Source organism: Amphiura filiformis, chromosome 9, assembly GCF_039555335.1.
Source record: "Amphiura filiformis chromosome 9, Afil_fr2py, whole genome shotgun sequence".
Classification (NCBI taxonomy): Eukaryota; Metazoa; Echinodermata; class Ophiuroidea; order Amphilepidida; family Amphiuridae; genus Amphiura; species Amphiura filiformis.
This window is the reverse complement of record NC_092636.1, coordinates 41,535,593-41,739,964: the sequence shown is the minus strand read 5'-3', so window position 1 is coordinate 41,739,964 and position 204,372 is coordinate 41,535,593. Positions and strand designations below refer to the sequence as shown.

At 35.7% G+C, this 204,372-nt stretch overlaps 3 protein-coding genes and 1 long non-coding RNA gene across 9 annotated transcripts in view; 3 read left to right on the top strand and 1 right to left on the bottom strand.

Moving 5' to 3' along the window:
• The window catches only part of LOC140161005 (transmembrane protein 33-like), a 23,405-nt gene extending 394 nt beyond the window's left edge, over nt 1-23,011 (top strand). The window contains exons 1-8 of one of the 3 annotated variants that reach the window (XM_072184378.1): nt 11,299-11,384; nt 16,035-16,188; nt 17,440-17,534; nt 18,030-18,217; nt 19,119-19,186; nt 19,798-19,931; nt 21,158-21,241; nt 21,754-23,011. In XM_072184378.1, coding sequence (XP_072040479.1) covers nt 16,066-16,188; nt 17,440-17,534; nt 18,030-18,217; nt 19,119-19,186; nt 19,798-19,931; nt 21,158-21,241; nt 21,754-21,910 — 849 coding nt within the window. In that variant the 5' untranslated portion in view covers nt 11,299-11,384; nt 16,035-16,065 and the 3' untranslated portion in view covers nt 21,911-23,011. Of the gene's footprint in view, nt 1-11,298; nt 11,385-11,483; nt 11,505-16,034; nt 16,189-17,439; nt 17,535-18,029; nt 18,218-19,118; nt 19,187-19,797; nt 19,932-21,157; nt 21,242-21,753 lie in introns of those variants that run through there. The other 2 variants (XM_072184379.1, XM_072184377.1) reach the window with 2 other exon arrangements.
• On the top strand, nt 301-2,835 carry LOC140160331 (uncharacterized). Its single transcript, XR_011859958.1, has 4 exons — nt 301-543; nt 1,211-1,276; nt 1,998-2,067; nt 2,723-2,835. It is a non-coding gene; the product is annotated as an uncharacterized lncRNA (long non-coding RNA).
• Nucleotides 23,012-50,672: 27,661 nt separating the features above from the next.
• On the bottom strand, nt 50,673-195,344 carry LOC140161004 (dachshund homolog 1-like). 4 transcript variants are annotated; one of them, XM_072184373.1, is made up of 12 exons: nt 194,700-195,344; nt 98,114-98,200; nt 97,278-97,393; nt 80,896-81,330; nt 79,932-79,973; nt 79,328-79,465; nt 74,822-75,085; nt 73,997-74,080; nt 66,996-67,142; nt 65,809-66,180; nt 58,303-58,419; nt 50,673-54,670 (listed from the first exon to the last, which is right to left on the bottom strand). In XM_072184373.1, the coding sequence occupies exons 1-11, from the start codon at nt 195,095-195,097 to the stop codon at nt 58,343-58,345; spliced, it is 2,160 nt and encodes a 719-aa protein (XP_072040474.1). In that variant the 5' UTR covers nt 195,098-195,344; the 3' UTR covers nt 50,673-54,670; nt 58,303-58,342. The 4 variants fall into 4 exon arrangements, with proteins under 4 accessions (XP_072040474.1, XP_072040475.1, XP_072040476.1 ...); XM_072184374.1 differs by having other exon boundaries at nt 74,822-75,052; XM_072184375.1 differs by lacking the exon at nt 79,932-79,973.
• LOC140161003 (uncharacterized) lies at nt 121,177-133,262 on the top strand. Its single transcript, XM_072184372.1, has 6 exons — nt 121,177-121,212; nt 124,249-125,749; nt 126,809-126,938; nt 127,407-127,547; nt 128,081-128,274; nt 129,401-133,262. Exons 2-6 carry the CDS (start codon nt 124,796-124,798, stop codon nt 131,192-131,194), a joined length of 3,213 nt encoding a protein of 1,070 aa, XP_072040473.1. The 5' UTR covers nt 121,177-121,212; nt 124,249-124,795; the 3' UTR covers nt 131,195-133,262.
• Nucleotides 195,345-204,372: the final 9,028 nt, after the last annotated feature.

The following is a 204,372-nucleotide window of genomic DNA, read 5'->3' as shown; positions in this document are numbered from 1 at the left end:
ATAATATAGTCATAGATATGGTGAGATAGATATGCTTGTTGGCAACCTAAAATGTATTATATAGTCATATAAAATATGGCGAGATAAATATGCGAGATAAATGTATAAGCTTGTATAAAATAGATATGGTGAGATAGATAGCGTGATTGTATTAACATTTCTCTAGTATGCTTTGTATTTCAGAACGACATGCTTTCGTTGCATTCTATTTACTTTTATTGACACTTTTTTGTGGTTTTGTAAGTGATTTTATTCTTTCAGATTGTGATGCTGTTGCTAACCACTGAACAGCCTCCTTACCAACTTCATACGTAACATCCATGGCATTAAACAAGTACCCAACAGTGATGAGCTGTACAGACGGACACAGCCACCCAAAGCCATTGTAAAAGAGTTCGGCAACGCCTGCTGTATCGGAAGAAGGTCAGGGATAGAACACACTGGAGATAAATTGTGTCCAGCGCTGTGCTTCACAGCCAATCGATAGATAGATGCACACAGGCCAGAAAAGGATGGGATGGACAGTTATTCATTATCCTGCAGGTTGGTACCTATTACATGTCATTGAATGCTAACTCTTCCTGGATTAGCTAAAATTTACGAGTATTACTTTGCCTTATATTTTGGTGAGAGAAACCAAAATTATATCAAAGGCAACAAAAAAAAAACCCCAAATTTTCTTGAAACTATTAAAATGTCACCACAACCCTACAAATTTGCTAATATTTTCAAAATCAATATGTTTTCCCCAAACCCCCAAAACTGCTGATTTTACATTTCACCCAAAAAATCTCCCAAAACGTTTTTTTTTTTAAGTTGTCTAATGCTATCAAAATGGATTGAAGACAAAAGTAACATTGTAATGTATCATTACTTTGCATCATATTATACCTATTGCCAGTGGCATAGCGTGGGTCATCACATGGGGGGGGGGGGGCACCGACCATGATTTGGGGGGGCACCAGGTCTGATGGGGGGCACAAGCCATTTTTTGGCAATTTTTTTTGGATTTTTAAAAATTTCAGAACGATTGGGGGGCACGTGCCCTATGATGCTACGCCACGTACAATGTTCTGTTCTGTGTGCTGTGTCTCTTTGTTCTTCTTTAGGGTTTTGTGTTGTCTGTATTTTGTGTGCTTGGTGACTGGTGGGTAAGTGAGATGCTATTATTTAGAATGTAAGCTCTTTCATTTTTTGTTGTGTTTTGCAGATGCCTTGATTGATGTTGAGATGGTTTAGTTTAGACATTCAAGATTTCCAACTTCGACTGATCTATGTAAGTACAGTTAATAGCAAATGTGATGTTTGTTTGTCAATGATGCAATATTGTATTGTCCAGTTTTGAATGCATGTAGCCATTATTTCTGGGGGGAAGGGGGTGTAGCAGGACTTATGAACCTTTAAAAAAAATTTGCTTGCATCTAAAATGTACCAACTCAAAAATGGGATTCTGCGTGCAATGTACATACCTCACCAATATGACTCACAAAATTTGAGCAGTTTCAGGCCTTTAATATAGAAAATGGTAAATTGCTCAAAATCAACCAAATTGCTGAATAGTCGCATTATAGTGATAAATAGCTTTAAATTGCTTAAAGTTATGTTAATTGTGACTTATCATGCACTAAAAGAGCTGTAGAGAATGTGTATATTGCAATAAAGTATATAGTTACATGGTATAATAGAATGCCTCCATACTATTACCAAGATGGACCTGTTTACTTTTAGAACACTGTAACTTGGCACCTGGGGCAATAATATAGAGTGGCACCCTCAATTCTTAAGACAAGACAAATACTACTAATTTGGTTTATAGTCTAGTTGAATTTCGGTCCTAAAATGATATGTTCACTTTCACCACTTGAAGGGTAAAGAATCCAGGGGCACTGATTTGGCGCTCCCAATGGTGGCACCCAGGGCACGTACCCCACCGCCCATAATCATTAATCAATTAATAAAGCTTAAATACCCCCCATACCCACTTTTCCTTCCTGTAGGTCATGTAGGCAAATGGTGAAGCAAGCATAGAGGATATGGTGTTCACCGATATCAATGAATGAATACAAGGTAAGCGTAATGCAAGGTAATAAACAATACTAATGCATAATCTTGATCGGAATATCTGTAGATCTCTCATCTTCACAGATTTTGAACAGTATACCTGATCGAAGGAAAATACTCGTCAATCATAATAATTCCAACCACTCATTTGATTTGTTGTCAATCAACTAATTGATAATTAAATCATTACATCAATCATTAAAAGAATTGATCAATCATTATAATCAATATTAATCAATTATCAGTAATTATCGACCAACCAGTAAATTAGTTAAGCATCCAACAATTCGATTAACAATCAACAATCAACAATCAATTATTTGTTTAATTAATCGATGAAGATATTCCAAATTCCAAGATAGTGTATTATCATGTAGAGGTGAGCCATGTATACTAACCACTCAGAAAAACAAATTGCATCTTGACTTGACACAAATCTGGACAAAATGAGGTGGGGTATTTGAAGCTGCCTAAAATGTGTCAATAATATTTTGTTTGCTTTATGTCCTCTATTAAACACTATTAATAAAAGAACAATAATTTAGAACATTCTTCAAAAATGGATTTTGTTTCAGAAGTCTTATATATTTTTGATTATTATGCAACCTTTGGGTTAATAACTCATGCTTAACTTGTTTAATTTCTATCCTTTATGTTTCAGTAATTTGGTATTGTGATGCTTCTTGGACATCTGATTCTATGATCTATCATAAAAAAACCTAAGGATATAATTCATCCAACAGATGGCTTTACCCTTTATCATAACAACACAAGTTTCCCCCAAACAACAGTATCGTATTGGATCAATTCTGAAAAACAATTCAACACGCAATTGAAGCAGTTAGAAGAGCAGTTAAGTACCGACGCCTCTGAAAGGATTGAAAGCAACTCAACTGAATCAAATCAAATCTTTGTGCTGCTAGATTCGTTTGCAGCATTGCAGAGTAAGAGAAGAAGAAAGATCCTGTTATTTTAACTTTTACTATTTTAGAGTAAGATCATAACATTGGTAATTCTTATAGAAATCCTTGTGATGTTACCAGGGTTGGGTGCATTGCCCCCACCCAGTGTTGTCACTACCTAAGCAAAGACGTAACGCATGATCATTCCCAAAGTCAAAAATACCCCCTATTTTGCACGGTTTCAAGAACATTTTCAGCATTTGCTTCCCCTATTTTACACAAATAGCCTTGAAAATTACCCTTATTTTTTGCATTTCAAGTACACTTTTACAAAAGCACCCCTTTTTTAACATTTCAAGAACACACACCAAAGAACACGGCAGCCAAACTGGAAATCCCTAGTGATGTAATCGGTGTAAACAAACCAAAAAAACAAACTGAATGAGTTGCTGAATATTAGGAAGGCACAAAAGTTTCATAAAATCCAGGAGTAAATTGAGCAAGAAATGTTAAGATTTCTTGGGATTTCAACATTTTCAGATTCACAAAAATATACCATATTTTTTAATTTCGAGTACACCGTCGTCAAAATCAACACTATTTTTAAAATATCGCGAACATAAAAATGTTCGCGAACATAATTTTAAAATAACCCTTTTTCTCGAAATTGTGATGCTACCGGGGTTGGTGGTATAGCTAACTTGGGGTGCATTTGCCCCCACAGGTGTCATTCACTCCATTCAGTAAAGCATAAAATTGGCAATTCATTTAGAAATCCTTGTGATGCCACAGGACTTGGGGTAAATTTTTCCCCACATTTGCCATTCACTCTATTCAGTAAAGCAAAATTGGCAATAGAATGGAATGGTCACAAAAAACTCTTTTATTTTTGTCTTGTCTGGTAGTTATGGATATCAGAAAGTTTTGTAACATACTCTTTAAATGAATTAGGTAGCTCATGTATGAATTCTTGTACATTGGGTATGACTACTATAAGGCCCTTCACAATTGATTCCGAGTTTACTGTTCAAGATTTTAAAAAATAGGACGAGGTGAATTTTAATTATTAATTATCTATTATTTTCTTTATTTAGTATTGGTTATCACAACCAATTATCAACCCGTTTGACTGGAGCCGGCATTATAATTATTTTATTACTATGCTTACTTTTACACATAGTAAAAGGTGCAGTTATATGCTGTTTGTTTATTCATCATTATTATTGATATGATTCATGTTAGAAAGTAGCAAGTAAAAGTCATTAAAAGCAATATTAAAGGACAAAATGCAAAATATAAATAATTAAATATTTTGCAATTTTCAATTTTGAATGCGGGCAGTTTAACAGTAAACTAAAATTGATTGTGAAGAGCCTAATGACTATTAGAAATTGTTCTTATTGCCCATTTTTGGAGTTTGGTCAGTTTATCTAAGTAAATTTTACATGTATTCCCCCAGATTAGAATTCCATATGCGGTACAGCAAAGTACAATAAAGAGTATGCAATATATGTAACAGCTGAGAAGTTTATGTGAAAATCCATTTTATGCTTCAGAGAGACAAACAAAGTACTTATTATGTCACCAATTATATTTTTCATTAGATACCCACGAAAAAACCTATTCCCAAAATTTCAGTTGATTCCGATTTTGCGTTCGCGAGTTATGCATAATTATGTGTATTACACTGCTCCATAGACAATGCGTTGTAATTTCGTTCTGGTGCACCAGAACGAAATGAAAATTCACGATATCTTTGCTAAACGAATTTAATATCTGCAAGAAATATTTTGTACATAAACATTATGTAGCCAGAGGTTTCCAGTGATATAAAAATCTCAACTTTTTTTTTGAGAAAAGTGGGGGATGAGGCTGTGGATCACGAAATGCCCTTTAAAACAGAAACACTGCATGCATTTGAATTTTGTCGTTTGTTGTAAATAAAAATGCTTGGAGCTGTAAAGTAATTTGACCTCCATGAAGCTAAGATGAGATTACTTAGTAATAATTGATTAATGTTCAATTGTTTTGATCATTTTGGCCAGTGGTGGCACCATGGGGGACCAAATGCCCCCCCTATAAGAATTCTTCCCCACAGCCTCCAGTAAAGATGCAAAATTACAAGACTGAGCAAAGTTAGATTTTGCCCCTTCCCCACCCCCAGGCCCCGCACTCCGTTCATCCGCGGGTATTCATGCTAGTTGAAAATTTTGCGAAATAAGGGGTGTTTTCAGATGAAGAAACACGATTTGCAGAAACACACAAAAAGGGGTGTTTTGTCAAACCACGTGTTCGCGAAATTGACAAAAATGCTTTTTTGCCTACGCGTTTCTGCCAATAAAGGGTAGGGCCTATATTATTAGAAATATTGTTAGCGTTTTAGGGAAAATAGGGGTATTGTCGAAGGGCAAATAATTCGTGAAATCGCTAAAAAAAGGGGTGTTTTTCCCCTAAAAACTTCGCGAAATGAGATGCAAAAGGGGGTGTTTTTAAAGTTCACCGACAAGCATGAATACCTGCGGATGCCTCAGAGTGCAGGGGCCAGCACCTCCCAAAAAAAAAAACTCCTGGTGTTTGCCACTGGCTTTTAATGGTTATAATTTAAACTCTGATGTGGTTTTGTAGGTATGTTATCATGATTTTTCAGCTGACTGTTTCTCCTTGGGCATACATGTTTGTTTCCTGTAGCAGATCAAAAAAGTCAAATGCGAAATGTGTTTAATCCATGTCTTCAAATGACAAAAATACCTTTTTTTGCTGCAAATTGGAATGGGAATTTACAGTGGGTCTCTCTGACACGCACGAAAAGAATCATATTCAAGAATATTTATGATCCCCTTTCAACCTGCAGATTGAAAAAAGTAGGCCTATTTAAAAAGATGTGTGATGTTTTCCCCAGTAGTTTTTCACTATGCTCGTTTATTGTTTAATGTGTAAATGTTTACTCCAGTTTTGTTTTATATTATTTTTGTGATTTTTCTGGGGTTTTTTCTTTGAAAAGTGAAAACAAATTCTAATTCACAAAATAAGCCATCAAAAACGTAATACGCACGCTCAGGAAACAAACTTTTTTTTTTGGCCTAAGATGTTTTTTATATTTGGGATATTTAAAACATTTTGGCACATTTCATAGTCGAGTAAATGCATTCTGATATCGCGTTCTGTTCTGTGCTTTCCTTTTTGCTTCCCTTTTTGGCTGAGATGCATTCTCATAGGTTTGTCTTGTTCTGGTTTAGGATTCTCTTTCCTCTCCTCTTTGGCTGAGGTGCATTCTCATAGGTTGGTTTTGTTCTGGTTAGGATTCTCTTTTATAAATGTGATATCAGAGTGTAAAAAGGATGTTATTTTTGGAATTTATCAAAGGGATGGGATTTTGGGGATTCAAAAAACATTGTGTTACAGGCAACCTTGTGCTGTGCTTGTCACATATACATGCATATATAACAACATCAAATTCAAACAGGGGCGGATCCAGGAATTTCAGAGGGGGCGCCGAGCCACCGCCACTGCCGTTGCAGCTCGGCGCCCATACAAAGTCAGGCGCTGCTCTGCAAATGATACACAAAGTCAGGCGCCGCTCGAAAAATTAGAGAGGGGGCGCCACCCTCTAAATCCGCCCCTGTCAAAATTATGTGTCCAAGTATTGTGAGAAAAGCAGTTTTGCTAAAAACTCATCCGAATCAAGATCACATACATTCTGTGTGTGATACTAATCTGGTTCATTAGGCCAAAGGAGACTTTTCATGAAGTTTGTAATACAACGCTAGCTACCATGATGTTAGAGTGTATGCGTTGGACACACGTCAATTTACATGGATAAAAAGTCGGTTTTGCTAAATACTCATCTGAATTAAGATACAAATGATACTATCTGATCCAATCGGACCAAAGGAGGCGATTGTTTAAACTTTTATCACTATAAGGCCTAAAAATTGTTTGATTGGCGTAATATAAAAAAAAATTTAGGGTAGGTAGGTCGGGATTTATTTTTACTTTTAAAGCTGTAAATTGCATTTGGTAAAGGCCTTGGGAACTTTTTTCTTCCTTTTTTAATAAAAAAGTTTAATTAATGTTTTTTGCAATAAGAAACTCTAGGGTCAGGCCTAATTTTAGGCTTGGTCGGGTTACGCCAATCAAACAATTTTTTGTTTGAGGCCTAATTGACCTATCCAGTAATATTAGGTTATTTTATGTATCCATCATGTTTTTGCTCCCTGTTCATTTGCCTGTATATCCATTTCAAAATTTCCGCCGCTGTCCAGATTGGTCAGATCGTGTCACATGTCATGTGTGGCAATTTACACTAAACTGAACTATAATGTTCTTTTCTAATTATCCGAGTGCTGCTCGGATATTATACATATATATTATATGGGGCTGTCCAATAATTATGAGCTTTCCCCAAGTAAAATTTCCAAATGGTGTGCCTAAAGTTGCTTGCCCCCAGCCTGCCAAAATTGGTTACCCAAAATGCCTGCCAAACAATCTTTCACCCCTTTGCACATGCCCAAATTTTTTGAATCCCAATTTACACTACACTTGTATTACATTAAAACCATTTAAAATTGTTTTAATGTAATACAAGTGTAGCAAGCAGGAAATTGTGCATATTTAAATGTACAGTGCCCCTTTATACATGTGTACCAAAATTGCTTCCCCCTGGCTTGCCAAAATATTTTCCCTTTCACAATTTTACCTCCCAGGGCTCATTAATTATTTTGCAGCACATTATTAGTATTATTATTATAGACTATTATTATTATTATTAGGCCAAGTAAAAAAAACATGTATATCGCGTATCGTCCGCACTTGTTCAAAAATCGGTGAGGGAGGTCCTTATTTATTTTTTTACCATTCATTGCAATTGCAAAATTGCAATTGCAAAGTGCAAGTGTTTTTCAACACATCATAAAATCGGGGAGGCCCCTAATATTTTTATTTCCCCAAAGCCCTACCCCTAGCTTGAAGAAATTAAGTGTTTGCAATGTGTTCTGATAACCAAGAACTTCTGAACATGTATTTTCATCACAACAATTTTAGAAACAAAGTAAGGATGCAAATAGGAAAAATAACGAAAATCTCCAAAAATCGGTGAGGGCGTGGACGAGATACATGTTTTTTTTAATTTTATTTGGCCTTATTATCATTATTATGATTATCATCATTATGATTATCATTATTATTATTATCATAATACATGTCATAATAACAATGATAATAATGATTATTTTTATCATTATCTTCATTATTATTATTATTATTATTATTATCAGTGCACTACTATTATCTTTTTTGATTTCTTTATAAATTTGTTTTAATTTGTGCTTTTATAATCCTGTTTTCTTTGAACATGTTTTTGATGTAGTAATATATTATTTGAAACTGTACATAAATATATATATATATTTGATATATTAATTAATGTGTAAATTTTGATATATGAAAATTTTGTCGACATTCAGTTTTTTTTACTGCAATGACATTTTAATCAAATATACCTGAAATATATTAAAGATTCTGAGATAAATCATGCTGTATATCGCTTCTTTTGTCCCATGTCTCATTGTCAAATACAGGGTGATCTGCACCCAAAAATCTTAGTTGCATATGAATTTTTTAAGAAAGTTTTATGAATACACCACATTTAATTTTAAAAACAAGAACATTTGAAAGACACCCAAAAAAGTTGCATACTGATATTACTGTCTTTGCGAATTGTCTCAATGTAAAAGGAAAACTCACTCAGTAAGCTTTTATGATACATGAAAGTTTAAAAAAGCTTAATTTAGCACAATATATTATAGAAATGTATTCATGTGAAGCATTGCAACTGAAGTGGTTAACTGGGGTGTATAATACAGTTCCATAAAATTCAAAACTAATTTTGTTGGATTAAAAATATACTGTTTTGCTAAATAAAATGGCGAAATCTTAATACTTTATGTTTTGGGACATGTGGTCAATTGTTTAAATTTTGATGGACGTTTCATGTTTTTCAAATGTTCTACATGTAGCTTCAATCCTCCTGTAAGGTTTCATTAACAAGACAAAGCAAAGACATTGCACACTGTGTTTTTTAAATAATAAAATAATAAAATGGGATATTTTTGGCAACAAATTTATTATATTCACCAAAAGACTCATTTTAAGTTTCATTAAAAAAATACCAATTATACCATTTTCATATCTTCCAACACAATTTCTGATGAATTTGCCAATGCATTATATTCACAACTAGAATTTCGCGGTTCTCGACGCAAAACGACGGCCGCAATGCCTCCACCTTGATGCCCGTCATTTTAACCGGTGCAATTTCACTCCAAAATGACCTTCACATTATTTGCCTCACTAAGGTAGCCGTTCCCACCAAATTTTATGAACCTACAGCAGTCTATGGCGATTTGACCCCGAATTACCCCAAAATGACCTTGACATTTTTGCCTTGTTTCAGTGGTCGTCCCCACAAAATTTTATGAACCTGCAACAATCTATGGCGATTTGACCTTGGATGACCCCAAGATGACCTCAACATTTTTTTCTTCCTACAGTAGGTGTTCCCACCAAATTTCATGAACCTGCAACAATATATGGCGATTTGACCCGGGATGACCCCAAATGACCTTGCGATTACGCAAATTTTGCGCTGAAAAGCAAATCAGGTCAGAACCTCTGGCTGTGCTACTCCCCGCCAAGTTTCATCACTAACTCATACAGTCTCCAGATAATCTGTGCACAAGGTTATTTTGCTTGATATGCATAAATTATGCAAATTAGGTACTTAATTACCATATTTTGCAACGAAAACTTGCTAAAATTTGGAGTCTGCCAATTGCCACCCCTCCACCAAATTGCATTACTATACGCCTTACCAGTTCCGAGAAATTGCACTGGCAAGCTCGGACAGACAGATGGACAACCAGGAAACATAATATAATACCTCCGGTGGAGGTATAAAAAGCTACAAAAGACCCTATGTATTACATTTTGCGAAGTTTCATTTTAAAAAGACCACTAGGGACCGTTCACAAACACTTGTTGGGGGCCTGATGCAAAAAGGGGGCGCTGAAAATTTTGACCCTCCTAAGGGGGCCCTAAAGAAAATGACCACAAATTTTCTTGGAAAAATTGAATTTATATGCTTTTCTATGCATATGAGGTTGACCCATACATAATTTTCATGTCAAAAAGGGGGGCCCTGAAATTTTTGAGGTCTGTAAAGGGGGGGGGGGGCCGAAAAAAATTGCCGATGAATTTTTTTTTGCATCAGCCCCAGCTAACAAGTGTTTGTGAACAGTCCCTAAATCCATTTTCGTTTTGATCGTGGGCAAAAATAGTGTCAAATTCAATAGTGCGCACATCGTCCAAAAGCCTTGTTTGGAAGCTTGAAAACATTAACAGTCTCTCTAAAAAACAAATCCAGTATATGTATTGCATGATGCAACTATTTTTTCCAGCTGTGCCCCTGAAATTTTATTTTACCCCACCCCGACCAAGAAAGCTGGCTAAGCCCCTGCCTTTTTGGTCTAAAGCACAACAACTTTGGCTGATACTATATATGTGCAAGTTAGGACATGTGGGATTCAGTGGAAACATTATAAATATGCCAAAAAATCAGGTTAGAAAAAATGATTTATTCCATCTTTAAGGGTAGAATTGTTGGTCGACTTGCAGCCAAAATATTGACTTTCATAATCTCAATCAATATATTATTGTAAAATAACACTTTGATGTTCTGGAAAAGTTCATTCTACTTTTCTACAAATCATATACTTTGAAAACTTGCTTGATTTATGAGTTATGTAAGTTTTACAAAAGTGTTGTTGTTTCAGCCCTCTTTACAACATAACTCAAGAACCACAGGACCTACAAAAGTATATCTGTGATATTTTAATTCTTCTACACACTCGCTATGAAATGATCAATGCAATTTTTGCCAAAGCTCACTACAAGATGCTGTGAACCCCGGAGGGTTCTCCCTGGTATACGAGGGATGTGCCACGGTTTTGGGGTATCTTTTCAGCGATTTTGGTATATCGATGGGTGGGTTTTCAGCGGAGACCAATCCCGGGAGACCAATGCGCCCAATTGGGTGCATTTTGGAAAAATTGCACTTAAAACGCCCAATTATGGTAAATTTGGGTGCTTTTTGGGTGCTTTTTCTTGAAAATTGGTATACTGATGGGTAGCAAAAACAGCAAAAAGTAGGTATAGAGAAAGTCAGCATACGAAAGTCTGCGTGGCACACCCCATACAAATTTTTCGAAGACCCCCAGGCTGCCGGCTGTGAACTACCAAATCTCAAAAAAAATCACCGAGCACTATTAATATATGCATATATGACGTCATGAAATGAATTATGCATATTTTGTACCGGTGTCGTGAATAGAAGAAACAAGTGATTTTGTTGGACTCAATTTTACGGTAATGTATCATAAATTATATCCATATTTCTCAAATATCGCTTGTTTTTTTCACACATAATTTCCACGAGCGATTCATTTGATACGATTCAACCATATTCTCGTGGCTTTTGTGTTTTAGGTTTGTTGAAAATCGGGCAATTTGATGAAACATGTAAGCTTATCATGACTGTAATTCATGAATTTGTGTAAAATCATGATTGGGTGCAAAATTCACCAGTCATGACGTAGTCCATGATTGGAATGAAAAGGCAGACAAAGGCTATTTTGTTGTGAATTCAGATCTTTAAAGAGATTATTAATTTCTGCTAGGTACAAAAGGAATGAAAGCAAACCTTTGCCTATTATGCTTTAGTTTTGGTTAACACATTTATCCTACATTCGACATGTTCGATAGAAAATTAATTAAAAGAAAAAGATAGGTCAAGGTCAACGGTGATCCTGACTTTTAGACCACCCTTGCTATATAAAATTAAAATTGCTAATTTATCGAATTAAACTTTCTCATCAAGGTTAAACTTGTTAACAACTGTACAAACAAGCATTGTCGTTGTATACATATCCCGGCCGAAGGGTCACTCCCATTGACATTGTGGTCTGTACACCATCCCATGATCCGTGATAATGAAAACGCGTAAAAAGGGTAGTTTTTCGTGGGTAGGCACGATACGCGCGTATCGTGTTTGTGTCAAAAACATGAAATATTGGAAAAAAGGGTAGCTAAATTGCAATTGCTAATATGCGGAAATGAAATTTAGGGTATGACATTTGATGCAAGGAATAAAATCCCTGTTTTAGGGTGTCGTTTTAGCCAAGGGTTAAATCCTTGTTTAGGGTGCTTTTCAAAAGTTGATTATCGCGGATGGTGTACAGGCCACAATGGGAGTGACACCCCCGGGATAAATAACATCCCGAGCCTTTATTGCCAATGTATGGACCAAAGATTTTGTGCAGATAATTTTAGGCCTATATCAAAATGTATATTTTGGACCATTGTACAGCTATCCTTTCTACCCTATGACGTATGAAAGTATCTTGATTATCAAATTGTCAGCAAAAAACTGGTCATCGCTAGCATTTTTGATGAAGAAAAATGAGAATATTCACGCCGGGACAAGCCGAAAATCTTACCTCAATTGTAAAATCCACCCGATGCATGTCATAAACAAGCCATTAGATTCATTGTTGTAGTGTCAGTCAGTGATTGTCTCCGTGTATTGTCCTTGCACCTGCAAGATGAGTTGTCAAGCTGAATTTTATGTATACTCCATCGCTGAAACACCACATGGAAATCACCTGCACGTGGCTGTTAAGAACTGAGCACGCTGACTGGTCCAAGTAGTTTTTTTTAACCAATCAGGTTAGACGTAAAGTTTCGCTTTTCGTGGTCGGATCTACATTACCCATGAAGGCTGTCGCGTTCATTGATTGGCTTCACGACCGCAATAAATGGTTAATATACAACAATGAACCAATCACAAAACGGGTTAAGGCGCCTGTTAGAAATTTTGCACACGGCACGTCCTGGTGCACTGCGGTGCCATGCTGCTTCGCTTTTCTGTAAAAACGAGCGAGTGGTATAAAGTCGGCGTAACAGCTGTGATTTATGAAGCATGTCTGACGTTTTTCTATGGAATTGTCGATTCTCAGCAACGGGATTCCATGAAATTGACAATACCGTATTTCGTCAAATAAACGCCCCCGGGGGCGTTACATTTTCCCAAGAGGGGCGTTTATTAGAGGTCATTTTTAGCACGACAATTCCCGTTAAAATCATTAGGTAAGCTTAAAAGTCACGCTAAAATGACGAACTATGAACATCATACTGCAGTTACTGTCCGTTTTCCTATACACAATACACAGTGCTCTCACCATTGACGCCAGCGTGACCTCTACAAATGATGTATGTTGGAAGAATGTGCACTTGCCTAGTTAACGTCACTGTGTGAAAAATAACCAGCCAATATTTAACTTATTCTCCAAACTTCTAGCAAATATATTTCTCTAACATGACCTAAAATTACAGCCAGGTTAGATGTTCAGAAATAGTCGCACTTTTGTGAAATATGAGTGAGGGCAAGGCATAGCTAGCCAACTCCCGTGTTAATTGAATGGAGATTTGACCGAAAATATTGGTATCGGACCGCTCACTTCTGAAGGATGCCACAAAAAAACGGTACAAGCTACATTTAAACTATTCTCTGGCAATCATCATGATGAGTTTCTTATATATACTATGCCGAAATTGGGTACTGTAGGTGATTGACAAAGGGTCGCACTTTTCTGATAAATAAGTGACAGTGAACATGAAATATCAGCGCCCATAAACCCAAGTTAGTAGCTAGTTAGTGGAGGCCGTCACGGGACTGATTATTGATTATTGAAGTGCCTTATTAATAGATATCGCATACGATTTAGGGCAAGAAAAAAAGCAGGACACTTTTGGAGACATCATCATTATCATCATCATCATCATCATCGACATCATCATCATCATCACTTTCTACATTTTTTCTAAACAACATAGGGCCTACCGTTTTAATAAGATTTTTTTCTTGAAATGCATGTAGGCCTAACTATAATTATCACAAAACAAATATAATGCATAAGAAATCGTTTGTTTTAGAGCGTGATGATGAAATAAAACATCACGGTTTTCATCACGAAACACTAGAAGTAATACATAAGAAATCAATTTTTCGTGAGTGATGAAATAAAACATTTTCATCACAAAACAAAGTAATAGGCCTACAAAAGAAATACATTTTTCGAGAGTGATTAAATAAAACATCACGATTTTCATCACGAAACAAAGTAATACATAGGAAATCAATTTTTCGTGAGTGATGAAATAAAATATCAAAATTGTCATCACGAAACAAAGTAATACATGAGAAATCGTTTGTTTTAAGGGGGTACTACACCCCTGCCCAATTTTGTGCCTATTTTTGCCTTTTTCTCAAAAATTATAGCGCATTGGTGACAAGTAAGATATGTATATATCAAGGGGCAAGGACTACAACTACTGCACTAGAAATTTTATTTCAGCACAGACAACAGTTGTGGAGTTACAGTCAAAAATGAGGGAAAACCAATATTTGATCAATAAATCAATAACTACTTGCCTTGGGTTGCTGAATTTTCAGTGCAGTAGTTGTAGTCCTTGCCCCTATAATATACATATCTTACTTTTCACCAATGCGCTATAATTTTTGAGAAAAATGCAAAAATAGGCACAAAATTGGCCAGGGGTGTAGTACCCCCTTAAAGCGTGATAAAATAAAACATCACAATTTTCATCACAAAACAAAGTAATAGGCCTACAAAAGAAATACATTTTTCGAGAGTGATTAAATAAAACATCACGATTTTCATCACGGAACAAAGTAAATACATAAGACATCGTTTGTTTGATTGCAATCAACCGCGACAGTTCGTCTCACACACACAACAATGCACTGCGATCAAATAGGTTGATGACAATATTTGATTGAATGGACTGCACTGCGCCATGATTACGTGCACGGTTCAAATCCTTTGTTTGGAGCCAATCAATAATTTCACGTACAGCCTCTATGCAAATTAGAGTTTACACACGCTGCAGCTGGGGTAATCGACCGAAGCTGGTTGCCGTTAGTGATCGAATGCATGAGCTTATTTGCTTTACTGAATCGATTTACTGGATTAATTTCCTGTTAACTGGGTTTAATGCCACAAAGGTCAAATCGGGCTTGCCATGGACCATGAGTGCATCATGTTTGACACCGACTTTTGGTTCACTTCCGTGTTTCAGATCTCAGTGCAGATTTTCGCCATTTATTGCTGCTATTATCAACCATGTGAGCAACTTGGTAGGCTTACTACACAAGATAGCATGGAAATATCGAAATTTTTGAAACATCTTGGTTGAAAAAAAGTGGTGGGGGCGTTTATTTGAGGGGGGCGACTATTTGACGAAATACGGTATGTAAGTTATTCTGCAGGATCGGCAATAATTAATATATGGGTTTTTTTATGTTATGAATAGTGCAAGTTGAAGTTAGTGAGTTTGTGGTTTCGTAAGTTAAGTACAAAGGTGTTCTCAGGAAGCTAAAAATGTAACGGGCCATCCTCAAAGTACTTCAACTGCATATCTGAGTTTGGCGAATAGCAGGACACATCACACATGAAGTGTGATGTGTCCAGAAAAGAATATACTGTCGTTGTGCATTTATTCTCGACCAAATGAGAGCTGCACAGTATTGGAAGGAAGGAAGGTTACGGTACCTTTTATTCTTTCGGACAAGCTTTATTTTGTTCCAAAATTCATGCTCGTAATAGAGCTTTATGCAAAACCGGTAATACCAGCTCCGAAGCTTTTGCGTAGACGCGATAGAGCGTTGTGTGCTTTCGCGATTACGCGACAGACCATGAAAATACTCGGTAATTGCGTAGCAGTCTCGCCTGTCGCATTTCATAGAACATTGGCCCTCATTATCGGGTGATGCGGAGACTTTGACTGGTGGTACGCTCTCTGTAGTACTCTGTGATTATTGTCAATAAGCTGACATTGTATGATAGTTTAGAATTTTGTATTTTTGCTGTCATGTTTTAGTTATTCTCTGAAACTCTGTCGTTTACAGATTTGACATTTCTTTGTCATCCATTGCAGATCATCAAATTGTGTAGTGTGAATTATTACGATGCCAGTCATAGAGGAGGTAGATGAGAATGAACTGGTAGATGGTGATGAACAGCAAGATAGAGGCAGTAGGACAACACCACCAGCGGGTGGTGGTGGTGGCTATAATTGGGGTGCTATGATGGTAAGTCCTGTACTGGTCATGTAATTATCAGTTCCCTGGGCCACAGTTATACTTGATTCATTTTACCTTGACAGTCGCTGGGGGTCCTTTCCAACGTTCCAATGAGTCAAATAGGGCCCATACTTACGCTAGAATGAACACGATAATGCGATTGATTTTCTTACACGTAAAAATAGGCCAATTCAGAGAGAAAATCTTGTTTCTCGTATAGGGCCTACTATAGACAATTTCTTTTTGTTGGCCGGCCGCTGAGCTACATCTTTTCACTAATTATAGATACTTCATAACGTGTTCCCATGTTGAAAGTTGACAAGCTATTTCTGCTTGCTTTAAAGAGAGCACAATTGAATGAAGACAATATTTGTGCTAGGATTTTATTTCATTCAATATAACTATTTTTTATTTTAATAATACCCCATACCTAACCAAGAACATAAGAAAATATTGTAAAGGCTATAAATATACGCACTCATGCATAGGGAGACAAACATGATAAAGTTAATCTGTTCTTTTCATTCTCGATCATCAACCTTTGGAACATTTCACATGCATGCTGTTTGCCTCAATGCCTTCTCGGCAATCTCGGGCCATAGGCCTATATAGTAATTTAAATCATGAAACCGTAGAACGATTTGTTGGTCAGCATAGATGTTGAATAAAAATTCAAAGCTACACCCTTTTTTGAAATACTGGTTACCAGCGACTTAAAATGAATTGACAATAGCGCTACATGATTAACAAGTGCACTGGGCAAAAAAAAAAAATTGGGGTCAACAAATTAACAATTTCAGTCGGCAAGAAATATTTTTTTACCAGTTTGGGGTACCATTCTGTATCCTTTCCCTAAGCGCCACAACCCCTAGCTACATCACTGCTTAGACAAGTCATTTCAAGAGACGTCAACACAAATTATTATTGCCAACATGAATACTTTCTATGCAAAGCAGTTAACATTATACCTTCCGCTAGGAATGCAACGAACATCATTCGAACCTAATACCTATAGATTTATATCTTCCGCTTTTCTCCAACATGCCTCTTTAGCTCAGTTGGTTAGAGCGTTGTGCTGGTAATAAAAAGGTTGCTGGTTCGAATCCGGCCAGATGCACTGGGGTTTTTTTCAATGTTTATGTGCACTGGCCTACTCTGGGGAAAGATTAAAATTTGTTCATCCTATTACCCCAGAGAACTAAGTATAATAATTTTCATATTTGATATTTTACATACTAATTTGTTTTTATTGACTGATAGGAACACATCGGCAACAACAAGATAGACGCTGGATTGTGGGTTGCAAGGGTCTTTATAATAGTGTGTAGTTTCTTGTACATCATTCCAATATACGGGTAAGTAGAGCATTTTCATGTTTCTTTTTATCCCCCAGGCTTTTGCCAATATTGCAATATGGTTTTCCTTCTGTGTGTATAATTTATGCATGAATCAAGGTCTCTGCTACTTGTGTTCTTTATATTTCTAATATGATAAAATAGCTTGGTTCGAGAGAAAGTCATTCAAAATTTGCTCAAAAATAAGGAGCAAAAGTACAAAACGTATGAAAATGAACACATAAAAAGTTCATAACTTTGCAAGTATGCAGTGGCGGCACCAGGGGGTATTGGGGGGAAAAGTGAATTTCAGAGGGGCAAAATCGACAAATTTTGCGCAAAATTGGTGCAAAAAGTGACATTTTTCATAATTTTGGGTTTTTACTGAGGGCAAGAGTTTTCACTGGAGGCCATTTGCCTCCCCCAGTCCCCGACGTCGCTCCTGCATAGGTACTGGGTCTTAGTGTTTTTGTATTTAAGGTAAATGCTATCATTTCATATCTCTTTCCTGTACAGACCTCAAGCCGCCATGGGTTCATACCAGCGAGCATTGATCTGCAATGGTTTAGTGAGTGCCCTACGCCTGCACCAGAGATTGCCACAGTTTCAATTCAACAGAGAATACCTGGGGCTGTTACTATTGGAGGACAGCTGTCATAATCTACTCTACTCGCTCATCTTTGCTAATAGTTACCCCATTACGTGTATCCTTTGTATTTTGTATAAGGAGTTTGTTTCATAACAGCTATTCTATGTAAAATCCACATTCCCCCTGTGGAAGAATTTGGAAATATCTACCACAGAGGGAGTATGAATATCAAATGGAATTAACACATTAGGCAGCTCTATTTAAGTTTCATACACCCTCTGAGGTAGACTCAACATGAATCTTCCATAGAGGGAGGATGAGTTTCAAATGGAGCTGCCTAATGTGATCATTCCATTTGAAATTCATATTCCATCTGCTGAAGATATTTCCAAAATCTTCCACAGAGGGAGTGTGGATTTTAAATGACTTAATAAAAATTTCAAACAGTTGGTAATAGAGTTACGCATCCTGAGCCATAGCAAAGCACTTTGGGGATCAATTGAATGTTGTAAGAGACAAGTGAATAGAACCGTAGTAACAAAGAAAAGTTTAACCTATTTGTTATAATTTAATGTTGAGGAAAATAAAATTAGCAAGTGCTGGCACAAACCCTAGACTTTTACAATCTGAGAACATGCTGACACCAAAGAGGTAGAACCAAAGAGTACCGACTTGGACTCAGATCATTATCCTGATTGTGGTAATGCAATTTTATGGCAACAAACGATAATAACATTGTCATATGTAAGCCTACATGATGTTACATCTGTATACTTATCCACCAATGTGACGCCAGAGATTTTATGATGCAAATTGATCGGCCCGGTGAGGATCCTACTTCCTAAATTTCAACTTTTCCAGTTGAAATCCATACACCCCTATGGAAGACATGACCTTAATCTCCCACACAGGGGTGTAGATTTCAAATGGGAGTGACTTGTATGGATATAAACTGGAATAGCCCATTTTCCATCTCAGAGTTTTCCTCATTGTTTTCCTTGACCTTTTTTCAACAGTGGCACTCACACCAGTATTCTTATTTGCAATTCTTCATTCAGTATCATTTACCAGAAAATTAATTAATGTAAGTAGCTTTGTAAGATCTTCTAATAAGTTTGTAACAAAAGATGTATGATGATATAGCACTAAAGTTTGCAATGTTATTCTATAGTTTGTTTGGTTTATAATTGGCAAAAAATGAGACTAGTAACACCGTGTACATAAAAAAATTCTTGCAGATAAATTTGTTTGCCAAAAATATCACCAAATTTGAATTACGTTTTCATATACCAGAACATAATCCAACACAGTGGCATATGGAGCAGTGTAATTCACCAGCGAAGAGGTTACGTAACTCCCTGGTTACTGGATTACGCACCTTTTGGAATTAACTCCCTGGTAACTGGATCACACACCTTTTGGAATTGATAGTACATGCCATAGACTTTGTGTTGCGATGATTTCGATCGTGGTGTAGAACTCAAAAGCGTGATCCAGTTGACATGGTGATAATCGGATTACACGTAACACTTTGCTGGCGAATACACATAATAACATGCAAACGTAAAACCAGAATCTACTGAAATTTTGGGAATAAGCTTTTTTGTAGATATCTATTGAAAAATGTCATAAAAAGAGGATTCTAGGATCACAAAATACTCCATTAATGAAATTCTCCTTTTTTTCCCTTTACAGTTGTTGGGTCCTACTGCTCTGATGCCTGTGAGAAAGCTAACAGACAAGTTGATAAGTAGCCAAGTACAAATCCTGAGATTTATTGCCCTGGATGAAATCTTCATTATGCCTTGTATTATCTTCATGATGTTTACGTAAGTAACCACCACCAGGGCTACAGTTTTATCCAACTAAGTCATGATTGTGTGTCAGAGTTAAGTTTGATAAAGCTTTGCCTATTAGAATAGGGGCTGAGTATTTTATTTTGAAGCGAAACATTTTAAAGAACCAAAAGAAATTGCTATTTTTCACATTTTATCAGGCGGCTAGAGGCATGATCGAGCCGGCAACTTGTGAAACCGCCCGGCCGTATGGCATTTTCCATATACTTTCGGTTAGTTTTGTGGGGTTCATTATCGAACCCCAGCGGTTTTAACTTGTATTTATATTATTTATTAACATAGGCCTATTTGTTTGTGATATTTCAAGCATTTTGAAATTTCAAAATAATCCCATTCAATTACACGGTTGACAATGAAAATTTACTGAATTTAGAGAATGCACGGTGACCACCACCTGCATTTTATGGAGCTATATTGCATAGCGTGATTGGTTTAATTTGTTCGAGTTGTGCATAGTTTATGATGTTGTACATATGTAAGATGCAGTCATGCTGTCTAATGTACATGTTGAGAATTAAATATAGGAACATTAGTGACTAATTAATACTATAGTTTGATCAGCTCGTAATTGGTGGCACATCATGGATTAATATTTATATTTTGTATTTCAACAATTGTCTTGTAACATCTCACCAGAAGCACCACAAATCATTCATGTAAGTCCTATACGTTGTTTATTTTCTTGAACACACACAATATAGACCAGACAGGTCAACTATATCACTCTTAACGTAAGTCTACTTTGTGGCTTAGTGGTAAAAGCCTAACAATTCCGGCCGACTATGAGCTGATCAAACTATAAATAAAGCTCCCCACTAGTTTTTCACACATGGCTAAATCTGTGCTTTGCCAACATAAGGGAAAACACTTTTAATCAAACTCTAAGGTTCATATGCACCAAACAAGTTAGACTAGGTCTAACGTTAGACCTGATATAGCCATGGAAGTTCAAATTAGGAAGGGATTCTTATACTCTTTTCTTTTCCTTGTTTACTTCTAGCTGCAGCCATCTAATATTAAGCTACATGTATTTGCCCTTAACAGGATCTACAATAATGTAGAATAAGGTCTAATCTAGAGTTAGACCTGGTCTAACTTGTTTTGTGCATACGGACCTATGGACCAACTCAGTCTATCTCTAGAGATGATATCAAGTGGAGATTTGTTTTATGTGCATTTTGTTTTGTTTTGTACTACAGGGGCAGAGTAAGCTTGTTGGTGCCATTTATGTATTTTAGATTCCTTACTTTTCGGTATGCATCAAGGAGAAATCCCTATTGCAAGTAAGTCATACAAATATGTCATCACAATTTATCAAACAGTGTAGATACTTGTGCATCTGAGAAATGTAAAAATTGATAGAAATGGTTTATTCTGGATCAGTCGCGTAGTGTTGTAGGAGGCAGAGGCATGTGTCCTCCAGCGGTAGTTACAATTTAATAACAGTCCATTGAAAAATTGATGAGATGGTGTCCCTTGAAATCCAGAAAGTATTTTGATTGTTTTTTTTTACATTTCCGCCATTTCTGGCAGTCTGGAAGTTTAGCAGTTACCTACTTGCATCTATGTGTCTAAACAAAACATACTTCAGGTTGAAATGTCATACATTGGGATTATGAGAAAAATATGAGCTTTTATCTGATGGGGGATGAGGCTGTTAATTGGGTCACCTACCTTTAATGGTAAAGATAAGGATTTGAAAATGAGTAGTATTTTTGTTAGAGTAAGAAATCAAAGAAAATGGCTTGATATTAAAAGCTAACATCACATTTATTGTATTGTTTTATTTTTGCAGGCAAATATTTCACGAAATGCGAATTGTAACTGAGAATTACTGCCAGAAGGAAACAACGCCGGCATTCATCAAAAATTTCCTCACCAAATGCATCACAATGTTGTCAAGATTCGCCCCACAAATCGCACAACAACCACCGCAGCAACCCGCTCAATGATGAGGGAGCTTTAGCTTTACACAGCCAGTTTCTTCTAGCAAAGGTGTTGCTTGTAACAGTATAGCTGAGGTGTTCTACCAGACACTGCATAGTACACTTGAAGTCATACTCCATGTGGTACCTTATTTATATGTGTTTGTGGTACCAGGGTATGGTAAGCAGTGATTTAGATTTCAAGAATCAATTGTTTAGTTCAATGCAAGATGTATGCAAGTGCATAAAGTGTGTTCAGCTTAAAATAGGGGAAAATTATTCAGTTTTTGTTACTGTGCACGTCAATAAAGTCCCAACTTACGCTTGCCTAAATTTGCCTAAAGTGTGCACCAGTAACGCAGTGCGCAACTAGAAATGTTGCACCCAACCATGTTCATGCCATTCTATATCAATACACGATGTTATGAATTTTAATTTTTTTGCCTATTATAAACCGAACAAACCTTAGTAATGACAAAGCATTTGCATTCTTCATGCCCAAGAGAGAGATTATACAGATTATGGTTATTGGGTTATTTCAAGTTAAAATCCATGCACCCCCTATGGAAGACATGACCTTACTCTCCCACACAAAGAGTGTGAATTTCAAATGGGACTACTTGAATGGATGCCTCCATTTGAAATCTAGACCCCCTGTGTGGGAGATTAAGATCATGTCTTCCATAGCTTGAGTGTAATGGATTTTAACTGGATATAGCCCATTGATTCGTCACCCTCAAGGGCAGTCATTTTATGCGCACTGAAGCATCAATCCGATGGTATGCTGTGAAGAATCTGGCTTTGTTCTTGATAGAAGAAATAGTAGTTATAATATCAGTAGATAGATAGATAGCTTTAGTATTGTGAAAGTATCATATCACCAACCACAAGCTTGTGCAAGTACAGTTTCACTGAAGGTCAAAAGAATACAAGCACTAGTTTCAAATACTGTAAAAGTGGTCATTTTTGTGTGTGTAATTTTTCACGCTTTACCGATTTTGGACTTATTTGCTTGTTTGTAAATTCCCAATTTTTGAGTTTTCTTACATAGACCTAAAAGCTGTTTGTAAACGAAGATATCTGTGTGTTTTTTATTTCTCACGCTAGCTGTGTTGGCGTGAAAAGCGAGAAAAAATAAATGTTAAGTGAAAATTTCCACTATTTACAGTATTCATTACAAGCCAAAATGTCTCGTACCCAGTGGCACAGTTCATTGACCTACATTCAACAATCATAGCTCAAAATTTGACCTCAAGTTGTGGAGTGTGGGTTTGTGTACCCTACACATTCAAAGGTCACTCTGTAAATGTAAATACTTATTGAGGTTAAAGAATTGTGTCATGATAGATGAGCATATCGACTGCTCAGTGTCAGATGTTGGCAAGTGCAATAGCTGCCATGTGTAGATGAGGACAATATACTGTGTGTGTAAATTGCCAAATGTTCACAGGGCAGCTATTAAACTTACCCACTTTTGGCATTGAGCAGTCGATATTTAACCTTGCTATTTCAACTAGACTAGAAATGAGCAAAGAAGATGGTTGTGTGTGAAATGGTACAGGAGGCACCCATGTTTTGTACTCAGATCTTTGATCTTATAGCCGACATTTTTGTTACCAATTCTAATCTCTCAGACTAAGGGCATGGTTTGTTGACCTTTGACATGGTTCTGTGACCTTTGACATGATTCTTTGATCTCTTTAGAAAGCAGGTTTGTTTAAACAAGATACCACTTTGCACTATAGAATGTTGTTTATAAATATAAATAATTTTAAAAAAAGAATTGTCCAAATTTGTGATTAATGTCTAAACATGAAATTAAGTTAAGTATTTTATTCATACAAAATTTATTTATACAACAATTTATTCATTTACATGTATTTAAAAATACATGTAAATGAATAAATTGTTGTATTGGGTCCCAAAATGGCATTGTTCATTTGAGATATGGGAAAATTTGGAGCGACTTGGTTTCAATGCACACATACTAATATAGGACACAAACAATACACCATTCAAGATGGTATAATAGTACTATAGTTTATTTGTGACCCATCTCATCAAAACCAACCACTTTATGCAGAAATGAAAATAGAGATTTAAACACTAGAATAAACTGCTGTTTTTAGCTTTAAAATGACACCTTACTTGTTGGAATCAGATACAGCAAACATGTTTTATGAGGCAAAACAAGCTCAATTTTCTTTTTATTTTCTTTATATTTTCTCATCTTCTATCATTGTTATCTGCCAATGAAGCCAGTTGCGCAGTGGTGGGTTTTGATTTGATGGGTCACATTTATTCTCGGTGATGTCAAAACGTCGAGGTAGCTGTTTCGCATGTACATCCATGCGGCATCTTTAAATGCAAGCATGTGTATGCCAGCGTTTTGAGCGAATGATCACAATTTGAAGCTGTATCCAATGAAATGCGCAATGACTCTTTGAGAGTAAATATACTATCGTCCATCACACTAAAAGTCTACTGCTTGTCTTAATAGACAGAATTCTAAAACTTAAGAATGCATCTGTCAGGATCATTATTTTAGGTACCCTAGAGAAAATACTACCTTATCACTACCTTATGGATTTATATGATTTGTATGAGACATGTTCCTTCAAGATGAGAGTAATGTTTGAGTCATGTCCAGATTCATCTTCTCTGGATCATACGCTTTAAAATGCTATATAAGTTGTCAGGGTTACTCACTCAATTGTTCTTTAAAATTCTTTTGTTTTCTATTGTTTTCTGACATGTACAATGAACTGTATGTCCTTTTGTTCACTGGCGACTTTCCACTCATTTTGTGAGAACAGGTATCATATATCGGACATACAGCCGCAGACTAAATACAGACTATTTTTCAACACTCACATTCCCGGTGCATTGTATGCTGTGGATTCTTGCATATTCATGAGGGCCGATCATAAGATTGTGCATGCCTAACAATCACGCTAGCATGAACATATGCGGTATGTGTGTAGCACTTCATAGAACGATCAGCCCTCATTTATTTGGTGGTGCTGAGACTTTTGACTGTTTGGAGTTTGTCTGTGTCTCTTTAGTCCATGCTTACAGCATGTTAGACTGACATATGGACAACAAAAAAAAAAGTTAACCCCAAATGGTTACCCATAGCTTACAACTCAATAACATGTGGAAGAAAATTTAGGAACCCTCTCTTTCTAAATTTAAACCTTTGTACAAATGATTTGACATTTTTTTAATGTTTTTGTCAGACACTTTGTATTTTATTTCTTGTTACACAGTTTATAGAAACACTTTCTTGATAAATATTGTTACACAGTTTATAGAAACACCTTTAAATCTTGATAAATATTTGATTGTCTTGTGGATGTGGTTTTGTTTTCAAATTTGTTCTTTTCTATATGAATCTTGTTTTAATGGGTTACACCAGTTGAAAATCATACACCCCCTATAATGGAACCTTCCACACAGGGCGGGGGAATATCAAATGGGATTACCTGAATGAGTGACTCCCATTTGAAATTCACACTCTCTGTGTAGAAGATTAAGGTCATTTCTTCCATTGGTTGTGTATGGATATCAACTGAAATGGCCCAATTGTATGAGTTATGTTAGTACCCCTTTGGTTGAGATTAGCTACTGAAGAAGGCCCTATCTGTAAAAGCTGGCAGATGTCATATTTGCAAATGTATACAATATAGAAATTGTCAAATGCCTATAAGGCAGCTATTGTAGGGAGGGTATTCTTGCTCTTAACACCTCAATATGAAGGGTTATGTGCAACATTGTCTCATCTGTAATACCTGCCAGGTGTCAGATATGTACAATATTAGAATGTAGAAATTGTCAAAATTCTATAAGGCAGCTATAGCAGACAGGACCATCTTGCACTAAACCCTCCTTACACTGATAGTGATGGTACGTCACAGTAAGTTTGGTTTCTATAGAGCTCTGGGGATGGTCATGCATAATGTAAAATACTAACTATATTATATTTATAACTTTTTGAAATTGACATAACTGTTAGTCTGTAAGTATGTTGAATTTCACACTGTAAAGTTTTAATATATATTTCCACCAGGAGGAACATAGTGTATAGGCCTACTTATGAAAATCACACACAATTAATATGAGGCCTACAGGCACAGTATTAGCTGATATGTTGTGAACCAAATGAGTGCTAAAATGCTAAGGTGCTAAGAAAAACTGAAAAGGTTATCAACTTTCAGTTGATCATGGACTTGTTACCCATTCCTGGGAGGGGGTACTTGGTGTTTGTAGGGGGTATAAGTGTACCCCCCATGTTATTATCTGTTCCAACCCCAGTGACACCTCATGCATATTTTCCTGGGTAGGATTAGGCAATGTTCACTGGAGGGACATGAAAAGTAGCACTGCAGCCCTGTTATATTGATTTTTCAAAGTAAAATGCTAGCACCTATTCCATTGCATCCAAGGTCCAGGGAAATTATGAAATGCCACTATAAATTATGAACCATTTATATAGCTAACTCCAAAAATATGAGCCTTTTTTTTTATAGTTGTCTTACTAAAATCAATCCATTGTTGTAGTGGAACTAGAGAAAACCAAAAATTTTTATAGTAGAAATTGACAAAAGGTTAAAAAAGGAAAAAAAGATCCATCCACATTATAACATCATAAAAACAACCTATTTAAGAGGTGGCACATAATGCAGGGATGTAAATCTTCAGGAAATTTCCTGATTTCATTTTCAGGAAATTTTGCTTGGATCTTCCCTATACAAAGTATAGAGAAAATGGGAATTACACATTTTCAGGAAATGTTAAAAGCAACAGGAAATTATGTCAGTGCTTGTTTTCATCCCTGATAATGTACGTGCCCTTTCCTCCGTATAGAGTACCCTCCCCACCAGATTTCCACATTGTAACTATGGTCTGGCTCGTCTCAAGATGAGAGCAACGGCATGTTGGATTTCACAGTAGCGGATTCGAATCGTGCATGCCAGCTTAATCCTGTAAGGCATATACACAAGCGTAGTTCAAGTGCGATTTGTCCACGGTGGCGATGCAGCTGTGAAAATGCACTGATTAGAATTTGCCGATGTAAAATCCAAGGTGGCGTTACTCTCAACTTGAGACAAGACGGACTATTCACCAGCGAAGTGGTTACATAACCCCCTGGTAGCTGGATCATGTACCTTTAGGAATTGATAGTACATGCAATAGACCTTTGTGTTGTGATCATTTTGATCATGGTTCAGAACTCAAAAGCGTGATTCAGTTGACATAGTGATAATCGGATTACATGTAACACTTCGCTGGCGAATAGCAGGTGTAGCGATGCAGATACTGGTAGTCATTATGCGAATGTAACCAGGGATCTATTTGGTATAAGTGAACAAGGGGTAGCGCTAGAACAAAACACTCCAGAGTCCACAGGGACCCCTGAACTTGCAGAAAATAAAAAAGTATGGGTCCGTAGTAGAGTTAAGTGAGTCAGAGTTCCAGCAGATGTAGTATGTGTGCTGTATCGCTAGATTGAAGAACTGAGGGTTACCCTGAATTTTAGTGACCATGATTGGTGTCATTCCAAAGGTGTTTGGAACTAGTCACCTTAGGAATATATTGAGTTCAACTAGTAGCAGCAATTTGATGCTGGGCACTTTAGCGACTTTTTATCATACTTGCTAATTTCTTGATGACCCTAATGCAAAGTCTAGTATACTTTGTTCCAGCCAAAACTCATCACAGCACAGATTGTATAAAAATGTAGTATTGTCAGCACTATATATACCTATTAAGTAACATAATTTTATACTCTTTGAAAGGCCTTAAACTTTATGTTAAGTGAATGTATAACATAATACAATGCAAGCCAAGAAGTTAACTATAGCTAGCTTACCTTATATATATTACATGTGCAATGTGTAATACATATATCAATGTGTTATCAATCTTCTCTTCAGTATTCTATTTAAAATTCACACTCCCCCTGTGGAAGATTTTGGAAATATCTTCAGTAGAGGGAATATGAATTTCAAATGGAATGAACACATTAGGCAGCTCCATTTCATTTTGAAACTCACCCTCCCTCTGTGGAAGATTCATGTTGAATCTTTCTCATAGGGTGTATGAAATTCAAATAGAGCGGCCTAGTATGTTAATTCCATGTGATATTCATACTCCCCCTGCAGAAGATATTTCCAAAATCTTCTACAGGGAGAGTGTGGATTTTAAATGGAATAGCCCATTATGGACAATAATAAACATACATTCAGGGTAAAAAGCTCATAACATGATCAAGGGGAATGAGTCACATGTTGGCAATTTTCAATTTGAAGTTTTTTACACCATTTTCTGGCAGTTTACAAATGCTACATTTTGATGCAAACCCCATCAAAATCGGACATCTGGTTACCGAGTTATGAGCAATTATCAATGGCTGAAAACAATATGAAACAAAAGAATATGAACACTGTTTTTGCCAATATCTCAGAAACAATATTAGCGAAATCCGACTCATTCCCCTTGATCATGTCACATTTTGGCTTTTTTGAAGTCAGACAGACAATTCCACTGAAGCTTGTCAGGGCACCAAGGCAATCCAGTGCTAAAGATTATATTCAAAGTTACACATTTGGTGAGGGGAACCAACAGAGGCATGGAGCACCCAAGGCCATTGCCAGGCCTGAAAAAAAATGATCAATTTCGCAATCTCCTTGCCAGGAAATTTGGTCATTTGGAGGGACATTTTGCTTTTCTGGATAAAAAAATACATAAGAAATGGTGGGATATCCTGCTAAGTTAGAAGGAAATTTATCTCTCTTGCCAGGAAATAAACATTTTCCAGGCCTGGCCATTGCCTTCAGTTTTTAGTTTGGTCAGCCTCAGGTGAGACAATTAAATCTTTAGATTCATTAGATAAGAAAGGTTTGTGATGATTATAAATTGAAATCCGCTGTTTAGCAATCTACTTCTTGGTCAAAGCACATCTTACAAATCTTCACAGTGTCAATTTTGCATGTAGTTGAATAATATATGGAATGGTTTAAGAAATGTCATGCATAGAATGATGTTAAACTTTCTATAAGGCCGTATGAAATTAATTTTTTTTGTTCTTGTCCGGAGGATTGTTATGAATTGCAGAGGTCAGGAGTTTTCTTTTCAATGTAAAATTGCTATACTGTGTCTCATCTGAAATTGAGAGTGTGTTTAGGCACTGTATACACCCTGCATACACAGCGGAATAAATGTAAAGCGCTGTGATACACACGAAAGGCGCTGTATAAATGTCAACATTTTTATTTATCATCATCATGAATTGTTGGACCTTTAATATCAAAAGTTATATTTGAAAATTGATAACTAAGAAATATTAACCAACTCCAGAAAACGATGCAATAAGAGAATAAAAATATTAGCCAATTCCAGAAAACGATGCAGACGGGAGGAGAACCGAAAAAAAAAAAATTTGATATGGCCGAATCGGTCTCAAATATTGTGTAGATTTTAGTCCTTGTTATCAATCCATGTTAACTTATTCTTCACATTTGTGATTTGGTATCAATTATCACTAGGATCCACAACACGCTCATCTATCAGGGCACAGTTCTTTAACCCCAATACATTTGTACATTCATTGAATGACCTTTGAAAATTTGGGTACAAAAACTCATACTCATCAACTTGAGGTCAAATTTTGTAGTATAGTTGTTTAATTGGGGTTATTGAACTATGCAATTGGGATGAGGCCATTGTGGTCCATAGTGTATATACCAATTTTGAATTGTATGCATAAGAGTGAAATATTAAAAGAAGGATGTTTTTTGTTGATATCTTTGTTCAAAATATTGTTGTATGTTCGTTGTAGGATTTTGGTATACAGAGTACAGAGGTAATAGTGGAAATACTGCAATAATTAGCTAACTCCTGTTGTTACCCAAGGGACTTAGCACAAATGATCATACAGGTATTCTTTCCTGGAAAAAGCCCCCTGTTTTTTGGACTGCGCAACTCTGACAGACCCCTGAATTATACAAAAAGAGACCCTCAAATTGTCTACATCTGTTTTTTAAGGCAATTTTCAACCAGAAAGTCTAGAGAGACCCTTGATTTTGACGTTTTGCAGCTTTGAAATACCTCATTTTAGCAATACGCCACAGGCTCTGGAAGACCCACAACTTCTAGTTGTGTGCCATTGGGAGCCGACTTCCCAAACATTATGATGTGCCTCCCTTGTGTTTTAACAGCATAGGTGCCTTTTACCTGTTAATATGCTATTGCTCTGGTCAAATCATTTGTTTTGCATAACAATAATTCTTGTAACAGCTTTAGTAACCCCTTCGCTGTAGAAGTGATGATGTAACTACCATTAGCAATAGGTTAAAACAATTTTTTAATATATCACCCTGCACTCATCACCTGTGTATGTCTGCAATCATGGATTGGATACAATACTGTTCTTTTCAAAGACACTAATCTTACAGGTGCGAGTGATCAGCATGATATGGATATTCTATAGAATTATGATCCTGGTCTTCATCCCTGTTCTTTGACATCAATGTAGAGGTACCAGGTAAATGTACTAGTGCAGTGTGATATATACAAAAATTGTTTGAACCTATTGGTATTGAAGTTAATCCTGTTACATCTCATCACTTCTACGGTGAATCGTTAGGGTCTAGACTAGAAAGACACATCTCAATTGCAAGGAAAGAAAAGTTGATCTAGTCAACCCTTTAGTTGGTGTATAGAAGATAGAAGTTATGTTGTCCATATAATATTTTCATGTCGACACGTCAGAAAAATTATATCCTGATATAGACATACGTCAACATCATAAGTCATTGGCTGGGAGTCCCTCAAATTGAATCTGTAGTAATTTTCTTTAATATCTTGCTTATACACTTTGCATGCATTATCTAGGCCATGCATGCAAACATATCCCAGTCATTCAAGGCATAATTAGCAGTATCATTTGTATAAATTACTGTTTCATTTCTACATGTCCGAATATTTATGAACTTTGACAACTGCAGCTCTATACTTAGACTTCTCCGTAGTCCACTTGCCAATTGTGCACTACTCTGGCTATTACATTTAAGCTTAAAACTCTGATTTAATTAATGAGTGCACAATTGATAGATTTTCACAACTGATCTTTTCAGTCACCGTACGCCCTCTGTTTCTTAGCTTCCCAAGTGGACTACTGACTTTGCCTTTAGAGTTAGGCCAATTTATGACCTAACTAAACTTGTTGATGATGTAAAAAAAAAAAAAAAATGAATCTGGCTTGTGATTGGTCGCCCAGACCTCGTTATTGTTTAAATCCTCCCGACGCGCTGGTACCATTATAACTATACATGGTACACAACTATCTAGGGAATGCGGCGCTTTTGTGCTGGTGGATGAGCGTATGCATCTAGCGCGTATTGTACCACCATGCTTAGTCTTGTGGTTAGATTTTATTGATAAACAAGTATGATTGACAGTGTGTGAGTCATGGGTAAAGTTCTGCTTAAAAGTGAAAGTCCATAGTCGATAATAAACTGGCAGATTCTAAAATTAGAATTGTTCAGTATTGAAGTGTCATTATAATCACAGTTATAATTATGCCATTATGATATGTTGCATTCAATAATATAAGCCTAATGAGGGCCTATACTTTACTTTTACTGTCACAAATATAATTATATAGCCTAAACTTTTTCATAACCATTTTATACTAGTATTTTGATGTAGGCCTACTAAATATCAGTATAATTTCGAGTTCAACTGAATGCGTTCATCATGATTAATAACATTTTTATTTATCAAAAATCGACTATGGCATAGTCTACTCTATACTGTGTCTCCTCTCAAGTTGGGTGTAACGCCATGTTAGATTTTGCATATTCAAATTGGTGCGTTTACGCAGATGCATCGCCAGCGTACAGACAAATTGCCCTTCTACGCCTGCTCAGCATTAGGATAGCATGCACAATTTGAATCTGCCAGTGTGAAATTAAACATGGCGTTACTCTCAACTTGAAACATGGCAGACTACATGTAGTGTATAGAGATGTAAAAAGACATATCAGAACTCTAGAGGGGGTACTTCATTGCACTACTATCTTGACCAGGACTATGTATATAACTTAAGATAGATATGCAGATATTTGTTGCTGCATTTCAGCAGTGTTTCTCCCCAAAGGGTTTCTTCCTGGTTGAAGGTATATGTGCCACGGTTTTGGGGTACATTTTCAGCGATTTTTGTATATCTATGGGTGGGTTTTTAGTGGAGACCAATATGTGCCTGATTGGGCTTAATCTGCATTTGGCCAAAAGTGTCCCTAAAGTGGCCAATTATGGCAAATTTGGGTGCTTTAGGTGTTTTTCGTGAAAAATTGGTAAACTGATTTGAGGCAAAAACAGTAAAAATTAGGTATAGCGAAAGTCTGCATCTAGAGTCTGTGTGGCACATCCCCATACAAAAATTTTCAATGACCCGCCCTGGGTTTCTCCACTCACCAGTGTGCACAACGTGGGTAAAGTCTGTGAATTTGCTGGATTTTTGCCCACTTGAAAAACTACCTTTCATTTGTGTATAGCATAGATCAAAAAGGCTGTACACAAAAATATATGTGAAGTTAGAAATGCTTAGAACCTTTTGACTTTCTGTCACCTTGGGGAAATAAAAGTTTGGTGATCATGATGGTCATAATTACAAACCATGCCTTAAAGCCACAATAAGTGATATGCTCCACAGCAATGCCCTCAATTTATATTTGCCTGAAGTGCTTTAATTACAGTAAAATTTAAATCCAGAGATATTCAGTTTTATTCCGAGTTCACGGATTGAGTGATGGCTAAATACATCTTGTGCATGGGTATCATTGAATCGGTGACGTATAACACTGCATATCGGTATTCGTCTTGCGTCTTGACGAGTAAACTATGTGCATATCGGTATTCGTCTTGCTTCATGTTTGTACATCTCAGCTGCGTAAAGCTCTGCCGATAATCATGAAAATTATATGATCGGCAAACTAATACATAACATAATAGAAAACTTTTGGTGCGCTGTTCCTTATGACAAGCTCGTAACGCTTACAAAGTAAAAATAAAAACATCTTAAGGTACACAAAGCAAAAGCCTTAAATAAATAATATTATAGAGTACAAACCTTAAATTTACATAATACAAGTCATAAATATACAGATCAACAAAGTAAAACACATCATGGAAAAAGATAGGTCTTAATTGACTTTTTAAAACTCGCGATAGAAGAAGATTGTCTTATTGTGATGGGAAGTTTATTCCATTCCCGTGAAGCACATAAAGTATGCATTGTAAGTGATTGAATGCAATAGCAATTTTGTTCGTTTTACCTCATTTGTTTGGCTCAAAATTAAAAAGGGACAATGTGATTAATAGCTATCAGTGAAAACTAACATTTAAATAGGAATCTATTCTTTAAATGCAAATCGTTTATTATTGCTTTAAGTTTTAAATGTGATTGCAGAGAATGGTGGTATGTAATGGTGGTATGGAATAGCTTCTCACTGCTAGGAAAAATATGAGCTTTCATGATATTAAAAAACCCTATAAATGATGCTTAGATTATCAACAAACAAAGAGGCAAAATAATTTGACAAGAAACCTCTGCATGTCCCTTAAGGCATTTGTTTCTTTTGGGTGGGTCTCAAAATTTGCCAAAAATATTGCCTAAAGGGGTGAAATTTTCAATGATTTCTGTTTTGACTGTGTAGGCAGAGCCCAAATTTGGGAGCAATGTCCCCTTCCTGGGGTCCCCTTGCCCACACCCCTTGATGCTGCTTAGTGGCATGGGGTGCATCCCCCTAAAAACAACTTGGATTTTGCCCCTTCCCAGCCCTCTCCCCAGTCGGAACAAAAATTGTCAGGTAATTCGACTATTTTTGACAAAAAGAGCCACTTATCAGTTCTTTTCAGTTACTTTTTGACACCTTGGGCTAAATGTGCCCCACCCAACTTTTCAAGACGGACTAACATTGTTAAACCTGGGTCACTGAGTGACCAGTGTTCGCATCACATCATTAGGCAATTTCAAGTTTTAAATTTGAGTTTTCCCAAAATCTTGCATGTGTAAAGGTGGCAAAAGGGGAAAAATATTGGGCGGGTGGGCATGGCCAAAAAGGAGGGGGGACCAGGCTGAATATTTTGAGAATTCACCACCCACAGACTGAAAAGAAGAGGAAACAGTCCTAATTCTATTCATCCCCGTAGGGTAGGTAATACAATGCATGAAATAGATATATATCAGCTTAGCTTAAAAACTTGTGGCACTTGACTCAAAATATGTGGCATAATTATTGTAGTGTCAAACCTAATTATTGCATTACATAGTCAGCTGGGTTAGTGCAGAACATGATCAGTGAAGGGTCAAATGCTGTGGTAGCACACACACACAGGGGCACGGACATAATGACTTGACCATATATAGAGATTTTGTCCCCAAGTCAGGAATTAATAGATTCAACTGCTTAATGTTCTGTGTACAAACTCTTATCAGATTCAACTATATGCTGCTGCTTCGTGTTCTGTGTACACTACACTTGGTTGGACAAATTCAAACTTTTAATTGATTTCTTAACCCTTTTGGAACATGGCCAAATTCTTTAAAGTTGGATCACTCACAAGTCCACAACCCTTGAGGGGGACCCCTAACACAAATGATTATACCGGTATGCTTCCCTACTGGTATGCTCCACCTTTTTGGCAAAATGACGAGCAATTTTTTGTTCTTTTCAGCCACGCTTAAACTATTTAGGCTGATTGTGCCACATTTAAAGCCAGATTGGCGTAACTGCTGGAAAGACCCTTGTTTTCGGACCTTCAACAGTTTCGTAAGACCCAACCCAAATTTGACATAAATCGAGCTGTGAAAGACTCCTGATTTTGAACATTTCAGCTCTATATAAGACCCATAAGTTGCACATTCCTCACATTTTTCTTTTTCCAGGTGATTTTCAAACAGAAATCCAAGAAAGACCCTTCATTTTGACAGTTTGCAGCTCCAAAAGACCCGTCCGCTCCCAAAGACCCACCATCTCAGAATTCCGGGCACCGAAAAAACAAATGGGGCAGGGTGTAAAGTGAGAAAGATATGACAAAAAAATCCTCAAATTTAATGGTAGCCAGCAGCCCGGGGGGGGAGATGGAGGAGGTGTCCCACAGGAGGGTAGCTGCCCCCTTTTCCATGGCTATATCACAGGGAGTCCAAAACTCCACTTTATCTACAAGTTTGTGCATGGCAACCACATCGTACGTTTAGCTAAACCTTGTTATTATTCACAAGGAAATGTGTGATATCTAGAGCTGAGAAACTTTTTTTTCAGTTAACCCATGTTCAATTCTAGGTTAGCGATAATGAATCCCGGATACTTGAGTGTATCAGTTTGTATGTCCCTCCGCTCTCAATACTATCTCCAATTGCACAAGTTCATGGGTTCATGGTTTACAAAACTCCCTAAGGCCTCTAAGTTTGTTTCACTGATCACCATCAACATATGCCTAACTGGTTCATTTTACATTTGCGTCTCGCTAAAAATAACATGTTTTTGAAATCGTTTGTCTGGATTTATATGGTAGGCATCTTAAATGAAAAGAGTATCGTTTACTTATCAGAGCTATCACCTGAAGTATATAAGCATTACATTTTGAATTTGATATTTTAGCCGCATATTGTGTACTTTACACAGGTAAGGTGAAGTAGAGAATAGTTACGAGACCCACCCTAGGCTGAGTATTAAGCACATCTTGAGTACCTGTGGTGAATTTGGCCACGGGAAATGAAAACCTTGTTTTGAATGCTTTATGATCATCTCAGAACTATGCCAGGTTCATATTGTCATAGAGGGCAGTCTATAACATCACCATGGAATGCGAGAGTGATCGAGGCATATTACTTGGAAACCAGCAGGGGGCAGCACACTGCCAGTCCATTCACTTGACTAAGTGATAATAATGTCTATTTTTATTATAACTTTCCTGGCGTGTGTCGTTGTCAACTTGTGAATGGGATATTTATAAAAAGTACATGTAGTAATAAGTAGTGGTGTACTGTAGTAACCTCACGTAGGGTCATCTGAAGGTCTCGGGCTTTCGCAGTCAGCAGTCACCGTCTTTAGTGAAACAGGAAATTTTCGTTTGCGGTTATATTTCTGATTTTCCCCCCAGAGAACTGTATCAAGTCAAGATTGGAGATGTTGATAAGGGTGCTTCTTTTGCATGAAATTAAATTACTAACAGAGAATAGTTTAAATTTAAGACTTGAAAATTAATGCCACAAGTTTAAAACCTGGTACGTGGTGAGCATTTGTTATTTGAACTTAACCAGACGCTGTGTTTTGGCAAGTTAAAGACAACTCAAAACTTTATGACTTTGAAATTTTATCCGATATCAATTTCTTGATTTTGTTGTTTTAGATTGTTACAATAGATGTGTGTAATCCTGGGGGAATCATTACTTGGGGAGGGGGACACACAGTAAACTAACCTAGTGATCTACTTGGGAGATAAGATAGTTCAGCTTTGTGCCATTTATTTCCCCTAGTTCTAGATTGTGTAGCATTCTTTTAGTTTTACCAAGAAGTACTAAGTGCTAGTACTAAGAAGATAAAGTGAAAGAAATGTATAAAGTTTCTGTACATTAAAAATGAGCATTTATAGGGCAATGATTAAAGAATTTGGGAAGGGTACTTTACCAAGAAGTACTAAGTGCTAGTACTAAGAAGATTTAAGCGAAAGAAATGTATTAAGTTTCTGTACATTAAAAATGAGCATTTATACACTGCAAATAAAAATGTTTAGGTTTCTGTAACACTTTTAAACACATGAGCGTGTTTATTAACAACTGAAAATAGTTCACATCCACATTATCTAAAAATTACTGGTATTTTCAGAAACCTCTACTCCTGCATTTTACACATACAAAATAAAACCTAACACTCTCATTCTCTTGTCAAATAATCGCACTCTGAAGTTTATACTTAAACACACCAAAGTATTATAAATGTTTATAAACACTAACAATATAAATGCTTCCTTAAACACAATATTTAAGTTCTAAACATTGTTAGTGTTTAGAGTTAATCTAAAAGTGTTTACCTTAAACAATAAAAATGTTTAAAATTTAAACATGGTGTTTAAGGTAGCGCTTATATCGTTAATGTTTATAACTGTTTAGAACACTTTGGTGTGTTTAAGTAGAAACTTTAGAGTGCAATTATTTGAAAAGGGAATGAAAGTGTTAGGTTTTATTTTGTGTTTGTAATAATGTATGAGTAGAGGTTTCTGAAAATACCAGTAATTTCTAGATAATGTGGATATTAAATATCTTCAGTTGCTAATAAACATGTTCATGTGTTTAAAAAGTGTTGTAGGGGCAATGATTAAAGAATATGGGAAGGGGTACTCCCTCTCCCACTGGGTTGAACAAGACTAAAGAAGAGTGTAATGGGAACTAGACTTCTCCGTAGTCCACTTGCCCATTGTGCATATTCTGGCTATTGCATTAAGCTTAAAACTCTGATTTAATTAATTTGTGCACAATTCAAATAGATTTTCACATCTGATCTTTAGTTCAGTCACCGTACTCCCTCTGTTTGTTAGCTTCCCAAGTGGACTACTGACTTTGACTTATGGTTAACATTTTTAACACGGGACTCTATGGAGAGTTAGGCCAATTTCTGGCCTAACTAAAATTGGTCATGATGTAATGCATCTTTAAATGAATCTGGCTTGTGATTGGTCGCCCAGATCTCGTTATTGGGTCAGTCCATGTCGAAACAGATTGAGTGTACACCCACCCTCTTGGATTTTGCTCTCCTTTGGCTCAGGGTACCTTTCATGGATCCCTAGGTGAGGTCACAAGAAAAAATTCAAATTCCATTTAGTTTGCGAATGGCGGGCAATCAAAGTTTGGCGACCTCGACCAAAATTGTGAATTTAAGGGGTCCAAATGACAAAGTGCTCTCTTTGAGGGCACTTTCTTCTTAATTGAATCAGTTGTGATCCTCTTTTTGAATGTGGTCACTCACTGGCTGTGTCTGAAATACCTAATGCCAAAAAGATAGATTTGAATTTCGTTGGGATTTCAGAGGGGTCAAAATCAGCACTTCGTGCTGTTCAATCAAATTATCTTGATTTTGAAGGACCCATGATAATGTCACAGTGCACTTATAGGTCCTAATTATGTTCAGAATGGATTAACCATATGCCAATGTCTATGAGCAATTAAAAAAAAAAGAGAAATTTCTAGACCCTTACAGAATTTTAGGCCACCCCTAAAGTGGTTCAGCCACAAATGGCACTTAAAGTCGGCAAATTTTGACCCCTAATAACTTTAGGTGTACACCAGATATGAATTTCTAGTCTTTTGCATCTGAAAGAATGTAGTTTAATGTTACTAGGAACATAAGATTTGTTTTGTATTTTTTGTGTTTTAGTATTAAGTTGTCGCTTTCAAAAATAGTCATTTTTGCCTAACATACCATGCATACAGGATACGGTACAAAATGCCAATTTTAGTATGATATTTTTTATATTTTTGATCACTTTATAGCCATTTGTATTATTTATCCTGATATTTCAAGTTGCTCTTGAGTCAAGTAATAAGAAAAACTACTTTCTAATCCTCTGTATGGATTTTTAAGGGGGTCAAAATGCACTTCCTGGCAACGATGCACACGCATAAAGTACAGGTTATGGGGTCAAATTTTCAGAATGCTCCCAATTATGTCAAGTAATATATCAAATTACTCAGTATGGTCATGAGGATTCCAAAATGTATAGTTTGTTATGTGTCAGACCTTTCAGGAGGGCGCTATGACGAAAAATGTTCATAGGTCAACGACCTTTTTGAAAGTATCAAAACACAAAAAATACAAAACAAATCTTATGTTCCTAGTAACATAAGAATACATTCTTTCAGATGCAAAAGACTAGAAATTCATATCTGGTGTACACCTAAAGTTATTAGGTGTCAAAATTTGCCGATTTTAAGCGCCATTTGTGGCTGAACCACTTTAGGGGGCCTAAAATTCTGTAGGGGGTCTAGAAATTTCTCTTTTTTTGAAATGCTCATAGAATTTGGCACATGGTTAATCCATTCTGAACATAATTAGGACCTATAAGTGCACTGTGGCATTATCATGGGTCCTTCAAAATCAAAGATAATTTGATTGAACAGTATGAAGTGCTGATTTTGACCCCCTCTGAAACCCCAAAGAAATTCCGAAATCAATCTTTTTTGGCATTAGGCATTTCAGACACAACCAGTGAGTGACCACATTCAAAAATAGGGTCACAACTGATTTAATTAAGAAGAAAATGCCTCTCAAAGAGAGCGCTTTGTCATTTGGACACCTTAAATTCCCAATTTTGGTCAAGGTTGCCAAACTTAGATGGCCCGCCATTCGAAACGAAATTGAATTTGAATTTTTTCTTGTGACCTCACCTAGGGGTCCATGAAAGGTACCCCTGAGCCAAAGGAGAGCATAATCCAAGAGGGTGGGTGTACACTCAGTCTGTTTTGACATGGACTGACCCTATTGTTTAAATCCTCCGGGCACATGCCATTACCATTAACTATACATGGTACACAACTATCTATGGAATGCGGCGCTTTTGTGCTGGCGCGAAAGTTGGTGGATGAATGTACGCATCTAGCGCGTATTGTACCACCATCCTTAGTGCTTGTGGTTAGATTTGATTGATAAACAAGTATGATTGACAGTGTGTTTTAGAGAACGAAGTCCCGAGGCAAAGTTCTGCTTAAAAGTCAAAGTACATAGTCGAATTTTTAATCGGGCCTTCACGAATAAACTGGTAGATTCCAAAATCAGAATTGTTCAGTATTAAAGTGAGCCATTATTCAAGATATGTTGCATTCAATAACATAAGTATACTTACTTTTACTGTCACTAATTATATAAACTTTTATGACCATTTTACTATTAATTATAATACACATCAGTAAAATTTTGAGCTCCAACAGGATGCGTTCATGATTATTAATAATAACATATTTTTATTTAAATCAAAATTCGATTATGGCATAGTTTAAATGGGATCGAACCTAATGTTCCTTGATATGGCTGTAATGAGTTTTATTCACTTTATATTTTCCTGGCAGACAAAGGTCCCAGGACAAACAGATTCCTGGAATGTAGACAGAAATTTGTTCAAAAATATTTTCTAGACCTTATTTAGTTTGAGACTAATTTTATTTGTCTGTACTGAGTGTGCTGTAATTGTGATTTGCACAAACATAACCTGGCTGTGAAATTATGACCTAGAAAGGTCCGGCATAATGGGGGCTCAGATGGCAAGTTGTAACACAATTGATACTTGCGCAGTTTGTCTGGCTGATACTTGCCCAGTGTGTCCAGCTGATATTTGCCCAGTGTGTCCAGCTGATATATGCAGTGTCTGGCTGATACTTGCAAGCCCAGTGTGTTCAGCTGATACTTGTCCAGTGTGTACAGCTGATACTTGCCCAATTTGTCCAGCTGATATGTGCAGTGTCTAGCTGATACTTGCAAGTCCATTTTGTCAAGCTGATACTTGCCCAGTGTGTCTGGCTGATATATGCAGTGTCTGATACTTGACCAGTGTGTCCAGTTGGTACTTGCCCAGTGTGTCCAGTTGATACTTGCCCAGTGTGTCCAGTTGATACTTGCCCAGTGTGTCCAGTTGGTACTTGCCCAGTGTGTCCAGTTGATACTTGCCCAGTGTGTCCAGTTGATACTTGCCCAGTGTGTCCAGTTGAAACTTGCCCAGTGTGTCCAATTGATACTTGCCCAGTGTGTCCAATTGATACTTGCCCATTGTGGGTGACTAATACTTGCCCAGTGCAACCAACTAATACTTTCCCAATTTATCCAACTGATACCTACCCATTGTGTCAGCTGATACTTGCCCCGTGTGTCCAGTTGATACTTTCCCAGCGTGGCTGACTAATACTTTCCCAGTTTATTCAGCTAATACCTACCCATTGTGTCCAGCTAATACTTGCCCAGTGTGTCCAGCTGTTACTTGCCCAGTGTGTCTAGCTGTTACTTGCCCAGTGTGTCCAGCTGTTATTTACCCAATGTATCCTGATTATACTTACCCAGAGTGTCTGCTGGTAAATTTGAGAGTACACTTAGCAAAAATATTCTAAAATATCTGAGCAAGTTGAATTGATGGTAGGCAAGTTATAAAGCATAGCAATTGGTTCACTCTATATGGGCAAGTTGATCAATATAGATTATTCATAGACATGTAAAGTATCTGGTTATATTATAATTTGGTGAGTTTCTTGTTGACACAGTTTTGAGGTACTGTTCAAAATACTAGGACTACATACAAGAAATGTGATAAGGATATAAGCCTAATTTATAGACCTATAAATTACATGTATTTAAGAACTTATGTCTGTATCAAAAGTCATGTGCATACTAAAATTTAGTAAAAACAGGTTTTCTGTATTTTTCACACAAAGACAAATGATGTAAAAAATAATGCAATCCCCAAGCAAACAGTCATCTCCAAACACCCCCACACATGTTTTCACTGCCTGCCGTGGACCCTTATTGTGTGTGTGGTTGTTAACAGTGAAACCGTGGACCCACACACACAGGCATATCATAATCCAAGCGTGGACTTCTTTCAACACTAACCATGGACCTGGTATTATACCTAGAACCATGGACATCCACGTTTCGCAGTGTGGTTTTTCACTACATAAGTGTAGACTTAAATTCCACGTTTGTAGGTGAAAACAAACGCACCCTTGCATATTCCCAAGAACTTAATAATGATGAATATTTCGCCATGTTTTCCCAAAGTTCTTTGCTTGTCAGAGTGGTGTCATGCCAATGCATCACAAAATTGATAAATCCGAACGAATCCTCGCAAATTCAACACTCAGGATATTAGCTCTATAGGGGTAGTGGGGTATAGGACCATGTTTCTGATGTTTTTAGAGGACTTTCATTTTGGGGACCCACGCTTAAGACCTTGTCCTCATTGTGTCAGAGTACCATCACTGTCATTGCAGTGACATTGCTAGGGGTTGTGTGTCCCCCTTCCTAAAATACTTGTGTGTGAAGCGAAAATGTGCATGAATACCACTTGGTTATAATTGAGTTGAATTTAAAATGGTCTTTAGGCAATTTATGTTGAAATGTGCCGGGTACTCAAGTTTGGTTTTGGTAGGGGTGTGCCGCTGAGAATTTGAAAGCCATAAATATACCAACTTTTCGAGAAATTTGGTCCTATCAATATACAAAATTTTGGCTAGATTGAGGCAAATTGGGATATTTTCTGAAAAAAATTGAAAAAAGGACCCATCCATATACCAAAATTGGCTTAGAAAAAGGGGTCATTGATATACCAAAAGGCCGAAAATGCTCCCCGTGTTTATCATTATGCACACAACCCACACAAAAGAAACTCAGACAAAAATTAACATTTTTAATGCCCAAATGCATGTCAAAAGTCACTGAATTAGTTGCATTGCACCAGATAAGACAAAAAATCCGATCCAGGCTAGCGTGAAATCACAGACAGTGTTCCATGTGTTCAGCTGCAGGTAAATTGAGAAACAGATTTCAATAACGGTAACATATGTTTTATTAAAAGGTGCCTTTTCTTATTTCTCACCTGGTTTGTTTCTTGCTTAATTTACCCACTCAGTTTCATCTGTTTAATTTCATAAAAATATAGGCCTACTTTTCATGCTTTTCTTTTTAATTCTAAAAATATTATGACTGTTAATCTACATAAAAATGCATGCATTTGATTCAATCATGAAATCGAATAGGAAATACTTTGTTCTGTACCCACCCCCCACCCCCAATTAGGTCAATGTTTTATCAATTTTACAAGAAATTTGACCACTCTTTTTTAATGTTATGGGGGTACAGGAGAGCAATCCTTCTTATACAGAATGATATAAAGCTATTCATAGGGATCAAACTTTGCAGCTTGAAGTTGGTGAGGCAAATTGAAACCTGGGGCATATTTTGTCCAGAATAATGGGATTTTTTGTCCATTTTTGTTTGGCCTTTTCCACATTTTATATAGATTTTCTGATTTTGCATGTCAAGATTGAAAGCTTATCTTTTCTTCTCACTCTTGCCACTGAAAATTACAAGATAACACTTATCCCTGTCATAAAACGACTGCATCAAGTGAACTCGTATAATACCATCACTAACAAACACGCTTTTCACTCAATCTGGGAGTCGACTAAAACAACAAGAAACTTTTTTCAAATAGCAAAAGTTTTAAAATAGCCAGCTTTGATGTAAAGAAAAACAATTCAATGTGAAAGACAGTTCCAGTTTTCAACTGTGAACGTTATGATAGAAAGCCAGAAATTATTAATCCCTGGGCGTATACGTGATCAACAAATTTACAACATCAACAACTTCAAGAAGTTCAAGACGCAAATAATTTGTGTGTGGAAATTGCTTCGTTGGTCTGGGCTGTAGAGATATAGACTATACAGGGTATAGTATTTCTATTCTGCGACTTAGGATTATGCTTTTTTCGTATAAAAGTGTGAATTGACTCCAGATATAAGTAGTTGTAAAAAGATGTAGCAAAGGTGTGCCGTAAGACAGCAGATTTAAGCAATTCTAATCGGTTTCACAAACTCTTATTTGCACCACATAGGAGAAAGTCCAATATCATCATATAAAAGTGAACTAAGAACACTAGAGTGTGTAATAAAAATGGCTCAATCGATAGAGTGTAAAGGTTCGGTACATGTATAAAGGTGTTGCATAGTTGACTTGAGCATGATAGGTTGAGAGTGTCACAAGTTTTGTTGAGGACAGGAAAGCACTGAGTGAGACAACACTACAGTCGACAGACAGCGTTTTCCTGGGGAAATTGCACTCATATTTTTGTTCTTACGCTTCTGCTACGACAACAGACTATGGTCGTTGCACCCCAAATTGAAAAAATTGCCTGTCCATTTCCTTCTTTCTGGTCAGTTACATGCACAGGTGTGTAAATTTAGAAGGGGCAGTTAATTTCCATGCATGAAAGCCATGATCAGCATCATGATGTGTCTAATTTCAGGTGTGTTAGAGAAAGAAACTATTGAACTTGTGATATACTGAGTGCTTGTATGATTGATTGAAGTTGATTGATTGATTGATTGATATGTTGATTGATTGTTGATTGAGATTAAATGTGATTGAATTGACCCATTGATTTGATTGAGATTACCCGATGAGCAAATGATTGTCTGTTTGAGATTAAACATGTTAAATGATTGAATGAATGATTGATTGTATGATTTGATTGATTGATTGGTTGATTGATTTGAGATTGAATGTCAAAAGGATTGATTTATTGTTGACATTGTCTGATGAATAGTTTGGATTGATACATTATTGATTGATTGATTGATTGATTGAATTTTAAATGATTGATTTATTGATTAAATTGTCTGGTGAATAGTTTGTCTATTTGATTAAGGGGATTAACTGGTTGATTAATGAATTGATTGATTGAATGATTGATTGAATGATTGATTGATTGATTGATATTGAATGAATGTTAAAACAATTGATTGATTTATTAATGAAATTTTCTGATGAATTAATGTCTATTTGATCGAAGGGAATGAACTGATTGATTAATGAATGGATTGATAAATTATTGATTGATTGATCAAATGAGCAAGTCAGTTAACGAGATAGTGGATGTGCGGGTTGGTAAATGAGCAAGCGAGTGAGTGAGTGACAACTGTGTTTGATACAATGTGCAATTCATAACTTGCTTGATTTTCAAGATTTGATTCATTAAGGTGATTAACTGCTTTCTATATTCAATAGATCAATGAATTGATTATATTTCGTTTGCAACCTTGCTCGTTCCCGTTTCGAAAATATGAACAATGCATTCAAAAAAGTGCAAATATGTATAGGTGTTTAAAAACTTATTATTTTGTACTTTAGAATGTATGGCATCATGCCAAGCATTTAACAGTTTTTGATGCAACTCACCTGGTTAATAGGCTGTTCCTGTTGAAATCCTTACACCCCCTGTGGAAGATATGAGCTTAATCATCCACACAGGGAGTGTGAATTTCAAATGGGGTTACCTAAATGGGTGACTTAACTAGAAACCTGCACCCCTTGTGTAGGCAATTAAGGGCATGACTTCCACAGGGGGTGTATGGATTTCAACTGGAATAGCACAATGCATGGTTCAACATTATGCAAGATATGCAACGGCCGGATTGAGAGAAATTAGCCAATCAGTATGCGGCTCTGAGCAGATCAACTAACATGGCTTGTAATGTATTTTTAGGTGTTCCTTTTTCTAGTCTTAACCAGTTCAATGTCAAATTAAGTTCATGAGAAGTGACAGGTTATTTCTATTGTTTTATTTTGGGAGGCTGCTGAGCTGTAGCTGTTACAAGCGATGGATTTAATAAATTATAATTATGTTTGTCATCTCCACCAATTTCTTTCTTTTTTATGATTTAAAAAAAATTGTGTAGCTTTGTTTGTGACTTAGTTTTAGCTTCCATGATTTATGTCTCTAAAATGGGTATAAAAAAATACAATAATATATAATGTCTAATTGAAAAGATGACTTGAATGCCTCAGTCCTACAAAAAGAAAGTGGGATATTGACATATTTGACATATTTGTTAATTGGTCTGATTGACTTGCGCGCCCTGTTGATGAGCGACATATACGCCATTGGCTTAGGAAGATTTTCAACATGGGGGGTGGGGGACTGACAATTTTGGTGGACCACCCTGGGGGTGGCCATGGGGTTTTCCCCTCTCTGAGTCAGAAAATTTTGCAAAATATAGGTCACCAAACACCCATTTTAACACAATTTTTTAACTTCACCTAGGATTATTGGGGGGGCTGAAGGTATTCCAGCCCCCGCACCAAAATTATTGAGGGGGCTGAGCCCCCAAGGCCCCGGTTCCTAAGCCTATGTACGACAGACTTTGAAGAGCGCTGCTCTGCACCGATCACTTCTTTGACCAATCTGTTGTTATGATTGTCAAATGATTGAATTAGCCAATTATAACTCCACTTCTGTGTTTACGCTGTGAATGCTCTCAAAATGTAAACAAGTGTTGTTATACAAAAGGGCTATTCCATTTGAAATCCACACTCACTACCCCTATTTAGCTCAAGTGTTCCACAGGGGGAGTATGAGTTTCAAATAGAATAGACAGTTGGGTAACTTCCATTTAAAATACTCACTCCAGTTGTGAAAGACACAGGTAAAGCCATAGGAATGTTCTCTGTATTTCTAAACCATGTGACTTGGGGATGCTTTGAAGTGATATCCACTTGAAATGAGTCTGGTATTTATTCCTAGCTATTATGTGAAATGAGACACATGTAGCAGCCGACAAGTGCATCAGCATTTGATATGGACATATTGTCTTTAGTTTGTACACTTATTGTTTTCTTGATTTCCAGAAAGATCCTCGTATACCACTTAACCTTAAAGTTTCTTATGCAATTCTCAGAGTGTGGGTTGCAATGGCAAAAAATTATTTGGCACTGAAAAATATTGGTTATGTCGCCCTCTACAGTCAGTATAATACAAAGGGGTGGTTTAAAGTTATCTGAGGTTTGTCAGTATGAGGAGCACACACACTAGGATCCACAACATGCTCATCTATCAGGCACAGTTCTTTTAACCCCAATACATTTGCACATTCATTGAATGACCTTTGAAACTCATACTCTTCAGCTCGAAGTCAAATTTTGCACTTATTGAACTATGCCATTGGGATGAGGCTATTGTGGTCCATAGTGACAAGGCTGTTTTTACCTTTCAGGGGCGGATTTAGGGCGCGCGTCCCCTCTATTTTTTGCCTAGCAAAGGGCGCCGGCCCAACTTAAAATACAAAAAATAAAATAAATTTTAAAAATGAACAAATTCTGAGCAGCAAACAATGGGCCAAAACCAGTTGAGTTTTCGATTTGTAACCCCTTAACACCATTTTTTTTGTCCAAAAGGCACCCCCTATCAAAAATCCTGGATCGGCCCCTGCCTTTTGCTGGTGAAAATATTTGCCATATTAAAACTAAAATATGGTCACATAATGGTTGAAATTGGAATAAATTTGAAATGCTAAAATATCAGTGGGATTAATTTTTTCAAAATCACACACACGGATGTCAATTTTAGCCCACTTCTAGATCTGGACCCGGGCCCACTCCCTGTGATAAATTTGGCCCTGGTGCACATTGTAAGGGCCATTACCCATCTTGCATAAAAACATGGGGAAAGTCTTTATTTAGGAAAAGTCCTTTTTGGTTTTTGATAAAAAAGTCATTTGAAATAATTTAAAAATAAAGGTCACAATTTCTTACTTACCTCAGTTTCAGAAAGAGTTGTAAATGTTACACATATACATGAGTACCTGTATGAAGCTCTGGAAAGTCCAGTTTCTAGTTGACAGGGGCAGGTCCATTACCAGGATTTATTTGGGGTGGGGCTGAAAAAGTGGATGGGAAGAGGGGATTTTGAAGAAGTGGACTTTTTTGCACAAAAACTTAACCTTTCTCAAAAATGTTGACCTTTTTTGATTAAAAAGGCATAAAAACCTATTTTTCGAATGCTACACTCACAAAGGGGACTGTTTTGGCCTTTGGCGATTTGGGGGGATGCCCCCTCGCCCCTCCCCTAGTTACGGGCCTGGACAGGGGCACACATTCAAACAAAAGAGTTTGGAGAACATTGCTGGGTTTATTTCTTGTTGAGTTTGGAGGGGTAGCATTGGTACGGAGTTGTGTTGAAGGTGACGGCACTTTGGTCCACTTTTGGTGACACATAATTCATGAAGGAATTTATTTACAAAAGAAGTTCTTGGCTACGTGGCAAAATCTGTTATATGTGACACGATCTGGTCCATAGGGGCCAAAGGAGGCATTTTTGAAAATTGAGTTACTATAATTATTATATTACACATACAATAGGCTATCATTTACTGAAGTTATGAAGTTTTTTTGATGTCTATTTTCTCATGTATTTTATTGTTTTTTACTCCACATTTTTACCTTTATCTCAGTTTCAAATTTGCCGCCTTTGGCCCCATGGACCAGATTGTGTCGCGGCAAACCCCTCGGAAAGGATGGTGAGTCGTCTTGTAACATTTTTCATTATTAATCTATTAATTTCTAATGAAATGTTTGATAACGTATCTATTAATTTCTAATGAATGTTTGATGACGTAAAATCTATAATTATATTTCCACCTGACATTCGACATAACATATAATTGATTTTCCATCAACAAACATTTGTTAGAAGATAAAAAATGAATTGAAATAGATTGAATAGGCCTTCTTGTTAATTGAACTATGTGGAATATTCAGAGTCAGTGGCATAGCCAACACTTTTACAGAAGGGGGGCAAGCCAACATTTAAGGGGGGGGGCAAACTTTGATGAAAATGGTCAAAAAAGGGCTAAAAATCTTACATATCAGGGCAGCCAGCATCCCACAGGGGGGGGGATCTGCCCCCTGGTTATGCCACTGTTGAGTCTGTATAATCATGTAAACCAAAATATATGGGAAATGGCATGCATGTTGAATGACACACAGAATTTAACTAAACACAACAATCAAGACACACATAGATAAACTTGACCAAGTTTTGTACAAACTTTTGTATCCTTTTATTGCAATATCACTTTCTCATATAAATTAAAAGAGTTGATTGATCAAATAGAAAGTGCATGCCATGACTGTAATATGCACTGTCATAATAACAGGCACAAATCTCAAACTAATCTAGTTAACAAACGAGCTAATTAATAGACTCTCCGCATGCGCTGTCATCATTGATACCACAATTAATTTATCATCCACAAAGTAGCATCAAAGATAACAGATTGCGTGAGAGTCTATACTAACACTGCATCTTAAAGAGAGATAATACTGTTCGTCTAGATATTAACAACATAATAAGTTTTCTATTAAAGTTAAAATTTTTAACAACTATACAATATTTTTTGAACCAATCAAATTGAGACATTAGCCATATTCTACTGAATATTTAACAGCGTTAGCCATTTTCTACTGAATATTTAACAGGAAGTAATTGATAGCTTGCAGAAATGACAAAGAGGAGCAAGATTTCTTTTATTCACAGCAGTTATGTGTCAATAAATTAGGCATTAATAATAAAATATACACTGCAAATAAATACCCTGTAGTCAATTTGGTTTCAATATTTTGTTGATTCGTTTGATTGGTAGTGTAGAAGCACACAGAATTCTATTTGACAATTATGCATAAATATGCATAAGTTTTCAAATTTACAAAACTACCAATCAGATTAGTTCACTTGTTGTGATTGGTTGATGTTGTATGTGCCATGACTGTAGCCTTATCCGGTAGCGTGAATATACTTATAAAAGACATTCAATATATTTGAATTTGAATTTAAGATGTGTATTTTAGACATACTTTCCAGAAGCAGACACAGATGACAGGGTTTTATCTGAAACTGTGAACCTGGTGTGGGCTAGGAGCCCATCTGGGGCTGCTTTTCTAGAATGTGACCAAATATAGTCGAAACTAGCAGCTTTTAAAAGATAAATTTGCCCAAACTGGGGTCCCGTTGGTCCCCCTGTAAAACTGTACTACTTTCTGGCACTCATAAATGAAACGGTTAAAATTGCCATGGCATATAGGGCAAGCATGCAAAATTACCAAATTTGTGCTGTGATTTTATTATGAAATTGAATAATTTATTCAATTCCATGATTGTTTTTGATTCACTCTGAAGTGAACATAATATTATAGTAGGCCTATCCATATTACAGTATTCCATATTATGTAATCACGCTACAGTATTTGAGACATTTTTCTCATACATACAACCAAACACAGCTATCAACAACTTCATGTTAAATAAATATCCATCATGAACAATTTTTCTTTCCAAAATCTTAAAATAAATTTGCAATAAACGTTTATCATAATCATCATCATCTTTGCACTAGATACATGCATTGTTCTAGCTACAAGAAAGACTAGAAGAGAAAACAATACTGATGACGTAATAATAGAGAGATAAGATGCTTGCTTAGGCGAGGTTCCCTTTGAGATATGAATGCAATTGGACCGGATGGAAGGCTTAGACCCAGTATATGCCAGAGAAGATTTTTAAGTGTGGCCCAAGACTACCTTTCTGCACTAATATCACTGTCCGCAATGCCAAGGAATGACAATATTTGTGTGATCGTGATTATCCCATCGGAAGTATTGATGGATTGATTTGATCTGTCCAGTCAAACTAATTTCTTGTGGTGTATGACCGCTATCACAATCAACCAAAATATCAATGATAACAATGCCTGCAAGGAGTTCTTCTGGGGTGAATTGTCTGGTTATCAAATTCAGTGACAAGTTATCTCTGAAGTCTGTGCTAGTTGATGCAATAACATTTCAATTAGCACCTGTCAAATTCAGAGGTAACCTTGTCACCGATTAATCTGATAACCAGGCAGGTTTGGATCACCCCAGAAGAACTGCTCTGGTAGGGCTTCCTCTTTAAAAAGTACCTCTTGTCAACTAAATCCCCTTCATTCTGACAATATAGTCTACATGTACCAATTATTGGGTCAATTCTGGTCAAGAGTGATTAATTTTGCTCCTCATACCAAATTTCTCATTTGAGTATTCAGGATAGTACTATGACATTTTCGGACCACTCAAAGTAAAGGATTAAAATCACTGCATCCGATTCAAAGTCTTCCATATCTAACTGGGAACCACACCTTGCTTGCTTGCACTGTGTCAATGCCCATTGACAATGCCCATTGGCCTAGTCGATCAATGAAGATAATGCAACAAGCTATTCATTATAGAGGAAAAAAATAAATTTTAAGCGAGTGCAATTTTGCAAGATACTTTGCATATTATATTACATGGAGACATGGGTTCAGTCTACTACAGAGTTCTCTTTATGTACAATTATACAATGCAGCTTCATTTAGCGAAAGTTTCTGTTACATTTTTACGACTATGAGTAAGAAATGAAGATTTTTAGCACAACACAATGCATGATGGGTAATCTGTGAGATGACAAGGTACATACATCAATTTGACTACATTTATACATGTAGTTCCAATATTTTACGTCAAAACAACAAAATCTATACATTAAGTTTCAAAATTGGCTAAAAATTGGCATTATGGAGTTGTTTTTTGGTAACATCATTAATGGCAGTATAAATCCAGCAATCCTAACACTAATCTTATGTTAAATTTTATTCTTTGTTTATAATGACCTTTAACTCTAATAGTCTGTACTGCATAAGATGTTCCTTAAATGGTCTCTTTCTATATCCTATAGCTGAGAGGTGAACTTTGTATTCTAAAGGATGAGATTGTCAATTAAAAAACAAACTACCGTACCATTTATCCAAATACTTTCAAGAACTGTATTTTTGCAACAGTATACACCACCATTTTTTAGCCAAAAGAGCACGACTTTTTAATATAAAAAGAGTCACTCTCCTGCCAGACCTGGATTGCAGCTGGTGGGTAGACCTAAGTGAACTGCATTATGGAACTTTTATAAACACTTCCGTGAAACCTACCCTGTGTTTTAAGATCAGCATAATTTATTTTTTAGAATGCCCAAAATTTTTTGATTGGTGTAACCATAGTAACGATATGTTATGTACATTGGTGGGTTCATATTCGTCTGTACATTACTAACAGTTGACCATGTAAGGCAGAAAGGTGAATCTTGTATCTGATCCCCAAATTATTTCATACGGTTGATATTATGAACCAAGAAGCACAACATTGCTTATTGGGGAAGGTAGACAAGATCCACTCTTCTGCCATATAAGAGTCACACTAAACTAGTTTTTTCATTTTTTAAGCTTACTAAACACTTATTCACATATCATCTGACATAGAGTCTCATTTTATATTACAATATCTTCCATTCCAATTCAATCTTTTTGTTTTTAAACAGTTCCGTCTTTCTGGTTTACCAACCAATCATTTATCAATTCTGGTTACCAACCACCTAGGTGGTGGCGCTACATTTCAATCATTTACAATAACTACTTACATTACGATTAAATTTTAAATCTTGTCAAACATTATCAAAAAAATATTAAAACTACAACTTTTTAACAGCAAAACTTTGTTGTATGTGTGTTTAAGTGCAGTATTTAAATAAAGTTTAACTGTGGACCTTATTCTGACAAATTATTGTTCCTCGTTTTATCATTCACTTTTTTTTACAACATTCTTATTCACATGGCAAGAATATGTTAAATACCACACTGTCTAATAGCCTCATCTTCCAGTCATAATTCAGTTCAACTATACCCAATTCTTACAAATATCAACATAACCTAATGAAATTGAGGAATGATGTTAACACTCATACCCAAATCTCCAGTTCATTTCCTACTGGTAACATGAATATAATATTCCCAACTTATGACTGGAAGATGAGACTGGTTACTCATTATAAGTTTAACCAACAACTAAGTAGGGGTGGTTTGCATACATGTATAGACTAATAAATTAAATCTATACATTTCAAATGTTGTATTAGCCCTGAGAAGTCCAACTTTTGGAGCAGGCGCAATTCTATAATTTCAAACTAGCTGGCGCTGGCAGCTTGCTTAAGTACATAACTAAACACTACAATATTCTTATTTCACTTAAAAACATAAAAAATGCTGGGAAGGTGCAGGAAAACAAGCATTGCATAATATTTAAGGTGCAGACATGGAGACAAGCAGAACAATGGAAATAATTTAGGGAATGTTCATTAAATTAATAAGAGGTGGTGTGGATTTTCCTGTCAGTGTTTCTAGAACAAACCTAACTTTAACTTCTTAACTTCAAAAAGTGTCAAGTTGATGTCTCTCGAACATACCGCAAAATATACAAAAAATCATAGAAATATCTTTCGACTTATTTTGCACTTTTTCATAAGTGTTGTATCTTTGGTATCTGAAAACCCTTTGAAATTGGATCAAAAAGCCAAAACCTGATTTATTTGCAAAATAACAGCAACGCAAAATGTCCATTTTCTTGAATGTCTAATAAATTTACGTTTGACATCACCAAAAAGAAAAACCACACAACGCCTTATTTTACTATCTCTGGATTTATCAATCATGAAAGATCATTCTAATCATAATATTATCATATTAATCATTGCCTAGAAAAATCACACATATTTAAAAATATCTTACATGTTCAATTCAAGAACTTTTTTGATTGACTGATTGTCAATCAAATCTTTTGCACACATCGTTTTGAAGGAATAAAACGGTTAAATAAACAACAACAAAAAATGATATCGCTACAAACGAGTACTACTGTCTAACAATACTGACATTTTATACTATACAAATATTTAAATACACTGCATTTCTGTCAGGGTATACATGTGTTTTTAATTTATTATCCTGCAGTGTTTCTAGACTAGTCTAAAATCATAAAAAATTATGGTAATGATTGTAAGAACCACTGTCACATGCTCACCTAAAATGGGAGTTGTACAAAGAAACAAGTGTCTGTATACATAAATAACAATAACCGAATATTTTTAGACAAAAAAATTTAGAACAAATATCATTACCATAATTTTTGATGAATTTAAAACTAGACTTGTAGTACCAAGGTCTGTTGTAAACTCTCATAAAGTTAAACATTCTCATATCTAGAAGTCTGTTTATACATGTAGTACACTTGTTCATATTGTACATAGACAATGAACTAAGTATCTGGGTATGGTGTCAGTAATAACACATTTCTCAAAGGCTTAGTTCAGAGCAACATACTATGAAGATACGAGAATGATGAACTTTGCGAAAGAAATTTTCCTCCCAGCCTGCAGCAGGAAAAAATACATTTCAGTTTGTTTTTTAAAAAAAATTTGAACCTGCTGATAGGTCCTATCAAATTTTGAACAATGTTCAACAACTTTTTTCAATGTAAATTTGTAACCGAGATCATAGATTGACAAATATCCCATTCAGATCTCAAGCTGTTTACTGTATTACAGAAAACAACCCCTATTTACCAGCCAAAGCAACTTTGCCCACTTGTCTTCCATTTTATTTACTTTATACACTTCACAAAAAATGATCAAAGCAACAGATCAAAATTCATAAAAAAAACATCCATCTCAACTACAAAGGGTTAAGAGAATTTTCAAATATCTTTACAGGTGAACACATTCTACAAACGGATAATCTTTACCAAAATATGGTACACATATATGTTCAAGATCCAAAATATCGGAGGAAATATCTGCCACAAAACTCTACCATATTTACAGTAAATTTCGGTAGTATAACCATGACGATCTGGTACAATATTGACAAGAATGGGTCAATTGTTTCACTTCTAAAAGGTGAAGCATCTATTATGTGTTGCTGGTCTGTTAGTTACTTGTAGGTTGTTGCCAAGTTGACAAAGTATTCCTTGATTTAAAAGGATACCCTTTCAGACCCAGTTGAACAATGAATGAAAAGGAATCTGTAAGTCACCAGTTTATAAGATTTCATAAGTTATAATCATAAATGTACACCAACTTTTTTTTCACACAGTACAACTTTTTCTAATGTATCATAATATTTTCATCTGCACAAAAATTCGAATTGAGCTGTAAAAACTATAAATGACACTAAATAAGTAGAAACACTGCCTGGTGTCAAAAGTCACCACAACGATGAATATGCATGAGTTGAAAGAAAGGTGTCGTCGATCAATCCCGGAATGTCTGTCTATGGTTTTCAATTGATGTCAACTTCTGAAACAGGAAAGAAAAAAAAAAAGAACAATGCATAAGTTTTTGAAAAAGGACAACAAATTAATTTAGATATTTGGTGCAACAAGTACATTTCAGTAAGCTAACCCTATGAGTGCTACCTGCTGATTGGCTACAAGAAGGCTACTATGATTTATTCAGCCAATCAGCACCATGGTAAGAATGGTGGTTAGGCTGAAGAGGATAAAGCTTAAAATATTAAGAAGCTGTATTTTCATTGGTGACACAGATGATCACATAACGTAAATTAACCAATCAGAAACGCTGTTAATTAAGAAAAGTAGTAGTTCTCGATAGTGGGTTAAGAATTACAACAGTCATGCTAAATATCATTCCAAATAATACACAAATATTGATTCAGAATAGTAATCAACGGAAACCTGCCAAGTCCAGAGTAAATTATAGGATGTGCAACCACGCCCTAGCAAGTAAATTGCAAGATAAATAGACCAATGATTATTACGTCCTCTAATGACTCACAGACGTACACAAAAATACCATCGAGAAGTCATTAAAACCATTTTCTTTTAAACCAAGTATGATTTCCTTTAGGGGCTGTGCAATAATAATCTGTCACAAGGAAAGCAAAGAGAGGGGGAAAACATTTTTAGCAAGGCATAAGAGGGGGAAACAATAATTTTTTGGCAGGTTGAAAAGGGAGGCAAGAGATCTTTGGCAAATCAAAAGGGGACAAGATTTCATGGGTACCTTTTAAAGAAAACACACTAGCTAAAAAGGCTTAGGAAATGACGGAAATGTTCTCATACAAAATATATTATAATCACACATCATTGAGGTATGTGCCCGTGGGGGCACATTGTCGGTCATTTGGTACAAATGAATAACAAGGCTTTTCAATACCAGCTATAGGGATGGGTCATTTTGTTCAAAATTTCTCTTTTTTTTAGACAAATAGCCTAATTTGCTTCATTATGGTCAAAATTGTCTGAATGTGCCACTTTTTTTTAAATTCTCAGTCGGAGGCACTTACCTGCCCAACCACACTTGAAGCATCCTACCCGCAGCCTGTAAGTTCAGTTTAATTTAATAATATAGCTTTTTACATTTTTGCAAGTTTAAATATTAACAAATGAACAAAACTGTTGACATGATCATCTGATCAAACCCTACAATAGCCTATCCCATTCCCAAGCCAATTGCGCTATTTCAGTTGAAACCCATACACCCCCTATGGAAGACATGTCCTTAATATCCAACACATGGATTATGAATTTCACATGGGTTTTACCTGAATGGGTGACTCCATTTTAAAATCTACACTCCCTGTGTGGGAGATTAAGGCCATGTCTTCCATAGGGGGAGGGTGGGTTTCAACTAGAATAGCCACTTTTGCCCCCTACCTGTCCTTTGTGTTCCTGGCTGCATGTTAGTTTTCACCTTGACATACACCCTTTGCATGACTCATTCAATTATAATCATTCCATGTCATATCAACTCTATTTTTTCTCAAGAATAACACAAATTTTATGACATGAAATAGGTAACAAAAGTTGATTTTGACGGGAGTAGGTCCATAATCAGCTGCGTTCTAAAAGTGGCAACTGAAACATTCCTTCAGGCTAATTTCTTTTTTTACCTGGCCGACCAGCCGACCGACTGTTTCTTTCCTACAAAGTACCAGGTATAACAAGCCTATCTCGTTCAAGTTATGCAATTAGGTGGGTTCTGAAGGGTGGACTATTTCCTGCGCAGGTCCAATTTATTGTATTTGCCCCCTTCTCGGTTATTAAACTTAACGCTTTTCCGATTTCTTCAAACCCTTCACTTGCTTCTTGACGTTGCTCTTTCGCATCAAATAAACCAAATCACACATCTCATGGATATTTGTTTACGAGTTACAAATAACCTTCAAGTTTATAAACCATCAAGCCAATTCCATCTCCTGCTTTTATGTCACAAATAGGCCATCCTTCATTAGCTATCGTGTTTTAATAAAACCTCAGAATAATGACACGCAAGAAATACTTCATCCCATTAAGGTAGCTCTAATGTCAAGACCGAGTCAGCCCATGACGATGCAAATGTGTTTATTTTCAGCTCGGCATTGCGGTTTGACCTGAAGTGCCCCCACCCTGAGGTCAATGACCCCCCTCCTTAGTCTGAAGGTCACCCGTGGTGTCTCCCTTCCCATTAGCCCCAGCTTCCTCCAGTGGGTATAAATTGCGTAAATCATTGGTCGTTCTTGTGACTAGTCTAATATGATACTGTCATGGTTAATCAAGCGACTTGGCATTTTTACTTATGGGATGGGAAATCAGTTGAAATTACTGGACTGTTGTTCACCTGATTGGGTATAAAGTTGATTGCATATCACCTGCATGTCAATACCACATACATATTCTGTTATCGGTTCCACTGACCATTCAATGACTAGTTAAATTGGAAATATAAATATATTCCTAAATTGTTAAATTAAATTAAACTTGTTTAGTCAGAGTTAAGGTCTTGTTCATTATTACTATTATACATAAGATCATCTAAGGTCATGTTCCTGCATGTAACTCTCTTTCAAACAAACAAGTACACAAGAAAGTGGGTTTTATAAACTAATCTTGCATAAAGTATTTCTGCACTATCTTCCAACATTATTTTTGTTAAACTATTAATGCAAAGATTGAATCGCTTCAACCTAGGTTACGGTATAGATCAAAGTTACAATATACGGTAGTGCATGAAATAATGGCATGAATGAAAATTTGACGAATTTCACAAGTGCAGTTGATACGCAAATTATCATGCACGCTAAAAGTTTTTCCTATAGGCCTTAATACAAATGTACAAATTCATGTTGTAGACATATTGAGTCTCTCCGAAACTCAACAATTTTAATGCCACAAAAATATCATGCTTTAAACTACTTTCACTCTAGTTTCTTTCAATGAAATGCAAATAATAGTTTAAAAACTTGGTTAAGATAACAAAAATGACAGAAATTGACATGAAAAGTTTCAACTTGTTTAAAGAGGTAAGCAAAATACGTAAGAGTGGTTTATGGTCTTTGAAATAAACCAGAAAAGAATGATGAATATCTGTGTTTGCTCCATAATAATGAAAACAAATAGTAAAGGTAAATGCCATATTCTTGGAATGGGAAACCGACAGTCGTAATCTTGGTCTTATAGAGGGTTTTCTGGTTTCAATAAGATAACAAACTTGCAAGTCATCTTCACTGGATCTAAAGAAACTGAAATGCATATTCTTAAAGGGCATTTTGTGATCCACAGCCTCATCCCCCACTTTTCTTCTTTTTTTTTTAAACCTCTGGCTGCATCATAATGTTTATGCGTACACAAAATTTCTTGCAGATTAATTTGTTTAGTAAAGATTTTGTCAAATTTGAATTATGTCCTGGTATACCAGAATTTAACACAGTGGCCTATGGGGCAGTGTAATACACATAACCATAATCATGCATAGGCCTAACTCGCAAACGCAAAATCAGAATCAACTGAAATTTTGGGAATAAGCTTTTTTCATGGATATCTACTGAAAAAAAGTCAAAAAAGAGGATGTTCGGATCACGTAGCTGATTTTTTTTTTTTTTAAAGAACCTGATTAAGCACTTTTTTTTTCAAATTTGACTTGATTCTTACCTACTTATCCATGTTTCAGGGGCTGCTTTGCTATCCATGTTCATGGGCTAGCACTAGCAGTGTCTCTTTTCATGATGGGCATCTCTTCTCTTCTCATGTGTAAATCTTCCCAATGTTCTGAAAAAAATAAAACAATAAACATTTTATTAATTATGTTATATTTCTGTAAGATACTTCAATCAGATAACATTTATGACCCAAATGATCAAATTCACCAACAACAAAAAATAAAAGTAAAAAAATAAATAAAGCAGTTGTACAATAGATCTGGGGGACTTAAGACCACCACTTCACCTCAATATCTGAGACCATCAATGTTGTTGCTTCCTTTGGAACAACAAAAGATGATTTAGATCAGCTGATCTCTTAACCCCATGAGAACTACCTGCCGATTGGCCAAAAAGAAGTTTTCATTATCAATTGGACCAATTAGCAACATTGTTAGAATAATTTCACCACGCAAAAAAAATTGGGGTGAATTATTTGCAAAGCTCCATTCTGATTGGTGATTAAAGTGAAGATATCATGTAATTGACCAATCGGAGGCAATGTTAGATTGGCAGGTAATGCTGAGGGGTTAACCCATAGGCCGTAAGTTTTTGGAAATCTCTACTTCAAACTTTGTATCTCAAGGCATTATTCACTGCCTTTGAAATAAAATATGTTACACTCCTCAAAACATAATTTATAAACTTAGTACAAATCTGTTACACCATACGATTTCTGTCGCTCCAATCCCCTTCTGAATTAACTCCCTATATGGTTGTTCAATTTAAGGATTTAGAGTTGTATACAAGTATTTAAGCGCTATTCAAGCCCCATTGTTAATCCATTGTTGTATAACGAGTCACTTCTATCCAGAGGGAAGACCAGTGAGTGAAAATGGGAACAGTGCACCCAAAATCCTCTCATTTGTGTCATTTGAGGTCTAATTTTACGTACTAATCACAGGCCTAAGGGGACAACTCACTATAGCTGCCCCCTACCCTGGATTACGAGGAATTAATACTCCAGGTTGGAATGAAGCTGAGTATTGCTTGCTTGGGTGTATTGTTAACACACACTGTGAAATCAAACTGGAGTTCAAGTCCAAATATTGTGAGAAATATCCAAGTTTGTCTTTATCATAACCAAATTTGGGATCAGAATTGGAAATTGTATCGAATGAGTACAAACATACCTTGTAATAGTGTATGGCTATGGTTAATTTGGGGTTAACCCTGGTTAATTTGGGGTTAACCCTGGTTTATTTTCCTTTGTTATTTTTCATGCCGAAAGGCTCGTACTTGCATACAAAGTGTTAACTAACAATGTACGTGAAATAGCATGGCTGCCACCAACTGGCCATAAATGCAATGCATGTAATCAACAACACTGAGATGGCTAATTGTTCAAGACATTTTTATCGATATGATCAAAAAAAGACCTCAATTTCTTTTGTAATTTACTGCAGCAAGATTTCATATTTTGTACACAAGATATTCTTAAAGTCTGCCTTTTATTCTCCTTTATTTTTCAAAAATAATCCAAGTGTTTGCTTTAATTCAGTTAAATCAAAAATGACCATCTTTCAATAGTTATTAATGTTAACTTATAATAATTTTCTTTTATTGGAAATTAAATATATTTCCTTCCTATCCAATTAAAGCATATGCTTCCAATTTAACACAGAAGATTAAAAACAAGTAAACAATTTATAGTTAAGATTAAAACTATATGACAAGGATGCAAAGAATTCATGTCAAAACGACCAATGACCCTTTCTTGCTTCGATATAGACAGTAAGTTCAACGTCTGGATTAACTCTTTAGACACTATCTCGGACTTTGGCACCACGGTAAATTAAAACGTCACAACTTAAACTTGACTATGCTCTACTAGTATTGTTAAAGCCACTTCCTCGACTGAAATAGACGACCCGTGCGTTTTGTTTCAAACAATTAGTAGTGACATTGCAAATTGCGATGCTAACATTTGTAATCCGTTAAACAATTAGGACCATATTTTCTTAATTTCTCTCTTCTTGCAACGTGCATTAATACGAGGAAATCAATAACCAGCTTTCAAATTGAAATACAAAGTTGGTGAAATAAGAGTAAATGGACTGTCCATTGAATTGGGCCATTCCATTTAAAATCCACACTACCCCTGTAGAAGATTTTGGAAATATCTTTCACAGGGGGAGTATGCATTTCAAATGGAATCAATACATTAGGCAGCTCCATTTGATTTTCATACACCCTCTGAGAAAGATTCAATCTGAATCGTCCACAGAGGGAGAGTGACTTTCAAATGGAGCTGGCTGTGTTAATTCCATTTGAAATGCATGCTCCCCCTCTGAAAGATGTTTCCAAAATCTTCCACAGGGGTAGTGTGGATTTTAAATGGAATAGCCCAAAGAGACACTGTGATTGGACGTCCATCGATTTCCCAGGTGTATCACTCAAACAAACAAGTTTTTGCAACAGTTTCAACTGTCATATCAACAGTTGTCTTTCAGTCAGTGTCCACGCTACCTGACATTTCCTTCGGCTATTTGCGCCATTATTTTCCTTTTAATCGAGATAACGCTATATACCCTCATAAAAAACCAACACTACACGATGTCAGTTCTTGTCTGTATACGCGGGCGCTAACGTCAAACATCAAAAACATGCTTTCCCGTCTTTTGATGATATTATTATTACAGTGATGATGATCTTCGCATTGGCAACTGTCAATATTTCCGCTGCTTTTCTCTTTTGATACATTTCATGTTAAAGCTCGTTGACAGGTACCGAATACAGAGCCCCTAGGACCGGGCAGGTGGATAAATGCAGAACAATATGAGTGGCTCGCAGCAAAATGCCGCAACCATAACATTTAGATTATATAGTGCACAAACAATTCCCATCCATCAACTGTCTGGACTATAGCTTTGTCAATGTTGCTTGTTTTGTCACATTCAGCACGTCACCAACTCTGTCTTTTTGACGGGCTTCGGGCATCAAGTCCGAGCTTTTCTTTTTTTAATTTTATTTAAAAAAATTTGCTAGACCTCTAGACGGACAAGTTTGTCGCAATGGCCGTGTCACCCCGGGGATAACTTTTTTTTAATTCATTTCTAAAGAGTAGACATAAAGTCTGACTTATATGTTCCTTTGAAAACATAAAAATGGCTTGTCACTAAGAGAAATCACTTCACACAACATATCTAGTTTTATACCCAAAACTGTCAACATTTCACAACTTTCTGTAATCTTGATAACCTAAAAATTTTTTACAACGATATTATATGATGCTAATTTGAACTTAAAGTTCATCATTTCATCTGCAATTCTGGGTGAAGAGGGGGATATAGAAAGCTATAGCTGGATCGTTCATCAGTATATAAAGTTATCTGATTGGCTGTTATCATAACAGCTGTATATGCAATGGTTATCATGGCTACAAAGCCCATACAGGGCTATGTACTTTATTTCCCCACTGGCTAAAATATGACACTAGAGGGCTCCAAACAATAGGGTGTAAATTACTCGCTTGCTTCAAGGAAAGCCGAGACGAGAGCCGAGTTTGTGCAGATGACCAAATGTTTGCAAACTGGTGGCACTTTCTAAGTTAGTGAAGTTTTGAAAAGAAAATAACTTGTAGGGCTTGTGTGTTTTAGTTTTGAAACTGATTCAGAAAATGCTAATAAACAATCACTACTTCTTTGTCAGTTGGCCACTTGTTTGTCTACATCTTGCATGTTTGTCTGTCTGCTCTTTTGATATATATGGAAGAAAGAAACTGTGCTGAATTTGCCCCCATTACCTCATTATTTTGTTTATTTCTTCTTAATTGTTTGTTTCCTTTGATTTGGTTTGTTTTCTTTATTTGTTTGTTTATCAGCTCTTTAAACTTTGGTATGGAAGAAAGACACCACACAGAATCTTCCCCATTTATCACTTCTATTCTAGTTGAAATCCATACACCCCCTATGGAAAACATGACCTTAATCTCCCACACAGGGGGTGAAGATTTCAAATGGAGTCACCCATTCAGGTAACCCCATTTGAAATTCATACTCCCTGTGTTGGAGATTAAGGTCATGTCTTCCATATGGGGTGTACAGGTTTCAACCAGAATAGCCCGTTTTAGTTTTGATTGAATTTGTTTCTTTATTTAATTGATCTATATCTCTTTCTTTCAATCTGTTCTTCATTTTAAACAAATTTGAGAATGATTTTGAAGAATATGAAGAATAAAGTAATAAACAGTTGTTTTCAATGTACAAATGCTTTCCTAAATCAACTTCTCATTTTCAATCACTCTTTGAAATCAGACAGACCCCAGGCAGAAATCCTGTAAAAACCACTGCACAGCCTGTGAAATTTTGTCCCCAAATTCAGTAAGACTTTCACATCAATTTATAACAATATTGCTTATTGTTGATTTCCAAGTCTGAAGTCTTAAAAATGTTACAAGTGTGGACCAGTATCATCAAAATTTTACAACTTCAGTCCAAGCCTGTGAAAATTGATGAGATCCCATAAAAAACCCTGAAAGGCAGTGGATGGCCCTTGACAATTTTAGCTTATTTCAAAACACTGTTTGAGTCATTATTTTGAATGACAGTTTCTTTATTTCCAAGATAAAAATACAACATGGAATTCACAGTCCTACTACACTTTAAAAAAACATGCCCATCATAAAATATTGTCAACTCTTTTAAATATAAATAAAGAATGATACACATCCATGTCCCAAACATTGTAATACACAAAAAGGTGGAGTACTAGCTAATAATTGTATTTCCTGTACAGGTATTAAGGTGTTTTTGCAACGGTTGAAATTGATTAAATAAGCGTGTCTTCGATGCGTTCGAAACCACGAGCAATGATGAAACGGCAACAATTTGTGTGCGCCAACCACTTATCTTGCAAGTGTTGCATTCAGATAACATGATGCTTGCCACACTTTCCTGTGACGACTCGGTGCACGGCTTTTATTTCCCTTTTTTTGCAAAATGTGCTCTACTTCTCCTGCTAATAAAACTATATAGATCTGTGACTTGATTTCAAGAGAAATCCACTTAATACCTCTACTTGTCAAATTAGCGAAACAAAAAACTAGTTTCTTTTCACTCTTCATGGCATTTTATTTGACAAAAATATGTATACAATATGTATTTTATTGTAGTTGTCCACTTGACGATCTAATTTCCAAACATCCAAAATAAAAAGAAAGTAAAAATTTCAAGATATTGCAGAATTCATTATGCCAATGTGGTACGGTACTTAAGTTTAAATAAAATTAAATAAATTAAATGAAATTAATAAATTCAGAGCATTAAAACTTGACATCATGGCATCTATTGACACAAATATGACATTAATCGGTTTAAAAAAAATTAAGAATCATGATTACTTACGACTGAGTTATTAGTTCCAAACTTACATTAACTTTATGAAAACAAGCACTACTAAAAGTATGAAAACTGATATTGAAGAGCTCAGACGCTTTCTATATATATCTCTATATATACTTAGACATAATATGATTTGACTTGCAAAGAGTTGTTTTTATTGTTGTGGTTTTTTAAAAAGTTAAACAGCTATGACTGAAAGGTTCATTTGCATATATGTATTATAAATATTTTTTTTAATTTTCTAGAAAACATTTAAGCACATAATATATTTGCCATCTAATGGGATGAGAGAGGTACTTTTATGTACTAGTTCTGTCACACACAAAAATAACTGATTAAAATACTTGGCACTTTTCACTATGTCTAGATGTCCATTCTGCTAAGCTGATTCTAATTTACAAGATGCAACTTTCCAAAATAAAAGAAACATATTTTCCAAAAAAATAGATGTAGTTTCTACCATAAAATTACACATTGGATTAAATAAAAAAATTATTCATTAAATTCTCTTATCATTATATTAAGGAGAGGATAATAATATAAGTTTGGTGTTTTTTATTTACCAAGCAAATGGAAATATATAAAAAAAGTTTCTTTGTTACCAGGCATATTAAGTATTTAGCAACCATGCAGCATGCACTGTATATACAGTCAATCAGTGGCAGCACCAGGGGGGGGGCATCATGGGGGAATGCCCTCCAGTCAGAACTCTTGCACCCCCCAGTTTCCCCCAGTAAAAACCCAAAATTAAAGAAAAAATTTCCACTTTTTGCAGCAATTTTGAGCAAAATTTGTAGATTTTGCCCATTATACAGTTCCATGATGATGAAACCACATTAAAAGATCTTATTTCATGACCTGTTTCATAAGCAATTTCATAATCAACAAGTAACAAGTATTTTTTATCGGTTTCATAAGCAATATCAAGATGATATCAATTTATTTTTTTGTGCAAATCACATTTGTAATAGGCACATATCAATTATCCACCACCCACTCAAGTCATTAAGCATTTGGGTCCTGATTTTTTTTTCAACTGGAAAAAACACCCTTTTTGCTTTTAAATGTAGCCTTTAGATTGAATGTTTTACGATAACGAAGTTTTGTTTGCGTTTTAATTCACCTATATAACACCAATTTGCCAGAATTAAAGTGAGATTCAGCAATTTTGAGTTCAGTGAACAATTTCCCCACAAAATTTTGTCGAAATACACATGTTGCTGCAACTTCCTTTCATTTGGTATATCATATTAAATTAGGAACATACCTCATCACCAAGTCAAAATATGAATGTTCTAAAAAAATCAGTTGACCACCGCTACAAAATCTATGAATGTGCCTTTAATATGGCCTCACATTTTCTGTGACAGACAGTTCCATAACCACCACCTAATTAATCATCTGTATCATGAATAGAACACATGAAATGCTAAGACTCTTTTATCTAGCTACATATTCTATTTGACGTCAATAATTTAATTCAGATTATAATGAAGATTAGCAAAAATATCAAGAACAGACCTTGCTAAGAAAGTAATTAGTTAGAAAGCAATGAAATCTTGAAATGAAAGTCGTTAGTGTTATTATTGGGTTGGTTTTTTTTGCTTATGAAACGTAGAATTGGACCACTTACACAATCAATGAACTTTTAGCTTCAGAAACGATATGCCCTTCAAATTGATGGAGTTCTCTCAAACCATTTTTATTTAAATTTCCGACAGCGATATTTCTTTAGACCAGAAATATATATTTCATGGTAGGGGGTGGGGTTGTGGTTGTGTGAATATGTGTACGTCTGTTTGTATGACCATGTTTGAACGTATATATGATCCTGTGACTGTGAGTGTGAGTGTGTGCAGGTGACCATTGGTGGTAGGTGTGTGGGGTGTGTGTGCAACTGAAACCCATAAACCCCTATGGAAGACATTGACCTTAATCTTTCACACAGGGAGTGTGAATTTCAAATGGGACTACCTGAATGGGTGATTCCATTTAAAATCTACACCCCCTGTTAAGATCATATCTTCCACAGGGGGTGTATGGATTTCAACTGGAATAGGTAATGCATGCCATGGCTTGACTATGTTACATTATAATAAATCATAGAATAAGCTTACCAGGTATTTTTCTCTCCTGTTCATTCCTCAGCGGTTGAATTCTCTCCGTATCGCTGCCTACCGATCTCGCTACCTCATGTCTTGGGTGATCCCTCTCCATACTTCCGTTCCTCGCTACCCGACTATTTTCCAATTCCATACTCCTACCATGTCTGTCTAATTCAGGACTATGTACCATCTCTCTTCCGTGTCTTTCATACTCTGACGGTCTCTCGTATTCGTGAGATCTTCCGTTACGGTCTATTTCAGCGTTGATGACGGTGCGTTCGTGTTCACTACGACCGTTTCTATCAATTTCAGCATTGCGGGCGTTTCTTTCCATTTCAGCGTTGCGAGCATTTCTTTCCATTTCTAACTCCTGCGATAAAGATTCTGAAATTTGAAAACAATTGCAAAAGAAAGTTTAACAAAAAGTACAATTATTGTAAAGAAAAAATATTACGGAAATAAACAAATCTTGAATCTTAAAAGATTCTGCAAATTTGAAGAATTAGAAAAACACTCGGGAAAAAACATGTGCTCAAAGATGATAGATCTTATATACAATTGTGCAGAGATAGCAGTTCAGTATATTTCTTATCATTGGGCCATTCCATTTAAAATCCATACTACCCCCGTGGAAGATTTAGCTCAAGTTTTCAACAGAGGGAGTATGAGTTTTGAATAGAATAGCCAATTGGGTAACTTCCATTTGAAATACTCGCTCCAGTTGTAGAAGATCTATAGGTAAAGCCATAACACAGGGGGAGTATGGGTTTCAAAATGGTTAACCCTGTCCAATTACATTTGAAAAACATACTCCTTCTGTGGTAGAGCCTTATAGCATATACACAAGATTGGAGCACAAATTGATGTTACATTCTGCCATGATTCAGTATCAACTTCCATAAAATCAGCACAGTTTTAGTTTCAATTCCAGACTACACGATGTAAATTGGACCCTTCACAGCCTCTGCATAATCATATGCAAATGTCTTCAGATATTTAAGCTCAATCTCACTTGGATCCACAACATGTTCATCTATCATGGCATAGTTCTTTAACCCCAATACATTTGTACAGTCATTGAATGACCTATGCAAATTTGAGTACCAAAATTTTGCACTATGAGTGTTTAATTGAGGTTATTGAACTATGTCATTGGGATGAGGCCATTGAGGTCCATAGTGTCTAGCTTTCAAACTTACCATTGAGCGCTCTGAGATGATCAGCTGGTGACTGTTTAGCCATTGATTCTGGCTCCGGTGACCCATTCTGTACAGGTCTGCCTTCAACCTGGTCTTGAAGACGCCTTTTAGCTTTCTTCTCTTTCTTCAGTCTCTTTTGAATGATAGCTATAAGGAATAAAACAGACACAACAGGCTTGTTAACAAATCAATTAAAATTATCTTTTAGTTTGAGTAATTTTAGATGCATTTTTACACAGAACAGCCTAATTAAAACCATTTAAATTTTCCACTTCATTTCAGCTACAATTTTTTCATTGGTTTTATCCTGCAATCAAAATAGGTATACGCGACCACAGCTCCATTTGTGTATGTTTTCCCCTTCAATTTTATTAGTTTTTTCTTTAAAATATCTCTTTAAAATATCTCTTTCTCTCTTAAAGGTGTGTGGTCCAACTGTTAACACATGGTGTTTTCTACCTTACATTGAGGCACATCACCCAAACATTCTTATTCCAAATTTTGAGTGAATTTGCTCACAGTTATTTGAATTCTAGAAGCAAATGTGCATAATAAACACAGTGACCCACTGAAGCCTACACCAGCTCCTGGATAGTAGCCACCAAACTACCTTGTTTTTGTTCATAATGCCTAAACTAAACATATTTTGAGGCCTAAAATTTCACTGCGGTTAGGACAACCGCTTCCACCTGGTAACAAACCCCAGACCAAACCAAAATCTGCATTTTGACATGGTCAAGTGGGGGGATGAGGCTGTCACTTAGGTCATACACTTTTAAGAAGCATTCCTCGTTAGCTCGTAATTGATATATAATGATCATTATAGCATGAATCCTTTAATCAGTACATACTGCATCATTAAATCCATTCAAAATTATGTACTTGCACTTTGATAATAATGAGACATTACTAGCAGAATAAACACATAACAATTAATCTTTATTAATCATAATTGTTTCGCTGATAAATACTATTACAAAATAAGCAATCAGCTAACATTTAATGGGCAAGTACTTTATTATTTTATATTTTGATGTGCTATTTTGGCATTAATGATGTCTAACAATTTCAATATTTTTAGGAATATTCTCAACAGAGAACAGATTGTCTAAAGCTTTTATAACAAACAGTGTGTTGCAGATAATCAATTATTTTTATTCCGACACTGACATTTTTCATTTAATCTATTTTATCTTTAAAAAATAATAAAATATGCCTTGTCACTGATATTAATTTATAGCATTCAAGCAAAAAATAATAAGTTATCAGTTATAAAGTTATAAAAATGCCATAAATCATCAAAAATTATAGAACATAACAGCTGGCAAAACATAGAGTGTGGTGTAGAAGGAATCCCAGGTTTAAGATAAGCCACTTGGCAAAGGAGGAAACAGAGAGACAGATTGCTGTGCAGGGTAATCTATTGGAGAACTGCAACATCATTATGCTCTTCCAGTCAAACCCATCCGCCCTCCATGGAAGACATGACCTTAATATCCCACACAGGGGGTGTAGATTTCAAATGGAGTACTCCATTCAGGTAACCAAATTTGAAATTCATACTCCCTGTGTGGGAGATTAAGGTTGTGTCTTCCACAGGGGGCGTATGGATATCAACAGGAATAGCCCATTCCTTCGCCAAGTCAACTCTTTTACTTCTTCAATTGGCCCATCAGTGGGTCGACAGGAAAATTAGATTTTCTTTTAACAAGCGTACTGAACAGAGACATTAACCAGACGTGTGGTGTTATATAAGGTATCACATGAGTTGTACATGCTTTTATATACCCTGCATGGCTTTGACGTTGTTACAAGTTTAACTCTGTTAAAGTCTATCAGGGACTTGGTGGCTTCAAATGTGATGCGATCAAGCAAAATGAGTCGGAAGTCGGGAATATTGATTTTGAGATATAATCAATAAAAGTATTCAACTTCCTTTGTATTTCATTGTTCTGAGCAACACTAAAATGGCCATACCTCTGGAAATCATAAGTCTAATTATGATGGGGTTTTCAGCAAAATAAAGCTCAGAGAATGGCTCATATAATGAAAACTCAATTTTGATCGACATGAGACTCGATCATTTTACTTGATCGCATCATATATGTTTAGCAGGGTCAGGGAATGTTTGATACATAGGTTATCGTGACCATAGGCCTTCTAAGGCCTATGTCGTGACAGATAGAATATAGAATAGGATGAACAGAGTATTTGAACTTCAGTTTAGTCCAGTTGCATTGCCATATGAGGTGATAAACTACAGAGGCCTTGTGAATTTCTTACATTGAAGAACTGATATGTGGGGAAGAGGGGGCATTTGCCAAAAATATTTTTCTTGTCCCCAAGTTCCCCTCCCCCCTCCGTAAAAACCAAAATCACAAAAAATTTAACTTTTTGCGGCAATTGGTTGATTCCCCTCCCCCCAAAAATTCACTTTTCCCCCCATGCCCCCTGAAAAACTCCCTGGCGCCGCCACTGCATGGGGTGGCGTACCGTAGCCATGAATTTTTAATATTTTTAATAATTTAAATATCAGGCTGTCAGTATATGGGAGGGGGGACTTCTCACTGGGAGGGCAACTGCCCCCCTTGGCTACACCACTGGCATACCATATTCTTTTCAGGTCTTTTATAGTCATATGTTTCATATTATTAAGGCGCTTCACTTTTAATGCATTTTCACAGCTTCCACATCCTAGTAAAAAGAATATGAAATTCCTAGTTGCTTTCCATGAAGATTCACAAATAAGATAAATAAAGTTTTAAAATATCTTTTAGAATCTTATAAATTTGCACAAAATAATATTTTTAATGCATCCTGGGAAGCATTACCTCAAAGTCAAATGATTGTGCACAAATTTGACTTGTAATGTCGATCATTTTTGAAATGTTGCCCGATTTAGTCTTAAAAATCCTGGCAGGAAAAATGTGGGTTTTCAAAAACGTCATTGTCAACTTGTATGACCAACATAGCATATTAGGTGAACTTGTAACCTCTGATCAGCATTGCCGAAACCTGCGATTTAGTCGCCCAATTGGGTAACTTTTGAAGATTTTCACCACAACTATTGACAATTTCCTGGCCCATAGACACAAAGATATGAAAGAATTGGTGACTTTTCGACATCAGCTCCGGCGACTTTCAGGAGTTTCAAATCCTATAGAAACCAATGGTCGAGAGAAAAAATTGGGTGACTTTTGACCAAAAATTGGGCAACTATTGACCAGCGATTCAGGATGAACATTTTTGGCAACCCTGTCGCTGATTATTTTGAATTGTGTGATTTGTTGATAGACATACAGTATGATGATTTTGAGTCAAGTGACGTAGGCCTTTTTCTTAAAGGATTTGGCAAAGGAAACACAACCATCAGGATTTGTCAAAAACTTCCTTGATGTAATCATAAATACCGGTGTGTGTTACTGGGATGAATGAATTGGGCTATTCCATTTAAAATTCATATGCCCTCTGTGGAAGATGTTTGAAATATCTTCCACAGGGGGAGTATGAATTTCAGATTGAATGAACATATTACATATTATGCAGCTCCAATTGAATTTCATACACCTGTGCAAGATTCAAACTGAATCTTCTCCCAAAAAATGTAACACAGGGGGCATGAATTTCAGACAGAATGAACACATTATGCAACTCCAATTGAATTTCTTACACCCTCTGAGCAGGATTCAACCTGAATCTTCCACAGAGGGAGGATGAATTTCATATAGGCATAGAGTTAGTAAATGTGCTTCCATTTGAAATTCGCACTCCCTAAGTGGAAGATTTTTTTCCTAACATATTTTCCAAGGGGAGTGTGAATATTAAATGGAAAAGTGCAAAAGTTTGCCTGCTATCTCTAAATCCAAATATATAAAATATCTAAGTTGTGAAAACAAGTAATGTTTCAATATATATATATGTGCTGAATAATGGTGCATTTAGACTAATTCCCCAGGGGTGCACATCATGTTCTGTATCAACTCACATCACAGAGTTTGATGTTTTTCCAACATTGGGTGGGGTCTTTGAAATCTGCTGTAGTTGCTAGGCAAGTTTATTTCACTAAAGACTTTAACAACGCTTTTGTTGCATACACTGCTCACAATATTGGTATATCCAGTGGCATAGCTAGTGGGGCGCCGGGTAACACAACAGACTTAATTTTGGCACATTTAAGCATTAATATTGCAAATTTTTGCTCGCTTCATGCATTAGTCAAAATATACCCCAAATATTTTCTTTGGCTGGTATATCACTTGAAAAACATCAACTGAATTAACGCCAAATTTAAATTGGCCAATATCCCTGACCTAATCACAATTAACAAGAACTCAATTGTTGGTAATAAGGAAATTGTGGGTTTTTTCGGTCGGTAATTTGTTCATTAACAAGTTTGTTTCCAAACACCCCCCTTCCGAAAACCTAGGTATAACAATTAAAGGACAATGTGTAAATCATTATAAAGGAGTCAAACAAACAGCTAGGTCTGTTTTAACCTTAACATATAGCATGAATCTCATCTGTTTTTTTTGCTATCTTTAAAATCATTTTCAATATGTCAAGAAATGAAGTACTTCCTGTCAATCATTGCTGACAATAAAAATGAACAATCATCGTATATGTTACTTGAAATGTGACATTAATTTGCTTGTCTGTTGGATGATTATATGGGTGTAGCCAATCAAGTCATCGGGTCACGGGACGGGGCACCACAAGTTTGCGAAGAAATTTATCATCTTAATTGAATATGATTGGTGCTTTGACTTTGTTCTTACTTGTTTTGGATTTGGGAGGAAATATATTTGTCCAATATATGTTTGTAATAATTATGTGATAGTACAACATTTGAGGGTCAAGTTTACAATACAAGTTCACTTTTTACTTGCTTCTGAGTCTGTGTGACTAAACTTGATTGTCACTAGCATGTCTTATTATATTTTTACTCTCAAGACAATTCAGAGAGGACAACTACTAATGTTTCAACCAGTCCCCCTGCATGATTAGGCTCTTTTTAAATAATAATGCTCAAAATAATAATAATTCAATCATAATTTAAGTGTTTTTCTTTCATCTTCCTTTTGATTCATTTATTTAGAGAGATTTGTTTGGATTTCCTCAAGTCTGGGGTCATAAAGTACACTTCTATTGGGTAAATTACTGAGGTGGATTAAGGGTATAAATTTGAGTTGGAATCATAAGATAGAGTTGAATCTACGGGCAAACAAGCAGGAATCGCCCATGGATTAGTCAAGAAAAGTATTTCCACTGCTGCTATAGACTAATAAAACAGGTGGAATAACCCTGACAAAAATTTCAACGAAAAAAGATGATTTGATCGAAATTGAAAAGGAACTTTTATCTCAATTTACGTTGACATCTTAAGGAGTAATTTGACAGTAATGGTGAGGTATCAACTTTTACCCATAAATCACAGGCATAGGAATAGTATATACACATATCAAAGGTGTAAAACTATTGATGTTTCCTTGTTGTCAGAATATGAAAATGTCTTGAAAGTATCAAAGAGTTCTTCACCTCTGCATTTCATATTATTTGACTTTGCATGCACAAGAATGATCCATACATACCCTTTTTGGTTACAGATAGTCCAAATGGTCATTAATTTTGAAACCCAATAACTTTGTTATAAACCCTAATCCATAACCCTAACCCTAGCCTATATCCTAACCTCTAATCCTAACCCTAACCCAAACAAACAACCCTAACACTCTAACCCCCTAACCTAATCTGTAATCCTAACCTAACTGTAACTCTAACCCTAATCCTAACCTAAAATGCCCTAAACCCTAACCCTTTTCAGACTAATGACCCTTGGGACTAACAGACTGTTTCTCCTTTTTCAAACAAAACTTGTCACACAGTGGAAAACACCATCTTTCAAGATCAGTACAAACATGTGGCATTTTCATTGACTGATGATTTCTTAAGCCGGATATTAAGAAGGTTTTTGATAAGTAAAACAAGGAGTTGCACTTATGTCTTGAAAATTATGTCGAAAGTTGTCATTTACATCAACTACACACAATGCTATTGATGTGTATTTCCACATGATATCAATTTCCCAGAAATACTATGATCTCTTTGCAATGCGTCAACTTTTGACCTAAAGCCCACTGTCACCAACGATTGGCTCAAAGTTCTGAACGCCTCCAAAACAACTGCATTCATAAGGAAAGGACGTTGGTGTAGTATCAGGCCCTAAATGGCAATTCCATTTCAAATCCACACTCCCCCTGTGTAAGATTTTGGAAATATCTTCCACAGGGGGAGTATGGATATCAAATGGAATTAACACATTAGGCAGCTCTATTTGCACTTCATACACCCTCTGAGAAAGATTCAACATGAAGCTGTCCAGGCGGCGGATGACATGATCGAGCCGGCAACTCGTGAAACCGCCCCGCCGTATGGCATTTTCCATATACTCGGTTAGTTTTGTGGGGTTCATTATCGAACCCCAACGGTTTTAATTTATATTATTTATCAACATAGGCCTATTTGTTTGTGATATTTCAAGCGTTTTAAAATTTCAAAATAATCCCATTCATTACAACCTGAAAATTTACTGAATTTAGGGAATGCATGTCATCCACCACCTGAAGCTGTCTAATGTGTTCATTCCATTTGAAATTTATATTCCCTCTGCTGAAGATATTTTCCAAATCTTCCACAGGGGAGTGTGGATTTTAAATGGAATAGAGTATCCTCACCTAAATGTGCCAAAATGTGTCCAAAGAGAGGCTACTTTGTAAATGAATTGAGTGAAATTATTTTCTAAGACCACTTCTGAACTATGAAATACCCCCCCCCCCCCTTACATACAAACCAATTTTGGTAAAAAAAAATACACATTTTGTAAGTCCCATACCCTGCAAATCCCACACCCAAAAAAAATAATATCTGGATATAGGCTTGTGATAGAAGGAGTCTGAGATTGACTTGTCATTTCTCAATAAAGCACACAGAAGATAATAACTTACATAACCGTTTCTGTTCAGCGATGAGTTGTTTCTCTAATGCTTCCCGTAACTCGCGTTCTCTGAGGAGTTCCAGCTTCAATTCAGCTGTAACAAAAAGACAAACATTGGACGTGTTAGCATGAGAGTTTTTTTTCATCATTTCTATGATACAGGTTTTCTTTCTGTCTTTGTGATGTGGAAATTGCTTGTTCTCCAGACTCAATGTGACACATCTTTCATGGTGTTTCTAGAAGGTTCCCAGAAGATTTCTTGATTCATTTTAGAGTGGAATTTTGAAAAGCATTGATTTTTCACAAAAATTATGATTTTATGATCAGACTGTCATCTTGAAATCATTTTGTAAATCATAAAATAAGCCCAAGTCTGATTTTCTCTGACAAAAAACACTGATCATACCATACCAGTATGTACTGGACCAGCATTTTGTGATCATGTTTTCCAATCGCTCTATCGTGAAAACCACTAGTAGATGTAACAATCAAACATCGCTAGCATATAACCAGTGTCAAATCGCTCTATACCAACTATTCAAAAGGCAAGTCCATTCCAACTTTGACCACTTAACTGTACTGCTAGGAGTTTTTGCCCAATTGTGACAAATGTGTAAACACCAGTGATTTGTCACTTGATCGACTGCTAGAGTGGTTGCTAGTATGATAAGGGCCAATGTGTGACACTCCAATATAGGCCAACTAATGTGTCATTCTATTTTATGTTTTTCTTTCCTGAAATATTTTCATGATTCAATAACAGCTTAATTTTATGTTCTTTTTAACATTTCAACCATTTCATCAACAAATCTTGCAATATATTTCTTGAATTTACCTCTTTCTAAGTTTGTCTGCTTATCCACTTGTCTGGCATTGTCAGTAGCAACCTTAAGTAAACCCTGGATGTTTGTCAGCAGTGTTTCTATTGATGAAGCACCCTGCGATACCAAAAGCTCTGCTGCCGATGGCCCTCTGTCCAATGTCAAAGTCGGTGTCTGGTGGTGGTGGTGATTGGCTGCGCTGGCTGCAAGACGCTCGAGGGCGCTGTTGGAATGCGTTGTACCTCCTGAGTTGGAAACATCAACAGCTATTTTCCCATCTGTTTAAATTGCATAATATACACAGAATACCGCACCATGTGATATAGGCCTATTTCTCTATGGACACACACACTCAGAAAGCTTAGAGCTCTTCAATTTCAATAATGTTGTTTAAATATTTCATTTGAATGAACACAGCTGCCAACAGCTGTACGCAATCCAACCATGATCGTATTTTAAAATGCACTCCGACGCACAACCTGGCATACTTAATAAAAATTCGAACCAATCAAGAGAGCGTTGGATTCACTTCCTCGTTACGCACACGCGGGTGTTCACCACACGGTGTATGCGGACAATCGTTACACTGTTGGCAACCTCGTCATTCCAATGAAATTTGCACTGTATTGTTTCTGATGTGCCTGATTTTTTGAACACCAAATTATTTCAAATATCACTATTTCTATGCCTGATCTATAAAAGGCAAGATTATTTCTCAAATATGAAAACAATAGCTACTACCAAATAATTAATTTGGCTATAAACTGAATTTGTATTCAAATGGATAAAATATATAGGTTGAATTGAATAAAAAATTTAAACTGATTGACGATTTGACACATTTTCACAAAATGGGTTCCAATAATAAATTCATATATATATATATATATATATATATGACATCTAAAAAGTGCATCCTCATCTAGTATTAAATACATATAAATTGATTACAAATAAATCTCATCAATAGTTAATGCATCTGATACAAGTACACAAATATGACAAGTACTTATCAACATGTAATTCATCAGCTCTATTTACTTATCTATTCATAAATGATATCTCATCATCACTTGTTGAATGTGATGATAACATTGCGCTATTCCAGTTGAAATCCTTACACCCCCTATGGATGACATGCCCTTTAATTGACCACACAAGGGGTATAGATTTCAAATGGAGTTTTCCATTCGGGTAACCCCATTTTGAAATTGGCACACTCCCTGTGTTGGAGATTAAGGTAATGTCATCCAGGGGGGTGTATGTATTTTAACCGGAACAGCCCAGCTTAATTCTATAACACAAACCCCTCACCGTCACACACACAAACACACATTTCCCACTTCTATCTCTTCATCTCCATCTCCCCCACTCTCTCAGTCGCTTTCTCCTGTCTTTCCCCCCGTGGGCAGCCGTCGACGATGTTTGCATAGTGAATAGAGTATTTTGTCGTACATTTTGTTACATTTGTCTGGTTTTCAGCTGCAAAAGGAAGGTATGATCGACAGCGCCTATCTCCGACTGTGACATATTGCCAAGCACAAGGAAACCGAGGTTGATATGCTCTTCTTATTGTCACAGCAAGTCATCGCTATCCATTGCTTTTGCTTTGCTCACTCCGGTGTTATCCCCCGAGGGCGGTTTGTACTTAAACCAACTCGTTTTCTAACAGTTGAAGTGCAAAAAAATAATCTCTCGCAGCAATGGTTCCCGATAGCATTCTGACTCTCTCTCTCTCTTCACAATGTTGGTTTGACAGACTTATCAATATCAATTCTCTGACGATTTCCATTGCTCTTTTGTTCGGTTTCTTAAGCTTCGATAAATAGTGTTTTTAGTGATATGAGATGACATTATTGGCTTTCTTGTTTGTGTCAAATTTTGATGGGGATTGTAATTGCCTTGTCTGCGGGACATTTTATTGTGATGCGGATTCTAAGTCAAGTTTGTTTGTTTCAATGCTTGTTATTAAATAATCTTTAGAATTTGCTTTGATATAGTTTAGAATCCCAATCTTCAATAATTTTTGTTTGATTTCCAGTGCAATGTTTCTAAGCTTAAATTTAGCACTATGAAAACTAAACTTTCATTCATTCATTCATTCATTTATTCATTTATTCATTCATTCATTCATTCATGAAAGAATGAACGAACAAGGAATGAGCAAACAAATATACACACACATTAATTCCCTCCCTGTAGACCTTGTACCTCACATTGAGGCATTGTACCAAAATAATCCAATTGCCAAATTTTGAGGTAAATTGCACAAGCCGTTTTAATATTAGAAGTAAAACTGTGTTTCACAACGGCCCATAGAATGGTATGTGTGGCATATCACATTTGGGGATGAGGCTATCACTTTTTCATTCATAACATCTAAACAGAATATTTTTGTTAGCCCTAAAATTTCACTGGGATTATGAGAAATATATAAGCTTTCTTCTGATGCCAAACTCTCCATTTTGATAGGAAAAAGTGTGGGGGATGAGGCTGTTGATCAGGTCACCCATCTTTAAAAGCTCCTCATAAAAATGAAATCTCATTTGTGTTCATTTTCCTAAAACACTCAAGGAATCCTTCGAACTATCTATTCCTAATAAATAAAATCTAAAATAAAATTTAGTTCTGAAACAAGGAAGATTGAGGGCAGAAATCGGCCCAATCCGGAATTGCCTTAAGGTAGCGTGGATCACTCATCACACCACTATCTCCTTAATGCCTATTCAGGGTGACACAGTATAATAAATTGTCATTTCCTTATATTGGGTACTCCTTTCCTATACTAGTGTCATTCCATAAGGGGAATGAACTCGCACACTCACTCCCTTCCTTGCTGCTGCAATAGGCCACGGTACCTCAAATCCACGCACTTGCTTACTCGCTCGCGTCAATAAGCAGAAAATTACTGCGAAATCATTCCGCACTGCAAGCCGACAAATTGCACACGCATATGAAACAATGCCAATTTCTAGCTCCTACAATTCTGACATCTCGCCCGTAAAGACGCAATAAACCCGACGTGTGTACTTCAATTACATTACAAATCATTTTGCCAATCCAATATCTTTTGTAAGATGACGTAAAAAAAAGTACCAAAGTTGGGAATATATTCAGTCTGCTCTCTGTAGCATTTTGACACCCTCCAGTGCTATAAGTACCCATGGGGGTGCGCGGCCCAAGGAGCCAATTTTGATTGCCGCACACTCTAGAGAGGATATTGGCTATATTGGCTCATACAATTGGCTCACATCCGATAACAGTTAGTGTAGTAATAGGCAGGTGACTTAGTCCAAACAAAATAGTTGATTTTGATCTAAATGCGCTGGTAATCTTGCAGAAAAAGAGGTGCAAATCAGAGCCACTTGGCCAGGCTTCTTGATAACCGTGCAGAAAATTGAATTTGAACATGACAAGGCCATGATTTGATGAAATCTGACCCCGCAACGTAGAAAAAAACGAGGGAAGGGGATAATAAGAACCACAGGGATTTTGACCACAGGCAGGTTTCGTAATCTTTTATTTGTAGAGCTGTTAAATGTTTCAAATTCAGGAAATTGTTGATGATTGGGAATGAAAGCAGAGTGTGGGTACAGTTTAAGCATGATTGCTGTAACTTCACGGAGCAGGAGGATTTGTCCAATTGCATGCCAGGATTTAAATCAAATTGTCATTTTGTTAAAGCTAGACTTTTGGAGAAGACATAAAGTGCAATTTCCGAGTATATGCCCTTGGACTGGTCAAGTTGTTTGAAGTGGAACTGACTTGATCAGGACATTCACCAAGAACCTTTTACTTTCCAAAATGAAAGATATAATTTTACATAACTTAAATATCTCCATGTGGGTGTCAACAGCAGACGACAAGTTTCAAATGTTTTTTTTAATTAAAAAAATTCCAGAATTGTAAATTGTCATGACCATATTTGGAATCAGCATGAAAAATGCATTGAAATGAGTACAAACAAGCCTAGTATTGGTTCAGTAGGTCTTAAGATAGCTCTTGATATTTTGAAAAAATATCTCAAAACTTGGACTTTTTATGTTGAAGCCTATGGCTAGCACACAGAGCTAAACTTTGCCATTTGGCTTATTTTTCATGATTTTGATAATTTCGTGTTGAATCTATGCAAAATTTTGTTGGTCAAGATTTTCTCACATCCATTATCATTCACTCATTACACAAAACAATTAGCACACCTTGGTCATGTAATATACCTCATATGAAAAAATAATGCAATAAATACCATAGTAAACACCATAGCTTGGGAATATTGTGTTTTAATCAATCTGACCCAGTATTAGGGGGGGCAAAGTGAATTTCAGAGTGTTAGAAAATCATTATTCTGAAAAAAGTGTACATTTGGACTAGTAACCTGTAGTTGTAACAACTGCCTTTTTCATTTGGACTTTTCAAACCAGCCAGCTCCCAAACCCAAGGTAAAAAGAAGTACCTGCTGGTATTTGACACAATAGATACTGTCTACATTATAATGTGCAGCAATATTAATGCACACTTACTGAGATGTGAAGTTTTGGAATGATGATTGGTGTTGTTATGTGAATCGTCTCTGGTGCGAGCTTCCTCTCTAGCACGAGCCTCATCCCTAGCGGCTGCCTCCTCCCTGGCACGGGCTTCCTCAAGACTTCTGGCATGAGCTATTGGATTGCATGCAAATAAACAGAAAAAGAAAATACAATACATATATAATCTAACGCTAGTCTATAAAATGGAGGAATGACATAGATGAGGTGACATGTGACTTTGGGCTATTCCAATTGAAATCCATCACCCCCTACAAAAAACATGATCTTAATCAACCACACAGGGATTTCAAATGGGATTATCCAAGGGCAACTCCATTTGTAATCTACACCCCCTGTATTGGGAGATTAAGATCATGTCTTCCACAGCGGGTGCAGGGATTTCAACTAAAATAGACCAAACCAGTTGGTATGGACAGTTGTCATTGTTTGTTGCCTGTCAGAATTTGCGCCCATCCCGTTTTGTTGAGGATCTGCGCTTTTCAAAATTGCACTGTATCAGATAAAGGGCAATATAGGCTATCAAACAACAATGACATGCATGGTCATATGTTGTTCCTCAACCATATCAATCCCTTACCTGAGTTTACTAACATAGCAGTCACCTCATCTAGAGTTTTAGCTACAAGACAAAAAAGAAACCGATTATGATATTCAAGTTTAAATGAAAAAATACGGTTAAGCCATTCATTATTTCATGCTTGAAAATATTAAAGGAGTATTTCATGATCCTAGCATTCTCTTTTTACTACATATTTCAGTAGATATCTATTAAAAAAAGCTTATTCCAAAAATTTCAGTTGATTCTGATTTTGCGTTTACAAGTTATGCATGATTATGTGTATACACACTGCTCCATAGACAATGTGTTGTAATTTCGTTCTGGTATACCAGAACGTAATTCAAATTTCATGATATTTTTGCTAAACGACTTAATCTGCAAGAAATATTTTATACATAAACATTATGTAGCCAGAGGATTCCAGTGGTATAAAAATCTCAACTTTTTTTGAAAGAAGTGGGAGGATGATGCTGTGGATCACAAAATGCCCTTTAAAGAGCATATTTCAAGCAATTCAACATGCTAGGCCTTTTTATAAAGTTTACTCAAACATAGCTGAAAACCTGGGATTTACAGTTGCAAAACTATCATAATTAAACTTTATCAAAATCTTGCTACCTCACCAATTAATAGATGAAATTGGGTTACAAAGCAAAATGCTTTATATGCCAAAATATCACCAAAATATATCTGTGATAAATGAAGCAGTGTGTATAATATATAGATCAGGGCCGTAGCAATGTTGAAAAATGTGGGGCGGCCACCACAGATATGGGGCGGCCAAATTACAAATATATGCCCAAATTGATATAAAGATATAAAGAAAAACATAACAAATTTCTCAAAAAGTGGGGCGGCCATGGTATCCCCGGCCGCCCCCCCCCCCACTTGCTACGGCCCTGCTATAGATTGTAATAGATTTTAACATGTGTAAAAATGTGATAGGCTTCCCAGGTCTACCAGCTAGGCCTATGATGTTTACCTAATTGGAATGGTTTGCACAGTTTACCTAAACTGTGTTCCATGGCAGCCATGGCTTCGCGGTGTCTCTTCTCGCTATCTCGTCGCTCCACAATGTCTTCGTGGGTTAACTCGCGAGGCGGCGAATCACGCGCTGATCCGGAGCCATCCGATCCGTCTGATCTTGGCGAGGCGCTGATGTCCGACCCGGGCGTGTCTCCGCTGAGTGACGAAGCTTTGCCATTAGGGCTGCCCAGGTTACTGCTGGAATGGTAATTCTCTGATGCGGCTGCTGCGGCTGCTGCCATTGTGATTGCGTTGGCTTGACTTGTTGCCATGGCTTGGGATGTTGCCAGGAGGGCAGGGTGGGTTGTGAGGAGGTATGGGGAGGTTCCCAATCGGCCATCAAATCCATTGAAATGGGGCAGACCCATACTCTTGAGGCTTGCCAATGTTCCTGTGATGAAAACAAAACATATAAAAACAATAAGTTAGCAGTCATTGAATTACTGTCAAGACACAACTGCACATCTGATCCCCTGATCACTGATCAGTGGAGGCGCCAGGAATTGTTTTCAGTAGGGGGCATGGGGGGGGGGTAAAGTGAATTTCAGGGGGGGGGGCAAAATCAACAAATTTTGTGCAAAATTATTGCAAAAGTGGAAATTTCATAATTTTAGGTTTTTACTGGAGGGGACAAGAGTTCTGACAAAAACATATCCCTCCTCCAGTAATTTGCTATATAGCAACAATATATACTGCCCTCTAAATCACATCTCATCTAAAAAAAAAGATGAGAATGTTGGGCCTATATAACACTTTACATACAAATAAAGATTCAAAATGAACTTTGATCACACACTTACAATTCAAAGATGTCCAACCAATTTATACATCAAAATATTCATTTGTCATACAATAATTGTAATGCTTGACCATATACCTTGATATCTTATATTTTAGCGACAAATGACTTGCCGTGCTCGATTGCGTCACATATGTATACGACAAGACTTGTTAACATTGGACTCTGTACGTACATTACATGTAGTATAGAGTCAAGTGTGTCTACTTCATCATTCTTTACGGGTTAATATATAACTCAAATAATATCAAATGGATACATACTAAATGGATTTCTTGCTCTGTGGTATTTGCACACGAGCGAAAAATAACGAGTGGACACTCCATCATGTGATATACATTTAGACTTTTCAACTCAAAATTAACATTAAGAAATGAAAAAATCTCATCCCAATTTTCTAAGACATTATGGTGTATTAAATTACCAAAAGATCCAACATTGTGAAGCTTAGGTCAAAAAGCTTGATATTTCTTAAAGTTTTGCTTAACTTATTCCAATGTAGTCATCATCAACCGATTTTTTTTGTGCTCTTGGATGAAGTAACTCATCTACCAAGGCAAGGTTCTTCAAACCTATTAAGTTAGCATGTTCATAGAATGACCTTTGCATGTTTGGTACACAACCACATACTCCACAACTTGAGGTGAAAGTTTGAGCTATGATCATTGAATGCAAGTTTGAACTATGCCATTAGAAATGAGAGTATTTTGGCTTGGTGTATAAGTCGTCTGCTTCAAAATGACAGTTAGCCTGCTGAACTAATGGGTATGACCAATCAAATTGAGTCATGCCACTTGTCTGCTAAAACCAAAGTCAAGATCTTTCTTAATCATTTCTTCCAAGCTTTAATAGACTGGTATATTTTAGAAGCTTTCAAATACCATCTTAATTTTTAAAATAAAAATTCAATTTTATGCAAAAAAATATGTATCAATTTCATTTGATTCTATAAATAATTGCAATTTTCCAAATTAGTTCTACCGATATGTGCCCGGTTTTTTCCACTCACTCTGGACAACAATGGACTCATCCCAGTGGCATAGTTCCATAACCTCAATTAAACAATCATAGTGCAAAATTTGACCTCAAGTTGCAGAGTACGAGTTTTTGTACCCAAATTTTCAAAGGTCATTCAAAGAATGTACAGATGTATTAGAGTTGAAGAACTGTGTCCTGATAGATGAGTATGTCCTAGTGACTTCTCACAAATCTTCTTGTCCATTTGCAATTAAATTAGCTTTAATGATTAACCCAAGACACTATGTAACTCACTCTTATGATGACATGATTGCAATATCTATCACCTCTCTTATTGTCTACTGGATGATGATGATGCGCCTCACTGACGGACTGACATAGATGTTTCTTATTATGTCTTGAGTAAACAACATTTATGATAAATAACTTGTCTCCAGGATGAACCTTCTTCATGTGTTGTATGTGCAGGGTGTGTGAGGGGGTACAACACCTTGGACGTGTGCATGTGGAGTATATGTGGAGTGGCTCCGGAACCGGTGACTATGGACAAGTATCAAAGCCCCCCCCCCCCACCCCAATAATTTGGGCCAGGCCCCCCTATATTTAAAATCTTCCTGTGCCTCTGAAATGTGTATTTGAGTATCTGTACTGTTCACTAAACTATGCTTAGTTTTAATATACACATTTAACATTAGACCTGAAATAAATATTTGTATCATCTTGAAGAAATATTCAAAACGCTTTAGATCAGGCCTTCTCAACTAGTTTATTTGAAGCGCCAACTGGAAAATATCTGTGATCATGAAGTGCCAAAATGTTTAAGGGCGCCTGAGGACTTTTTGAGTTATAGCGGGGGGTGCATAGCGGTACCCTGGGTAGCGATGAAGTTTTATCGGGGTCCAGGGGCAGCGCCCGACTCATGGATTTTAAGATTTTTAAAGTCCCAGATCGAGTATTTTCACCTCTTTTTGTTCAAGATTTATGTGAAAAAAAATTAAAATTACCGTGCGCCACTTTGTGCGCCACTTCGACTGACTCCAAGCGCCACAAGTGGCATGCGGGCCGCCAGTTGAGAAGGCCTGCTTTAGATCATCATAGCACCACAAATTTGAAATAGAAATGTATGCATATTCCACTTAAGTCCACCACATTTATGTCATTTGTCTCCTCCATTTTTGTCCCAATCGCCTGCTCAAATTTCTTTCCTCCAGCACTTGAGCAGAAACACAATTGGCTATCAAAGCATTCGATTCTAAGCAATATTAATAATCTTTTTTTTTGCAACAAATTCTACTCCTTGATCATGCTGATATCACTAGGATCTGCAACATGCTCATCTACCAGGGCAAAGTTCTTTAACCCAATACATTTGCACATTCATTGAATGACCTTTGAAAATTTGGGTACAAAATCTCATACTCTGCAACTTGAGGTCAAATTTTGTACTAGGAATGTTTAACTGAGGTTATTCAACTATGCCATTAGGATGAGGTTATTGTGGCCCATAGTGTATTGAGGTTTGTGGGGCGTCCGAGTGATGGACATAATGATAACATCGAGGGCCTATGGGGTATGGCTACTACTGTCCACAACATGTCATCGTTTATGTGGATACACATGTCACTTGTCTGCAATATGATGGCTTCAACTGGGTCACAAACAGTCGGATTTGTCATCGAATCAGCTGGGACTTGTAATCCACAAGTCGCTACAAGATTTTTGTTTGTCTGTCTGTCTGTTTACCTGTTTATCTTTCCACCCCCCCCCCCCCCTTCATCTTTACTCTCCCCCTTCATCTTCCGCTCTCGATTTTGTTGCTAAAATACATTTCGGGATATAGTTCAAAAGGATAAACTCCATTTTTATTTTGTTGTTATCAATCATGAAAACATACTGATCTCAGCAACCAATACCAAAGTAGTTCAATTCAATGGAGTTTACAGCGTAGTTTATCAAATGGAACGTAATATGCAGCCAAATGGAAACCTGAATTGAGCCAAATGTATCTACATGTACATTATACCACCAGCCTGATCACATCAAAATTAATTGAAGTCACTATACACTAGCTGCCTTCCCTTCCTCGCTTGATCTCTCACTCACTCGATCATTCACTCGATCATTCAACCGACCTACAAACCATCCAATTAATCAATAAATCAATCAATCATGTTTAACGCATTAATAAAAAAGTTCATGAATAATATATTCAGCATTGATGCTTGACTGAAAAATGTTTTTTTATTATATTTTGTGAAACTGCCCACCCAGCATTAAAATATACGATTCTGCAACCTTTATCACCTCTTCATCTTTTGTTCGGAAATAATTGAGATGATAACAATTACTATTATTCTTAGTATTTATGGATTTGAAGCTCGTTATTAGGTACTTAGAGTTAAATCAAATGATTAATGATAATATATGTCCATTGAGATAAGTCATAATTGTTACTCCTAAATTGAAACTATAATGAGTTTGTACTTTATACCATGTATAATACCAGGATTAGAAAACGAGATCCCACAGATAGAGCACAAAAACACTTAACAAATCCAACAAATTTTAAGGAGTAATTGATTTGCTGGAAATATATAAATCATCCTAGATGATAATGATGTGCTTTACTACAAAAGCTCATCAATTCAAAATTAATACTCTATTTCATCTCCCAGGCCTGGTATTTTCTTAATTAATTTAGAAACATTTCAATGAAACTATCGGAGACCTACTAATAAATAGGCTTATATGCCAATTCCATTGTTCAAAGACAATTAAAATGTTGGTTCCTTTGTTTTTTAAAACAATGCGAGCAGACAATAGTATTACATTAATGAATGATTATCATGTTTGCTATGTTAATTTACATCTGTCACCATAACTTTCAACATAATTATTGATTTTTGAAACAATGCGAGTAGACAATACAATTACATTTTTAATTGAATGATTATCATGTTTGAATGCATCATAACTTTCAAAACTAACAATAATAATAATATATAAAATATATACAAGTACACTATGATGTGGAATGTACCCAAAGGGCTGTACTGTTGAGTTCAGGAAACTCTTATGACAATATCTTCGATGAGAACAATTACAAAATAGAAAACTGACAAAGTTTTGACAAGTGCTTTAGCTTTCAATTGACAATATACATAATACAGATGCACACAATTACTCAATCAAAATATGATGAAAAACTTGAGGCATCTTTGCTCCAATTCTTGTGTGGGAACATCTGCACAGCGTACCTGCAAACTATAATAAAAGGCCTCAAAACATGAATAATTTAACTTTGATTTTCAACTAGACACCTCGAAATGCAACGAAACCAACGCCACTATTGGTGATCGAGCTCATTGAGATCACCGTGCAATGTGATTGGTCGGTCTACACTATTTCGTCATCTGTCTCAGAACTGCATGGAGTCTACCAACCAAATGAGAATAACTAGAAATGTTCCTAGAATCATTTAATTGATGTTTGATACAACCAGTTTTGTTCAAAAGTTATAATTTACCTCCATAAAAGTATATATTATTTTACTTCAAAGTGTTGATATACTCCAAATGGTGTTTGAGAAAACTTGAGAAAATATGTGTAAATTATAGAAATAAAAACTTCTGAATACAGCAGGCAAAGACAAAAAACGGTGTTTCTAGAATTCATTTTCGATACCAACTTCCAAATTCAACCGCTGTAATAAACACATCTTTCAGCACCATCAAAGATTACAGCAGGTAATTCTAAAAAATTGCATGAATTATAAAAACAAATTAATAACAATAATAACAGACTTGAGAAGAAAATTACTGTTCTAATCATTTGAAATTGAAGACAGAAAAAAGGTGACTTGTTGGTTTTTGGTTGGATGTAAGAATATGAATTTGTGAGTGGCTGTCATTAGGGATGGTTTGTTTGTTTATGATGTGTGTCCCCAGGCCTGAGCAGCCCCTAGAGGTCTCACGATTGTTCGCACCTCGACTCATCCGTAAGTGTCAATCCTATTTCAAAACGTCTTGCATTTTCCATGACATAAGCATCAAATTTTGATGGAGTTTTTCTGCGGGGCTCTGATCACGTACTATCACGTAGGTGATCGTAATTAAGTCCTCCGTTCCCAAGACGTGCCACGCCGCTACTGGCAGGCAAGAAAGGAAAAAAACCGAGTGGCATTGGGGGCAGACGGGGAATCAAATGGGGGGAAATATAAGGGGGTAAAATAGTTTGATTGAGTTCTGTCACAAAGCACTGTGCTAGCATATAAATGAAGGAATTATATTGACAACTTATATCTCATTAAAGTCTGCCTCGTCTTCTCTTATCACTCAGCTGATCTCTCTTGCTCTCTCTCTCTCTCTCTCTCTCTCTCTCACTTGCTCTTTCCCTCCCCGTCTCCTCTCTTTTTTTTCTTCAAAAATGTCTACATCATACTTAGCACTACTTTCGGGTTCTGATGCTTTAGTATACTATCCAGAGAGGTTGCGTCCGATTCGCCTCGGCTGGTCGCGCTACACTAAGTCTGTGAGAACCACAGACTGCGTCTACATCACTTTGTTTCTCTCCTCTATAGATAATTAACATATCAAATATTTCTTAACTATACCATGATTACTGATCATCAAAGAAGTATGATCCTTCAAATTTAAATATTCAATATAATTAACATTTTAACTGACTCTGGCTGCTTAAGGTGGCATATACCAGATGAATATGTTCCAAAAAGTTTTCCTTTTTTTTCCCTCAAGCTATATGTGACTCCTCGCCACAACTGAGCCGGATGTTTCATCATCATTTTTGAGATATTCAACCAAAATATTCTGCTTGAAATTAGCTTTAAAATGATGTATATCATGTCTATAGTACTTGACATTTAAGTAGTGAAAAATCAATAAAACAGTCAATAAATCCTTTCTTTCCTATTGTTTATTGTTAAGTTCGATGGAGCATATCTCAATAGTGGCACTGGCGACATCCGGGCTCAGTTGTGGCGAGGAGTCACATATACTAGAGTTTCATCTTTTCATAAATGTCATCCTTTTCAAAGTACATAATATTTTTTCACTTTTTGACAATCCCAGAACATACTGTAAAAATTTGATTATAAGCATGTGCCTATTAACGAGTTGCTTGGACAAGAACAAACTTTTAAGGTAGTTAGTTAAACTTTTTTATTTTTTATATTAATTTATAAATATCTCTGTTATAGATATTTGTATATTAAAAGGAAAAAAAATGAAAAGTTTAACAAACTATCCTAAAAATGAATTCTTGTCCACACAACTCATTAATAAGCACATATGCTTATAATCAAATTTTTACGTTAATCTGTCAATCAGACCATCTGCTATCCAATACATACTAATAATGTTATAAAAGAAAAATGCGCAGGAAAATATCAAAACTATAAGAAATATTTTACACTTTGCAATATTGAATGTGGCAGGCTATTTTTCAAGCCACAAATATCACCAAACAAGAAAAAGGAAGAGGAGGAAAAAACGCCACGATAACCATCACTCACAATCTCTAGTTATGATTGAAGACCCATCATCAGAAACATGAAAACAATAGTAAATATTACTTATTGATTAATTACAGAAACACCAGGTGTTTTTGATTGATATAAAATATTTACTGAGCATTGCCAGGAAGTGATGTCTTAGAGGGAACAAGTTAAATATTAAAAGAGGATTAATTTACAAGAAATACAACACACTTATACAGATGATCGGCTGGCCCCGATGACGGAGCGCCCAAAAGAGCCGGCTTTCTTGCAGTCACAGATGGTGGTATATAAATTCTACGCTACTTTGTTCTCATACATACCACATTACAAATGTCATTGGTATAAAACACCGATATGATGTCCTTTGCACTCTAATTATTTCTTTCTTTTCCCATTCAAAATCTCTCAAGTGAAATTAATTCCACCATTAACACAATACAATCATTGCACTTTGTAACCTATTCATTTTATTTATATTTTTTTTTTCAAAGGCACTAGCAAATTCCAATAAATTATTCTTAATTTTAAAACTGAGCACCACTTAATCAGGTCAAATTATTAGTTTTCTCCCAAATTGGGCTCTTACATCAGGAATCCATACACCCCCTATGGAAGACATGACCTTAATCTCCCACACAGGGGGGGTAGATTTCAAAAGGAGTCACCCATTCAGGTAACCCTACTTGAAATTCACACTCTCTGTGTGGAAGATTAAGGTTATTTCTTCCATAGGGGGTGTATGTATTTCACCTAGAACAGCCAAGTGGTACAGTTAATCATCAAACCGGCAACCTCCTGACATGAAACAAAATCATAATGCATAAATATGGGAATAATTGATTTAATACAAGTGCTGACCCCTAATTATTAGCAAAAGAATGCCCACGGGCTGTATTTACCGAAAAGCGACGAGGATTTCCAGAATTGGGATTTAGCGACTTAGGGAACAGTGGCGAGGATAAACAATATAACTTGTGACTGGTTATATTTTCAGTTAATCCGTGAATACTTAGATCGCAGGCAATGATTACCCCGTTGGGTTGACCTATATTGTCTTATTATTTTTATTGCATTCTTCATTATGATTTTATGACTTAATTCATCATGAAAAAAAAATTTGCTGCCTCTCTGACTCTTCCCTTTCAAAAATGATAACGTGCTATGTTGTTAACCACTACGCCAAAAGTAGGCATATTTGTGCATTGAAGTATAGCATATCATGTCAATTCCAACCATTACCAAAATTTGTGTTTCTGATTATTTTTAAATAAAAAAATTATGGCATTCCATATCGGCTGAGATGTAAAGCAAGCAATGTTTCAATACAAGCTCAAATAATTTTGCTATGCTCCGTTACTTGAAATTGAAAAATGCCATTTAATCGTTTTATTAATAGAATCTACTAATGATCTATTGAAAAATGGCATCCTTTTTATTTCAAATTGAATTCAATATTTTGATTTATAAAACTGTATCTGTGTGACTTGGCATAATGGAATATGATTCAACGATCTCATGTGCGGATGTAAAACAGGACACCGTTTACACTATTAAAAGTAATAAATAAAGGCATAATGGTGCTAAATGGTGGCAAACTCGAGGAAATGTTTTGGTCAAAATGGAGCGAATGAGGAAATCGATGAAATAATGGGCAGACGACAATTCCTGTTTTTTGCTGATTTATCACAAGTTGTAAACCCACCTTTGGAGCGGCCAACTAGTTTTTGGTTTCCGATTTATATGGGGAATACATGAGGCGAAAAATCAGGACATTTAGGTGCTGGCGGAAGCATGAGGTGTTGACCATAATTGATTGTGATTTTTAAGATGTGATATCAATTTGTTTCTTGTTAGACTTTGGCTGGCTAGTAAAAGCTACTTTATAATGACTCAGTGAAAAGTGATATTTTGTAGAAACGTAACTTGATTCTCATAGAAATCATTTTAAAATTTGATTTGTTTTCATCTTTTTGTTTCAAGCATTCTTGTTTTATAAAAGTAAGCTTGTGAGATTTTAGAAAGCAAAGTTACGACTTCTAATTCCCTCTTTCTGATGATGTTTTACCTTGTGCCTGACACAAACAAAATAATCAAGACATTTCATAAAATTATCACAATTCTCCAATATTAAATCTTACTTCTAACTACATGCTACAAGCATGCCAAAGCATTGGTGCAGTAGCTCTTGGAACAGGTCTTTTATATCTGCTTTTGGATTCATCCAAAATTTCTTATTTGGTAACTTTTTGCAGGTATCAATAATGATAAAGTAAAATATTAAATCTAAAACTGGTTGTATGAAGAAGTTGACTCTCAATGACAAAGGAACATAAAATACGTTTGTTTATTTTGCTTTCAGTATTTCATTTCATTGCCCTTCACATGTCCATCATTCCGACCAATGCCACATACTAGTAGTTGTTTGTTTCTGCATCTCCCAGGACAAATTTTCATTTCAAGTACAATCACCCAACCATATTCTACAAATCTTCGTAAAACTTTGACATTATATGGAGCTGTGGGGCAAACTGCCTTAAAAAGCCAGTCCAAAACAAAATGCCACTTAGAAAGCTAAAGCTTCATTTTTTCCAATCAGCTAACATTTATCAACCACATGATGCTCTATAAATTAGACAAAAAGATAAATATTGTTAAATTAAACCAATGCTTGATTCTTTTAATTATGACCAAACCCAAATAGAAAATAAAAATATACATGATCAGGAAAAGAAGCCAAACAAACCTTACAAATAACTGTCAGATTCTGAACAAGTTTAAGCAAAAAATCTTATATTAGTAATTGCATTTTTTTTCAATTACTCAAATGCTTCAAACAGTTACGACAAAGATTTTTATTTCAATTTATTCCGAAGGTTTGAATATAAATTTGTCAGTTGAGTTGGATGCATTATTTAAATATATTTAATTACTAAACACTTACAACCATTATATTCACATTCATGTCAGATTATAATGATCATTTCATATATGATTATTATATTGTGTTGTGAACAAGACAACATGGTGTAGAAATGTCATTTTCATGTGAGAAATATTCTGATTGCAAATATACATATCCAATAATTAGCAGGAAGAAAGTTGTTAAGTACCAAAGAAAACAAAAGGCATAAAGGTGTTAAAATTCCTATCTGTGGTAAATCCGGAACGTGGTGACATTTGTCAATGAGCGAGAATAATCTAGTCTGTTAATTAAGAGTGCTAATTAGTTCTAATGCTTTATTTGTATTGATTAATTAAGCAATATGTGCAATGAAATGTAATAACTTAAACTTGAAGTTAGCACAAATTTACACTTTGTCGAGAATTCAGAATTAAACAGTTTAGTACTTCCATGGTATGATTGACAAATGTGTCTTTTTGTGGGTGTCATTTCAGAGGTCAATATGGTCAAGTTGTGCTAAATTGACACAAAAAATTAAGAAAAACTGTAACAGATGGCTGAGAGTGAAGTAATATTAGTAGCGAGAAATTAGATCAAGTTCAAATTCAAGTTGAGATTAATTAGCAAGTAAACAAACAGCTGTCCATTGAGAAATCAAGTTTATTAGAAATGCTAGTGGTTTTTGTATATTCTCAGTTTTAATTTCAAAGTTTGTTATTATTGGGCATTGTTTAAAGCAGTGGAAATAATCCTGATCAGGCAGGGTTGCCAAGTCTATGATTTGGTAGCCCAATTGGGTGACTTTTGAAGATTTTTCTTGCAAATTTTGACCACTTGGGTGACTTTTGAAGATTTTTCTTGCAAATTTTGACCACTTCTTGTCCTATTAAAACCAATGATTAAGAAAAAAATTGGGTGACTTTTCAACATTGGCTGTCGTATTTAGGCACTTTCCTATCCCATAGAAACAATGGGTAACTTTTCAACTATTTGACTCACGATTCGGGCTGAAAAATGTTGGCAGCCCTGCGATTAAGAATTATTAATATGCATGCTGGATCAATACCACCACCAATGTTTGCTTAGGCGGTGAAATAAATTAAGCCACTGAAACAATTTGGTCGGTAGAACAATAGACGAGATACAACAGACATTTTGACCATTGACGTATAAGTTTGCTTAACCAATATTCCCAGAAACAAGATACGTTTGATATTTTGAAAAGAAAGAAATATCACCATGGTGTTGGGAACGTGTGATGTGTGGTAAATCAAGAGATTTGCATAAATTTGAATTGTAATCAGTTAGATTTTGATATTACAATATGGCTGAAACAAAGTGCCATTGTGTATTCCAGAAACAATGTCGATCCCTTTTATACTAAAATAAAATAATTTTGTTGTGATTGTGAAGAAAAATTGACTAAATCATATACCATTTGACAGTTTTATAAAAAATTGATGAATCCTCACAATCACTTGAATAATATAAGTTAATAAGTATTTTTCCTAATACATTTTGTTCAATAATCCTATATAATAATCATGATAATTCCTTCAGATTATAGTATTAATATCCATATTCTTTAAAATAGACATCAAAAAGTCATGAATTAATGAAACTGAAAGACAGATAAAGATACATATGAATCCAATATTTGATAACATTTCAAGAGTCAGTACTTTGTTATTGATTATAAAATAAATCAGATTATATAATATAAAACTGTTTTAGCTGGGTCTTTGTTCAATTGTAGTAAATGTTTAATCATAGAATATTATAAGCTGTTCTAGCGCTCCAATTATGGATCCCATCCATATGTCGGTTGGATTATTTGTTATGTAAAGCCAATTATCAAGTTCAATTCCTCTCATTTCAAAGTAATTTCCTTTTGTTCTAATGACAGAGCAAAGAATGGATTGTGAGTACAAAGATATTTACAGAATTGAAAAGGAGTGTATAAAATGAAATTGTAGTTTCAGACTCAAGAAGATATATTTTTGTAACATAAAATTGAAACACTGAAACTGGTGATTCCAGTTGAAATCCATACATGGTAGACATGATCTTAATCTTCCACAGATGGAGTATGAATTTCAAATGGGGTTACCTGAATGGGTGATTCCATTTGAAATCTACACCCCCTGTGTGGGATGTTTAAGTCATATCTTCCACAGAGGGTATACGGATATCAGTTGGAACAGCCCAATACTAAAAGCATGCCCATATTACCTGAATGGGTAACTCTATTTGAAATCTACACCCCCTGTGTGGGATATTTAAGTCATGTCTTCCACAGAGGGTATATGGATATCAACTGGAACAGCCAATACTAAAAGCATGCCCATTATTATACCCAGGCATGGCAGGTATACCTGTATACTGCCATACTGGTAAAATTATTTGAGTTTCCTGAACAGACTGCTCATATTCCAGCTGGTCCTTGTTCCAGGCAACATCAGGTGCAACATGCAATATTGGATAATTTCATTATTCTACAATTAACTTGATTAATATTATTTTTCCAATATCTTGTATAAAAGCACTTTCCAGACACAACCAACAAATGAGATTCACAAAAACACCAACAATGGTTGATTACATGGGCAGTTTTGTAATTGAATTCTGGAAACCATGGAGGTCAACTGTCAATGTAAATCCAAACTGAAGACTTCCATTTCTTATTTACTCAAATTTCTTCCTGCAGTTTCAATAAACAATATCCAAGGTCCGACAATTAAATTTTGTCTGTCCGAAAAACAAAAAGAAATTAAAAGAATGAAATAATAGCCAGGGGAAATTGAGCTGTTTGACCTCATGGCAAATTTAAAGAGGGAAATCAGATTGATTGGTGGGTATTATTTTGTTTAGATGTTTTGATGCTGTTTAGGTTACTAGTGTTAATTGTAGGATTATGTGTGTGTTTTGGACAGATAAAAAGACCACCAACAAATGAGATTCTTTGTCTTTTTGCAATCTATTGATATTAAAAATGTTGCCGAAAAGACCTCATATCGAGATTGAGAAAAGAAAAGACACATGTTTCAATGTGAGGTTTAAATTGGAGGTATGCAACCACAATATTCATACAAGTTGTCTGTAAGCTTTCAAGAAGTCCCAACATTTGCAGAGCTTAGATCATTTATTTTACATCTATTTTTATTTTGGACCCATTTAAGATATTTGAGTCATTTTCACTAATATATTGTAGATTCACTGAATTCTATCAATTTTTGACCCATTTTGACCCATTTCAACCAATTTCACAATTTGCAATTACTATGCAGGACTGATAGTCTCAATGTACAAGCCAATTGTTCCAAAATAAAATGTAGGCCCTACATGTATGCTATAGCATCGCTTCATTTTGAATTCTGCATGTGTTGCAACCCTTCCAATAAATACACCAATTTTGTTTTTCTGTCTCCCCATCTTTCTCAATTTGTACTTGAACACAAGCTTTCCTTTTTAAAGGGAATTGTTATCTCTCCATCATCACCACATCTCGTCATTCGTAAGGTTAGTTGTTGAAATAGTCATACAAATCAATCCTACAAGAAGTCGAATCAATCCGACGGCTTCACCACCTGTACCTATCATCGAAAAGCTTATTGCCTGACACACGCATATGACCCGTAAGCTTAATGGAAGCTCAATTGGATCGCAATTAACACCATCCCCTGACTACCTTACCAATCCAGCAGGCTGCTTCTGCTGTCTAGGTACGTATGGACTATGTACGCTTGCCTGCCATCTAACCCCATCATCCCTTTAGAAAACACACCCTACAAACAATTATACAACTTTAATGCTTTTCATCAAATTATCAACCTTGCAAATACAACCTACTGTGGTCATTATTTTCCAACATGCAAAATTAATTTCTCATGACAGCTTCATGAAAAATGTACGAGTAATCATCTAGCGAGCCCCATCAGCCAGAAAATAGCATTAAAAATTCAACAGAGACAAAATGAGTATTTGCTAACGAGTTAGTGTTTTTCTTTAGGACTACTGTCGCGAAAGACCCTGCTATTTGGTGGCCCAGCACCCTCAGGGGGTCACTGTTACAGATATTGACTAGAAACACTCATTGCATTTTATCTTATTCGGTATTGGTGTGAAGTTTTGATGAGTTTACCAATGGTTGCATGGAGAGAGCTCAGGCATGAATGATTCAAGAAATTGCCTTGTGTGGAAAATTTCCTCTTGCGTTAAAATGCATGATGTAATTTTATTAGTTTTAGAAATTGAATGGGATGATTTTTAAACCTGAGTGGGATGATTTTTAATTTTGTATCAATATCGCACAAATGACACGATCATAAAATACGATGCAAACACATACCATATCTTTGAACTCTTACTTCTTTTTAGATTGCAAAACATGTTCAAGTAGATTTTCTTTTCATGATGGTGGTCAGGGGTGCAAGCCATGCTCCAGTCCTGCTCAAGTCTTGAACTTTGAGGTTATACTCCTCAGGGGATTATTTGCACACCAGGACAGGTTGGGGCAGTGAGGGGTTAACATCCTACTCTTCTTGAAACTGACTGTAAGCTTCATGTACAGCATGGCTCTTCTGTATGGGAGGGGGGATTGGGGAAACAGGTTAACTTCCCCTCCAAAGGACAAAATTCTCTCATGGTTCGTATATCCACCATGGGGAATGGAAGTCTAAATTCAATCTACATATGTTGCCAATTTAATACTTCTTTATCAATACACCAGCAAGTTTTCCACCAAAAGGGATTGAACCTGTGACCTCATGCATCAGAAGCGAGAATGCTACTACTACACCATACTCTTTCTACAGGCATGTGGGTGATCTAAGAGAAAAATTGGGTACTACTAGTTAGACTAAAATCATATGAGTTGGCCATCATGACAGAGCCAGTGCAGCGCCAGTCTTCTTTTGTTAATTTGGTCAAATGTCTTTGATAGCATTGACTATTGACTCAATATATACACATCGATGTCAATGTCAATTGGAGTCGGTCATATATACATTGATATATTGATTCAAATTCCCCACCTCTATCTCAATTGTTGATAAAACAAATTTCATCATAAAAAAATATCATCATAAAAGTATTGATTACTTCATCTGTATGTCATCCAGGTTAAAGTATGGTCTAATTATTATCAGGTCATCAGCATACACTTTGCAAAATATTAATTGTGTTGTTCATTTGATTGCAAACTGCAGATCATTAAATAAATACAAGAATACCTTGAACTTGAACAATTGATTATGATTAGTGACCTTGAACTTGAAGAATTAATTATGATTAGTGACTGAGATAATGATAATCATGGAATCCCCTACAATGTAGTATACCAAATATCTGCAGTTTTATTAAAAATTATCCATCCCAAATAACTACAAGAGGCCTATTTTACTTGTTAATGTGTCAAAAAATGCATTTGGAGTCAAAGTACGCGAATTGCGCCGCAAATAATGCAATTGCGTATTCTTAGCAGCCCTAGCACATACGTTTGTTGCACATCTTTTGAGAGTAGCACAAGTGATTGCCCTTCTACTGAGCTACTTTATAAGTTGCACTATGCTGTTCCAGTTGAAGTCCACACCCTCTATGGAAGACATGACCTAAATCTCCCACACAGGGAGATGTAGATTTGAAATGGTACCACACATTCAGGTAACCCCATTTGAAATTCATACTCCCTGTGTGGGAGATTAAGGCCATTTCTTCAACAGGGGGTGTAAGAATTTCAACTGTAAAAGCCCAATGCAAGAGTGATTTGTAGGTCTTCTTTATAAACATGATCAAATGGCACACTACAACTGCTCAGTGCTAGAAGTGGGTATAAATGCAATAGCTGCCCTGTGATCATTCGACAATTTACCCAATATATTGTATTCATATATATACACATGGCAGCTATTGCACTTACCCACTCGTGGCACTGAACAGTGGAGTATCTCTTTACATTTGTAACGGCCGTTAGTGCAAACAGCTCTTCTTGACGAGACCAAAAGAGCTTTCTACAGCAGCTCATTTCAACATACAATCCCTGTTTACATGCATCCTTCTGTATGGAAACATGTTTGGATCCTTATAGGACCAGTCTCTGCCACCTTGGTCAGTTCAAAAATCTACAAATATACATGAGGTACTTACCATTTTCTAGCTTTGGTTTCTTGAGGTGATCTAGATGTGCTAATTGGGGCAGCATATGCATCGGTGGTGTAAGAGATAATGGAAGGCTGCGTTTAGGCGGTCTCCCTGGCCGACTGCTGCGCAAAAGATAATAAAACAATGGTATGGATTAGGGCATATAGTTTGCAAAAGGTGAAGATACTGTACAATGGATGGAAACAAAGTGAAAGATACAGATTTATAGGAAATGGTCAGACGATGGTGGATGACATTATTCATGTGGCAACAGCCAAAAGCGTAAACAAAACAGACAATATGCCTGCACGTTGGACGCAATTAGTTTTTCCCGAGCCAAGGTGCGTTTTTAGCTCTATTGGCCCCATTACAGAAAAAAAATGCACAAAATATATTTCCCAGTGCAACATATACATTTTCACATGAAAATAAATAATTTTAGATTCAAAGAAAAAAGAAGAAGAAATTTTTTTAATTATCGCCGGGGATGGGAATCGATCTCGGGACCCTCTGCGTGGGAGGCGAGATTCTTACCACTAAACCACGTAATCGCATTGATACACGTGGGGGGAATTTTCAGTATATATCGTAACATATCGTGCGTTATTCATACAAATTTTTTTTTCAACAGCACTTACAATGAGGTTCATTGTCGAACCTCAACGGATTTAGACTGATAAAATAGTGCTTGATAACATGCATACACTTTTGGAATTATTTGAGACATTTTTGTGTTTATGTGTAAAACCAATGACGACGTCAAAATTTAGTCAATCTTGGCCGGCCCCCCCCCCTGGAAATTGTTTGCAAAACACATGTAGAATTAATAGAAATTTAAGTACCATAAATGTGCCGATTTGGGCAGCATATACATCGGTGGTGTGGGAGATAAAGGAAGGCTGCGTTTAAGCGGTCTCCCTGGCCCTTTACTGCGCAAAAGATAATAAAACAATGGTATGGATTAGGACATATTGCAAAAAAGTGAAACAAAGTGAAACAAAGTAAAAGATTCAGATTTATCTATATAATAATAGGCATCGTCTATCTGTCTATCTGTCTGTGTATCTGTGTGTCTGTGTGTCTGTCCGCCTATTTTCTCGGAGACTAGGGGTCGCACGTTCCTCAAACTTGGTGGGTGGGTGCATATGGACCCCAGACAGAACAAGTTTGTATTGGTTATTGGGTCAAGGTCACCGGAGGTCATCCAGGGGTCAAATTAGTAAAAACTGTTTTTCTCCGAGACTGGGGGTCGCACGGGCCTCAAACTTGACGGGTGGGTGCGTCTTGACCCGGGACAGAACAAGTTTGTATTGGATAGTGGGTCAAGGTGACTAGAGGTCATCTAGGGGTCAAATTAGTAAAAACTGTCATATGGGCATGCAACTTGGTGGGTAGGTGCATCTTGACCTAAGAAATTTGTATTGGTTAGTGGGTCAAGGTCACCCAGGGGTCATCTGAGGTCAAATTAGTAAAAACTGTTTTCCGCCTATTTTCTCGGAGACTAGGGGTGCATATTCCTCAAACTTGGTGGGTGGGTGCATCTGGACCTCAGACAGAACAAGTTTGTTTCGGTAAGTGGGCCAAGATCATCCGAGGTCATCCAGAGGTCATCTGATGTCAAATTAGTAAAAACTGTCGTATGGGCATGACACTTGGCGGGTACAGTCAACTTTTAGAGTCAACTTTTTGGACAGTCTTTTTGGGGTCATCCGGGGTCATCCAGGGGTCATCTGAGGTCAAAATAGTAAAAAATGTCGTATGGGCATGAAACTTGGTGGGTACAGTCAACTTTTAGAGTCAAATTTTTTGATTGTCATTTTGGGGTCATCCAAGGTCAAATTACTAAATACTGTCATATGGGTATGAAACGTGGTGGGTACAGTCACCATCAGCCAGGTAATCGCGACAGCCGAGAACCGCCAAATACGGGTAACCGCCTAGTAGAAGATGGTTTGCAAAATACATGATGAATTAATAGAAATTATATTAAGGTACGATAAATATAGGCCTATGTTGATTGCATAATTTTAAAACAAGTCAATATGACAATAGCTAGTAGACCTTGCAGGACTTCAATCACTATGAGCCAGTGGCATAGCTTGGGTCATCATATGGGGGGGCACCAACCATGACTTGGGGACACTGGGTCTGATTGGAGGAGGGCAGAAGCCTTTTTCGGCAATTTTCCTATGGAATTTTCTAGTTTTTGCAATCGATTGGCCCCATGCCCCTATGACACTAAGCCATTACTATGAGCTTTGAGAAACAATGATCATTATGATATCTCTAGGCCAATAAGTATGGGGGTTGAAACTCAATGGGATGGGGGATTGTATAAAATGGGACAAGCTCAGAACTTTATGAACTTTAAGTTTATGGGGTTGGATTTTCTGAATATTGACTGAGTATTCCCAGAGGAAGTGAAGCATCCAAGCATCCATTTCAGCAATTTCAATTGGATTTTCACTTTGATTAGGGCTAGTGTAGTGTCATAGGTGTATCCACATGACACTACACTGCCCTCGCCCCCTTTCTATAAATCCACTTCCAACATACTTCACATATGAATCTCAAACTGACAACCAACATGAAACACAACACACTATTATCTCTCCTAACATTTCCATTAATTCCACTGGATTTCCATATTAATTATTCCTCCTTGTTTATCAGCACCGTATTTGTAATAATGATATTCAATAGTAACACCCTCGTGCACAAGAGGAATTCACCACAGAGAGAATCAAAATAACCTCATTTGCTAATGCTATCAAATGTACATACAAGGTGTAACGTAAACCCAGTAATAATTACAAAAGGACAACTTTCTAAATATGCTTGCAATTAATTGGAATAAGTTAGCAGACTTCCATTTCGGAATGCCAGACAAAGAACCGGTGATGATTTTGATATGCATATAATTCAATCCTGGTGGCTGAGAAACCAAGGCTTGATATGTAGAATTGTTGGTTGAAATGCGCAATGGTTGATCGCATAAAGAGGGAGTAGTTTCAGGTCTGTCTGATAAGTCGTAACCAAGTTTATGTACCTGGATCACATTTTAAAAGAGTTCTAACTTTTACACAACTATATTAATTACATTTAACAAAACATACAAAAGTTTCTCTAAATTGTGAAAACAATATCATTTACTTGATTTAATGATTTAGTTGCTAATTTCTTAGTACGATTTACAGGAAAGTCTCAATTAATAATTATGTTAATTTCTAATTTACATTTTCATTACTTGATTATCATCTTAATTGAGTGGATGTGTGCCTTGTTGCTATTATTATTATTATCATTCTAACAATAATTGAAAGCTCTTGCTATAGATATATATATATATCAATATATTATGTAATCAACACACTTGGCTTGTTACATCATTTTCACAGATCAATTATGATTATTTTCTTAAAATTATTCAGGTCTATGTATTATACTGGTATAGACGAATCCAACGAGCCAAGTGATGGTCAGAATTCAGTCGGCCATTACTGGGTCCTGTCTGCACCAAACTGGTGATGTTACTGCCAAATTGGGTGGATTAAATCTGTTTAAAAATCGATGCTGAATATGTTGAGATTGTGGTTCCTAGTTTTGTTCCCTTTTTTAATTTTGTGTTTCAGGATAATTTCTGTTCCATCAACATTGTAGTTTGTAGATTTGGGCCAGTTTGTTCTTTCTATACTATGGGTGATGGAAAACTTCTTGTTTGATTGTCTTATTTTTTGTTTCAGGTTAAAAAGCTACAGTTAACAAACAGACGAACATTTGAACTTTGACTCTTGCAAACTTTTAGAAAAATAAAACTCAGAGAAAAAAATCTTACTCTGAATAATTGAAATTAATTTTATAGCCATTGAAACTTCAACCAGAATACAAAGCACCAATCACAGCCTTGCATTTCATAACAAAAATGTTTATAGCAATTATTTTGATCACCACAATCAATGCATACTTTGATTTCATTACATATTTGCAAATCAAATTTGAAAAATTTCCCGTAATAGCTCGTAACAATTGGTTGAATAGGTGTGCATTTCAGGTAAATATTAAACGACGTTCATTTGTACGCCGTAATTGACCACGTTGAATTCTAATCAAATCAGAAATTCCACCAAATAGTCGGTAAATGTATAAACATGTTTGTTACAAATTTTTTCCCCATCACAATTGCTTCAAATAACATTCCCGTCGTAAAGTAATGAATAAAATTCATTTCTATTATCACTCTCTCTATCAAATTCACAAATATAGAAATGCTCTAAATTGTTGTTCAGAATGGGTCAATTTTGTCGCGTTATTAAATCGTCGGTGAGTTTCAATTACTCCCTCTTTGTTCAAAATTGTATTTTTAGCTTGTTATGACAAACATGGGAGAAAATTAACAGCTGTATTCAGCAATGCGCACAATACCTAAAGAGAAATAATTCTATTGCTGCCTTTTCAACGTGAAGAATTGATAATTGCTGCTCCCTCAATTTTCTATAACCGCGCATTTTTTCTCTCAACTCCATTTGGGCAAACCATTTTCATTAAAATGTATCGAATATGGGTCTTGTATTTGACAGAAATGATTACTTGTTTTCTGTGAGTGAGTGCGTCAAAATTTGGGTCAATTTCGGTGCATTCCGAACAATACTAACTTGATTAGCGAGCACTTGGGGATTATTATGAGAAGTAATTATGGGACCAACATTCATATCATATGTTTGTGCGTTTTCACTACCTATTCTTCTTCTCCAATAATATCATGTTACCCGTCAACAATGAAGGCTGTTAGCAAAAACGTCTCTTCTTTTAGGTTTGTGAAAAAACTGCAAAAAGATCTATTAATGGTTCTTTTTTTCACATCGAAACGAGAGAGAAAAATTGTTACAAGCCACTTTCAAGAATATTGGGCTATTCCACTTGAAATCCATACACCCCCTATGGAAGACAAGACATTAATCTCCCACACAGTGAGTGTAGATTTCAAATGGAGTCATCCATTTTAGGTAACCCCATTTGAAATTCATACTCCCTGTGTGGGAGATTAAGGTTGTATCTTCCATAGGGGGTGTAAGGATTTCAACTGGAATAGCCCATTTATTTGCAGAAGAGTTATACACTATGGAGAGAATTGGGCAAACTTATCAAAATGAATTTCTAGTTGAAGAATTTTTGTATATCTTTTCTTTTAAATCATCCCAAGGTGATGTGTGTGGTGGTAGGGACTTTTGCAAAAGAAATACTGCTGATTCAATCTGGAATTGAAAGATCTGGAAGATTCAAATGAATTCAAGTAAGTTGTGGCATCTACACACTAACATGCCCAGTACTGGCTTTGTGATTGACATATTTTGCAAGTAAAATTTGGTATAAAATAAGGCTACTCGTTGGTACCTTTCTCTACCATTGAAAGCCCAAGGCTCAATGCACCACCAGGAGGGTATGATAGCCCTGTAACAAAGCATGCATGGTGTGCACCCACTGATACCATCACTGATAGATTTCAAAATCACTCAACCAAATATGATCCTTTTGTACTGCCAAATTGGGTTAAAATAGTGTTTTTGTGTGATTTTACAACAATTTACATGCCCCATTACTTCTGCATTCATAAGGGCATAATAATCTGTGCTACTATATTGTCAACCAGTCAAGTAGATCATAGCGCAGTATAGTAGTAACTATTTGGTCTTGGTGGAGTAGACAAAGTTTGCTGCAGATTAGTCTAAATGATAGAGAATTGTCACAATTTTCTGATTCTATGGTCAGAATTGATAGTATTGAGAAATAATAGTTGGATTTTTCTTGCTTGTAAAATGTCAGAATTGAAGAGACAACCTGACAGGAGGGTATTGATTCTGAAGATTTCTTGGTATTTGTATGAAGTAGGCCCCCTATATATAGCTTCTTTTTTTTGGCTAAGGAATTTTTTTATGATTTCTATGGTTTTCAATATTTTAGGAACTTTGATTTAACACATTTCTTTGATCCAAAGCACTGCTGTAGGCCTATGTGTCAAATATTACCGTTTGTTGGAGTTTTTTATTCTTCAACCTTTTTGCTAACATGAAATAAATAAATAATAAATAAATAAATAAATAAATAAAAGAATGAATGAATGAATGAATGAATGAATGATTGAATGAACAAATCAATCAATCAATACAATAAATACATAAAAATAAATGAACAAACAAACAAACAAATAAATAAACATATAAATGTACATAAATAAACAAATAAATGAATAAATTTTCCCTAAACCATATATCCAATTCCATTTCCATTCACTGTAGCATTCTCATTTCCCAATATGATTATTTTAAACCGAACTTAATCATATTAGCTGAAAGATACTCAAATATTCATATCTTGCTTATATTCTGCGAACCAGTCAAGCATATTAAAACAATATGAAAACAACGATGACAAATGTCAAATTATTAAATATTTGACAATTTGATATATATTTGGGTCCCACAATAACCAAATAAAATAACAGATATGCAACACACAAAGATGCTGATGTCTAAAATAGTCATAAAATCATAAAACTTACAGATATTCTAATTTTGCTTAGACCAATTTGCTTAAAAATGTGGGTCACAAAAACATTTTTTTCCTTGCAATTTTACAATTCAATTTTAGATGCCCACAGTACTATGAATGTATAGCAAGTTCAACAAGAACCCATTGTCATAATGCATTGTTTAATGAACCAGAAATGTTTAGAGTACCTGTAGTAATCTATTCAAATAAAATAAATAATGATAAGCTTCATGCTAATTAATTGCAATGCATTTTTTATTAAATTCTTTCTACTCAAATGGTTATTTCATTATTATCTTCCACCACACCAAATTTGAAGAAAAATTCAAAATTTGGGTAGATTATCTATACATGCATGAGGGTAAGGCCATGTGCCCTAGTTTCATTAATGTGGGTAGGGTTCAATTTTCATAGAGGGTTGAGGGGCCAACTTCAGGGTGGAAAGCCAGACAAAATTTGACAAAAATGGCAAAAACTCAAAATAGGCCTGAAATCTTAAAATCAAGCATCCCGCAGGGGGGTAAGATTTCCACAGGGGGAAGCTTCTGCTTTTACCCCCTGGCTACACCACTGAAGACAACTGGGGGAAACCAAAGTTGAGCCTCCACCCCAACACTGCCATACTGTAAAGGCCTATTCCTGCTTTGGTCCCCAAGTCCTAGTGCATCCCTTACGTTCCATAAATAGTTTCAATGGCTTAATGAACTTTGACTGCTACTATGATGCTGTCAGTAGTCATAAAACTTTACTATTGAAACTCATCTGATCAATATGCAAGTTTTGACAAACTTAATCAACTTCAATGTTTAATTAATGAATGCATATCTCCCGTCCATGGTCTGTTTGATACAGTGAAAATGGTAATCGTCATGACAGCGTGTTTATTACTACCAGAGAATCATCTTCAATGGCCTATATCTGCAAATTTGTATAATTTACATAGCTCAGGTGCTGTTCTTTTATATTGCAACGAATTAACACTTACAACGACCGCATATATCGCCGGTTTCACATGGCTTATTCCGTACACCTCGCCTTACAACTACACATGTGTAAATTATACGTAGATTGATCAAAAATTTAAAGCTAGACGGTTTTTTTTATTATTTGATTCGTGAAATGAACTTTCGAGCTTAATATGCATTGGAGTGAATCCAATAATTTATCCACAACTTGTATGGTAATTTGTCATATGAAAATTATATGTGTGTGTATATCTTGGGTGAGTAAAGTAATAATTCTAAGTGTTCTTGTTTGTTGGAGTGAAAATGTGTGAAGCGTGATTAATAAATAAAACAAAACTTTTTTTTCTAAAATAGATTTAAGGTGTTGACTGTTTGTATAGATACAAGATTTAAACATTAAATTTGCGACAAACATTTGTATTTTGAATCAATTAAAAAAAATATGATCTCTTACAGTGGCATAGCGTCATAGGGGCACGGGGCACATGCCCCAAATCCATTGCAAAATTTAAAAAATCCCATTGGAAAATTGCCGAAAAATGGCTTGTGCCCCCAAATCAGACCCTGTTCCCCCCATCATGGTCGGTGCCCCCCAATATGATGACCCACGCTATGCCACTGATCTCTTAAGCTTTATTGGAACTCACCCTAGCACAACCCTATGACCTGTTTTTAACTTAAGGCATTGGTACAGCAACATCACATTTTGCGCTTTTTGGACTGCAAAATAGTGATTTTTGGGGACAAATTCTTACCAATACACATTTTGAACGGAATATAATTTCTGAAAACTTGTTATTTTACACTTTGGCAATCCCCTAAAATATTTTTAAAACAACATATTATTCCAAAACTAGCAAATAGGGTTAATGCAAATTTGAATGTCATGCACTTTTCCGACGCCAGGTATCTATTATTGATAACATTGTTCCCCCTCCTGTTACCCCTATCACTTTACCATGCCCTCATTTTTTCCTATTCAAATACGACGACATATACGACAATCGGGATAAAGAACAAAAACAAAACATGCGTACTGTTTAACCATTGGGATCGGGGTTGCTGAATTGTGTCGACACAAAAGGTGTAAAAACAGTATTGTACCAACCACAGACAGTGCACTATATCAACTTACTTCAAGCCAAACAAACACCAGGGAAAACGACACTCCCAAATCTAATGCAAAATATCGCTTTTCTTATACAGGGTTTTTTGATTTTTTGAATTTCTTGTTTTGTTTTGTTAACACAGTGATGGCAGCTGGATTTATAACATTTGAATTCATTTCTGCATCGGTGGTGTGTTTATGTATATGTCATATATGGTTGATAGCGAAAGCAAATTGATTAATTTCTGTTTGTGTCTTGCGATGCGCATTTGAAGAAAAAGAAAATTAAATTAAAATATCTAATCCATAATAGTGGGTGGAGATTGTCTTGGAATTGTGTTAATGGATTATTCTAAATCAACTATGGAGAATAAGCTTAAAATAGCGAATCATAAAAAAATACAAACAAATAAAAGAATTAAATATTTATAGGTCGATGCAAGCAATCATATCTATTTAATTATAAAACACCCTCATGCCCGCCAAAAGCTGTGAAAGAGCCCAGCCCACTGGAGTGTGAACGGACATCTCTTGCTCAGTCAGTCAGACGTACAAGCAATGAGCAATTTCATTTGAAACAAATATGACTGTTTCAACTGGCGCTCTGTATACCTATCCTCATCTATCACTCTCAACTAATGTTTGTTGCATACACGCATTGACACACGCAATTGAGAATGATGCTTGATACATACGTGCCATGGCTTGATGCATGCGAGCAAGCGTGAGAGAGTGTATGCGTGAGCTCACTCGAGAACAACGATTGACGACTTTCATCCAATAAATGTATATACACAGTAAACTCGAAAAGGAATATCGGCTGAATGCCAGAGTTGAATATTGATAATTAAACTTGAAGATCTGCGAGTATTTCTAAAGCCAAGTTTATTTAATTTTCCTCAAATTGATATACTTTAAAAATATCATACAAAGTTAATCATTAAGAAGACCTGTTTAAATTTGTACATTTTCCTTCAACTTAAGTTTGCTCACAATAATATATGCCTAGTCTGTTGTATAGAAATGCTAAGTTCATAACACTTTTCTCATAAATTCGCTTAGTAACCAGCAACCTTAACCCCATGCGAACTACCTGCCGATTGGCCAAAAAGAAGTTTTCATTATCAATTGGACCAATCAGCAACATTGTTAGAATAATTTCACTACGCAAAAAAATTGGGTTGAATTCTGATTGGTGATTAAAGTGAAGGTATGATGTAATTGACCAATCAGAGGCAATGTTAGATCGGAAGGTATAGTGCTCAGGGGGTTAAGATTCATCTATTAGAATACTTATTTCTTATCCAAAGAAATTCACAAAAGATACAGTTTTGACCCAAAAATCTGTATTTCATCAAACAGCGACGTCGTTAAATAAACTTCACAAAACAATAAATTGAGTCGAGTCTCTTTTCATTCATTTGCACTTGAAAAGTCTAAATTGGTGTACAGATGCCATATTGGACGTGATCTGTGAAACCCAATCCATGTGATAGCCACACCGAGCTCATTTCAGTGATAGATTTGACACGCATAATGCAAATGTTCTGCTGGATATGACTGGGCATTCACGACTGGTCTGAGTCCATGCGGATAGTTTACGAACGGACAGATGAACAGACAGAGAGAAAAAAATGGTGTTTCTGTCAAGTTCTCAACGGAATGAGTCATAACTCTACATTTGACAGTTTATGTTGGAAATTTTGCTCAAATTAGAAACAAAGGAATCAAAATTTTGGTCATTTTAAAGTAAAAACTCACACTACGAAACATTTTATTTTAAAAGCGTCCAATGGATTATGTTACACCAGTAAGCTGATTGAATGGACAGGAGACACTATGAGCCAATATGATCTCATTCCAAAGTGCAAAGTTCATTAAACCCATTCATACTGATATCTCAAAACTTGATCTCAAATTGTTGGGTATGAGTTTTGGTACCCAACACACTCAAAGGTCATTCTATGCATGTATAAGCCTATTGAGGTACAAGAACTTTGTACTGACAGTGAGCATGTTTGAGGCTCAATTGAAGTGGATACATTTTTGACAGGAGTTTGGGTTTTAATTCCAATTTAGCTTTAGGTAATAACTGAAATAGTAGGTAAAGGTGAAAGATTCAAGGTTATTGTCAGAAATTATAGCTTCAGGGTAAATTGGGTGCATGTCTTTGACCAATAATAACAGAATTGGACTGGACACCTAAATATTTGGACATCACAAGTTCTTGATCAAGTTTGACCCCTTGCTTATTAAAGATTGCTTTTCAAGAGATATTTGCCCATTTTTTGAAGTGTCATGTTTAAGTCACATTTTTATGGAGGTGTTTATTAAACTGATGTGGTTGGTGATGGATTGGGTCAGTCAAATTCCCGATATGGTGATGATAAAGGAACCAAATTTGGAAGTCTTAATTTAACACGTCCACATTTTTTCATTTAGTGTTTGATACCATATATGTCAAAATCCCCATATATCCCCCCCTGAAAAAAAATTTTGTTCTTCTTTTTAAATAGATAGTACCAATGTAATTTCATTTTACCAATTTGATACTTTATAAATAGACTCGGTGATATCAGGATCTGTGATGGTATTGATCAAGATATGTTGATTCTTTTCAAAATAATAAACAAAATAATAAAAGATAAGTGAAAACAAGAAATGTCTTTAAAAAGACAACGCCATGGATGAAGATCATGTTTCATAATTTTGCATTGCAAGTACTTGGAATGCTAGTAAATTTGAATGTTTGGCACAACTAACCGGGTGCGAAATATTGGCATTTATTGTTGAATACCACCATGACATACTAGGAAATACTCAAAATTTTCATGTTGAAAGCTGAATTGAAAAATATGTGCTAAATAGGTCTACATTTAAAATGGCATAGCTATTGAATATCTAGGGCTGCCTATGATTATATGGTTATGTTTATAACAACGTTTAGGCGTAGGGTTATAGAGTCAGAGGTTAGGGCTAGGTTAAGGGGGTAAGGGTAAGTGATAGTTATCCGAATTTTTTTTAAAATTGTACTTTCCAATTTGCCATCTAAACATATTTTAATAATATTAATAATAATAATAATAATAATAGTAACATTTCTATGCAAAAACAGAAAAAAATTGTTATTTTCTTTCCACCATGCAGAGTTCACCTTTCACCAAAATGTCACTGGGCTCACCAATAATGTTTATTCCACAACTGATTCAAATCATTGTAATTATCCTAATAGCCGTTCAATCATAAGTCGCATCCAATCGTAATAATATGTTGCAATGTTTTTGCAGACTGACTGTCTGATTACTCATATTGTATTTTCATGCTTGGTTTAGGACTATACAAATCCTGTTACAAACAGCTAATCGTACTACCACTGTTCTTTCAATTAGGGCTTGACTGTGACACGCGAAGAAATGGTTTAGTGCCATGCCAAGCCCAAACTTACGTGCGTAACCAATAATAAATGCATACATTGAAAAGTGGTTTAATGTTTGCCTTCATTTTGATATTTATACCAGTGACTGCTTACATAGCAAATAGTCCTACACTAATAGAGGGGGACGCTTTATCAATATTAGCATTTATTGCTTTGTATACCAGTACGTTAATTTTATACCAGAGATGCGAGTAAAAGTGATGATTCCTCACGAGTAGTTACATTTTGACCACTGAAGCAATACTAGGAATGTTTGTACTCATTTGAATGTATTTTACATATGGATTCCAAACATGGAAACGAAAACCTAAAATTCTGAAAATTTTAAATATTTTAAATTTTTTTTTTATAAAGACGTGCTGGACGTGCACACCAAGCTAATAATACTAGAATCAACAAGCTTCAACAACACCAATTATCATTTTTCTGATATTGATTACTCCATAATTCCAATAATATTTACCATTATTTGACTTTGGCCATGTATCCTAATCGATAGGTTGAAGAGTTGATATGGGCAGCCTAATTATTCATGCGCATAATTCTATGAAAAAAACTCAATTATTGCAATATTACAATTTCATTAAGAAGCCAACACACTGGTTTATTATTATGACTTCAAATGCAAACGAAGGAATGATTATTGACTGGTACGTATAATTATTATTGTATTATTTCATCGCAACCAATATCGTTGAAATATTTGACACAATAATTATTGCACAATTGAAACATACAGCAGACACAACTAGAAAGTGCACATATTTGTGAAATCAGTCACTTGACAAATTGGTTATTGAAGCAGCATCTAAGTATTACAAAGTTCCAAATGGTCAGCGAAACCAGTACCCCCCCCCCACCCTCCACCTTTGTTTATCTCTCAATCAGCTGTCATATATAATTCCTGGCTTAATTTTTTTAATCCAAAGAATTTTGGCGCCCAGAAAATGAATGTCATTCCCCATAGGAAAATTGCTGAAAAATGGCTTGTGTCCCCCCTCCCCATCAGACCCGGTGCCCCAATCATGGTCAGTGCCCTCCCCCCTATGATGACCCAGTGGCGTAAAGGGTTGGTCCGGGACAAGAAACAAATTACGCCTTCACCCCCACCCAAGAATATCTTAGATAACAAAAGGTGGGAATTGCAGAAAATATTTTTTTAAGTCAGACCCAGTGCGTCCCCCTCAGCAGTGCCCGACACTGTGATGACCCACACTACACCACTGGACTTGTTGTATAAAACAGGCACATAGAAGCCAGGCAGAGAAGTAAAACATCATGATATTAAGCAGCACAAAAATGGATGCAAAACATCATGGTAAAGACACAAAGATGAATTGTATGCGAGTATCGTTGCCAATTAAATAGATCCATTTCATTTCATTTCCTTCAATCTATCTACATGACTGTTTCCATATGTTTTCCGGTCTTAAACGGTTATTACGATGTCATTTCAACTTGTGCAATTTTTCCAGGTAATTTGTACATGAATTAGTCCTACCTTTCAGGACGTTTTGTTTTAGGAGTTGTTGCAATTTAATCTAAGGTAATGCCAGCATTTTCAAATTTTATTTCAAGAAAATTGCTGTATTTAATGATAGATCAAATCCAATATTTCAAACCTTCCAAACCCTTTTTTTGCTTCTTAAATCTTTTTATAACAAGCTTCTCATTGCATATTCTAGGCCTAGCGGTCATACCCTCATGCACATAAGACATAACCCACTATTTGGGTCATTTAGTACAAAAAGACATTATTTTTGATACACAAGCTTCCTAAGAGTTACATGGAATTCCAAATGTGGCATTTTGGGAACCTGTAACTAGAATTTGTCTTTAATTACATGGAATTCAAAATGTGGCATTTTTGGGGAACCCCTCAAAAAATGTAAACTTTAAGTCTTTGTCATTTAGCTAGACCTACCATCCATCCAAAATTCTTTTAAATAGTTGATCAATAATGCGACGGTCTCCGATCGGATTTGTGGTCCATCTCCAACGGACTACACAGATATGGGAAAAAAGTAATCAGTCAATGCAGGAAATGTTTACATTAAGGTTCTTTTTTGGCTATTGAGCTAGTTGTAATAGTGAGTAATGAAACGAGCAGATGGAACGAATAGAGAATGGACAGTTGGCTAGCTGTAGCCATTATGTTTATGCCATATATATATATATACCTATCCATCAATCACATATATCATTACGCTACTCACTCTTCCATGCGCTCTTGTCAAAGATCATTTTATACATGTACAAATTTCTTCCATTTTTTTCTTTCTCTCCATCTCATCTCGTTTATATTACAATGATATCACGATTTCCTGATGATACTGTTTCTGATTTTGCTTATGATATCTGTATTGACCATCTGTTACAGGCCACACTCAAAATGCTCTCATCCCAAGTACATGGTTCAACAACCCTCAATTAACAAACATGTAGCTCACAATTTGACCTCCATATGGAGTATGAGTTTTTGTACTCAACACATTCAAACTCATTCTAGAGTGTACAAATGTATTGGTATTAAAGAACTGCACCCTTGATGATGAGCATGTTAGTTTGAAATTGCAGTGAGAGCGCTCGGTATAACTTTTGACCACTACTGTAAAAGTGGTAAATTTCGCGCATGGAATCTTTCGCACTTTGCCGATTTAGAACTACATTGCTTGTTTTTAATTTCATAATTTTGAGTTTTCTTACATAGACCTATACATTAAAAGAACATATTTGCGTATTTTTTTATTTTTGTGGAAGCTATGTTGCATGTGAAAAGTGTGAAAATTAATGTACCACAAAAATTTCCACTTCTACAGCATGTTGTGTTTGCTGAGATGACTATATACCAAGTACTAGTATCTTCATGAACTACAGAAGCCTGATAGTGATGGATTATGATGGTACAGATGATGTATATTCTAGAAATCTTGACAAAATCACTCAAAGGAATCTGGAGAACCACTGAACCAATACTAGGCCTGTTTGTACTTTTTGAATGCTTTTTTTTATCATTTCAAATATGGTCAAGAAAATGCAACATTTTGATCCATCAACTGAACATGAAAAAACATTGTACAACACAATTATTATATAAAATTATTAGCAATCACTATCATATTGATACCTATGATGCTAAATTTTTAAGGTTTTACAAATCTTGTTTAGGTTCTTTCAGTAATTTAGTGACTTATGGGGAACAGGCAAAATTCAGGAAAAAATATCAGAATTGATAAAAAAAATCAGGTTTTCCACTCTTTTATTGTAAACCCAATCAAACAGGTGGTTGAACAACAAACAAAAAGTCATTTTATTCAAAGAAAAGAGAGCATGATCAAAATAGATATTGTAAATCTATACATAAGTAAAACAAAGAGTGCAAACTATAGCTAATTACAAAACCAAACCCCATGTCCGCAGAATCCGACAGAAATAGGAATGAGCAAGACACACCAACAGTCGTAATTTACAAATGTTGCTAATATGACAGCACAAACAATTACTTTTCCACCCTTATTGTTACATCCATCCTAAAGTTCAACTTACGGTGAAACCACAAGCAAAGCAAAAATCTTTGAACTCTATAGTAATCAGTTCATTGACAAAAAAATAGCCTCCCTAAACTTGTTCTGTGGTTTGCCCCCCTAAAATATAACTTGAGTCTATAAAGGTAATGTGGTCAGTGGGGACATTGTACTACGCGCAGCGGAACTGTCAGTCAAAAGGAATTACCAGGGTTGATCGCATCGTACGACATTGAATTCCATTTTGGCAACATGAGCATTAACATTAGTATTAGGATTTATATTATGATACGAGGGCGGAATCAAGTGTCCAATCATAGCCTCAATACCCCTCCTGCAAATCCATTGGTGTTGCAGAACCAACGTTAAGGAAGAGAAATTAGAAAGGTGGTATAGTATTTTCATCCATCTTTTTTCTGGCTTTTTACTTTCAGCATACTGTGGATTGTTATGGCCATGATGGTTAATACGTGCAAAAGGGTTGATGAGGGTTCTGTCACAGTTCTGACCCCTCTCCTGTTTATGCACGTCAAACATACAAATTAAGTGATGTCCACTCCACTGGTCACTTCATCAACTCAGTATTGGTCATTTTAATAAGTCCATATTTTGTGTATTTTTACAAGTCATGTTCACAATGACATAGCTATGACCTCTCTTCCTTTTACCCTCCAGGTTTATAACCTCATGTTTCCCCCACTGTCACGGTTGGTTATTTCACTGAAATATCAGACCATATATGATTTACACTGACACATTGTTGTTTAATTTTTTAACCGCTTCTAAAAAAATAATGCCATGTTCATGGTTTCCCACTTTCAAAGTTAAGCCCAGTTCCTACTCAGTAAATTGCTTGTGGATAGTGCAGACGCTCCTTACTTGAGCTACCTACATGTAATGGCATGACCCTAAAAACCCCTTACTTGAAATATCTCAGAGCCATGACTTAGCAAATAGTCCTGTCTACATTGTGCATTATGTTCTTAACTGGTCGACTTTAAAATGAAACATGTTCTTGATTGGTTTGGACTCGATGAATTAAAAATGTATCAATCCGATGACAGATGTCCGTATGATGATATACCCTTCCTATTTCTCATCATTATTTTGTTTCTATGCACTTTTGATTACAACTGTGGATTTAGCATAAATAAGGTCCTTAATACATTAACGCTGTCATTGTATTCTGCAAGTAACACTAGGATCCACAACATGCTCATCTATCAGGGGCACAGTTCTTAAACCCCAATACATTTGTACATTCATTGAATGACCTTTGAAAATTTAGGTACAAAAACTCATACTCTGCAACTTGAGGTCAAATTTTGCACTATGAGGTTATTGGACTATGCCATTGGGATGAGGCTATTGTGGTCCATAGTGAAAGACACAAAATACAATAGCGAATGTTAACTTCTATGACATCATAATGTGATCAAATGCCGCGACTTGTCAAGCGCAGTCACATAGAAATGCAAAGAGAAAAGATCTCGCATGTGTAACTATTTGTTCAGCTTCCATTCCAATAACTTGCGATTGGACTCCACAGCTGAACAGGAAACCCTGAATTCTAGATGGATTTATCGTAATGACGATTCACTCCCTTGTCGATGTTGGATCATCATCAAACCTCCCAAAATACATAGGCTTGGCATTAGATAAAATTATAAGAATGAGGTGGTCTAGTGTATCCTCCTTACGCCTGCCCAGTCACTCCCACTGTCACACTTACTGGCGCCTTGGCCGCCTAAGATATTAACTATTTTTTGTCTTTGCCTGGCCTAGCTTAACTGACTGGTCGATCAACCAAATGGCTAGTCGTGCGCTCAGGCCAATGTGAGTCACAAATATTAATCTAACTAAAATATAAACATTCATAATGTTATACAACTGTGTCATTTAACTGCAAGGTATGAGGTTTTTGGTTCTACTGATGTGCTTTGAAAAAGAAAATCAAAGCTTTTGCGGATCTGCCATGCAACACTGATCTACATCGCATTCCATACTTAGGAATTCAATTTTAACCTAACTTTTCCTTTATTTACCTCTAAATTGGTTAAACATCTTATTATTACTGAGATTATATTTTCACAAAATCAAATATATCACCTTTCCGATCTACACAGTGATTGTTTGTCCTGAACAAGAAGTACCGTTGGTACATATCTGAGTAAACTATTGTTTAACCCCTGAGTACAACTTGCCAATCTAACATTGCCTCTGATTGGTCAATTACATGATATCTTCATTTTAATCACCAATCAGAATGGAGCTTTGCAAATAATTCACTGCAATATTTTTGCGTGGTGAAATTATTCTAATAATGTTGCTGATTGGTCCAATTGATAATGAAAACCTCTTTTTGACCAATAGGCATGTAGTTCTCATGGGGTTAAACAAGACAAGATAAGCATAAAACATACAATATCACAATAAATTGAAACAAACTGTATATGAAGTATAAGCGGATCATTTTCAAATGGCATTAGCGTGGTCTTAACATTGCATCGGCCTAGGGTTACAATCCTGAGTCCGGTAAGCAGTCGATCTAACTTGGTTATTATTGGAATTATCCTCATTTAAAACCTGTTGCCATGTCCCTTCCAATGGACAAACACACTAATGCAATATGACATCTGTAATCCACCCAACCCAGGTGTTCAGATGACTACATGATATGACCAGTAATTAGAAGAACTAAGAGAAAGAAAGACGCATCAAGACATCCCTTCCCATCTTAGAGATCTTCTTAGAAGTCTGTGTTAATGATGTCCGTGTCCAGAGTTGATGATATGTTGAGATATTTTGATAAGTGATTGATGGTTCTATTAATACGGATGGACATGTTGAGTTAATGTTATTATGGAGTCATTGAATTCCTGTGTTACGCCCTTAAATACTGTTGAAGTCAAAATTATCATGCAATAATTATGTTTGCTGTCCCTGATTTTGAACTGTTTAAATTTGTGATTTTCACTTCACTTCTATGCACAAAAGGAACATATTCTCATGTTGTTAATTTCATGGTGCCATACTTGATAGCTGCTTAGAGCGAAAATGCAAAAATAAAAGAATCTTAACTTATAAAACTTTTTTACAGATCATTACAAGATATTAAGATAAGATGACACCCCATAACATGTATTCTGTTTCGAAACACTAGAGTTTTCTGAAAAAGACCCATCTCTTTTCAAACACTAGATTTTTCTGAAAAGACCCATCTCTTTTCTGTAATCTAGCTTCATTTTCAGTGTAAAAATATTAAGTTCCTCTCTTTTTGAATTAAAACTAAAATTGACCCCAAAAACAATGTGAATCTGGCCAAATCGTTGAAATATCAAAAATTTGAATATTTGAAATTTTTTCACTGTTTCAGCAAACCTGAAGAAACTAAATCAATACACAGGTTGGTTACCTCAATAGTACGTTTTCATTGATCATTTTCTAGTATGCTACGCAATCATTTACAACCAGAATAGCTCATGACCAATAGCCCTCACATACTCTCAACAAAATTTAACCAAATGAAACATATCACAATAAAAATTTCATAATGATTAAGCAGATTTTAAATTTGGATTTATATAGAAAGGAAAAAAAAGAAACTAATAATAGAAACACTGCACAAATTGATTAAATTAAGGTTTTATATAATTTAAAAACTGCCACACCTGCTCAATCAAAAACAATTTCATTTACTTATAAGAGAAATAATTACCAAGCTATCTGTGGTCTTTGCTTATTTGTATTCTTTAAAAGCACTCCAGCTTTCGGAACACCTCATCAAATAATGATTTATAATCCCTGCTATATAACCTAATTTCAACTAAATTTGTCATTTCAATTGCAAGCAATTTCTCCTCATATGACTTCCTTTGCAATATCCTTTACACACATACCAAGAAGTCACTCACACTTGACAAAAGACAGATTCCTTCTTTTTTTACCAAATAGATCATTTCCTCCTCAAATGAAAAGATTATACGCTTATTGCCTTAAGGAGGTATGATAGGTGATAATTTGACTTTTTTTATATAAAGAAACTGGATGAAAACGGATAATTTGTTTTGATGCTGAGTCACTGTTTCTTAAACCTTCGGTTGGGTCAGTTTGGATTGCGCTCGTGATGTGGAATATGGATGACTAAATTTGACCACAAATAGCAAGACTTGTTTTACCTACTAGTATTGCTAAGTGTTTCTTTTTTAGACTAATAGATTTGTGAATGCCAATGGTGCACTCAATATAAGTGACCATTTCAAAAAAGCTAATGTACGTACTGGACAAGGCAATAATTTCATTACAACTCTATTTAAATCAAATGTCTTTGTACAATCTGGGGTGCTTTTTTTACTAGGTACTCCAAAGGTTTCTCGCATCTTTCTGCCTTTTCTCCTGATGACTTTCATCTCTTTAGCTGCATTCTCTGTCCCGTGTTTCATCTGTTCCCTTTCTTTTCCTCTACTCCTTGTCTTCCCTTTTTACAGTCTCGCTCTCTTTCTCTTGTCTTCTCTCTTTCTCTGCCTGTCTTTGCAATAGTCCTGTCTATGTATGTGCCTCTTTCATATGCTCTGTCTGTCTCCCTCACTGCTATCTTCCTGTTTCTTGGTCTCTGCCTGTCTTCTGTTGCCTTCCTCTTTCTCTGTCTTCATCCTTCTTCTCTCCATGGCGTAACCACAGGAGAGGCAGGGGGAAACAAATTGCCCCCAGACATTTTTCAGAGATAAAAATGGAGATGGCAACGGAGTCAATTGTTGTTAAAATGACTGAAAATGGGACACAAAAAAATTGAAAAATGGGGACAAATATTTGGCTGTAGCTCCCCCAGGACAAACAATTGACATATGGGGACCTCCACTAGTCCACTTAAAGGATGGCTATGTCCCTGCTTCTCTTACACTGTCTCATCTATCTCTATGTCCTCTTTTTTCAGGTTTGGGTTATTTGATCATGTTCTGCATCCTAGTTTGGGGCCTATAGATATAACTACAGAGGCATTATATTAGCCTTTCTCATTGAACTACTTCCTCATAGCCATTTAGCACTGAAGACCCACAGCAAATTGCTTCAATTTGCTGACCAAATTACTTAAATGGTCCACTTTCTCTTTGTCATAAAATTACCCCCTTTACTATGTATACCCTAGATTTGGACTCAGCCAAGCTGGGAGAATGACTTCCTTTTACTGTACTCCATTTCCATTTCCATATAACCTGTCAAACTTACTGAGCACTCTTATAAGTCACCATAATTCCAATACAAATTTCATTTCAAATTGCACCATTTAAAGATCCGCATATGGGTGCTATCTCTCTTCGCTACAGTTCAATCAACTGTATACAGGTCCCGGCTAGCTCTCTAATAAAACCAGGCCGTTCTCCGTCAAAGTCCCGGTTCTGCACGGACGCACTGGTTAATTACAATGTACTGCACGCGTAAGAGTCTATGGGTACAAATGAATAAATGGAGAGTGACATTAATTGTATCCATATCTATATGATAGTACAAAAGCTCATTAATGGAGTGAGTCTAAACTCGTCTGTGTGTCAACGACCGGTATCGTACTTTGCAGAGAGTACATTGTGGTCAATTTCAAGCCAACTGGAAGAGATATATAATTTAACCAACGTATGTAAAACAGACCAGTGGACACCAATCACTCTAAAGCCAAAATAGTATCATTCCAATGCCAGAGTTCAATAAGCCTCATTGAACAACCCTATCTCTAAATTTGACCTCAAGTTACAAAGGATGAGTTTTAGTACCCAAATATTCAAAGGTCATTTGATGAATGTACAAGCATATTGGAGTTGCAGAACTGTGCCTTGATGCATGAGCATGTTTGATAGCCTTTACATGGCCTCACTTCCAATGGCAAAGTCCAAATAACCCTCATTTACCAACCCTAGCTCCAAATTTGACCTCAAGTTGCAAAGGATTAGTTTTAGTACCCAAATATACAAAGGTCATTCCCTGAATGTACAAGCTTACATTGGGGTTGTGGAACTGTGTCTTGCTGTATGAGCATATTTAATATCCTAGTCAATGTATGCAAAACCGACCACTGGACATTAATACTGTCTTACAAATTAACTAACTTGCTAGCAACAAAATGACCATGCATACTAGTAGCTGGTCTTTTACTGGTCTTATATAATATATGACCATATCAGTTTCATATTAAGAACAGCGTCCACTATTGTAAAATGTCATCCAACTCCGGCGCAATAATAACATGCACGAATTATTAATCATGCAACAACTTGGAGTGACCATCCTGCATTTTTGAATAATTGATGCCTTTTACACAAATTGTACGTCCAAGTGGTAGACTAGGTTATATTGGAACGTGATTCAGTAATTATGAAATTATTCAAAATGATATTTCAATTCAATCTATAGTATACTAGTAGTTTTCCAAGCCTCTTCCTCTGTATTGAATTTAGACCTGATTCTGATTTCAAATCGGAGAGATTATGCGATTCTCTTTTATGAGACCATGCAACAAACACTAGGATCCACAACATGCTCATCTATTAGAGCACAGTTCTTTAATCCCATTTCCAATACATTTGTACATTTATTTAAATGACCATTGAAAATTTGGGTACAAAAACTCATACTCTGCAACTTGAGGTCAAATATTGCACTATGATTGTTTAATTGAGGTTATTGAACTATGCCATTGGGATGAGGCCATTTTGGTCCATAGTGAAACACTCACATATAGATTCACATCATATGTGACTCCTCGCCACAACTGAGCCCGGATGTCCGTCGCCAGTGCCACTATTGAGATATGCTCCATCAACTTAACAATAAACAATAGGAAAGAAAGGATTTATTGACTGTTTTATGATTTTTCACTACTTAAATGTCAAGTACTATAGACATGATATACATCATTTTAAAGCTAATTTCAAGCAGAATATTTTGGTTGAATATCTCAAAAATGATGATTGGCGACATCCGGGCTCAGTTGTGGCGAGGAGTCACATATTAATGATGAAATTACAAAAATCTATGAACCTTTCGAAGGACAAATTCAAACAATAATTATAAAAGTGGTAAAAAAAAAATCGCTATTTGTCATCTTTTTTTTACAAAGCCGAAGCTTTCAATTAATTGTCTGTAAACGTTTGCATGATCATCCCGGTAGCTTTGAAGTAATGTACAAAATGTAATGTACAGTGTCATCTAATAATCATGATTAAATATTTCATAGATATGCCTAAATGTTTATCAGAACCATGGCAACAACATGGCAGACACAATAATATGTCATGAATCAACATAAAATGTTATTTGATCAACAGGTACATCATTAATACATGTCAGAAAGGAGAAATAATTTAACTGGGTAAAACCACAGACAAATAGTAATACATCAATAATAAATGTATCAAATATGAATAATTATGCACGAGTTTTTGATTGTTTGTTTGTTTAACTGTGTTGAAATTGGTGTAGTTGATCTGCCTGACTAATTGAGCTCTTATTTGGTTTGAAAATAGGAAATTATTGCATATTTCCATAAAAAATCATGTGAACTATGGGGTATCAACAGCCCATCAGTCACTAACAAGCCTACCACACCCATGTTGATCAAAAACCTATAAAAAAACACAAAATCTACAACTACTAAAACTAGAATATTCTTATAAAAAGTTTTTATCACTGGTTTTATATCAAACAGAACTTTTTTCAGCTGACATTTGACAATGCACTTCAATCAATATTCCGGCACTTAAGCAAAACTTCGAAGGCAGGGTTTGTGACTCCTTCATTATATCTCCCATATGTTGCTTCATTCACCAAGTTCACCTAATTATTTTGAATAAATGAATAATATTTTCAGTCAAATTCAGCCTTCTTTACCAATACCCCTTAACTGGAACAATTAACACTAGTTCAGTCGCTTTACAAGCATACGGGGGTTGCGAGACAGTCGCTCTAGTTTTTTTTTTTTTTTTTAGAGACTCAATTGGAAAAACACTAGGTATGACCACATCTCACATACATTTCGTGTTTATTATTTTTAACGATTTATACGACCCGCCCTCAATAGGCCAATTCATTCATGGGCGTTGTCAAAATACGCTTTGCTGATTGGCTGCTCGTACCCAAGCCACGCTGAATGCCCCGGATCTACACGTAACGCTATGGAAAGGTTTGATTCCAGTATATGAAATTTGATTGGATAACGTTTGGGCGGTTTTCCAAAATATTCTAATATTGGCCAATCAAATAACTTGTACCATTTCGATAGCGATAACTTCAAGCTACAACGTAACATAATTTGTGAACCCATGCGATATTCCTGAGTCGAGCAATGGCGTCCGGAAAGTTGGATTTCGAAAAAGTAAGCAAAATTTCAAGTTTCTTCTTTAATATTTCGATTAATATTCAATATTGTAATATTTAAATTATGTCATCAGTTTCCTTATTTTGTCAGCTTGATAGTGATACCTACTTTATGGGGTTTAATGGTTCAGTTTAAGAGAAAAATACGATAAAGCGCGGACCTATGATTCGAGTTTTTGCCTACAACTGCATATCGCTCTCGCACTTGCGTGTGATCGTGTACTGTTGATTTGTCATGTAAACTTGCATGAAGAAATGACCTTTCGTAAAGCTTAAAATATACGTATTGTTAATTAATTACGAGTTTTGAAGTAAATTAAAGCCAGATTTCCTAAATTATTATAAATATTTGGCCACCGAGTTCAGTTTTTTCAAGTTATGCTCGATATTGTCATAGCTATTTTGGGTGCACATTCCGGCGTGTGCAGTGTGAGTCCGGTGCATGTCATGGATGGCATTGCTCGGGCTGTATTCCCGGGGAGATTCTGCATAGCCACGGCGTGCACAAAGCGGGTCAGTGGTACGTCCCTGCAGCTGCCTTGAGTTTGTTGTTGTTGTTGTTGTTGTTGTTTATAGTGCCTTAGTGGTGCCACTGGTGGTAGTGGAGGATGTCATGGATGTGGGAGAGGTGTGGTACAAAAAAGCAAATGTTGTTTGTCTATCTCTCTGGGGTGGGGGGTGGTAGGGTTAAAATTGAATTTGTCTCTTTTTTTTGGGGGGGGGGTTAAATATTTAGTTAATCTCTCGGTGAAGGGGAGCAATACAAACGGACATGATACCGTACTGTGTCTGTGTTAAGAATTTTGTTTAGTTTGGGGGGGTGGTACTGTATCATGGTGGTAAAAATTAAGTTTGTTTTCTCTCCTGGGTACAGTGTTACAAATTTAGTTTGTCTGTCGGGAGTACGGTGTTTAAACTTAGTTTGTCTCTCGGGGGTTACGGGTAGTGTTAAACTTAGAGGGGGATGTATGGTTTTAAATTATTAGTTTCGAGGGGGGGGGGTACAAAACGGTGCTGGTGTTGTGGCATTCATCGAATTTGAATGCATTTTGATACCAAGTATCAATTTTCATATTAAAAATACAAAACATCTTGAAATGTTTTTTTTTTAAATTTTTTTTTAGGTCAACCATGAATGATCCTAGCATTTAGGTGTAGGTCCTGGACACTCCAACGCAGAAAAAATAAATAACTTTAAAAAAAAAAAAAAATTTTTTTTAATTTCTGAAATTTTTCGAAAATTTGGGGGTGGGACTTTACTCGAAGGTGGGACTATACTCGCGTCAGTACGGTATTCGTGACTCGCTTGTTTATACATGTGTATGTAATATGGTATTTCAATTCCATGAATATTGCACAGCTTTTTAAGAATATGACCTTGGTCATGTACCCGAAAAGGCCATCTACAAAATTTGCGATCCTTTCTTTAATAGGCAACTCAAATGTAGGACAATTTTAAAACGAGGTTTACAGGGTAATTTTTTCAGGTACCAGGTACAAGAAGGCCAGACACGTTTTTTCCTTTCTATCTGGAAATTAATTTACAAATTTAACACTTTTTTCGACCGCTTGAAAGAAGCAATTTAAGTCTTAAAAGGTTTTTTTTATTATTCAGCACGGCAAATTTCTCAAGAAAAGTGGTCTATTTGCTATTTTGATTTTTGTGAGGAAAAATCCTCATTTATTTGACTTTTCATGCATGGTGTTTGACTGTAAGTGATGCTGAGCAAATGATTATGAAGTTTCATGTTTTTCGGTTTATCTAACTTTATTAAAGTTGGTTTTCGGCACTAAAAATCATAAATGAATTATAGGCCTACAAAAATCATGCCTAAAAGTTATAGGCCTACATAGAGCTGTTTTCAAGCCCCGCGCACAGATGGTCAAAAGAAAGGATCACCAATTACAAGAAAAACTTACCGTCTGTTTCAAATCGGCTTTCGGTGTGACATGATCGGCACAAAATGTGTGTGTTCCAATCTTCATTCTTCAAAGCTATCTGGGGGCATGTTTTTCCAACTTGTCCAATTTAATAAGAGCATTTTAGTGCCAAAATGGATGTCAAAATTCTGACGCTTCCACAATTGTCACAATTAATCATCCCCAAATTTTTAATTAATTTTATGTCACAAAACTTTGCGAGGTTATCAAATAAAATTACAATGGAAATTACCATAAAAAATACTAATTTTGGACCAAAAACCAAATGAATGTTGTGAAAATGGATGGGTACATTTTTGACCAGCTTTGTTATATTTGTTGTTGATATTTTTGCTTTTTTATTATTTGAACTAGCCTATTGCTCAAGGGTGCAGAATTTGGCATGTGCAGTTTTCAGGTCAAATATTCCAGCAAATTTCATTATTTGGGTGTCGCATTGTTTTCTAATCTGTCTTCGACCATTTACATTGTAGGCCTAATGATAACACTTAGTGGTATCTTAGTCTAGTGTGTGGTGTGGTAAAATGTACAAAGTGAATGCCATGCATACATAATTCGGCAGCCATGCAGAATTTGGTAGACATGTCAAGCTCAATGTAGCCAGCCATGTTGCTGCTCTACCTCTTGGATTTGGAATTTTTCTTCTGCACCCGTTCTCAGTTACCACTTAGGTAGGGACTGAGTCCCGGAATTGAGTCCCTTGGGTAGCCTAGTACCGGGCAGGAAATTCCATGCCAGTACCCAAATTTTTTTTTTTAAATTGTTTTTTAAGTTATTTATTTTTTTGACTTACATCTGTCCCTGGACCTAGACCTAAATGCTAGGATCATTCATGTTTTTGTTTTTTTTGCAATTTCGGGTACCCGCCCGAAAAATAAACGGGTACCCGGGCACGAAATTACTTGAACTTGTGAGCAATATCCAAGATGTACGGTACCGTATGGCAACATGCCTGGCTTATTGGGCTGAAATGAAATAAAATTGTTCTTATTACAACATGTTCAAACTACCAATGTGTTCACAATTAATAATGTCCAAAAGGTGGTGCAAATAATTTGCATTTAATTTGTTTATTTTCTTCTCTTTTATCCAGTTTAGTTCTGACTTGCCATTACATTGACTTCAGAATGACATCATTTGCCAGATGGCCAGCAACTTCAGAAAACAGTATCCTGATCCAGTTCAGTTCATTCAAAATGTAATTTTAAATGGCTTGTCCAATTAGATTTAGACAGTTGTTAGAATAGTGAGAAATGTGCACTTGTATTTGATTCTGATACTTGCGGCATGTTAAGCGCACCAGGTGTGGATCAGCCCTAATTGACTGCCTCTTACTGCAAGTCGCATTTTTTTAGGCCCATGCCCCAACCTAGCTTTGTATGAAGTGAAAAGGAGGCTCGAACGTGGTAGGTAAGTCCTCCCTGGTTGGAAAGCCTCTGTCATGCCATACATTTCTCAAATTTTTCTTTTATGATTGCTCAAAATTTTAGTTCTTTATAATTCATAATAACATTTGTCAATAATTACAGTTTTTTATTCTTTTATTGGTTGTTAAATTTACCTGCACAAATTCTGCAGCTTTGTATATATATATTTCACAAAATTATGAACAAGTGTTAGCACTTATATAGCTAGTGAATATGGGGAGGAATCAAGACAATTTTGGGGAGAGAGGTCGTAAAAAGAGAAAGTTGACACACAAATTTACATTTGATGATTATGTTATTTTCAAATCAACGGGGAAAATTTTAGGTGGGTGGGTTAAACCAGGGGATGGTGACATTGTTGGACCGTACTCAACTTCTAACAGTGCAAGCAATGATTGTTCAGAAGAAATACATTTGACAAGTGAAGAAAAGCCAGTCAAAATAGAAACGTGTAATGATGTGTCAGAAATTGAGAAGGGTTGCAGAGTTTTGGTAGAGCAAGATCAAATTAGGAATCAATTCAGGGAGTTCAAAGTTGGCGTAGTTTTGGATTTTATTGATAACGAACATGTGTGGCTTAGGGTAGAAGACCAAATTCAATTACAAACTACAAATTGTGTATGTCTCATCCCAAATAAGTACAAAGATCTAATTAGGAGACCAGAGGCTTTAGACAGTGAGGAAGTCTTGAGAAGTATTTTAAGACAAATGTGCTCACAGTTGGACATGTTACAAGGAAATCGGACATTACACACTGATCTTGAAAGGGCAAGGGGAGATGTGGCAAGCATACAAGTGGATTACGATAACATACTACAGGCACTGACTACATTACAGACAGAACATAATAACACCCTGCAGACACTCAATACATCACATGAAATGAACAAAACTCAACAAAACACAATAGAAACACTAACTCATCAGACTAGCATACTCACAGCACAAATTTCAGAATTAGAGGACAAGGTGAAAGTGGAAGAGGCTAAGGCCCCTCTGCTATTAGAGAAAAGAACTGGGTCAGTGGCAGGTGTTCTCTTGACAAGACCGAAGGGATCAACAGGGAAGTTCACTGCATCCATTCAGGTGACACTCCCAGATCATGACAACCCAAGTGCCGAAGCATTCCAAACCACTTTAGAGAAGAGAGCAACTGAACTGATGAAGGTATGTACATGTATTTGAGAAAACAATTTGTAGGAAAAATAATATTTTGATATCAACCAGTACCAGGGGTAGCGATAACCTCCGATCGGGGGTGAATGACCCCCTAAATTTAAAAAATATTAATTTTTCACCCTCCATATATTGGAAATGTGCAAGCTCGGGGTGAAGTCTGACCCTCTACTTTTGGACCTTACTCCTACCCCTGACTACACTGCAAAATATTTTTCACCCCCGAGATTTAATTTTCACCCCATGTATTTGGATTTTCTGCAAGCTCGGGAGTGAAAAACACAGGAAAACAACCCCGACTTTCGGGCCTTAATGCTACCCCTGACCAGTACTAGTAGTAAGCGTGTTGGATTCTTGGGTGAAATATTTGCTGAAAAATTAGAACCTTCTATTGTATATGCAATGACTGCATTGTGATATAAAAAGTGACTTGAGATATTGGAAATGAACAAATCAACAAGTTGATATATATATATATATATATCAGTAACTGTGAGTAACATGTATGTTCTTATAATGAAAGACAAAGATAAAAAAGACTAGTTTGCGTCTGACGTCATCTTTCAATTAAACTCCGAGCACGGTTTGTTTACAAGTGTCGTGATGATATTGCGCCTTATAAGAATTTAATGTATGTATGTATATATGATATGAGTTGCTGAACACGGCGGTAAAACCGGGCGCCTTATTGTTAATTTTGCACCATCAAACATACAAACCATCTCAAAAGTTAGGTTTTATATAGTAGGAAACTTTCTTAACCGAAAGCACCATGTCCACAATGCCTAGAAAAGTTGCTTTTTGCCTTGTAAGAGTACGTAATTTTAGCCATTCAATGCTATTCCTTTTTTCCGATCGGCACCAGGCAGATCGAATCGACCTTTCTTATATGCGCTATTAGCCAATCAAGGATCGTAGAGAATTTGATTGACAGTGACGTCAGACGCAAACTACTCTTTTTATCTTTGTCTTTAATTATAAGATTTGTTTGACTGTTTTTGTTTGTTTTTTTGTTTTTAATTTTGTTTCTTCCTCTTTATTAATTAATAGGTGTTGCGAATCATTTCCAGCAGAGATCCTACTCACAACGATGTTGTAGTAACACTGGCAGCATTCATCAGAAAGAACAACAATCTGATCCGTGAATCTGCAGATCTGGCAGGTTTTAATTGGCACAAAGGTACGACCCTCTCACTCATTACAATCAAGTTGATTCGGATCTACAATTTCAGAAAATAATTGTTTGGACACTTTAAATGCTTAATAAGAAATTTCTCTGAACATTGATTGGTGAGGAAAAGTGAAATGTGAAGAGGAACATTGAGACAACCCTAGGCTATTAGTTATAAATTGAATGTTAAAGTGTTTTTTTTTAGATTGTTCATGTAGGTCCCTGTATTCTGTGACTCATTTTGTTTGTATTCTAGACCCCACCAGGGCCACAAGGTGACCTGTGAACCCCACCTGTAAGTGCTCGCTCACTTGCTTCGCAAGTCTGTCATTTAAGCAAAATCTCCCTGTTTTGAAAAGCCCTATGTTGGCATCTCTGCACCATGTACCACTCAAGACTGTCATACATCTGATATTTCAGGAATGTTGCATAGTGTAGCTCGTTAACTTTAACTCTTTTGATGAATTCTTGTTTCAGAATTGACACCAGCAGAATGTAATGATCTGAAACTATTACTAAGGATGCCTTGGATTAAGTTCAGCAAGCTGCGTACATTCCTAACAAATAAGAGGCTGCCTATTTTGGCCAGTGAGGGAAAGATGCGTGAGCAACTGAAGAGTAAGTTGTTTTGCTGCCTCTACATTGACTTTTTCTCATGCCATCATTTTTAACCAAATATATTTGTAGCTTTCATATGATCAAGCAAAAGTCTACCCTCATTGTTGTTTTAAATTGTGACCATGCAAGTTAATAGCCCGGAGTCGACTTTGAACTTTGCATGTCAACATGGTCGTTGGATTTTTAGCTGGACTTCTAATGACGATATGGATAGAGTTCATTGTGGTTTAACCAGTAGTATCATAAAATTAAGCAAGAGTGTAAAAAAAGTTGAATTTGTGTGTTTGTTTTTAAGTCGACACATGTTCCCTGCTGGGTGTAAACTAACAGCCTGTTTAAAAGTAATTTATTCAGTATTATTCTTGACAAGCAGTTTACATTTGATGTCGTAATTCCTGTTGACTTCCCTGTGTGTATTCAGGCTCTATATTTGTCTAATTTCAGCTCAACCCTGCTAAAAAGTCCCAAGTTGGGAAGTTGAAAAATACAAAGGACTTCTACTTATCTTCTTATATTGTTATATTCTTTTCTAGCTCGTCGAACAGACTCTATAGAAGTGGGGACAGCCCAATTAAAGAAATCATCAACAGCAAAACCAACGAATGTGGCCTTCGTCCGCACCACAGACCTTGAAGAACACATCAAGTCATTATTGAAACTGCACATCCAGCGAGGTAACATGTGGGACAATATGAAATTCGAAGGAGAGATTTGGATTAAGATTGGGGTAGGTAGTCAAAAATTGGATCAAATCATTTTTAACCATCTTGAAATTTTCCTTACTTTACATTGAGTCATTCCATGACAACTGACCCAGGCAGTGGTTGTCAGGTGACCCCTTCAGAATTTGATGTTACTCCATCAAAGTGTACCATATTGGTCACAATGAATGCACTGAAAACTGCAATGTTATATCAATGTCCATGCTGTTTTTGCGCTACGGTCTCTGGAAATTTTGTCGGGACCCCCCTCTTTTGTTCTCGCCATCACAACTCTGTAAAAAGTTGTGTGTTTATTTCACAATAATTTTGTAACCAAAGGGGGTATGTAGTTACAAATTTAATTAATTTGACCAAAAAATGTATGACCAAATTTTGACAACTTGTTATTTAAGTCACAAAACATGTAATAAAGTTGCTTTGTACTTGACGTTTTTTTGTGTGAGGTTTCCGAATTTTGCACCCAAGGCCAAAAATTATCAAAGTCCAAAAAAATGCAGAATTCGGAAACCTTGCACAAAAAAATTGTCACTACAGATAAACTTAATTACATGTTTTTTGACTTAAATAACAAGTTGTCAAAATTTGGTGATACATTTTTTACACATGAGACTCATCCATGTGCTCAGTTTCTCATACATTGGTCATTTTCACCATGTCTTCAGCCCAAAGTTGCCGAATTCAGCAACCTTTCACTCAAAATTTGCAAAATATGAAGTATTTTGACTAAAAAAATTTTCACACTTACACACTATCATGGATGGAATTGGCATAATATAATCTAAAATGCATTCACATACATTTTTATGAGGCAAGTCAGGTGACCCCCATTGGAGTGAAAGGCTGCTGAATTCTGCTACTTTTGGCTTAAAATTGGTGAAAAATAGACAATGTTGGAGGGGTTCCGTTACTATGAAGGAGTTTCAATAGGGAGTTGCCATCTGGCACACAGTAAGGGTGGATGAACAAGATTCTATCCTGAAAGTTGTGTGACCTTGGCCAACTGTCTACAAGGTCAATCGTCCATTGGAAGAGGGTGCTGTTTTTAGATTTTTGCAGGAATATGTAGTCCTACTTTAACTTTTTTTTGTTTCAAGACCTCAAGCTAATATGAATGTTTGTCTTATATTTCAGGGTGACAAAGGAGGTACAAGCACCAAATTGGCTGTCCAAATTTGCAACGTCAAGTCTCCAAACTCAGCTGACAACACCGACCTTATTGCATTCTTTGAAGCTTTGGACAGCGATGAAAATATGCGCTTCATATTCTCTATATACCGCGATCCCATGATCAAGATGCAGGGCGTATATTACGATCTGGGTCCTGAGTTTAAGAATATGCGGTGTCGTATTTTCCTCTTTGGGGATTATGAGTTTTTATGTAAAGCTCTTGGCCACTTGGGTGCGTGCTCCACTTTTCCATGTTTGTGGTGCCACATGAAGTTGGAGGATCTTCGTCACCCAGATGGCCAGCCCCACTGTCCAAAGCAGAAAGATGCAGAAGGTAATTGGGTTGACCGTGAGATATGGCCAAGTGACAGGTCTGTCGAAACCATGGCGAACGACTTGCAGAAGAACACAGAAGCTTCTGCGAGGAATGGGAAGTCACTGAAAACAAATTCAGCTCAATTTCATTCTGTGTATGGGTCACACATATTACCAATGACAGTCAGTTTAGACTATGTTGTACCACCCATCCTGCATATTATGCTTGGGTTGGTACAGCGCTTTTTCATTATGTTGGAGCGCATATGTAAAGATAGTGATAACGTGACAGTAAGCCCACAAGGTAGGGAATCAGGTCAGAAATGGAAGGATGCTACAAAAAGGGTGCAAGAATTGGAGAGCAATTTGGAGGAAAACCAAGAAAACCTGAAGATGGAGGACACACTTTTAGAGGGATTTAGAAAGTCGGGAAGTGGGGAAGAAAGGGGTGGGGCAAGCGCACCATGCGATATGCCAGCATGTGCGCTTGCTTGTGTCAATCCATGGAAGGGAAAAAACGCTCGAGACCAGGTCAAGTATTTTCAGTGCTCTCAATGTGGGGATGGACCAGGGGGGGAGGAAGGTTGGTTTCATTTGTCATGTGTGGGCTTAGGCATTTCACAATACAATGATGATTCTTTCCAATTCTTGTGCCCTGTTTGTGAAGGAGATGTTAGTAATGCTGGAGATGTGATACGTGGTCAGGTAAAGAAGGTTGAACAGTTAAAGAAGGTAGTTAAGAAGGCGAAAGAGAATTATGACAAGGCAAAGGTTGATTTAGACAAGATCTACAGAGATGTATGCAAGGAGAGAGGTCCTAAAGAAACGGAATTGAATAGGGTTTTAGAGGATGTTCTTCATGTGAAACGACAAGCATATCACTCACAATGTTTTGTGGGAAATCATTGCCGCGATATACTTAAGGGGCACAACAAGCTCATTGAAGTATTAGATGACGAGGACCAGGAAAAGTATGGCCTATTATTTTCAAAGCTACATGGCATATTGTTTCCATACACCGAAGCAAGGTTTCTTACCCAGGATGAGGTTAATGAGCTTGTTGACAAGTGCTATGATTTTGGCACATGGTTTCCCACAAACTTTGTGGAGGAGACAATTCCTCCGAAGCTACATATGCTTGTCTGTGCAGTACCAAAGTGTGCTCAGATGCACCACACATTAGGGCTGCTGTCTGAACATGGTCTGGAAGGAGTTCATGCACAAGTGAATGCTGATGACAGGACTTATTGTAGAGTTAGGGACAATGAGTCGCGTCTTAAGCTTGTATTCAGGCAGCATGGGCAGTATGCTATTGCGGACAAAACTGCCCTCCGAACTGAGAAGAGAAGGTGCCGTAGAAACAATTGCAAGGGTCGGTTTGTCACGGTTGATAAGGTCAAACAATGCAACATTTGTTACAGCTTTCTGGAAGACACTGCCTGAATACAGCTCATTGTCTCATCGCATGATCAAGACCTTCCAGACATGTTGAATAAGAGAGAATAAAGCCCATAATGTCTCAGGGAAAGAAATCAATATGTTTTGTTCCATCCAAATGATGGTGCTTTATACACTGTAAATATTGTCAAGGTCTTTCCAAAACTTCTCAGGTAGAGATATTAAAAGAAATGATTGTTTTGTTCTATCTAAATATGAACTGTAAATATAACAATTTAATATCAAGGTCTTTCCAGACATGTTTGTTGTCCATCTCTCATGTTAGAGAAGTGAACTTTAGTAATTTTTGTTTGAACCAAGGAGATTATACCAAAAGAGTACAGACTGAAAATGTCCCTGTTTCTAAAGCTATGGTAAGTCCGCCTTATTTGTTTCTTGCTCATATGGAGGGGAAATAGTGTACCTCCAGCATTTTTCGGCTGGTTAAAAGCCTGAAATGGAACTATAATAATTATTTAGCATATATGCTTGAGTGTTATAAAGACGTAGCATGCATTTTTGGCACATGTTACTCTCAGAATACAAACAATGGCACGTTTTGCCTCCATGAGCGACTCGCAAACATGGTAGAGTCGATACTCTTTTGGTTCAACCTCATTGGTTCTAACTGAAAGTTGGTATAGGTGCTCTTTTTGCTTGGAATCATAAAAAGGTTAATGAACAAGTAACAAGTTGTACATGAACTGCATTCAGCCTAATTAGTGCACCAGGTGCTCAACCTTTAAGACGTTTGAATGAAGCGCTTCATTTTTTCCAAAATTTGGAAGTAAAACTAGATGCTTTTCATACAAAACAATGTCGAAGCTATTCAAGAAAGTAACAGTGGAACCTTGTTAACACAAGGATTTTGTGTTATCGGGAATTTTATTTTAGCAAGTTTCCACTGTAACAATAATTAGGTCTACACATTGAACATAAAATGTCGCAGCTATTTACTGAATGGGAATTTGCTCGGATATAGTTCAGTTTTGTTACTATTTCCTATGCTAAAAAGTGCATTGAAAAGGCTCTGATTAATCAGGAACTAACAATCAAAGGATTAGCAAATTTGATCCAACAAAATTGAAAACCATATCCTTGCTTTTCATGATATGAAATTTGTTTTGATGAACTATGACTTGTGATCACTGACCTTTTTATGTTCAAACTACTTTTTATTTTGTAGCTGTTTTGATATCAGTAATATTTACTCTAAAAATTGTTGATAAAATGTGTCTCTTGCCAATGATGGCAGGAATAATTTGTGAAAAAGTGATGTGAAGAAGTAATGATTTGATTTAAAGAAGTGCTAAGATTCTACTCAAATCTCAGACTACTAGTATTCTAACTGGGTCCGCAGTTTGGAGCTTGAATTCGGATGTGCAAGATCCGCAGTTAGATTTATAAGAGTTGTGGATCCTTGTTTGCAAGCCCAGTAGAAACAGTGGCGGGTAATTGGTTGCCATGTCATATCCGAGGTCACTGATGTGTGATGAATTCTGCAAAAGCTGAAGATCGAAATTCTACTTAAAGTAGACTTACATATCTAGGGCCTTTCTGGTATTTAGATTTATTTTTGTACTGTTGGTTATATGGCAATTAATTATCAAAATAGCCAGTTACTAGATCCAATGGTAAAATAATACAATCTTGGTGGATCACGTATTAACGATCCGAAAACATTCATCGTGCCAGAATCTGTCGTATTTTGTCGTTTAAGCCTGGTTTTGTTCTCGGTCTCGGACTGCCTGGTCTCGGATAGGCTGGTCTCGGATAGGCTGGTCTCGGATAGGCTGGTCTCGACTAAAACACTGATACACAGAATTTGACATGCTAGCACATTTTGTGCTACTAACATGGATGCAACAACCTGAATTTGTATGATTTTTTACGATTTTTCGAATGATCAAACAACTGAATAGGCCTTTCGTATTAACTTGATTCATTATTATTTTGTATAAGATAAGTACTTAAGGGACCGTTTACAAACACTTGTTAGGGGGCCCTGATTCAAAAAATGACCACAAATGATCCGGGGAAAATTGAGTTTATCAGCTTTTCCACGGGTTGACTCATAATTTTCTTTTCATGTCAAAAAGAGGGTGGGCCTTGACATTCTTGAGGTCTGAAAGCGGGGGAACTTTTGTGATGAATTTTTATTGCATCAGGCCTTCCTAACAAGTGTTTGTGAATGGTCCCTAATAAGAATGAAAGTTTTAAACTTTCGAAAATTATTACTAGTATGTTGGGAGTGAGAATGGGGGGGGGGGGGGGGGGGAAGGATGAAAAAAACCACTTTACCCATGGATTTTAAAATCTTTGTAGATACTTTGTTTTTGGGATATATCATATTAATTAGGTTACATCAGAAACTATTTACTATGAGGTGTGCTGATATTGTGAGAATTCCAGTTTTGAAAATTTAATATTTCATGGTGACATTTTTTCAGAACGACAGATTTATTTTATTATTTTTATTAAATAAAATTTTGCGTCATGAAAGATCCTGTTAGGCGACGGAAAAAAACCTGTTATGAATATGAGGGTGGATAGTTTATTTTATTTCTGCTAAAATTACCGGTTAATTGCACCAAAATTTGTCAAGTCTGAAAAAAACCGGAAGATTTCTTGCAAACATTTTCTTAACATGATTTTAGCAAAATTTAAAAATCTCTCAAACAAAGGCAATTTCTAGGTCAATTTAGGCCCGTAGAACCGGTTTATTTTTCCATCGTCTTGGAACTTGTTATAAATGGATCTTTTAATTCACTTTACTCATGGGTGGGGAAAAAACCCCAATTTTAAAATGTCCAATGATATGATAAACATCAGTTATAGTACTGTATTGGTTAGTGTTTTAATTTTTATTTGTTAAATATTTTATATTTTGTAAATATTTTATATTTTGTAAATATTTTATGTCAAGCAGTGTGTGAATATAATTTTGAAGCTCAGGAATTGTACTTTATACATGTATTAATATACTTCATTGATGAAATAAAGAACTACTTCACCTTTTTCCAAATAAGCTATGATTGATATTTGTTGCTTTAATTTGTATTATTGTGAATTTATTAAGTAACTAAACAATGAAAAAAGTTTTTAAAAGAATGTTATCTGGCGTAAAGATCATATCAAATCAAAAATGAAAATGTGCCCATGAATTTATGTTCGAAAACAGGAAACTGCTGAAATTTATTGGGAATTTTGCAAAATGATGTTCAAATTAAATTATAAAAAGTATGATATTTCTAAATATAGGTCTTAAACTTCTAGCTACCGATTTAATTACAATCTGTGGGCCTACATGCCAAACTGGAATATATTTAATACCTTGGAATTGAAAACTTTGTGAATTTCCACACTAGGTCTATTTTTAAAATAAAGATTTGGGTAATGAAGTTGGGAAAGTATCATCTCGATCATTTCAGAAAACTATTGCACCTTGAATTTATCCATGTTCCAATTTAATTTCAACTACCAGTAGTATATTTGGAAAATATTCATTTGTTGAACCTGAATAAGCATCACTACATGCATTCACCATAGGAAGTTGTCCTTGAGTACACACTGTGAATAGGATGCTTGTTTGCCAAAGGGGATTAGTGGTCAAGACTTGGGCATCTCATGATCTTAAAATAGGTTGCTAGTGGCAACCAAGAATTTGTGGCAGGGCCTAATCTGACCTCCAATTATCAGAGGTCAAACTGGACAATCTTGTACTATAGAGAGGGCTAAGCAAATCTTGAGTCTCAAATGCATGTGATCTAGGCAGCTGTCCGAACTACAGAATAAAACAATTGTATTTTCTTTTGTTCAGTTCTTTGAGTAAAATCTATAAAACCCCCAGCCTAAGTAGTGTAATACAACAACAGTTTGGCGTGTGCAAGTCCCATTCCCTCCCAAAAAAACCGCTGCTTCCTATTGCACCGTAAATGGAAAACTTGCATTATACAGTCAAATAAACAACTGGAGGCAGAACTCAAAACAACACTCTACACGCAGACAAAAAAATGTCTTCTTACATAGCTGCGTGAGTGAGCACCAGGCCCAATGCCCCTGCACTACCACACTGTCACCTTACGAGTCGCACAAAAAAACCTAAGAGTACAAGAAGGAGGGGAACTAAATGTACCTATTTAGTCAGGAGTCTCCGTGTCGACACAGTGACAATACAAATGGCCCTGGAGCAAACATCCTGAGTCCCCGTGCAGAGCCTAGCGAACCCACCCAGCTAATAAATCAGATGTAATAATAGTGCCCAGCGGATTGTTTGACGAAGGCTTGTTCAGGTGCCCTCTGATATATCCATGTTTTTCTATTTATGCCTCAAAAGCTTATATAATTATTAAGAAAAAGTTTTGAGGGATTAAGCGTTTTTATTTAATTCAACCATCCATTTCGCACCGAGTTATTTCAGACTTAAAGATTTGCAACAATCAATTGAGAATGCGAAACAGTGGCAAGCGAGCACGAGGGAACTGTTACCGTGATGTTGCCTCCAGTGTAACATGTATGTACTGCCAACCTTAATACTTTGACAATGTAAAAAGGGCTTATTCTACTATTATTTGTGTGAAAAATGGGTTCTTGACCAGGTACAGAATATGATGGATCATGGCTACCTATTGTTATGAAGCCAACACATGAGTAACTTTGAAACCCTGCGGCTTGCTATGTCATTCATTAGTTTAGTAGGGGTAAACTGCGCTGGTTGATATGCTGCGAGCTACCGAGTGCCGTGTCAACTGGGTCCCGTCTCAGTCGATCGGTCGGAATTCGACGACTATTGTGCCATTCTTACAACTGTATCCACAGTAGTGTTGTTTTGATTTCATGACAATGCAGGGTAGGCTCCAAGGATATCTTGACCATACAACACCATGAAATGCAGAATAAACATTAGGGTAGCGACTGTAAATCGATATTTAGCAAACATTGACGGGCTTTAAATCCGAACGTTTGTTTTGCCATCTCAATAACAGAAATTGAAATGCGAGTATCAGGGGAAGAATTTAGATCAAAATGTTGAGGGAAGAAAAAGGAATCATAAAAAGAAAAAACGTTATTGCATTGACGACAAGTAAAGGTATATGGTATTTGCGTAAGTCGTTTGGTTTGAAATTCAGTGAAAAGGTATCCCTATTGCAACCTGGAGGGTCGTCCCAGCCGGGGGCGCATTTCATGTCATTTGGCCGTCAGTAATCTGACACCATTTCTTGCTCAGGCAGTTGTCATTATTTTGTCACAGTATATTCCAATTAATTAAAAAGCTTTTAATGGTGCTACCTGCGGCTATTGTGTGGGATCCTTTTAGCAGTATGCCAATTGTTACCGTGATAGAAGACACACATTTGACTCTTCTTTCTAGGTACCGAATAGTCTAGTATTTTCATTGCTAGTGCGCAAGCAAAAAAATTAACACCGCTTTGCGTTACATTTGAAAAAATCTCCCTCGGCTACGATGGCCAATAATTGACAGCGCCATCGTTCATACACAACAGCTGTAAAACACTAATGTGCAGATGATTTGCATGCGCATGGAGCGAAAACCAATACGACACCCCCTTTGAAATCATCAATACTTCTCCTTACAACATATCTCATTCAACTCTTCAATTTGAAGTATCCGCTTACTTTCATGGTTCGATGAATTCTTCTTGTTCAACGATGATGATGATCGCTAAACCTTTAACAACTCATTTTGATTTTTTTTGTTGCTTCCATTCAGTTATTATTTCTTCTTCATCTTTTAAAAGGGTTATCCAATTCCAGCAATTCTCGCATCAATTTAGCTCTGATTGGCAACTCTTAACAATTTGATCGTATTTCTGGCACAATTTCACGTTTTTTGATCGGCACCGAGAGTTAAAATTACATGCCTGGGTTTACATTTTTTGTAAAGTCTCCGACGTCAGATTTGGGAATTGATACTTACGTCAATATTAATTCCGTATTCATCATAAATATATATAATAATAATAATAATAATTGTAATTATGTAAGTGTGCTTTATTGGCAAGCAGCTTTAAATCACATTCTGTTGACTTGATTTGCTTTCCTGCATGGAGACATAATCCTCGGTCATTGTCATTTCATAATTACCACGTGACGGAAATACGATCTCTATTTCTCCCTTTGATCATGTATTGAATCACAGACTCAAATGCACATTGACATTCTGTTCACAGTTTTATAACATTTGATCATTTAAGATCCAGATGGCTGCTGACTTCTACTTTAAATTCTTTTCTTTTTTTCAATTTTCGATATTTCCACTTTATCTTCCTTTTCTCTAACAGATCTAGCATTACTTGCTCAGTTATATATATGGTGTGATCAAGCAAAATCAGCCTGAAGTTGAATATATTCAATTTTCAGTTTTTTATAAGACTGTAAACAGCATTTGCAAAGTTACATTTTGCAGAAAACCCCATTGAATTTGGACAACCAGTTCAATAGATATGAGCAGTTTCCGAAACAATAGGAAACAAAAAGAAATACCTCATTTGTATGGCTTTATCTCAAAATCAATATTTCCGACTTCCGACTGATTTTGCTTGATCACATCACATATTCACATTGAGGAAAAAATGAATATCAATTATATGTCTAACTATATATCAATTTTTAGATCACATCATATATTTATTTTCTATCATTTGTATGAGTTTGAAATATATCCACTGCACTGTAGAAATGTTCCGCAACATTTTCAATAAAATATTTCCTCTTTTAGTATTTCCTTGGAAACATTTAAGCTGTTGCTAAGCTGCTTTGTGTCATCTGTACCCAGTAATGAAACACTGGTAAGAATCATCCAGTTAACACTCGATCCTCTCGTTAGCGCATGTCAAAAGAAATTATCCTTTCTCATTCTGGTTCATATCAAATGGCATGGAATAAATAAATCATGTTTCTTATTAATATTCTGTCACTGAAATCAATATCTGAACAATTAGAAAGAGAGGGACACAAAAAGGGAGAGACAGAGCGATATATTGCATGAGTCAATTGTATAGTTTTTACAAGAGACAGAGGGAATAGAGCAAAAGAGAAGAATAAGAGTCTCTGGAAGATATACAGAAAGCACGATTGAAAATGAATGAAGGTCAATGAGAGAGAGACAGACAGACAGACAGACAGACAGACAAACCAACAGACTGACTGACAGACAACAGAAAGAAAGAGGGAGCAAGAGAGAGATAAGGGATAGAGGGGATGCAATAGTGGGGAAAACAATGATAGAAAGAATGAGAGAGAAAAGCAGAAAGTATATATGAGAGAGAAGAAAAGGATGGAGAGGGAAAACTCATCTGTGGCACAGACAGGGTCACATGGGGGGGAGGAACTTCCCATGTGAAGTCCCCCCCACCCCTCTTGCCTCTTTGGGATGCTGGTCACCTTGATATTTATGCTTTTTATGCCTTTTTGTACTTAATAGCTCACTTTTGTCAACCCTCCCCCCCCCCCCGTCAAGTTGCTTTGCCCCCTGAAAGTCATGGCTACACCACATTGGGATATACAATAAAGAGTAGAAAACTGAGAAAGAATGAGATATTTGGATCATAAGAAAGATGGGTAAGAGAGATGGGTAAGAGAAATGAAAGAGAGCAAGAAAGAGAGAAAAAGTGGGATAGAGAGTTAGACAGAGGAACAGAGAGACAAAATGCAGAACGAGTGACAAAAATGTTCTGACTAATATCTGTAGTGAGCAGCACTGATTATAGCAATGAAATAATCATAATGCACAGTTAATTATGTAAATGATTACCACATTAAGGTAATGGCATACAAATATAGTATAAGTATGCATGGTCATTTGGTAATCACAGGCTACAAAAGTACAACGCTAGTTTATCGGCCTCAATCAGTACAAGATACTCTCAAATCGTGTCATTAACATGACACTAAGGCAGTGACTGGTGAAATTTGAATTCGGTGTCAGACTTTTGCCCCCCCTTCTTTTGTTTTAGTTTTCATTCTAGGATCTTAAGGCGGGTCAGAGAGGAGCATAATCTAGCGGTGTTTGCACTCAAATATTGAGACAAATAAAGTGGACACACAAGAGGAATAGTATTGGCTCTATAAAGGAGATACTAAAACTTGATATAAGGGGTGTCATCTCTGCCACCTGTGTATGATTTTTATCAGGAAGGGATGGAATGCCAAAAACTTATTGATATATTTTTGGCCTCAACTCAAGAACGATGGAGGTATGATTATTGGCTTCCTTGACGAACTAGTCTTCTATAAGATCAGTAAACTGGGAAAAAATATGGCTCGCCACCATTGATTTCATGATGAGTGGTGTACTTTTGATTTTAATCAAACCTAGTCTTACTATTATTGTGACTTTTGTCTTACAAAAAGCTCAAGTAGTATGATTCCTATCGCAAAACATATTCTCTTAATAAGCTTATAACATTAAATTAAAAAGATCAAAGAAAAGTCAATTTAATTATCTCATACAAAAAAAACGCTCACCAATCACCATGAACCCGGGATGCCACATTATTACGCAAACCAAAAAACGAACGAGCATCTGGCGGTAGAGGGCTGGAACAAGTGTGACAGTTTTGTCTTTGCTTACACCTACAACATACTAAATAAATAAACAATACCCTATGGGACATGTTTGTTTCAGCCATTAGTGATATTACTGCTCGATGATCTGACGTCTAACTCGTAATGAAAGTGCAGTTTTCACTGTATGTTTGCTGCATGTGCGCTGCTAAGCCCCTTTGACATGTGTGAGAGTACACTGACCTGTGAGGTACAGTACAGTTTAATGAAGACACGATGCATCAGTGACTCGCCTGTAATAGAATCCGATCATAGACAATCAATCGGCAATTATGATTATGACAAATGTAGCATTAGACCATTTTTTTGTCAACTCAGTTATGATCTGGAGCGATTCATCTGTGTTAGTAACAACATGATGGCAAGCTTTCGTCGGATGATATCATTAGTCCGTGATCGTTTTGATTGAAAATGAACAGTTAAAGAAAGTACTTGTCGTAAGGAATCTTTGCAATATGTTGGTAGATTAGTGTTTCATTGCTCTAACTGGGTTATTAAAACAATAGATTCACTTAATTAAAACTGCACTTTTTGTGTGTGTCAAATTGTCAAAAAGTGTAAGAGTAAGAAGAACTCATTCATTTGGATTATATTCCAATTTGGGATATTTAGTCTCCTATACAACTTCCAGTAGTGCTACTAATCATTCAGACAGGCAGTCAACCACATCATGTATCGAAGAAAGATCAAAAGAAGTGTGAATGAGGTCATTGTGTATTCATTAAATGATAACATTACAAATTACATTATTATGTGCTTATCAAAATTTAACATTTTGGTTTCTGGTTTGCATGTCAATTTATTTGTTCATCAATTTGGTTTTTTTTATGTTTTCTTTGATATTTTGTAATATAGAATTGGCATCACAGTGTTCAGTATTTTATTAGGAAAAAAATATTTAAGTCAAATATGAATTCAAAGGAAATAATAACAAAATGCTTTCACATCAAATAACAAACCTTAAAAGTGTTCAAAAAGCAATTTTCGTCACACAACACTTAACATGAACTCATAAAAAGGTGACATTTTCATATCATAAAATAAAGTTGAAATATTATAGCATTTTGTTCATGCTTTTGCCGACACAGCCCGGCCATTTCTGAGCTCTGATTGCTGTGAGTTGTTTGTATTTCCTAGCGATATGAAAAAACCTACTAGGAGAACAATTCTAATGCATTTGAAAGCCATTCCGATTCATTTTGGACCCATTAAGACCTATCCTGATCCATTTCAGGCCATTAGCTTGCAATTGCAAGCCTTTTTTGATACAAAACACATTTGTACTAGGCTTATTGCATTGTGTAATACAAGTTGTACTATCATCCCCCAGGATCACAGTTCACTATCCTGCATTTTGTGGTAATTTCTGAATGTTCTGGGTATCATTATACATCGTTATATCGGATAAATGTTTGAGCAGGCAAAAACTGTGGCACAGGGAAAGAGCAACTTCATGATGTTCTAGCGTATCATAATATTATTACATATAATAGCATTTCCTTAATTTTTGGAAACTTGGAACCTTTTATGTGTGTTTCGGCATAGATCCTGGTTTGGACACTCATTTTTTAATCTGATTTTTTATTCCAAGCCTGAACATGGATACTTTAAAATGAGAAGAATATGAAATCACTGACAAACCTTTAAACTTGCAAACCTTGGGACTAACGAGAGGTCTCCAGTCTTTGTTGGTCATTCATTTGCATAATATAGGACATTTCTGACTGGTCATATTGCACAGATTCCAATGATTCATATATGCTCAAACATCTACGATTATTCACTCTACTTAAAACCAAGGAATTCCTCAAGATGTAGTTTCTCAGAAAAGAAAAACACACCATGATACGGAAGAAATCACTGTGTCTATTGAGTTAGTGTATTAGCCCTGAAATCCTGAAAGTAGTCCTATCAATGTGCAAGATGAAGATGTGCATTAGAATTGAATAGTTGACTTACAATGGGTTTCTCCTCTCCTATCTGAGGCTGTTTCTGACAAAAAAAGGAAACTACAGAGGGAAGTTTAAGTTTTAATTAAGCTCCCAAGTGTTTTCTGTATTGCACACCCGTACCACCACATTTTAATGAACTTAAGGCCAAAAAAAAAAATAATGGTTTGTCTCAAAGCTCACGAGTGGTTTGAAAACAAATGCAAAATGCGATTTTTTTATATTTTTTTTATTCCCGACTTTTTTCATGGTATTTGGAGAAAATAATCCGATTTTCGCCGAATTTTTGAGGAAAAACTATAAAAAAAAAAAATTTTGAAAAATTCTGCTTTTTTTTTCCAAATCTCACAAATTTACAAATTGCGCGCGCAAGCTTTAAGACAAACCTTTTTTTTTTTGGCCTAATACACAACTTTTTTTTTCACTTGAGTATAGCAACCACAAAGCATTAAAACTAAAGTTTAGAACCATTCATTTAGAATAACTAATGCTAATGGTTATATAAACAATTGCCTATTTAGGCAATGCATATTTAGGTAAATAATTACTTAATTTCATGGAATTAAGTAGTGAGTCACACAAGCTGTGTTTACCCTTTTATGAACTTGTCCCCATGTGTTCGACAACCTGGAATAAAACCAGTTATGCAACACAGACAGACAGAAATCAATGGGAAATCACAGAGGATTAAAACAATTAAAATCATGTCCAGCGTTAATTAAAAAGCTTACAATTGTCATGTTTGTATGATTTTCAACATGTTGAATTATGAGATCTGAAGTTAGCACAGTGCAGCAGGTGTAAACATATTTTTATTTTCAATAAAAGTTCCAAATTAGTAAATGTTTTTATCTTTTTATAGATTATTAGTGAATGTAATCTTTTTACATGTCAACTCAATTGATTTCACTCTACGTCAGGGGGAGATCCTGGGGCCCCTCTAATAAAGAGGGAATTGAGTGAGAGAATAATGTAGGCCTAATTGCTTTATACATAGAAAACTTGGGAGCAAGACTTGGGAGGGGGCAAGACTTGTAACAGGGGGAGTTGACCCCCACCCCCACCACTGAATCTGTGCAATCCAATTGAATAATTAATCAGTAATTTGACCCAACAGAAATAGGAGTGCATGATGTCTAATTCATACTATAGAGTCCAACACAATAAAGCTACTATTTTAAACAACATAAGCCTTTTTTCTTTCAAGTAATTAGCACAAATTGACATTGGCATTTGTAGATAATATCTCATCATATAAACAATAGCATTCTTTGAACTACAATTGTACCTTATATTGTGCAATGATGATAGATTAGAGCTTAATGTGGCATTGATTCTGAGAAATATTTGCCTTGGACATGTTGGACAGGTCTGATTGTATACATAAAGGCTAAATGAATGAAACTCAGAGGCTAATGACCTCTGGTCTGGCTGGAGATAAACAAAATGGCCGCCACGCCTAGCTGCAACTGACATGATTAGTGGCATTTACTCAATTGAAAGAAATGCCATCTTGAATTATTAAATTTTCAAAGTCAATATCAGTATTAATTAACCTAATGTAGGGGTCATTCAAGTGGATGGCAATTTCAAGTTTTGGGCCTACTAAAATATATATATACATATATATAGCAATCTACTAAAGCAATTAAAGCATTGTACAGATCAATTAACCCGTAGAAACTAATAATAACTAATTAGCGATAAGTTGATGATACATCTCATGCTGATTTGGATGAATAATAATTCTTGACTTTTGATTCATTTTGAAGAGACAATTGATGGACCACAATCTGCATAATCAAATAAGCTTTCCCTCTTTGTCATTGCACTGCAAAAATAGTGTTTAGAAATCGAGGACAGATTGGTGTTTAGAAAGTTAAATATGTAGCATTTATACACTTTAATGTTTAGATCCTAAATACATCTCATATGATTTGTGTTTAGATATTTAATATCCAAGTATTTTAAAGTACATTTAACTTTCTAAACACCAATCTGTCCTTGATAATTTGAAATTTCTAAACACTGTTTTTGAAGTGTACATTTTAGAATGTCAGCATGGAATAAATTTTACACTAAAAATGCACAAATGCTCAGGCTTTGAAAATGACAATTTAAAAAAGTCAAAATTTTTATGATAAAAAGACAAAATTACATTTATTTATCAAAACTGGAACGGGTTTGCTCATATCAAAAGCCCTGGGTCAAAAGCATTAGTTTCTAAGAAGCAGAAGATAAAACAAAGAAAAATTTTAGCTTAAAGTCCCATCAATTTAGTGGTCTACGATTGAAACAATCTGATTGGTTAAAAATCATCTGGACAAACCCTCCTACCACTTCCTTTCCACTGTTTATTTATTAAACTGTGTTAAGAGGGGTCAGTCAAGCCAGTAATCCAATGGGTCTATATGCAAACATTTTATTTAGACATCTGTTACTTGTGATAAAAATGGGTGGCCACTGACCTGGCAAAGTCAAACACTAAGACAATTCTATGCTTTATGCCATTTGAAAGAAATGCTAGTCAAGTTTAAGCAAAAAGACTGCGTTATTTGTATATTTTTCTGGTAAAATATTTCAAATTGAGGCCCACTTGTTGATTATAAGGTCACCACACAAAATGATTGTTTTTCTACCAACAATTCAAAAAAATTGCAAGTTGTTTGTAACTTTCTTCAAGTATGTTTAATATATATTTTGTGAGTAAAATTAGTTCAAACAGTCAAGTTTAAAATAATTATAGGTTTAGGGTCCTATATTCAAATTACCATACATTTATCCAGATTTGTTTACTTTTTGCTGAAACAAAAACCAAAATGACCACCATTTATAAACAAGTATTAAGTAGTCCTATAAATTCCCCAACATTTCACAACATGCTCCAAGTCTACAATTTCCTGGTTCATATTCTTTTCCTGTGTTGATTATTTACCTTTCGACTTTATGACCCTCTATTGATATTATCAATTTAGCGCATAAATTTACACCAAGTTTTCTACCAACTGAGTCATTTCAATATTTGTCTTCCCTTTGTCCTCAAGTCCATTATTATACCAGATAATAAACAATGCCCCTTGAAACTCACTGGTCCTTATTATCATGATTATGGTTTATTGACGATCAAGTTAATCAATTCTTCATCTGCTATACATGTAATTTTCACACAAACATTACAAATCCTTTTTTCCTCCTTGTTAAAATCAATACAAGATGTATTTATTATGCTAAGTTAAACTGCAGGTGCAATGTAGTTTATGTTGATTTTTTGCACACTGTGGATTTCACTTGACCATGGATGGGAAGTTGGGGATTAGCAGATCTGAACTTGAAAATGTGGAAAATTATCCTAGCTACTAAATGCATGATCATTAAATGGTTGCATTGACAATGCAGTGTATTGTTATTTCAGATCTGGTGAAATAGCCCATATGGGAAATTATTGATTACAATTACAACTGATTGGGATTGAATGAGTTTGAACTATGACCTTTGTGTATTACTAGTATTAGGCTGTCTCGCTCTTCAGGCCTAATTTGTCAAAGTATTTGGTTGTGAGAAAAAAATTCTAAAAAGAACCTTTTTTGTCCTCAGTAGAACCCTTAAAGGTTCTAAGGAAGAACCATAAAAGGAGCTTAGGACACTCTGAGCAACTTTTTGTGGGTCTCTGAAAGTCATTTAGAACCTGTTTTGGTTCTTTGAAAGTCATTTAGAACCTTTTGGTTCTCTGAAAGTCATTTAGAACTTTTTTGGTCATCTGAAAGTCATTTAGAACCTTTTTTTGGTTCTCTGGACTCTGAAAGTAATTTTGAACTTTGGAACTTACCTGTTTAAAGACATTGAAAGCACCTTATTCTGGTTTTTGTACAGATGAACCATTGGGATTGTGTGCAAATATCATAATTTAACATGAAAACAGAGAAGGAATAAAATTAATGAAAATATGAACAAAAAATCTAGATAAGTCTTTTAGTTGGCATAAATGTGATAAAATTCAAAGGGAAAATGGTAACACTGTCTTTTATCAATAAAAAAAAACTTTTGAGGAAATAAAGGAACATTAATTTAAGTCATATCATATCAAAATAATTAGATAATCTGATATAAGTTCATATAGATCCCTTATACTAAGAAACACTCTACCCCATGGGATTATTTTCTATTACTTCCCCCTCCCACATATACTCTAAAATCTTATCAACAAAAGTGCAGTTTTCTTTTCCCTGTAAAAATATTCTTAATCTAAATACCACAATTACTTTGCACTCATTGATTCTCTCGATTACTTTTGTTTCTATTAGATTTAACACGGTAACAAACCAATCACAATAGACCTTTGTTCTTAGAATGATGGAAAACTAAAATGTTGCGTACCGAACACCTCCTTGCACCCCTGCAGGGTTCCTTTTTATTCTTATTATTAATCAAAGATTTCATTAACGTCTTGTTAAAGAATGTGAGAAAGAACTATTCTGGTGGATTAATTAATCTGAATAATTAGTTCTGCAACGCTGCAGTGATTTTCTCAATATCCGGTGCTCCAAAACATTTCACTTGTCTTTTTTTTATTGGGACAATTAAAACTTTTTCCTGTGATTTCACTTAGTTCAATCTAACCTGACTTTGGACCAATGACAGACAATCATTTGTGGTTACTACGGTTACATCCCACTGACCCCTGCATGAACCTTAAGCCCCAGGTTGATAAAACATTTCCGATCAATGAACCGGAATAAATGCAATGTCACAAAATATACAAACTAACAAACTTAAATTGTACTGGGCAGGAAGAAATCAATACATCAATTTCAAAGAGTAGGCAAGAAGGGGGGTGAGGTATATAATACAGGTGCCCCCTGGTCTTGCCCCCCTCCACTGTGGGATGCTGGCCCAACCCCCAACCCTTCACGGTGGGATGCTGGCCGCCCTGATATTTACGATTTTAGACATTTTTGTACTTTTTTAGCCCATTTTTGATCATTTTCATCAAATTTTGCCTTTCAAGTTCCCTTTCCCCACTTGCCCCCTCTGATTAAGTCCTGGCTACACCATTATTTTCAAACAACTCTTGTTGTTTTAATAACAATTTTCTGGTATTTAATTTATAAGGGCATGCATGCATACACTGCTTTTTGACCATAACTAATTTCAATGTTGTTTTGCTTTACCTAATTTGTATGAAATAATGTAAGGGTAACACGTTTTCAGTGATTGTGAAGAGGACTATCAAAGGAATTTATCAGACCTTAAGTAATATTGTGAGAATTATTATTCATCAAGTTCAAGGAATTCAATATTCTTATTTTCATAATGTGTTCTAATAATAAGTAAGTAATGTCAAGGCAACACGTTTTCAATGATTGTGAGAACGTGTAAAGGAATTTAAGTTTAAGAACTGTATTAATCACAAGTTCAAGGAATATTATATCCTTTTGTCAGAGATATTTAAATAATATGTCGAAAGAAAATTTGAAAAGGTTTTATTTGAGTCAAATCGGTCAAATTTGATTTGAAATGTGTGTTCTAGTTGTAAACCTCTTAATGTGAAAGATGATTCACAATGTTGATTGTTGTGTGTAATTTTACCAATTCAAAATCATAATAATTAATATTAGTAGCAAAATTTTGAATAAAACGCCCCATAGGTATAGACCTACTACTTACATTAATGTGAGAGACAATTTGCAATGTTGCTTGATATGCCAAATTGTACCAGTTCAAAATGATAATTATAGTAACAAACTTTTGAATAAGATGCCCCATTGATATAGACCTACTTTACATTAAGAATTGAATGGAATATTAACTACCATAATCCCGCTTCATAATAAATTGGGAGCGATTGCCGAATAGGGTGCAACAGGTACAAACATCCCAAACACTGAACCTGAAGTTTGAAACTTGTTGAAAGATTACATATCTCAAGCTTCATTAACCCAAGTCTTTCTTCTTGCTCGTTTACCATACAGACAAACTTGTAAGATTTAATTTTGTTGTGTGAACCACACACCCATTTAAAGACAAAGAGGGTCATAATAACAAGCGTGCCATTTAGAATAGATGAAAATTTGGCTTCTAAAGATTGACACCAAGCTTACAGCTAGAGGTCAAGTGCTCACAGGCTAAGGTTTCAAGTCCTGATTTCAAAACCAAAGGAATACGAGCAGCCTAAAAACAATCCGCGCAGAAAATGTATCCTCGTACGTTGTATTTTAAGATGCTCACTTTGCCACTTGTCATCGCGCAACTTGAGGAATATACACACTTGAAAGAATTTTGAAATTTAAAATAAATTTGAGATGAAGTAGAAAAGGTGCAGGATAGCGGCGAGCTATTCCTGCATGGCTCAGTTGTGTCGGCTTTCATTCTTCAAGAGTCGTTGTATTTTGACAAAATTTGTATCAATTGTCAATGGCTTTGAATGAGTTGATACTTGGTAAGAAGTCTTATTCATATTTGGTTTACAGTCAATTGGACAAAAGTATATAAGTGCATTGAAATGTAATAGTTCTAAGAAGTGTATTGATCATTTTGATGCAAGCAATCTGACAATTATTGATTGCAAAATGTGCAAAATTTTGCTTCGCTTTACATGATTGTTTCTAAAACTGCTTGCTGCCATCACAGCTAAACCAGAAATTCAATAATTTCAAATATAGTTAGCTATCATTTTTTCACATATTAAAATTAAGGCCATCATGTAATTTTTGTCAACTCCCTGTAACTTCTTTTGGCAGCCTACTCCCTTTCTCATCATCACATTTTCTAAACCCATTTCCATGGCAACTGCCATACAAATATCATTCATCAATATGGCCTGTCCTTTACCCTTTCAAATCTCTTTTCTATCACCTAGGGTCACCTAGGGTCACCAGGACCACCACCACAAAATAATACCAAATATTGTTGACATCCAGCTTTACAAGAAATGATGACAGATTCCTTACTACTGTACATCAATTGCTCACCCATTTCCATTGCTTTATTCCCTCCCTCACCCAGTCCGATCAGTCGGCAAATTCACCGCCCTCGACAATCATGTTAGCTCATGTTATAACAGTGTCTCACTGTCACACATGAACAAAAAATGTTGAGCACGCACTGTAGATGGTCAATACTCAGCGTAATCATTCATCAAAATGTCTTATAAATGATTAACCCCACATACATGACATTTCCACACTTCCCTACAGACATGGAATCTCTATGCCAGATGTGTACATATATATGTCCTGAAGTTCAATAGCATCTGTTGACCCCCACACCCTTGCTTGACTGAGCAACATTTATCGACCCAGCCTGGACAGGACATACAGAAAAAAATATTTTATTTCATTACGTTTGTAATCTGTATAGATCTTTATACATGTTGTCGTTATGGCAACACCATATTGACATGAAGATTATACATTATCACCTAAGGATTTTCACATTTTCATTTGTCAGTAGATCAACTGGAACAAATGGGGGGAGCACGCTCCACGCTTTAACGAGATATATCACTAGGATCCACAACATGCTCATCTATCAGGGCACAGTCCAGTAACCCCAATACATTTGTACATTTATTAAATGACTTTTGAAAATTTGGGTACCAAAACTCATACTCTGCAACTTGAGGTTAAATTTTGCATTATGAGTGTTTAATTGAGGTTATTGAACTATGTGATTGGGATGAGGCCATTAGTATATGGCCCATCTACTATTTCATGCTTCAGCCCATTTCTATCTCCCGTGCAACATAATGCATAAAACATCTAAACAAAAGATGGCAACAATAACCACATTGAGATAATTAGCGGGGTCCGCAGAAATAGGGTGGAAAATAAATTGGGTTCATATGAGTACAAACAGTGTCCGGGCTTTGTGATGATGAGATGATGACCGTTTGGAATATCGGACATGTTTTCTTTTGTTCTTTACAATGATAGTCTTGACCATTTGGATATCGGACATATTTTTTGTTCATTATGCTAGTCTAAGCAATGCCTTATCCTGTCTGTTTCTATATATTAAAATGCAGAGATCCAGCACTCAGTCAGGAGTGTTAATCCTACCTGATTTGACCACATCCTGAATAATTTTCCAGATTTGCAATCATTCTGCAGGTTGCCACATGATTCTCCGGCCCAAAGATGTGGCAAGCACCATGTCCAAGCAGTGGCAGGTAAATGTTTAAGTGAGCCCAAGTTGGGAGAGAAAGCCACCCAAAATCCTAATATTTGCACCCAAAATAGTAATATCGGGATGCTTTCATTGAACTTAGTGAGAAAAATCACCCAATTGGGTGGATGATTACTTGAATAAAATACACTTCCCCATCCTCTACTATGAACTTGTGGCCATACCCTGGAAGGAGGTACTCAAGTTTGGTTTATAAATGGTAGGGATGTGCCTCTGTAGACTGATATTTTTACCAATTTTCAAAGAAATCTTGACCCATTTAATATGCAATGTTTGTGGCCAAATTTGCCATAATTTTATGCAATTTTTACTTTTCTTTTTTCAAAATCTGGGCTCCAGATAGCTATGGGTTTTTGGCAGTTTGTTTTTGAAATTTTTATACCAAAATTGACCTAGAAAAGGCGACCACCATCATTATACCAGCACCCATCTGCTATATATGGTGCACCTGAAATCAGCCCAATTGGGCTCTTTATGGCAATCATTGTTTTTTTCAATTAATTGCATTGTGATGAGTTGTCTCTGGTCTTTGAACCAGGTGGATATCAAATATACACGACGAGAAGAACAAGCAGACCGTTTTCTTTTTTTTCAGATGGATTTGTTTCGGCTTTATGGATGACATGCAAATGAGTTAATGATACTATGAGCCAGAATGCTATCATCCTCATTACACAGTTCAATGACCTCCACTCAACAATCATAGCTCAAATGTTGACCTCATGCTGTGGAGTATGATATTTGGTACCTAACACATTCAAATGTCATTTTATGTGTGTACAAGTATATTGAGGTTAAGGGACTTTGCATTGCTAGATGAGCTTGTTTGAGATCCTAATGTCAAGTGAGAGGCAATAGCGGTTTATGGTGGACACTGGTCACTGGTGGTTTGCTAAGCTTCGTTACAATCAGTCATTCAACAATCTTCAATATCAATTTATTGTGATATTTTATTGCATCGCCACACAATGAAAAATATTGCACTCAGCATTTTTTCTATTGGCTTAACATACATCGATTGAGTGCGGTTTTGCTAATAAATGAGCTTTTCCAAGTGAGCATCTCCAAAGATTTTATGGACATAACATTTGACGCAGTCCATGCATTAAATTCCATTTAGATATGAACCATGACACAGAATGTGTAGGAGTCTAAGTTCATTAGAACAGGCTGTACTGGAGACTAATAATAAATTATTAAATTTGATCAGACAAAACTGGTAAAATTCTGATAAAAATTGACAATTTAATGAAAAATGAGAATGATTTATAACCTTTTATGACTTTATATTCTTTTCAAATAATATAATGTCACTTTAGAAGTTAAACATCTTTGCAAAGATCAAGTCAATAAAAACCTTTAATATCAACAGATTTCTCCCTGGGATTTCTCCTCATACAATTTATCCTGCAATCTTGAACCTACACCACATATAATCGTATATTTAAAAACTTTGACTCGCGACAGTATTCCCAAGTCATCTTGCCGACAACTGTCAATCGCATCCCAGCGGAGATACCAAGTTGAAGAAATTAGAATCCCATTTGCACCTTTGGGTAGAGGATTTGGCATCAAAGAGTCGGAAAAAATACATAATACATAGAGGAGGAAAAATATGGCAAGAGATGCTATAAACATTCATTCACACATTACTTGTCGTCACTCATCAAACCGCTAAAAATAAACCATTGTATTAAAGTCGGTCTTGTAGCTGTTTTGGGTTGGTCTAGAGGTGCTAATATAAACCTGACTGCTGATGATGAGTCCATATAATTCAGAGGAGAGTTGATTTCAGGTGGTGAAAGAGTGTGCATTTGATTTGCAATTCCAAATGACTACTATGGTACTACAGCCACTTTTGAGATTTACAATTCCAGAAACCCAAGAGAATCAACCAAAACTTTAAAATTTTAGAAGATAAAAGATTTGATGATGATGTTATCAAGTGATGCTGATGATGATGTTGACAACAGATAAATGTTTTATCAAGTTTTTTTTTTTAAATGGTTTGATTATAAAGTTTTAAAATTTAATTTTTCCTAAAATTTAGTTAACAAAACTTATTTATATTCATTGATGGAACTTAACTTTTTGCTATTCTCATTTCCACATACTTTTCTTAGCTGTTTTAATGCTCTAAATGCTGGCCATAAGCTTCAACATAAAAAGTCCAAGATTTAAGAGATTTTTTTCAAAATATCAAGCACTGTCTTAAGAACCACTAAACCAATACTAGGCTTGTTTGTACTAATTTTAATGCATTTTTCATGCTGATTCCAAATATGGTCATGAAAATATACAATTCTGAAATTTTATAATTTTGGCACTTGTCATCTCCAGTCGACACCCATGTGAAGAGGGTAAGTACGTGGAGAAATTCATTTGTCTTTCAAATCATCTGAAACAGACCTACATGTACAAATACAAACTCTTCAATACTGGAATTCAGTTTATCTGTTGATTGACTTCGGTTCAAGTAAACATTTAAGTTCAATAATTTGACTTATTTATAAGCAAAGGAAGCCCACCATAATTCACCTTTTGATGATATCATTTTTTGTATCAAAACCAAATATATGCCACCCTATCTGACATCCAGCAACTGTTATCTAGACAGCGTAGCATTGACATTCACCGATATCTACACCGCTGACGCCGTCGTACTACCTTGCCTCTAAGCCTCAAATTGTATGTGAATAACTTTATTAATCTGCCTCACAAAGATGTCAAAATGCACGCAAGTTCAGTTTTCTTTTTCATAAAATTGTCAAAAATCCTGAATTGCACATATTATCACCATCATCATAAACCTCCCATTGCTATACTTGAAAATGGATTCTGATGGGTAAAACATGCTTAATGTGTTTTCTAGTAGTTCTTGAACTAAAACAATGGAAGAAAATATGAAACAAAAGCCAAACTTCTTGTTCTAGTCTCATTCTCATCGCATACAAAGTATTAACACCAGTGTGACAGATATGGTGTGTGTAACTATTTTGATCCGAGGTGCAAGTGACATTGAAATTCCTCCATCTATCATCCCTGACTCTGCTCCTCTTCATTTCCATACTTAGTTTTTTCACACTGGTACGACACAAATATCACCAAATTATTACAAATCTTGCTCAAATATCTCAAGAACCACTGAACCAATACTAGTCGTGTTTGTATTTATTTGAAAGCATTTGTTGTGTAGATTTCATATAATATGGTCACAGAAAGTAATAATTACAGAATTTTCAAATTTCTTTATAAAACAAAATCTACATATTGTATTCAATGTCTGAATATAAAGGGATAATGTTCCTTACAAATATGATAAAATTATATTATCTCAATTCTGGCGACAGTTAAAGAACCTAGGAGGAGAAGAAATGGCAGAAAGGAGATTAGAGAAAGAATTCAATCATGTTATTTGGTTTAAGGACTTCAAAATATATCTTATCACAAAATCCACGAGCTAAAAGACATAAAACAGAAGACGTAAAAACATAATTTGAATTCCTCGCAGTGACATGTTTATCTTCAAGCAAAGATAAATATTTCTGCATTGCTATATGAGGAGTGTTTGATACATAATTTGGGTTTAAGAATTGAACATTTTTCAACCTCTATAAGTTTGTATCACTTTTTCTTTCTCTTCCAAATAGCAGATGTAACAGTTACCATGGTTACATGTTGCTTCAGCCAAATTCCAGAAAATAACCTCCCCTGAGAAATGCACTGTTAATTTTCTCAAAACATCACAAAAATAGATATATTAAAATCTTGGTTTCACTACTTTTTCCTGCGGGCAGTCCCTCTTTCAGATTAATGCGACAAAATTGCCAGCCTCTTTTAGATTTTTTAACTCCTTCAGCACTAAAGCTCCCCCCTGGACCGCCACTGTTTCACAATTAGCCAAATAGCCGCAAGGATAAAGCAAGGATAAGAAGGAGGGGAAACCATGGCAACCACTGGACAAGGAGGGGGAGAGGAAGGAATCATGCAAGCTTATTCTAGTGCAAGTCATCTCGCCATTTTCGTTCTAATGGTGTCTCCCAGGGGAAGATGGATGCACTCATGCATTGTTTTGCTATCAGCCCATCGTGATCATCCAAAGACATTTTCTTCATATCCTCATCGCCTGTACTTCAACAGCAATGCAATTTTAGGTGACTCCTCCCTAAAAGACCTAACAATATTTGCAGAAATCATAATAGGATTCTTGCTTGCATCATCCACCACTCTGCTGTATGTATACTCAGTACATGTAGAATACAGGCCCTACATTTAATAGTTAAGAAAATCACAACATATTCCTCTTCAATGAATAAAATCAATTTACACAAAACCCACTCATGAACAATTGCTTTTCCTTTTAAATTTGAGATGTTGTCCCCTTCCCCAAGTCACAAGTGCCTATCACTTTTCACCAAGTGATTCCCTCCTCCTGTTAGCACAGAACTCATATTTAAAAGCTTCCCTGCACAAATTATATGGTATAAGAGTCAGTATTGCTAAAGGGTAATGGGGAACATGGCACCAGGGGATATGCAATTCAAGTCAGATCAGGAAATAGCAAAACGGAAAGAAAGCACTAGGCTATATCCTAAGACAAATCCTGCACAAACTAATGTGTGTGACTACATTAGTCTGCAATGTGCGTGATAGTTGTCTTGATTTACCGCTATAACCTTAGCAACAAGTCCATTTGTTTTGAGATGGGTGTAGAAATGATGTTAGCGATGTCATCTCGTGCTAAGTTGCACTCTGGGCTTCTATGCTCACACTTGCAGAAATTGAACCTCGTCGGTGCAAACTGGGGGAAAGGTACGACGAAAATGTAGAACAAATAAACAGCAGGAAACCGGGGTACAGAGCAACCCATAACGTGAACTCTCATTTCTTTTTGACTTTCGTCTTTATTGCTTTTATAAACTATTCTACAGGATTTGGAATTCAACACAGGAATCATAACAGTATTGTAATTTCATCCGAAAGTTTTCTTATCGCAATCTCACATCTGATGCTTTCTTCCTATCGTGATGCATTACCAATGAGTGTTAAGACTGTGACATTCTTCGTACACTTAAGAGTATGCCCATCCCTACTGAGGACTAGACAAGACAATTCTCATTCTGTGTACCAACTGATACCCTGATGCACTCCAAATTCACCCATAATGCATTGCCACCAAATGCTAAGACCGCAACATTCCTCGTACACTTATGAATGCGCCCATCCCTACTGAAGACTAGACAAGACAATTCTCATTCTGTGTCATTATACCCTGTGTACCAACTAATATACCAAATGCAAAGACCGATATACTTCACATATTCTCCATCCCTATAATGCATTACCTGTGTACCAAATACAAATGACCCAAAACCCATTCATTACTGCTAAGACTGCAACATATCGTACACTTGTGATGCGCCCATCCCTACTGAAGACTAGACAAGACATTTCTCATAAATATGTACCAACTAGTCTTTCTACCATAATGCATTACCACCGAATGCAAAGACCGTGATGTTACTCGTACACATATATGTATGCGCCCATCCCTATTGGGGACTAGACAAGACAATTCTGTGTACCAACTAATACCTAAATGCTGTATACTTTTTGTTGTATTCTTGTCAAACCCACACGTACGCCTGGTGAAATGTAATCAATGCAATTATGTTATTTCACAGCAAGGCCCGGCTCGAGCGAGATCAGGGGAGTTAAGTCCATTTCACGTGAACGACACCTTCTCAAAATTACTTCCCTAAAGGGTATAGTAGTGGTAGCAGTGGTCATCATGTCTGAGTCAAGTCCGTCCAGCTTATTCTTTCCGTTCTCTCCGGCTAATCTTAATCCTTAGAATGCTGAAAATGACAATGAGGCCAGGGACCATCCTTAATTTAAACTTGTGGTAGCCCAATAAATTCTTCCCTCACATCAGACATAGATAGAAAAGTGCAAAAGTTCTTCATTGTTACAAGTATGAGATCATGGAAATGGTTATTTGGTGGAAGTGTTGTAATGTTAGTATTAAATTTCTATTAGTATCAAAATCATCCAAACTAGATGATATGAATATGTATGAGCAAACAGCATCATACCCAAGAACTGTGCTTAGTTCTTGTATAAGTATTTGACAGGTCAAAGAACAACGTCCACAGAATTGAGCATGTAGTCAAGTCTTATAAATCCCTATCATGTACCTCCACAACTCCATAAAGAGGCCGGCATATATACATGTGTGATAACTTTGTCAAATTCTTCCAATTTAATAGCCTTAATTTTTATCATGATGAATATAACACAAATTGAGGACAATGTCCTATAGAGCAATACACTATGTGCTACAATTGAACTTGAAAATTTGATTGTATTGACTGTATTGTACTTCTTTCAAAATAAAATCGCCAAAATTAATCTGCATTTCCGATCTGAACTTGACCTGTCAGCAAACTTGTTACACACGCAACACAGTGCATTCCAGCACTGATGAATGCCCCTTCTTTAGTTGTATCATGTAAAATGCTTTCAAACTTGCATATATAAAGCAATTATTTTCTTATATCCGACCAGATAAAAGGTTAAACAATACATCTATCAGGTGACTCCATTGGACGAAAATGACTCGTATATGTTGACAGAATACATGTGGGAAATTTAAATTTGATTTAACCATACATGATGCTATTTACTCGCTAACCTGCGATCTGTGTGTGTGTCGGGGACACTAGTCAGTCAAGCTTGCTAAGCAGGCACATACAGCTAGCCAAGCCAGGGTAACGGAGCAAGCTTATCGCAGCGCAGTGAACGCAGGAAGCTAACTGCCACACTGTCAGCCTCTTTAGAACTCATCTGTCTACTACCTATCATTGCTAAAAGTGTCGCGATAACAAGCAAATCGGGAGTACGGTGTATCAATCAATTATGAGGATGATGATCAGTCCATGCCCTAGCTCTCTCTGCACCAGCTTTTAAAATTTGACAATCATCTTTATCAATTTTACTTTTTAGTGGGCCATCACATGATATTGGAAGATAAGACGTAGTGATAAGAGGTTTCCTGTGTTTCTGAAACAATGAAATCTTTTGATGACTATTGCTACCAGTCAGGAAATATTTTAATTACCAAACTGAAGCCAAGTGACATTGAAATTCTAATCAATTTTAACCCAAATATATCAAATTATAAAATTCAGTAAGTGAAATAAAAAAAAAACCTTTTATCTTTAACTTCCTCCTTGTAATAGTTGTATGCCATTTTGGCTGATGTTTTTACAAACTGTCACATCTTCATTCTCATCTTTAATACAAAGTCCTCTTGATGTTACACTTTGCCCTCTATATGGTGTTTTTCAAATATCCAGGGTCCTAAAATAACTTTATTGCATTTACTACAGGTACGATTAGCCTTTCCGGGCATGAAGGAAGAACACAGACTGCAGATATAGAAAAATCAAATTGTTATAAATTTTGTAAAATAATCAATAAAATAATTTTAAAATAAATGATTTTTCATAAAATATTCATGAATGAAAAATTTATTCACACAAGTTTAACTGCAAACATCCTATTAGATCTTCACATTTCCAGTACCGTAAAGCAGCCTTTGAAAGTTTAGATTTACAGAATCAATATGCATTGACAATATGATTCAAGAATAATAATTTACAAACACCAAAAGATATGTGTTTGGTAGAACAATAGATCCACTTATCAGTGACACCAGGAAATGGTGTTTAGCACTGATATCAAAGGAAATCAACATATCTTGAAACTAAAACTTCAGGAAATACTGTTTCCTGTTAACATCATATCAACTAAACAGTAGCTGTCTATGGCAAAGAAGTAGCCGGCTACTATTTCAAAAAATGTTATTATTTTAATTCCCACAAGTTTCCGATAACAATAAAATAAACACATTCATATCGCAACCAGGATCTCAAATTCTATTTTGGTTTTCATTTTCTCATGTATTGACCTATAATAATGTTTGGATTGAAACTGAATTATCTAGATTTTTTTCTACCCAATTTTTTTTTATCCAAGATGAGATAATTTATTGAAAAAAAAGCAAACTTTGACTTCCCCCAACAAATGAGATAGAAGTTAACCCATTTATCATTGTGTCCGAGTCCATCACTTCATTGATCATTATGCCAACATTAAATTATTATAGAGGATGATGATCTCATGGCATTGTACCCGTTGATTCAGGCTATTTATCTAATTTGGCCTTTGCTCACTCATGGGTGACCAAACTGTTGCGACTTGTTATCGTGCATATAGATTGATCACCATTCTACTCCTCCCCGACTTGATATGTAAGAGGCTGCTTCTCCGCGGTTCAACAACCCCTGTTGGCCTTAATTGTGAAGCCCACCAATAGACCCTGGCCGAAATGAGATCACTTACATGCCTTCCCACTAAAAAGAATGCAATCTCACGATTCACAGCCCAATCGCTCCGTTTTGCGGATCTTTAGTTTATTGGTTTTGATAGCCACTTGATAATTTTGTGAGTTGCCACGCATTCGTTCCAGCTCGACACTTTGTGAGCATTTTATTTGCCGCCAATTGGCCATAACGAAGAAGAGGCTACTGTACGTGATCTTTATTTAATACGGAACTGACTGGACAGTGGACGGTGGTTTTATACAGAACAAGTAAGAACTTGCTGATTAAGAAAAAAAAAGAGACAGCTTGAGAGTGAGGTAAATTTCACGACATGATGTTTTTCATGTTCGGTTTATTCACCTATATACGCATTGCCCTTTCTGCAAAAACGAATCGATAGGACAGGCGATTTTGATCGAGGCAAACCACTCCACTTAATCTGAGTCTCCATTTGCATTTTTATTGTATCGTGTAGCACATTACAGCAATGTTTCCATTTGCCTAATCAAATCTCCGCTTAAAATATGCAAAAACAAGCTCTGTATCATTCAGCCTCATTCTTCCTGTCATGGTTCAATATGCATATAGGTTGATGTATGGAGAAACTAAAATCCAATGACTTCTGGTGATACATTGTTGAAATATCATGAAGAAACTGGCAAGTATTTTGCAGAAGCCTTTAGTAGTATCATCAATATGCAGAATGCGAGATGATAGTTTTAATCACATGAAATTTTAAAACATTTTTTCTTAATATTTCAATCAAATTTATAAAATGAAATATTTACATTCCACTCATAATAGTTTAAGATTACAAATTTATCCTACTGGCAGCATGAAGTCTGCTCGCAATAATTTTAATTTCTGAACAATATCAACTGATAAGTCTTATCTTCTCGATTTCTCTCTACAGATGTCATATACAATGCTCAGTGCAACTTAATACGGCTTTATTCTGTCTACTTGAAAAGTTAAATATAGTTCAAGAAATTCTCTTTAATCCTTTATAAACATTTTGATAAGTAGTTATTTCTGCAACTCTACGTTTCACTTTCATGTTGTCTTAGACGATTAAACAAATTATGATTATTTGCCTCACTGCGAGGAATGAACTCTGAAATGTAGTTTTTGTTTCTTTTTGTTTCGTTCGTAATCAAATGACTGCCAGTAACAACAGGATATAATGGGAACATTGCTTTTAGAATGTCCTATTTCCTTGACTCAATTTTTTTTTAAAAGATTATAGTTTCTAGAAAACTAAATTGTTTTATTTACCAGTTTCTTGAGTATTGGTTTTGGGCTATAGTAATAGTATGATTCCCACACAATCGGACAGTGTTCCGTAAAATCTGGGACATTATTGTTGAGTTCTACTTTATATAGTTTTCATATCATTAGATATGTAATAATTACTTGTAAATTATTCCAAACTTGTTACTTCACATTTCTGCAATGCAGTATTTAAGGTAAAGTCTTTGGGGTCAATTTAAATTTTTTTTAATAATATCCAAAATAATTTCCCAAAATTGATTGGAAATACATTTATTATTGGATGGAGCTTGTGGTAAGCCTGTGGTTGATGCCTCCAGTTATTAAGTCATTTGATCCTTTTTCATGTTTTTATTTTTCCCATAAAAGTAGTACACACAATAAACTAGCCACAAAACATCCAGAGCGACAAAGTCCTACCCTGCCCCCATCTCGGTGGCCGTATTCATTTAGTATTAAACTGAACGGCTTTGTGTATAAAATATTCAGTAAAAATAAACATGTAATAATACCCTATCAAATTAATTTCTTTCAATACAATCAAATTTGTATTTATATAGGGTTAAATTCTCAGATCCACAGAGAAATAAAATACACAATTGCAGACCATAAAAAAACTTGCTCTTTGTGAAAAAAGGGCAAAAATTATTGCCTTTGTGCTTTATCAAGTCATGCTTTTTATCTCTTATTCAAATACAACAGGCACCCAAAGATTGTGTGATTTGCAAGCAAATATGACTGGCATACAGAAATAATAGGCTTCAATTGTATAGGTGGTTCCTTAACATTTTGCATGTCAACAAAAGCTGGGACACACTGGCCATTTCCAGTGTTGCTAAGTCTGTCATCTAGAAGCCCAATTGGGTGACTTTTGAAACTTGTCCCTCGCTACTTTAAAACTACTCATGTTCCTTAGAAAGCATAGAGAAAAATTTGGGTGACATTTCAACATTGGCTCTTCCGACTTGCGGTAATTTCCAATCAACATTTGTAAAAACCAATGTTTAAAAGATAAATTGGGTGACTTTTCAATTATTTGACCCACAAATCAAGCCACATTTTTCTGGTAACATTGGTCATTTCAAGTCCACTATTTGCTTTAGTTTAGTGTTAAGTGAGTAGCTGAGAAGTAAAAACACAAACTTTGTTATCTTGTTTAAATGTTGTGTGTCTTTAATCATTAAATACTTACAAATGTTTGAATGGGAGGAAGGAAGTATAGCCACTACCTCAACATACTAAATGTTTGATATACTTGCCCAAGGAAGAATGTTGTATGTGTTAATAAATTATTTACTGAATACTGCATTTTGGCATGGGAAATAAATTTTTTATAGTCTGTGTGTTGTATGTTCCTCAAATTTTGAAGACGGATTCTAAATAAAAATTCCTTTAAAAAAGGAATGGGGGCACCAATGGGAGTTTTAATGTGATGTGCTGAAAAGTAACCATTTGGGTGAAATAATCTTCTTTATAACAAGCGGATGGTTTTAAATAGAAGGAATGAAGCTCAATTCTTTTTATGAGTAAAATTAAACTTTTGTCCACCCAGTGGGCAAGTGTTGTTATGCATACTTGACCAATTACATTTCTACACACATACTCTACATGTATTTTGGTTGACATAAAACTGACACTTTTACCATGCCAGAATAAATATTTCACTACACATTGTTAAAAAAAAGTCACACAGTAGGGCTAGTATAAATAGTATTATTAATTTGTTTGTTGTTTTTATTGCCACAAAAGTCACAAAAGACCTACTTATATTATTCCTCACACCTGCAAAATGACTCTTAACAGATTTATTGAAACATTTTTTTGAGGACCTTTCAAACCAGTTTACCCTTAAGGAAGTGTAATTATAACACTAACATCTCATGTTTATTTTACATTTTTCAAGAGGAAAATACTACAGTGCAAACTGACAAAAATATCAGTTTGCTTAACCTGGTACTGATAACCTTAAGGGTTCTCGCTATTCAACATAATCTAAAATATATTTGCTTTTGTTGCCTTTAATAAACAGGTGAACATCAACTATTTTATTGATTAAGTGATTAGTTAAATAAATAATTCCAAGTTTATGTGTGCATATAGGTCCCAATTTTTAGGTCTGGTGCATTTAAATGGGTTCTGTGTTCTGGAAAAAGGTCCAATACCAGAATGCACCATGGTGTGGTTATTAATTTTAAGATCACTGCACTGTTTCTAGGTTTAATATCAAGCTGTAGCACAATACATTATGGGATACTTATTAAAGTTTCAATCATCCTGTTTTTCTTCTATTGAATGTAAAATAATCAGCTGTCTAGATTTAAAATGATCAATATACTCAAATTTATGCCAAGTTTCAAAATAATGTCAGAATCTACTTTTGAAACCTATATGTAAGTGTGCTGTGATTCCATTATCATTTATTCCTTCAAACTATACAAGTTTTGATCACCCTGGTGTTTTTTTATTGAATGTAAATAATCAGGTGTTTTGTAAGATAACTTTTTGTCCAGATTTAGAATTATCAATATAACTTGTGCCTGGATTCATAATAAAATCAGGCTCAATTTTCTTGAGATTTTCAAATCTATGTATAAACCAAGTGGCATGTAAACCCATGCCTGGTTTTGCTGTTCCAGTTGAAGTGACACACCCCTATGGAAGACATGACTTTAATCTTCTACACATGGAGTGTGACTTTCAAATGGGATTACTCGAATGGGTGACTAAACAAAGACATGACCTTAATCTTCTACACAGGGAGTGTGACTTTCAAATGGGATTTTACTCAAACGGGCGACTCAATTTGAAATCCTTTTGTGAATCCCTTGTGTGGATGATTAAGATGATGTCTTCCATAGAGGGGTGTATGGATTTCAAACCGAATAGCCCATGTCAGATTCTGTGTTTTGTCAGATGTCATTAATTCCTGAAATCTTCTTCTCTCCTTCAACGTATACCATTTCCATGTACCACCCACCATAACATCCTCACAACTTTTCTACAAGTTTCCTTTCTTTTTAATAACACACCAACCCACATCATCATCAAATGTAGCAGTACTGAAAATTAATTGGCTATATTCATGTCACACGCATCAAGCGTCACTTCAACGGCCGTTTTCACTCGGCTGTAAGATCGTCAAAATGGCACGCAAGATGTCTTAACCCAAACCCAGGCCAGTAAAAAATGCGGCCCAGATAACAGTAAATGCTGCAAAACACTTCATCAACACCACTCTGAACACTTGAAAAAACCATGGCTACTTTTTTTTCATCTCAATCTCTTTCTCACTTTATAAGCATTTCATTTCGCATGATGAGATGTTTTTCATTTAAGTAGATACCAAATAAGGGTATTTCTTGGAGACTAATACTGCTAACAGACTGCTTCCAGAAGATATGTACCATCATTAACAAAATAATCAATCAAACTAAAAAAAGATGTTTTATAATCTACCGAATAGATAAGCTTAGTATCTTATCCCAAGAAATAAAATCGCAGCGAAAATCAATAGGTAATGGTGAGAAACTATGCGTATGAAATCCGATGCTAGGACAATGCGTTTCAATTATGATATCCCATCTCGACTTACATATGTATTTCTATTATTGCGGTATTATAGTATTTAATTAGGTTTAAAACCATTTCAAATGTAGCAGGATTATCAAATAATCCGAAATAAAGACACTATTTTGTTGGGACTCAGAAGCGGAAGGGATAATTAAACACAATGAATGGTAACTTAGCGAGGAGCGGCTTGTCTCAATTTTAACTCTCTGATTGTAATTCAAAACCAGGTTTAACATTGAGCTTGGTAGCAATATCCGCAGCATTCGTTTAAGTAGCATATTTCCATGTAATTATTCTCTATATACTTGGACTTGAAGAGTACAGCTGAGTACATTCATACCCACATTCTACATAGTTATCATACCATTTCTTAATGCATATCACAAATGAAACTAAATGATAAGACATCTTAGAAATTGGATAGTACTTATTATCTTTTTGTTCCCGGAAATGAACTGATAATAACATGGGTTTTTTTTAAGAATGTTTTTAAAATTATTACACATGGTATATGTTATCTTCATTAGCCATGAAATTTAGTTGTGGGTGATGAGACAAAGATGTTTTGCAAAAAGGCATCAGTTTCTCTTTTTCACAGCTTTCATAATACCAGATTTTGTTGAAATTGGTCTTTTGGTGAACTCATCACTAATAGTAGTACTGAAGAACTTGAAGGTTGAGGGCAAGGCAGCCCAATCCAGTGACGGCACCAGGAATTTTTTTCGGGAGGACATTGGGGGGGGGGGGCAAAGTGAATTTCTGGGGGGGCAAATCAACAAATTTTGCAGCAAAATGCGGAAATTTACGTAATTTGGGGTTTTTGCCTCAAAATTGGGGGGACAAGAAAAATACTTGGGGCTCCCTTGCCCCCCTCCCCCACCCACCCCCGTAGCACCACCACTGGCCCTATCTGTAATAGCTGCCTTATCTGTAATAGCTACCCTACCTGTAATAGCTGCTGTATGGACATTTGACAATTTCTGAAAATATGACACCTGGCAGCTATTAGTTACAGATGGGAGGCCTTCTTGAAATAACCCCCCAAATTGCTAGTAGCCACAATTAATTCATACTTTGGGTATTTTACAACATTACTTAATGTATCAATAAAGTCCAATCCAATCATCCAGACTGACAATTTTTAAAACAAGATTTCCATTCCATGAAATTAAGATTAGAATTAGGATTAGGGTTACAGGTTTAAGGTTAGGATGAACTAGACATTTGGATTTGTGTTGCAGCAGGGTAGCCATTATTAATAAAAGTTACTTCAACAATTTTTTCCACATCTTCTAGCAAAAAAACATTTTTAACCAATTAATTCAAAATATTTCAAAATTTACATCCCACAAGACATACTTGACAAAATCCTCAATAAAATCATCTTGTTGACCTGATAACCAAAAGTCAGTTTGCCAAGTGAGTTAAAAGGCTGACTTTCAGAATCTACGGGGAATTAAACTTAACAAATGTAACTCAATGGTTATCTGTGTTAAAATGCTACTCAAGGGGGCCATGCATCTTGAGGAATCCGTTGGGAGTTTACATAGCTCCTTATAGGCATCCAATGTAATGTACTTCATCTTCAACCGAAACCACTTTACTCCTTTACTGATGTGTGTTACTATATGCATGGGACAATCATACTTGTACGCACGAAGAATGAATACCGCTACACTATTTCAGACTGGTAGTCAAACAACAGAAGTTTACATACAAGTTTTGTAAATGTGGACTTATCATACTTAGGCCTATTGTCTAGCAAAGATGTCCCACTTTTAAAAGTAAAAGTTGTTTCTCTGTATTATTATCAGTTGTCATAATGAGAAAATTATGATTGTTTTATCTGTCAGATACCTACATGTATAAAATGTGATGGGTAGCAATGCATCATATTTTCTGTGGTGTTTTTCCCCCTGAAATATGACTTTCACTCTCCTTATGCAAAGAGGTTGTAAGCACTATAGTACCATACTAAGCACTTACAGTATAGTCCATCATCTTTGACAACATTTTTCAAACTATTTGAAAGGGACTATAACAGCTTTTCAACAAAAATTATTCTATTTTCTGTGGTTTTGGAGTGTCCCAGGAGCTAGACCTAAATGCTTCAGGATCATTCATGGTTGACCTAAAAACATTTCAAAAGTCAAGATGTTTTAATTTTTAATATGAAAATTGATAATTTGTATTCATGTCTTACTCTATTAATGATTTCAAAATGCATTGAATTTGAATTTTTTTTTTCTGTAATTTTGTACAAAATTTGGGGTGGGACTTTACTCGAAGGTGGGACTATACTCGCGTCAGTACGGTAATAACTAAGTATGTACAACATTGATCCATCATCTGACAACCTAAAACTATTTGAAAGAAACTTAACAGCTTTTAAGCTTGGCTCACATATTCCTTCTAGAATCTGTGGTTTTGAGCCTGGTCCAATCAGGACATGTGTGTGTTCACCCGGACCAACTGGTTAAAGAAGCAAACATCCCTCACCCAAGTTACCAGTGCTCTAGTTAATATCAGGCACCAAATTGGATCTGTTTGTCTGTCTTCCTGTATGTGTGCATGTCAAAATCGTCCTAAATCACATCAACAAGAATAAGAAAGCCAACAATCTCCCGCAACAACTCGTGAGATTTCCCACTCGACAATTTGATAACTGACGGCTGCAAGTTGAGCACCGCATTCGAGTACCTTCCTAATTTGTTGTATTTCGCTGGCAGTAAATAGTGGTATAACGAGTGTCCGCATCTACACACGCATGCAAGCCGCTTTCTATATAAGCTTGTCCTTTTCACGTTTTATGAATTGCCACCAGCGTTACATATCATTTGCTTTTATCTAGTTGTGTGTTTTTATTTGCGACAGAATGCGCTTCTGTCAGATTGTGCCTTCAGGACGACAGATGGTGTTATAGGAGTGCGCATGACAACCCATCAAAGCGCCATCGCACTGCAATGCTACAAGCTGATTTTTAACGTTCTGCTTGAAGATAATATACTCATTTGGATACTTCCTTTCAACGGATAATTTGTGTATTATTCTAAAACAAAACACTAATACGTATCAAAACAATAAGTTGAAAAAAAAAGGTTTAATCACAAAGGTCAAGTGCTTGTATTGGTATGTCGTCATCCATGATCTCATACTGAAGGAACAAAAGGGATCCAAATTAAAGAGTTAAACTATGAAATGATTGTGTAACAAACGTAATAATTATCAAATATCCCAAACCCATCAAGCATCTAATGTCTTAATGACTTCAAATCCTTTTCATATGAGAATAAGATACGGTATTGGATTGCGGCAGAATGTCATCATTGCTTCTGCTCTTGTTCACTCCCGAGTGTTGTTGTTTTGGACAAATGATTGAATCTGTAAACAGATTCCAGCGCTCCGGGTTAACCCCACGGCTCGAGAAACGCTTAAGACCACTAAAGGTCTCCGCACAGCAATGGCTGTTAATTTATTGGATTGTAACCTACAAGGGCTTGTTTATTTTGTTGCAGACAATCATCAAGGTAGCATTTGCCGACCTGTCCAAGTCAGTTTCTGTAACTGATTTTGTACGTGACTCTGCAGCGATCGCCGGGATCGAAGTTGCAGCGACAGGAAGTTGCAGTGTTCCTATGCCCGAGCTTTATTTGCGTCAGTGTAGAGTAATCTGCAATCATTTATCATTATCACTTCACCACTATAGGCAGAAATGATTACACAGTGTTCCATTATTGCTGCAGGGGTGCAAGTCAGTAATTCGGCAGCCTCGACGAGTAAATTGTGGTATTGGCTTTCATTGAGACATGTCGTGATGGGCATGACGGTATTCAGTCGATTAACAAAATGGATATTTTAGCCCGTTTGCACATGAATATCAGCAAACCCAATACTATCTGTGATAACCAATCTTGCCCGACGATATGTGTACACTTGGTTGGTTTGAGTGTTAGCTAACGGCTAGCCATTGTCTATACAGTGACCTCATAGGGGTAGCTAGCTACGACCACGGAGTAATTACCTCACACTCCTGACAACCCCAAGGCATGACCGGCAAATCTCGCACAGAGTACAAATTTATGTAACATATAAAGACAATACTTCCATTGCAATTGATGATAAATTGACAAATCACACCCCACCATATTGCCCCTTAAGCTTCGGCATACAGTATGACTTGCAATTGGCATGAAATGCAATGGGTTCTGGCAATCATTGAATAATGTTTTTGAATATGTTGACTCATTTGACAAGTTTGTGCAAATTCTACTGGATATATGAGACAAATGGAGATAAATGACCCGGACTTTGTCACAAACTAGTAATATCTATATTAAAAGAAAATAGAAATACTGATTGCATTTTTAATCTATACTAATAAAGAAAGATTTAACCGAATATCAATTCTGGAATAGTAAGATATTTTACAATCACACAACACCCCCACCCCCACACTTTAAATCGGCAAAACTAGTCTCATTACCCATATCATGCCTAACTTGACCAATTTTGTAAATCCTTGATCTACCAGTAAACATAATTTGCAGAAAACCTACACCACTCCAGTACAATGTCAAGGAGACCATAAACCTAAATCCATGATAAAAAGAAAAACACAAAAACACACAACAAATTTGTGTTATTACACATGCTCATGCCCATAATTACTATTGTTATCCCTGTGTCGCTGACTCCACTCTGAACCCCCTGTAGAAAGTGACGCGTATTCAGTTACTGTTGCACTTTCTTATGCCTTAAGCTTCTAACATCGGGACAATAACGCAACAATACCGCCACATCAACAAGTGCTCCCAGAATGCTTCGCTCTCCATCATTCCAATAAATGACAGATAAAACGACTTGAAATGACACATGAAAACGCGTAAACCGTCTGAATCCCTCCATCCCTCAATAGGGCTGACCCTGGCGTTTCCTATTAGTAAATTAACTAGTAACAATCAAGGAAAAGCAGCCAACAAAAGAGTCGCACCCAAGGGGGGACTTTACTTCCAACTGAGCGATTTTCTGCTTTTGCAGTTTCTTTTCTCCTGACACTAAGACCACTCAAACCAATAGCGTGAAAAGTAAACACTCGGCTTGCAAATGTAATAATATCACAGTCACTGTAACAGTCCTTGGGAAAAGATAAACACAAGATTTTACATTTTGAAGCGCAAACCTGATTATTTGGCACTGCGATCTGGCACAACGAGGGAATTAGAACCGGGCTGAGTCATTTTGCACCTTCTACATTTGATTGCCGACAGCAGTGCCTCAGAGGAAATGGGAAACAAAAATCCTCTCGAGTCAATGCCACAAATTATACAAATAATTAATCTTTAAAGCATCGTTTTTCATTTCCGTACATATCTCACGTGAAAATAATTAGTGGTTGTGCTGCGGCATATAAACTAGGGGTAAACCTAGATCGGAATTAGGGTAATTGTTTCTACGATTGGCTGTGTTAGACAGTCAGACAGACAGACAAACGCCCGGTTTTACCCCCTATGTTAGATGATCTCCAGGTGCTGACTATAGTTTGTGTTACGTTTTCTTGGCATAAAATTTTAATGACCAAATTTGCAATCATCCTATATCTAATGCTCATTTGGAGAAATGGGCCGACACGACAAATGCTCGCAGCCATTTCGCAGCGTACTTTTCACTGTTGGGAATTACAAGAGCAATAAAATGAATTATACAGTGACGAATACGATATTAACATTGATGGGTAGTCTCTCAACAATTGCACGCTGACTGTCAACTATCTGCTACAGAGTGGGATAGATTGTTTATTATTTATGCCATTCGCTATCGTTTGTGGATATTTAGCTGCGATTAAATTTCTCAATTACATGTGGAAAGTGAAAAACTGTCTCAGCTTTCATAGTGGAATCTTCTTTTCTTAAAATGAAAGGGATCAGGAAGAGAAATTGAGCAAAAGAGAGAGGTGAGGAAGAGAGAGAGGGAAAGAACGGCCAGAGAGTGATTGGGAGAGAGTGAGCAAGAGAGAGAGAGAATGCCAAAAGGACAAAGTATTCTTATTTTATGACACATAATGTGTTTCATTTTCAGCATTCATCTTTAATCTCATAATTCGATAACCGATGATGTCATACCTTCCATTTCATTTTGATACCATTTTGATTAAATTCCGATAACCCCCAAATCCAATAACTCTAAACCCGTCAAAATCCAATCGTACGATTTCCATGCTACTCAGCGCATCATGTAACGACAACATTGTTAATGATTGCCCCAGCGGAGTAAGATAGACAGCGAAAAGGGCAAAGAACATGCAAGATCAAACTCCGCCATGTCTGGATGGTCAATACAATAGCGCTAATGGTCGCCTAAAGAGGTGTAGACATCCAAAGATGAAAGTAACTCCTCCCTACGCAAAAACAGAAAGCGGGGGTCTCCTCCCTTTCCCTTCCAGGCATAGACCCTACCATACTTGCTATTGTTACTTAGGAACCTGAATTACAATAAATATATGCCTTCTGGTAATTACTCTATTAAGTGTGCCTTCATAACCTTACCAAGCATACAAACTATATTTCTATACCAAATCACTTTTGTTAAGCTTTTTCAATTTAGTGCAGCTCTTTTTTGTAACTGCCATCTCAGTAAGCTTTAAACAAATACCCTATTGGGATGTGAGACAAATAAGCCAAACATATTCCACTTATTAATTGAATTGCAGTAGAGAGTTGAATTGACTAACATCGATGAACCCACAACGGGGAATCTTTTCAACAAAAACAATTCTTGGTTGTACTATCACGATCACGATCGAGTTTACAAGAGGGCGTTAGATGATAATAATCACTCTGGCGTCGCGTCTCAAGACGAATACGAAGGATAACAAGTAGAACCATCTCTGATTGGAAGGACGCGGCTTTTCATAAGTCGTCGTTCCTCAATTAGTACCACTTTCTTTAATTTCGGATTGAGTTCGTCGGTGAATGTTGTTATTACAACAACCCCTTTAGATGTATACTTTAGCAAACAGCTGAAGGGGTGTGTGCTACTGTTGCACTCTTGGTTCCTCTGCACACAAACTTGGCGATGTTTTTTATCCTTCATTTATGAAACAACTTACTAAATTGTTTGTAAAGAACAAAGCACTGCCAAAGCATTTTAACAAAATGGCTCCCTCACAGCATCGCACAGTGTTTTTAATATTAAAGTTGGAGAAAACTTCGCACAATTAAACAAAATACTGACATATTCCTGCCATTTGAAACATTTTAACAAAATGACTTCCTCGCACCATCACACAGTGCTTTTAATATTTAAGTTTAATAATTAATATTTAAGTTAAGAAAATCCAAAACTTTGCACAATTAAACAAAATACTGACATATTTCTGCCAAAGCATTGTCAAAAAATTGATCCCTCGCACCATGTTTTTAATATTAAAAATAAAGAAAATGCAAAACTAATTAGTCAAAATAGGAAGATAAGTTTTGCTTAAAATAAAGAAGCATGATTCATAAGTGACAAGAGCGCTTTAATATGCAAAATATATATCATTTTATCTCTCAAAACTGTTTGTCTGAAGTGACCAACATTTTCTGCACACATCCTGCTATAAGTGCGACTTAAAATGTCATTAAGCTTATTTTCAAAAACCTATTTAGTGTGAATTGCCACGATTTGCACTTTACAAAAGCTATGAAAATACACTAGTAATAGAAAAAATTGACATATAAATCATCGCTGTATAAATAATATTATATTCAATATTAAAAAGAGCAATTATCATGTTTGTAATTCTAATTGTCAACCTCGTTAATACATTCCGCAAAATGAATTTGTAAATTTATTTAAATAAGCCTCTCAGGCATTGTTGAATCAATCTCTCATTTTGATTTATTTTTTTCCTTTTTCATGTTCAACTTGAAGATGTTTTTGAAGCATGCAGTATGCATAAAGTTAGAACGTATGCAATTTCAATAATTCACACCGAGGATTAATATAATTCCTTCAACTCCTTGCAGACAACAGCTGCCTTCATATAACTGCTTGAGGAAGAAGAAGAAAGCTTTCAAAACTATACCCCGATTTCCTCATAATAGGATTTGATCTATATCAACAACATAAAGATGAAAATATTCTTTAATTTAAATCATTGATAATTTAACTGATTAGTGCCTGGCCAAAAGCCTGTCCTGTAGCAAGAAAATATGACAATCTCCGATCGGTCCGTAGTTTACAAAAAATGGCTGCTGCAGGGCTAATCTTAGACACATGGAAAACATTGACAAAGACAAGAGGCCATAAGGATTGTTACTATTTCACAGTTGTAGAAATGGGGATCTAAATAGAATTTGACAACTATGAGCTTCAGGGTAGCTATTAAAAAGTATGATTTAATAGATATGAAATAAATAGTATTCAGGGAAGATTTGGACATGCGATATGTGAAGGAATTATTCTTTGGGATCGTAAGTGTATCAAATCATTAACTTCTTGATTAAGAAAAGACCAAATGATAAAAATCAGAAATCGGTACGCTTCAAAATTGAATTCGGCTAACAGGATTTTATTATCATTCCGAGTGATCAATAATGTCTGGTTTAATTCATCACAACTTTATTAGTTTTGGTTGTATAGAATGAAATTGCAAAAAACAATTGCATGATAAGACTGTGATAATTATATTGTACAATTTTGCATTTGCTTTTCTCATCGCTGCACAATTGAACAGGTCAAAATAAATTCCACCATTCATCCTGTGAAACAAGCTCATCTATCAGGGCACTGTTCATTAACCTCAATGTCTTTACACATTCGTACTATGACCTTAGGGTATCCTGAGTACACAACCTCATACCCAATGACTTAAGGTCAAGTATTGAACAATGATTATTTAATGAAGGTTATAACTGTGACATTAGCAATGAGACCATTTGGTTTATAGTGTCCATATCCAGCTCTGTGACTTAACCACTTTGACTTTTCTAATCCGTTTTGATTAATTGAAATTGCGGTAGAAAAACCTGATCTAAACAATCCTATAATTGAAAATTCAGGCATAGCTTTACCAGTGGACAAATCACAAGTGGTCAGTTGATGCGATGGTCATTTGGATGACCGGTATTAAGGTCAAGAAAATCATCATCCGCATTTCCTGATTCGGTAGTTGTAGATGTGATCTCGGTTAGTGTCAATAAATGGTTGAAATGAGCCTTTTGTTTTAATCAAAACCTCAAATGAATGAGTCAAACGTTTGAACTTCCAATAATTCTACATATCCTATATGTTATGTCAGCAAAGACATCAATTATATTGGACAGTAAATAAAACAAATGGACAATTATTTCTGCTGTGGGTTTTTCTTTGAAATGATCAGTGGGTTGAATTTGAATTAATATAAATTATTATTTGATTGATTGACTGACTCAACATTATTGCTTTTCAAATAAGACCTGTTATAAATCTATATAAATGCAATATCAATTTGATATTAATACATACAAATGATACAAGTTATAATTTTCACCAAATTTCACAGATATGAATAAATTATGAACCTGTTCTCAGATATGAAAAACTTTAATGTTTTATGAAATTGAAGAAAATCTGAATAATTTTACGACTGCATGCACTTGTGCACAAAATAGCTCAGACTCAACAATCGCCAAATGACTTTCACATCAAAATATATTTTTATTACATTTTCAGAAAATAATCACTTATAACCTGTTAGTTGATGAGACATAAATTATTAATTAGTACTTAAAAATCAAATTTTATCTCCAACAAGATGCACTGATTTAGCAGATTCCTCACATTAATTGGCAACCAAAGTCCGCACCAATAAAAGCCTACAACATTTTATGGGATGAACAACACCATTTTGGATTAAATTACTTGAAATATAGCCTTTGTTCTTTTTTTTTCTAAAATCATTAAAACAGTTGAGCTGTGGTTTGTAGCTACCAATGATATGAGTAAGGCCAACCCAACAGTGGCCGACCCCAATGTCTTCAACATTCTTTTGTTATAAGACCTAGTTAATGGTTAGGAGAAAAGAAGGAAGCATAAAGATGTTGAATTAAGAAACATAAATGTACAGCAACGAAATGGGGAAAGAAAAAAGAGAGAGAGACTAAACCGTAACCGAGTCATGACACTGGCAGTATATGGCGTAATTTCTTGAGATTTAATCAAAATTTGATTGAAGAGCTTAAGAAGTTGTAGTGACAATCGGCAAGACTAATAACTCCGTCTCTGAAAGCGCCCTTCCAGTTGAAATCCATACACCCCCTATGGAAGACATGACCTGAATCTTCCACACAGGGAGTGTGAATTTCAAATGGGGGTTACCTGAATGGGCGACTCCATTTGAAATCTGCACCCCCTGTGTGGGAGATTGAGATCATGTCATCCACAGCGGGTGTATGTATATCAAATAGAACAGCTTATTTAGGAGCAAGCATGTGTGCATGCATGCTTCTATAACCCATATTCACAGCAATGTACCCCAAATGTTCTTTGTTCTCCAAGCCCATTCCGGTCTGGATCTGGGTCTTGCTCCTCATCGACGACAACACCCCTTTCTATTGTAAAAAAACAACACTTGTAACAGATTATTGACTTGGCTTTATTAGTAAAAACTGTTTGAAACTTGACATTATCCAATAACATAATATAATATTTATGTCTGCTTATAAAATAAATATAAAAGGTGCTAATAGTTTGAAAGCTATGACCTTTGCCCTTATGTGGATTCAGATCAGAATCAAATGATGAAAAAAGAAATGGTTTAAAAAAAGTATGATTTTTGTGATGTGAAATCAAAATGTGATGTGCTATGAGCTGCATGTATAATGAAATCCAAGAAAGGTCTGATGCTTTTTTTATGTTGTATTAACCCTTAAGGCCCTTTACAATTGATTCTTAGTTTCCTGTTTCATGGTTGAAAACAAGGGATGAGGCGACTTTTAATTATTAATTATCTATTAATTTCTTTATTTTAAAACAAGCGGTCGCAACCGACATCAACCCGTTTTGACTAGGAACATGCATTTAATTATTTTACAACTATGTTTGATTTTATACATAAGTAATGGTACAGTTATGTTCTTTGTTTATTCATCATTATAGTTGATATGATCGAAGTCAGAAAGTAGCAAATGGAAGTCAATAAAAGTAATATTAAAAGAGAAAATCCAAAATAAAAATAAAATAATTAAATATTTTGCAATTCTCTACTTTGGACGCGGGCGGGAAACAGGAAACTAAGAATTAAATGTAAAGGGCCTAATGATTGAAGAAATTACTTTTGCAATCTATTTTAGATTAAAGGGCTATATTTTGTATTACTAAAATAAACCATGGAAACAAAATATTGGTATGATTGTCAGAGAGCAATTTTATTTGAAATCAAAAAGCGTCATATCAATTAGCCCAATTTCATTAACTAGGTGCTTCATAATTAGTACTAGTAATGAGTTAACAAATATCTAAGAAGGTCGACTTTTGTATTTGTGCAAGTGGATTTCTAAAAGTGTTAATCGTCATCAGTGAGGCTTGACCACACTCTACTAGATCTGCAGCCTAGCCATATAATTCTCCGCCTCTTAATGTAATTTGCTAAGATGTATAGTAAACAATGCTTTTTGCAAATTCAATAATCACCATTTGGATGATATCCGAATCTAGTTCTTCACCACAGCTCATTTAGTGACTTAAAGAAGCCAATAGTTCACATGGAACCACTAAAAACCACCAGCTGTATGAGTGCACATAATTACTGTCAAATATGGAATATATTCGATTTGAAAATATTTTCATTTCTATAAATACAATATAGCAGCTTTATAAATCACCTGAAGCAAGAATTGTTAATAAGATACAAACTGAACAACTAAACATTGATTGAAAATTAAATTTAGACAAAATGAGATAAATAAGCTTAAAAACACATTTCTTATTGTAAACTTCTGAATATTACAAACCTATATTCCTTTTTTTTTTGTAAATTGGAAATTCAATCATACATAAAACAAAGGTTACCCGACAGTCCCATCTTAGCAGAGTGAAATTAACACTCTATAAGCCAAAATAATCTCACTATAATTACACAGTTCATTAAAGCTCCACTCAACAATCATAGGTCAACATTTGACCTCACATTGTGGAGTATGAGTTTTTGTACCCAAAACATTCAGAGGTCATTCTATGCATGTATGAACATATTGAGGTGAAAGAACTGCACCTTTAAAGATGAGGTTGTTCAATATGTAAGCCCAATGCGAAAGTACAATTGGTGAATAAATATAGCAGCACACTTGTCCACACACTTGCTCGGCACATTTCTTCTTGGAACAAGCTAACTCGATTAAGTGAATGGCATTAGGCAAAATAGCCCACAAATCGGGGCAAAAATAAGATTATCGTCCACGTGCCAGTTTTGTTTCTGGCAAAAGGTGCATTTATTTTGCCTGAGCGAGATTTAACGCTAGTGTATTGACCTTGATTACAATAAATACAAAGACAAGTGAAAAAGGCATTTGTTTCTTTTGTTAGGAGGTGGTAACTGTATATACAAGTTCAAGTTTTAATTTATCATTTTTTAGAATACAGCAAGATATTTCAGGTAATAACTGAATAATTATTTATTAATTAGCCTATAAAACTAATCACTACCAGTACTACTTGAAGCAAATCTTCCATCAAGGAATTTAGAAAAGGAAATAAAAGTATATATTTATTTATTATCACACAATTGTAAAAGCAGCATATAGGACAAATATTGTATGTATATAGGACAGGACAGGACGGATAAAAAGGTGAATAAGAAAACATTGAAAACAATTAAGAAAGTAGCTTACAAAGGCTCAAATCTTGTAACATTCATTCAGCACTATCCCCCAACCCACAAGACCCAAAAGTAGTTTCATAGTCATTCCAAAACTTAACTTTATAAAGACCTGTGTCATTAAGCATCTTATATGCAACAAAGAATCTTGAAAGTATTCTTCTACCTACAATCCTACATGTATTACCCAATACCATTGTTCAACTTCACAATTAGACTTAAGGAAGGTAACACCCTTATTTTCCTATTACCAAACTACCCTGTTATTTAAAGAATAATATTAACTTAGTTTACAATACACTTAAATAGATTTGCACAAAATAGGATAATGTTAAGCAGATGTTTCCTTATTTTCTATTTATTCCGCTTTTTAATGTCCTATTTGTACTGGCAAGCATTTAAGGCACTTGGGTTATTATTACATTTGAATACTTTTCACACATTAACAATCGGCAGTTATTATAAACAGCGCAATTGTAGAAAAGTACTTCAGCCCTTAAGGTTAAAACAATATGTAACAAAGGTCTGCACCAGCATGATTGTCATAAAAAACGAAAAGCAAAACAAAACTGGTGATCTAGATAAACAATACAATAGGCAGGCTAGCAGGCAGGCTACGGCATTTGGGTTTCTTACGTTGCCTTATTATCCCTGATAAAAATCGACGTGTAAATATTTCATCGCCGAGTTCCTTGCTTTGTTTTTGTTGCTTTGTGGGCATGTCAGAGAGTTGTTTGTAGAGCATTATAGTGAATGTGCCGATTATGTTTTCTAAAGGAAATGTACAGTTTCCCTTCATTCAAGCAAGATTCAACTACTGGCATTGGTACAGTAACATTATAACATGGTATATACATGACCTTAGCTCTCTTAATTATCTAGCTGGATAAATATGATTCTATATTTTCGATTGATATGCCAGGCCAACTGACGGTAGTGGTTTCTCTCTTTATGAAAGTTCACATTACGCACTTGATCAGGTTTCTTGTTGACTTGCCCAAGTTTTTAATCGTGCAACTTGCAATGGTCATATGAAATGTCAAATTCATTGGCAGAGCTATAAATGTTAGTATGATTAAGGGTACAACCCAAAAGATCAATGACATCCTATAAACATATCTTGTTTCATAGCTTTTCATTTCATAGCTGATCTCCACCTCCTCATCTGTAATAAACCCGGATGTGAATAAAAATAACATCAATGTTTTCTAAGAGCATGTAATCAACATTTTAGCTCTTTCCCTCCATATTCGATAGGACATTATTGATGTTTTGGTTTTCCTCTAAAAAGTTTATCAACTTTTATGCTTAAAATACATAAAAAGTTGCTTTCTTTCTTGTCTTATGCTACATAAACAACTCTGTAACCATGGTGTCACTACTCCAAACTTCGAAGCATTTAACACCGCCCAATCACTGTAACACTTTCAATTAATTATTATTGTTAAAGTATCAAAAAACAATAGAAAAAGTCTACTCATTTGAGATCTCGGGAAACCTTAGCGCACCAGAATGGTATTTATCTGCCAAACTTGGAACCATTTAACGCCGCCCAATCACGATAACACTTTCAATTAATTATTATTGTTAAAGTATCAAAAAACAATAGAAAAAGTCTACTCATTTGAGATCTCGGGAAACCTTAGCACACCAGAATGGTATTTATCTGCCGATTACTGAGGCCTGATTTGAAGCAGCCAGTTAAACAACTTGACAATGCTCAACTCAAATGTCAAGATCACTATCCATTACCACTATTGACCTGCGTTTCAATTATCAGTGGTAACTCCACTTGTAATTTCGTCCCGCAATCGTGCGCCGGGGTGATATCAAGTTGGACTACAAGAATGTCGCAAATCGGTGTAAGTGTCCACCTGGAAAATGTCACAATTTTGTTGTGGTTGATATGCGAGTCCCGAGCTATGAGTTCGCCAAGTTGTAGTAAGATATACCTGCCATCAAATGGTAGCTGCACAGACTTATAGTTGGTTGTCGATGTTGAGTACTACTTGAAGAAGAGAAACACAATAATTTGATTCATTGACTTGGTAATTAATTACTTGTCTTGCTTAAGAGAAACTGTGTGGTTGAGAATACCAAATGAAATGGGAATTTAAGTAAAAGGGATGAGGCATCAAGTCTGTTAAATAATTCCAATGTTTGGTTCTACTGTGATTGGTAGTGACTATTTAAAATTGGTAATGGGAGTGTTAAGTGCCGGAAAACACAAGTATTTAATTCACTCTTACTCACTCACTATCTTTCCAAGTAATACAGGAAAGATACAGCCAAGCCGACTTGCTTCCAGTGAATGCATTAAAAGAGTACAAGTTTTGGTACCCAATACATTCAGAGGTCAACCCACAAATGTACTTATATATTGGGGTTAAAGAATTTGTTACTGACAGATGAGCATGTTCGAGATCGTTACTAATAAAGAAACTTAGTTTTAGTTTGCACTCTAATATAAATACTTCATTTCTAATGTCCCAACATGAATTGTAAAGACCTGAGCAAACAAAAACTCTACAAATAAAAGTCAATTATAAATTACTTTCAGCAGATCAAATAATACTAATATTTTTTCTATATATAGGTGTGGTTCAATGTATTGTCTTGTCTATATATACATATATATATATATATATGTGATACCGATACATAGTATTTTGTCCTCTCGTCGACCTTTAACCAGATCGCTTGGCCTAATTCTCTGTGTTCCGTGCAGCGAATCATTACTAATACTATCAAAAGCCGTATCAAGCGAAATAATATGCCACTCATTTGGAAGTAAAAGAAAAGAAACCACTCGCAGAAACAATTGTCATTATGTCTATTGTTCCTCTAGGTTGTTTTTTTATTAGCAATGCCCTGGGAAACAGTAGTATAAATTAAAATCCATTGCTATTGTTCTACAGCCCTTAGCGGCCCAGGTATTTATTTTTGACGCTTGCTGGTTTCAATTCCAATTGGATATGAATTGAACGACACTTCCGTTACTTTTATTTCAATTGTAAAGTCTATTATTACCCCGGTCATTCCCTGTACAACAATATAACACTCAAACTGTTGCTAAAATATCGTAATTGATTTGGAGTGGCTCACCTGATGGGACAAATGGTTTAATTCTATAACCCCAATTTGAACTTGAATATGAAAGTTGAATTTTCAGTAATTTGCATTAATTCAGCTAAAATATTTGTATTTCTCTGTGGTACAGTTTTCATTTATGAATCCTACATTTGTAGTCCACTCTTCAGGTCATCTCTCATGAAAGTGTTCTTTGATGCCTTCATTCTTAAATCAGCAGATTTTCCAATGTCAAAAATAAACACATTCCTGGTCACCTTCATGTAAACAAACAATAATCAATATCAATAAATAAATGGGCCACTTTTATCTCATTAACCCCAAGTGACATCATCATCAGCCACAACTAACAAACGATCTATCTCACATCTGACAAATCATGAGACCTCTGTAGAATTTGAAGGGTTCACTAGGATCCAGAACATGCTCATCTATCAGGGGCACGGTTATTAAACCCCAATACATTTGTACATTTATTGAATGACCTTGAAAATTTGGGTACAAAACCTCATACTCTGCAATTTGAGGTCAAATTTTGCACTATGATTGTTTAATTGAAGTTATTGAACTATGCCATTGGAATGAGGCTATTTTGGCCCATAGTGGTTAATGCAAGAACACCTTATATGCAATAGCTGCCCTATAGATATTTGTCAATTTATCTATTCTATATTGAGCAAATCTAAAACAATATGCATCTGGCAGCTATTATAGATAGCCCCTTCTTGGAATGCTACATCAACTGAATTTTAAATTATAACCTGATCATGGATGGAACCTGATTCCTAGATATCAAAATTAATCAGTGGGCATACAAATCAGGAAATTGATCAATAAAGTGGTAACAGTTCTGTTTAGTTGCCAGCATAGATGAATCACAGTCACATTGTAAAGACAAGTTCATGTCTATTGCTTTTAAACATTAAATTAATTAGGCCTTGGAGGTGTTTGATTTCAAGACCTGTATATCCTGGTGGAGATCTGGGGGGATTTATGGAGACACCGGGATGGGTCAGTCAGACAGACGGACTAAATCATTACTGACTGAATCAAATGATTAATTAGTGAAATGATCATATTTTAAGATTAATAATATATATTAACAATGTATTCTGTGGGAACATGATTATTATTAATAGGCCTAATAGTAGGCCTACTACATTGTGTATAGCAAATTGTATTATATGGTTCTGTATTGTAGGCCTATTGTATATTTGTATTGTATTGTATTGTATTGTATTGTATTGTACAGAAATATAGTTGTAGTGTAGTGAAGTTGTATAATAGTGTAGTGTAGTGTAGTGTAGTGTAGTGTAGTGTAGTGTAGTGTAGTGTAGTGCAGTGTAGTGTAGTGCAGTGTATTGTAGTGCAGTGCAGTGCATTGCAGTGTAGTGTACATGTGTACTGTGGTGTTGGAGAGTGTAATGTGTGAAGAAGTGTAGTGTAGTGAACTGTGTGTGTTTTGTATTGCATTGCTTGCATTTCACTGTCATTGCATTCAGTAAGGGACGCACCATTAGATTCTCAGGGGGGGGCATGGGAGTTTGGGTCAGGCAGAATTTTTTTGTTGTGAAGTGAAGTGAAGTTTTTTTTTTTTCCTCCAAGAGCACAAAATTTTTTTTACGCCGCCTTTGTGCAGTTATTTTTTTAGCAATATTTAATGTACATTTGTATACAAAGTTGGGTGGGTGAAATTTTTTTTTTTTACTCATCAGTGAGGCAAATTTTTTTTTTCTTCTCACTAGTGGGCAAAGTTTTTACACTAGTGGGCAAAGTTTTTTTTTTTCAAAAACCTCCCATGCCCCCCCCTGGAAATCTAATGGTGCGCCCCTAAGCATTCATGCATGTATGGCTGGCCACTCATCATTGACAATCTTAAGTTCATTTTACAAGTCAAACTGTACACTGTACATATTTGACAGCAAATTTGTATGCAAATTAATTTCTGCCTTTAGCCAGCCAATTTTATCCATCTTGACCTCAAAGTTGCGGCCAGCCCAGACCATTGACCATTTATGACCACCCATGTCTTTCAGGAAAATGTCAAAATTGAACGATAAACAAGGTGGAAATTAAATTATTTCGCAAGTAATATTTCTACAAGTGTGAGAGTGGTCAGCGAATTGTGAGTCACCCAAATTGTGGTGATTGAATGAAGACTACCTCGCTAGACAATCGGATTAAATATTATCAACAAATTGACCTGCTCGTAGTTCGTCCGTTTCTTTTTTCATCTTTGTTTGAAATAATTGGTAAATTCCTCTTGAACTGTTTATTGTATTAACTTAAACTGTTTTCAGTAGCCAGGCTAATAAGGTAGAAAAGTGCAAGCTTTAGTAATCTTAACTGAGTTAAGACTAAGAGCCACATATTTTGGTTTGGGTATACTCATCTGCATGGTCACAACGCTAACAGGAAATAACAATATCTTATTGTTGTTCATTGCAAGATTCATTTGTTTTCAGTTTAATCAAGACCCTTCACCTAAATTGATTTACTTTAGATTTAAGGTAACAGCCAATTAGTCCAAATAAAAGGTTCATTCGTCCAAAAAGGGTTAAGTTGGGGTTTGGGTATTTTAGGTTAGGATTAGGGTTACAGGTAAGGGTTAGTGATGGGATAGCCTGAATAGGGTTAGGCTTAGTGTAATTGTTAGGACTAGAGTTAGGGTTAGGGCTTAGATTATTATAGGTTAGGTTAATAACCCTTTTGACTATCGACCTGTAACCAGACTTAATTAAGTTCTAGGCAAGAGTACGTGTGTGTAGGGGTGTGTGTGTGGGGGGGGGGGGTGCATGTGCGCTGTGTGTGTACGAATGAATGGGGTGTGTACACTCTACATGATGCATATGATGTGATAGGGTGCAGGGGTGTGAGCAAGAGAGACAGACAGACAGATACACAGAAAGAGAGAATAAATCCACATGAGTTTCAGCATTTGCAACTTCTTCCTCATATCTGTCAAATAAATGACATTCTTTGAACTTTTCTAACAAAAGATCTCTCTAGAGAGAGTAAAAAGGCACCAAAGAAAATTACAAAATTTGCACAATTCTTCAGTTCAAACTTTAACTGTTAAAACTTTCTCAAAAAGAGTCATTTCAGCTATACCCATGGGAGTAAATTGCTACAAACAGACAAAATCTCCTCTCTGCCATAATGGAAGTACCAAATACGATTTCTTTTTCTAATTCCTCTCTGCGGCTGGACAAAACTTGAAGTTGTTAAGAGAAGTACATAATTTCCAATGTCCGACAGGTCACCCCTCCCAAGGCAATGAGCTCTGACTGGGGACACTGACCCTTGTTTGTGCAGGGGGAAACTATGACGCCAAAACTTCTAATTTTAAGTTATTCTAACTGGTCAAATGAATCGCAGCTATTTTTACAGTATAGTATGGTATACTAGGATTGTATACGCTTTGGCGGGTTAAGGGTGCGTGATATGAAAGTGAAACTTTTTTTTATTATTATTATTTTAAACATTTGGATTAAGGGCACATTATACAAGTGTCTTATGTATTATAAAGTGTTATCCATATGTATTTTGGCCCGAAATTAAAAAGGAAATCCAAATTTACACCAGTCCATGAATGCATGTTGATGAAAGCTTACAATTAAAGCCTACATTACATCCCAGGCATTACGTGCATTTTTAATGAAAAAAGTCTTTTAACAAAGAAAAAACACAAAAAATGACCAGACCTGACAGATTAAGATTGATTAGACTGTCAGACCTAAACTTCCCTTTTTCAAACAAAACATTATTCATTTTGGGAGTCTCTTTAATATTTTATGGTTGAAACATCAACAAATGCCTGATATAGTGTGTGTTGACAAAGAAAACATAATCAAATTTGTGGGTTTATTTCTTCCATCTCCCATGTTACATTAATGCCATGGGGTGAAATGACAATTAGAAATTGAAAGAGTTACAGCCATTATGGAAGAATTGAAAGTCATCAAGAGGTCATAAGTAGGCCTATTTACCTCCCAAATGGATGAAAATAAGGGATATGTCTCTGTTCTTTAAGGCATTAATTGTCAAAACTACATCACAAATGCAATGGCCATTGTTTAAAGGTATTGTTCCTTGATTTTCACTGCAAGTGCAAATTTTAAGTTGATGATGGCAGGCATCGGACCATTGTTTTCATCAAACAAATGTTTTTTATGTAGGGTCGCTTGCAGAGTTTCGGGTTTTGTGGAATGTGATTCCCCCCTCAAACTGTCATCTCTAGCCCCCTTTAGGATGCTGGCCACTCTGATATGTAAGATTTTAGGCCAATGTTGTACTTTTTTGTCTATTTGTGACCATTTTTGTCAATGACCCCCCCCCCATGAAAGTCACCATGCCCCACTGAAAGTTGCCATGCCCCCCCCCCCCTCCTTTGAAAAAGTCCCGACTACGTCATCATTGAGTATACATAATTCTCACATGATGCCAGTCAAGATTCTTTATCTCCTTTCTTCAGCCACGACACAAGCCTTTACATTTTCAGGTATAAGTTTTCTAAATTATTTCGGACAGATGATAGCCATAATTAAATAAAAACTTGAGATTTTGACTCATTGGCAGATAGAGATAAATGGCTAATCATGGATAGGTATGGGCTGACTACCTGATGACAGATGGGTGAAAGAAAAGTACAATAGTAATAGCTATTCTGGCAATTGTTACTACTCCCTTTGTAAAGAAGAAAACAGTGGAATCTCCATCTTTCAAGTCAGAAGTTATTTAACTGGCTGGTTTGTTTATTGTTTATTTGACTATATGTACTGTGCAAAATCAATATTTTTGTGCAAAAGTACAATATCAGTAGCTATTCTCAAAATTGTTATTACTCCCTTTGTAAAGAAGCAAAAGGTGGAATCTCTAACTTTCAAGTCAGGCAAGATTATTGAACTTGTTCGTTTGTTTGTTTATTTGTCTGTAGGTGCAAAAATTCATGTAGATCCAGAAGTATTGCATGTTTTACCCTCTTTTCTTTATAGCTACAGTATCACATAAATCTTGATTCAGAACTCCGGATATAAACACTCTTCAGGTACGCACACATGTTATGATGTCATCATGTTTAGAGGGTGCGTGTGTAATATTTGGCAAAGCCCAATGGACTGTCATTTTCCTATGTCCACTATCATCGTCAGCAGGAAGGTCATGGCCAGTAGAAGATTCGGTCATGGACCTATGTGAATGTGGACCTGACGGCCAGCGCGAGCTAGTCAACTCACTCTGTAACTAACTTTCTTATCTATTTTTAGCTAGCATTTCAGAATTCTATTTTGAGCATCCGATTGGAGACTTATATTGGTAAACGATCTATCATAACACAGACTGAATGTAGGGTGGGTGACACACAGACATATGGACGAACGCTGAAGACACAGCACGCATGACACGATAGAGGCTGCTATATGCATGTAGGAGGCCTATAAACCACACACAGATTTGATAGCAAATTTGTATGCATATCTAATTTTCAATGTCAAAAGCAAACAAGGCATTTAAAAAAAACCATAAAATTTCACTTTCTTAAAAAAGCTTAAAATGACGTTGTCATACCAACTGCCATCTGAAGATAGTTGCCAAAATGATTTAAATTTTGACAACTTGGCAAGTAAATCTATCATACTACATGACAAAATCAGAGCTGCTATATTGCCTGGACCTTATTCATGCAAATGATTCAACATAAGTCACAGAGGTGTGTTGTATTATTAGTAAAAGCAACATTTGTGAAAAACAATGTGATCTTTTGTTATAGCCAATTAGCAAAACAGAAGCTTCATTATTATACATAAATTCTTACAAATTTAATCAGCTATTTGCATTATGAACAATGCATCCAAATTAGCAGTATTGCAGCCAATTATAAGGCCAAATAAAAAAATAAACATGTTTCACGTCCCCTCCCGCTTCCTTTTTTGAGGTTTCTTCAATTTTATTTTTATTTTTTGAAATTCAGTTATAACTTTTCAATAAATATGTCTAGGAAGTAGAGATGCTTTCTATAGCCTTGCTAATATACAAGACACACTTTTATAAGATTTTGTGATAGTTAGAGGGGGCCTATCTCTCAGAACAAGAAATAAAAAGTGGCCTCCTCCTTTTTCCAGGCATTATTGTATACGCTAAAACAGCTCTAATTATGGGTATTCACACCGATTTTGCAATAAAAATAAAAAAAAAAAGCCCCTCTTCCTCCTTTTTTTTCAAAAACCCGGACGTGAAACATGTTTTTTATTTTACTTGGCCTAATAACCCTATTATACAAAAACAAAAAGTAGGCCTACTGAAAACAATTTTATAAATGTTCATAAACATTTCTCAACATCATTGCTGTTCATTCATATCAACCAAAATGTCAGTAGCACCTATGACAACTGAAATATTGCTCAAAGTAAATTAGACAGATCTTTAATGACCTTTTCACAATTATCAACACATTATTTTATGTTTATGAAAAGTAAAGTGCAAATGTAATACCGATCCAGTTGTCAGATAGTCCGTCAATGAAATTATCAAAACGAGTTCAATGTCACTTAGGAAAAATGAGATAATATGACTATGTAATGAACAGACAAGTCATAATAGTGCATTCATATCTACAGCTTGGTCGTGTCAAAATATCTGACAATAAAACATAATGCTGGAAGGCACGTCCAATTATGAATGTAGCACAGCGTGGAATTCTGATCACATTCCACATTGTTAGAAGTAATAACAACTTGTCAAAAGTCCCGTTAATTTAGCGCAAAATAGTCCAATATTTTGCTGGTATTAAAAAATAGTTCGGCAAATATCCGCTCAGAGGTTGTCAATGTTTATTACTGGGTGTAGTGGATGGGTAGATGCATGGATGCTTATTTAGGTACTAATTTTATTCATGTAATTTTCTTGTTTTGGTCACGTTTAGTTTCTTTGCATTACTTCCTAAATGTGTAATTAGCCTTTCTTAAACAGTTTGGAAATATTTAATTAATACACTCCGCTTCCAACACTATAACCTAAAAATCTGGCCTAAAACTATAAACCTAATAGTCTCAAACCATGAGCTGTGTGGAGGATACCACAATGCTACTAAATTTGATCCTCTTTTCAAATTTTATTTGCACACTTGATTTTCTTTGAATGTCACTCATTTCAAGAAGACCAAACCCTCTCCATCATTCTTTATGTTCAATGCGCTAAACCTTTACAAACATGTTACATGTGACATTTGGAGTAAGGACGGTGAAAAAGGAGAGAAAATACAGCAATACGTGATAAATTATGAGAAAATGATAAATGATTTAAATGACTCATGAGTCAACAAAGCAGTTTACAAGCTCTGACAACCAACTCTTTAATATTGCAAGTAACATTCATTCATTCCAGGATTCTAAAGACCATTTCAGTAGGTCCTCCAGAAGCTTATAGTATGTAAATTTACCCTCTCTGTTAAGTGACTAAATCCAGAGAATCTCATCTTCTCTGCTAAATCAAAACATTGTTTTAAAGTCTTGTTACACCCTTCTTTTATGAGCATACACTAGGATCCACAACATGCACATCTATATGGGCACAGTTCTATAACCCCAATACATTTGCACATTCATTGAATGGCCTTTGAAAATTTGGGTACAAAAACTCATACTCTGCAACTTGAGGTCACATTTTGCACTATGATTATGTAATTGAGGTTACTGGACTATGCCATTGGGATGAGGCTATTGTGGTCCATAGGTCCACAGTTCCATAACCCCAATACATTTGTACATTCATTGAATGACCTTTGAAAATTTGGGTACAAAAACTCATACTCTGCAACTTGAGGTCACATTTTGCACTATGATTATGTAATTGAGGTTACTGGACTATGCCATTGGGATGAGGCTATTGTGGTCCATAGTGATATGAAAACAGAAAGTGAAAGGGCAACTTCTCCCCTCACCTTACAACATCCAGGTAATATGGATTGACAAAGGCAACTGTTAGACAAGCTGGCCAAGTATATATACGCCCTATCATGTCAATCCTACATCATCTCATGTCCCCACCTTTAAACTTGAACTTGGTGTTAGGAGGACAAACAAAAGGTGATTCCAAGAGAAAAAGAAATAGAATATGATTTCGGTGTCAACCAAGGGGCAGCGTGACCCGGCCATTGCACTCCTCGAGCACGCTTCATACTTTCAACCCAGCAGGACATTTACTCGCTGAGAGATACATGTTGTGTGAATAACCATACATTTATGACCAGTTGGTCGTATTCTGTTGCTCGAGAGGGATGACATTAGGAATTACACGGACTTTAGGCTGTCATCTTTTGTCATTGGGTGGCAGGGTGGGGTTAGGAACCCTCTGGGTGAATGAGTGAGGTTCTAACCAGTGACTTCAATATGATAATAGGGATTTGATGACTTCCATGAATCGTATGGCATGATTTCAGACCTGGGCCATATCGCATAGTCATATTGAAAAGTCATGGTGTATTGTATTGTTGTTTCAATTTGAACCATCTCCAAACCTCTTTATGTCAAAGTCATGTGAAAATAAATAAATGCACTTCCTCATACAGCATAGCATTATCTTTTTTATTTGAATAAAATGAGAAAATGACCAATTTGTGAAAGTAGAAGATAATAAAAGTTACCACAATTTGCTTGTTATTCCTAGAAAAGTCATTCAAGAAGGACAGAGTCTCCACAAACTAACTTTGAAGGACTAAAAAGGAAAAAAAAAAGAAATTATGATTTTGATACCTTATTCAGGATTTTGCCAGAATAGGCTTAATTATTTGGCACCACTTCCAGTGCTTTGAAAGACATTTATGTACAATTGTTATGTTACTCTGTTAAGTAGTCCATTGCATGCTGTAACTGTTAGCCCTACATTTTACTTGTAGCCCTACATTTTCTTATATTTTGTGCACGTATGCCAGATCTAAGAACCAAAGCATCAATAGAATGTCACCCACTTCATCCAAAATTCTGATAAATATCTCCAACTTCATCCAGAATTCTGATCTGATACCAATTTTATACAAATCCTCCGCATAACCTTAAAGAGTTCAATGCCATTGCTACTCCTGTAACCTCTAAATGGCCTTACAAATAAATACCATATCTGTACATTTCTTGAAGAAGAAAAAATGTAAGTAGTATTTAATTCTTTGCCCTTCCACTTGAACTCTAATGCATGTACTATTTTCATCCGATGGACCTTTGCATCCCATATTTGAACTTGGACTTTTCACTCACCCCAAAGGCATAAGCTACAATCAATGTGGTCAGGACAAAATAGCTCAACAACTTTTTGCTTGGAGGGTTTCATTAAATTTGATAAATCCAGTTTCTCTCTTTCCAAGTTTGTTTCATTTTGACCGATATGATTAAAAAACAAAAAAAAATGGTCAGTCATGTGTAAAAATGCATAAAGGTGTGGGAGGGGAATGTGGGTTGGGTGGGTTTGTTGGTGGGTTGATGGGGTGGGTGTGTATGTGTTAGGGTGGGGTGGTCGAGTTGGTGACCAAGAATGCGAGTGATTATCATGTACGCTTGAGTAATGAGAGAGTCTGAATGGGATTTGAATAAGCAAGTGAGTAACTAAGTAAATGAGAGGGGTGAATGGATAACTCAGCAATCACAAAAATGTTTTTAAAATGTTCTAAACATGATAAACATGTTATAAACGCGTTTTGGTTTGATTCAAAATATTTTAATATAATTTAAATGTTAGGTCATTAAAAGTCACAAAAATGTTCTTAAAATATCTTAGGCCTATATTAAAAGTGAAAAAAAAATTAACGTGAAAGAATAAGAATCCATCTTTGAATTTAAACATTAAACATCATTTTTCAAGTGGCAGCACCGGGAGGCTCCCAATCTCAGGTCCCCTCCCCATCAAATTCAACCTCTGTGCTCTGGTTGTGAATTAATTTTTCCTAAATATCCAATACAGCTTGGTACAACAGCTTGCCCAACATTGTAATCAAATTAACCTGAAACAAAAGAATTGTAAAACAAAGAGTAATCAAGTTGTATCAAGAAACTGACCACCAACCAAAAACTGACTCCAGGTGATGCATGTAATGTACTCCATCTGATGACATATATAAGTGAGATAAATGACCTGAATAGCCCTGGCCTGAGGTCAAATGTCACGGGACTGACCATCATCTTCATCAACCTACCCCATCACTATGATGACAATGAGAGAAATGATGGAAAAGGCCGACTACTCCATCCGTCCGTGACACCAGTTGTGATGAGCATAATATTTTAACCAGTTTAACAGGACACACCAACTAGCACAAGACTACCCCGGTATAGCATTCATATCTACATACTAAAAAAGTATGATGTTTTGCATAACTTTTATTTTGCATAAAGAAACACCGCGCGATGTGTGTTATAAGGGTGCATACCATCAAATTACTGTCCCTCATCATTTATTAGACATTAGGATAATCATCCCTGAAAACAGAAACATACAGTCATGCAGCGTACACTTAAGTGTGAAACATCAAACATGTGTTTGAACCTGAGGTATACTATAGTCTCAGGTTTGACCAAGAACACTAATTTATGCAGGATACACCCCATGCAGCCTACGCCTATATACGGTAGGTCTGACCAAACACGGAGAAGCTGAAGGTCACTCTGTTATTTATCTTCTACCTGACCAGCATGCAAATCCTCAGAATTTAGACAACAGGCAGGTCAAGGCCGTTCGTAGGCCCTATGTGTTGTTAGTATCGGCCGCTTTAGGGGCAGAATGGATACATACGGTCAATGTTCTAATATTCTCTACTTTCAAAGAATAATTGATATTATATGTAGCATAATACTTTAGGATTGTGGAAACAGATACAGATATTGCAAATTCATTTGTTACATACACAGTCCGCTATATTTTGCCTTTTAAAATATAAGTTACCAATCATTGTGACATGCGCCCTTATTCACAAACAAGAACTGCAGGGGTTTCCCAGCAAAACTTGTATTTTTTCATAGTGGCCGTAAAGTATGATATTTTGCATATGCAAAACTACATACTTTTGAAGTATGTAATTTTGCATATGCAAAACTACATACTTTTGAAAGTATGTATTTTGCATATGCAAAACTACATACTTTCCAAAAGTATGTAATTTTGCATATGCAAAATATCATATTTTGCAGAGGTATGTGGTTTTGCACGCAGCACCGGGAGAAACAACAAAATATGAGTCTGAATATATCGCTATGAAATTTAATTCTCAATGTCCTAACCCTACAGGCCAATGTCAATACACCTACGGCATTTCGTCCCTCACACGATGTGGACAACCATCACCACTCATCCAAGTCTTTTGTTTTAAAAATATCATTGCATTTCATCCAACACTTATGGATTGATGATCAATGTTGTAAGAATGAACTTCTTTGTTGTCAAAGTATGAATATTTTAAAAGCATCTATGCCGGAATGACTTTTGGTTGGTCATCCGTGGTAAATTTCATCTCATTTTTCCGCCTCCGGTTATAAATGTTCCTCTTGTTTCTTCATCATTTTATATACTGTGTTACTTATCAATTTTAAAGTAGCTACATTATTGCTGACATCTCCGTTGTTTTGCGGGCCAGAAAACAATAAATTTGTTTTCCCCAACATCCGACTCGCGACTCCTCTGCCATGCACCTGTCATTTGATGACGTCACATTGAATAATCCTCTGTGATTGGTTCAAAGTACGTACATATATCTCTTACCTAGAGTAATAATGGACTCGTCCACTCAATTTGCGAGAAAGCAGAACATGACTAAAACTTTACGGTCCACTTCATTCGATCCCAAAATAAACATTTTGAAGCTCAAAAATCGGCATTGATTGAAGGGAATGTTTTCTATCCCGCATTGCCAGGTCAAATTCCAAGCTATCGTCTTTAATTAGCTCTAGCCTGGGTTCAAAAATGACGACTGATCTGATTGGTGAAACATTTGCATGCGCTGAAGTTGCAGACGATATTTTTTCATCAATCGTGTTGTTTATGCAGGTCACATTTTGGGTTTTGTTTAGATAATTAAACACCCCTCCAAGGGTTAATATCTCACTCTGATGATTGGAATGTCTTTGTTCTTTCAAAACATTTGATGACATTTGGATAAAATAATGGGAAGGGTATTTTCAGTGGAGTTCAGACCACAAAAGTAACCAACTGAGAATGTCCTCATTTCGGTTCACCATCACTTTGGTCGCCCTCGCATCATCACCATCTCAAATTCTCCACGAAAGGAGGGCAGGTCAAAGACGGGTCTGGTTCATCGCAAGTCATCATAATATGGCGGACTTTAATATCAAAATTAGGCCGCGCGCGAGTAAATTTGGTAACATTCCGACAGGCGCGATATAAATGTATCAAATTAAACAATAAAACAAACTGCACAGGTGTTAATTGACTTGCTTAATTAAAAAGTTGATCAATTAACAAAATTAAGCGAGTGGACACCCTTCATATATAAGGCCTGTAATCAACGATTACCAAACTATAATATAAAACCAGTTTTAACCATGGCTTTTAAGATCAGATCTGATATCATTCAGTGGCTTTCAAAAGCTTTAATAACCAAGACCTTTTGAGCAATTCGGACGTGACTCTATGTTGTCAATACAATAAAACACCGCAGATCTAGGTGTATTCCCATTAGGTCCCGCCAATTTCAATATTTCTGTTTGCTATAAAGAAATATTAATGCCCTCTGCTCATTTGGGACATTTCCGGGACATTTTGTGTAAATGCCTGCCGGCTTGATTTCTATTTTGTCTTCTAGCATCTCGCATCTTTTTCTCTATTCCGAATAACGCATGGTGCCCCAATCGAGTTGTATGCTATTTCCACGGCAAGGAAAGGCCGTGAAAAATCGCCCTAGGACTCAGATCATTTTCTAGCTTTCTCGTATGAGCAATGAACCAATATATAAACTCCTCCAAGATCATTTCAACTTCACTGAGTTCACTTTAAAACAGTTCTTTTGCCGCCGCGCGCTCACTTCTAAAAACACATTTTTTTCTTTCGAATCACAGAAGGGTAAGGAAAGAATATCAAGCGAGTCCAGTGCGCCATGCATCAATTTTCAATCGCATGAATTTTTGATGCAGTTACATTATAAGCTTATATCAATAATCAAGGAATTTCTACCCCGACAGATGCGATGTTGTGAATGTTTTCTGTAGAAATACGTGCTAAGTATCCCAGAAGTAATAATACGTTTTCACACACGAGTCCTAGATGGAAAGCCAACTCAAAATTGAGAATTGCGACTGAGAGAAAAAATATCAATATAATTTTCTATTTTATGAAATATTAATTGAGTTGATTCAGCAAAGGAACTGATGCACTAAATTCATTATTTTTTTCATTAATTCAACTGAGTTATAGTGAGACAAAACTTTTCCAAAATATATGCTGTGGATTATTTTCATATTGTTTGACAATGTTTATATTATTAAGAGCCAATAAAAAGTAGCTTTAAATAATCTCTAAATACAACAATTATACACCCTCACCCTCATTGAGAAAATACTAGCAATAAATGTACTCCAAAGTGGTCCGTACAGAACCAGAACTTGAAATCTATTGTCAACATCCGTCCGCTTAACGCGCATTTGTTTTATCACAAAATATACAAAGACATCGACAATTAGTAGAACAATACCAGGCCCCATAACATAAGAGCGATAAAGAATGAGCAAATAACACAATGGATTCCAAAATGGACCATTAAAAACCACTAAAAACTAAGATATCTAAACCGGAAAAACGTGCCTGGCTGCATGCTTTTTGTAAAATGCTGAAAGTTTTAAAACTTTATGGTGCACGTGAGAGAACTATTTACTTTTAAGAATAAATTTCAATAAAATCTGACGTAAGATTCCTCTCCCCATACACACACTTTGAGGCAACATGTTGAGAAATGCGATGATAAAGATCATTATTTTCAGCAAGCAATAAACGTGATAAATCAGTGACTGAAATTGTACGTGTCTACTGTGTCCAGATAGGCTTATACTGTATTTTAGGCGTCAAATGATAATTTGTTAAAATCAAACTTTCCAGGAATATAGGCCTATTATATATGATAAAACAAACTAATGTTACCAATCCGAAAATCGTCAATTTGTTTTATTTTGTATAATGATATATTGGTAGCTACATTTTATATTATGATCAGTATAATATGCCTATGCTAAAGAAGTGAATGGCGTTTCGTAAAATCACAAAAGCACTGCAGTATAGACAAAAATAAACAAAACCTAAAACTTCAATTGAAAGACATTTTGCTATCGATGGTTATTGGTCGGCATCGCGGCATCACTGAAACTTTGATAAGAGTAGTACCTGCCCTTTGGATTCTATCTATGTAGGATTGTGGAAAACAAGGAAATCATTGTAGTTAAAACTGAACCAAGCTACCAACCAATCAATCAAGTAAGCAACTAAGCAAGCTACCAACCAATCAATCAAGTAAGCAACTAAGCAAGCAAGCAAGTTCAAGTTTGTTGTCAAGTTGTCATCGTCGAGTGCCAGTCCTGCATGCACGTTTTCAGTGGCCCACCCACGGGTGGCGCGCGTGCCATAACAAAAGAGGGGAGTTACCAAGATGTCTAAGGCCAAATAGGCCAATGCATTCGGCTTTGGCCCTAAACTAACTAGTCGTCCACCCATGGGGAAACTCCCGAGAAAGATAACCTAAATCAGAAATTTGGGTCAATATTGAACCCAGTATAGCTTGATTTCAAAAAATATTCATTGATTATTTGATAGTATAGATATTGTTGGTCAGAAATTGCATCCAGATATAATGATTTAGTTGTTTGGATTGTACAAATTATTGATCATTTCCTAGAAAAGTGTGGGGTTCAACTAGTTTACAAGTTTTCGTTTTTACTATCATTTATGGTTGACAAATAAATTAAAACTTCCTGTAAGTTTGGAAAGTTCTTCTTCATGTTCATAAGTTTATTGCAACAAGATGGCAAGATGTTTGTGAGGTGCAAATACTACCGTTTTAGTGTAGAAATTAACATGCAAATCATGTATGCGATGCGTCAATAAAATAATGGCTATTCATGTATGGCACGATTTTTCAGAGACTTATAAAAGGTTGCTCGATTTAAATGATCAAATTGAAAATATTATAACCATCATCATGTTTTGACCTACAACTAGACCACCATCATTAAATATCGTAAGCAATAAAAAGTTATAAATTGTTATGGCCATATCAATCAAAAACATATGAATACAAGACACTTGACAATTAAACATATCGACTTTTCCAGACGGTCGTAATAAACATCGTTTGAGCCTAGAAGGACATGCAGGTGAAAATCGGTTCGACTTCTGATCAGTTTTAAAACTCTAAATCCCTGGTTTTATATAGTAAATGTTATAAAACATGAAACAAAACATAGGTTGTTTATATCCTTGTCATGTCATACCACTGGAAATAACCTTCCGAATTGACCTACCTACCGCAGAGGTGGTCCGAGTCCAACTTTTTTGGTGTTCTCAGAAAAATTCTAGATATCTGATAGCAACTTCGCTAAAATTTATACTTCGTGATATTATTTTGTCCTGTTTGCTATATTAAAACTTTTTTCTCCATTTCTTACCTCGCTGTTGTGCAGTCTTCATATAGGATATCGAATTCCTTACATGTGAGAAGTTTACAGCGGTTCACGCCGGGCTGAATGGCCCCAAGTCCCCGCAAGATCCTCACTTGTTCAACGTTACAAACCACTGGCGTAATATTCAGGCGCTTCAATTTGGTGTAAACCGTATGTAACCCACCAACTAGATGTTTCAAGAAGAGCTCAAATGCTTGAGGAAGGCATATCATAGTTTCTCCACAAATCCTGAAGCTTGCAATTTTAGTTCCACGATAGTCGATGAGTTTACACTCATTATTTGCTGGATCCGAGCTTACTGGAGGCGGAGTGCTGTACGCGATCTTATCCAGTTTATACAGCACACTCGATGGAGGAATTTGGGTTGGTGGTGAACTCTCCATAGCCCACAATTTCACCCTCTCGTTTTTCAGATAATCAGCCAGCTTTTCTGCAGTTTAGAACAAAATATTATGAATTCAAATTGATGCGTGCAGAACATGCACTATATAGCAGCTTGCTAGCTGTGTGAGGCACCACTGTTTACTATGACTTCCCGGAATTACAGCGTGCTTGGTGACTGGTCGTTACTGTGCACATGTACGTGGTACTGTGTGTACGTGGTAATGACTGACAATGAAATGAACACATTACGTACTTTCACATTACCTGCCAAGGGTCACCCGGACAACACCACTTTAGTACAGGGAGGCTAGGGAGGGGCGGATACCAACTTGATGCGCGTAAAAGGCAAAACAGGTGGATCTGTTAGATGGATATTTGATTGTGATTAATCCAACATATCATGGGAGGGGGAAAATATTAGAAATAAGATATCATTTATGCATTGTTGATATTAAATTAATGACAGAAGGCAAAGGGCCTCAGTATTATATGGTGATTTAATATACTGATTTTTATTTGTTTATTTATTTATTTATTTATTTATTTATTTATTTATTTATTTATTTATTTATTTATTTATTTATTTATTTATTTATTTATTTATTTATTTGTTTATTTATTTTTGTTTATTTATTTGTTTATTTATTTATTTATTTATTTATTTATTTATTTATTTATTTATTTATTTATTTATTTTTATTTTTTATTTTTTAGTTATTTAGTTAGTTAGTTAGTTAGTTATTTAGTTATCTATAGTTATTTATTTATTTTCTATTAATTTGTTTATTTAGTTGTTTACTTACTATTTTATATCATTAATTTATATTATCTATTTAGGCCTTATATTATTTATTTTTTATTCATATTGCAAATTATGTATGTTATTTTACATTATTTACTTAATTGGTTTATTTATTTGTTTAGGGCCTATTTATTTATTTATTTATTTATTTATTTATTTATTTATTTATTTTATTTATTTATTTATTTATTTATTTATTTATTTATTCATTTATTTATTTATTTATTTGTGGTTATTTATTTATGTATGTATTTATTTATTTGCTTATTTGCTTATTTATTTATTCACAACATCAATTATAAGAAATAAAAGAAACAACTTGTTGGTGATATGACAAAAGAATATTTAGCTGACGTCATCATTTCATTAGCGTTCTGTTTCATAACATTTTATAATGAAACCAATTTTATAGAGTTTAAGGCTCTTTTTTTTTCAATAATTAGCATACCCATCAACGATTTCATAATCGACTAATTCGTTGATTACGTAATTAGCGTCGTTTCCGGTCTCGTTTTTCTATATTCGTATACTGCTACTGTCATTAAATCATCTATATAAAATAAGTATGAATAATAATAACGGCTTAAAATATTGATACAGCGAAAAGCTGAAATTGAACTGGGTTATAATGACGAATTATCATCGAAACCAATCTGAAATAGATTCGATATTTTTGTTATTAACAAAAGGTGTCATATCTTACAGGCCCTTAGGTCTTCATATCATTCATATCATAACCCAGCTACTCAATTCCTACTATTCCTCATATTATTATACCGGGACTACTTTTACAGCTGTCTTTTCCCCGTATCATTTCTCTCGCATTTAGTGCTGTGAAAAAACAAACTCGGAAATGTAAACGTCAATCATTTTGCCTCATATTTAATGGCCTTGATACAAAAAATTTACGGCTAATAGAAGAGTGTGTTCTGGATGGCTGTAGCAATAATACTTTTGAGCACATCTTCACTTAGCCATCATACTTCTCCTCTTTCAACCAGCTGCCATAACGATATAGTGTTTAGCACGAGACAAGCGATCTTATAGCAGCCAGCGAGTTGTGCAATAGTCAAAATAAGAGAAATATCTGAGGGGACAGATAGAATAGAGAATCCTCACCGCGAAATTAATATTGAGTTTTCACCACCACCATGACTATATAGGATGATAAAATGAAATTGTCACCTCCCGTTTTTGCAATTCAATCATACTGCAGAGAATGTATATATTATTTTTTCGCATGGGTTAAAGTCCACTTTATTTAATTGAAGGAAAGTGTATTTAGTGTTTCAAATGACGAGTGTGTATGAGTGTTTGGTGAAATGAACCGATGGTTTACTCGCGTGCGCACTGTTGATGCTCATTCCATGTATCCGTCATCACTACTGCACATTTACAAGACGTTTTTTATTTGATTTAAAAGCTACTACAAGAACCACTGTACCTTTACTTGACATATTTGTCCTCGAATAAATGATTTTTACGTTTAAAATATCAAATAGTGTTTTGTAAATCTTGAGAATTTAAAACTTTGTTTGTAATAACAATTTTGATATGTCGCCTATGGTTATAGCCATTCGTGCAGTAAGGGCTAACTACATGATCAGTTAGCAAACTGTACCGGATTGAATTTTCTATGTAGAATTGCATTCTATATCGACCCGTCATTAGTAAGAAAATATTAATGAAGCCCAACAGGCATTTGGATGATTTCTCTAGCGAATTCATACCAACTCATAAAATAAATGTTTTCCAGACGCGTTAACTGTAAGGTGCCAAAATTTGATATCAGACCAAGAAAGTGGAAAGAGTTGCACTTCGCTCAAGCATTGGTAATACATGTTGCTCTCCTTTACATTGAGTAGACAGTTCTGTGTTTCAAGTAGTTTCAAGTTCTTTCGTTCAGTTTCAAATTTTCTTGGTCTCATGTCATCGAAGAAAATAACTGAACTTTTGGATGAATATATTGAATGCACAACGCAACTATCCTACATCATGAGTATGCAAGATGTTACATAAACAATGACGTCACACGTCAATACTGCACATTTGAATGATATCTCAACCTGTCTATCATATGCCATATTTTTTCCATGACCTGTCTCTCCACCCTCTTCATTCATTCTGTCTGTCTGTCTGTCTGTGTGTCTCTCTGTCTGTCCGCTCCCTCTCTAGCTCTTCATCTATTTCCCTCTCCCCGACACCCTCCTCTCTTTCATTTCACCGACTCCTCCCCTCTCCCTCCCCCTCCTCCTCTCCCCTCCCCCTTTTCCCCTCCCTCCCTCTTCCCCTCCCCCCTCTTCCCTCTCCCCTCTCCCCTCTTCCCCTCCCTCCCTCTCCCCTCCCCCCTCCCCCCCTCCCTCCTCTCCCCCTCCCCTCTCTTCCGCTTCTCTCTCCTTCCTCTATCTCCCCATACTGACTCCCTCCCTCTCTCCCCCGTCTCTCTCTTCCTTTACCCCTCTCCTCTCTCCCCAGTCACTCTCCCTCTATCCCTCCTCATTCTTCCTCCCATACGTCTTTATCATCTCTCGCCCTCCCCTCTCACCCCTCTCTCCATCTCTTCCCTCCCCTATCTCTTAGTTCACAAGATACTATATTTAGGCCTCTCTATAATCATCTGTTTGTTTCTATACCAAATGTAACACAATATTGTTATCATGGTTATCTTTCCCGTTCCTACAATATCCTTTATTAAAAATTTAGGCATGTATTAATACATGTACAAGAACACAAAACCATTTTCATGACAATTCAACAAGAACAAATGACACATCATTTATCGATCGCACACAATAATCTGGTCTGCCGATCATTACATTATTATGTGCCTTTCTCTCACTTTTGGTTATTAACATTTAAATTATTGAAATAGGAGAACTCATTAAAAAACAAGGCTGCAATGAGCGAGGTAGCTGACATTTACAGCCACTATTCATCGCAATTCTCTCTGCCTTTACATTAATAGTTATATAGCCTAGCTTCTTTTGATTCCATTTCCGTACAAAGCGTGCTAGATATATGTGTGTGTAAATGTGGCTGATATATTCCTCTATCTGATTCCACAGTTTGGTTTGATATGCGCCAAAACGCCCGACTCTCTGTCAACAGTTTCTTCTCGTGATTGTAAAAATGTGCATATTTAACATTTTATATATCATTTCATGGCAATGCATCGAAGCGTGTGTATATAGGGCACAATTACAGAAAATTTCCTTATATTTATCTTGGCACACGGATCAATTTCGTTCGTTTCGTAAAATGTTATTTGAATAATACCTTTCAATTCGCTCGCGCTCATTGCGAGGTATTTTCTGTATTGCTTCAAGTCAATGCAGAGTTCTATATCACCGTATACTGTATCGGAACACGACTCCTTTTATTCAGAGTTATTAAATCGACCAACAGTTGTCTTCTCAGTCAGTTAATATTACTTCTATTGTGCCGATTTTTAACGTTTATTTATTAAAAGCAAATGCAGTCGAAAGTCACAATGGGTTGAATTGTAAATATTGGAATATTGCGATCGCGTGAACGTAATTATCAATGCTTTTGTGCAGTCGTCATTAACTTTGCGTGTGTGATAATAGAGAGTATTTTGGTTTGGAATAAAGTATACGAAGAATGCCATTGGTTATTAAACCATCTTGGTATGCCGTGAGTTCGTCATGGATGTGAATATTATATAAATGTATCATGCCTAGTTTGGTCCACTAGTAATATAATAACGTTTTAATAAATGATTGCATTTTATTGATATTAAACACGATACATGCTTGAGCTACGAGTCACAAAAGGAAGATGAGTATACCATTATTGCAGACATTGACCAGTGCTTTTTATTTGAAATTGAAAAAATTAATGAAAAAAATAACGATTTTGATGTTATAATTAATTTTTATGGCTGTATGCGAAAGTCAAATATTAGTTATTTTAATAGAAATCGTTACTGCATTTATTTATACATGCCGTTATGTGCTGTTTTTCTAATGACAAAATATTCATCTGAAATATACCGCCATGTAGTGTTTTTCTAGCGAAAAAAAATATAGGTATGATTTTTTTACCGCGAATCAAACTTTTAAGCGTGTGCTAGCTACTAAAGATGTCCGATACGTGTGCTATCTACGGAAGATAGCATACATTAATACGTACCTTATCTACTGAAAATGTCATACGTTGATACTTGATACGTGTGCTATCTACTGAAGATAGCATATATTAATACCTGTAATATCTACTGAAGAGAGCATATTTTGATAGTATGCTATCTACTGAAGATAGCATACATTAATACGTGCCTTATCTACTGATGATGTCATACATTGATACGTGTGCTATCTACGGAAGATAGCATACACTGATACATGTAATATCTACTGAAGAGATCATATTTTGAGACGTATGCTATCTACTGAAGATAACATAAATTAATACGTACCTTATCTACTGATGTCATACATTGATATGTGTGCCATCTACTGAAGATAGCATATAATAGTATTGATGCGTGTGCTATAGATAGCATACATTTCTATACGTGCAATCTACTGAATTATCATGTATTATATGTGTGAGGTCTACTAAAGGTACCATTCAATACACATGTACGTGCGCTACATATCTACAGAAGATAGCATATTGATACGTGTGTTATCTACAGAAGTTAGCATTTATTAATACGTGTGCTATCTACAGAAGATAGTATATATTATAATGTATGCATAACATACATTAAGTCGTGTCCTGTGTACTAAAAATTATAGCATAACTCTTGTCTACCAGTGGCATTTTTTCAGTATAACACTTTCACCGAAGGAGGCCGGGTTGTTTCAATCCCCCATCTGTGATTTGTTTGAATGTTAAACGTAGTACAGCGTTTTTGATACGGTATGATACCAACGTGTAGCTATGGGTCTCCGAGGCCTCTTTTCCATTGATACCAAAATATGTGCCAAAATTATCCATATTCTGTCATTATGACGTCATGATATTAGTGCGCCCAATCAATCACAGAATATTTCAAATCTAAATACCAATTTTGAAATCAATATATAGGGCCTATAATATATACATACCTTAGAATATTGTTTATAAGAGCAAAACTCGATAAACAAGAAATGTACTATAGGGTTACATCAACCCCTCTTGTACACGAGGGTATCAACAGAATATATCATATATAATAATGCGTGTGATAAATACTAAAGATATCATTTATTGATACGTGTGTTATCTACAGAATATAGCCCATATTAATACGCGTGCTATCTACTGAAGATAGCATATATTCATACATGTGCTATCTACGGAGGATAACATCTAAGAAGATAGCATATAATAGTATGTGTACGTGTGCTATCTACGGAAGATAACATATATTACTACGTGTATAACATATATTAATCGGTGTGCTATCTACTGAAGATAGCATATATTGATACATGTGTTATCTACGGAAGATAACATCTATAGAAGATATCATATAATAGTATGTGTGCTATCTACGGAAGATAACATATATTAATACATGTGCTATCTACGGAAGATAATATCTATAGAGGATAGCATATAATAGTATGTGCGCTATCTACGGAAGATAACATATATTACTACGTGTGCTATCTACAGAAGATAACATATATTAATACCTGTATTATCTACAGAAGATAACATATATTAATACGTGTATTTTCTACAGAAGATAGTATATATTAATACGTGTGCTATCTACAGAATATAGCCTATATTAATACGTGTGCTATCTACTGAAGATAGCCTATATTAATGCGTGTGCTATCTACAGGATATAGCTTATGTTAATACGCGTGCTATCTACTGAAGGTAGCATATATTCATACATGTGCTATCTACGGAGGATAACATCTAAGAAGATAGCATATAATAGTATGTACGTGTACTATCTACGGAAGATAACTATATTACTACGTGTATAACATATATTACTACGTGTACTGAAGATAGCATATATTAATACACGTGTTATCTACGGAAGATAACATCTATAGAGGATAGCATATAATAGTATGTGTGCTATCTGAAGATAACATATATTACTACGTGTATAGCATATAATAATACGTGCTATCTACTGAAGATAGCATATATTAATATCTATGGAAGATAACATCTATAGAGGATAGCATATAATAGTATGTGTGCTATCTACGGAAGATAACATATATTACTACGTGTGCTATCTACAAAAAATAACATATATTAATACGTGTATAATCTATTGAAAATAGTATATATTAATACATGTGCTATCTATAGAATATAGCCTATATTAATACGTGTGCTATCTACTGAAGATAGCCTATATTAATACGTGTGCTATCTACTGAATATAGCATATATTAATACGTGTGCTATCTACTGAAGATAGCATATATTCATACATGTGCTATCGACGGAAGATAACATATATTAATACGTGTGCTATATGTACGGAGGATAACATAATATTAATACGTGTGTTATATATAGAAGATAGCATATTAAGGGTTCAAAAATACCCCATCCAGCTCTCTAAAATTGCAAAACATTCCTTCGCATAACATGACATACAGTTTGTTGATTTGAAAACTTTAAAAACCTGTGAATAGAGGAAACAGTTTTCTATCCTCCCAAAGTTTTTCCTTCTCAAAATCATTTTTCTTCGGTCAAAAATAATCACATTTTCCAAAAATGATGCTTTCAGAAATCCTAAACAGGTAATGTACAAAAACGTTCTCGATATCAACGTGATCAATGTTTTTATTGATTTAATTGGTGGTGTTTTTTATAATTAAAAAACAATTATGTGTCCGATAACTCACTCACCCATGCAATCATCTTTTAGTATAAAACAATGATAATTGACATGAATTTGGCCATGAATGGGTTTTCTTTGAAATTTTTATTCATCAGGTGTTTCAAAAATGGTAAAATCACTATAGGAGGAGAAATAATGTTTGCAGTGTGATGCTTAATTCTTTCGTTGGCAAGAAGAGACGAAATTTACTTGTAAATGGTAGACTGAAACAGTTGCAACGATCTAGAGCGACGGCCATCAGAGATCGCTTGAATTAAGAGATTGGATGTAGGCATCCCAACCTCTTGTGGCCACATTATGATTGTTATCCATCACTTTAGATCAAGATGCAAGATGCTTTAGCCTACCCATTTATAGGTAAATGTTCACCTTTTTGTCAAATGTATGCATGGAGACCAGATTTTCCCTCCCTGGTGTTTATCATTTTGAAACAACTGCTGATTAAAAACTTCAAAGAAATCCTCATTCGTATCAAAATTAATTTCAACGAATCATTGTTTTGTACTGCATTATGGTTACATGGGTAACTGAGGGATCAGAGACAGAAATGTAAAGAAAACAAAACAAAACAATTAAATCAATCATAACATTGATATCGAGAACGTTTTGTACATTAAATGTATGGGATGATGAAAAAACTTTTTTTCTGAAAGCATCATTTTTGGAAAATGTAATTATTTTTGACCAAAAAATTGTTTTTGGAAATGGGACAATTTTTAGAGGGTAGCAAAACGATTTTCTCTTCACAACGTTTTCAATTTTTCAAATCAACAAAACGTACGTCAAGTTATGCAAAGAAATGCTTTGTAATTTTAGGGGGTGTATTTCTTTTTGAACCACGTATTAATATGTGTGCACTATCTATGGAAGATAATATATATTGATACGTGTGCTATCTACGGAAGATAGCATATACGTGTATCTACGAAAGATATCGTATATTAATACGTGTACTATCTACGGAAGATAACATATTTAATACGTGTGCTATCTACGAAAGATAACATATATTAATACGTGCGCTATCTACGGAAGATAACATACATATATATATTAATACGTGTGCTATCTACGAAGATAGTATATATTAATACGTGTGCTATACTGTTATCTACAGAAGATAGCATATATCAATACGTGTGCTATCTACGGAAGATAGTATACTATAATAGTAATATCGATACGTACATATGCATCTACCGGAAGTAGCATACGTGTCCTATCAACTGAAGATGGCATACATTAATTGTATTAATACATGCATTTATCTACCGAAGATAGCATGATATTTGCTATCTACTGAAGAATGGATACGTGTGCTATCATCTGATTGCATAGTATTAATGCTATCAACCAAAGATACCATACATTGATACGTGTGTTATGAAGATAGTATAGTATTAAGTTATGATATTATCTACTGGAGGTAGCATATGCCTATGACGTGTACTTTCTGCTAAAATAGCATACATATTATGAGTATTATCCGCTGAACATTGATACATTTGTTTTTTTACTGAAGATAGTGTAAGTTACTACATTGTGTATCAATGTATTATTGTATGATATACATTGATATGCGCAATATCTACCGGAGATAGCATATGTTGATGATGTGTGTGATATCTAATGAAGAT

Bases quoted from the DNA above. Each gene is read 5' to 3' on its own strand.
- LOC140161003 (XM_072184372.1), top strand. From the start codon at position 124,796: ATGGGGAGGAATCAAGACAATTTTGGGGAGAGAGGTCGTAAAAAGAGA. The intron at 126,939-127,406 runs GTACGACCCTCT...TTCTTGTTTCAG, and splicing joins AGGTTTTAATTGGCACAAAG to AATTGACACCAGCAGAATGT. The intron at 127,548-128,080 runs GTAAGTTGTTTT...ATTCTTTTCTAG, and splicing joins GATGCGTGAGCAACTGAAGA to CTCGTCGAACAGACTCTATA.
- LOC140161004 (XM_072184373.1), bottom strand. From the start codon at position 195,097: ATGGAGAGTTCACCACCAACCCAAATTCCTCCATCGAGTGTGCTGTAT. The intron at 81,331-97,277 runs GTAAGTACCTCA...TTTTCATCACAG, and splicing joins GAAACCAAAGCTAGAAAATG to GAACATTGGCAAGCCTCAAG. The intron at 79,466-79,931 runs GTAAGGGATTGA...GCAATCCAATAG, and splicing joins TGCTATGTTAGTAAACTCAG to CTCATGCCAGAAGTCTTGAG.